The sequence below is a fragment of the Coccinella septempunctata genome, chromosome 4 (genome assembly GCF_907165205.1).
Source record: "Coccinella septempunctata chromosome 4, icCocSept1.1, whole genome shotgun sequence".
NCBI lineage: Eukaryota > Metazoa > Arthropoda > Insecta > Coleoptera > Coccinellidae > Coccinella > Coccinella septempunctata.
In genome coordinates, this window is record NC_058192.1 from 6,813,188 (window position 1) to 7,061,976 (window position 248,789).

The following is a 248,789-nucleotide window of genomic DNA, read 5'->3' on the forward strand; positions in this document are numbered from 1 at the left end:
GTGATTTTAGGGGGGTCTAACCCCTTGCTCATTTTTGACCAAAAAAATCGAGATTTTCGAAATCGAGTTTTTGTGCTAGGGTGGAAGCCTAGGCAACGCTGATTATATAATCGGAAATCCCAATTGTATCAGACGAATATAACAGGAGATATCGCAGATTGAAAAATTGCAATTTTTGAAAAATGACGTTTCCAAGATGAAAACCTAAATGAAAGGAGATATGCTTTCGAAATTGCTGTCAACAGATTCAGCGTGTCCACGAGAAAAAACTTTTTCTTATTTTCGAGTCCACTTTGAAGGGCTCTCTGGAGTGCAATTCTCTATCGAATCATCAACCCACGATGGACTAACTACCCAAAAATATTGGTTTCAACATTCGCAACCTTCTTTGTTGTTGATATGTTAGTAAAAGATAAATTTGCCTCAGAAAAAAGGCACGGTATGAATGAAAATAACTCTAAAAATCGTAAATATATATTGACTATTTACATCGTTATATATTTTATATACGTACATAGTACATCATTTTAACGTTTAACTGCTTCTAATTACATGTGGGGTATCATTTGTACAAAACATCCTAAAATATCTAGAAAACTACTTTTGATTTCCGTATAAAACTCTAAATAGGTTAGTCGCTTTTATAAATTTAATGTACTAAGATCAATATCACTTCGGAAAGTCAACCTAAAACTGTCGTCTAAAATTTCATCATATCATGCTCTGCTAAGTTGAATTAATGTCTGGAATTAACCTTTCAGAAGAATTATACAAGTATACAATACACAATATTGTATACAATACATATAGTGATCGGGCAGAAAAAATAATTGAAGCTACGGGATTTCACAATATAGCTTGTCGGTTTTCCATGTTTATTATTTTGAGTTTTCTTTCATTATTGAGTATTTATATGAGGCTTTTCTCTTTTCATTGAGTATAAAGAATGTTTTATCGTTAACATTGCTGAAAAGTAAAAATTTAAGTACGAAATCGAAAATTTCAATTCAATTTGCATTGTGAATCAAAAATTATGTGAATTGGTAAAAAGTCAAACAAAGCGGATACTTTCCCAATAAAGCAAGGAATAGCTTGGGAATATTTCGGAAGATTCTCCTAGATTGAATTAAATAAATCGGATGTTTAAAATACCTGTCAAACTTATATTTGAGGCAGAGCTCTGACAAATTGCACAATTTCAAATTCATGGTCCTTAATTCTAAACTTTTATGGTACACATTAAAATATGCTCAAGTCTAACAAATACATTTCTGTAAAGTTATTCCAATTTTTTGCAACAATCAACAAATTTCCAACCATTCTCTGTCAAGAATTAAATTTCATATGAAATCATATCTTTCGTATGTGTATTCATATTATGAGAACTGCAATACAATTTCATAGAAAAAAAATAGGTGCAGTATTTTCAGCGAACCCAACGTTATTTTAGGATAGCGTTAAAAATAATCGATAAACGATAAACCAATTCATATGATTTTGGAATTAGGTATTCACATAGATAAGATATAATTCCAGTTAACTATTTGATGGGATACTTATTATATCAAACAAAACGAGATAATCAAACAGTGTTGAAATAAATTCTTTTCTAAGAAATGAACAATTTTAACGGAATAATAAAAAAAATTTACAACCAGTTAGGGCCTAGGCAACTATCTAGAATGTTGACTGCATCATATCTTTCCATATCGTTGAATATTTGTCGTAATTCACTCAGAGCGTTACTGTTCCTATTTCTTGCTTCCCAAAGATCTAGAATGCAGTCGGTTGGAGAAGGTTTTGTGGCGAAAAAGTTAATATATCTGTCTACTTGTAAGGCATGGGCTAGGAGTCTCCAATCGTTCGCTCTAGTGGTGGGTGTGTCCAGGACCTGACAAAGTTGTTTCCTGATTTGCTTAGATAACCTAGAAAAAAGAAACGAGGAATGAAAAACAGAACCAAATAAAGTCACATGGTCCAATTTCTATTCATGATTTCGAGTTATAACCAAGCATCGAATACTAAAAAAATATCAGCTGCTACAACTTCTCATTGCTCAGGTTTTGGGAGATGTATCCATGGAATTTGGATTGGTTTTCCTGCACTCATTTAAGTATCACGTTTCTGGCACTAGTGAGGAAAAAAATGTGTATAAATTTGTATAGTGTTATTTACCTAAATGTGAAATCATCACACGTTGAAACTCCCCTATCTGTTACAATCAAGTTCTTCGCCACCTTCTGGGTAGAGTCCTCGGCTGTCGAAAACTTGAAACTTTTGGTACTTTTCGGAGAATGCGCGAACTCCACCGATTTCTTAGAGTCATTAGACCGGCTTGTCTCACTTTGTATCGCAATTTTTGGCACTAATTCATTGTGGTACAACTTAATCGAGTTACTTTTCGCGTTGGGCAAGTCCATGTCTTCCCTGCATACAACGTCGAAATATTGGATGTGGTCGAAACCCTTCTGGTTGACCTTGATCATAAAACTAAGGTTTCTGTTCATTTCGTAAGCTTCAATGTTGAACGAACAGTGGAGGCTGTTGCTGTTGGATTGCCACAGATGTTTGAAGGGTATTTCTTGGTAGTTCGAAGACGATTTAGCTTTCCACCCTTCGCTGATGTTCTCCAGACTCAAGCACAGGTTGTTTCCGCCATCTTGGAAGGTGATAGTTTTAGGATTGTCTAATAAATAACCGCCTAGTCTCTTTTCTTGCCCGAAAACCGTTTCCATCGAACTGTCTGTGTCCTCTAGCACATACACACGCACACTGTAGTCTATGGATGTCTGTAAGCACAGTTTGGGGGCGAATATGGCAAGTTTGAGCTTCTTGATGGCCGCCCCGGTTGTCGATTGACCGACCAGCACGAACCTGGAGAGGCAGTCGGTGACGAGGAAGGCTACATCTTCATCTAATTGACAGAACACGGAGGTGTTGATGGTCTCGTGGCCAAGGGTGACTGCCGTCTGCCACTGGGAATCGCTGCAGTCACTCTGCAGAACCGAGATTGACCAGTTGTTCTTGGAAAGTTCGGCGCAATGCGGAACCTGAGAATAGAATCGAAAAGTTTATTCGATGCGATGATTACCAGGAAAACATTGATCTCTGATGCGCAAACCTTTAATTTCATATTATTGCAAATGCAAATGATTGCAAGATTAGTGGGTTGAAGGACACTTTTTCCCTAAACTAGAATCTCACAGTAATTATTTCTGGAGAAATTGACTCTATCATTTATTTTATTTCAAAGTGCAGTGCTGCCTGCAACTTCGAACTCATGAATATGCAAACTTATGCTCACCTTCAGAATAACAGCCTTATTCAGGGAGATATTAGGCCCGCAGGAAACGACCGGACTGAGCTGGGTCAAATTGTCTGCCAGTTTTGGCCTGAAACAGTCTTCGTTGAGGATAGAAAGGAATATCTCCTGTTTCCTGGACCTCGAAATGGCACCTTCTGGAACAGTTAGGCTCACACCAGATTCTGGAAGATTTAGAAAGGCTCCCGTATGGCCCACGGTGGCACTTGTATAGTTGCCGTTGGTGGCTGGGGTCACAGCGTATGCTGTCGGTAGGTTCGACATGGGAAGTGTCACTGAATCTGCAGCCACCTCGTAGGTTGAGTCAGCTGAAATGGAAAGTTCTATAACTTTCTTAATCCTTGAAAACAATTCACGACATTAGTTCAAGATGCTCCCAAATTTGGGCCTGATTTAGCTGTCGCAAAAATTGTGTTCATACTCCTAGTAGATGTCTATAAACACATCGACTCCTTCCTTCGCTTTGAAATTGGTAAATGGGAAACTACTATTCATATTCAGGATACTTCAAATTTCCCATGGAAACAGATCAATGAATGCAGTGTTTCTCACCCCCGTCGAAGAAATCCATATCTCATACTCACAATTATTCGTGAATCCACTGAGCTGACTCCTCTTGCCGCTAGATGATTCCAGCGTAGAGCTTGTCGCTGGCGACATCTGGATGTCGCTCCCTGATGCTAAATGGGGAACATCGTAGTGGTGTTCGGAAACTGATCTAGTAACCATTGCTGTTGAGGGGGTGGTGTACGAAGGGTATTCATAACAAGGCGGAACTGTTTGCGTCAGGTCTGGTTGAAGGCTCAATGACTTCTTATCGTGCTCAGGAAAAAACTCCGGATGATATTCTGAAACAATCATTGGAAGATTCTATTAACTTGGGATTCTGATAAGGGATTTCTTGATTTATAACACATTTTTCAAGGAGTGATCGAAATGAAAGGTTTTAGAGAAGGGTAATTCAAAAAAATTACGAGGATATCGTGTGATACTTCTTGTTTGCTCACTTGTATGTCATCTACCGATTTGGTATTATATTCTGACTGTTATATGAGTCTATCATTGTGATGCAAAATGGCGAACGCGCCGGTAGGTAGTACTGAATCTTTTACGCGATGCTTTCTTGAACGGTTCTTCATGGTTCTTCTCTTTCCTTATTTCTCAACGAAACTTTCAAGGAGCTCTTGAAAACTGAATTGGTGGAGAGGCCACTAGGCTTGAGACACTTAATAGAGGTCTTTGATAACTTACCGAGAAAATACTTAGGAGAAATGGCTTTCGTTTGACAGAAATTACCTATACATATATAGGCTGTGGAAATGAGATGATGACTGTAAGTTTATCTGGACGTCAATTGGTGGTCCCTTCATTAAAACATATTTCTATTTTCTCCCCAAATGAGAGTACCCTAAAAGCGTTTTTATCTGCCTGAAAGATTTCCCTTAGAGATTGGTGTCCATTATGTAATGATCTTCTTCCTTATCTATTTCAATAGATATTTGGTTCACACTCAAGGTGAATTCAAGAGATATACAGTCTGTTGAAAGCGAAAAAAAAACTTCATTTAACTCAATTTAGACGAAATGTTCAAGTTCAAATTCATTTGAGTTTGAACTGACAAAAAGTGAAAAGTAAGATTGAATTTTAGCATTTGAGAACGAAAAAATTGTAAGAACTACATAGTAAATTAGGTTCAATTTCAAACTTCTTTGATATCATATCACAAATTTATTTCCTCACGAGTTAGAAATTGTGTGATTAGGAGTCATAAACGACAGAGGTATAGCTAGTTGATAGCAATTAACTATTACATTGCAACCCTCCGAGATCATATCAACTTCCTCCCATTTAGTTCAAAGGAAACTGTTAATAATTTCTGACTTTATGAGGGCCATCCGAAAACCTGATACAACAAACACTATCGAATATCGTCTTCAACATATGTACCATCTTCAAGGAAAATATTAAAATGCCACCCCCTATTTCAGAATGTTATGACTCTTGCTATACGCACATGATACGCTCCTGTAATTCCAGTAGACTCAAAAATAGGAACAGTTTAAAAAGTCTCACCTCGTAAATTATTTCGGGTGTCGACTTGAAAGCTGCCTCTTAAAGTCAGTTTTATATACATATCAATCTATCAGGGCCGACCTCTACTGAGTTTGGAATTCAGCTTAATCCGTCTGGATGTTTATATTATTTATAAGAGCATATGTTCTGCTCTTGTTTTGAGTAAGAGACGTATTGAAGCTCTTTCACAAGTTTGGATTAAGGGATATCCAGGAAAAAGAAGCTACCGGAAGATTTATTTTGAAATGGACATTTATCTATTGAGTAATTTAAAAAGATAAATTTTGAAAGCAATGACACTGAAAAGAAAGGTGAACTTTTCCTGACAATTTTATACCTCTCTGTTTTTTTTCAATTGATTGAGCCATTCTTGGTGAATGTAATTTTTTAAGAAGTGAATAAATTCATAAGTCTGATCTGAGATTAAACTTATTCTTATCGTAAGTTTTCATAACAATTTTTAGTATCTTTATCTTGCACTTCCTTTGTCACTAGTTCAAAAAATCCCTATCATATACCAAAATGGATGTTTTGTGAATTCGACTTTTCTGTAGGTATGATGAAAACAGCAAATATTGTCAAAATGAACGGTTCGGCGCATCTTTCATTTTAAATTTCAAAAATTGCGGCATCCGGCAGTCCCCTACAGGCCAATAACCCTTATCTGAGTGTAGTAATTGAAAAGCATTTTTAAGGCCGAAGTTGCTTAGAGGGATTTGCTTTATCGTAGATGCACATCGATTAAGTGGGATGTTCTAGCAAGTAAAATCATTTAGATATGCATTGGAAGGCCAGGGGATTACACTGCCTGTTTCTTCAATTACTATACTACGTAGTAGTCCGGCAAAAAGCAGACTTATAAAGACAGAGGACGCTGGCATAAGATCTTATCATTTTAATGAGAAATGCAAATGGAAAATGATAATCGCAGAAACATGAATTTCCATTAGAGGAGTTCGCTTCTTGAATGGTCAGTAATCGATTATGTGTGTTTTTGTTCAGCCTACCTCTCCTGAGATTTCATATTCAATTATGGAATTAATCATTTCATATATAGATTGCAATGAATCAGTTTTTTGTTTTTATATCGATTCATGCTCTAAGCTTGTAAAAATCTGAGGTAGGAACAACTTCATCATTAGGCGATTAACTATTCAAGACTTGACTTTAACTACTGAAAAATATCATAAACTTAAGCGTGAAAACCAAATCTGTAATTGCAAAATCTAGTTCTTAGTTCTATCACTATCAAACGTGTTTGGGATATAAACAGAGTAATTGACTGGATAATCCCATAAACCATCAAAAATAGGCTATTTAATACTCGTCAAAGAATTTCTGAAGAAGCAATTTCCAGCATATCTTCAACATTTTACCAAGAGAAAATGTGATAAATTTTACAGTCTGATGAAAATGTAGTATTTATAAATTGCGGTAAATTTCACCTACTTTTCCGTTTCTTTTTGAGCACAATACAGTGGGTTACAGCATCATTAGAAAATTTCTATTAATTTTCAGATGTTCAGTTCTTTGTCTTTAGGTTCCAAGTGGAGAATTTGAGAAAATTATTTAAAGCAACATAGTTTGCATATTTGTTAGTATTGAAAAATTTGATAATTTTGAAGTGAAAATCATCAAATGAAGTGACCGGAGGTCAGTGTAATGTTTCCTTATTCATTCATTTTCCATAAAAAAAATTGTAATGATATTCAGGGGGGAACAAACTGATAAAAAACGCCCTGGGAGGTTTTCTGCAAAATCAATCTTATCTAGAAAACCGGAGCTCCTGGCCACTGACATAAACCAGCGCTGTTCCTTAATGGTCTGGCGAATCAACAAGTTGTTGCCGAGATAAGAAATCTTCCGATTTGCATATATTACATTAATATCATCCTCGGGGACTAATTTCAGCTACGCTGTCTCAATACCAGTGGAGATTCTCTCGATTTAAAGCGAAGAGCTTCTCTGGGTCCTGTTGGTTTATTTAAAAATCCTTGGGAAGAGTCGATTTATGTTCTGATTTTGAAGCCTACTTTTTCTATACAGATGAGGCTTGCTTCCAGATTTGTTTCAGTTGGAAAATGATGGATTACACGATTTACATCACGTTTGAGCTAGAATTTATGTTTGGAACCTCATGAAAGTTATCTTATTCTGTCATTCTTACATTTCTCACTCGGTATTGTCTATTCAGAATTTTTTTCAAGAGCGAACTGTCGTTGGAAAGAAGGCATCCAATTATCAACTTCTGCATCTGGTTCTTTTGTAGATTCTTCGACTGAGATAGTATTCATGGTCTTAATGGATTCTTGGGTTAAGGTAATATGAAAGAAAGTTTTAATTATCACCTTCACTCTTTGCACAGTGAAAGGCTGGTTAATTAATGAGGGTAAATGATTAAATTACTGAACAGTATCTCCACGGAAATAGCAAACCTGAGGAATTTTTGAATGGAAATGTGAATATTTGGAAATTTTGATGAAAAAATCTCTTATTTCGTTTCATTATTCATTCTTATGAGTCTATGTCTGGAAAGCCACGACGACATAACAAAGGGCGTTAATTGCAATGATCCTTTATTGATTCCCAGCGCCTCCTCAGAATGAACCTTTTGTAGAAGCTGGCTTCAAATGACAGGCGTATTCCGAGTTCCATTAACGTCAGACGAATCAAGCTATTGAAGCAACAATGACAACTAGGAGTTAACTACGCGATGTCATACTTGTCATACAATTTGATATGACATGGAGAGCCCTTGCTGTGTATCAACCATACTTAAGTAATTCAATTTTCATCAGCTTAGGGTCGCTATCAAAGCTGAAGGGTTATTCGACTCAATGTGTTACTACATAACGTGGTTTGCCTATTTATTATTCCCTTTGGATATCAACTGTTTTGGAATTGTAAACCAATATTCTCATGTTTTTTTAGTTCTATGCAAATGTCCACTATAGGGGTGATGATATTGATACACAACTACTCAAAGTACCAAATTTTCTTACAAATTTATTGATCACACTTTATAATTTACATCTGTTGGCTTCATAAAGACAATCTCTCGGTATATTGGACACTCACCGTTCGATGCCATATTGTAAAGGCTCTGATGTTGATCCTTTTTCCTGTAGACCCTCACGAGGAAGTAGGAAAGCAGCAGAACAATGAATATGGCGACCATAAGTCCGATGTAGAGTATTATATCGTATTGGGTGCTCTCCAAATTCGCTGGAATAAAAATAAAAGTTAAATTGTTGTGAACAACTATGTTCTCAGCAAAAAAATGATCAGGGTATCAATATTGAGGTTTTATGACAATTAAATCTCACAACTTTACGTGGCCATAAAAGTATTTGATGTGGCAATAAGAGATTACAGTTTTTTTTGCAAGTTGAAACCTTTAAGGATGGAGGTATTTATACAATTAAATATGTCAAACATGATATGTTGCTTCAGAATTGATAACCCATTGAATGGGAGGCAATGAATTAAGTATACAAAAACATCAGTAAATACATCTTCATGAAGAACGTTAGATCTTTTTTTATGCCTTTTTGAATTGAGTTGGTGAATGACGTAGATAAATATTCCTTCCGGAATTCAATAATAAAATCTGCGCAGGGTATTCTAATAAATAATGAAGCATCAAAAAATGTTTTATTGGAAATATTAATTCGGTAAGTGTCTATTTCCGTATTTCTTGAAATTCATTCAATGTTCGCTGTGACCGTCCACCTCATAGAATCCTACCGAAGTAGGGGAAGATCGCCTCCATTAATTAATTCAGACCCCTATTGATGAAACGTGGCCGCGCCATTTTGAGAACGAATGCCGCGAAATCCCCAATTTGATATTCTAATCGAAATAAATGATGTCATCAAGCGGCAGGATTCCCAGGATCCCCTGTCCTTCGACCCGGGCATTTGTGCCGTTTAACCCCGAAATCCTAGTCGGCCTGCGTCCTTTCGCCTTCATTTGTTTGTGTACTTTCCCATAACTCGGCGCCTGTGATGACGGGCGGTCAACCGGAAGTAATATGACCGCAGGGTGCCTCCTAACGCAAACACAGATAGGAATTCGTGAGAGCCACGTACTCTAAATTTCCTTACGTTGCCAGATATTTACGGTAAATATTGACTGCGTCAGCGAAATTTCATGAAAACACCATCCCTATTTTGTTTGAGGGCTCTGGGGCCTCTCTCTGTCTGAAAAACGGAACGGGCTGGAAAAGTCACAAAGGGGCAGAGGGTCTGATTGAAATTTAATCAAAGTGGCACGCAAGAATACTCGTTCGTTTGGGGGTTGGAGGACGCAGTGAGGAGTGAAATTCATCGGATCTGAGATGATTCTGTGAAACCCAGATAGCTGCATATTACGATTTTTTGGGTATTCATGAAAGACCATACGGAGAGCTCTGGAAAAAATTGCAGAGCAAATTGCCCCATTCGTTCGTTCAAGTTCAGAGGCGTTTGGTTTCCTGGTCGAGAAAGACAAGTATTAGGACATTAAATTCGTGGACTTCTTCCTATAACGTTGTCTGATTATTGCAGAATACGAAATATAACAAAATTCCTCTCAAGATATTTTCACCAGGTTAACACATTTATGAGGGTATACTATTTGATTCACAATGACGCCATTAGAGTTTCCCAAGTGATGAAAACTTGAATTTCCTTTTCTCTGACAAGTTTCAGGTAACCCCTAAGAAATTAGTTCAAATGCGCCTTTTGAACTAGAGTAGAGTTAAAATTGAAGTCAAGTTCTCTCTGATGAAAAAAGAGTCCAAATAATCACACAATCACCAGTTTCAATACATTAACGAATAAAAAAATGCTATCTTTTGAACGTCCCCAATAACCACAGTTTTTCCAATACTTATACATCTTCCATCAAACAATTTGACTAATGAGCCTTTCAGATGATAATACATATACTCCATTCACACTTATTAGCAGTTGGTTGGCCATGAGATAATTTTCTTAAGTTTTTGTAACTAGAACGGAGTAAGGTTGGCACTCATGAAATGTCGTTAATGTCATAACGCCGTTGCCACAACTTATATCAATTTTTATTACGAAAATGCCGAAAGTGATTGAAAAAGGAGACAGGGTTTCAGGAAGTGCTATTTAGAATTCAGGTCCGCTCATTCAAATAGTTATACCCTGATATTCTAAAATCCACAATACGTGGACGGTGGCGAACATATTCAATGTAAGAGAATTTATATAATGTTTCATCTGAATCTAAACGACTTATATTTCAGCTGAATATTTCCACAATCAGAAAGATTGAGAATGAAGAGGATGACAAAGAATTTCCTTCTATTGGGAAACCCAAAAAAGTGGTGGCATTTGAGAATTCTATGTTTGAGTGCATTAATGCGAAAAGTTTACTACAGGATTTTCGATGAATGTTATAGTAGAATAAGTTCCCGAAAATTGATTTTTCTCTTGTTCATTTGACTTGTGAATGTCTTAAGGTACCAATAAATACATAGAAATTATTATTATTATATCAATGTACTAAGATGAACAGCCACAAATACGCATCAGTTGTCCTGTTAATTGTTTATTCATGTGAAATTTTTGTTCAAAGGTGAAGTTCATCTTGAGTTGAAACTTCCTTTAATTCCTTTTACTTATATTGATGCAAGATGATTTTTGTTGAAGAATTTAACATTCTTGTAATTATGCGTAAATTCCTTCGGGAGATACCCATTCCCAACCACTGCATCATCTGTATTTCATCTTCGGTTTAATATTTTTGAAATCTACAACTGATTTAACGTATTGAAACTTTAGCCGAAGAAGATAACGAACATTAACTCTCCTCAAGCTAGTGCATATTATGATATTATACTGATCTCTTGTATTTTCCATGCAAATAACTGGATTTGGTATGCCTTTAATCAGTTTGTATAAACTTCAATTATGTTCATCACATATTTTCCGAAGAGATTCGACATTCTGATAAAAAACGTAATTACAGAAACTTCTACGTAGAACGGGCAACATAGCGTTGATTTAAAACCCAAAAATGTTTTGACAAGCGTCATAACCCCACTTTTTTGTACTATACAGAGTGAAATGTGTCAAATTTCCATGGCCAACCGACTGCTAAAATAAAAGTGAATGGAGTATAGTTATTTCGTACGTTTTCATTTTATGATCCACATAAACAAACACCGTGAAAAAGAGGCGGAAAAAACGATCCATCATTTTTCACCTTCCGGTTGACAGATGGGCGCCGTTAGGGGTCGAGTGACACTTCATCTCCGCGCCCAAACTTCCCAAGGATATAATATTTTCATAACACCTGAAAGCAATAACAAATCTCTCCTTCTTCCCGTCCGGAATACTAAACAGCCGCGCGAGGCCCAGAAAGACATCTCGAAACGGAAGCTTTCCTCCCCATCAGGCTAGAATAACACCGCGGTAATTCGCGGGAAATCTTCGGGATGTCACTTACGGGGGCTGCGAGAGCCTGACTTACGCCCGTCGCCCCCCAGACGTCCCCCGGGATATGATATCCTTAGCATTCATTCCGTTTTAATATTGGATCACGTTTTGTCATTAGCGGGGAATCCCCGGGAAAATTCGCCGGTAAATCGGGCGCTTATCGAATTTCTCCGAGGAGGAAACTTCAGACTTGACGGGTAGAGTGGGGCGGATTTGATTTTCGGCTTTTTTCCGGGTCGTGGGAATCTCTTCTCCAATTTTCCACCGATTGACATCCAAAAAGCTTCTACTTTGTGGATGTCTCCAGTAGCTTGATTCTCTATAATGAAGATTTTGAGAGAGGGTGTTTTGTAAGGATGCAGTTCTGTCCATTTCGCATCCGCTTCCCCTCCTCTAAACAGAATGAGTTTTTTTGACTCGTACAAATATTTCAACAGTAGATTCTAGAGAACCGAAGAAACCTTTCTTTCCTATAGATATGCGTGTCTGTATTCGTATTTTTGGATCTCAAAAACCAAGATATTGAAAAAAAAACATTCTGAAAATAGGATCCGATTTCATCACAATGGTAGCTTCAAAAATACCAGAAGGGTATGTGGAACAGTGAAACTGCTACATAAGCTGCTGGAAACGAACTCTTTTTTTTGCCGGATAACTGAATCAGGCCGATCGATCGCGCCACCGTAAATGTAGCGAAAAAACTCGGAACTCAATCCAATTAACGGGAAAATACCTCCGTGAACCTGAGGGTTTGATTATGGTGAGTGGAAAGGATCCATTTCTAGGCACGTCCAATTCGATTTTAGCGAGTGCAGCAGAAGGAACTAATTTTGCCCGGAATTACCGCTCCTGATTACGACCATCACCATTACCCTACGCTGGTAGTATGTCTGAGTCGGAGGATTGGATAGATTGACGATTGATTGAATTTTTCAGAGGAGGCTGACAGACCAGACAGTACAATAAAAGAATTCGAATATAGCTACTCAACGATTACTCATAAACATGTTGCAGCAATTTTAATCTCACACGAATACTCTTAATTTCACTACTTATAATACGAAATACCTGAAGAACTCGTTTTGAAGGGAAGGACTGTGAGCAGCACTCAAAGTAGTTGATGGATTTTGTAATTATCATCGAGATAATTGCTATTTTCAAGAAAGATGAGCGGTCCGGAAATAGAGCCTTGTGGAAACCCAACAGGAGAACTCATTACAATGGAAATTAGCCAACAGCTGACCGGGAGACATCTTTCGTTCGCCACGAAGAAATACCTTTCATTTCCCGCATGCACTTCCTTGCACGAAAATATACCAACACCTCTTGAATAATTAGAGTAATTAGTCCTCCCACCTAAAAATGTGAGTAATTCCCGTCCGAAAGAAGGTGCATAAATTTAGAAGTCATTTGTAACAATACGTCATTTCCTCGAATTAAGCATCCGGTCCAAATATACACGCCATCGCAGTCGGATAAATGAGCAACATGACAATTTGACATATTCCAACACACAGGGCAACGGTTTAGAATTGAGAGAGGTCGTTTATACTACTTCATTCACTTATCTGTTTACATAACATTCGGATATGGCGACGCACACAGAGCTTGCCTGAAGGGCCTGATAAATCTTTGATGTTTCAAATTCCGTGCAGTTTCGAAATTGATTTCGAGGAGGCTGCCTCCCGCGATCTATTCACGTCGATTTTATCAAAGATCCGAAGAATGAACTACTTTTATTAAGGAACAACCTCAGCTGCAAGTTATGAGAAAGGGCATGTAATATTACTATGTGAATATCGGTTGCATTTTTCGTTGAAAATTTGAAAAAATCGCATTAGAAATATTAGAAATGGAAAGACAACCAATTTTAATATGTTTCTCTTGAGTAAAAAGGTGGAAAACTTATTCCTGAATTCCTGTCTTAAAAAATTTTGATTTTTCAGAGGGTGGAAATGATGAAAGGAAACCCCCCTCGTACACCAGTGGAAAAAAATGATAAAAACGCCAAAATCTATCATTAAACAAACACTGAATTATCGACTAACTCAACGCGAACCACAACATTAGGATACCAATTATTTCTGTTTCAAAATCCGCTGAACGTCAAAGCGAATGCAGCTGGTAAACGTCACAATGAGACGAGCTCTGTACGTGGAGTTTTATCTCTAACGAACTCTCGCCCCAATTAAGCACCAATCAGAGGGAAAAAACGGGAGAGCGTATTATCGGGACGCCACAGGATCAGGGGATTAAGAACTGTGTAGACTGTGTACAAAACGCAATTAGAGGACCACCCCTAGAGAGTGCAGTGCAACGTCAGGAGCAGTTATGCGACACCGCTGGAAACACTGGAAACGAGGTGTCACTTCATCCGAGGTCGCTTCAAACACGAGGGTGTAACACTATACAGTTTGTGTAGACAGCATCTAGAAATCTAGACGAATGCCTCCTTGGTTCTCATGATTCAAATGAAACTTTGGGGGTCCCCAATACGAGGATGTAGTTAGCCTAGACCAGTTTCATGAATAAAAAAAAAATATTGCGTTACCATAGCAACGAACAATAACTCATTAGAGGTGTAAGTGTGAAGTTTGAGGTCAAAAAAGTAAATCAGAGTTAAGCAATAAATTGAAAGAAAGAAGATGTCCATCGAGATTGTGAAAATCGAAAAATTGGAGTATCTAGCCATCATCAAGTACCTGTATTTAAAAGGGTTAAGAGGTAAGCAGATTTAAGATATGCCTTGGTGATCAATGTCCTTCGTATGCGACCGTGAAAAATTGGACTGCAAGCTTCAAAAGAGGTAAATTTGACATTGAAGATGACGACCGATCGGGAAGGTCAGTTTCTGTGTCAGACCTCGAAAATATCGATGCAGTTCATGACATGATTGTATCAGACCGTCGAATTGGGCTAAAACGGATATCTGAAACACTGAATATTCCATACGAACGCGTTCATTATAGTTCACGTCAATTTGGACATGAAAATAATTGCTGCAAAATGGATCCTCAAATGTTCGAATGTTGACCAAAAGCGTGCAAGGGTAGAAGCAACGCGTTCGATCTGTGCTCGATTTGAAAACGACTTCTTAAACCGAATTATTACTATGAATGAGTCTTGGGTACATTTCTACGATCCAGAAACAAAGCAACAATCGATGGAATGGCGACACTCTAGTCCTCCAAGACCTAAGAAGTTTCGCGTCCAAAAATCTGCTGGAAAAGTTCTTCCTTCAGTTTTTTGGGATTGCCATGGAGTAATCATGATTGATATTTTGTGTAAGGGTAGAACAATAACCGGAGATTACTATTCGACATTACTGACCACTCTACGGTAAAAAATTAAAGAGACAAGACGCGCAAAGTTATCTAAAGACGCATAAACGTACGAGATATACTGTGCGATTCCTTGATGCGAATCAATCGATTGTTCCCCATCAAATGTATCCAACGCTCGTCTTCTATCCGATTATCAATTCGAAGCATGCATGCCAAGAGTGCATGGGAGGAACGGGAGGAAGTGAATAATTCAGGTGCATAATAGACCTAGGCTGGCCCGTTGTTCTATGGCGCCAGCCAAGTATAAAGCGGACCTGCAGCAAGAGGCTATTCATTTGCATGTTTAGAGCACGACCGGAGCTGGCTGAATGGGAAATGATTATTGTTCATAAAATATTGTGAAAACAGTTTCGGGCGACGTGTGCACCTCCGTTTATAATGGTCATTAATCTAATTATGGATCATTTGAATGGTCTTGATGATTTACTCGAATCGTGCTCATGGGAGACTTTCAGCGTCGAGGAGCAGATGTTATGGGGTGTTGTAGGGGCATATGGCGCTCTTATTCTTTGCGGTGGGTAGTCCGCGTATCCAGAAAACATCCCAGGTGGTTGGATGCTTTTGTCTCATGAAAGATGATCATTTTGAGAATTTTCAACGAATAAACTCGAAGGAAGTTGTTTTAAATGAACTCTTGAATCTTGGTAGGAAGTTTAGAAAAATAGCCACAAGTTGAATTGTAGATATACCTTTAAATTGGAGATCCTCTTTTTCCAGAGTTTCAAAGACAAGTAAAACAAGAAGAATTCCTCTTCCTTCTCATTTCTATAATACAATATTCCCAATATAACTGACAGCATCATGCATTGGCCAGTGATGTAGATTTTCGGAATTATCTTCTGCGTGTTTACGAGGCTTCATATTCTGATAATCCTACAATAAGATATCGTTCTTCTTCTAAACCCTCCAGAATTCGTGTTCCAATTTGTTCACAGTCTCGCATCATTTACAAACAAGAAACGCGGGAAGATAAAACGGTTAGACCAGACAGTCGCGCACCCCTTTGATCTTCTTGCGAGGACAGTCACAGTCGCGCCAAATGCATCGCGAACAAACGCGAGAACTCGGAAAAATTACAGATGAAATTCCAACGATGGACGTCGCCAGCTTTGCCCCTTTACACACCTGTCTATAAATAAAGCGGGATAAATATATTAACATTAGCAGTTCGAACGTCACTAAACCGCGTGTCCAACCGTAAATACTCCTGTCATAATAAAAAGGATAACGCGAATTTAACGGCTGGTAAATGGGCCCCGTAGTGTCCTTTTCAAAGACCGGGACAAAGGTGTAAAACGCAGAAACACCCGCTATAAATTGAATATCGTACGTTCGTGCGCGACCATTATGCGTTTGATGCGAATCCGATTTTTTTCGAATTTGGACTTCAAGGATGTCGGGCCCATCGGATGTCATGCAACGTCGAGTTGTTTATGCTGCCCTGTATCGTAAAAACACTTTGTACAGACGGACGTGTCGCGTTTTTCGTGCAATATTCACGATAAATTCGTTGATTTTATGTCAAAGCACGTCCTAGCTGAAGGTGTTTTACTTTGAAGACTCGCGTGAGTAAAATGCCAGAAGAAAATTCAATTCATTACTCTGGAATGTTTATTTCGAATGAGTTCTATGAGTCTGTCACTTTTTTCTCATTTTGTCCAACTAAAATCTTTCATGCTAAGATTGTTTGACATGCTCATGAGTGAAATTAATGCGTTGTAGTAGCTGAATTCCACTGGTATACGAAGATATATCGAAAAATTCTCAGCCTACTATAGAACCAAACAAAATTTCAATGTCAAAATATTTTATTACTCAACATATTCTCCTCTTAATTGGATACATTTATTGCAGCAAACCTGCAAAGTCTCTAGACCTTTCAAAAAAAATGTTTCTTCTTGCTCTGCAAACCAGACCTCCACAGCTTTTATTAACTCTACGTTGGAAGAAAATTTACGACCTTTTAAAATTTTTTTCAGTTGAGGAAAGAGATGATAGTCGGATAGAGCCAAATCTGGTGAATAAGGGGGGTGTTCTAGTAATTCTAACCCTAAATCACGAATGTTTTGCATGGCAACATGAGATTTGTAACCAGGGGCGTTGTCCTGCAAAAACGAAACGCCTTTGGATAGCTTTCCGCGTCTTTTCTCTTTAATTTTTTCCTGTAGAGTGGTCAGTAATGTCGAATAGTAATCTCCAGTTATTGTTCTACCCTTATCCAAAAAATCAATAATGATTACTCCATGGCAATCCCAAAAAACTGAAGCAAAAACTTTTCCAGCAGATTTTTGGACACGAAACTTCTTAGGTCTTGGAGAACCAGAGTGTCGCCATTCCATCGATTGTTGCTTCGTTTCTGGATCGTAGAAATGTACCCTAGTCTCATCCATAGTAACAATTCGGTTTAAGAAGTCTACATCGTTTTCAAATCGAGCACAGATCGAACTCGATGCTTCTACCCTTGCACACTTTTGGTCAACATTCAAACATTTGGGGATCCATTTTGCAGCAATTTTTCTCATGTCCAAATTGACGTGAACTATATGATGAACGCGTTCGTATGAAATATTCGGTGCTTCAGATATCCGTTTAAGCCCAATTCGACGGTTTGATAAAATCATGTCATGAACTGCATCGATATTTCCGGGAACTGACACAGAAACTGGCCTTCAATTCAATAATTCAAAATTTTTGTATGCATGGAACTGCTCTAGGCTAACTAGATATAAGTATATCCTGCTTCGAATATCTAGAAGGGCTAGATATTACTGTACTCTTGTAGTATCTAAAGCTTCCGGACTTTGGAACCCTTTGCCACCGTGGATGCTTTGACCTCCAGAACTCAAAAGCCATATTAAAAAACTTTCTCTTTCTACATTCCATTGATCCACGATACTCCTTTTATTCAGGTGTAACCTTCGAGGAATATATTATAGTTTGAAAAAAGTCAAATTTACAGTTCAGCTTCTCTGAGTCAACCACTTTGCGTGGACTGATAAACAAGCAGCACATACTGCAGTATTTGGAATGCGAAAAAAAATTGTTTCAATGGCGGCGCCGATACATCCGGAAAAGCCCAGTTGGCGGCAATATTCGCGAACAAACAAAACACGAAAAGAGCGGTAAATCCCACTTCAAATTGAAACGAAATATCCAGTCGGCGCTCCGCTAATAGACCCATATTGAATCGGCCACATATTTATACCGCCGAAATGCATCGGACGTACAGAATGCAGATGGTCCGGATCGCACAGTATTTCAACGAGGGGGGGAAATTCCGCGAAAAACCGACGCTACGTGTTTTGGAAAAATTCCAAACTGCGGCTAGTGTATTTACGATCGAGATTCCTACTGGCAGATCGGGGGAGGGAAAAATTGCATTCTTAACATTATACGTTCGTTGAAAATAAAATTGCAGTCCAACGACCGGTCGGCTCGAGTACGCTCTTAGGAAAATTAAAGTGGCCCAGGACGATTATTATCTTTCTTACGGACGGACGGACAGGCCACTCGTAAAACTGTCGTTCGGCGCAGAGGTCCAGACAAGTCAGCTTTTCCAACAAGGATCGGGTTTTTTTCTTCTCGGAGAACGCCTTCCACTTCTCCTATACCAGACGTTCTTATTGTGCTGGACTGATACATTTTTACAAATGAAATGGGAAAGGGAGCTTTAGTCTTTCTGAGGAGTACATAAAGGGGCAATTAACTATACAGGGTGAGTCTTTGACTCGTACAAATACTTCAGCAGTAGATGCTTGAGGTCAAAAGAAATATTTTTTCCTATACCATTTTTTCCGATTCGGCTCTGATGAAAAGATATCGCCATTTTAAGTTTTCTTAATGGGCTGTGCCAACCCTGGAAAAACCTTGAGAATAACTAGCTGAATCTGTGACACTATATATCTGTGGATCTTCTCAACAGAGTTGCATTCAGCCAAAGTACCCAATTTTTCAAATTTCACAGATACTTTTCAATTTTTGAACATCGCATTACTCAAAAATGGCGCATTATACGAACAAATATGAGGAGTACATTTATTTTATAAAACGTTCAAATATTCCCTCCTTGTTCACGAACACCAACAAAAGGCACCCATAAAAAAATGGTAGGGAACTTAGATTCAAAAACATCAAGCTGCGGAAATCTAGGAAAACAGTCGGTTTGAGATCACATACTTACTTGGCGCCCTGTATAACCTACTTCCAACATCGTATAATAAAAACATCAAGAAATGGATTTCTGGCAGATCAAGATCATTCTGGTATACATTTATAAATAGAAACAAACAAAATTTTGTTAGAAGATAATTGCAGAATTGCAACTGTAGATGTTTAAACTCAGAATTTCTTTTGTTCTTTTTTGTTTTTTTTGCACACAGGGTTTAAAAAAGGGGAAAAAATTTATAAAATTGTTATTGCTTATGTCCACGTACAAGTGTAACTTTTGTGGAGACATAAATGTTTATTTCTCCTTCTATTGAGATGAATACTCCAAATTATTGTAAAAATTGTAATTGAAATAAACATTCAATAATTCAAATAATTATTATTATTATTATTATTCATTAGGTAGCATCCAACTTAATTTCAAGGGTTAGGTTCTTTGAATTTTTGGTATTTTTATGGTACGTAATGGTCATAATGAGAAAACTGGAAGACGTGGGTGATATCTTGTGTTCGAAAAAGATTCAACAAATAAAACCGTGTGAGAGAGAACTGAAAATAACATTTTTTCTTGGTTTTCCAACAGCCTGTTTCTTTCAAACCGTACCGATTCGGGAAAAATGGTAAAGAAGAAACGTGTTTCTTTTGACCTCAAGAATCTACTTTTAAAATATTTGTACGAGTCGAAGACTCCCTCTTTATAGTATGTCAAAAGTTTGAGAATGACTGCTCTAAAAAGGCTCATTACTGGAAATACTTAACCAAAATCTGATGTCGTTGACCAAGAAAAACCTAATTGGAGAAAACTATCTAGAAATCAACTCAAAAATCATCGAAAATCTACTGTTGAAATAATCGTACTCACCCTGCACACAAGAGTGTGTCAAAATGATAAAGAAATCATAAGATACCTATATCAATACGCAGGGGAACATAAATAAATAAACAGCTTTATATTTCTACAAGCAAAAACCCAGTTAATGAAAATTAACCTAACCTAACCTAACCTAATTGGAGAAAAATCTCTAGAAATCAACTCAAAAATCATCGAAAATCTACTGTTGAAATAATCGTACTCACCCTACACACAAGAGTGTGTCAAAATGATAAAGAAATCATAAGATACCTATATCAGTACGCAGGGGAACATAAATAAATAAACAGCTTTATATTTCTACAGGCAAAAACCCAGTTAATGAAAATTAACCTAACCTAACCTAACCTAATTGGAGAAAAATCTCTAGAAATCAACTCAAAAATCATCGAAAATCTACTGTTGAAATAATCGTACTCACCCTGCACACAAGATTGTGTCAAAATGATAAAGAAATCATAAGATACCTATATCAATACGCAGGGGAACATAAATAAATAAACAGCTTTATATTTCTACAGGCAAAAACCCAGTTAATGAAAATTTTACCTATTTTCATTTCTTAGTACACTTTGGTACATCAACTGCTCAAAAGATCTTCGAAAATATTCATGGTATACTTCGGATTCGACTGCTAATTCATGCTGGAACGACATTTCCTTTCCAAACCCATCCCCGACAAAAAATCAGGGGGTAATTCGAAGAACCATTCCAATTACCCCTGGCCTCCGAGCTGAGCGTTAAAAATTGATGACGTTTACTCCCGAATAGAACCAAAGCCACCGCTACCAAACAGCATCAGCATCACAATCGATCTGTTTGCATTTCGAATTGACCACCGAAGCCGGTGCCAGAAGTGCGCCACATCAATGCAACGCTGATTGATTCGCCCGAAACGTAGCCCAATTTCTAATTCATTACCTGCGCTGCAATCGATGCGAGATCTAACGTAATGTCAACGTATAATAGGTGATGATATTGTGGTCGGACGAGGGGCATTATCTTGCCGTAGCCATCTACGTGAACCGCCGTCGGTCCAACGTGTTCGATTAATGAACCCCATGGTCATGGCTGTACTATGAGCAGACTTTGCTGCTGATGCCGTATTATGGCGTGTTGGTGCTTGTAGTTGATCGATATCGCGAGCACCACTACATGTGCATGTGTCGAGAGGCGGTTTTCAATTTCCCGAACGGAGTATCTTCTCTCTACGAGAGAGATTATGAGAACAGAGCCATGGGAGGAGAACATCATAACATCATCTGCGATAATGGCATATCGAAAACCCCCGATATGATTAGCAGGGCCAAACTGAGTTACTCAACCATTCGGCAAGCATGATGAAAGAAATTCTCTATCAAATACTGTGAAAATTGGTTTTTCATTTACGAGTAGAATGAGATACCGGCGCATTCACCAATTTGCAACCGGTGGATGATTATTCTCTGCTGAGATACAGTAATTGGGAAAAACGTAAAAAATCCCAAGAAACTAGTATGGAATTCGAAAAATGGGCGAAATAATGAATGAATAATAATTATACGAACAAGGAATGCGTGAAATTTGCAATTCGCAGGATATTTTTCATGGCTCGAGTGTTCTTATTTTTTCTCAATTACGTCTTATTCGCTTGCATCGTTCCTCCTTGAAACTTGCAGCAGTCATCTTGTGTTCGCCTCAGCGGATATCGAACGGTTCAGGAAAATGCGCCATTCGCGATTAGATCTCGATTTAATCATGCTCCTTCTGGTTTGAAGTATGTTATTACTTGTTCAATAACGAACGGTTATCAATTTTCAATCAGTTTCTCACAATGGAGTCATTATAAGGAAGTTATAAATTCAATCTGAGATGGAATCCAAAGAGAAAATAGATTGGAAACTAGAATATGATATATTTTTTTATTCGTACTCCAGATACAAGGTGCGTCGTACACTTTTAATGTAAGAAACACCAAGTTCCATACGATATGTGAAAACTTTGAAGGACTGATTTTTTTCTCCAAATTTTGCAGAAACGACAAAACTAAAGAAGATCAAGAAGTTCGGTTGTGAAACACATAGTCTTTTTACATCTTTTTGAACCAACAGTGATTCACCAAAAAAAAGTTTCTTCTCCAGTCTTCATTATAGCTGTGGGTCAAAGACCTCCACTGTGATCTGCTTAACGCTAGTTGTTCCCAGTTATGATTGGCATTAACTGATTTTAGGGATTGATGCAGTACATCCTTGAACCGCCTCCTAGTTTCAGAGCTCCCTCTGTGAATTCGCCGTACAGAGCTATTTTGGCAATTTTGTGTCTTGCATCCTCAGAATGTGGCCGCTCCATCTGAGTCGTGCCCTCGTTACTTGAGTCTCAATTGTTATACAACTCGCGCGCTGCAAGACTTCTGCATATGAAACTTTGTGGAACCATCTGATGTGCATAATCTGTCTTAGATGACGTTGTTGCGTTTGTTCAAGCTGTTTAATGTGTCGCCTGTAGAGTGTCCAGCTTTCGCTTCCGTAAAGAAGCGTTGGGAGGACCACTGCTTTGTAAACAGCTGTCTTGGTCTTCAGATTGAGGTCGTGATTTTGAAACACTCTGTCCTTTAGCTTGCAGAATGCCCGTGATGCTGAATTGATACGGTTGTGTATTTCCGTGTCAAGGTTAGCACTAGTATTTATGAAGCTTCCCAAGTATTTGAACTGCTCGACCTGTTCTAGAGTTTCATCCTCCAGACTGATATCTGTTTGAAGGCTATCTGGCGGACTTACCAGGATTTTGGTTTTGTCAATTTTGAGTCTAAGGCCTAAAGCTTCGTATATATGTTTATAGGTGTCCAACATTATCTGCAGATCCTTTGGGCTGCTAGCGTTAAGTGCGCAGTCGTCTGCATATTGAAGTTCCGTTATAAACTTTGTACGGGTTTTTGCTCTGAGGCGCTTCAGTTTAAACAGGCCTCCATCACAATGCAATTAATACGCAATCTGGAATTAATACGTAAACAACTGCCAAAAATGATTGAATTTCAGTTTATTACTTTAAGAGAGTTTTGTTTGTTTTTATATTTTCGTTGTTATTCACTAACATAATTAATTGCAAATTGTTTTGTTCATCCCGTTCAAAATAAATTCCATTGGAGAGAGAGGAGTACAAGGAATGGGGAAAGGAGGAGCAGAAGGAGAAGGAGGAGAAGAAGGAGAGGAAAGGGAAGAAGGGGCAGAAGGAGAAGAAGGGGAAGGATAAGGAGAAGAAGCAGAAGGAAAAGCAGAAGGAGAAGAAGGGGGAGGAAAAGAAGGAGAAGAAGGAGAAGAAGAAGGAGAAGCAGAAGGAGAAGGAAAAGGAGAAGGTGAAGGAGAAGGAGAAGGGGAAGAAGGAGGAGGAGGAGAAGGAGAAGGAGAAGGAGAAGGAGAAGGAAAAGGAGAAGGAGAAGGAGAAGCAGAAGGAGAAGGAGAAGCAGAAAGGGAAGGAGAAGCAGAAGGAGAAGGAAAAGAATATGTAGTAGGTGGAGGAGAGGGAGAAGGGAAAAAAAGTATCCTTATGATAATAAAATCACTCCATATTCTTGACCATCAACCAGATGAATTAACCTAGTGGAATTAGTGGCTCTATTGCCCGATTGATTCGTCAGATCCAAGCAGCAATCGATGCTCGATATTTCCTCGGAGAATTATCCAGTCTCTTCATCGCGAAGGGCTGCAAAGTTTGTCGGCCCCCCAACGGTCCGCGCTCGCAACATCTGTCTTCGCTTCCGACCCGGTCCGGGGGCTACGCCAAATCATCCGGATAACGGAATAACGAGCTCCAGAATTCGCAGAAAACTCGCTCATTATGTATTGAAATGTAATTGGATTTGCGAAAATCGGGAGAATTCCATTATACGAGCCCGGGGCGCGCGCGTTCGGGTGTAGCTGCCGCTCCTCTGTATAATTGAAATTGTCTGAAGGACATCGCCTTATTTCCCAATTTCGGGACGCGTCGGGCACCTCATGCCTCAGCCTTGATCGTTGACTGAGCGCGAGGCATTTGCATTGTCCCCGGAGACGTGGAATGATGAACTTCGGGGGCCTTATTGAATAATACGGATACGGAAAGGATGATATTCGAAACAATTCGGATGGAAATCGGATCAGGAGAAGATGAAGTTTTCCCGGCGGATGCAGGAGAGAAAACATCGACTCCACGATCTTCACCATCTTGGTTCTGAAGCATCACGAGACGCTCGATCAATCCGGTTGAAATTCAAATCGATTTCGAATCAAATATACACGAATACGAGAATGTATTGATATCTGGTTAGCTTAGACCAGTTCCATGCATAAAAAAATATTGCGTTACCATAGCAACGAACAATAACTCATTAGAAGTGGAGTTTAAAGTTTGAGGTCGAACAAAGTGAACCAGAGTTACGCAATAAATTAAAAGAAAGAAGATGTCCACCGAAATTGTGAAAATCGAAAAATTGGAGTATTGAGCCATCATCAAGTATGCTCAACACCCTTGGGGATCAATATCCTTCATATGCGACCGTGAAAAATTGGACTGCAAGCTTCAAAACAGGTAAATTTTCTATTGAAGAGGATGACCGATCGGGAAGGCCAGTTTCTGTGTCAGACCCAGAAAATATCGATGCAGTTCATGACATGATTTTATCAGACAGTCGAATTGGGCTAAAACGGATATCTGAAGCAATGAATATTTCATAGGAAAGCGTTCATCATATAGTTCACGTCAATTTGGACATGAGAAAAATTGCTGCAAAATGGATCCCCAAATGTTTGAATGTTGACCAAAAGCGTGCAAGGGTAGAAGCACCGCGTTCGATCTGTACTCGATTTGAAAACGATGTAGACTTCTTAAACCGAATTGTTACTATGGATGAGACTTGGGTACATTTCTACGATCCAGAAACAAAGCACCATTCGATGGAATGGCGACACTCTGGTTCTCCAAGACCTAAGAAGTTTCGTGTCCAAAAATCTGCTGGAAAAGTTCTTGCTTCAGTTTTTTGGGATTGCTATGGAGTAATCATGATTAATTTTTTGGGTAAGGGTAAAACAATAACCGGAGATCACTATTCGACATTACTGACCACTTTACGGGAAAAAATTAAAGAGAAAAGACGTGAAAAGCTATCCAAAGGTGTTTTGTTTTTGCAGGACAACGCCCCTGCATACAAATCTCATGTTGCCATGCGAAAAAATTGTGATTTAGGGTTTGAATCACTAGAATACCCCCCTTATTCACCAGATTTGGCTCCATCTGACTATCATCTCTTTTCTCAACTCAAAAAAAGTTTAGAAGGTCGGAAATTTTCTTCCAACGCTGAGGTTATAAATGCTGTGGAGGTCTGGTTTGCAGAACAAGAAGAAACATTTTTTTTTAAAGGTCTAGAGACGTTGCAGGTTCGCTGTAATAAATATATCCAATTGAGAGGAGAATATATTGAGTAATAAAATATTTTGACATTGAAATTTTGATTGGTTTTATAGTAGGCCAAGAATTTTTCAATATATCCCCGTACTCATGAACATTAGAAACATATTTTTCATTATTATTATATTATATTGAACGTTGGAACAAAACTCAAAAGCGCCAAAGTCCAATACCTACCAGCCTCTAGATAAAGATGTACGGACATAAATTCTTCCCGATGTTACCATGTAGAAATCGACATTCAATATACGCTTATCAGGACTCAGATACGAGTTACTGAACTGGTCGACGCAGCTTATTATTTCTCCTATTTTCATTCGGAGCATTCGCCAATGCACACACACACGCATAGAGCATTGCCAATTAAAATGTTACGCCCCTTGAATTTATACATTATTTGATATAAGGCCTTTACAGCCGTAACCATGGGCTGTTACCTGCATGCCCGTACGTCTTTCTAATGACTACGTGGCGAGCAAAATGTTTTTTTTTGGTCCTCGGAAGGACATGCCGGTCTGATACGGATCCATGATTAAAGGTCGGTTCTTTTGATGTTTTTGTATCGGGCAGCGGATGAGTTATTTACGCGAATCGAATGACGTGTTTCTTTCGATTTGATACACGGTGTCGCAGAACCCGTGGTTGTTTGTAATGGATTGATTTATCACCTCGACGAACAGATCCGACAGAAATTATTTTCAGCGTCCGTTGCCTGGGGAACGGAGGAGCCTGTCGAGATGAAATGCCTTCTAGATTGGAAGCAACAGAACAGAAATCTTCCCCGATGTGTGACATCAATAATAACGATATTATTCCATCAGATTATTCACCATTAACAATGTTAATCATTTTTGTGCTCTAACAATATTTCTTCTGGTGTTGAAAGCATTCCGAACGAATGCCCCATGCAAGCCAATGGCGAGAGTGGGTCGAAAATCGTCTATTCACGTACCGGTCCATAAATATAATCTCGGATAATGCCTCAATGAGCTAAAAATCCTACGCACACTCGACGATATCTGGAAAAACAAAAGCAGCCCGAGGTCCGACCTGGGGCTCGTTGAATAGAGAGGAGTCGCGAATTGAAAACAAAAGTGAAGCGGAAAACATCAATGAAATTTGCAAACAAAGAAGGCCGAGATAGTTAATCTTGTCGCACCTTCGCATTGTGTCTCCGAGTTAAAGAGATAGATATCCTATTGTGGCTGGCGGTTGGTATCTCATGAAATTGCGCGATTATTATAATATGCTGGGCTGGATCATAGGGGGATAATGTGGGTTAATACCCAGAAAGCGAAAAATAAAAAACATACACAGTTTTAACTTTATACTTTACCCCAGGTATTCTATCGAATCAATTCAAGTATCGGCCGACAGAAAAACACAAACTTTGCGAGCCACCATATCCATTTCGACCAGCACAAAAGCACCCCTTTGTTGCGATTGCCACCCTGTCGCCTCGTCACAAATGAAAACTCGGTATGCAACGTCCGTCCGCTGCATGAAACGGATGGAGTAACCCTCGTCTCGCACGTGGGTCACGTAACAAACATTCACGGAATTACATATTCAATTTCGATATCAACATGCGAATTTTCTGCCAACCCTTCCCTCTCGGAATTCTGCGGGAATTATTCGCTCGATTTGTCGATGGATGAAAATCGCGATTTTTGAGGATGAGATCGTAGCTGAAAGGGGTGGGTTGTATGCTTTTCCTCGAGGATCATTTCTCTGTGAGTCAGAGGTCGAGCAAGCCAGTCATAGAACGAGAGCGACAACGAGTGAGTAACGAAAGAGTTAGGTTAGAGTGACCACGCGAGAGCGCAGAGAGCAGAGAGCTTAGGCGAAGGAGAGACCCAGAGAGTGATTGTGTGAGGGATAGACCATGTGAGAGAGAGAGTGCGTGGGAGCGACCGTGTGAGAAAGATTTAGTGACTAAATGAGTGGCTCAGTGGGTAACTACTTGAGTGAGTGATTCAGGATTTGAAAAGAAATTCTATATGTATTTTAAATGGATTATAAAGTCGATGGTCCATTTGTCGTTAGAGTGACAGCAGTTCTTAAAAAAGTGATTCCTAGTGAGAGTGCGAGTGAGAGAGTGACCGTGAGAGGAAGAGACCATGTGAGGGAGAGACCGCCTGACCAATGGACCGAGTGAGTGGGATACCGTGTGGGGGAGAGACCACGCGTAAGAGAGAGAAGAGGGAGAGCTTGAGAGAGTAACTGCGAGAAGAAGAGACCATGTGAGGGAGAGACCACGTGAGAGAGAGCGCGCGCATGAGAGAGTGATCGTGAGAGGAATAGACCATGTGAGGGAGAGACTGAGTGAACGAGAGAGGGACTACGTGGAAAAGAGTGCGCGTGAGAGCGACCGTGTGAGGAAGAGACCATGTGAGGGAGAGACTGAGTGAACGAGAGAGGGACTAAGTGGGAAAGAATGCGCTTGAGAGCGACCGTGTGAGAAAGAGACCATATGATTGAGAGACCGCCTGACCAATGGACGGAGTGAGTGTGAGACCGTGTGGGGAGAGACCAAGTGTGAGAGAGAGAAGAGAGAGAGAGTGACCGCGAGAGGAAGAGACTATTTGAGGGAGGGACTGAATGAACGAGAGAGGGACTACGTGGGAAAGAGTGCGCGTGAGAGAGTGACCGTGAGAGGAAGAGACCATGTGAGGGAGGGACTGAATGAACGAGAGAGGGACTACGTGGGAAAGAGTGCGCGTGAGAGCAACCGTGTGAGGAAGAGATCATGTGAGGGAGAGATCGCCTGATGGATGGACCACGCGAGTTAGTGACTACATGAATGGCTCAGTGGGTAACTACTTGAGTAAGTGAGAGTGTGAGTGAGTAATTCATCAAACGATTTGAAAGGAAATTCTATATTTTTGATGGATTAACATAAAGTCGATGGGACATTTGTCGTTAGAGTGACAAGACAGCAGTCCTTAAAAAAACTGATTCCTAATGAAAATAGGCAGAATATTATGACCGAATGAGAGAGGGAGCGCATGAGGGAAAGACTTATTGAGGTAAAGAGGGCGTGAAGGAGAAAGAGCAGGAGGCATAGAGCACATGAGGGAGTAAGCAAGTAAGGGAGGGAGTGCGTGAGTGCGAGAATTATTGAAGAAGACTACGTGAGTGAGAAAGCGATGAGGGAGACTGCGTGAGAGTGAAACCGCGTGAGGAAGTGACTACATGAGTGGCTCACTGGGTATGTTTTTGGGTGAGGGCGTATGTAATTCAGTACAAGATTTGAAAGGAAATTCTATATTTTTACTGGATTAGCATTAAAACAGCAGTCCTTGGAAAGGTGATTCTTGATGTAAATAAGCTGAATATTATAAATTCAAAACAGATCATATGGTTCACACAGAAATGAGTTTTTAAACCACGACACGTGTTTCGTTATCACAGTAGCATCTTCAGGTGGGTGAAAGTAATCCCATTTTCGTGAAAATGATTGTTTTCCATCAAGTATTGGCCACATATCAATCCAATACCTAAACAAAATGACGCAAAGTGATTCCTCCTTCGAGAAACTCAAACTTCACCAGGAAAATCTCTTCAACCAACTAGTTAACACACAACCACGTGTTAACTAGTTGATGACAAAGCGAATCAACATCAATGCAGGCGTATCCCGAGCCGCTAGTCGATCAAAGGTCCAACGGACAAAGAGCTCGGCTGGCGAACGTCCGCTCCGCAACAGACTGCGTCGCGACGCGGTAGAGTTTCCGCCGAAATTCCGCGAATTCCGCCGCCACCCCTCGATTGTCGTCCTTAACGACCGTGACGCGTCCTTCCACCCAACCGACAGACAGGCCGGGGGACGCTGTATACGAGAATTCGGCGTGGAGGATTTTTGGCACGTGGATTTATGCGGACGCTGCTTTTGCGGCCCTCTCGCGTGATTTATTTTCCGCAGTCGAGAGTCGGCGGTAGCGGCGTACATGTAGTAGGTATTTAGGGGTTGCGAGGAGTTTGCCTCAATTGAAAAAAAAGTTTTTGGAGGTCGATGAATTATCGCGAGCGCTTGGACGATTAGGCCGGTGGAAAATGAGGGCTTGATTCAATGAAATTACTTGGATATGATTGAAATTGAACATCACATATATGTTCCTTGATAAGACAATTTTCATAATACAGGGTGAGTCTTTGACTCTTACAAATATTTCAAAAGTAGATTCTTAAGGTTAAAAGAAACACTTTTTCCTTTACCATTTTTTTCGAATCGGCTCGGTTTAAAAGATACAGGGTGTTGAAAAACCATAAAAAAATGTTATTTTTAGTTGTATCTCAAAAACGGTTTTATCGAATGGAATGAATTTCGGAATATAGTTTTTCATTTATATTCATTCATTGCTGTATCCCGTTACCGGGAATGAATCTACAAAAAGACGAAAAAAGGGAAAAAAGAAAAGAAAAAGAAAGGAAAAAAAAAGGTGCGAACAGACTTATAATTTTTCAGGGCTAATTGCAACTGTGTGCTCTCCTGTGACTGTAGAGACCCAACCGTGACCTATATATCCTACCACACTCCAGGCATGGATAGTCACCAACCAGATCTGGCCGCCGCTGTATCCTTCTCGAGTCTCCATTATAACTGTGTACCAAAGACCTCCACTGTGACCTGTCTAACGCTAGTTGTTCCCAGTTATGATAGGCAATAACTGATTTTAGGGATTGATGTAGTGTATCCTTAAACCGCTTGTACTGGCCTCCTGGTTTCCGGGCTCCCTCAGTGAATTCGCCATATAGAGCTATTTTGGGGAGTCTTGTGTCTTCCATCCTCAGAATATGGCCGCTCCCTCTGAATCGGGCCCTCGTTACTTGAGTCTCAATTGTTGTACAACTCGCTCGTTGCAAGACTTCTGCATTCGAAACTTTGTGGAACCATCTGATGTGCATTATCTGTCTTAGATGACGTTGTTGCGTTTGTTCGAGCTGTTTAATATGTCGCCTGTAGGGCGTCCAGCTTTCGCTTCCGTAGAGGAGCGTTGGGAGGACCACTGCTTTGTAAACTGCTGTCTTGGTCTTCTTGAGGTCGTGATTTTGAAACACTCTCTCCTTTAGCTTCCAGAATGCCTGTGATGCCGAATTGATACGGTTGTGTATTTCCGTGTCAAGGTTAGCCCTAGTATTTATGAAGCTTCCCAAGTATTTGAACTGCTCGACCTGTTCTAGAGTTTCATTCTCCAGACTGATATCTGTTTGAAAGCTTTCTGGCGGACTTACCAGGATTTTGGTTTTGTCGATATTGAGTCTAAGGCCTAAAGCTTCGTATATATGTTTATTGGTGTCCAATATTATCTGTAGATCCTCCGAGCTGCTAGCGATAAGTGAACAGTCGTCTGCATATTGAAGTTCAGTGATAAACTTGGTACTGGTTTTTGCTCTGAGGCGCTTCAGGTTAAACAGGCCTCCATCAAATCTGAATCTTATCCCAACACCTCTTACGGGCGTACTCATGTCAGCAATTATTATCGACACAGCTATGGCTATATGATGAATCTTTGTCGAACACAAGATATCACCCACGTCTTCCAGTTTCCTCATTATGACCATTATGTAGAATAAAAATACCAGAAATTCATAGAACCCAACTCTTGAAACTAAGTTGGACGCTGTCTAATAAATATTTGAACGTTTTGTAAAATAAAAGTATTCTTCATATTTTCTCGTATAATGCGCCATTTTCGAGTAATTTGGTGTGAAATTTGAAAAATTGGGGACTTTGGCTGAATGCAACTCTTTTTAAAAGATCCACAGATATGTAGTGTCACAGATTTAGCTAGTTATTCTGAAAATAATTTTGTTCCTCCAGGGTGGGGCAGAGTTCATTATGAAAACTTGAAATGGTTATATCTTTTTATCAGGGCCGAATCGGATAAAATACTATAGGAAAAAAGTGTTTCTTTTTACCTCTAGAATCTACTGTTGAAATATTTGTACGAGTCAAAGACTCGCCCTGTACGTTTAATTGCTTCTTTGTGTACTCCTCAGAAAGACTGAAGCTGCCTCTCCCATTTCATTTGAATTTGATTTTTGATTTGTAGATTTGTTCAAACCAAAGTGAGAAAATTTTCCATACAATGTGCCCCGATCGTTTTTGTCTATAGTTCTTGGAGTTCAACCATTTTTAGAATATAGAAAAGGCTCATTCGAGAGCTACCCTCATTCAAACATTGTATCAAGTATTTATTTTCTACGAACACGAGGCGAAGCCTTATCATTCGACGACAGAGCTGGGAATATTGTATTTCCCCGCCTTGACGAATTTTCCGCATAATTTGGGCTGTTTGCCGAGGCCTTCCCGTCATGAATTCGCTGGAACACGCAAGCACCGTCGAAAGTTATCAATTAATAAAGCAAACATGCCGCTTTGATGTATGAAGTACGCCCTTGGGCAGGCTTATCCGCCTTTAAACTAACCAGTTCAAACAATAGGGGTGGAAAGAGAGAAGAAAGACTATCGAAGTCATAAACTTATCGGATCCTTCATTGTTATTTATTGAGGTTTGATGAAGCAAATTTCCCCGGTGATAACGACGATACGACCAACGAATTCTCCACCAAATAAGACTGCCACGCGACAAAACAACCAGGGACCTAAGCTTCAATGATGAAGAAGCTGAATATAAGAAAAAACGCCCTGTTGTCAACCCCTAAAAACGGAGGGAAGTCACGTTTACCCTCGCGAACATCCAGTTCCGCTATCGGCCGAATGAATAGGTTGAGAAAATGAAGTAATCACAGAATATAGGAAGGAAACAGGACACAATACATCCAGTCATCAGCATTAATATCTCCCAATTCGGCTTCATATACTGAATGGCTTGTTCCAACACGAAAATATTAATCTTTCAACAACGGATTCGTGAATGATTAAAGCGTCCCTGGATTCTTGATTTGGGGTGACGAGGGAAGTAGGGGTTCGACTTGGAGCGAAATAAAACATTCCAGATTTCTCATCCGAAATGCCGAATTCTACATGGTGACGGTGAAAGCAGTGGTGTTCTATGAAAGTTGCCGATTGCCCATTGCAATAAAAAACACTACCTTCTTTCAGATATTTTGGTTCGTTTTTAGCGATGATAACCTTTGGAATTGAGTAACAACAAAAATTATAACCTTTTTGGAGTTTTCAAAGTTCACGACTCCAAAATTGCAACGTTTACAATCCTCAGAAAGGATCTGTCGATTAAGGAGTTACGAGGTAAAAAATAATGATTACATGAACAAGATTCAGTTCATTTATTTTGGTTGGGTCTCAAAATATGAAGTTGTTCTTTCACACTCGAAGTTTTAGGACATCAGAATATGATGTCGATTAAAATTTATTCTGGGAGGATTCTGCATTTCTTAATAAACTTTTTAGGGTTTTCACTCCCAATCTCTGAAACAAAATCAATTAAAAATGAAATCGATGATTTGCTCCTGCGTAAATTCTTGCACTAATTTGTCAGGAGCAAATTAACTAGAAAAAATTGTTGCCTGACAATGAACTGAAAATAAATAAAGTTGAAATTATAATTTTATGTGGACAATTGATGTCAAACAAAAGCCACAATTCAGAAGATTTTCAAAAATAGATTTTTCGTCTGATGAAGGAGTCTGATATAGACTCCGAAACGTTACCACATAAAATTATAATTTCAACTTTATTTATTTTCAGTTCATTGTCAGGCAACTATTTTTTCTAGTTAATTTGCTCCTGACAAATTAGTGCAAGAATTTAAGCAGGAGCAAATCATCGATTTCATTTTTAATTGATTTTGTTTCAGAGATTGGGAGTAAAAACCCTAAAAAGTTTATTAAGAAATGCAGAATATGATGCCTTGAATTCAGCAACCTCCTCTGATATTCTGTTGATATAACTCCAAATATTCCAGTATTAGCACATCTAAAAATTCTCCGACTTTTATGATTCTCACAACTTGAGGCTAACAATCGAAATTCGCCATCTAGGGGAAACTTTCGCAGATTTATAAGCAATTGGGAATCTATCAATGGCCAATTTCGGAACATCACATATTCCGCCAAACTTTTCCCATCTCGAGTACAATGAAAACCCTTCGGGGCGCCATTCATACATCCCCAATAACGGCGCCTATGGCCGATCCCGGAAACCGGAGGGCAGGAACGCACCGGAAATCGTCTTCCATAAGGACCCTTCGCGTCTGATATTCTGATTATTTATTATTGCCGCAGTACAATGTGGAAAGTACGGTCCCATTGTATACGGGAGCTCAAGGTTCTTTTATACCTCTTCTCATCTCTTTTATTACCTCTGTGCTGTCGTCTAATACGTTTTTTCGACAATAATAAAGGAATTTCCATACCCGCCTCATCTTTTATTAATTCGCATGTAATAAGAAAATGTTCAATCTTGTGCGGAAACTAATGGGAGGAAACCCTTACGTCAAGGGCAGGTACTTCAAATAAAGCTCAATAAAACATATTTTTTTCGTAACAAGGGATAAAAATATTGATTGACTTTGACTTGGAATCTATTCGGAATATGGCCCCAAAGATCGATAATCAATAACCCTCTCGAAATTAACGTTAACCGTTTCATCAGCAGGGAGCCAGGGGTGATAGGACAAAAACCTTCGGTCCCGTACAAAGAGGCAAAGACAATATGGGCGGTTTTAAGGCCATAAATAAAATTGACCGATGTCGGTGGAACCGCGGGGCATTGCCGATAGATTCCACCTTTTTTCGGGGTTTTCATGGGGCCATGAATCAGGGGAAATGCGTATGACAACAGTACGGCCCGTATAAACCTCCCCCAAGCTCATGCATAGGGATGTATCCCTTTCGGACTTTAGGTACGTGCATATCCAAGATCCCTATCGGTTTTTACGGTTTCACCCAATACGGTACAGAAGAAAAGAGGGAAAATGATTGGATATAGAATTACCACGTAGGTTAAGAAATGTCTGGATCGATACTTCAATGTCTTGGGGAATTGATGACGAGCTATCCATATTGGTGGACTTCGACATTCGACACTTTCATTGAAATATGCCGGATTTGTTTGTTATTGTGGCGGAGGGAACGAAACCAGATACTTTCTCGAAAGAAAATTCATTCCAGTATCTTGTTCGGATTTATCGAAGGAATAATAATTGATTACAGATTACAGGCGAATTCGAATTAATCATTCTAGTTCTATGAACTGAAAAGTCTGGAAAACCTTTGCATTAAAACAAGACTTGTGTCAAAGGTTGTTAGGTAGCAAGACCCAGTCCAAATGTTTCATTTGAAGGCCACCTGAACATAATTATATGACGTTTATGCTGCATGCAGTCCTTTGAAATTAACTGTCGCCTCAAGTGTTTCTCCTTCGAGGAATCTAGCAATGAGCTTGGAAATTTTTCTTCTGTTCAGTGTAGAATCCTTCATTTAAACAGAAACAACCTGTGGTATGATGTTAAGTCAATTCCACGTTTTATTCTCAGCATTGCTTGCAATTTTGAATAGAGGACGGGAGTGAGAATGATTCATAACACGTTTCTTTCACTGATTCATCGACAATTTGAGTCTGTTCATCCCCAAAATATATCTTAAACTTTCGATATTACGAATATCTGTATATCTCTGTGTCCAATCGTGAATGCCTAACTCGGGTTTGTCAGGCGTTTATTGTCCCAGTCGCTAGCGACACTTTGCGGGCGGGAAAAAGAACTCTGCTGTTGAATTATTGTATAAATCAAAATGAAACCCCTATTCGGAAGAACTTTCAGAATAAAGGGAATTCAATCTGATATAAGTCACTGGTAAAACACGACGCTGGATTATTTCATGTATGTTTGGCGGTATGTTCTTCCCCCTGGTGGATGAGGCTTCCTTACGGGAAGCCCCCAGATAAGCCCGCATCCCGAAAAATTCTGGTGGAAACCGAAGCCAGAAATAACCGCCTCCTCCTCGCCGAGAAGTTCCAGGGAGCGAGTTAATTTCCGATACCGCAAACTCTCATTTCCAACCGTACAAATATTGCAGTTTCCAACAGTTGGCGCGCGTGTTTTGTTTGCCATCGAAACTGGCGAAAAGCGCAACAATTCCGGACTACGGGAACATCCAGGAAATGAATATAATTCCATCTATTTGTGGGAGGAATATAAATTGAATTGGAGGCACGGAAAGCGTCGCCATTAAACCGTATCCAAAGTTCTGGGACGATCCATCAACGGGGAACCGGGAGAGCACGTATGGGATTCGTATAATAAATCTGCAAAACGACGCGGTTTCAAGACCGAGTTGCGGCGGCATATCTCATTTTGCTTCTAATGAAGTGAACTTTCATCGCGGGCGGTTCTCATCAACAGATGTTCCAGCCGCGCACATGGCGTCCGTCGCCGATGGTTTCCGATTTTTCGTGATTTATTTCGGAATTCCTCCGCGAGGCAGCTCAGGTTGGGGGGGCTTAGAAACCACGAAATCTAGAAATGGGGAATTCTCCTGAATTTGGGTTATTACAGCATATGCATAATTATGAGTTTCATTTATGAATTTTTCGAATGCACCGCGGAAACTATTCAAAATCATTCTTCAAATATGAGGTTTCAAAATTTAAATCGCTTCGTTTCTAGTTTACGATTTGGCAACAGCGCCTACTAGAAAATCAAAGGAAGAACAATGGTTTGCTTATAAAATAACAGCTGTTGATGTACAGCCATCATAAGGCGCGTACTCACTGGCGAGCCCCAACAGCACCCAGCCATAAAAATCCCATAAAATTTTACGACCTTCCTCGTTCGTCCCAGACTTCATAGACAGCCATCTTCGTCTATCTCATCAAGATAGTGCATTTGTTGTCCTTTATTATCAACGCATATTTCAGTCGATGTTGCCAACTTGTACAATAGAAACGAAACGCTTTAAATTTTAAATACCCATTTATATTTTTCAGTTTTAAGTACTTAAGTACGGTTGACATGGTTATTTCAAAATGTGACGCTTTAACAAATATTAAATTTCCTGACACTGTGTATCGATAGAGTAGGGAAACAGTCGAGTGAGTTTCAAGGACTTGCCATCCCAAACCAGCCTAAGAGATAAGAGCAAGTTATTTCTGCACGAGATGGGGCATTCGTACCAATTTTCCTCAGAATATCATTAGATTTTTCAAAATCAAAGACCATCGACAACGAAATTCCTGACAGATATCGATGATCATAGAAATTCACTGGTTTTGACATTCGATGTCAGTTTGCGTCGTTAAACGTCAGTCTGGCGATAGTGACGTTGGCGTTAATCATAGAGCGCGGTTGGATACATCGATTCTTACTCTTTTTGGCCTCGGTATTTATGAATTATTGCTTTTTTGCCTATCAGTAATCTATACTGTATTCACATTTATTTTAGCAGTCGGTTGGCCATGGAATAATTTTATCAAGTTTTTGTAACTAGAACGGAGTAAGGTTGGCACTCATGAAATGTCGTTAATGTCATAACGCCGTTGCCACAACTTATATCAATTTTTATTACGAAAATGCCGAAAGTGATTGAAAAAAGAGACAGGGTTTCAAGAAGTGCTATTTAGAATTCTGGTCCGCTCATTCGAATAGTTATACCCTGACCTGATATTCTAAAATCTACAATACGTCAGACAGTAGCGAACATATTCAATGTAAAATGTAAGAGAATTCATATAATGTTTCATCTGTCTTAAGGTACCAATAAATACCTAATTATTATTATTATATCAATGTATTAAGATGAACAGCCACAAATACGAGCCAGTTGTCCTGTTAATTGTTTATTCCTGTGAAATTTTTGTTCAAAGGTGAAGTTCATCTTGACTTTTGTTGATGATTTTTGTTGAAGAATTTAACATTTTTGTAATTATCTGTTGATTTTTTCGAGATATACCCATTCCCAACCACTGCATCATATGTATTTTATCTTCGGGTTAATATTTTTGATATCTACAACTGAAGTAACGTATTCAAACTTTAGCCAAAGAAGATAACGAACATTAACTCTCTTCAAGCTAGTGCATATTACGATATTATACTGATCTCTTGTATTTTCCATGCAAATAACTGGATTTGGTATGCCTTCAATCAGTTTGTATAAACTTCAGTTATGTTAGTCACATATTTTCCGAAGAGATTCGACATTGTAAAATACGTAAGAACAGAAACTTTTAGGTAGAAGGGGCAACATAGCGTTGATTTAAAACCCAAAAATGTTTTGACAAGCGTCATAACCTCACATTTTCGTACTATACAGAGTGAAATGTGTCAAATTTCCATGGCCAACCGACTGCTAAAATAAATATGAATGGAGTATAGTATTATGCTCCATTCATTCGGCCGGCCATAATTTCGACGCCGAAAAACCGAAAAACGCGGTTTTGCCGCACGAAATAACGGAATATTCACCGTTCGCGTCGGACGCATCATTCGGACACGTGTGTAACCAGTACGTTTTAATTAGCGAGAACTCCTGGCAGCCATTCAGCACCCTCAACGTTTCAGCGCATCGGGAAATCACGCCGAAATGATTTAGGAGGCCGTTTATTCATCCGGACGCGCACCGGAAACACGAATCAAACTTTATTAAATTCGTACCGTCGAGTTTCTGTTTTGATGACTGGCCGGAGTTTGTAAATAGTCCCGCCGAAATATGATAAACATAATCATTAATTTGGTGGCCGCGGCCGCTCTAGCTTTTCGGTGTAGTTTTTGTTCTGCGTTGCAGGGAGAGAAACAGGGGTAGTTATGAATTTGTTGACGTCAGCAGAGAAGTAATTTCGGAAAATTCATTTTATTCGAACCACAGCTGCTCACCACACAATAATTTTCGAACGAGATTTTGAGGTTTGTGACATTAGACAAAAAAATTTAATTATCAGCAACTAGTAGGAGAAAGATAAACAAAAAGCGGTACGACAATCAAAATGTTCAAAACAACTTGGATCAAAAAGGCCTGTAGAGTCATTCGGGGTAACTGAGCGCAGTGGGTAAGTGTGCGCAGTGCGTATATCTCGACTATGCAATGTATGAAAGAGGGGTTCATTTGGGTGAAGCAAGGGCGCAGAATCGCCAAATTCGCTCTTCATAGGAGTGCGCCGTGCGACGTTTCGTTAACTTTTTATATGCAATCAATCAAATTCACTAGTTTTCTTGTTAATTTTTAGCATCTCTGCAAATTCTGCCAGGTCCAAGTTCCGAGTCCGACAGTGTTAAACAATATTTTATTCGATCATGCGCATATTTATCTAAATATATAATAAAAAATTTTAGGTTCTCTTAGCTGCTCAACTCTATAAGAACGTCAATTCAAATTTTGGCATTATATGGGCATTAGTTCAGTGAGGAATAAATTATGACATTGTTGATTTTCTTGGTTAAGACTTGATCAATATTGTCCTATTTGTTCAGAAAAATATGAAGAACCACCAACAGGGGAATGTATCAAGTGTTGTGTTCACCAGGAATGGTGGCACGAACAATAATGCAGTGCTTGTAAAAAGGCGCTTCTGTATTGACAATAAACAGCATTTCTCTAATATTGTAACATTTTGATGACATTATTTTGTAATTTGTTTTGGTTGTGTGGTTCACTAAGCACTGCGTTCACTTACCCAGTGAGGGTGCGCACACTTACCCGCAATACGGGGCATGTGAACGCACTCCGACTTTCACTATAAAATGTTTTTTTGCGGAAAAAGAACGTTTTTGTTTGTTTGCCTTTTGATGTTTTTTTTAAAGATTAGATCTATCTTATGAATATGTTTTAATTTTCCTAGCTTCAACATTTGAAACAGGGTATGGCTAGAAAGGCAAAAGTGCGCACAGTTGCACCGAATGACTCTATGTTTCTGCAAATGGCTCTCAAATTGATATTTTAACCACTCTTAGGGTCTTAGTAACACATTTGAAACACGAGATGGCGTTCACATCACTTTAGTAGCTTTGTTTACCATCTTTTTACTCTATAATCTTTGGGTATGGTGATTTGGCTGGTGTAGATTCAAGTCACTACAAACAAGTGTTTCTGTCCTCAACACTAGAAGAAAGGTATTTTCCATCATTGACAGAGAAAGCAATCTCCAGCTGGGTCGCGGAAAATCATAAATTCACAGTGGACACACATATTTCAAGTTGAACTGATGGCGTTATAATATGAGTCAATCTTCCTCCATCTATGGGGCTCTTCACAAAACTGCACATAAATTGAAAACTCGACGCCCACCTCATGAATGATGCATCGGCAGCAATCATCGGCGAGGGCCGATTAAGTGGCGATTAAGTGAATAGGCATTAAATCGAAGCGGAGGGGATGAAGAAGCTTCGACTCCAACTTTTTCGAGGGGTTTCCCCTGGGCCATGTGTGAATATACAATTGGGCAATTAGAGGGCAATCAGCGAGAACAATTCCCTAGACAAGATCTATAATATATCTAGTTATCCACGCCTCATTTGTTACTTTCAGTCGAGGAACGGCGGGAGAATTGTTACGGTTGTTCGTGACACCAGAGTGAAATTACCGAGATGATTCATTGGGTACTTTGCTGCAAACACGGAGCATTTTTGGAGAGTTTCAGACGAAGGTGGCTGAGTGTGTGGACAACTTTCGTGAACTATTGTTCTTTCAAATTGATGGATTCTGCGAGCACCGTACCTACACAGGGTTGGTTCCCGATGAATAAAAGAAATTCTTCCGCATTTCTCGACACCATAAATATTCTGAATGATGGCCAGTACTGCTGGAGATAAACGAAGAGAAAGTTCAGCATTTAACAGGACCAGTTTATTTTGAAGCCACACGAATATCTAATCATTTCATTCTGCATATGTGTCTGTCAATAAATAAAAGAAATTTTAGGACTTGATTCTTGAATACAGCCTCCAAAAAGTGATTTCGAAAAAAATTCACATCAAGGAATCAAGTCCTTAAGTCCCTCGCATTTATTTACAAACCATGTTGATAAAATTACATGATCAACATCGGAATTTACAGTTCAACTGTGTGCTATTTATTTTTCTTTCTTTCTACTGTAGGAGAGATTTTTGCAATTAGATGGTCCTCTGTCTAGTATTTTTTTTAAATCTTGGCATAATTTAAATTTATTGGATTTATGGAGGGTGAGTAATACTTCAGAACGTGTTAGCTTGATGATGAGTTTGTTGAAAACTGAATTGATGCTCTACATACGTGGAATGAAGATCTTCACTGAATTTTTGGTAACATTTTGAAAGTTAGGAAAAACCATTAACTTGACTAAACGGCTTTCCGTCAATTCGCCTTTCAACTCTGCCAACATATTACAATACAGTATTTTCTTCTGTTTCAGCTACCACTCAAAAATCTAAGAAAAGGATTGTGAAAAAAATATTTTGAAGTAACACTTTTGACAGTGGAACTTTTCTTCTTCTTTTTCTTGATGCTCATTCTGTAATTATCCCAGTCTCCACTCGTTTCATTTTTGAGGGAATATCTCATCGTTGAGGATTGATAAATGAAAAAGACCTAAAGAGAAAAATTATTTATCATGCCTGAGAAGAAAAAGGCATTTACCTACAGGAACTTTAAAATTAAAATTTTAATTAATTATTTCAGATTGATCCTAGAGAATATCGCTAGAATTCACACATAAGATTCAACATCGTTAAAAAAGTACTATCGGTCATGATGCCTTAGGAATGTTTCGCTACGTTTCTGGGGATCTGTGCTGAAAAATAAAGAGGCTTTGTGTGGTTTTATTAACCTGAATTTTTCATTTTACGGGACAAATGATTTATTACAGGCTTTACGGGATTATTCATTATGGGGCAACATATAATTTTTCGGTTAACAGCGGTGGTTTTTTTATGATTCGGTATAATTTGATGGCGTGGAGGTTCTGTTTCCATACTTCTTTTCAGCCAATCTTATTTTTTACCACAAATATTCGGGGTTTACTGTTCTAATTATTCGCGTTTGACATCAGGAGATGATGCGTTAAATTATGTCAGTAAGTCAACATGCTCAACCAGCAAATAGGTGTATTTGAGCAGGTATTTTTATTTGCGTAAAATATGGCTGGATGGAGCTTGTTGATCGTAAACATAAAATATGTTTGGGTATCATCTTTTATTAACAGTAACAGTATTAACAGTGTTGCCTTTTTTCACCATCTTTTTGCTAAACGCTATAAACAAAACGATTCATTTGGTCAAACTAACGTTATACTGAACGTTATACCTGAAGAAAACTTCAGCATGGGCAACTAAAAGAAGGGGTTCTTGTCTGTCATTCTCACCATCATAAGTGTCAAGAGATTTTTCTACATTTTTTGAATCAAGGCGAGTTTTTCATCACTTTTTCCTTGCACTTTAGTATCGTTGTGATATCTAGGTACAAGAATCCTCCATATGAAAAGACCCAGTGAAAATTCGAAACCCATCGAAAGTCACATTGGCAACAATGTAGTCGATGGCTCACATGTGGCGCACGAAGGGTGCCATTACTCTCACGTGGAGGAGTCAGGGGTCGAGCTACAGGAGGCAGATATTGTCGGTGTTCTGTGTGGTTGCCGTGGCAGCTAGAAAACGCCGTTTCTATGTTGCAGATCGAATGTGGGCAGATATACGTGATTTGTGGGCTTAGATTGACAAGCGAATTCACCTTTTTTAGGATGAATTTCTTTCAAGGAAGTGTTCAAGAGGCTCAAAGAAGATCCCCTCAATTTTCGATAGTATATCCTTCAATATAATAACAAATAACTAACCATAATGGATAAAAACACTCATATCCAGTCGGGAAAAGGTAACCTGCCAATAGAACATCTGCTATTTCCATTATTTTACGCAACAATCATCACATTGAGTTCAGCCGACAGTTACAATTAGCATTGGTAGTACATTTTTTATAAATTTCATTCCATTAATCAGAGAAATGTTGAAAATCATGAATGATGAGTTTTTAATGAAAATGTAATGCAGGCCAACTATTTCGCACTAATGAACTTCATTTGGGCTATGAAATGGTTCGCCAATTTTTAATAACTACCTCTAATTAATGCAGTGATATCAAAGCAAACTCTACAACATTTTCGTTAACTCAACAACAATAAGTTTTAGTCTGTATTTGATGGGTATAACATCCGGTTGCATTTTCGAACTTTTTTGGTTCTCGTAAGAAACAAAAACTGAATTTAATTCTCGGTAAAAAATTTAATCATTGTTTGGGTGCAGTTCGAATAAAAAACTTCAGCTGGTTATCTGGAAACATACTTCAGACTGAACGAGCAGAGGGCAAATCAAGCCAAGACTGGGAATTTATAGAACTGGTCGGACATTCGAACTAATTTGCATACAAGCTGATAAGGCTATTTACTTTGACAAGAAAGATACCAAACAGGAATCAGCGGAAACAGAGGAAGTGGGGCTTGGTGTTCTGAAAATCGGGTTATTTTCCAGTTTTCTAATGTAGATGTTTGAAAACGCTCCACAGATTGAATATTTTATGTGAACCCTTAACAAAAAAATCCACTCCATACATAGGTATATCTTTCGTGTTGCATTTATGATGAGATTTTCATCACGGTCAATAGTAGATGGAGATCGGAGAGTGTTTTAGTGACCCTTCATATTACAGATGGATATTTCGCACTGTACGTAGCGCAATCGAATCTGTGTGCATCAAACATTTCCGATTCACATGCAAATCCCCGCTTTATCATTCCACGCGAGGGGAGATCTGTAGAATTTTCAAATAACCGAAATACATATTCAAATATCACGAGTCCCAGCATCAATCTTGCATGAAAGCGTTCGTCAGCATTCATCATTGATGCTGCGCCTCACTATAACCTCGCATCCCCCCGATCTGTACTATCTTGGACTGTGAAATATTCAGAAATGGTAAAATACCAACATGCTGACTGAGTGGATGCTCAAATGGAGAAAATTCGGACGTATATTTGGAGTCCGACGACATGAAAGAGGCCGACTATTTGAGGGGGAGTAATTAGTGATGGACAGGGTAGAACAGGGTGGAATTTAGAATGAAAACAACCAGCTTTCAATTGGGGAATTTAGGGGGGATGATAACTGGCAATGGGGGAAGTAATGAAGTACGGTCAAATAGAAACTGAGGCCACATGTGCTCGTGGAGATTATTTGATTGATGCACACCCTCTCCAAAGTGTCAAAATTGGAAAGTAAATGGGAAATCTGAAATTATACTCGACTTTATCGGGATTCGAATATCGAGCGGAAATATATACGCCGTCAAGATACACTGAGCACTTGATGAGAGCTATTTCCCCAATGATGCAAGATTTAGTAAAAAAATTACCTAAAATGGAAGCAAAACCTAATGTAGAATAAGATATAGAATAGGATACTTTCATGAAATTAAATTTTCAACGACGGTTTATTATTTGAACAACTGATTATTGTGGTATTAATATATGCAGGTACAAATTTTATTTGCATCTCTGTATTCTTGAATTTTTAATAGACATTGTTCTAAACTGAATTTTTTATTGAATAAATTTTTGGTGAAACTGAAATTTCCTCGCGGTACGGACCTGAATGACACAGAAATAAATGGAGAAGAACAAGAACCAATACTCATTAACATTTCCACACTTCTGTGTCATAAACCCCGGTGCCCAACCACGTCCATTGTGGTCTAAGAGCTGAAACATCCGAATATCGATTGGATCCCTCCTGATTCCGATGGGGTCAATTTGGTGCAATGAGCCGATTTAATTAACGATCACCGGAAATTATAAGCACGCCCTTCTCGTGAATATTCATGTTGAAAATCCCAGTCTCTCGAGTTTAGGTATTGGTCTTCAAATTTTTGATATTTGTGTTGAAATATTAGAATTCTTAGATGAATTATATGGAATCACAGATAACAAAACAAAATAGTTGGCCTTGTGTCCTATATGGAAGGACCCCTACTAGAGTATTGAAAGTGCGTCCCCTAAACGGTGGAGTTGTCAAAATTTTCCCACAGTAGGACCGTGCCAACCAGGTACATCATCCTCCCGATCTTCATTTATCTCTCACAGTCGGATCTGTACTCAGTATTATGTATTGTGAATTTAGGTTCCATGTGCCCAGTTCTCCGAATACTAGCAATAAATATTATGGTACATTGAACGAATTGTTCATTACGAAATTAAAAATCCCAAGACTGAAGAGAATTTTCATATTTTTACGTAAAAAAATCCAATCGACGTATTTTGTTGATGTAGGCAACCAAAAATGTTCAGTGAATTCGATTGTCATCAAATCCCATATGTTGACACACTTGATAAAACTAGCCACGTGGTAAGTTCATGAATTCTTACCTTCTTTCACTCGTGTCAGTTCCGTAGATTTGCAAAGTTCCGATGTGCAGGGAGCTGTTTGGGTGTCCCTCCCATTACAGTTTTTTCTGCCAGCTCCACTTCCAGGTATGCACTGCCTCTTTCTGATTTTTATACAGTCCGAATTGCATTTCGACCAGTCGGACCATGTTGACCAGCGGGCTGGTTCTAAGAAAGGAGTAGAAAATATAAACGACAAAGGAAAAACACAACCTGAGAAAAACTTTTTGTCGCACACACACATAAACACAAAATACGTTTCAAAAAATTATGATTATCAAAACACTAAATATAATATATCACATGCACTATCAGATTTGCGGAAATCCAGAGTGGAAATTGTATTCTGTTATGAAGAAAATGTGGGTTTCTCGATGTAGGTATTCATTTCCTTATACTCTCTACATTTATTTTCACCTATAATATCATTTCTCTTATTCTGTCTTCAGTACCGTTGGGATCCACAATAAAATTTAATTTATCATTGACCGATGACCGATGTATCATGAAATTACAAAATTCATTCCTAAAAAGTTGTTTCATAAAAACATGCTCTCAGTTAGTGCTCAAATATTATTCAAAATCTAAAAAATTCATGCGAAGATTGACACTTCGAAAAACATGCATCCCACACTGTGTTCGTTGAATAATTTTTGTGTTGGTGAAGTCATGTTAGCACTACTACTAATTAACATGTTTAATGTGAAGTTTAAGTTTCGGTAAAGAAAGAAGATGAAAAAAAAATTGATAAATGTATAAAAAAGATAAATAATAAACTTATAAAAATGAAAGAGGGAAAATTATAAAACTGAAAGATAATGAAAGACCTTTGAAACGTAAATGAAATGAAAAATGTAGTTTTATTCGCAAAACAAACTCGTGTGCTGTGTTGGCATATCCAAAAACTAGTAGGTGAAGTGTTGATTTTGGATAATGTTGTGCTTCACGATAAACCTCTTACCAATGTCGTAATCGTTAGTATCATAGTCGTAAGCAGTATCCAGCACCAATTCTTCTAAGGAAGCACATGACGACGGGAAAATAAAAGATTGCTGGGTTAGGTCAGCGGCAGAGAAAATGTTTTCGACTAGCTAATAATTGTTAGTCACAATGCCACAGATTTATGAGTTCAATCCAGAATTGAGAATCGAAAAACTTAATTTTAGAAGTTGAGCTATTGAAGATTGCACTAATAAACCTGTGGACGATAATTCTAACGATGTGATGATGAAAAAATTCTTATTTGAATCCTTCCTCCTACCTTGCGGACATTGTTGGCAATCTTTAGTTTTTCTAACAGCAGAGCCTATACAAGGCGATCCTCCGTTACTAGGTGGTGGGTTGGTGCAGGTCCTGGTGCTCATTTTTCCTAGCGGTAAAGTTGATCCAGGACACTTACAATCCGTCCATGGTGACCACTGTGACCAACCTCCATTAACTGAAAAAAAATCTTGATTTTATTTCATTGCACAAATTTATTCTTGATGGTTACGTAGCTACACCGTAGAAATTTCATTCCTTTCCGAAGGAAGAAAGAATTTTGCCGAGATGCGGGAAAACATTCTCTACAAATCCAACTACTAGTGTGTTGAAAGTTTGTTATCTTAAGTGGGTCTTTTTCAGTGGTAAAGTTCCCTGAGATTCGGTCCAGCAAACATGGATAAATACGAATGAAGACGCTAGGGGGTACAAAACGACAAGTTTTCGAATTAAAGTTGGAAAACTCGTTGTGACTACACAATACTTCCAAAACCGCACAATTGCCGATGTCTCTTCAGTGTCTCCCAGTATTTCTATCATTGATTTCTTCGGTATAATTTATTTTTTTGGATTTTATGGAGAGACCCCCATATATGTCTGCATTTTCAACACCTGAAATCATTTAAATGGCGAACAATCTCAGGTGGCAAGATCGAATGTCAGTTCCTCTGAGCCACATAATGAATCACGTGTATAAATGCAGGAACAGAGAGAGCAATAAACGAAAAAACCCCTTTATAGCTCAACACAGTTCATGGGAATCAATTTATGATGGCACATAATTCAAATCGTGACCGTCTTACGGTCATGATTTTCGAGCTCACTCTGATGCACAATATTTAATAATAAAACTATAAAATATCGTCTCGAGTTAATTAAGAGTTGAAAAACTTCGGTTGTTCTGCATGAGGTATCTACCCTTTCACGAAAATCGATTAAAAGTTTCGCCGTAAATGAAACTCCCGGAGTTTTCCAAACGCCAATCAAGATTCAAACGATTTTATCAGAAGAAAAGGTAGAATTTGTCGATATGATTATGAATTTGAATTTGACACTAAGATATCTTCTAATAGGATGATTTTCAAAAGTAAAAAGTGTTTGGGTACAAAAGAGTTTCAGCTAATAGATTCGCTTTCAGGGATGTTGAATCTAAAGCAAATAAAGGAAAAGTTACAGGGTAATAAGTGGTCCTGAAAAAAAAAGAGTTTCTATAGTATAATTTTTGTTTCATAAAATCCCCATGAGAAATTGGCAATCAACAGAAGAGTGCATGACGTGGATATGAACGCTTGAGCGACCCTATAAAGCCACTTCACTCTGCGAAGTTCACAGATGCCTTGAAACCCCTTTTAAGATTTTCCAGATTACCTATTATCCCCACCAACGTACTCACGTCTGAACGCTCATAATGAAAATGCACCATATTACACCGTGAACTGTTCCCTAAACAACAAATAATGCTAGAAGCTTTTCGTTGAAATTAGCATGCCTTACTTCAGCGTCTCCTTATTAAAAGGCACAAAGTTTCACCTGAATTATTCCGATGTAAGTTGAGCCATTTGTTGAGACTTCACACTGGGCCATTTCCCGAGGTGAAACTGTGAACTACGAACACGTAAATTCTGGGAAAAAATGATTACTTGATATTTTTAATGTGTCCTAATGAAGAGAAAATGAGTGAAGAATTATCTCGACGGCAATCCCAAATCATATTTTGTGTGAGGAATTTTTAGCGAAAGCTGAAAACTATCACTGTTCTACCTTAATGTTCCACTCAAGATATCAATCTTTCCGGCCTTTTTATAAGTATTACACCCACGTTTTCTTCGCGAAGCTTTTGCGTGACTCTGTAACCGTCTCTATAGAGCTGTACCGAGTATGAGATCATTTATCAATTGTGCTAAGAAGGTCATTAAAAGGCGCTCTTTCATCTCAAGCCGTGAATTATTTATTGCATTTTGATGATGATTATTGCTAAGAGTTTATTAATCGTTCGAGAAGTAACGTTCCCATCGTACCTTCTAGTGGGGGAGATCTCCATTGGAGATTAAAATTCACTTCTTCTCAGGTTACGTACAATACTTGCACTTGATGTGGCGCAGCTATATTCTTCGTTTTATAATTCTCAGAGAAAACGAGGCATGGAATTGGGAATTAGTTAAATCTCACATTAACTGAAATTTGCTTATCTATAATACTTATTTAACGTGATCTTCGGTTTGTTCTTCAGTTTAAAGTCCGTTAATGTTTTCCTGTTCTTGGTGGAAAGGTCCTCGAATTATGTCACGAACAATCAGGTTATTTGACATCTATCATAACCTAGGAACAAGATCAAAAGATAGCCAATAGAAAAGTACAACATTGCCTTGAATCTGCATAGCTATGCTGGGAGAAAGAATACCCTCCAAGTAGTATATTTTGCTTCAAACGATCCACGACGTTCCGAATCAATTCAAGGAGAACAAGAAACCTAAACATGCCGCTAAGAATAGAGAACCGAAATAGAAAAGAAAGCCTACAACCCGACGACCAGTTGTGGAAATAGTATCGTTTTCAAGTGGCTGAATTTTTCAATGGTCCCTTCACCTTCGATTCCTGCATGCCCTCTTAACCCCACAGAATAACAGCTGGAAGCGAGCGTAAAGGGCCCCCTTAGCTTATCGTATTTTCCCTACGTCACGTGAATTTTAATAAAGTTTACCCATTCTGGCCCGTTAGACGTTCAACTGAATCACCGCACAGTACCTTTAGGAATAGATGTGGTCTCTAGGGATTTTCCGAGAGCTTTCTGTGCGATGAAAATGCCACTGCATTCGTTGAATCAGTTCGATCACTGTTTATTTTTCTTCATGGGAGTTCGTTTGTTATTTTTCTTTAATTTGATGTTTGCAGGAAGATAAAGTCCTCTGTTTTAACTTCAGATACTATTTGAACGTGAAACAATAACCGGTTCGACATGAATGTAAAACAACAAGAAGTGGCCACAAATGTCATTACTGGAATTGTACCTTTCATACTGATGCTGTACAGGTATGAGAATTTGCATAAAAAAACCATGCTGAGGGGTAAATGAGCAGATTTCTCGCTTGAAACACGCCCACACGTACCTGAATGCTCTCAAATATTGCATTTAGATTCGCGTTTTGAATTCAGTGGAGCACGTGCTGTCCAGTCGTGCGAGATACAGGCTGGTCATTCGGAAACTTCTCATTTGAATAATGATTCGCACTTAATTATTTCAACGCATAGATTAGTGCCCCCAATTTAGGGCAGTTTGAAGGTTGATACTGATCGCTTAGGAGAAATTGTTTTGAAGAGAACACTCGAAAAGTTATCCAAGAGTTATGAAGGACCTGCTGTGGAGGAAGCTGTTGTTTTTTCGGTTTGCGATAAGAACCAATTGGAAATAGTGCTCCAGGGTATACTCCATTCACATTTATTTTAGCAGTAAGTTGGCCATGAAATAATTTTCTCAAGTTTTTGTAACTAGAACGGGGTAAGGTTGGCACTCATGAAATGTCGTTAATGTCATAACGCCGTTGCCACAACCAATATCAATTTTTATTACGGAAATGCCGAAAGTGATTGAAAACAAAGACAGGGTTTCAGGAAGTGCCATAGAAATAGCAAACGAAGTGCTATTTAGAATTCAGGTCTGCTCATTCAAATGGTTATACCCTGATATTCTGAAATCTACAATACGTCAGACGGTAGCGAACATATTCAATGTAAGAGAATTTATATAATGTTTCATCTGAATCTAAACGATATTTCAGCTGAATATTTCCACAATCAGAAAGATTGTGAATGAAAAGAATGACAAAGAATTTCCTTCTATTGGGAGACCCAAAAAAGTGGTGGCTTTTAAGAATTTTATGTTTGAGTGAATTAATACGAAAAGTTTACTACAGGATTTTCGATTAATGTCATCGTAGAATAAGTTCCCGTAAACTGATTTCTCTATTTTTCATTAGACTTGTCCTATACATTGTAAAAGTCTTAAGGTACCAATATATACCTAATTATTATTATTATATCAATGTATTTAGATGAACAGCCACAAATACGCGCCAGTTGTCCTGTCAATTGTTTTTTCATGTGAAATTTTTGTTCAAAGGTGAAGTTCATCTTGACTTGAAACTTCCTTTTACTTATATTGATGCAAGATGATTTTTGTTGAATAATTTAACATTCTTGTAATTATATGTAAATTCCTTCGGGAGATATCCATTCCCAACCACTGCATCATATGCATTTAATCTTCGGAGTAATATTTTGAAAATCTACAACTGATGTAACGTATTCAAACTTTAGCCAAAGAAGATAACGAACAATAACTCTCCTCAAGCTGGTGCATATGATGATATTATACTGATCTCTTGTATTTTCCATAAAAATAACTGGATTTGGTATGCCTTCAATCAGTTTGTATAAACTTCAATTATGTTCGTCACATATTTTCCGAAGAGATTCGACATTGTGATAAAATACGTAATAACAAAAACTTTTACGTAGAACGGGCAAAATAGCGTTGATTTAAAACCCAAAAATGTTTTGACAAGCGTCATAACCCCATATTTTCGTACTATACAGAGTGAAATGTGTCAAATTTTCATGGCCAACCGACTGCTAAAATAAAAGTGAATGGAGTATAGTTATTTCGTACGTTGTGCTAAACGTTGAGCAAGTGCTAAAATAGAAGTGAACCATGGCCAAGCGAGTGCTAAAATAGAAGTGAATGGAGTTGTAGAAACGATGTGGCAGACTCCGATAATTTTTCAGCGTCGTATTCAATCAGACACCCTGTAGATCACCCGTACACGGTGTCAGTCGCTTGGTCGAAGGGAAAACGTGTTCAGCGGTTTCCCGAGGCTTCGTATAAAATGATTACCGCTATCCGTTTCTCGGAACTGCGATAATTGATACCCCCAAGTATATTCGTCGAAAAACCAGAGATAATTCCCAAAGAAATCCGAACGTGTTAAACACATCTCGTGTTATTTCAGTCTACCCACGTGGGGTCGCGAGTCCATGCGAAATCATAAAACTCCTGTCAGCTGTCAGTGGTGCGGGGGTTCCGTAATTAATAATTCAAGAGTACGAAAACCGAGAGCCTGTTGTAAATATTTGACAAGATTGTTAAGTTGGCACATTTTACGATCGGACGCTGTAGCACACCTACACCCTCGCACAAAGATATAATAAATAAGTTTGGAACGTATCATTACGTGGAATATGCAGACAGCATGTAAGTTGTTTTGGCTCAGGAGCGCCCTGAGGGAGTAGGGCCCTGAAAGATGATCGTTAGATTAAGACCGGTGAGCTGTGAAATCGATAATGATCATCTAATCATATGTTGATCATGACGAGGAAGATTTCGTGTATCTTTGATTTACAATGCGGAAATTTTCTGGATTCAAGTTGATGATGAAGTTCAAGGCTCTTAAGAATGCCCGAATAAGATAAATGAGCGTGGCCAACAAAACCTGTTGCAATTCAACGCAAAGAAAATACTTCTTTTATATACCTTATTTATGATTACGGAGGTTTCAGAGAGTGTTTCTATATAATATCCGCTATAGGATAACATGTATTCAAAAAAATTCATCGTCGAGTAGGCTATGACATTTTGAAGGTATACTTCATTCACTTTTATTTTAGCAGTTGGTTGGCCATGGAAATTTGACACATTTCACTCTGTATAGTACGAAAATGTGGGGTTATGAAGCTTGTCAAAACATTTTTGGGTTTTAAATCAATGCTATGTTGCCCGTTCTACGTAAGTTTCTGTTATTACGTTGTTTATCACAATGTCGAATCTCTTCGGAAAATATGTGACGAACATAATTGAAGTTTATACAAACTGATTGAAGGCATATCAAATCCAGTTATTTGCATGGAAAATACAAGAGACCGGTGTAATATCATAATATGAACTAGCTTGAGGAGAGTTAATGTTCGTTATCTTCTTTGGCTAACATCATTTGTAGATTTCAAAAATATTAACCCGAAGATGAAATGCATATGATGCAGTGGTTGGGAATGGGTATCTCCCGAAGGAATTAACAGATAATTACAAGAATGTTAAATTCTTCAACAAAAATCATCTTGCATCAATATAAGTAAAAGAAATTGATGGAAGTTTTAAGTTAAGATGAACTTCACCTTTGGACAAAAATTTCACATGAATAAGCAATTAACAGGACAACTGGCGCGTATTTTGTGGCTATTCATCTTAAAACATTCATACAATTATAATAATTAGGTATTTATTGGTACCTTAAGACATTAACAATGTATAGGACAAGTCAAATGAAAAATAGAAAAATCCATTTTAGGAAACTCATTCTCCGATGAAATTTATCGAAAATCCTGTAGTAAACTTTCGCATTAATTCAGTCAAACATAAAATTCTCAAATGCCACCACTTTTTTGGGTCTTCCAATAGAAGGAAATTCTTTGTCATCCTCTTCATTCACAATTTTTCTGATTGTGGAAATATCCAGCTGAAATAAAAGTCGTTTAGATTCAGATGAAACATTATATAAATTCTCTTACATTGAATATGTACGCTACCGTCTGACGTATTGTGGATCTTAGAATGTCGGTATGTCGGGCTATAACTATTTGAATGAGCGGACCTGAATTCTAAATAGCACTTCCTGAAACCCTGTCTCTTTTTTCAATCACTTTCGGCATTTTCGTAATGAAAATTGATATTAGGTTATCTATGTTAGTTGTGGCAACGGCGTTATGACATTAACGACATTTCATGAGTGCCAACCTTACTCCGTTCTAGTTACAAAAACTTGAGAAAATTATTTCATGGATAACCGACTGCTAAAATAAATATGAATGCAGTATACTTCTCAGCTTTTGCTGTACCATTTTTCAGGTTAAATGTCAAGTTAACGTTATGGATTGTTTTACTGAAATTAACAGCAAATCGAAGTGGAAAAACAATTTATCATTGAATCCTACTTCAGAAATCGGAAGAATATAGAGTGCGAGTGCAAATATTTTATTGAAAAATGTTTCAGAGACTTCAGGATCGAGTATCCCAATGTTGCTGTGAATTATCAATCATTCCAAAGTACTGTTTCGCGATGATGTTTTTATGAGATAGGTAGTGTTCAAAGAAAAAAAGAAAGAAGCTGTCCTCTGTTTGGGTTTACTTTCAACTGTTGGCACGTTGGCACATGTTCGACGATTTTCAAAGAAGACATCAATTTGCCACCAAATAGATTGGCGAGTCATAAAAATATTAAAAACATTCATTACAATCACAGGATGGAATTCTGTGGTTTCTCCACAAATCTATTGATAACCTGAATCAATTTTTTTTCCATTGACGCCTGGTTACATCTTTCGGGATATGTAAACTCTCAAATTATAAGGATGTGCAGCAATGAAAACCAGAAAATTTTTTCATTTAGACACCACTTAATCAACAAGATCTTTTTCTGATTTGGACCAAATGAAGACTAGAATCATTGAGCATCGAACGTTTTTGAATCTGTCAGGAGATGTGAGAAGTGTTTATTGTTATATTAAGACATTTCTAGCAAGTACTTCAACTGAATCCTGGAATTCGAAGGAGATTCATCAGAATTAATGGATTTTCGTCAAAGATTTCCCAAATATTTATTAGGATTAAATCAAATATATTCAGACTCTTACTGTGGTTTATTCATATTACTGAAATAAGTACAACCTGAACTCCCCTTCTCTTTTCTTTCGATGCCATTAGGATAATAAAATTTGATAAAAAAAAAAAACAGAAGTTGTTTAATGGCAAAGAGAACAACAGATGGAACGAACCCCTGCCAAGCTGGTTCCGATAGAAATCAAGGCTCTTAATCGCTCAGTTAAGCCTCCGCAAATTTCAAATTTACCATCAAAAACGCCACAATTAGTCCTCTGAAAATTTAATTAGGACGAACTTGGGCGTGTATTTGTTTTAGCTATTAATTTCAGTGGTTGTTCTTTGTAGGCCGCTCCGTCTTTGTAGAGCAACGAAGAAAGAGAGTTAATTTCATTATCTTGCAAGGAGGCTAGCACATTGTTCAGCTCGAGATTGACTCAATTTGCTAAGACGGGGAGATTTGTTCAAGGAATTTCGACGGTGTGTTGTTGAAATAGTGTTATGGGAGTTTTGTCTTCTTTTTAATCGACCGACGAGATTACCTCGATGGACTTCAGACCGTTATACCGCTGGTTTAGAACTGTACCTACCTCAAAAACTTTTTATGAACTGAAATTGGACGTTTCCTGAGTTCTCTGGTTTGAATACCCAATCTGATGTGTCATAAATCACTGACATAAATGGCGTTAAATTCCTGGTTCTTCTTGAAGCCTCATGTAACAGTTTAAGATGTTCAGCTGGATGAACAAAACCAAAGAGGTGCACCATGAGTGCTTCGATACAGTAATCGAAGGACTCAAGAGTATATACAAGTACAAGATGTTCCCATTGGAACAGCATTATTTATTCCACGAATTTCATTCACCGCCTCTCAACGATGCTGATTTCGACGCCAAACCACTTATTCTACTAGTGGGACAGTACTCAACAGGAAAAACCACTTTCATAAAATACCTCCTGGAGAGGGATTTCCCAGGTGAATATATTTCCCTTTATATTGCTGATATCCATATTGATCCTTTCAAGGTATGAGAATAGGCCCCGAACCCACTACAGACAGGTTTATAGCAGTTATGTATGGCGAGAATGAGGGTGTCATACCAGGCAATGCACTCGTGGTGGATCCTAAAAAACAATTCAGACCTCTTTCGACTTTTGGAAATGCCTTCCTGAATAGATTCCAGTGTTCGATGGTCAAGAGTCCAGTACTCAAAGGGATCTCAGTGATAGATACTCCAGGAATACTTGCAGGTATTTGTAAGTAGTGTAGGGTGCCTCAAAAACGGATGAAAACGCGAACTACATTCAGGGGATGAAAGTTTCCACGAAGATTCTGAATACAAAGATTGGGAGAAGATCTTATAGAAAATACCACCAGATCCAGATCGCGAGAACGAATAGAAAAATGTATAGCACAGAAAATTGAAATTTTCGATCATTGTTGAGTGCTATTTCAATATCACTCAGTATATATCCATATTACTGAATTTTTTTCGTTCCTCAACTCGAACTATCGATTCGTCGAGTATTTCTGATATTTCAAATGGTTATACGAGGAAAATAATTGGAAGTGATATCAATGACGATACACCTATTCAAAAAATCCTTCTTTTCAACCGTGCATCAGAATAACACATGTATGGGGTGCTGGCAAAGCGGGTGTACAGTCACAAGCTATTACGCAGTGAATAAATTGGCGAAAATACACCAAATGGAAATATACGCCTCGAGAGAGTTGGGCCGGAACAAGTCAATGATTTAAAGTAACGACCCTGCTATGGAACACCTGATCCCTGGCATAAAAGGGATCCAGAGATTGATCCGGAGACGTTAACACCGGAGAGGCATGAACGATAAAAAACGTTGGGAAATTCGTGCCCCGGAAAATTCGGAATTGGAAACATGGTCCAGACCATTAAATGAAATTTCCTCCAAGAATTTTGCGAAAATGGATTGTACTCAGTCGAGTTCTGGACACAATGAAGGACTCAATGGATCTCACATCCTCGACATGATCATCATTCAGATCATGTTGTGTAATAAAGAAAATTGTTACGGGCTCACGAACACGAATAAAAGAGACATAAGCAGGGGTCTATAAACCACTAGAATTTTATATATCTTCGAACCTTAAATCAATTTTATTTTCGTGTGTCTCTTTGAGGAAATAATTCACGCAGCTTTTTTATAGAGCGATATTAATAAACTTGCTCGTAAAACGTAGGGAAATTCCAACAACAATAGCATAATTTTATTAATCTCGAGAGAAAGCCTTCGAACTTTGAGTGCCCTCATGAGTTTTTAATGGTACAAAGTGTTTTTATACGACGCGATGTTAGGAACTTTGACGGAGATTGGGAGGTTTGGTTATTCATGTAACGTGTAAGACAGCATACATCAATATGCAGGATTATCCACGAGAAATATTAGTATCCTAAAGTCGTAATCTTCGTAATTACAAGATAGTTTTAGAGATAATAACAGTTGGGGGATATTGACGCCTGAATTCTTTCCCAAAAGGTGAGAAGCAAAGAATCGATCGTGGTTATGATTTCATTGGAGTCCTTCAATGGTTCGCAGAGCGAGTTGACAGGATCATCCTGCTCTTCGACGCCCACAAATTGGATATTTCGGACGAATTCAAGAGATCCATAGAGGCTCTAAGAGGACACGATGATAAAATAAAAATAGTGTTGAATAAAGCGGACATGATAAACTCCCAACAGCTGATGCGAGTATATGGAGCCCTAATGTGGTCACTCGGAAAGGTAGAAAGAGCCCAGTATGTTTGAGTACGAAAAATTAATGAACGTTTTCGATTCTTTTGAACACTAACGAATCGTTTTGGAATTTGCAGGTGTTTCAGACCCCCGAGGTTGTAAGAGTCTACATAGGTACCTTCTGGGATCAGCCTTTACGGTATGACAGCAACAAACAGTTGTTCGAAGACGAAACTCAAGATCTATTCAAAGACCTTCAATGCCTCCCGAGAAACTCAGCTTTACGCAAACTCAACGATCTGATCAAAAGAGCGAGGCTGGCTAAAGTTCACGCTTACATCATATCAGAGTTGAAGAAGGAGATGCCAAACATTTTCGGAAAAGAACATAAGAAGAGGGAGCTCATCAAAAACCTCCCCGTTCTTTACGAGAAGATACAGCAGCAGTACTCGATCTCCCAAGGGGATTTCCCTGACGTGAAGAAAATGCAGGAGTTGTTGACCAAGTACGATTTCAATAAGTTTCATAGCATCAAGCCGAGGATGCTGGAGGAGGTTGATGCGATGTTGCGTAGTGACATCGCCCAACTCATGGCGATGGTGCCAAATGAGTATTCGGGAGACGCTGATGTCGAAATCAGAGGGGGTATATTCGAAAATGTTGGCGATAACCTGTCGCCGTTTGGTTATAGGCGAGGAGAAGGGATTAACGCAGGTAAGTGAAGATGTAGAAGCAGCTTTAGGTAATTTAACTCTTGGTTTTGGAGGTTACGGTGAAGTGGAATGGATTGTTAATAAGGATAGAAAAACGTACGACAATATTTTCGACCGGTTGTCTAACAGTACCACGAAGATCTCTGGATCCATGGCGAAAGAAGAGCTTTTGAAGTCGAAGCTACCGAACACAGTGCTGGGTAAGATTTGGAAGCTTGCAGATATCGACCAGGATGGCTTCCTAGACAGAGACGAGTTTGCTTTAGCCATGCATTTGGTGAATGTCAAGCTCGATGGTGGGGATTTACCAAGATACTTACCGGACCATCTCATACCTCCGTTCAAAAAGAGTTCCAATTATCCACATGACTGAATTATATATTTCTTGAGATGAGTTGTTTTTCTAAAAAACAATTCCAGACATTTGGAATCTATGTGATGATTTAGCTCGTGAATTTCTTTACTGATAGATGGCGCTGGAATACTATTAGTACTTCTAAGCCCGTGCCATTATTTCATTAGGATTCGTCAGTTCTGGCGAGGTCAAATTTTCAGATTTCTCATTTCCATTCATGTTTTTGGAGGCGAGCCTTTTTGTACCAGAAAGAACTGGTTCTATTTCCATCACGGATGACAATACTTCGGAAAATAAAAATAGTAACGTCACGAAAAATAGTTTTCCATAACAACGCAAACTTCGCAAAATTCGACGAGCTAGTTATTTAAACCTTCGTCATTCACACCCCAACTTCACAGATAAATAACAAAGTGAGGAGTGAGCATTATATTTTCCGTGATGGAAAACTGAACTAATGGAATAACATGGCACAATAGTATCGGCGCCAATGTTGATGTCTACGTTTTCTATTGAAATGTTGAAGCCAGAACCAACCAATTAAAAGTTCGAATCCAGTTCATGAACAGCTGAACTGTTCGATGAATGTGTTGAATGCGAGAATTTTTCGTTCGAATTTTAAACTGCCAATTTGTACGAAATTGGCGATAACGTGAATTCGACTTTTCGAGCTTTAAATCAGAGAACACCAAACATGGAGTAAACATCAATTAATTGTTCGAAGCTTATCACGTGGTCAACTTGTAGACGTCAGGGTATAAAACTGATTTGAGGGCATCTGAAGGAAAAAGCCTTTCTGCAAAATTTTTCACCACGCAATGTTGCAGCAAAATTTCCATCTTTTTCGTAACATAGGTAGTTCCATTTCAATGACATAGTTTTCAGTTGTCAAAAATGACGGTTTTGGATATGACAGCCTGCTAATATGGCGAGATATTCAAATTGAAACTTCCGATAAGTGATCCTGTTACAAATTACTAGTTCTTATATACTGAAGCTTTCGTTTTTCAAGAGGTTTTCGCTGAAACAATGTGGAAAATGAGACTCCTCGACTAAATCGATACTCTCGGGCTGGGTCTCTGTGTTAGTCGTTCATTCTTGTATGCCACCTGTCTGTCCATTTCCGCATAGAGTGCAAGGCAGGCTGTCAAAAGTTATTTATGAGTTTGAGCGAGCTCAGAGCCGATTTGAGGGTTACAACACGTGAAACGGCCATTTTTTATCATCAAGATTCGATCCACACCTGCTCCGGACAATTTGAACTGTTTGTTTACACCCTCGTGACGACGAAAAACAACAAATTCCTCCATTCATCTTTTTCAGCTGCCCGAGATCTGGAAAGATTGCGCTGGCATAATGAATTCGAGGGATTTATTAATAGTGCCTCTGTTTTGTTTATTGACTCGAAGAAACGGGTTCAGGCTCCAAAGGATTAGTTGATGAAGACAGACAAGAATGATTTCCAGAATTTATGGGTGATTGGGAAAGGATACGTGATGATTTTCCCTTTCGAATCATCGCACTTTTCACTTGAGCAAATGAGCCGGCCTCAGAATCTTATCCTTGTGTTCCAGAGGTAGATTATATAGATTTTTGGGGATATTTCGTCTGGAGAATCTTATGATTTACAAGTACGAGGATGTATTGTTATCTAATTAGCGTAGACCAGTTCCAAATATTTCGTTACCATAGCAACAAACAATAGCTCATTAGAAGTGTCAGCGTGAAGTTTGAGGTCAAAAAAGTAAACCAGAGTTATGCAATAAATTAAATGAAAAAAGATATCCACCGAAATTGTGAAAATCGAAAAATTGGAGTAGCGAGCCATCATCAAGTACCTGTATTTAAAAGGGTTAAGAGGTAAGCAGATTTACGAAGATATGCTTAATACCCTTGGTGATCCATGTCCTTCGTATGCGACCGTGAAAAATTGAACTACAAGCTTCAAAAGAGGTAAATTTTCCACTGAAGATGATTACCGATCGGGAAGGCCAGTTTCTGTGTCAGGCCCCGAAAATATCGATGCAGTTCATGTCATGATCTTATCAGACCGTCGAATTGGGCTAAAACGGATATCTGAAGCACTTACAGCGGGTTTCATAAAACTCTTACTGCCCGATCAACGATTTGACAATCACTGGATTTCAAAAACGAGATCACTAAAACTTTTTCATTCCTACATATATTGAACAAGAAGCAATTTGGAATCATTGAATAGATGTATATAGATCATAATTTGATTCGAGAATTGAATTCCGAATTCTTATGACTGAATTATTGATTGAAAACAAATTGACGTTTATCTGTCAATCAAGCGTTGATTCCCCGATCGAGCTTTATGAAACCGGGGGCTAATATTTCATACGAACGCGTTCATCATATAGTTCACGTCAATTTGGACATGAGAAAAATTGCTGCAAAATGGATCCCCAAATGTTTGAATGTTGACCAAAAGCGTGCAAGGGTAGAAGCATTGCGTTCGATCTGTGCTCGATTTGAAAACGATGTAGACTTCTTACACCGAATTGTTACTATGGATGAGACTTGGGTACATTTCTACGATCCAGAAACAAAGCAACAATCGATGGAATAGCGACACTCTGGTTCTCCAAGACCTAACAAGTTTCGTGTCCAAAAATCTGCTGGAAATGTTCTTGCTTCAGTTTTTTTGGATTGCTATGGAGTACTCAATACTCATGTTTGATTTTTTGGATAAGGGTAGTACAATAACCGGAGATTACTATTCGACCAAAGGCGTTTTGTTTCTGCGGGATAACACCCCTGCACACAAATCTCATGTTGCCATGCAAAAAATTCGTCATTTTGGGTTTGAATTACTAGAACATCCCCCCTTATTCAGCAGATTTGGCTCCATTCGACTATCATCTCTTTCCTCAAATGAAAAAAAGTATAAAAGTTCGTAAATTTTCTTCCAACGAGGAAGTAATAAATTATTTTTTGAAAGGTCTAGGAACGTTGTAGGTTCGCTGTAATAAATGTATCCAATTAAGAGGAGGATATGTTGAGTAATAAAATATTTTGACATCGAAATTTTGTTTCGTTCTATAGTAGGCTAAGAATTTTTCAATTTGTCCTCGTAATTGAAACTCCACTTCCATACAATGTCTTGTACGCCCATCACGCTGTATCTTATTTCTGTCAAGTCTGCGTAAGATTCCCATTTCTTTAATCTTTCGCCAGTTTATCCTAACTTCCGCAACTTCAATCAGCTCGCGCTATATTTACGTCGAAGAATCTTAAACAATACACCCGGTTACTCTGGAAGAACGTTCAAAGGCGATCCGAGTAAATATTTCACACATGCATCAATGGCAGCACTGCAGATCCTTCCTGAATCAACTCGGATGTCCTGCGGTCAACTCTTATTACATCCTACTGGGCTGCATGACATTCCATAAAGCATGACCGGCCATAAACATAAACACGCGATGAGTTGTATGCGCCGTAAAGATTTCGAGACTCGAAGCGTGCGAAAACAGGCTAAAACAACATGAACGACGATGTGTTGATGCACAAAATCGTGGAGGGTTGAGATTCGTGACCGCATCTCCCTGGAACGTCCGCAAACAACTCTGTTTGGCTAAGATATTGGTCAGGTTCGGGTTTTTTACGGACGTTTTTAACACGAGGCAATCGTGATCCAGCCAGGCGTGGACGCTTCGGATTACCATGGTGAAAAATATGGAGTCATGATCAAATTGCTCAATCCACGTGGGTGGAATTAAATAATTTATGAAATGAATATAAAAATGTTTTAGTTTGGAGACACATAAAAACCTGCTAGGACAAGTTTCACAGTTTTGTTGTATGTTTTGAATTTCTTCAGCCATTGAGAAAACAAAGCTCAGAGTTCCTGAATCATTCAGTGTTTATATGTACGCCAGAATTCAGCTTGCTGAAATCTTAACAAGCTGACGAATGAACTAATATCTGTAAATTTGCCAGGAATTCCTTTGGATACATCAGTACAAATAAACGATTTGAGTCATGTTGTGTTTTTGAACATTGCGGGTGTTCAAATAGGATGAAAACTTGAAGGATACTATAGTGTGGAAGGTGTTCGCCAACCATACATATCCTAGAGAAATTCAGTTAAAAAAAATCTCCGAGAAAAATCATTCTGGATCTGAATGTGACAAATATTCGAAGAGAGAAACTCTTCCAGTTATCTGAGAATAATTAATTAATAATTAATCTGAGAACTTCATCCATTTCGGCACAACCATTCGGTCTTGAGATTGTTTTAACTGAACACAACTTTTTGGTAATTTTTCGAAGGTCATCTTTAAAGTAATTTATCTTCCAAGAAAATTATCGTAGATCTAAACGTGATACATATACTTAAAGAGCAACTTTTCTAATTGAGAATCTGAGAATTCCATCTATTTCGGCGCAACCGCTCGAACTTGAGGAAGTTTTAACTGAACCCAACTTTTTGGGAATTTTTCGAAGGTCATCATCAGAGTAATTTATCTTCCAGGAAAATTATCGTAGACCTGAACGTTATACATATACTGAAAGAGCAACTCTTCTAGTTGGGGATCTGAGACTTTCATCTATCTCGGCACACCCGTTCGATCTTGAGGAAGTTTTAACTGAACCCAACTTTTTGGAATTTTTCGAAGGTCAGCTTTAGAGTATTTTATCTTGCAGGAAAATTATCGCAGATCTAAACGTGATACATATACTGAAAGAGCAACTTTTCTAATTGAGAATCTGAGAATTCCATCTATTTCGGCGCAACCGCTCGAACTTGAGGAAGTTTTAACTGAACCCAACTTTTTGGGAATTTTTCGAAGGTCATCTTTAGAGGAATTTATCTTCCAGGAAAATTATCGTAGACCTAAACGTGATACATATACTGAAAGAGCAACTCTTCTAGTTGGGAATCTGAGACTTTCATCTATCTCGGCACACCCGTTCGATCTTAAGGAAGTTTTAACTGAACCCAACTTTTTGGGAATTTTTCGAAGGTCAGCTTTAGAGTATTTTATCTTGCAGGAAAATTATTGCAGATCTAAACGTGATATATATACTGAAAGAGCAACTCTTCTAGTTATAAATCTAAGAATTTCATTCACTCTGGCGCAAACGTTCGATCTTGAGGAAGTTTTAACTGAACCCAACTGCTTCAGGATTTTTCGAAGGTCATCTTTAAACTAAAATTATCGGTTTTCGTCAAATAAATTGAGAATATTCGTGAATCCTCAAGCCTATTTTGCCCTCATTTTTGCTTCGCCATGTGTTTTTTGCCCGAAAATGTTCATACATGCCAATTTCTGGATGAGGGGTAAAAAAAATCCCTCCACGACGATCAAACTGGAACCAAACCCACTGACGAAACGCTACGTTGACTCGACACGCCGGCATGATCTTGTCGCAGCTTCCGAAACTAATTATTTCTCAAAAATAGAACCAGCAGCGATCTCGACGTCCCTTGGGGTGGGAAGTTGTCTGGTAGACACGCGTCTGTCGAGATTATCGCCTTTGAAGGTGCACACAATTACGGACAGAGACAAGATCGTGACTGAATCTATTAATCATTTTATTTTAGGGTCAATTAAACAATTAGACTACCATTTCTTCTATTTATTGCTGGGACTAATGATGTGGGTCCCACGATTAATCAAATGACGGAGGCGTACTTTGCGGAATTGGGCAACGATTGTTTTCGAATTAACGTTGGACGTTTGATAATCTCAGGGCTGATTTTTATTGTACTCCAATTCAAGTGCTTGCGTTCTTGTTGATTATTCAACCCCTGTGTTAAAAGCTCTATGGTAAAACATTGCCTGCAATCATATTTTATCATCAATTTATTTCTTCAGGCAGCCATGGGCATCAATTCTATGTTACTAGATGATAATACTCGTCTAAACCGAGCCAGAATTGTCAACTATGCCATGAAAATCCATAGCATCAAAAGATTGGAGTTGCCGGCTTCTCTCCAGACTTAAATTGTATCGAAGGTGTTTAGCCTGCAATGTCACAGCAATTACACCGCTTACCTGACCCACCGAAGACGTTTAATCAGCTCGCCAACGCTTTGACAAAACATCCCTGGAGCTTTTTGGTAAACGCTGATCTCTAATGAATGTTTTTGATATAAAATATCATAATTTTACGGTAAATTCGATGAATATCTCAATGGAGCATGAAAACATCCCCAGCGGTTTCCGACAGATACTAAATGATGTTCGTCTCGCAGGAAGAATTCGAGAAGCGATCGAGTAAAGTATCGCTCAATGAATCCTCCAAAAGCGGTGTGTTTTTGACCATTAAGACGTCGATAGCGAGCCAGCGATTCGTTCGGCCCATTAAATTCTAGCATAAAAATATTTTCGACTGGCCCTGTCGTGCACAAAAACGTGGTCGATCGGCGTGCCACAAACACACCGTAGTGGCCTGCCAGTGTGAGGACTTTATCGGCAGGCGAACGATCACGTCCGAGCTGAGACCTACAGTCGGCAGGAATTGCGGAAATATAGATATGTTCGCATCCGGTTATTCGGATATATTTTTGGGGAAGAACCTGGAAACATTATTTTTCCATTCGCTCGATGATTTTCGAGATGATTTAGGGAGATTATTCTTCAATTTCATTTTTATGGTCAACGGCATCAGATTTTGGTTAAGTTTTTCCAGTAATGAACGTTTTTAGAGCAGTAATTCCCAAACTTTTGACATATACAGGGTGTGCCTTTGACTTGTACCAATATTTGAACAGTAGATTCTTGAGGTCAAAAGAAACATTTTTTTCCCTTACCATTTTTTCCGAATCGGCTCGGTTTCAAAGATACAGGCTGTTGAAAAACTCTAAAAAAATTATATTTTTAGTTTGATCTCACAAACGTTTTTATCGAACACAAGATATCACCCTCGTCTTTCAGTTTCCTTATTGTGACCATTACGTACCATAAAAATACCAAAAATTCAAAGAACTCAACTATTGAAACTAAGTTGGACGCTATCTGATAAATATTTGAACGTTTTGAAAAATATAAGTATTCCTCATATTTTCTCGTATAATGCACCGTTTTCGAGTAATTTGATGATCAAAAATTGAAAAGTATCTGTGAAATCTGAAAAATTGGGTACTTTGGCTGAATACAACTCTGTTTGAAAGATTCACAGATGTGTAGTGTCACAGATTTAGCTAGTTATTCTGGAGGTATAACTCATTATGAAAACTTAAAATAGCTGTATCTTTTTATCAGGGTCGAACCGGAAATAATGGTATACGAAAAAAGTGTTTTGTTTTTACCTCAAGAATCTACTGTTGAAATATTCGTACAAATCAAAGACTCACCCTGTATGCGTACCCTACAAGATGTTTCACGAGCGGTTGGCCATATCCTTGTAGCTAATGAAGGTCATCTAGTCTTTTCAATCATATTGCTTCTTTTATACCCTGCGGCAATTAGTTTTGGAGATACAGGTTGGTTTTTTGGATATCGGCTCCATTTTGCATTATCCATAATACATAATGTCAGAATATATGGTACGATTTTGATACAATTTAGTGGGCTCTGTAAATTTCAATAACCCTCTGGAATGACAATTATAATCCTGAGGTTATCAGGACAGTACTCAGTATATTGAATAAATAAAAAGAAGCAAATTCTGATGGACCTAGATGACCCGCAATCACCACTATTCTATGGCCAACCACTCGTGAAACACCCTTTATAAAAAGGAATCCCCATTTCCCTTGCTCACGCCGTAACTTGAAAACGACCTTACAGATTGCATTCACCCTTTTTATTAAAGTTTTCTAATGCATTGTAGAAGATTTCAACGTATACACTTATGTGTATGATGAAATCCGGTGACTTCACTGCAGAAATCATATTTATTTTCCTTTCCGGTCAAGAGTTACGCTGCCGTCTGGCCATTCTTCCGTCTAAAAATCTCCCCCATTCGGAAATTGATTTCATATCCGATTAGATAAGAGCTGCAACCGGGAGAGAGGCTGAATTCCTCAGGTCTGACGGCGAACTTCTGACGCAGAAGAGTGGATAACAATGTTATTCAATTTATTGGCGGCGAAATTCAGCCCAGAGAGAAATTGATACCGTGACAGTGAGGAATAATACCGGGTACGAAACATGGCGCCGTTTTGCTCTTTTCCCGCTAATAACACACGACTGGATCCCGATGTGATAACCGACTACGCCTGCAGCAGGTCTATTGTTAGTCCTCGAAGTCGGGGCCTTTCTGTACGCGATTCCGATGGATGACGCTCTCTCTGTTCTATTCCTGCCACCGCTGATGGAATTACCGCGAATATACACACCTAGTGTAGGTGGATGTTCGGGGAAATTGTATTTCTGGGAATTGTTAACGGGAGCAGAACGCCGCGCTGATATACTGCCGCGACTACGCACAAAACGATCCAGGCTCGCAAAGGAAGTGCTATTCTACATGCAGACAATGAGTCAACTCTTGTTTTTGTCAAAAAATAGCGAGAATCGCCTAATGCAACGAAAAATACGTATTATTCATTGTCTCGTCTTTGATTTTTCATTTTTTCACTATTCAAAAGGTACTCCAAAAAAAAAACAGGACAGAAAATTTTTTCACCAAATTCATTTTAAAATAACTTTTTAAGGTGTGCATCGATTTTGATCATTTTGTTGTCTATTGGTAGCCTATTTCATCTAGTTTATCACCTGATGTCGAGTCTGCAGAAAATTCAATTGAATTTCATGGTATACAGGGTAGAACTGAAACACATTGTGGTGGTTGGTCATTAGTGAAGCAATGCTTGGTCTTTAAATGAATTTTGAAGCCTGATCTCCTCCTAACATTTTCCTGTTCTGTTCACGTCAATGAATTTTTCAGAATTTCCAAATGAATTTTTCTCCTGCAGTCATAGAAATAGAAATAACAGAATATATGGATATGACCTACAGTACAGGCTGTATTGTTAACTCGGTTTCAGAAAATCATCAGAAAAAGTTACGCCATTAAAAAGTAGAAATCAATCACAACCAACTTATGAAAGACACCCACAGCAAGTTCTTGGTGTTGGGAATGTAACAGGAATCCTCTGTAAATAACCGGAATAACACAATCGATTTATGCCCATTTTACAAACGTAAAAGCCCACACATCGGTTGAAAATTTTATTGTATAAAAACTACTATGTTATTAAAAATTTGAGCTATGACTGACACTTTCAGATGCAGTCTGAGATAACACAAGAGCGAAGCTAGCTGACCAACAGGTCTGCAAGGAGCCATGCTTTAAGGCGTTATAAATAAAAACATTTTAATAGAGCCAACCACAACCCAGTGTTATTCAGTATGCCATGTCCGTACTTATTAGAATTTATGTCTCTGGTAAATTATGGATCCCACAGCTCGCAGAACCTACGCCATTCTCCCTAATTACTGCGAAGAAGTCCCAACGATTCTTCCGGTTCTGAACTTTCGCCAAGCAACGGATTCCAGGCGGTAATGAACATTTTATCTATGTGGCATCGACTAGGCGTTAATTGAAAGTTTTGAATAAATATAACATTTGTATGTAAATCTGAAGAGAGTGGGGTGCAAGTATCGTGGATTATTCTTCAGGTGCTTTCCCATGTTAAATATCAATCTAGGAAAGATGCAATCAAGTATTCTGATGACGATCATGAATCAAGAAGTAATTAATTTAAGAGATTAATCAGAGACACAAGCTTGAAAGTTGAGCATCCTATAGAAGTTTCAGAAGAACAGCAGTACATGTAGAATAATTCGTTTTCCATTTTTTCAACTCACCATAAACTGTTATTTGAGCTGGATTTGACAGTCTTTTGGCAGCTATATTTTCCGCCACGCAAGTATAATTCCCGGTATCCTGAGGCCTAGCTTGACTGATCAAGAGTTGCCCTTCACTGGATACCAACATGGTTGTGTCAGATTGTAAAGGTTGACCACCGCGTAACCAGTATATTCTTGGAGGTGGCATTCCCATTGGTGCGGCGCATCTCAGCTCCATCTGGTGTCCTATTTCCACCCTAGTCGAGACAGGATTCACTTCGAATTGCTTCTTCAAATCTGTAAAAAAAATCTGAATTCAGAAACAGAAACATTTCTTTTTCTATTGATCGGTAAATTCAGATAGATAAAAATGTTCAAAATATTGGAATTATTATGGAGTGTTATTCCTCATTTAAACCTCTGTTTCTGCTGTAAAATGGAGTAAGTGTTTTCCACAATGAAACTTCCCAACCCTAAATCGACCCTGTGTTATGGAGGATGCCTTAATCCAGTCCATTCTTCCAGTTTTACTAGCAGCATCCCCAACAGCATTCTCCTGCCTACCGCAGCTCGAATCTTCCGTTTCATTAACCGCGTTCTTGAGCAACTTTTGACTTTTAATAAAGAATGAATAATTCAATATCTGGGCGGCATGAATGTTCGCAATAATTTTTAATTGTGAGCGTTTTTCGCTTTATCGGTGGCTCTGACAATTACATTTGCATATATTGCGGGAATTATTTTTGTTCTCGAGTCTAATGAATTTTTTCATTCCCTTTTCTGAGATCTTGAACTTTACGAGGTGAGACTTTTCGATTATTACAGATGAAATGAACTCGAGTAGCGAATCCAAAACTCAATTAAAGGATTAGCAGCTCAAAAAATTTTCTTTATATTCATAAAGCGAAGTAGACATACTCTTCAACTGTATTCTGGAAAGAATACAGCCTGATTTGCACTCAGATTATCCACAAATCGATTAATTGAGCATTAAGGTAAGTTCGACTGATGATTTTTGGGCCAAGTATTTTACAATCCCATTGGCGTCCGTTTCTCAGACAAAATGAGGGCGGTCGTTGCAATCAACTTCCGAATAAAAACAAAACTACTGAAACACAGGGCAAATAATCATAGGCAGATGTTGAGTTCCGCGCAGATAACTCTGATTCACAATACAGTTCCCAGAAAGTTTATGTAACGAAGCGGACGCTGAGTTTTCCCTTCCAAGTTTCTTTATCTTGAGTTTCTCTCGACAAAAAGTGGGAAGTGAAAAAAGTTGTTAAAGTATCATCTCGATATTTCTCCGAATGAACCCTGCGAACGAAGGGGAACACCATCCCTCATCGGAAAGTGCTACGATTGAGGGATAAGATTTCAGTAATTGAAAGGAGATTGGGTTTATTGTGTATTTTGAATTCGACGATGCATTATTGTTAGAGTTTCCCCTAGTAATTGGCCAAAATCGGAAGTCAGTCCTCCAGTTTGCCGACAGTGATTTATTTCCGTTCTGTGCTGTTGGCGCAGGCAAATCAAAAGCAACACGCTTTCTTCATGATGAATGCAATCATTAAACCAATATTTAATCTGGTTACAGAAGCCAATAGATTTTCGTAGAATATAAAGCAACTCTTGATTCTCAAGAAAAAAATGAACCTGTCTTGTGTATTGCACAAGCACTGAAATATGATTTCATTTTCTGTTTGAAATACAATCATCAAAATTCCAGTGCACTGAAATGATAGCTTCCGCCCATGCAAACTTCTGAGTCTGTTGAGCACCACCCATGTGGGTACAAAATATCTCCATTAAATATTGATTTACGAACGTTGCTGTTGGTTACTGTACGAAATGATACTCCGAGCGAAAGAACAAAGAAAGGGTCATTTAATCAAATAGTTAATAATGGATGTTTTCATCAGTTTTCATCGCCGCAAGAAGTGAAAGGGAGACGAGCCAGCCAAAAAATGCCTTTCTATCCCTTGCAGCCCGCGTCCACACACTGTATAATTTATGGGGCACTCCAGAGAAGCCCCTGCGGCCCCATCAGTGCTCAAGTTTTGTAATGGTTTCTTAAATGATGCATTACTATGCCTTCGTTCATCTCTCTACTAGAGACCGGCGTAACTACCACGCTATTTTTGGGATTATTAAAATTTTAGCGCTATTCAACTGCTCGGTATTAAATTTAATTAATATCAACTGATGAGTACGATTCAGGATGGGGATGCCCAGGGCCGGACTGTAATTGGAATGTTCATTAATCGCTAGATACCTGCGATGCATTTTCACGTGGCTTTACGCTGCTTGTCTTTTTGCAGGTGATCAACAGGCAAGGACCTTCTTGGATAAATATTGATTTTTCAACAAGTTTTTGAAGAGCATCCCTCAAATATTCGGAAGAAATGAAATGGTATAGGTAATTCTGATGATATTTCTATTTGACCTTTTCATTTTTAACGTTTATTACTAAATCTCTCCATGTCTTTAAAGGTAATGGGTAGGTCGAAAAATGTAAAAAGGTGGAGTGAGATTTGCGTCTCTTATTTTGTTAATTGAGCTAATGCATCACAGAGTTTCGTATTAGGCAAAATTTCCCTGCAACAATGACCAATAAATAACACAAACTCGTAAAACTTTCATGCAAAAAACAGAAGGAGCAGACGGAAATCTGTGCGAAACTGCTGGAGATGAAGCTCTGTGTATGCTGTACGTACTCCTTAACATAACACCGCCATCTAACGAAAATACTCCGGGGAAATATTACGGAAGCATAAATTCAGGAAACGGTGTTTTATGTAAATTTGAATGTGCAGCTAGGAATTATCCTTTGGCTGAGAGAATGCGCACGAAGGAAAGAATGTTCCTCTGGTGATCCTTGAATATTAGGATATACTGCCATTGTTCTCCTACAACGCCCAGTACAGCCAAATCCTACTGTTTCTAGGTTCAACAGCTGAAGTTTTTATGCTCTCATATTCAGACCATGGTGAATAATGGAAATAGAAAAAGGTTTGATACCTTCAACATTTATTTATCATCAACGATGATATGAATTTTGTGCGTTATTTTCAACACACTCTGCGTATGAGGCTTATCCTTAAATAAGCGAAGGAAGCTTATAAATTTATTGAACGATCGAACAATGGTCTATTATGTCAAGCGAATTGATTCCTGCGTATGTAGAATATTGCAATTCTCAATCTTAGACTCTAAGGTACGGGGAATACTTCATGTCATTGTATGGAAATAGGTTTTATTTTTATTCTTTGTGGCATGATTCTTAAGAATAAGAATCATCTACATCAGAATCTATTCGAACATTCATTGGTCCATGGGTTTTTAAATAAGACTAGAATGACTTCAAGGGAGAGAACAAAGGTAATGAAGTTTAATTAAGAAGTTAATTCTTGGTATGACATGTCAGCGGCATTGCCAAAAGAAATGATATCTATATTCGTTCCAACAATAAATCTTTCGATGTGTGGACGGCCTCAGCTATATTTATCGTTTATAACTGTGCGACCGTGTTCAGGTAGCTAGCGAATGACTTCATGACAAGCCATATTTCAATGTATCCATGCATCTATTATTGTACCAGTTAGAGGCGAAAGTACGCTCGAGCTTTGGCCGAGCCGCTGAAAAATTCTATCTGGGCAAAACCACCGCATTTATTACGTTTTCAGGATCTCTATACCCGCAGATGTTCGAGTAACTTTTTCGATTTAACTTGCTTCTTCATTTTCATTTACAATTCAATCTGTGCATAATGATATATCCTGCTCCGTTGTTGCGATATCTACGTGCTTTTAGACTCCGGCTTTTGATTATGCCACCGAGATTGGGTTCCCAGGGATCCTCGAGAAAATTTTCTTTGTTTCATCAGCTACGCGCCACTCCGGGCTTATCTATCAAGAAGAATCACTTTGCGAAACACCGATTTCTCATTCGGGAGCGGATTCAGTTGCTGCGATGCGAAGAAAAACTCGCGTTTCAGATTCAAATACGAACACGCAGCAATTTTGAGAATATTTCAATAAGTTTTGGTCGGCAATCTTAAAAACGTCAAGTTAAGATGTGATTCCTTTTCAAAAAATAATGTGGGTCTTACATAGAAAATTTTTTGAGCAGCTTTTGCAGTTCAGGTACTAATGGCACCTGAAGAGCAATTTTTTTTCTTAGGAACAAGAAAAATTTTGGTGCTGTTCCCCTATAATGTCAGCCTTCTAGGTAACTTGAAGATAATTCCAGCCTTTACAGTTTACCTACGTGCTGATGATTTTATAGGCGCTCTTTTCTACCCCTTGTAATTAAAGCGGGACACCACCAATGATGAACCCATTATCATCAAATTCTCCTTGAAACAGGATGAGAGAAGGAGATCCCTGTGGAATTCATCTTAGTCTGGTTCATGTAGAAGCTGGATATTCAAGATCCCTAAAGGGATCTGAAATTATGGTCACATGAACGCTGCTCTTTCAGTTTCTTTCATTATTCTTTAACCTCTAACCAAAGCATATTGCACGAGCTTAGATTTGCAGTTACTTCCTGTCGAGCTTAGTTTTGGCGCTCCTTCTTACTTATTTGCAGTGGAGTTTTGCTTCTGCAATATAGGTTCGTCCACAGTTACTTCTGTTTTTTTTTATTCTCAAGTTTAAATTAAGAGAGGTTGACTCTGATTGTGTATTGTGTCTTGAATGCTATCTTAATTATATTTGCTATCAGTTCTTCTCATCTTCTCAGATTACATTTGAATGTATAATTCAGCAATGTTCATTAGAGATTACCGAAATTTTCCAACAATATTACATTTTATATTCAAAATAACCATCTAGCTCTCTGCCATTTCATGAGATTGATATTCGAACCAAATTGATCGAGCATAAAATAAGCTCTTCAAGTTCGATTACAGCTCGAGACTTCAAGGTGAATTGGATATTTTGACCAACTATCCACACACTCCGAGAACCTGTTTAAACCAACAGCCACCCATCTGACCTCCCTTTCAATCCCCTTCAAGCGGTCGGTCAACACATCTCCAGTAACCCTCGACTCTCAGGTGAACTGGGGTAGCAGGGTGGGTAACCCTGGAGACCTACCTACACGTGCAGGAATGCCAACGGAACGTAATTGGATGACGAGTCTTATTCTTAAGACGATATCGAATATCAGTTATTATCTTGGAGGCCCGTATCGTATTAAAGGAGTAATCAACTTACATATCAAAGTCGAGGTTTTAGGGCAGCGAAGGAATAATATCGTTCCTCAGATTATATGGGACTCGGGGGAATTAGAGTGGAATTTGACGATACACGTCGGGAAAATAATCGAGTTATGTAGGTTAGGAGATATTCGATATGTTCATTGGAACGTGTAAGTTCGAGGAATGTCAGCCGGGGGTATTTATATAATAGCATACAATCCTTTTGTTCATCGCCTTATTGATCGATCTTGTTCACATCGTTTCGAATGAAACGACCAGAATCTGAATGATAAACTCTTTGAAAACGCGAATATTCATTCGTGAACATGCATGAGTAATGATGATCTAACATTTTTAGCACGAACTGAAATGCGATCTGCTGATCACAAGTGATATTAATCTAGGTTTCCAAGATTCTTCGAGAATACCTACACATGAATTTTTTCATGACGAATTGTAAACTTATACATGATCTCACAACACTGTCATCTACTCCAGAGAAGCAGGAATAGGCCCCTCCTGATGATTCATTCAAAGGCATCAACTTTCCCGGAAATTTCGGGTTTCCACTCCTATTTCCCTTCGTCTCCTTCCTACTAGAAACTTTTGACTCATCCCGTAGCGTCATCAAATTGGCTAGGCGAATCTCCGGTTTCGAATGAGGGAAAGAATTAACGTTGGCTTGACGATTCTATTGTGCCGCATTCCCGGTTTTCCTGGGGTTCTAATCGTCTTCATATATCCATTTGTTAGTGCGTGTGATGTCTAATATGTTTGTGCTGGCAGAGGACGTCGGAAATTACTGGGATGATAGGGGAAGGATATGGTTTATAGCCACTGTGATCTTCAGATTCGCATCTTGCGCTATAACGATATTGTTTGCCGGAATGTGGGTTAGGTTCGAACCAAACTTGGTGGGCACAATACCGTAGTTTCAATCTATTAGATTATTTTGGATGATTTTTCTTCTGTCAGACAGGAGGCTCTATTTATCCAGTTTTACATCTTTATGCCCTTCCTTCCAAGAGAGTTTCTTGGGCTTGAACCATGCCTGTTTTTCAGCTCCATAGGGTTCGATCTGCATTGGTGTGAACAGGTCAATTTAATACCAAGAACAACGGTTTCGCAAGGATATCTTTATTGCAGGAATATTTTGGACCCTTCGTATTCTTGAACAGGCGAAGACCTGTTTTGGTTACAATTGGTTACTACCAAATCGCCAAATTGATACTGAGTCTCTTTTTTTTTGTGTAGCAGGGGGAAAATCTGCGAGACAGACGAACACACTCTCTCCTGAGGGTAAACAAGTGTGGGGATTCTCAACCTCCTGAGCTCGAGACCCACTAAAAACCCTAAACTGCTTCTTCATAGGTTTCGGACATTTTGCCTATTAACCAGTTGACTCTTATGGTTTCTGGACTCTCACACGAGCATTGTCGTGTTGATAGTTGTATGCTGCCTATATCTTTTATAGGTTAAGCTCTTCTGTTGTTACTTTTTAAATCTTTAACTGATCTCTCGGTCTTTGGTGGTAGGTTCTTGACCTTCTGTAACTGGTTCCCATTCCAAGTCCTTGTAGATTTGTTTGTTCCTTACAAATCAGGGTACATCCATCGCCATTCTAAGGAGTTTATTATCAGTGGCCTGCATTCTCTTGATGTGGGTCTTGGCTGCGAAGCCCCATGCCGCCATGAATCTCTCTCTGGTCATTCTGGCTTGTTATACCTTGCCAATGGGTTCATAGACCTGCGCAAGACAAGGTTTCTAGTCCCTTTTTCTATCTGAAAGGTAGAAAGTTGTTCTCCGATGGGACCTAGAGAACGTTCTTCTGAGTCATGGTGACAAACTAATTGCTTTTGTCACCAAAAGGTTATGGCCCCAGTGAGACTTCGTAGTTTCGTCACAATCTATCGAAAATGCTGCTTGCTGCTTGGCTGCGAAGCCCCATGCCGCCATGAATCTCTCTCTGGTCATTCTGGCTTGTACCTTCCCAATGAGTTCATAGACCCGCGCCAGTCAAGGTTTCTAGTTCCTTTTTCTACCTGAAAGGTAGAAAGTTATTCTCCGATGGGGCCTAGAGAACGTTCTTCTGAGTCATGGTGACAAACTCGATGTCTAATTGCTTTTGTCACCAAAAGGTTATGGCCCCAGTGAGACTTCGTAGTTTCGTCACAATCTATCGAAAATGCTGCTTGTTTTTCAAACAAATCACCCTGAAATGGAGAATGAACAACACACACGAGAGGTCAGGCCGTTCGAAAATTGAAAAATCGCCCAATCTTGCAGCAACTGCGATCTTGGCATGCCGTGATAAACTGCTCCCACTTGATAGATAAACCGGCGGAAGGGTTGCCAGATTCGTTTCAATAAATCCTGTCGGTATATATCATGATGTACTCCCGTTTATCAAGAGAAAGCTTTTAGCGCGTTTTGTAGCGTAATTGCATATAAAGTGGACAAAGCATTACTCGATAACCGAGCTACGAGGCGTCTGCGATTAATGGCAACCAGGCAGCCAGCGGTGAGGGGGATACCGCCTATTCAGGCCCGATCAGGATTTGTCACGAGGCATTGTTTCTCGACCACGCTGTATCTACTGCACGGCCGGGCAGAATGGCGAGGAGCAAATTGGTTCGGGGGAGTTTCTGCGAGAGGATAAGGAGAAATATATGAGGGTTTTGGGCTGGGGGATTCGTGAAAGGATTTGTTTGGAGGTGCAGATGACATAGGTCGTATTGGGGTTTTCAATTTCGATCTTCAACTGTGCCATGACTTTCAGTTCTTGTGGATGTCAAAATATTGAAGAGATTAATCTAGAAAAATGTTTCACTCGTTCAGCTAAGGAATAGTAGTAATGCTGCCTTACAGAAACTAAGCCAAATTAACACTTCAGGATCATACATGATTAAGACATAGTTACACAGTATTGCAGCATATCATTAGGGGTCTGCTGAATGTAAAAAGACTGGACCAATCACTGACCATTTCGTGGATGAAGATGGAAGGATGGAACACTACTCTTTAGGTGAAGGAGTGGAGTAGTAATCACGAAAAATTGGAAGTTAGAGCTTGGGATTATGGTGCATCGAACCACTGCTGCTGAAGCAGTGTACCAGCATCCAATTGTAAATCAATTCCGAGGTTCTTAGAGCCAGGGAAAGAATTAGTAAAAATTTCAACGCCAAACACTTGCAAAATGCGGGTTTCTAATGGAGGAGAAAGTATTCCTCTCTCTTATTCTGCTCGTGAAAATACTGCTAAACGTACAAAAAAAGAAACATAATAAATAGCCTCCTTGGTGTCGTTATCGCATTATTCACAGATCACATGTTTCTTGGCGCCACAGGAATTTGTAGAATATGCATTTATGCATTATTTGCCGTACCGTTCATTAATTTCGGGATCAAATTGTCAGCGGTTGCAAATGATGAACAATTCCAGCGTTTTGATGGAGCGTCTGCATCCGTCTTTCTTGCTCGGTTGGTCCCGACTGGGAAACAGCCGAATGCCGTCCATCACCCGACAGACCGTATTTCCTCGTGATGCTCTGGGTAGAATCGTTCGAATTCTCGTGGCTCTGAGGATATTGGGGAGCTATGAGGACCTGCTCCCTGGGTAGACGGAATTTGTAGCCGAATTTACGTTTTTGAACTACTGAAACGTCAGGAAGTATATTTTCAACGAAAAAAAGGCTGCAAGTGTTCTTCTCCTCAGGAATATATTCTCAATCTCAATCATAATATGTACCTACTAATGCCCGTTTTCATCGACATTTTAAAGCCAGGCTTGACATGAGCGAGATTTTTGAAATCGAGTTTTTGTGCTAGGATGGAAGCCTAGGCATCGCTGATTATATAACCCGAAATACCAATTGGATCAGACGAATATAACAGGAGATATCGCAGATTGAAATTTGCGATTTTAAAAAAATGCTATTTCGAAGATGAAAATCGAAACGAAGGGAATCAGGCTCTCGAAATTGCTCGCAATGGATTCAGCGTGTTCGAAAACCTATATTTCCATACCAAAATTTCAAATATCTGGCACTGTTTCGGAGCAAATAATTTTTTTTGTTTTTCCACTTTTCATTTTCGAGTTGACTTCGAACAGCTCTCTAGAGTGCAATTCTCTATTGAATCATCAACTGTTTGGTTCCCTAGAATCTTCAAAACAAATATTATGCGCTCCATATCCTAGAACAGTAGTAGAATATCCTGATTTTTAGACAGAGTGGCAAAAAGGTGATTTTAGGGGGGTCTAACCCCTTGCTCATTTTTGACCAAAAAATCGAGATTTTCGAAATCGAGTTTTTGTGCTAGGGTGGAAGCCTAGGCAACGCTGATTATATAATCGGAAATCCCAATCGTATCAGACGAATATAACAGGAGATATCGCAGATTGAAAAATTGCAATTTTTGAAAAATGCCATTTTCAAGATGAAAATCGAAACAAAGGGAGATAGGCTTTCGAAATTGCTCGCAATGGATGGAGCGTGTTCGAAAACCTATATTTCCATACCAAAATCTCAAATATCTGGCACTGTTTCGGAGAAAATAATTTCTTTTGTTTTTCCACTTTTCATTTTCGAGTTGACTTCGAACAGCTCTCTAGAGTGCAATTCTCTATTGAATCATCAACTGTTTGGTTTCCTAGAATCTTCAAAACAGATATTATGCGCTCCATATCGTAGAACAGTAGTAGAATATCCTGATTTTTAGACAGAGTAGCAAAAAGGTGATTTTAGGGGGGTCTAACCCCTTGCTCATTTTTGACCAAAAAAATCGAGATTTTCGAAATCGAGTTTTTGTGCTAGGGTGGAAGCCTAGGCAACGCTGATTATATAATCGGAAATCCCAATCGTATCAGACGAATATAACAGGAGATATCGCAGATTGAAAAATTGCAATTTTTTAAAAATGCCATTTTCAAGATGAAAATCTAAACGAAGGGAGATAGGCTTTCGAAATTGCCCGCAATGGATGGAGCGTGTTCGAAAACCTATATTTCCATACAAAAATCTCAAATATCTGGCACTGTTTCGGAGAAAATAATTTCTTTTGTTTTTCCACTTTTCATTTTCGAGTTGACTTCGAACAGCTCTCTAGAGTGCAATTCTCTATTGAATCATCAACTGTTTGGTTTCCTAGAATCTTCAAAACAAATATTATGCGCTCCATATCGTAGAACAGTAGTAGAATATCCTGATTTTTAGACAGAGTAGCAAAAAGGTGATTTTAGGGGGGTCTAACCCCTTGCTCATTTTTGACCAAAAAAATCGAGATTTTCGAAATCGAGTTTTTGTGCTAGGGTGGAAGCCTAGGCAACGCTGATTATATAATCGGAAATCCCAATCGTATCAGACGAATATAACAGGAGATATCGCAGATTGAAAAATTGCAATTTTTGAAAAATGCCATTTTCAAGATGAAAATCGAAACAAAGGGAGATAGGCTTTCGAAATTGCTCGCAATGGATGGAGCGTGTTCGAAAACCTATATTTCCATACCAAAATCTCAAATATCTGGCACTGTTTCGGAGAAAATAATTTCTTTTGTTTTTCCACTTTTCATTTTCGAGTTGACTTCGAACAGCTCTCTAGAGTGCAATTCTCTATTGAATCATCAACTGTTTGGTTTCCTAGAATCTTCAAAACAGATATTATGCGCTCCATATCGTAGAACAGTAGTAGAATATCCTGATTTTTAGACAGAGTAGCAAAAAGGTGATTTTAGGGGGGTCTAACCCCTTGCTCATTTTTGACCAAAAAAATCGAGATTTTCGAAATCGAGTTTTTGTGCTAGGGTGGAAGCCTAGGCAACGCTGATTATATAATCGGAAATCCCAATCGTATCAGACGAATATAACAGGAGATATCGCAGATTGAAAAATTGCAATTTTTTAAAAATGCCATTTTCAAGATGAAAATCTAAACGAAGGGAGATAGGCTTTCGAAATTGCCCGCAATGGATGGAGCGTGTTCGAAAACCTATATTTCCATACCAAAATCTCAAATATCTGGCACTGTTTCGGAGAAAATAATTTCTTTTGTTTTTCCACTTTTCATTTTCGAGTTGACTTCGAACAGCTCTCTAGAGTGCAATTCTCTATTGAATCATCAACTGTTTGGTTTCCTAGAATCTTCAAAACAAATATTATGCGCTCCATATCGTAGAACAGTAGTAGAATATCCTGATTTTTAGACAGAGTAGCAAAAAGGTGATTTTAGGGGGGTCTAACCCCTTGCTCATTTTTGACCAAAAAAATCGAGATTTTCGAAATCGAGTTTTTGTGCTAGGGTGGAAGCCTAGGCAACGCTGATTATATAATCGGAAATCCCAATCGTATCAGACGAATATAACAGGAGATATCGCAGATTGAAAAATTGCAATTTTTGAAAAATGCCATTTTCAAGATGAAAATCTAAACGAAGGGAGATAGGCTTTCGAAATTGCTCGCAATGGATGGAGCGTGTTCGAAAACCTATATTTCCATACCAAAATCTCAAATATCTGGCACTGTTTCGGAGAAAATAATTTCTTTTGTTTTTCCACTTTTCATTTTCGAGTTGACTTCGAACAGCTCTCTAGAGTGCAATTCTCTATTGAATCATCAACTGTTTGGTTTCCTAGAATCTTCAAAACAAATATTATGCGCTCCATATCGTAGAACAGTAGTAGAATATCCTGATTTTTAGACAGAGTAGCAAAAAGGTGATTTTAGGGGGGTCTAACCCCTTGCTCATTTTTGACCAAAAAAATCGAGATTTTCGAAATCGAGTTTTTGTGCTAGGGTGGAAGCCTAGGCAACGCTGATTATATAATCGGAAATCCCAATCGTATCAGACGAATATAACAGGAGATATCGCAGATTGAAAAATTGCAATTTTTGAAAAATGCCATTTTCAAGATGAAAATCTAAACGAAGGGAGATAGGCTTTCGAAATTGCCCGCAATGGATGGAGCGTGTTCGAAAACCTATATTTCCATACCAAAATCTCAAATATCTGGCACTGTTTCGGAGAAAATAATTTCTTTTGTTTTTCCACTTTTCATTTTCGAGTTGACTTCGAACAGCTCTCTAGAGTGCAATTCTCTATTGAATCATCAACTGTTTGGTTTCCTAGAATCTTCAAAACAAATATTATGCGCTCCATATCGTAGAACAGTAGTAGAATATCCTGATTTTTAGACAGAGTAGCAAAAAGGTGATTTTAGGGGGGTCTAACCCCTTGCTCATTTTTGACCAAAAAAATCGAGATTTTCGAAATCGAGTTTTTGTGCTAGGGTGGAAGCCTAGGCAACGCTGATTATATAATCGGAAATCCCAATCGTATCAGACGAATATAACAGGAGATATCGCAGATTGAAGAATTGCAATTTTTGAAAAATGCAATTTTCAAGATGAAAATCTAAACGAAGGGAGATAGGCTTTCGAAATTGCTCGCAATGGATGGAGCGTGTTCGAAAACCTATATTTCCATACCAAAATCTCAAATATCTGGCACTGTTTCGGAGAAAATAATTTCTTTTGTTTTTCCACTTTTCATTTTCGAGTTGACTTCGAACAGCTCTCTAGAGTGCAATTCTCTATTGAATCATCAACTGTTTGGTTTCCTAGAATCTTCAAAACAAATATTATGCGCTCCATATCGTAGAACAGTAGTAGAATATCCTGATTTTTAGACAGAGTAGCAAAAAGGTGATTTTAGGGGGTCTAACCCCTTGCTCATTTTTGACCAAAAAATCGAGATTTTCGAAATCGAGTTTTTGTGCTAGGGTGGAAGCCTAGGCAACGCTGATTATATAATCGGAAATCCCAATCGTATCAGACGAATATAACAGGAGATATCGCAGATTGAAAAATTGCAATTTTTGAAAAATGCCATTTTCAAGATGAAAATCTAAACGAAGGGAGATAGGCTTTCGAAATTGCTCGCAATGGATGGAGCGTGTTCGAAAACCTATATTTCCATACCAAAATCTCAAATATCTGGCACTGTTTCGGAGAAAATAATTTCTTTTGTTTTTCCACTTTTCATTTTCGAGTTGACTTCGAACAGCTCTCTAGAGTGCAATTCTCTATTGAATCATCAACTGTTTGGTTTCCTAGAATCTTCAAAACAAATATTATGCGCTCCATATTCTAGAACAGTAGTAGAATATCCTGATTTTCAGACAGAGTAGCAAAAAGGTGATTTTAGGGGGGTCTAACCCCTTGCTCATTTTTGACCAAAAAAATCGAGATTTTCGAAATCGAGTTTTTGTGCTAGGGTGGAAGCCTAGGCAACGCTGATTATATAATCGGAAATCCCAATCGTATCAGACGAATATAACAGGAGATATCGCAGATTGAAAAATTGCAATTTTTGAAAAATGCCATTTTCAAGATGAAAATCTAAACGAAGGGAGATAGGCTTTCGAAATTGCCCGCAATGGATGGAGCGTGTTCGAAAACCTATATTTCCATACCAAAATCTCAAATATCTGGCACTGTATCGGAGAAAATAATTTCTTTTGTTTTTCCACTTTTCATTTTCGAGTTGACTTCGAACATCTCTCTAGAGTGCAATTCTCTATTGAATCATCAACTGTTTGGTTTCCTAGAATCTTCAAAACAAATATTATGCGCTCCATATCCTAGAACAGTAGTAGAATATCCTGATTTTTAGACAGAGTAGCAAAAAGGTGATTTTAGGGGGGTCTAACTCCTTGCTCATTTTTGACCAAAAAAATCGAGGTTTTCGAAATCGAGTTTTTGTACTAGGGTGGAAGCCTAGGCAACTCTGATAATATAACCGGAAATCCCAACTTGATCAGACGAATATAAAAGGAGATATCGAAGATTGAAATTTGCAAAATTTGAAAAATGGCGTTTCGGAGATGAAAATCATGGATAATCCAGAGATTGCTATGGTGACTGCTATATAAATCAGAGAAATGAGCGTGCCTTAAAACATCGCCCCTTAAATAGGGCGGTTCTGTTTTCTATGCCATATGCCACCTAGTTTTCCCACACCATGTGTGGGATAACAGGACTGATAAAGACTTGTATGGTGAATATTCTTCCGACCTTTCTTCACATTCTTTAATTATGTTCAAGAGGTCTTAGTGGCTCACATGTTGAAGGAAAACTGTTTTTGGTAAGAGCTCCCTTCAGATTAGAGATTATCTCAACCTAAAACTACAAGACCTAAATACTAACTACTTACTAACCTAATACTACAACAAGAAATACTAATCGTTTCGGATTGTTTAACGAGGGAAGAAAGTTTATACTGAATTGGTTGATCGTATCGAGAACGTATAAAGAGAAAAACAAACGAATTTATAATGACCAACTATGTCGGCTTCAGTTTCCTCCCACGATTCTCACACTTTTGCACGTATTCAAGGACTTTCGCTCACTTAGCCAGAGTTATTCCATTCCACTAACTCCGTCCCCAAAATCTGATATTTGCCGCAAACGGAGGGGCCCAAATCAATGGCAGTACTTTGTATGATAAGAAAAACTTGAGTCATATCGAAGTGTCATCTTATAGAAACAAATCTCGAACACGAACGCTTTGGGGCTGTTCCCCGGGCAACGGGAGACGAGTCTTTCTTCTTCGCGCTCAGAAGGAGCTATTGTGTTTCTCTTTCACGCAGAGGGGGTCCCTTCAGACCCTCTTGCTATTTGTCACTGGAAGTGATGTCTGATATATTTATGAATAAAATAGATCTTAGGGGTCTGCGCGTCCACTTGTACTCAAGAATATTGAAAAACTTTGCGGTTTCTTTTCAGTTTGGGATAGGGTGAAATGTATCTTTGGGATATTCCAAAGGAAAACTGAGTATTCATTTTTGAGAAGGAAAATGGAGGAAGGGGGATGATAACAGTGGAAAAACAACATGAGTCACATGTATACAATTCTATATCAACTGTTCGTTTTGCTCTAATAGTTAGGGACAAGAAAACAGTTGTCGCTATTCAAGAAGCGTTTCACGGATAATCTTCGACCGAAAGGTTCCCTTTGTTGGATACAGGGCGACTGTAGTTGCCTATTTGCAGACGCATTCAAGATAAGGTTTCTGTTTAGTTAGTGACTAACGTGAGAACATCACGCCTTTATAGAGCTACGCCGATGTGATTTCAAACCACTCTACGTGTATTAAAACAGATGCACACTGAGAATGGGGCCTTAAATGCCTCATCCCTGCTCTTAAACTGAACCCCTTTTCAGATCTTCATCGATACGGTATCAACACGTTCACGCCAAATTCGATTCAACGTCAATCTAGCTGAGATTTGCCTAGCTGAGACTGTAGATTACAGTTATCGTTTTTCACATAAAACGTCTCAACTGGCACCATTGATAACGAGGCACACAAATGATTTCTCCGAAAGCTGTGTGATTATTTGTGGATGGCAGAGGGTATTGTAAAAAATAGAGGTCTCAACACTAGGTTACTCCAATTTCATAGTGGAGCTATAGCTCATAGAACCAGCTTCAATCGGTGATGATAAAACTCATACATCATTCCTCAGAAGCCCAATCTATTTGGCTCATCTCATCATAGTCGTATGGCCATTAGATTGGTCTTAGAAACGTTGCGTAAACCCACTTTATGGTGTCAAATATCTTATGAATTTTGTGCCTACGTTATGTAGTAGATCTTCAACGTTTTATCAGCTGGCGGAATGTTATCTGATTATCGCCTCCTTCTACTTATCGAAAGATATTCTTATTTTACCCTGTATGAAACCACCACGATATTAATTTTTGCGGATTCGCGGAAATTTCGGTGTCAGATCCAGCGATGGGTTACGTACTTGCGTCGACGTTCAAGGTGAGTCAAAAACGTATTTGCGAAGATCGATTTTCCCCCTGTGTCACTCCACTTCAGCGCCCGCTTATCGCAAGAAACGGAAATTAATTCAAGTAGCGCGGCGTCTGGTCGGAACATTTGGCGCGAAATATGACGTTATCCGGAGCTGGATGACAAGAATGAGGAACAATCAATGTAAGCGGAACAAGGGACCGACTTTCATTGGGAGCAATATTCGAAAGATGGGACGCAACTGACGCTGATCTGAGGAAATCTTTTTTTGGTGATGGATTATATTAATTTTTTCGGAAAATCTTTTCATTCGACTGCTTATGTTTTCACCATGAAGTACATTCTTAGTTTTGCTTGCTATCAACCCCTCCGAATATGGGAGGAAAACAATTATTTGGAATAGTGTTTTTTGCTCTACTTCCTCAGGGACTTTTGTAGTAAGTACGAGGATGTATTGATATCTAGTTAGCCTAGACCATATTGCGTTACCATAGCAACGAACAATAACTCATTAGAAGTGTCAGTGTGAAGTTTTGAGGTCGAAAAAGTAAACCAGAGGTACGCAATGAATTAAAAGAAAGAAGATGTCCACCGAAATTGTGAAAATCGAAAAATTGGAGTATCGAGCCATCATCAAGTACCTGTATTTAAAAGGGTTAAGAGGTAAGAGGATTCACGAAGATATGCTTAATACCCTTGGTGATCAATGTCCTTCGTATGCGACCGTGAAAAATTGGACTGAAAGCTTCAAAAGAGGTAAATTTTCCATTGAAGATGATGACCGATCGAGAAGGCCAGTTTCTGTGTCAGTCCCCGAAAATATCGATGCAGTTCATGACATGATTTTATCAGACCGTCGAATTGGGCTGAAACGGATATCTGAAGCACTGAATATTTCATATGAACGCATTCATCATATAGTTCACGTCAATTTGGACATGAGAAAAATTGCTGCAAAAAGGATTCCCAAGTATTTGAATGTTGACCAAAAGCGTGCAAGGGTAGAAGCATCGCGTTGGACATGTGCTCGATTTGAAAACGATATATACTTCTTAAACCGAATTTTTACTACGGATGAAACTTGTGTACGTTTCTACGATTCAGAAACAAAGCCACAATCGATGGAATGGCGACACCCTGGTTCTCCAAGAGCTAAGAAGTTTCGTGTCCAAAAATCTGCTGGAAAAGTTCTTGCTTCAGTTATTTGGGATTGCCATGGAGTAATCATGATTGATTTTTTGGATAAGGGTAGTACAATAACCGGAGATTACTATTCGACATTACTGACCACTCTACGGAAAAAAATTAAAGAGAAAAGACTCGGAAAGCTATCCAAAGGTGTTTTGTTTTTGCAGTACAATGCCCCTGCACACAAATCTTATGTTACCATGCAGAAAATTCGTGATTTATTGTTTGAATTACTAGAACACCCCCCTTATTCACCAGATTTGGCTCTATGCGACTATCATCTCTTTCCTGAAATGAAGTTTAAAAGGTCGTAAATTATCTTCCAACGAGGAGGTAATAAAAGCTGTTGAGGTCTGGTTTGCAGAGCAAGAAGAAACATTTTTTTTTTGAGAGGTCTAGAGACGATGCAGGTTCGCTGTAAGAAAGGTATTCAATTAAGAGGAGAGTTGAGTAATAAAATATTTTGACATTAAAATTTTGTTTGGTTCTATAGTAGGCTAAGAATTTTTCAATATTTCCTCGTATGACTCACTATCTGTGGATTATTGTCAGATTGAGTCAAATGGAAACAGTCTGGAAAATGATTGGCTATATTTTTGAGGTAACAATTCAAGTTCACCTGGTCTTTCAGAAATAGATAAAAGACTATGAGATTATTTAAAATTCTGTATAAAATTTGATTTATATCTTTCTATTTATTTCTGAGGCTAGCATTAGAAATGCTCAATCTTCCTCGGAAAATTTCCCCTCTCTTGATGCAACATTGAGACATCTTTCATTTCCTGCAAACGATCGCCATTTGTTCCCAACTATCCAACTTTTAATTCGCGTCAGCGATTCCAAGGGGAGGAAAATTCATTATCCGAAGCGGTTTCTGAATCTCCATCCTCAACTCATTAGAATCCACCGATTTGCGGACAAAAAACCTGACACGTAATTTCTCCAGTGTCTCCGTTCCTTTATAGAAAGTTTTTCTGTTGGATTCCTTCATTTCCGTGAGTTATACGGGCCGAAAAGGAAAACGTTTTATCCCCGTTATTTTTCCGAGAGAATAAAAGTGACAAATGCATTCACACATCCACGAAAAAAGCACTATTTATTATCCGCAACCGGAAAAAGCATCAATGGAAACCTCAGGCAATAATTCATACAGAATGCAGACGATGGGACCTTTGTTTAGTTTTCTGCTTTCTGCGCTTTTTCAAGGTGAAAACGGGCGAGAGAATTAATGACTTTTGAGTTGGTCCTGTGGAATTTTTGCGCTTTTCTGCTTCCAACAGAACTAGGTCCCATTTTCACGACTATTTGAACAAAGAAAGTATCTCTCTAGTTATAATTTCAGCGAATTTTTCAATCCAAGTTATTATTAGGTACTTATAAGTTACTCCTCTGTTACCCTCCTTCGGATATTTTGTTTGAATCATTACCATACATCCCTCAATCCAGCCAACTTACTGATTTCATCCCTCCTTTTCATGCGAGCTTCAAAATGCGTCTGGAATATTTTTTAACTCGACAACTTCTCACATAATTTTCCCTAAAGCCCGATGAATATTCCTGCACTATTGAATCCTCAAGTTTGAGTGTATTCCTCTAGCAAATTATAGCGGTATCTCTCCGATGCAGCCTAGCGTACAGTTTGCTAATTGCTACCGGACCCCGGTATATGGGAGAAGCAGCTACTAGCGGAAATAAAAGGATGCAATGGCCAGTTACACACCCCCAAGCCATTCATTTCACAGCTCCGTTTTATGTGGACGTATCTATTAGCCGGGACTCGTCCTATTTCATTCGAACTTCGCAGGGAATCTAAGTGAAACTCCCTTCGCATTCCGGCATCTATTTTCTGGGTAAAGGTGTCCACCCATTCTACGACTCTGCTCTCTGAAATCAGAGAATACAAAAAAAGGGAGACCCTATGACAAACTCGGTGCTACTATCTGTCAAACTATACCAGATTTTCAATTTTGATTCTGACAAAAACTATTCGCTTAAAATGATGTTCTGAGTTTATACGATCTCTTTTTGTTCTAGAATTATTATATGAAATAGAGCCATTGATATTCTTCAATTATATTCTTCTTATTTATGAATCTTCTCATTTTCCACTCCCCAGCAAAAAATCATGCATAGGACCGAGAGATGCTAACGGGTGGACGACCTTTAGCGAATGAGATAAACTCTTTCGTTCATCCCCATGTGTGTCCAACTTGATCCCCACATCCAGCGGTCGATTCAGGCAATCCCCTAACGATCTGGTAATCTTCAGAGACTCTCATGCTCGTTACTTAAACTACGTCCGGATATCAACGGACCTTAAACATTTGAACATCGGACTGACAGACATTAAGGATCCCGGAAACTTCCGCCCTAACAGCAGAAGCCATTGTCCGCCCTAAAAGTCATTTCAGGGACAACTTATCTATTTCAATCACCTTCGTTTAAGGTTCAGATCTTTCCACCTTCGATCAAATGAGTTTAGTTAGGGCCACTTATCTAAACACATAATACGAGGATATATTGAAAAATTCTTAGCCTACTAAAGAATCAAACAGAATTTCAATGTCAAAATATTTTATTACTCAACATATTCTCCTCTTAATTGGATACATTTATTACAGCGAACCTGCAACGTCTCTAGACCTTTAAAAAAAAATTTTCTTCTCGCTCTGCAAACCAGACCTCCACAGCCTTTATGACCTCCTCGTGGGAAAAATTTACGACCTTTTAAACTTTTTTTCGGTTGAGGAAAGAGGTGATAGTCGGATGGAGCCAAATTTAGTGAATAAGGGGGGTGTTCTAGTAACCTTCTGGATAGCTTTCCGCGTCTTTTCTCTTTAATTTTTTCACGTAGAGTGGTTAGTAATGTCGAATAGTAATCTCCAGTTATTGTTCTACCCTTATCCAAAAAATCGATCATGAATACTCCATGGCAATCCCAAAAATCTGAAGCAAGATCTTTTCCAGCAGATTTTTGGACTCGAAATTTCTTAGGTCTTGGAGAACCAGAGTGTCGCCATTCCATCGATTGTTCCTTTGTTTCTGGATCGTAGAATGGTTCCCAAGTCTCATCCATAAAGAATTTGATTTAAAAAGTCTACATCGTTTTCAAATCGAGCACAGATCGAACCCGATGCTTCTACCCTTGCACGCTTTTGTTCAACATTCAAACATTTGGGAATCCATTTTACAGTAATTTTTCTCCTGTCCAAATTGACGTGAACTATATGATAAACGCGTTCGTATGAAATATTCAGTGCTTCAGATATCAGTTTTAGCCCAATTCGACTTTCTGATAAAATCATGTCAGGAACTGCATCGATATTTTCGGGGAATGACACAGAAACTGGCCTTCCCGATCAGTCATCATCTTCAATGGAAAATTTACCTTTTTTGGAGCTTGCATTTCTTCGTAAATCTTCTTACCTCTTAAACCTTTTAAATACAGGTACTTGCTGATGCCTCGATACTCGATTTCGATTTCCACTATTTCGTTGGACATCTTCTTTCTTTTAATTTATTGCGTAACTCTGGTTTACTTTTTTGACCTCAACTTTACACTGGCACTTCTAATGAGTTATTGCTCGTTGTTATGGTAACGCAATATTTACAATAGAACTGGTCTAGGCTAACTACATATCAATACATCCTCGGACAAGCCGTTTCAATTTTGAGCTCTGTTAATTTTCGAATCAATTCCAAGGCTGAGTTCAGCCTACAATAGCTTATCTCAAATTGTAGATTTTCGCAGGTAACTTATAGCCACATATGCATTTATACGCTCGATTATCAATGGTTGCGATAATAATTATGACGATTATATCAATACTCCGCTAATTGTTAATTACAGATAGGGATTGCTCATTACTAGCACGCATTACCGCAAACATTTAGCTTTCGAGCTCGGTGAATCTGATTAGGCCACAAATTGAAATGATAGCCCGTATGCGGTTAATAAGTTACAGCGCTTGGTAATGAGTTATGAGCTGAGCGGATACCACGTGAAATATATGGGATTCCAGGTTGATATCTTGCTCACACTCATACTCTTTGGATATTTCGGTTCCGCAATATGAAAACATGCGTTTCGCTTCTTAGTTTTATTTCGACACTGATCAGGTTCTGCATCTGTGTTATACTGCAATGAAGCAACACCAAACAACATACGAGGATGTATTCATATATAGTTAGCCTAGACCAGTTCCATGCATAAAAAAGTATTGCGTTACCATAGCAATGAACAATAACTCTTTAGCAGTGAATAATAATATATCCTCGTAGAACTGAAAACTGAATTATGACTCTTTCAATCACGACACGTGTGATTGAGTTCTGAGTACAATTAAGGATATCAAATTGAAAGAATAATCCTAGTCTTAGAAGCAATGAAAACTGTTCTCTAAAATCCTTTGCAGCTCGGGCATTATCCACATCACAACCGATCTAAAACTTGATCGAAATTTCCCGGCTAAGCCACATGTCTGCGACAGGACCTTCAACAACGATTTGCATAATGGCATTCATAAAATTGGATAAGAAAACGTCCTCTGATATCGAAACTATGTCCTAGGATGTGGGAGATGTGGGACAAGTTGATAGGAGTACGTGACCCAGAAAAGAAAATGGGATGTTTATCGTGTGTTAGGGACAAGTCCCAAATGGAAATTCGCCACGGGGAACGTGAGAAGGAATATCAAATTTCCTTCCAGCTGAAAAGCCACTCTGTACCATTTTTCCTTAGGTGTAAGAGGAAAATTCGTTTGTGTCACAGGATTTCGAAGCAATTGTCTTGATCCTATAGAATTTATTCAAATACAATGAGTTTCAACGCTTTTATGGTGTTCTGCAAAATGGCGAAAGGGTCGGTTTTATTATCTTCATCTTCCATCTTTCCAGGTTCTCACCATGACGTGCAACAACATCAAGACAGAAATTTTCCACTCAATTTATCACATATCGAACTGACTGCGCTAATTGCTCTTAGTTCACCAATTACTATGAAGCTGAGCTTCAATTAATTCCAGCATGGCGGAATCCAAATTTGATACCGCTTCGTCGTATTGTTTTACCAGGAGCTGAGCACAGCCCCGATTCCCGAATCAAGTTTTCGATAACTCGATACGGCTTATTTCAGAGAAGGAAATTAATTCAGCACATAGTCGATTTCCTGAGACGCTACGGAGGGAGGCTTTCTTGAATCGTTAACACATGACGTTGATTTTATAGATTGATGTTTTTTTTCTTCTGAATATGCGTTCTTTTCTCTAGAAGCAAGCTTCAAATGAAAATCGGTCCCTGTACTTTTCTCCTTACGTGATGTCATTTTATCCACACCTTCGCATAGTATCGTACATTTCGATTATCAAAGTTTTTTATATATAAATCTGTTGTTATCTGACTCTGAAACTTGCGTCCAATCGTCTTTTGAGTCATGATGAAATATGCGATATATGCAGTAGGAAGAGATGAATACGAATTATACAATTCATGCATTTTTCTATCCATTTCTCTCAGACTTCTCAAACAACGAGAATTACGATCAAATTCCTTTATGGCGTATCGAATGTTTGCATACTCTTAGCCCAACTCCTGTTATCCGATAAGCCCGTACAATATTGCGGAAACATTTCTTCCGATTTTTCGCATTCCACCGGAAACCGAACGCCAGATTCTCTTTGAAAACACACAGAACAGAAGAGCGAACCAAATTAGTTGCTGGCCAATTTCTGGTCCAAATAATCCCTTTCTGTTAACAAGTATTCGAATTTTACCCGGCTTATAAAGGATGATCTCCCGTCTTTTGTAGAATTTGAAAGCGAATTTTCGACGGAAACTTTTTAAATTAAACCGGATTGAACGGCAAGTTTATCGAGGAGTATGTCCAGGAAAAGCGCAACTAGCAAAAGAGCGAGTGGGAACCGATATAGATCGGAATGGGCAAGGGATGTCCAACAAAAGACGTTGTCCAGAGTCGTTGAGTCGGCTCAAGGGGAAAATTAAGCCCTCATTATAAGATTTGGAAGTTGGGAAGTGAGTCGAGTGGCTTTTGGGTATCTTAATTTTCCGCCTCTGAAATGAGCTGCTATTGGAAAACTCGAGAGTTGATATAATAAGACGATTCTTGACTGAAAAAGTCGAGATATTTTTAGATTTTATCTAGATTCATGAAATCTGGAATATAGTTACTGCCTTGATGATGTCTGAAGTCTTGATTATGTAGAGACCACAAAAACTTCGAAATAGAACTACTTCCAATCACATTTTTCATGAATCTTACGATCCCCTTCGTACTGAATGTGAAAGTTTACTATTTTTTCATGCTCTTCTCGTTGCACAGGGCGTAAATATAGAAAAGGCAAAACTTTTTATTTCGGCTAAAAATTTTGGAATTGTGAGGACCTTACAAAGATTTTCTTTCTATTGGATAGATCAGTATCTCGGATGCTTTCGTCATTTTCTCAATACATTGCCTTGCTCTGTTTTTCTCATGTAACTCTCCCTTTTTATAGAACTGCATCAAGGAAAGCAACTCACCAAACAATCAACGAACTTTAATTCTTTCGTGACCTCACGAGCCACGTAAAATAATTCCAACCTCCCGAATGGGCATATAAACGAGATTTTCCACACTGCGAATCGATTCGCGAATAATTGTTCCAATTAAACCGATTGATTGGTTCGAGCGTCATCCGTCAGCGCGTGTGATGAAAAGTTTCCGTGAGATCTAATTTAAATTTTGTAATTTCGTGTCAGAGGCAGGTCGCTAGTCGCGTTTGATATAGCAATAACATTACGTGCATGCATCTAATATCCAGGCGACAGAGAGCAAATTGAAAATAAGTTTAATAGGTCGTCACAGCGCCATATATTTCGCGTTAGAGCAATCTATCTACACGGCGCGACTTGAACGTTGTTCGAGAGGCTTTGTCGGGTCTTGTCTAGCCTCTCGTTTCGTTTATACGAAGCTCGGGGAGAATGAGGCAATTTACGAATATAAAGAGTCAGGACTGCCTCATTTCGAAAAATCAAACTGTTTTCCTACTCTGATTCATGCATAGAGTCATTCGGGGCAACTGTGCGCACTTTTGCCTTTCAAGCCATACCCTGTTTCAAATGTTGAAGCTAGGAAAATTAAAACATATTCATAGGATAGAGAATTTTCTTATCTATAAAAAAACATCAAAAAGCCAACAAATCAAAAATGTTTTCTTTCCGCAAAAAGAAATTCAATGGTGAAAGTCGGAGTGCGTTCACATGCCCCGTATTGCGGGTAAGTGTGCGCACCCTTCGGAGTAAGTGAACGCAGTGCTTAGTGAACCACACAATCAAAACAAATTACAAAATAATGTCATCAAAATGTTACAATATTACGGAAATGCTGTTTATTGTCAATACAGAAGCGCCTTTTTATAAGCACTGCATTATTGTTCGTGCCACAATTCTTGGTGAACACAACACTTGATACATTCCCCTGTTGGTGGCTCTTCATATTTTTCCGAAAAAATAGGACAATATTGATCGAGTCTCAACCAAGAAAATCAACAATGTCATAATTTATTCCTCACTGAACTAATGCTCATATAATGAATCTATGCGCACACTTACCCGCGCACACTTTCCCCAGTAAGCCAAAATTTGAATTGATGTTCTTATAGAGTTGAGCAGCTAAGAAAACCTAAAATTTTTTATTATATATTTAGATTAATATGCCCATGATCGAATAAAATATTGTTCAACACTTTCGCACTCGATACTTGGACCCGGCAGAATTTGCAGAGATGCTGAAAATTAACAAGAAAACTAGCGAATTTGATTGATTGCAAATAAAGAGTTAACGAAACGTCGCACGGCGCACTCCTACGAAAAACTAATTTGGCGATTCTGCGCCCTTGCTTCACCCAAATGAACCCCTCTTTCATACATTGCATAGTCGAGATATACGCAAGTTCAAAAATTTTGAGACTGTTAAATAATCACTTATCTGACTCATTAATTCGCCCATTCCTTTATAAGTTCAACAGTTTTTGGTGAAAATATATTTTTATTATAGTATTAGTACAAAATCACTCAAAAAAATTCAGTTTAGCCATGAGTAGGGCCTCCTAAAACATCAGTACCGAGAGAGTTGAAACCTTTTTCACTCTGAAGCCAGTGAAGTGGTATCTGTGAATGGTAGCAACTCATTTGTGTGTGAAGAAATAAAACTGAATACCACCACGCGCCTAACTTTTCAGGCAGTGTAACAAACAAAAGTTATTCAATTTCTTACTTCCTAACAACAAAATCACGTTCAACCCTCCCACCACCCAACTGTTCTGATGGCGGCCAAAATGGAGCCGCCGCTAGTTGTGCGTTGTAACGAGTATGTCGCAAGCAAGCAAGCAAGCAAAGTTTTTTTCTCATAGTATCTACACTTCACAAGATATTCAACTGAAATTTGGCATAGATATTACATTTAAAAGTTCTCACCACGTGACATGGCAATTTCGATAGAAGATCTACAGGGTGATATTTTTTCTGGAACACTGCCACCTGTTCTTCTGCGGAACTTTTTTTTTGGTGAGCAACTGTTAATTTGAAAAAATTTAAAAAGAAGCTTTGTTCTTATACTAAACTTTTCGGTCTCTTGTAGTTTTGTCGTATCTACCAACGATTTCGAGAAAAAAACTGGAAAAAAATTCAAACTTCAACACTCTGTATCTCGAAAACGAAACGTTTGCGACCCCATGTTTATGGGACTTTTTTTTCTTAAACTCACTTAAGGAATCTCCCCTTTCCGTTTGTACGTTCAATTTAGGAACACCTTGAATACTTTCCGAACCTCTCTGAGCAAATGAGAATTCATACTCCTTTCCTCCTATGAAGGATTGTTGGTACCTTCAGATGTGGAGTTACATATACCCTAGCGGTTTGGTAGCGGAACCAACAATACCTTAACGCCCAACAGAAAGCAACATCCTGCAAGTTAAATAAAACCAATTTCGCGGATTTTCACGCCAACTAAATCGGCAACGGAATACCCAGCTGTCTTTTTTCGATTGGTCGCGCCTATCCAACCTTGCGCTGAGCCTTTGCAACGTTCCAGGAAGGCCGTCGTAAAGTCGATTCCGGAATTTTCGAGTGCATCCTGCATTTTATCGCCAGTTTTGATTTGTACTAAATCCTCGAGTGAGTGGAATGGGCGCGCGTCACGTTCAAGGCCCCCTTGACAAGACGCAGGCGATATATTAGCGGATTATACGAGCGTTTTATTGCCGTTTTGTCTTAATGAGAGGCACGCAAGCATGCCAACCCGCTTCCGCTGCAAGGAACATACGTATGTTCTCCAAAGATACTAGATAAGAGAAGTTGTTAATGTCTGCCTGAGTTATTCCTTTTCATTGGAAGGCTCAAGGGGCTTCTAGGAAAGTCATTTCCATTGAACAGGAGTCGATAGTAACATTTTTTAGCCGGATCCCCAACTTTATTAGACACCATGTAGGTGTTTATTGCTCGAGACTGGCAGCAAAACTAAGGAAAACATTTCGCCATCTTCCTTCGAACTAGCCATGCTAAAAAAAGGTGATTCTTACAGGCTTAATATGGATATATGATGACCATTCATACCAACACAAGATGGTAACTGAATTTTATCGTCGAGATTTTATGGCCTACGACGAATTTCTCACAAAAGGATCAGTAAAATTCACCCAAAATTTCGAACAAAAAATTGAGTAGCCTGAAAACGAAATCAGTATTTTTAATAGTTATGGATTGTTGTAGATGGTTTTCAATAGAAAATGATTCACTGATGATTTTATTCACTCCCTTCTCGGGTAGTCCTAAAATAGGACCATGAAAACGCGAAATATCTACTAACCCTGCCTGAACTCCGAGGGCAAATCTTTTTGTCTCCATCCCTTTCAACAGGATCTGATGTATGAACGCATGAATCTGAATTCCAATCACGGGGACCTCCACAAAAGGCCGCGAGCATATCCTGAGCCAACCTGAGCGCGTTTTTGCTAAATCAAAATCGCACAGGGTTTCCGGATATCAATATGTCTGCCAGTTCTCCCGGAACGTCAGCCATACGAATGTTCGACTTTTCGGGGGCCCTCTTTGATCCGATGCGCATTTGTTCGGCGCTATTTTCAATGCCTGCTGCGATCCCTAAGCCGATTTGGGCCGGTCTGTTCCTCCGTCTTCACTCTATTCATAATAAAAGCTGAATCTGATATTTTCGAAATTACTTCTGCGGAGATATCCTCCAGATTATCTATCGGATGGATGGAGCGGGGCAGAAAGTCGATTTCGCGAGATCTACAGACGGTGCAATTAGAGTTAAGGGCTCAGAAAGTCTTATTGATGATTGAAAATATGAATTGGCCTGCAGCTGGTATGATAGAAGTTTAATTACGGAGGAAGTTGCGGAAACTTTTTACGTTGCTCGTGGAGCTTAGGTCTACGAGAAACCGTCTGTAACTTCAATTAATACTTATGGTGAATGAACGTGATCATTTTGTGAGAAGACTTCTTCAATTCGACGCCCCAAATGGAAATGAAGTATTGAAACACCCATCGATGAGATTTTTCCTGAAATTTTCAGAAAATCCTCGAAATTTCGGTATACTTCATTCACATTCATTTTAGCAGTCGGTTGGCCATGAAATAATTTTCTCAAGTTTTTGTAACTAGAACGGAGTAAGGTTGGCACTCATGAAATGTCGTTAATGTCATAACACCGTTGCCACAACGTACATATATCAATTTTCATTACGAAAATGTCGAAAGTGATTCAGAAAAGAAATAGGGTTTCGGGAAGTGCTATTTAGAATTCAGGTCCGATTATTCAAATAGTTATACCCTGATATCCTAAAATCCACAATACGTCAGACGGTAGCGAATATATTCAATATAAGAGAATTAATATAATGTTTCATCTGAATCTAAAAGACTTATATTTCGGCTGAATATTTCCACAATCAGGAAGATTGTGAATGAAGAGGATGACAAAGAATTTCCTTCTATTGGGAGACCCAAAAAAGTGGTGGCATTTGAGAATTTTATGTTTGAGTGAATTAATGCGAAAAGTTTCCTACAGGATTTTCGATGAATGTCATCGTAGAATAAGCTCCCGAAAATTGATTTTTCTATTTTCCATTTGACTTGTCCTATACATTGTAAATGTCTTAAGGTTCCAATAAATACCTAATTATTACTATTATATCAATGTATTAAGATGAACAACCACAAATACGCGCCATTTGTCCTGTTAATTGTTTATTCATGTGAAAATTTTGTTCAAAGGTGAAGTTCATCTTGACTTTCCTTGTACTTATATTGATGCAAGATGATTTTTGTTGAAGAATTTAACATTCTTGCAATTATCTGTTAATTCCTTCGGGAGATACCCATTCTCAACCACTGCATCATATGCATTTCATCTTCGGGTAAATATTTTTGAAATCTACAACTGGTGTAACGTATTCAAACTTCAGCCAAAGAAGATAACGATAATTAACTCTCCTCAAGCTAGTGCATATTATGATATTATACTGATCTCTTGTATTTTCCATACAAATAACTGGACTTGGTATGCCTCCAATCAGTTTGTATAAACCTCAATTATGTTCGTCACATATTTTCCGAAGAGATTCGACATTGTGATGAAATACGTAATAACAGAAACTTTTACGTAGAACGGGCAACATAGCGTTGATTTAAAACCCAAAAATGTTTTGACAAGCGTCATAACCCCACATTTCCGTACTATACAGTGTGAAATGTGTCAGATTTCCATGGCCAACCGAGTGCTAAAATAAAAGTGAATGGAGTATAGTTTCTTATGAATGAATATGTACGATTTCAAAAAGGAACGATCATAAACTTCGTCCAGTATTAAATTCTCAGACGCCTTGATCATGTGGACCTCTCGAACTCTACATAACAATAAGAATCCCCGATAATATAGCTGTGAAATACCGGCTCGCTCCCATAATAACCTCACGAAGAGCCTTTTCCACCCGATGAATAGAAATAGGCCCATAAAATTATTATAATAACGCAGCAGGACACGAACCACACAATTTCAGAAAAAATTGGAACGCTAATGGAGCCCGTAGCTCGCTTCAAATATCCAAAGCCCCGATTACATTTTTATCGCGAAGGGATTGGCTCGCCGAATACGGCAAGAACAGTTGGATAATCAATTTTGAACCACTCTTACCACACGGAGTAATTGAAAAACAACTGATATAAGCACTCGGACAGTATCTGCCATTACCTGCTCCAAGTAGGCGACGGACTTTTAAATGTGTAAATTGAAAATATAATAAGGCCTCTATTTGTTCACTTCAAGAGCAAGGAGGGCGTAGGAGGGAACAGCTGGAAGCTGCTTCTTGTTTACATTGATGCGGTCAAGTCGAAAGAGTTGTTTGTTCTTGATTGGTTGGGAGTGATCAACTTGAAAGGATCCTCAGGAGTAAAACCACGGGCAGAAGATATCCAGTTATGATTTTCTTCAAGTGTTCAGATAATAATCGAGAGTTCATTTGGATTTTTATGAGGTGATATGCGGAAGTTTTAATTCAATAGCTGCTGTCTCCCAGGAGAGCCTGTCTGATAGAAAGAAGAAGAACTTCTTGAATATAGAATATTCATTCGGATGACATCGATTCTGGAGCACCATCAATATCAATTCTATGACTGCGTGCCGCGATCGAAATGCGATAAAAACGACAAAAAAACAAGTATTAATCGTGACAAATGGCGATCGAATAAATTACTGCCCGATTTGTCATTGTAAATGGTAACTAATGCGGTATGATTCATATCTGCAGAACCAGAGAGCCAGTAATACACAATTGCGTTGAATATCTGCAGGAAAAAGGAGGAGTAGATCGGGTTTTTCACCGGAATCTATGTATACATAAATCACCAAGTAGCATCGGCTGGAGAAAAAAAATCTTGCGGTATGTGCCTGGTGTACTGCGAGAATAAATACCGAAGAGAATTTTGCTTCGGGTTCAACGATAAAATATTGAAGCAATGTATGTTAATAGACACCACTGAATTAAGTCTTTATTGGTCTCAGTTTCTTGAGGTATTTTATCTTTATATCGCCTGTTGATATCTAATTTTGACGGCAATATTCTTCTGAATATTTCCTGAGAGGCTCCATATCATAGTAGAGAAATGGATGATGGCTTTTGGTGTTGTTGCCAACTGCTGAAAATAACTTTCTGGATTTTCATCAGGGCTTAAATTCAACTCATTCTTCCTTTAATTGGTCCTCAATAACTTTTTTTTATTGAAGCAGACTAATTCTGTATCAATGTTTGCCAGGTCATTTCCTTCGGGGATAACCAAATGATGCACCACTTCATCGAAAAAACTCCTTCTAAAAGCGTCTCCTCAACGTAAACAACGGCAGTTGAAAAATGGCCACATTCGTTTTGTGTAACTTGTCCCGAGTGCATGCCCGTGTTTCCTGCCGTCTCCAGAATGACGTCCCTGCTCGTCTGCATGCGACACATACACGCGCGCGCGGCAACGCTAACAAAAATATACCACCCACGGTAAAAAAATAAAAAAAGAAACACACGAAGTTGATGAGAGGAAGTCCTGGGCGCCGGTCCTTTGTTGCCGCTCTCACAGTCGAAATGGTAATTTGGCAATTGTTATTCTTCTGATCTCCTACGTTGTTTGGGTATGTGCGTTCATTGATTTGTTCCGATAAAACAAACGCCGATATGGAAACATCGATAAGGGAATGCACGATCGGAATGCATAATGAGGGCTGATATCAATTACCTGATGTTCGGCTGTGATTCACATCGTATTGTTATGGGAGGTTCGTTTGTTTCAGCATGACGTACGATCACATATCGGTTAGGAAATCGACGAAAAAATTTCAGAGGCCGACAAATTCATAAGAGAGCAAATAGTCAGACAAAATCAAGTCTCTAGGCCTAGAAAGATTCTTCTCACTATGTTTGCAGCTTGAAATACAAAAACAGAAAGCAACGAGGAAAATAAAAGATTCAGCCACTTCATAACATGGTTCTCAAGAAACCAATAAACTCATCGTTGTCATCGACTACTACCTTAATTCTTAAGCCGGTGCGTGAATCAAATCATCCTATAAATTGAGCAAAAATGAATACCAAGCATTTAGAGAGAAATTTACAGTTGAATTGGCGACCGTTGATGATTTTCCTCGGATAAATCGAACTAAGATTAAACGTAAAGTATCGATTCAGCTTCGAAACGCTTCTCCATCAATAATTCTTCCTGGAAAACATGCAGGAGAAATTTATCGCCATTGTAATTTCAGGAATAATCCTGTGAGTAAACCCTGCTGAATCGCTGGATGGGCGATCGTAAAACATGAAACACTGACTGAAACACGATATATTAGCATAATAAAAATATGAGTATTGATGGAGCAGAAAGGATCACCTTCGGGAACTCTTGAGTCTAGAATTTTATGGCTTGTTTGGAGACGGCTCATTGCAAGGTGAAGGGGCAATCGATTGGACGCAGACGGAGACGTTCATTCGACAAAGAAGATATTTTCCGCCAAGCAGTAATAGAACGAAACGAATTCTTCAAAATAACTTCGGTTTATATGGTTATTTGGCGAACTTCTACCTATACGAATCTAATGAGGTTCCTCAATCAACCGAAGAGAATCTCATGGTAATATTAAGCCGAGGAAGCTTGAAAATTTATACAGGGGGGAAATTAGATTAGAAAAAGTCAAATAGACGAATGAAACAAAATTTTCGTCCAACTGTAGACATCACAAATCTCTATGGAATATTGGTTCAAAATGGAAAAAACTCAAGTAAAAAACACTTTTAGATATAACATTATTAGGACGAGTCTCTACTGTGTTAGATTACTCTCCAAAAAGAGTATCAGTCAATCAATTGAAGCCGCAACTCAATTGACTACTTCGTATACATTATAACGATTCAATTACCACTAAATAATTGCTAGACAACGATAGGTTTCGTATCTATTCTTCGATTGAATCTAGGGGACAACGGAAGGCTTCGTTTAACAGAGGTATGAAGCTATGACAATGATAGCCTTAATTGGTATGTTCGAGTAGCAAATGGAGTGAAAGGTTTCACTTGATTACTCAATCGAATTCAATGAATCATCAGGGCTATCCAATCGCAACCACATTCACATTATTTCTCCAGCAACAAAATACCACAATGGAATTGAATTGGAATCTCACAATCTCAGAAAAGTAGGAGATTCACGGGTAAATGGATCATGAACTGCACTGCAATTGAAGGTAAAGTGTGCATCCCTGTCGGTACAAAAACTCCATGACCAGTATTCAAATTCTTTATCACCTGAATCTTCATCCCATCAATGTAAATAAAAAATTAGGCCTTATTAAATTAACGTAAGCTGCTCATTCAATGCAAAAGACTTTGATTAAGTTAATCAAATGGAACGTTGCTCTTCTTAATGACCGTGCTATGCAAATGTTGGGTTGTAAACCAGAGAACTGCGGGCAATTTGACAACATCATGCAGATTGTGGTGGTATTTTGTCAGTGGCTTCGCCATGTCAGAACGTCATTCGTTATTTTCAGGTTATTATTCTTCGATTTTCAGTATTGGTGTGTTTCTCATTTCCATTTCCAATGGAAGCTTTCCGCTGCTTTCAGGACACTTGATCAGATCTGAAATTGTCGAGAAAGAGAAAAAATTTTCGTTTTCTTAATCGCTGTTAAATTGTGCTGTCTATAAAGTGTATCTCAGCTCGAGTGTGCCTCAGGATACTGAATTTTTTCGCATAATGAAACGCTCAATCACGAGAGAGCGTTTGATGGATTAAACGGTTGAAAATTCTCTTCAAAATCCATTATAATCGTTGGTCGCTCTAGGCCTTTGCTGGCTCTCTCATCCATAGAATAGATGGAGATTTTTACGGATAAATCAGTGCGAGTAATTAACGATATCGTTAAATGCACCACTTTCCTCGTTTAGTCTGAAATGAACCGTTGTTCCATTAGAATCCGAGAAGGTTTAATACTCCCAATAAAATTTATAATACCGGACATCGTTTGCCCGAGGCTTGTATAGGAAGGAGAGCTGCTTCTGTAAGGAGTTAAAGCTTTCCTTAGATGGTTGTACGTACTGTCTCAACAACTGATTCAGAAATTCAATTTCTGTTTCAGTTAACCACACTGGAATCTATAAACTCTGCTCTATACTTGATTGAAAAGACGAAGCTACAAGAACTTTAAACATTTTCGAGTAGGGGAGACTAGGGAGCATTGATACATGGGGAGGCTTGATACAGGCTTATATCCGCGATCTGTAGCCGTTTTCAAAAGTATTATACTAGTGAACACTATTCTTTGGCAGAGGGCATTGCGTGACGTTAATATGTAAGGCTAACAGTAGTTTGTTTGTGAAATATTCAACGAAGAGTGTTTCGAGGTGAGAAATTGTAAGTTTTTACTCAAGTTACCTAAGGGTTTTATGATCATGCATTAATTCTTCGGCATAAACAAACATTTCACTGGGAAATATGCATAAAACTACTCAATTTACAGTTTTATTCGCTTTTCAAAACATATGGGTATAAGATGAAAACATAAATCACTTCAAAAATTGCTTTCAGGGAGGTTTGAGACATTTGTCGTGGGGAGGCCTGATACATGTATAATCTTCAAAAAATATTCCGTAGCTAGTTGGATAGGCCTACATGAAGGCGTCTTCACCATCCAACATATCAAAGGGATTTTTAAAAACCGTACAATCCCCATGTATTTAACGAGGCCGACTTTTCTTGTGTGGAAGTGACTAACTGACAATTTCCTGATTTTTCTACACCTATAGGACCAAAGCAAGCCAGTATCATTGCTGACCTACCTACTGAGCTGAATAATCCTCTCGATTACTCTCCCAATACATCGTATCAATCCTCCCATATGTGGGGAGGCTTGAGACAGTTTGCATGTTTTTGTGTTCAACGTTCTGTACAGAATAAGATGTTTGTGTTTTGCGACTTCTATATTTATTTTGTTGAACGATTAATTGAAGAATTATATAATATAAGAAAAGTCCTGCTTCTTCATATAATTCAGTTTCCAGAATGAAAATTCCAAAAAACGTATCAACCCTCCCCAGTCTCCCCTATTCTCGAATGACACCTTGTAAGGATGTCCGATAGTTCAATTTACAGCAAATTCTTCGACTTCCACTGCACAATATGCCGATATTCGAGCGGCAAACTGGTCCAAGAACCTCTTTAGAGCCACACCAAACACCGGGAGCATACCCGTAACAAAGAGAAGATAGTTGCCGATAGATAGATCTTTATAGTTTATCGTTGCCTCTACATGATTTATGCGAGGAATTGTGCCAGCGGCGTAGTAATTTTTCCCTCGTGGCCGGCCTAGCGACTGGCAACTGTTTTTAAAATAATCTTGGGGAGCCATCTCGATGGCAATTTATTCTTCGACTATCATTTATCATTTTATTTATACGTCAGGCGTGTTCTGAAGTTAATTATTGGATTGTCACGAGGGCATGTTATATGAATGGTCAGTACAAGACCACGTTCATGTGGGATGACGGCGTTGCTGATATATGGAATAACAATTCCAACTTGAATATGGTCTACAAGGAAAAATTGCGAAAATTAATTCTTGGCAAGATATTTCCTGCCAAGAAAAATGGCTTGCGTTCGGTCTGCGTCTAATGAACATAATAAAATGTCCGGCAATTTTTAACGCATAATTCTTAGGTCATAACAGCTCTGTTTTTGTGGTTCTACTCCATTTGAGTTCTCAAAGGCAACTATCAAATTATCATTTTCCGCTAAATCGGAATGAAAACATAAAAATAACGTTGTTACTGGCCTATCAGAGCCAAACCGATATTTTTTGTAAATGCACCAAAATCCAGCATTTATTCCCGTAAATATTATGCCTGGAATGGATGTCAATTCTGTCAAATCCATCCAGCGTGCGTTAGTTATAGATGTCCAATAATAGACCGGCCAATTTTTGCCGATGAACTAAACAAGAGTATTCCCTATCTATCCATCAATTTTGTTCGCCATATCCGCGAGTTTTTCAGTGATGGATTTTCACCGACTAATCCGATCAGACTAAAACCGGGCAAGTGCAGCGGTTGATTTTAATTTCGGAATTTTGTTTGAAATAAGCACCTCTTATCGGTTTAGCCGAATATTGATCCGCTCGATGAAAGGCTGCCAACGAATGTTTTCGAATTTTCACTACGATAAGCTCGCAATGTAGTGTTCATGCCATTGTCGGGTTAATGAAGCCTTTAATAGGCGAATTATTAATGCTTTCAGCTAATTGAATTTAAATTCGAGCCTGATATATTTATCAGTCAATTAGCCAACGGTTGTAGGTATTGATGATGGGATGGTGAATTGATATCGGTTCCGATGTTGATTCTGTGGTGAATAAAGCATAATATCGGTGTTCATTATTGAGTATAGTTAGATGAAATTGTGCATAACATATAATAGCTTTTCGGCATCAACAATCAGGTTGACACTACTGAAAGTAATAACCTATCTGGACTATAGCTGATTAATATACGAGGATGTATTGATATCTAGTTAGCCTAGACCAGTTCCAAGAATAAAAAAAAATTTGCGTTATTATAACGAACAATATCTCATTAGAACGTCAGTGTGAAGTTTGTGGTCAAAAAAGTAAACCAGAGTTACGCAATAAATTAAAAGAAAGAAGATGTCCACGGAAATTGTGACAATCGAAAAATTGGAGTATCGAGCCATCATCAAGTAACTGTATTCAAAAGGGTTAAGAGGTGAGCAGATTTACGAAGATATGGTTAATACCCTTGGTTATCAATGTCCTTCGTATGCGACCGTGAAAAATTGGACTGCAAGCTTCAAAAGAGGTAAAATTCCCATTGAAGATTATGACCAATCGGGAAGGCCAGTTTCTGTGTCAGTCCCCGAAAATATCGATGCAGTTCATAACATGATTTTATCAGACCGTCGAATTGGGCTAAAACGGATATCTGAAACACTGAATATTTCATACGAACGCGTTCATCATACAGTTCATGTCAATTTGGACATGAGAAAAATTGCTACAAAATGGATCCTCAAATGTTTGAATGTTGACCAAAAGCGTGCAAGGCTAGAAGCATCGCGTTCGATCTGTGCTCGATTTGAAAACGATGTAGACTTCTTAAACCGAATTGTTACTATGGATGAGACTTGGGTAAATTTCTACGATCCAGAAACAAAGCAACAATCGATGGAATGGCGACAGTCTGGTTCTCCAAGACCTAAGAACTTTCGTGTCCAAAAATCTGCTGGAAATGTTCTTGCTTCAGTTTTTTGGGATTGCCATTGAGTAATCATAATTTATTTTTTGGATAAGGGTAGAACAATAACCGGAGATTACTATTCGACATTACTGACCACTCTACGGAAAAAAATTAAAGAGAAAAGACGCGGAAAGCTATCCAACGGTGTTTTGTTTTTGCAGGACAACGCCCTATGCAGATAGAATGTCATTGAAATTTTGATTTTGGAAGAACCACAATGAAAAACACAATTCCAGTATTAATAAACGCTTTATTAGTTATATCATCATTTCATTACATCGAATATACAAGAAACCATAAAAAAGAGCAAAAAAGAAAGAAGCATTGAAATTGAGTTCTCGAGTTCAAAAGCTAAACCATAAAGTGTCAATAAAAACGCCAAGAGAGCTTGCAGCAGTAATATCGTATATCACCAGATGCAATCCTTCATTGAAGAAGGAGAAATGGATCCCAAAGTCTCCTAGTCAGCATCCCGATAAGAAAAATTCTGATTAATATAGCAGACAGACATCCAGTCGAAACGGAAGAATGCATACGGAAAAACTGCATGGCCGTACTGCATAAACAAAAATAGACGCAATAAATCCAGGATAAACAAACTTATCCCGATCTGCTGGTATTAAATCTCTCCCAACCATAGAATTACGATGCAAAACAAACTTTGCATACGTATAAGAGAGCGACTGGGACTCGGTTGAGCTATAAAAGCCCGAAAGAATATAAAATGAGTGGAAATGCCTTCGAATACATCAAAATTGCTTTATAGTTCTTAGTTCAATAGATAAATTTATGCGCATAGAGAGCGAGGTTGAGCTGGAGGCTGAGAAAAAATGGAGATACGCACGCATGTGGATGTCGCGAATTCCTTTTTGGGACGATGTTTAGAATAAATGCATTTATGTACGGATCAAAGTCGCCGTACGGATATACGTGAGACGATGCGATAACTTCGCCAAGTTTCACGGAGGGTTTACGATAAAATTGATAACCTATATTCTTCGTTTTTGACTGAGAAAGCCCATTTCGATGTTGCTATGTGTGGCGAAATTTGATATAAGGCAAAGTATACTGGGATATAGGATATGTAATATCGAAATGCTTCAAGGTGTTTCGACTGTCTTGATAGGCATTTATCTTTGGGCCTTAGACTCAATATTGACAAAACCAAAATCTTGGTAAGTCCCCCAGAAAGCCTTCAAACACTTATCAGCCTGAAGAATGAAACCCTAGAACAGGTCGAGCAGTTCAAATACTTGGGAAGCTTCATAAATACTAGGCCTAACCTAGACACGGAAATACACAACCGTATCAATTCGGCATCACGGGCATTCTGGAAGCTAAAGGTCAGAGTATTTCAAAATCACGACCTCGATCTGAAGACTAAGACAGCTGTTTACAAAGCAGTGGTCCTCCCAACGCTTCTTTACGGAAGCGAAAGCTGGACGCCTTACAGGCGACATATCAAACAGCTTGAACAAACGCAACAACGTCATCTAAGACAAATAATGCACATCAGATGGTTTCACAAAGTTTCAAATGTAAAAGTCTTGCAGTGCGAGAGTTGTATAACAATTGAACTTTTGAACTGACCACTAAAACGGTGTAGACCCCTCTTAAGGCTTCTAAAGATCAATTAACACCAAAACTGAAGTCGGTCGATCATCAGCAACGTTGTATCTTCGCTGATTGGGTCCTTGAAATGCATGAAAATGATGAGGCCTATCTCCACTTCGGAGGCTACGTTAATAAACAGAATTGTCGAATTTGGGACTCAGAAAGTACAAAAATGATTGTTGAAGAGCCTCTCTACCCTCTCATTCCAGTAATAATACTATCGGAGTACTGAATAAATGGTACACTTGGCGTTCAACAAGCTAAGCTTTCTCAGACATGATTGAGTATATCCTTGTCTCACTTTTCAACTCTTGTAACAGAAATAGATATTGAACAACAACGTCATCTAAAACAGATAATACACAGATGATTCCACAAAGTTTCGATTGCAGAAGTCTTGCAACGCGCGAGTTGTACAACAATAGAGACTCAAGTAACGAGAGCCCGACTCAGATGGAGCGGCCACATTCTGAGGATGCAAGACACAAGACTTCCCAAAATAGCTCTGTATGTCGAATTCACAGAGGGAGCTCGGAAACCAGGAGGCCATTATAAGCGGTTTAAGGATCACTACACCAATCCCTAAAATCAGTTGATGCCAATCATAACTGGGAACAACTAGCGTTAGATAGATCACAGTGGAGGTCTTTGGTCCACAGTTATAATGGAGACTCGAGAAGAATACAGCGGCGGCCAGATCTAGTTGGTGACTATCCATGCCCGGAGTTTGGAAGGATCTGTAGATCGCGGCAGGGTCTATTCAGTCACAGGAGGGCACACAGTCGCAAGTAGCCCTAGGAAATTAGGGTTTGATAGCACCGATTTTTTTTTCAATCTTTTTGTAGGTTTATTCTCGGTAACGGGATACAGCAATGAATGAATGAGGCATTTATAAGGTTCCAAAGGTGTTCCAACTTTTTTTCGTTTTTCGAATTTTAGTTCATGAAATGCTTAAAAGGAGTTGAAACAATTTTTGAGATTGGGCAATTCATATATCTATCTCTTCAGCTTTCTCTTTTCCATATTTTTTGTGTGCTGAAATGTGCTCGAGAACAGAGTGGAATAAAGCGCCACAAAGCAGCGCACACCTGGCACAATTCAATGCAAAGTGGAAATTTCCGAAATCGAAAAGTGCTGTGCTCACTTTACACCACTGAACTATACTCAAAATGGAAAGCGCACGCAGTAGTTACGAGCGAGCCGAGAGAGATAGTCAATAGAGTGTCGGGCCTTTTTGTCTGCCAGGGCCGTAGTGAGATAGTCGTGCCCCTGAACTTTTGTTTTGATTTTTCCATATAGTAAATATTTTTCAATGATAAAGATTTTATGACCTTTTTATTGTGTTATCAACTCCAAATTGAGTACCAGAATAATCTTTATTACTTTTTATCATTCTTCACAATAACACCATTGTTTCCTTCACAAATATTCTCTTTTTTTTATTTCGTACGTGCATCCCCTTTTCACGTCTTTTTTAGGTTATCACTATCAAATCGGTATAAATAGCAAAGGTCATGAGCATACATATATTCGAGGCTCATTTCTCGTAAACATAAAAAAAAGCAAATTCATGGCTGGATGGAAGGAACCAGACTCTCAAAATTATTATGCCTCGCAATTATTGTCATCCAATTCCATCATATCAACAAAAGAACATGCCAAAATTACGAGAGCTCATCACACCAGCATATCAACTTATTACATAAGATAACGAATAGAAAATAATGCCTCGAATTTTAATAAAATATTATATTTTACGATCAAAGAAACAAGGAAAGCGGTATTAGTTCCTTTTCTCTGTTAGACGGTTTTGGGTGCTGTGGCGGGAATCACAAAACTGGACCCTTTTCTAATAGATTGAGGGAATTGTAATCTGAAAATGGAAATCGACAATTATGGGTAACTGAAAATTTGATGTATGTTATTTTTTTTATTCAAGCTTATCAAAGTCCTAACAGTGAAATGAAAACTATTTTTAGGTGAAAATCTGGGCAAAAATCATAAATGTACTGATTTGAATGTTCCTAAAATAATTTATTTTTGTTTTTTCTCAAACTTAGCATAGAAAATACCTTGTGATTGCTTTCATTCCACTAATTTTCAATTCTGAGAAAAAGAATGATTTTGATTATCTTGTTCGAAAGATAGTGGGAATGATCATTTCCATATTCCCGTCAGATTCTATGTCATTATACTCCGCCATGCCTAGGATAAATGCATCAGGAGGGATCAAGTGAATGATTTATGGAACCAATAAGAACTCAGGTATTTGTAAGTCTCAACAACATCAGTCAAAAATGTTTGGTACAGCACCGTGGTCTTCGTTCCTATGTTAAATTGTTGAATGACCCACTGGAGAATTGTTGGCAAAATTACGTATAATGGTATTTTGTTGGCGCTTTATAATCCTCAGTTGGGAAACTGAAATTCACAAGAAGTTACTCTTATATTTTATAAATATAAACTGGGCATTACCTACGGAAAGTAACACTCCCTTCAGGACTCGATTCACACTTGCATGATTTAATACAGCACGTTTTCACCATTTTTATGAACATGATATTTATTTTATTCGTGACAGTAGTACGATACTGTCCAAGCCGTTTCCATAGTAATGAAATCAGTTATTGGAGGAGAGGAAATGATTGGCTAAAATTTATTTACGAGGATAGATGATCCTCCTAAGAAACCCATCTCTCTCGGCTTGCATGTATTTATTACTGGGCGCTTTCCATTTTGATTATAGTTCAGTGCTTTACACAGATAAAATGACGCCTAACTGCATTTAAATTATGACATCATGGACGACGGACGTCCATACTCGCCTTTAACCCATGCTTCGCACAATGAAGCGCGTAGAATAAGAGCAAAATTGAAACGAACAACGTGGGACGAGATTAAAGAGCTGGCACGCAAGGCGGACATGGCGCTTGTCAAGCAAATTGGGGATAATTTTGAAACGGGACACTCTGAGAAATACGGACGGGCGTTTTCTGGCGCTGCTCGCTAACGATCACGGTGTCAACTAATCGGGATACCGTGTAGGATATTCCGAGAAACCGGGCTCTAGCGTCTAGGCTAATGCGTTTTGTAATAATAAACGCCCCCGGTTTCGACGAAAAACCCACATTATTTCGCAGATAATTCAACACTAGATGTCATTGACAGACACGGTGTTGACAATCTTCCACTCCCACCTACCGTGAAATGCGGCGTGAAATGCCTATAAATATTCAGCAATGGAATACGTTGTGATTCCGAATGTCACAATGGGATTAAGGTGCAATAATCCTTTCTTCTCCTTTTATCGCACATTTGAAGCTGCCGTTTCATGTTGGAGGATAAGCACTTGAAGTGTTATCGAAAACATTACTTTTTCGTAGGGTCTAGCAATCGATGAATCATGTGAAATAAAAATCACAAAAATAATATGAAAAATACATAAAAAAGTAAAAATTCGAATTCAATACCTCTTCATTCATTCATTGCTGTATCCTGTTACAGGGAATAAATCTACAAAAAGACAAAAAAGAAAGAAAAAATAAATAAATAAAGAACAGATTTATAATTTCTTAGGGCGACTGTGTGCCCTCCTGTGACTGAAGAGACCCAACCGTGATCTACAGATCCTTCCACACCCCGGGCATGGATAGTCACCAACCAGATTTGGACGCCGCTGTATCCTTCTCGAATCTCCATTATAACTGTGTACCAAACACCTCCACTGTGACCTGTCCAACGCTAGTTGTTCCCAGTTATGATTGGCATTAACTGATTTTAAGGATTGATGTAGTATATCCTTAAACCGCTTATCTTCCTGGTTTCCGGTCTCCCTCTGTGAATTCGCCATACAGACCTATTTTTGGAGTCTTGTGTCTTGCATCCTCAGAATGTAGCCGCTCCATCTGAGTCGGGCCCTCGTTACTCGAGTCTCTATTGTTGTACAACTCGCGCGTTGCAAGACTTCTGCATTCGAAACTTTGTAGAACCATCTGTGTATTATCTGTCTTAGATGACGTTGTTGTTCAATATCTATTTCTGTTACAAGAGTTGAAAAGTGAGACAAGGATATACTCAATCATGTCTGAGAAAGCTTTGCTTGTTGAACGCCAAGTGTACCATTTATTCAGTACTCCGATAGGATTATTACTGGATGGAGAGGGTAGAGAGGCTCTTCAACAATCATTTTTGTACTTTCCGAGTCCCAAATTCGACAATTCTGTTTATTAACGTAGACTCCGAAGTGGAGATAGGCCTCATCATTTTCATGCATTTCAAGGACCCAATCAGCGAAGATACAATGTTGCTGATGATCGACTGGTCTCAGTTGTTGTGTTAATTGAACTTTAGAAGCCTCAAGAGGGGTCTACACCGTTTTAGTGGTCAGTTCAAAAGAAAAAAATGAATGTCTTACGTCAAAAACCACTAATTTATATGGCATTTATATTATAATTTAATTCAATCAGTTCGATAACTCGGAAAGTCAGACATTTTTGTATTCGTCAAACAAACAAAAATTAATAAAAAAATTTTTTCATTGAAGAACAAATATTCATTCATGTTATTAACTTTCCGAGGTGAGATTATCCCTTCTATGTATGCTCGCATGAAAAAATTTCTTGAAAAAACTCACCATAGGCTACAATTCGTATCCTGGTGAATACCCCACGTTCTGAGGTAGAAGCGTGGACTTTATATCGACTTTTGTGGTAGTTCCAGGTCCTAACTAGCTCTCTAGGAATTCCAAAATTAAATACGAAGCGAAGACATGAAGAATCGACTACCGAAACCGACTGCACGACCACAGAATCATTATTTACCCTGGGGCTGACACAAAGGCAAAATCATAGAACAGAGGAACATGACAATTAATTTTAAATTCCCTTCTAAACGTTAATCCTTCCCGGTCGCCGGGAGATATTAATCCACCTCCTGTCATAATTCATGTCACTTACTGCTCTTCCTCCCTCCACCCCCGCGACCGCCCTTTAGCCGGCTTCCGGTCTGGCCGGAGGAGGGACACATGAATTTCTATTGTTTCACGCCGCGTTCTCGCGCCGCTGCCTCCTTGATTCGGGGGCGAAATTACTCGACCATGATTTCTAAATTATGGCGCAAACAGTTTAGAATTTCGAATTTAATTCGGAAACAAATGATACGGTTCGGGGTGCGTCAGCGTGCACCGGGACGCTACACTAGTTTAATTAATACCCCGCTGTCATTATGAGATTATCACATTTGGAGTCGTCAGACCGGATATTTTATGCGGTCGTTTTTGCATCTTGGCGCTGTGTTGTAACTCTGGATACATGGCGAATTGCATAAAGTTACAACACTGTATGAAGGGAGTTATACACCACGAAACCACTGGCTGTTTCATCCTATGATGAAGATAAAATCATCAGCGACTTGTCGAAGAAATTTTTTATTTTTACTTTCAAATTGCCACTTTATCTCTGAAAACGAAAATCCATACGGACGGTATCTATTCGGTAGGATTCTTCGAAAGGTGGGGTAACCATTAAGATTTGTTTCTTCAATTTTCTTCAAATATTTTATCATATCTTTGAATTACTGCTTTGATTTTTATATGGTGTTCTTATATCACACCAATAAATGTCTATTCACTATACGGGGCGTCTGTAAACAAATGCGAAGGACTTAGGGAGATGAAGGATATGAAGCACTAAATATATGTTACTCACACAATTTCTTTTAGATTTCATAGCTTCATCATTAGGGGTTGAAAATAACAACCCCTTATGATTTTCCTTCCAAAATTGTTGTCTCTTATGGTTTCCTATTCGATTCTGGAGAAAAAATCTCTTACAAAATTTCGATACAGTCTATACTTTTCTCGGAATAAATAAAAACTTAGCAATATACGAAGGTCTATTAGGCAGAGAGTTGATGCATGTATTTTAGCGGGACGTAGGCATTCTATGGAACACTTATACGAAGAAATGGAATGAACAGTGATCAGAACTACTTGTAAATTTTTATTTATTCCGAGAAAAGTATCGACTGTATCGAAATTTCGCAAAAGACTTTTTTTCTCCAGAATTGAATGGAAAACCATAAGAGAATTTTATTTTTCGAAAATCTATCCCACTAAAACAATTTTTGAAGGAAAATCATATAGGGTTGTTATTTTTAACCTCTAATAATAAAGTTATGAGATCTAAAAAAATTGTGTGAGTAATATCTACTCAGTGCTTCATATTATGTATACTTTTATGACTCAGTGTTTTTTAGAACACGTAAAAAAATTAAAAACTGTCAATACGTCATCGCCTTCCAAAGGCTGTATCTTGGAAGGGAGGTCGATTTCGAAAAAATTTACAGAAACTACCCCTTCTCATTTTCATCGAGGAATCATCTCCCTTCGCATTTTTTTAAAGACACTCTGTATATTGGATATATTGTGATAAAAATCTATAATTTACTCTTATAAACTAAATAACATCGCAACGATTGCCACAAATCATGAAAACCTTTCTTTGTTTCTATATTCTCGAATGATTTCAAATAGTATACCGATAAGCCATGACGAATAATACATGAATATATATTACCGCAGAATTTCATCGCACTTTATGCAAATATAAATAAAAATTATCAAAGCTTTATCGACTATTAGCGTAGTTGGCATTTGAATGGAAACTGTTCTTCGATAGGCACTATCGAAAGTCTGAAAACGTTAACTTTTCTATACCATAAACACTAACTCCTACTTCGCTTTGTACTCTTGTTAATGCGCAATCAATGTACCAACCGAATTCTTGGCCATGGAAACGTGTTTGAGGAATGTTCAGCCTCCCATTATCTCTCTTTGAAGTTATTTTGCCGATTTCGCCTCAAAGCATTCCAGTTTTTGTTTTTAATAGTCGATATTGATCAACGCATATTTCTCCTACAGGTGGACGAAAATTTTGTCCAAATTCCAAGATGCGGTGAATTCCGATAGCCTCGAAAATATTCACCAGATTCCAATCAACCTCGGAAAGTGACTTTAGAAACAGTTGCTCATGAAGTGACTCAAGCGAAGATGAACACATCTTTCTGTGAAAGAATTGTGTTCTCCTTCGATAACTTCACAAGTTGCTAACATAGTAACGGAACGACTTGATATTTGTTGCTATCGGTAATTGAATCATAGTTCGTGAAATATCGCGAAGTGAAATGAAGTTCTGTTTTCTCATTATGGGTTTTTTCATTAAACAAACTTTGACACTTCATTCCATCTCGACAATGAACCAACCAAAGTCCAAATCCACTGTGCAGACGATAAAATCAATGATGACTGGCGTTTGTATCCTGGAACGGGATTACTAAAGCACCAAAATGGTGTTATTTCCAACCGAATGAATATGGAATAACGCACTTAACGGACAAATGATGAAACTCCCTCAGAAAGGCACTCGAAGAGGCAACTTGGCAGGGGGGATCTAGATGCCGAGGAATTTCGAGGATAAGGTGATGGCCCATCACTTCCCACGTTATATTCTACTGAATAATTAATCCCCCCGCGATTCTACCATCCCCAACGCGGAGTACACCCCCGTAAACATGGGAGAAATTCCCTCGGAATATAAAACGATCTAAAAACTCGAGCACTCAACTCATATAGCCCTGATATCGAGTTCAATCCATCCGCTGGAATATAATAGGTGGAATATTACAGTTTTATCTCAACCCGATCGATACGCTAAGAGATACATAGAAATTCAATTACAACAGCTTAAAAAACTCCGCTTTCCTATATTATAACCAGCTCCCTATTTCAAACGCAGCATGTGTCGTCTATGCGGCTGCCGATCTAAATAGGTTAGGTATTCGTTTAAAAACACAATGAAAAAAAAAGGGAGATATCAGGCCGCTAAGTCTGCATACTAGGAAGATATTAATGAGAAACAATATACATTTGAAGCGGCAATCTATAATTACCGCATAGAATGACCATTATCTGAGATATACATCATGCAATTAATGTCCTGCCATCCACATAGACACGTACAGTACGGACAGACGTACGTATGGGCGGGGTAGCAGACTTGACGACCCCCCACGCACCCCGGTAGGGGGTGGGTTGTGGAAACTATCCAGGCTGAAAATTTTATGATTGAGACGTGCGTCGATAATGGAATGAGCTTAGCGGAGATGGCTATCTATAACGAAAATAATTAGAGATTAGGGAAGACCGAAGGGTTGTGGTCTTATTAAAGGAAGCTATTATAAAACTCGTAGGAGAATGGTAGGGGAATATTAAGATTAAATGCTAGTAATCTTCTGCCCATTTGTTCTCGTTTAATTTCAGCATACTTCTGTTATTATTCATGTTTTATTCCTTCTCTTCCTTTTCTTTTTGCTGTATTCAAGCCAGTAGATTATATGTTTCGAATTTTTAGTTCTCAATATGAGGCATTTTGAAAGGCAGTTACATTTTGTAACCAAATATATGTCATCTAATTGGATTGGTGCCAAAAAAACCTTGAAAGATAAAGGAAAAAAGTAACAGATAAATTGGGTACCAGATGAAGTATGTTAACGAAATGAATTCCATATGGAATGCATAATTTTCTGGAATTCTTCAGGTTCACATCCTTATTAAAAGGTCGAAGATAATGATATCTTGCTAGAGTAAAATAACGTGGTATTTTCCCTCGGAAAACTTCGAGAATGTTATAACTCATCTGAGTAAACTAGCTCTTCTCATATTTCATATAGCATTAAGGAATCTCCTCATTAGCTGAGGCAATAATGATTGATTATTCGAAAACCAGAAGAGCTATAAATTCCAAACGTTTTAATATACTTAGTAACCTATAAGATTACTGTGATCATTAAGATCAAATAAATTATTGGCTTTATTATGCTATTAATAACACGAGGGTACATGCCTACAAAAAAAGATAAAAAAAACACAAATTTTCGAATGAATTAGAAGAAGAATTGGTTTTCAGTGAATCATGAAAGATGAAGTGAAAGATTCTGCCATTTCTTGCAAATCAAGGATCGTATGACGCAAAATGGCGAATGCTCCGTACAAAAATTGACCAAATTTGGAGGAGAATACGAAACGAGCAATTTAATTCACGATAACTAGAACTGAACAACAACATCTTCAACCTGTTCCAAGAACTCAGCAAAGCCAGTTTTGCTTCCCCAGCCAAAAGGTCGTTCATTTCAAGTTCTGGCCTGTTATTAACTTAATCATGATGTAAATACGGATAAGTGTGGAATTCTGGCAGGGGTTAATTCTACCCTCTTCTGCAATTAAACATCTTTTGCGGTAATATGGGTGGAGTGGATTCTGTTTGTTGGCTGGGTGCTGCGCTGTATGATTATATGTAGTGTATAACAGGAACCAAGCGAATTTATACGACTATTTCATTGTAATATAAGAATACTAGCTTCCAGAAAATGGGGCTGTACACTGGAGATATTTCAGAAGAGATAGCTCCCATATCTCAAAAATATTCTACATTTCAGTAGTGGTACATAAAGGAGAACTTTTTAAATGGTTGAAAATTGAACAGCTCCAAAATCCCAGGGGATTTTAAGATTGTGAAGGACGTATGACGTTTTTAGATCAAGGGTGTATCTCTTTGGCCTTCAAGGGAACCCCTTTTTACTGAAACCTTTCGATCTCTGTTGGTTGACGAGAATAAAACGAAGTTGGTTTTGAAAGTAGTGATTTCTTCTAAGCAAAACTTTTTCTGTGCCATCTTTTGTGGTAGACATGGATTTTGATAATTGATACCTTCTTATACAGAGTGATTAAAAAGGAAATAAAAAAATTGGTATCTTTCGTACTCATATTTACTGTTCTGTAGTTAAATTATGGAGCATTTTGGAAGATGAATTAACGTTACGTTACGTTCAAGTGATTCGTTCGAATGATTTCCAGAAAACTTCTCTGACCAATTAGCAGAGGAGATTGGAATTTTCACTATCATCCTGTATGCCTGCTGAAAATTAGGAAGGGTCACCGGAAAAAAAATATGGCGAGCCAAAAATGAAATTGAATCAAACCCCTCGCCTGATGACTGCTAATAGCTATTTTCTTTGGAGCAGTAAGTATGGCAATTTCCAATCGGAAGGGCTAATATTGAATACACTCCGCGCTTTAGGCGGTGGAAGACCCATTTCCGGCCAGAACACAGAACGGTGGAGGATGGAGCGTTCATTGAAAACAACCAAACCGTGCAGGCGGGCGAATTTGAATACCTCGGGCCCAACTTTGTCATAGAGATGTGTTAAATGGTTTATGCAACAGTAAACTCCGGCTAACCGTCTCCCCCCGTTTCATCTCTTGCTGCGTCGCGATTCGCTTTTTGCATCGTTGCGATGTTGTCTTGTTGTCTCGTATTTCAGCGATCAAATTATCCCAGACACTCTGTGATAATGGGGTACTCAGACACCTTTGATGTTAAGTTGTGCTGTTATGGTGTGCGCTCAATCTTTATTCTTACAGTTCCCATGATATCATCAACGCAGTAATTGGATCAGATTATGCGAAGAAAATATGGACAGTATACAGGTTACTGTTACTTTCATTAATCTGCAAATTTCTTGAATTTCTGTTGAATGTTATCACCATTTTCCTGATCACTGGTATAATTGAAGAACATCCATTCGATAAGTTGTTATTTGTTTGAGTTTTAACGATTCATTAGTGTCACCTAGTTATACCTCTTCTTTAAGAGTTGTTGTACTTTGTACTACAGTATCAGAAGAACGTGTGCTCCAAAATATTTTCCATAGTTCATACATGTAATTCTTACCAAAGTTATGCAGTCTTTTTGAAGAACTGATTTCGTTCATAGCCTGGGATGATCACCATGAGAATAAACCCATGAATTGGAAGTTGGCGTATCAAATTTTGCAGACTACGGCTCCAGATGAGCGTATCAAGTAATATTCCGCTGTTTATAGGAAAATATCACCAGCGAAGTAACATTATGAGACAAAGTTAGACCTGAGACGCTGTAAACTCGAATCCACGCAAAGTTGGCGGTGAAGTGGCATTTTGCATAACAGGTCATGAAGTAAATGGCTCCAACGGGAAAGAGTTTAACGTTTCAACTCATGAGAAACTATTTTCGTGTATTCAGTTCAGCGAGTAAATTGCGAGGTATTTTCCGGTTCGTAAATTTTCCGCCAGTGGAAAAAGTTACAAGAGTCGCCCTTCGAACTTCACGTCAGATACTTTCGTAATTCATATTTATTGGACTTTTGTAGTCGACACCATTCGAAAGATGTGAAATAGAATTACCTATCCCGAAGCACCTATTTCGAGAAAATATGTTTTTGTTGATTTGGAAAGTCCCAACTGAAATACTCATTACTCTGTGTATCACTGAAACATGTCCCTTCATTCTTAAAGTGCCTAGAATGTAGTGAATTAATGCATCAGTATTGATGTGACCATTTAGGATCATAAAAATCCCATTTCCATAAATCAATTAGAAAATAGAATGTTGAAAATTACATATGTAACAAGTTGATCTATACCATCATGGCTTGTACATGCTTAAGAAGTCATAATCATAACCCAATAAAATGAAAGAGAGCAAGAGCTCATACAACTCAATTAAATTTTATCAGACGATCCAACTGAACGACGGAGCAAATGTAGCGGAAAATATTATCTAAGCACGCGGGTGCACTTAACTACATTGTTTCAACATCAGTGGGACAAAACGATAGCTATCTGCAAACGGCTACAGCGGGGGAAAGTGTAGTCGGATAGCCCCGAGCCATTCCTGAGTCGCTTTTCAGAAATCAACTTGTATACAAGTGAATCGCATATTGTTCTGGGGGACTGACACTCGTTGTTTTGGCAGTCAGGATTTTGACGGGCATCTCTCATTGTATCTGTTGCGATTATGATATGGCAAACTTTGGGAAATTTTAGAAAATTTTTAATTCAAAGTTGTTTTCATCCCTGGAACTTTCATGTATAAGTGTCATGCACCTTCTGGGTTGGTTGCTTTTGTTAATCGGCAACCCTAACTTTTTGAGTCATAAATGGATAGACTTTTTGCTGAGGAGAATAGTTTGGATATTGAAGGCGACTTTTATCAACTCAGTTATTGGTTATATCAGTTGGGGTTCCCAGTTTCAATGAACAAATAAACAAGGAATTGGAAAAAAAAAACAGTAAAGCAACAAGACTAAACTAAAGACCATCGTTAACAGTCGAAACCAAGTTAAAAGGTGACAAATGCATCTTTTCCAAATTTGGTTATCATCCAATACCACAAAATCACGTCTGAGATCATTTCCAACAGCTATTAATGCATATTCTGCAGGTGTTCGTAGCAGTTCTTGGACGCGTCGCGATTTAATAGAACCGTTTACGATTCAGTATAACGTTTTGTTGAATTGAAATCGACCGGACTGGAAACTGGTCACCGGGTTCTGGATGCTGACTCACTGCAAACCGGAGTGGTAATGTCGTGCAATTCATCATAAAGTTATCGGGACAGAAGGACAAAATCGGCGTGAGATATTGTACTCCCCGTTTCACATCGCAGTAAACTGGTCGCAGTCCTTCTGTGACAGTTGCCCGTGATTTATTTACCTTGCTTCAAAGTTTTGGACATCGGTCATTGTTGGGTGATGAATTGTTCGGTTGTTTGAATGTCTTTTCGATTAATTAACCTTAAGCAGGAGCTTATTGAATGATAAAAAGGAAAAGAACTCTCTGAAACATTTAACAGTTTCACAGGTTCGTGAACAAGACTAGTAACTTGATGGATAGATGGTCTGGCCTTCAACATCGATTAATTCCAGTCCATTTAACGTTATAAAAATCAATCAAGTCGTGTGGCAGTCGCGTTGCAGTCGCGTTGTGATCGCGTCGCAGGATGGTAAGCCGAGGTAGGTACTCGCAAGTGGCAACTGTGTACTTCCATCAGAGATCAAGGTCCAAGAAAGCTACCTGCAGCCAGATCCCAGCACAATTCTAATTTACATCCCATTTAGATGATAAAATAAATCGAAGTCGCGCAGCAAAATGAATTGATATTCATTCGGCCACGGCGGAAATGAACTGCGGGTTTGATTTGTGTTTCCTTTCGATGGATTCCCGGCATCAGATATGCTAAATCATCAGGCTGAAAGACGTTAAGTCGCCGCGTAGCAGTGATAAACAACTGGAGAACAGCCGTAAAAATTACGTTTCGAGTTTGTTTATTGGTTTTAATGACTGCATTGACAGTACTTTCCCGATTGAGGTCGATCGGCTGTTCCTAAACGACAATGCTGCCAGCCATAAATTATCTGTTGATGAGCCCTGGACAGTTCGTTAAAAGGCAGTATTCGTGATACAATGCAATTCAACTGGATAAGGTGCTTTTTATACCCCATTGACTTTTCCTGTGACAATGTCCTCTCGGAAATAATAACCCAGTTCCTGTAATTGCTTTATTAATCGTCAAAGGGCATCCAGACGAAACGAAACGAATTCTGTGGGATATTTCTAGATTTGTTCATTCTGACGTGAGTTTCGAAATCCTTAACAGATATTTTGCTACCTACATATCCATAAGAAACCATGCAAGAATTTGTGCTTCACCAAATTCAATCATTCTAGATTATTCATGTTCCTCGACAAAATGTAGTCTGAATCGTTCGCTGGCTCCGCACAGATTTGCCTAACAAAACAGAGAATGCAGAACAGAATTGAGTTAGGAAGTGTCCTGATGTTTAGAACAAATATTTACCGAATTTGCTGCCAACCGCACCAGGGAAAGGCCTTAAACATACATTACTGCTAAATCATCAACAAACCAGAACTATACTGTATGTAGTATAAGGCTTAGAGGAGAACAGATCGATTAAGGACACCTAAGCTGGTAAACTTTCGGGAAAGTATTAGCTGGAATTGTATCATATAAACCCCAATTCCGTTCAGTTATATATTCGGTAAACTATCATTTTTCAGGATTACAATAGCATTTAAGGATGAATACCGAATTCGGACAGAAATTCAACAAAATTGATCCATTACCGTGCTTTTCAATGTTCCACTGATTCAATTTAGACCTTAGTTCCTCACCTCTTCATTTCCCTATGAATATTCAGAAGTCCGCTGTAAATTTTAATGACGTTATCATACAGACTGAATAAGTTTTTCCCAAATTTACACAAAATATTATGTTTCCCTGGAGAGAACGCCGACTAACGGGGCTGGTGAACTGAAATGGGGAGCTTCATTAAAGAAATCTGTTAATTAAATCCTACCGCACCCAAGCGGCTAAATCGTCCTTATATACACAACAGCTTTCGGTTGCCCCTGCTCTTGTTTCTGTTCTTGAATCAGAAGGAGCTTATCTGATTAGCTGCGAAGATTTTGACCAAAAAAATGGAGAAATGTTGTCTGGGGGAGAAACTTACTTGAATCGTCCAAAAATTAGGAGAAATCGGCCAATAGAAAAATATGAATTCAGTGTATAGACTCGAAACAAGGCCTCTTCTGAAATAATGAATTTTGGGCAGTAAATTCTGAAGTATGTGTGTCGCACGAGCTCTCGTAACTCTTCCTAGACAATGGCAACCATTTTTGCCCTGAAAAATATTACATACCTAACCCCGTGCAAACCGCTCGTGCCTCTTCCAATTTAAATGAATTATAACCTACACATAAAACAGCCTCTCTCGCCATTCCAGCTCTTACAGCGGAACCGGAAGTATTAAAGAGTGCCGTCAGACGATCTCCGTAGAAGGGCCAAGCAAGTCTGTTTCATTAATTCTTAAGTAGCAGAGATGGTCTAATTGAAACTAAACGGGATGCGTATACATTCCATTAAAGTTGCTGTTTAGTTGGATTAATTCAAATTCGTATCTCTGGATAGGTCCCGGTATCAGATGAGAGGATGGATGAATCATTTATTAGGACGATGGATTGCTCTGGAACCTTTCCCGAAGTCTGAATATGGTGTATCATTTCGAGTTTGGGCGTAAAACGCAACCTGAAATGAAAGTTTGATTGCTTGTTCTTGTTCGAGTTTGAGTGGTTGGAAGTTTGATGTATAAGAAGCAATTGGACACTCTGATTCATGTTTGGAAAGGTTTGGCATATTGATTATTGGCTTAATTTCCTGGAAAAATGCACTCAAATGAGGAAGGTTACATTTTAGTTCAAATTTTTAGCAATTTTGGTACTCAGTTTTTACTCAATACACATTTAGGCTTATGAATTATGAGGTTAGGTCTAGAAACCTGAAGAATAATGAATTTTTCTTGAACTATCCAGCTGTTTGCTCCTAGGGAAGATATAAGAAGAATTGAGGGGGCAATTCTGCAGGTGTTTGGTGTTCGAGTTGGTGTTTCTTTTCACATGCTTCAAAATTTCCAATGGAAATGCGATTCAATGTCTTTGAATCTGGAAGACTTAAAGAGTAAGTGATTGATCAATGATGATCATATGGAATATCAGTATGCCATCAGGCAAACATCTTTAGGTTATGAAAACCACCCATTCTGGGCCTCCAATGCTGACCTAAACTAACATCCTGCTCTTTCCTTTTTGGAAGTCAAAGAGATGTTGGAGAATGTGATGAGATACTTTCCTCCATAATCAACTCTTCTCCATAAGTGTAAAAACATATTTCTTGATATTCTCACGTGATTTAAGCAAGATCCGAGCTACTTACAAGCAACATCGACGACAGCAGGCTGACTCTTGATGTTACCCCTTCCACTCCAAGCGTGGCAGTCGCATTTGAATTTTTCGTTGCCGAAAAATTCCTCCACCATGTCCCTCGTGATGTTTATCTCGGCCTCCACTATTCTCACCCCCGTCTGAGGGTGGACGAATTCACTCTGAGTACTTTCTACGTTTTTTGCACCGTTGCACTTGAAATACACGCGGAGAGCGTTACCGGCTTTGCACTGGAGCAGTGCTGGTCGATTTTTCACTACATAGGCGTTCTGGGGTTCCGCCTGGAAGATGGGCAAGGAGTCCGAGCTGAGGAAGATGGTGTCGTCGTGCTCGATTGTGGATTTCGTGGCCGCTGTCTCTTCCAGAAGCCCTTCTGCAAAAAAAAAACAAATCATTGCTGTAGAAAACGCCGATTTTTATGAAACATTGCTCAAAAATTGAAGTGCATAACTTGCGTCATGGTATAATATGTAAAGAAGTATAAAATGCCTCCCTAAACGCATGCTTAGCCACCACCGAAAAGAGTTGTTGAGAGTCATAAAATGTTTGTTGCACCATCGACCCCGTTCTTGAAAGGGAAAAACTTTTTCCACTCTGTATCCTGTTACACATTACATATAGGCACAGTATCTAACCAAAATATGAATATTAATCGATTGTATCAGTAACAGGAAACAAAACTGTACTGATAAACTGGACAAAGCATAGAAATTGCAATTTTATTGAATTTGCAACCCTTGTAGGTATTGAAATGCAAAATAGGTGCATTTCGCATCGTTGGTATTTCAACCCGAATGTCTTTTATTTAATTGAAAATGCGCGTGATCAATTCGTGTATCTGGAACACAATTTCCACCAGAATTCGATTTAATATCCTTGGTCGGAAAAATTGTGTTCCCACCATTCGGAAAACTCGCTTTTCGTCACGAAATGAAAACAAACTGCTTTTTTGTTCAATCCTCTGTCTACGTCTGATCCCGGCTTGTTCAGAAACGTGTCTGATTGTGCGAATACCCTTTTTAGCGGAGTTCTCATCGAATTATTTGTTTTTTTTTTGTCGGTCGGGGTTCATGTTGAAAACATCTGATAAATCATCTCTTCTATTGATAATTCAACACTGCAAAATTCCCCAGCCAAATTGTGAATATTATATATATATATATATATTTTAATGTTTCAGCGATTAACCTTCATTAACATGAAAAGGACTTTATACAAATGTAGAAATAAGGAAATGAATTGTATCCTCTATTCTCCTCCTACGTGCAGATGGAAGTCAAGAGGATACTTTATTCAGTGAAGGAAATAAGAGTGAGGAACTTCGTGGGCAATCGAATTTCCCTTATAAGACAAAATAATGCATTGTAATTTTCAAAACAACATATTGTCCGAATTTGTCGGATTTATTGCAGTAGAATATCCGTGAAGACTTTAAGATAACCTAATGTGGTACACATCTATAGATCTCCATTGAAACTGACCACACACTCACTATATCTCGAAGAACGTGTTACCATCTTCTATGCCGCATTTGGGCTATACCATAAAACTGTAAATTCCAATTCAATCCACTTTATCGTAAACGTAGAAGAATAAAGCATTGGAAACCCCTAAAAGGCTTTAAAGGGGCATTAACCTAAATTATATTATATCTGTACCCGAATGGAGTCATTTCTAGCCGATAGAGGTTTTAGTACACCACGGCTATCTTATCTGTAGGTCGATCTCGAAAAAACTCGGCTCATCTGTTTCACTATCTTTCGATATCTCCCAACTACATTCCATAACGGTTGTCCTTACACTGTAGATCCGTATTTAAATTCGAAAAGATGGAATAGGGCCAGTAACAAAGCAGTGATTAGGATGCAAGAAATGGGAAAGAGCTTCAGAACGAGGTAACCTATTGTTCTACAAGTTGGACAAATGGCCATTATGCAAATTTAATAGGGGGCAGAATGATGCGGTTGAAGCAAAATAGTAATAAACTCTTCTTAAGTGACAGTTGTTCCCATCTAATTTGCATGTTACTGAATTGAAAAAAAAAGATGTTTTGAGATAATCCCTGATTTCCAGATCGACATTGTCTAGAAACAAGACAGAAATAAGGTTGCAGTATTCGTAGGATATAAAAAAGGCTGTGTTCCTCATGAACCATGGGCAATTCATGAAGACAGTGATAAATAGATGGTCTTCTGATTCCCAAACCCAGAGTTATCGTTTTTCCTTCGAAACCAATCAAATTACGAACTTCAACAGCCCCTGCCCTTCATTAAAAGCCTTCCCATGCTTGGAAAAGCCGTGTTATACAAACTCTGAATTAGGAAAACATCCGACTCTCGATATTCGACTGAAATTTTCTATTGGTTCGTTCGTTCCACGTTTTTTTCATTGTGTCGACGCAATTAGGGTAATCACCCTCCTTGGGACCATGGATTAAGTCGGGAATTTCGAGGAAAATTCTTTGATACGAGTCCCTTAGACATTCAAATTTTTTTTCTTACGGCGCGGCGTTCATAAAAGAATCCTCTGCCAGTTCGACTCAAGCGAAGGGAAGGAATTCGGGAATACTACGGAAAAAGAACAGAAAAACGGTGGTATGACGTTACCCTATTAGCATATAAAAGGTCGAGGGGTTTTGAACAGCTTTCTTTTCTGTTATTGCGGGTTCTATTTAGTCCTGGTTCTTATGAATTGATTCGATCAGGGGATTCGTATTTTATCAAAATAATGATAACCTGATATTCAGGGTCGAAGAATTTCAAATAAAAAAGAAAAATGATCTATTGGCTATCGAATTTTGAAGATTGGTCTTTTGTGTCTATGTAATGCAATAAACTTGTACCCCTATAGCCAAATTTTTGGTATAACACTCGGAGAAAATATATTGGCATATTCCTGTGAAATTCGGGAAGCTGTCTTGATAGTTTGCAAAGAATCGAGAGAATGAACAATGAAAATTCCATGGCCTGCTTGACGACAAGTTTTTGTGTCCGCTCTTCAGATTAGTGTTTCAGATAGTCAAGTTCAAGAATGTCAATGTGAGGAGAGTAACTACTATTGATATATTTAATTGAATAATGCTTCGGGCTCATATCCTTTTTATTGATTAAGAGTTTGATTCGTAATGAAAAGACAATCAATTTTGAAGATAATGAATCGCCTATTCATCGAGATAGCGCTCAGTCCAGCCATCATTCTGCTTCAGCTTCCCAATGAAGAATTCAACATCTTTTTAAGAACTCTCTAAATGCATTGAATGTCGAACGGGGCAAATGTTTGGATTCCATTCCACCTTTTCAGAGTTCGGACGGAATTGAATTTTAAATTATACGATCTTCATTAAAATCGAAAGGGATGGCACAAGAATGAAGAGTCGTTTCTTGGATCTCGATTGCTTCGATGAATTATTGAGGAGATAATTTGTTTCAATCAAGAAGTGCCCTTTCCTTGATGGATGAATTAGGTGAAGAGAATTCGTTGGATTTTCGCAAAATTGATGTAATTTTGATTCATTTCCAGTCTTATTAATTGATTTTCTTCAATATCTTCGCGAATTTTGGAAAGCTGACATATAAATATACAATGTGGGTCTGAGTTGTCTATCATTAACATGGCTCAAAATAAAATAGTTTGAGATTCTTCAATGTCCACCTCGATAATAAGCCACAATCCAGAAAAGGGTGAAATTAGATATCACGAGCAAATAGTCCTCACTGAAACATTACACGTTTCACAAATTACTTAATCCTTTTTACGTTAGTTACATCCTGATTAGGAGGGATAAAATCCTGCGTGGGTTTAAATGATCATCAAGATCAAATCTCTTTCAGTACAGCAAATAAAAGTCATGCATACCTTCCTTCAATTCGATTCACCCGAGGCAGTTAAAGCTTTTTTAATTTAAATTTTATGTGAATTGAACTGGGCACGAAGTCTGAGAACTTCGACCCCCCCACACTTCCCCGCCCCTGCAGCGTATTAAAGCGGAGGCTAACAAGATGTTACATTAATATTGACAGATTTTTTAATCAACGTTCACGTGAAATGTTACAGCGATTTGTGTTATATTTTATTCCTAAATCGTAATGAGCGTCTCTCTTTGGAAGGGAACGTCTGCCGAGTAATTATTTTGTCAGAAACTTGACGTGTTTCAATGTTATAAGGTAATAAGATTTCATATTTACATTCCTCGCTCGTTTATTATTCATTAGAGAAGATGTCTGCACGTTTGTGTTGGACAGGAGATCACCATTCACATTTGTTAGGTTTGACTTCGGAGGTTTTCACACAGGATGGTCTTGTATGCGTGCTTAGATCTCATTCGTGTTAATTTTTTTCGTCTGGTCCCCGAAGAATCTCATTTTTCCATTATTAATTATCCAGTCGGAGATCAGACATTTTCGATGAATAATTCATCGAAATTCATTACTTATTTGACATTGAAGGGGTCAATAATTGTTCTTTGATAATAACAAATGGCAAGATAAACAAAAAATAAAGTGATAATCCTTTTCATAACCAATTCCTAAATTCCCCGTGTAATGCAGGGACACAGAAACTAGTAACAGGTAGACGACAGGTGAATTTACTTTACGGTATTTCAGACAAAGAATAAACGATGATAAATCTTCGTGCAATCTCCTCAAATTATGTCCCTGCAGCCTTATTATATCCCAAATTTAAGCTCATCATTCGGTTGCTTTCTCCCATTTGGAGAATTAAGAAACATGTGTCTTGCGTTGGGTGGACATTGGACAAAACTAATAAACGACGAATTTAAATTTATGCCTTGTAATCCCTTTGACAAGGACACAAGTTAAGATCTCACGGGATTTCAACGGTGAAACGCTGGCCTTTTCTTCAGATTTCGTTGGATCCTTTATAAATTTAATTTAGCCTCGCATTTGCGTCGTATTAAGTTATCAAGATTGAGCCCCATCCGGCGATTTAAAGGACACCAGAAAGAGGTGCAGTGACCGGTGCTCCGAGCGTTAGTACGTGAAATTGGATAAGGAATGAATTCGGGGACTTTCAGATAAATCTTGACGCCCTGAGCGATTCACATGTTACTGAATAGCAGTCTGATGTCGCTCACTTGAAGGTTTTCTCGCCGAAACGGAACAAGTGGAATAGAACATTAATCCTGTTTTAGAAAGTGTGCAACAAGGTCGTTCTCGACTGTTTTTATAGAGGGTATGATGACCCACGAGAAGAAATTCCAACTCATAATACAACGATATTGAAAAAAGGTGAGACTCAGAGATTTCAATGAGATAAAAGGACCTCAGAGGGCTATAGCAATCAAGTAGTTTTTTCACAAACGCAGCAAGAACTCCGCTACTCGTAGCATATCCATAAATTCCCTCAAACCCAGATAACAATCCTGAAGTAGGTAATAACAATGCTCGGAGAAACCGCAAAGTTATTCCCTGAAAACATCATAACTCAACTAAGGATATCGGGGAAAACGAAAGAAAGAGTAGCACTTCAATTTTACAGTCGGTTAACTCGGTTGCAAAACTTGTTCGCTGCTTTCCCTCTTGCATATATAAAACCCGCTCTCTTCACTAACTTAGCATTCATTAATTTTCCTCTCTCAAACTTTTTCATACCGCTTCTCGTAAATTGTGAGAGGGCATTCGTTTCCTGCTCATCCATAATTGAGCGTTTGTATCTCGTGAACTGGGTTTCTCATTAAAATGCGCACTCGTGTATTTTCGAAATTCCTCAGAGATCTCGAATATTTTTTATTGTTTTCTTGCTGGCAAAAGTGGAACAGTTTCAGTTTCGAATCTTATATCTGAGGGAAAGTCGTGTGATTCTGGATTAGAGTCCAGATGGTCCCTTACACAAATAAATACAACAAAATTTGGCAGCAGATTCTCGATACAGAATTAGGAGGCCCATATTTTTGCTTTTTGTCTCTTTTTGAAGTTACACCCCTCAGCATGTCCCCTTGAAAAATTCTTTACTCTTTAGAGGGGACTCTATTTCGTCTCAAGAATTTGTGACCAAATTTCAGGACATCCTGTAGGTATACACTACAGAGGTGTCAATTGAAAATTTGAATGAAAAGATGGAAAGATTTTTTCATCGACAATTTCGTGATTTCCTGACCTGATATTCAGCATTTATGAGCGCATTCTGCAACTGAAAATTTTGGTCCAGAATCTGATCAATATCTTCGGAAGCTGAAGGAAGAAAAAGAACCAAATAAGTGTTCGAAACAATCGTCAACAACCTTTCTATGACACAACATGAACTTTCCCACCTATACAAGTATGCTAATTTCGTAATGAATAATATACTATGTTCATTATCCTCCATTTGGTCGCAGTTTAGGAAAACATTGAATCCACAATATTACGAAGCATCATAGCGGCCTATTCAGGTTTCTGTCCATAATGAAGAAATTACTGATAATAATTCCTTCGGCATAACAGTTCCTAACAACGTCTAGTGTTAATAAAACCGACTTTATTTATTCAACGTGTCATCCTGATAAATTGTAGAAAATCGTTTCGTTGTGTAATGGTCCACTACATGCTGTTAGAGAAATTCAGATTGTCCCTCTATTCAATTTTGATTATTCACGAAGAGGTTCGTACGAGTTGACTTGACGTCGTTTGGAAGGCTCATTATTATTCTGATTAATCGATACATGAAGACATTTCACGCTTATATATTTGAACACCTTTTGGTTGACTTACACTGATCATCAGTAATGGCTAGATTATTCTGATATGTTTTTTCACCACGTTATCTTCATAATTTCGTATGAATATGGCTTCTTAAACGCAACTGGAATTCATTAGCTAGAAATTAATGAATAATTGTTATTAATGCTCATTTTACATTCACTAGAGGCTTGAAATTCCAAGTGCTACCCTTGAATAATTTAATCCTTTCATTCTAAAATTCAAGGAATTGTATAAACCCATGAAACCACCAAGCGATAAACCGAAACCGGCAAGCAGATACATAAGAACATGCGGTGTTCACATAACTCACAGGTATGTTTCCAGATCTCCCCAATTATTATTCAAATTTCGGTGAAAAATAATCCAGCTTACTTATCTACATCGGGATATGACCCCTCGAATGGTTAATAAGCCAGTAAATACTCGAAATTTTTCCTCATCAATCCGAAGGATCTCGACCATTAATTTTCCACCTTGGTAGCTGCCTGAATAATCATCGTGTAAGATCCAGCTGGTCCAATATATCATTAAACAGGAATCCTGTGACATGATTCCCTTAATTACCTTAATTTATTTCGGAGATCGTTCAAGACGATAAGTGACTAACAACTTTCAACGTTTGTGTTAATACTCGAGGGCTTGTGTAAACTTGTTTATGCCCGGTGCAGGGGGCTTGCGTAAAAACTACAGGTTTCGTCGTTTTTGAGATGAGAAATAGCTGGGGAGCTAGCTGATTGGGGTTTTCATAGTTATCACAATCATTTCTCGATCAAACTCAGGTTTTATTCAATCTGATCCTTATATGGATCCAAATGAGACCCAAAATCCCACCATTTATAGACTAAATTTTTCTCTCCACAATCTCAGCCTTTTTCGCAAGTGTTCTATTCTTGCGGAATTCACATAATATCATATGACACCTATTTGTTAGCTAACACCGTTACCAACAAATTGTTGCAAATCTTTTTAGTTGCCACGTCCTTTTTCCCCTTATCGATGAAATAGATGACAAGATTGCCGTGAGTTACTTCACATCTAATAAAGTTATTTCTGCCAACAACACTCACATTAAGAAAGAAACCAACGCGTAACCATCAAGATGTGAAGTGGAAACACGTTTCTTGGATTTTTCTCGGCATACACTCCTCGTTCACTGAACGTAATAATAATAATAATAAATCATCGGGTGCTGATTGAAATGAGCGATATTATCCCGGTAACGAACGTGGAGTTGCATTATAAATAAGTCGGATTATCTTGGAGACGACGTAAAACTTAATGGACCAGAGATACGGTTTGAATCTGGGAGTTCTACGTTTGGAGAACAAGGAGATTTCACTTTCGGTTGAAATTTGAGGACTGAAACATGGGGAAAATCATCATACGTTTCTTAGCTTATAAGTATTGTATTTATCACTGCTGTGTTTTGGTTTATAGGGTTAAAACTAGCTCGGGTCTGGTTTTGTCAAATTTTGATCTGTAAAGTTTAAAAATTCCGACAGAATCTTTTTTATTGAAATTTGTTCTTGCGTAAACATCTTCCTTTCGAGTCAAGATAAAATACGGGACCGAATTGAACATTTGCAGCCCAGTTGGTCACAAACATCGAAGAATTATTCATGACGTGAAGTTGACATCGCTGACGTCTCATTCCATCAAGGGGGCGGCAAAAACGACATTCACGAGGTTAATTTGAATTGTCGTACCTGATGTCTCCATTACCTTTTTTCTCAGTTGCAGGGAGCGCAGCAGTGCGGATGGAATGAAAGTAGCCGGATAATTAGAACCGGGAATACTCTTGGTCATTTCCAGACCGGATAGCATCGATAACGTATTCCGAAATTGTCGATTCGTCGCAAAATAAAACCGAAAAGGACTTTGACGTAATAAAACCAAAATAATATGATAATAGTCGTACGCGCAGCGTTGTATCTGCGCCTATCTATATACTGCAGGGATGCGCACAGAAATCGATCATTTTCGATCATCTATATTTCGGTTACGATCTCTCATTATCGATAAGACGATGAGGAAGGGTTGAAACAAATATTACACGTGTTATTCTTTAATTTTATGGCCTACTAAACGTCTTCACTTCTTTGGCAAAAACCACGAGAACATCCATGGGTCTAAACGATGCCGAATATCGACGTTAGCTATCGATGTTCATCCCTGATCCGAAGTCGCCTGCGATAGGTACAGTGGTCGGGTTTTATCTCATGTAAATTTATGTTAAACCGGCACAGTCTTTGTAATTTGAAATGTAACTTAATTGTTGGGTATTGTCGGCGGGGACTTTCGGCTAGCATCAGATTATCTGGACTGTGCAGGTTCGCTACCGAGCACGACGCGTTTTTTTCTACCTTTTTTCGTTTCGTGCAGCAGAACACGGCAGTCAGATTGAAATTCATGGTATCGCGGAGGGAATATATTGAGTAGGTAAATGTTACATTTTATGACCAATCAACATCTGCAGATAATGGCCGGCGAGGTTTTCTTGCCATGACAAACTTCAATGTAGACGGCAATAATGTTTCATAATTTTTTTGCTGAAACATGTTGAGTTGTTGATGAGATGACTGATGCAGTTTTATTGGTAAAATATGCGCTCTACTTCTTATCCAAACTCGAATATTCTTCTTATATTCGAAAGTATCAGAGATAAAAGAGTTTTTTTGAATTTATCTCTATTATACACGATTTTCATACTTCAGTCCTGATTCATTCCCAGAAGGAACCCATAATTAACGATTGAGAAACCGAAATATCTTCGAGAAATTAATAACGCAGTGTCTGGTGGAACCTGACCTGATTTGAAATGAATCTATAGCCCAAATTGCAACAATAAATCAGAGGGGTATTATACTGCGTCTTTCGGTAATTATATACTTTTGAGGGTCAATCTATCAATCCCGCCTTCATCTGCGTGAACTATAATCATATTCCAGACCTCCCACGATGTCCGCAGGCATGGTTCGTAAACCATTGGTTCGATCTCATTTCTGTAAAGTTTGACGCGACTGAAGAAGTGCAGGAAGATGAAGCTTTGTAATGTAAGCGTTTATTAATGATGTACGATCTGTGTTCTCAACTTTTTCGAAAGAGAAAACCGAAAATTAAACTTCCGCAATATATTAATTAGCCGTGGTCGAAAAAAATAAATAGGGTCAGTGTGTGACCATCAGGAAAAAGGATCGTTTAGCTGCTCGTCACACGTGAAAAATTCCCACGTGGGGATTATTAGCGTCCCATAAAATAATAAAAGGGGTCCGTCAGAAGTCAGACACAAAATATGATACTGAAGCGACGCACTTTATCATTATCAATTAAAAAGTTTATGAGAGGAACTGAAGTGTTTTCCTGCCGTAAACTGACAAGCATAATGGCGGTGGTATTTATAATACACATTTGAAACTCCTTCATATCTTTTCATATCCGATTTTAACTTCGATGCAACACTTGTTCCCGGCGCCAGTGGCGTAGCTGGCACTCCCACGCTGACTGTGTGCAGCCTAGCTTAACAGCATGAATTGGAAAGTTTGTCTTGTGAAAATGAAGCATTTTTCTGGTCGAATATTTTGTGTTTTCTTCAGAAGAACACTCCATAGTTGTGTTGTTACTGAAATTGCCCAATACCCAGGAAACACACCTTGGTTTAGTATACGTCTAATATTCATCCTGATGGTATATTTTTCGTTTTGGTCTATCACAGTACAAGTATTTTACGTCTATATTATACCATTTTTCCTGTAGTAGGTTTATAAAACGTCTTTTAGCGTTAGCTATATATACCACACTATATGTTTTTTGCTTATCAATAGTTTTTTCAAGAACTGAAGATAATTTTTTGTTTCTATACTTCAGTTATTTCAAACTCTTCGTCATATTCATCAGTTACTAACGAAGTCTACAAGATCTCCGAATTATACGTCGAATATATTGTCCTTTTCGACGTACTTCCTACACCTATATTAAACGAATATGTGATAGGTTTTTGAAATGTCTATAAGTGGAAGTCATATATACATAATGAGATCTATTTTGTCTGCCAGTTGTGTTTTTACGATTGGAACAATATGCATCCTACAATATATATCGCTTATTTCCCAGCTTTAATAATTTTTCATAATTTATAAACTAGGTCTATAAAGTTCCACAAATTATACGACTATAAATCGTACATATTTCAACCTTCCTTCCTACTCCATGAACTTAGGTATATTAAACGGATATATGGTGTATGTTTTCAATCTGTCCATTAGCGAATTTTTTTAACACTCATCATTGAGGTCTACACTGGACAGATATATGAAAGGTTTCAAATATGACTATTATTATAAGCCATATGTAGATACCTACTACATCACTTCTAGTTATCAGGAAGTCCTCCTAGTACATATAGTTCCAAACATTCATGTTTTTGGAAGTTGAAAAAGCGATTCAGCTTATATAAGTGCTTTAATTGTTTGAACTGATTTCACCAGGTAGCTAATTAATCAGCTCACATCGAACTTAATCTTTTTCCATAAAAATCACCATTTAAATGATAGCTGTATATAAATGGTTAAGCCGTGGCAGGTATAATTTATATGTATAATATTCATACTAGATATTCTTGATACAACCATAGGTGCAATAAATGAAAAAAAAATTTACATTGAACGAAAAAAATGCATATTCGCAAATTTTTCTATAGTTTCCTCGCCAAATGGAGTTTAATTCATTCGGAATTATGGTCGTCAACCAATTAAAAGCAATGATATTAAGATATTACACATATAATATCTTTGATTAAAAGTCCCCCAATTCGACAATTCACAGCGTTGTCACATGAAATGAAATAATGTCCTGTCCATACACTGATTGCTTCAAACATCAAAGATACTGCTGTCTATACTTGTGATCTGGAAAACTGAATGAGCCCTCTTCAATTACTATTCACTTGATATAATTGTAGTCTACAAACAAGCCTAGCAGATTTATGGGAATGTTCAAGATCTACTACATTTTTAATAGCCTGGCAACGTTGGTGCCATGTTTACGTAGGCAGAGGATTGAATATCTACGCAGGCCCGACCGGCCAATAGGCAATTAGTTATCGTTACAATACACGCATGTGGCAGTCACGGCCGTGTTTTTATGCTATGCTATGCGGCATGCGCTGTTCGTAGTTCGTTCTCCTTGTCGTCCATCTTGAAATAGTTTCATGAGCTGTGTGTGTTTACTGTGTTTGTTTTGTCTGGAGGAAATTAATTGTACTTTGTCATGAGTGATTGAAATGGATTCTGATTCAACATAGTGATGGACATGTTTAAACATCTGCTAAAACACAAAATGACATAACCGATTTTGAAGAAAGCTCTCAACTTTCAAGTCTACTAATATGATGAAAAAGATATTTGGTATGTTTTGTTCGACATATCTTTTTCTCCTAAAACTAACTGATATAACATTTTTCAGAGGCCGTAGTGCTGATGTGGGTACATCTGATTGAAGCAATCTAAAAATATATTATAGGAATAGACCATTATATTTATTTAAAGAGGTGTGCTCAATGTATATACCTGAATGTTGAAAACTATTATACTATTTCATTATTTTCTGAATAAATTGGTTTGAGACCTAAATAGTTTAAAATTTAGTTTTCCTAAAATCCGATTGACACTACGTTATGTCTTATTCGAAACTATGAAAAGGATAAGTATGGAAGAGGGTAAGATTGTTATAATAAATGTTGAAGATTGACTATATTCAGAACAGTAATATCTAACAACAAATAAGCCTAATGTTCATTCGACAATATAAACGATGATCCGAAAGTGCATTGTTGCAGTGTATTGTTCTTTTAATTTGTTATATTCGAAATCATCGATCAAAACATATTAATGCCATTTTGGGATCATCGTATCGTCGGATCTCGTATACATGAACAGTAGGTCTAACGTTGTTCAGAGACGTCTATTACTGATACTTAATTCCTTAATTGTAGTACAAAATACGATTGTTAAACGTCTATTTTTGGTACATTGAAGTCGTTGAAATATAGTCTATAATATATGAGTTGTGAACGTTTATAGACGACTGGTTTTCGACGTAATTTCTGAATTACTTAAGTAGTCTAAAAGACGTATATGAAATACGAGTATCAGACGTATATAAAATACGAATAGGAGACATATATCCAGGATTGATATTATACGTCTACCACGCGGACATTTGTCCTTCTTATTTTGGTCTAATGAAACCGTATTTATACGTCGGAATAGGTTGACTTATATATGTTTAATAAACGAAAGGTGGTTTCCTGGGTATCTATGAAAATATTCACAATTTTTACTTGAGGTAATCGTATATTTAATTCCTGAGAATAACCGTCTGCTCAGTTCTTAAATTTCCTTTGGTAAGTCATTTATGATGATAAAATCCGCTTTTTCATAGTTCCTAGTGCCCTATTGTTTTATTCTCGTGATTATCAAGCTTAAGAACTCGGCTAAATTGAGATGATTATGATAAACTGATATAATCAGAAGCGATGGTTGAAAATTCGTGATATTCAGTGGGAAAAAATACACTAACGTTGTTCGCATCAGCCTGAACTAGCAATTTATGGTGTTAATATGTGTCTGACCGATCCGAATCTCATTTTATTACGGGCAGGACTTCGTGGATCCTCTCAAGAACAACTTTCAGATGTGCCGAATCAGATATAACCTTATCGACCAGCAATTTTTGGTGTGAAAATGGGGTTCTCACAACCGGCATCTACGCCTCTGGATATCACGCACACCTCAATCGTTGGCATCCATTTTTTACGTTGCATATTAAAGGATTTTATGTGGCGAGACCGTATCTTCGGAGACGCGTTATTTATACGGCTGTAAAATTTTAATAACAGCCTAATTTTTCGAAAGTCCGATATCGCAATTAAGTTTGGGTAATAAATCGAATTAAGATCGAAATGATCCGCTTTCGGAAAATGGGTGAGGCGTTGTAAAATCTGTGGGTTAAGTTGAGAATGAGTATGGAGAAAAAGGCGAGAGATATTCCTGTTTTAGACGGGGTGTATTCTCATTTATTCTCAAGAAACAGTTTCAGTATGTGGTAAATGCTCTAGAGATCGTTACACGATGAGTTTATGTGGAGAATATTTCGTTTCATCGGGTTTTATGACGGTTTTTTCTGCGAATTCTATTTTGTTGGATCTCACTGCGTCTAGGATTTTGCGGTGATTCAATCGGCTATTTGTTAACTGCGATTGAATGGGTTTCTGGGAATTTACTTGCCGAAGAGTGATTCCTCCAGGTATTTTTGTGTATATCACCTTCTTTCCTCAAGGGATTAGCAATTTTTCAGCCATGATAATCCGGATGTCTCTAAGTCCTAGCTTAAATCGGAATTTCTGCATCCCAAGGAGATAAATCTTCGGAAAAACTAAATTCCAAGGGATTATCGTCCGCATCATAACACCGGAAAAGCAGACCGGAAAAAAGCGACAACTGTAATGGAGGTAGTGAAAAACATCGCCGAATCTACCTAGCTGGAGGATTATCACTCGCGGTAACAATTTTTAATAACCGTCGGGAGTTGTGAGACCATTAAAATAATTCCTATTGTCTTTATTCACTTCCCGGTTGGGTGTTTTCCCGGTTTTTCCGTTTTTACGTGGCCGAAGTTCTAATTTAAACGGTTCGTATTCCGGCTGTAGTAGTATAGCGGTGTAATAACGGAAACCGGCAAATTATTCTATTTAATCGGCTGAGAAAAAAGCACTGCGAGAGGGAAGAATGGCAAGAATAAATTCTGGATATAAATCATTCAGAAAAATTGAATAATGTGGTTCGAAATTCCTAAAGAATTTGGTCTGCATTGAATGGCCTCAGGACTATACCTGGTATTTGTAACTCTTCAAGTGGAATGCTGTTGATAGCAAAGAGTTGTACAAAAAAGGCAAGTATGGACCTCTACAAGAAAGTATCTCAAAAGAAGGAATAAACCAAAGCGAATAACCTTGGAGGAGTCTTCGGATATTGGAAAATTCCAAAAACCTAATGAAAAAAGGTTTAGCAGATCGAACTCCCGATCACAATGCTGCTGTGGACGATAAGTTTATCGTCCACAAGTTTGCAGGAGCAAAGAGCTAAGCCCCTTAATGCCATCTCAGGTACTGGACCAACTGGAATCACTCAGTGGAGTTCATAAAAACTGGATGGCGAGCTGAAGGAGCTCAGAACAACATGGCATCTCATAATTTTGCCACCAGCTGTCACCCAAAACATAAATAGCGTTCGTTTTATGGGACAAAACTTAGAGTTCTTGAATGATATCTCTTTAGCCAGAACAGTGCTGGAAATATACGACATACAAGTTCAATCGCTAACAGTAAATTGATATATGATGTTCTGTACTGAATCATCATACTCTTTAATCACCAAGCCGTGTATTTATTTAAAATTGTTGATACAAGAAAAGTGTAATCATCATTTATTACCATTGAGACGTCTACATTCGGAATCCTTTCGAAAATGATGTAGATGTTGGGTTTGGAAGTCTAGAATAAAAAGTGCTTCAGGCAGCGTCATCTGTCACTCTACAAAATACATATTCTACAATGTGTTTCGAGATTAATATCGATCCGTTGAGTCAGACTGTATAATTACCTCGTTAAAGAGTTTGTTGATTCTTCGGCTTCTTAATAACGGGCTGCCAAATTTGTCAGTTTCAATCAAAACATTTACAGTAGACATCCTAAGTGGAGGTTTGAATGCGTGAACTGTCAGTCAGCATTATTCCATTTCACTTCGATGAACATCGACTTGAATGTTAGTTTATGAGAATTTGCAAGTGAAAGGGTTTTTTTGATGGTGAGCATTCGAGGCTACACGATAAGTGAAACACCATGGCTTTGTATTGTAGAAACGAGGTTCGGAAAAACATCATTCGAAGGTACGAAAGCAAAAGTTTTAACTCTACATAAGTTTGAAAATAAATCATCCAATAAGGAAGGGAAGTACGAAGGAAAATTCGTTCGAAATATCAGTTTTGTTTTTTATTTCAAAAACAAATGATAAACATACTGAGTAGGACTCAAAAGTAGAAACATTTTCAAACCCTCATTCCAGCATCGTGGCTGTTGAAATTCCTGATCTTTTTCTCCCTGATTTGAAATAATAAAGCAAAGGTGTTCCTAATCTTCAACCGATAAAGACAAGAAAATTAAGTACTACAGATCTCCGTCCATTGTAACAGTACCGGATTTGTAGTCGCCACTATTTCACCTTTCTTAATTAGAATGCTTGTCTGATAATACCGTGTTTTCCTTTGTTTCCTGGAGTTCTTTTGTTGTGATCGTGCGGCATGGCTGGATATGCTCACTACGATCGTTGAGATTGTAATAAAAATGCTAATGAAGAAGAATATTATGGAGAGATGGAACGCCGCTTCTTCAGGTAAGCATCCATGGGGATCCAACAAAAAGAACTAGTCATAATACCACCATTTCCTCGGCATAAAAAATTATATCGATGTTTCTAATTCCTAGCCCGTAATGGAGTTGTTAAAAATGAAAGCGATATAAATTTTATTCCTCAATAGATTAATGAATGTGTGAGTTCACAAACATACAGATAATATTATATTTCATTGGTATATTATGAAGCACGTACGTCTACGTTAGCTTTTGTTATTGGTTCTTGAGGAACGGATATTTAACCATCCTGAAACAATGCTTCGCTGTCCACTGTATCAATAAGAGATTGTTTGAATAAGTAATTCGACGATCTGAATACTGCATCGAATATTTGTCGAAAAAATATTGCGTTGTGCGTGATCTACTCGAGATATAGAAAATACACGAACGAGGATGAGGTGGAGTTAATATTTGTAATTGCTTTTCGAGAGATGTGATTGCGTTATGTAGCTGAGTAAATAGATACCTGTTGAGGTTTAAATATTTGAGGGATATTAATGGAATATGAAGAGAACCAAATTGCGAGTATAAGAAGATAGTGTAAAGTTAAATATTTGATGATGAATTGGTTGCAGATCTGCGATTTTCGTGTTTTGGACCCGTTGTGAAATGAATGTCTGTCAATCAATCAATCGATCAAGTTATGTGGTTTTCATTTGAGAAAATGAGATTCGAAAAGTACATGAAATATATCTACACGACAAGATGAAGTTTTCCGACGTTTCCATAAGGGACAGATAACCCCATCAGGATTTCCATCACACGTTAATTCATTCTGCATTCGACTGCCAGCATCGTGGCCTCTTGGTGACCGTGGAAATCGGTATAATTGAAATTTCCCTAATGGCGTTCCTCTGTAAACAATCAGGGAACGGTTCCAGGGGATCGATCGTTCACTTAACCAGGGACCATTCATTGTCACCCTGGACGTCTCGACCGGTTGATTATCATAAACAAAATTGTTTTGATGGATCCATCTGGATCTAACCGAGGATGGGAGGGTCCAGCGGCTTGTATCGGGCAGATACCTAGATGCATACGGTCAGCTGTCATGAATATCCGTCGATAGATCGATGGGATTACACGTAAACCCAAATTACGAGGATGAAATCAGGAGTAACATTTCCGGAAACTCAATGGACAAAAGAGTCAAGCAATATTACTACAGAAGAGAAGACTGCGACTCGAAAAATGAAGCCAAATATTTAGGAATAACGCTTGACAAAGAACTTACTTGGAAAAGGCATATCAAACAAGCACTCGATAAAACGAAAGCAGCGATGAATAGACTCTACCCTCTAATAGGAAGAAGAAGCCACATGCCGAAAGAGACAAAATTGAAGATAATCAAAGCCGTTGCTAGGCCTCAACTGACTTATGGATCAGTTGCCTGGGGTTTCGCGGCAAAGAGCCATATCAAATGAATTCAGGCCACTGAAAACAAGCTGCTTCGATGTGCAATAGATGCACCTTGGTTTGTCAGGAATAGACAGATTTATAGGGACCTAAAATGGAAAACCATAACGGAATTCATGAACAGAAAAGCAGAGAAATTATTCGAAACAGCGACAAACCATCCGAATCAAGAACTCAGGAGACTAGTGGACTACGACCCAGAGGAAGACAAAAGAAGAATGCGAATTTACCGAAGGAAATCAAGAGATCAATGGAAAAGAGATTAAAATGAGAACAGAAACTTATTGAACAATCCAATAAAGTGTTATCCAATAGAAGATAAACACATAAAATTCCAGCACGATAGTGTGCGAGAAGAAAACCGACTAAGAGATGAACGGTTTATAGGCAAATGCCCGGAACCAATATTCAAGAAGCAGTTAAGGTTTTTTAGTGGGTCTCGAGCTCAGGAAAGTGAGAATCCCCACACTTGTTCCCCCTCAGGAGAGGATGGTTCGTTTGACTTGCAGATTCTCCTGCTACACCAAAAAAAAACAAAAAAAAGGAGTAACATAGAAATTCTAATCTGAAAGTTTGCTTAGGTTAGAATGAAACGGAAGATGGAAGATTGAGAATTCGCGTACATTCTTCTTCTTCATAGAGTCCCATTTTCTCAAACCGTCACAGCGCCAGTCACCAGACTCAGCTGATTCATCTTCAAAGGCCAGGAGTTTTTGACCTGAGAGAGGACCGTTCCTCAATGAGATGCCATAGACCCCTAAGCGTGCTCCACTCACAGGAACATTTTGTTCGTCTTTCCTGACAGAACTTTCGACTTTCAACCAGCCCTAGCGCCCCCCTAACCCTAAACAGTCCACCATCATGGCACTGTCTCTGTTCCCAGATTTGTCTTCATGGTGGTTACCTTAGCTCAGCTCTTTTCTTAGCCTTGCATGTTCTCAGCCAAGCAAGGAGCAAATTCTGTCAGACACTTTAATTTCTCATTCTCAATATTAATTAAGATTATCCAATCTTGGCCATCTCTGTGTGATTGCAGGGGCTTTCTCTGATATATGATAGGAGGTTACACACCTGGTGATGGAGGACCAAAATCTTGCAGCCAGAGTCTCACTGCTTTTTCTTCTTGCCGGGGATGCAAAGAGCTCTTCAAATAAAATGGAATATTTATCTTCACACTTGATTAGGTTCTTTTAATCTAGGTTTAAATGAGACTAGGAGTAGGAACAGAAGTGTTTCTTTTATGCTTATTTCACGAATGGACTTGAATGAAACTTTTGGACGCAAATCCAATCAGAACTGATGAACTGCATAGCCATAGCAAAGGGTATTTAAGATAACCAAGTCTGAAGCTAGACCCTGAAGTTATTGAATCTTATCGACGCCTGCAGAGTGGACCACCCTCATGGCCATATGAATGCTCACATGGCGCAAGGACAAACACAGCCAACTCTTTCACGAGACCCCGTTTTGCGAACAATCGTCGGTAGGTGCTGCAGGGTATAAATCCGAACAGCAGCGGATACAATCAGCTTAGAAGCAGCGCCAATAGGGCCGATTTGATCGCAAAGACAAACAGAGACGCACTTGAGATTGACCCTTCGGCGGCCGATCCAAAAGCGGCCTGTCCGTCTATTTTTCAAGCTGCGCAAACAAAAATGACAGGCCGCGCGGCCAGTCCGTCAAAGTACCCGCGCCGATTGTTTACACCGAAACGCCATTAGGGCGATTTCAATTATGCCGATTCCCTGCCAGCGCACAGAACACTTCATTTCATAAGGTTGATTTATTGTGCGGTCCTCCTTTGTAATTTATGTCCTCGGTGCGTAAATATGGCCAGTTAAATAAAACACCATCGATGCGGATATTGCGATCGAGTGCGATAATTTCGTCGTTTGCTCTTTAAATTATGCAATAACGGATAATTGAATGGTGCACCGGGGTGATGCATGTTTCGGCGATGCTTTGTGGTGGATTCCGAAACGATGTAGACCCATTTGTTAAAATGGACGTCCGAACGAATAATTCATGAACGGTTTCGGCCCCTCTAAATTTCGATTCGAACTGATGAAATTGCGGATCGCATCCGTTTGGGCTATTGAATGATGTATGGCTCATCTGACTTTTTGTGGCAGTCAGATTTCGACCATATTTCTTGCGAACGAATGATTGGTTCATGTAAAGTTACGCTCGGAAACCCAAATTAGGCTAGCAAAATCCTAAGTATTCACCATCACTGGTCATAGACCTATTTCCATTCTTGTGGCAGTATTCGTATACTACACATGAGATTTTTCAACCACACCTCAAGGTCTATTGTATTCGCCAACTGCAGCTCACCGTACGAGGAAAACCCTTGATAGAGAACCCAGCTAGCATAGAGCATCACTAAAACACTTCATATCATTACATTCATATTCATATTATCCCGATTCTCCATAGATACCGAAGAACCCCTAAGAAGCTCCGTAAAGCTTGTACGAGTTCGGAGAATCAGTGTAGGCTGTGTTACTGTGTCCTTAAGCCACCTTAGACACAGCACTGTTATTTTTAACCCAACAGTGAATGGTGGCCCGAACCCGTATCGACTAGAAAATTTCTTCTCTAGCCCGGGATCGAACTCAGTATCTTGCGGTTGCGAAATACTAAACCGACGCTTCTAACCACCAAGCTACGGACGCTATTACAGATCCCATACTTCTTCACCTTGTGATACATTGCTCATGAGGGCCTTCTAAGAATGTCCAGGGAAGGTACCGATGGTGAGTGATTTGAACTTGGGAGCTATGGCCTCTCTGACCAAATACATCTCATCAGCGAACATTCCAGTGACATGATGATTAAAAAAGGACATTGGAAAAGAGAACACCTTAGCTCGGAACCTTTCTGTGCTACAATAAAATCTACCTACCAGAAAGACTTTCAGGAGAAGGAAAAATTTGAATGAGAATTACTCCGAAAGATTTCTTTGAAACGCTTAGCAAGAATATGTTCTAACTCCTGACTGGATTCTTATATAGCATTAACGCCTCAGAAAGCACCTAATTGTAATGGGTCTAGTAAAAACTGACGAGTGCAGATTCTGTAGGGAAGCGGATGAGACTACACTAGTGACAGCGATGTGAAGATGGCACCCCCAAATGCGAATTTTGAAACAAAAATATCAGGGTCGTTTGTCCATGTTCAAAAGCTGGATTCAGTTAAAAATTCGTCAAGACCGAACGGTGGCACCTAGATGAATGAAATTCTCAGATTTATTACTAGAAGAGTTGGTCTTTCAGAATATGTATCAGAATTCCATCTACGGTTATTTTTATTGAGAGATAAACAACTCGCAAGCTGACCTTCGAAAAATCCTGAAAAAGCTGGGTTCAGTTAAAAATTCGTCAAGAGCGAACAGGTATGCCGAGATGGATTAAATTCTCAGATTTATAACTAGAAGAGTTGTACTTTCAGAAGATGTATCACATTTCCATCAACGGTTACTTTCATTGAAGATAAACGACTCGCAAGCTTACCTTCGAAAAATCCTGAAAAAGCTGGGTTCAGTTAAGAATTCGTCAAGAAAAATTGAATGAAATATTCAGATTAATTACTAGAAACAACTGGAGATTGATCGATTAAGGCCCGTAAGATTAATCGTAGTTTAAACTTCCGATTAAGGAATCTCCGATCAAAGTTAATCTATGGTTTAAACCGTCGTGTTAAGATCAACTACAAAATGAGAAGAGATTAACTAATCCTGTGTAGTTGTCAAAATAGTAGGCTATTTGAACTAATTGTGACTCATTGGTTGTCATTTCTTAGTTTTCTGTGTTAATCTTTGGATCAGTGCTTCTGTCAGACTGCAGCGATCAGTTTATTAATTTATTGCGTTCTGTTGTGATCTTTGTATCAGCATTATTATTGTTGTATTATTGAGGTGTGAGGTAAAACCTATGGTTGATACATAGCATTCAGTGCTTCGTTTCTGAAAATATCTATATTTAGTATCTAACGAAATCTGAATCCGAATCACTATCATATTCCAATTCCATGTTCATTTTCAAACATTGAATTCAATAATTCTCTAACCGGGAACGCAAATCCTAAACACAATTTCTTGAATCAAAACAAACAAGAAACTTCAAAAACTTCGTAGAAAATAGTTTCATAGAATATATAGGGTTCAATCCCTTTTGAATGGTTTAAACCTACCGCCCCGAAGGTTTAAACTAATCGATAGTTTAAACCATCTTTGATGGATTAACTATGTTTGATCTTAAGAAATAATCGTTATCCAAAGTTTAAACCTTCATTCTTGGTTTAAACTACCATTAATCTTACGGGCCTAAGATCGATATATTAGTATTTTCCATGATACACGAAAGGAAATGAGTACCCCATTCCTCCCGTGTTGATCAATACGTTATTTCAGTTCCAACATCGGAAACCCTCAAGGTTCAGCTTCTTAAGCGGCTGAAATTTTGTCCTGTTCCTCGATAAGATCGAAACGATATACTAAACGCGAACGCACTGTGTACCCCGGTACGTAACATAGCCATTATGGGCTGCAACGTTTAAAGCGACACTGAAATAAATGCTGGTACGTTTGAAATTAATTGGCTGTAGGTATTGCAGCTGTAGAAGCCGATCGCACTTCAAGATATTGGGTTCGATTGTTAATCAAAGAACGCTGACTGCGAACGACGTGGAGGAGAATTGAAGCGGGAGTTCTTCCTTTCATTTCAGATTTGCAATTTGAAGCAACTGAATTATGAGGATTATTTAGAAGAACAAAATGTAGATTTGGTACATGCCGTTGCTACATTATTTCCAACAATTCATGATGGAGGTGAAGATTGAAGTTGTGAATGAATACCAAAACATAATTCAGCATCAATTAGCGGAACATTCCATTAAGATCACCGTCAATACATTTTAACGGTCCAATCCTAATACGTATATCACAGGTTCGTATTGGGAAAGGATTAACCGTGCAACAATAAATAATCAAATTACAGGGAAATTCATTTTATGGACTATTATCTTTTATGTATCACCGAGATTTATTTCCGCACTATCAAAATATAATCCAAACATCGGTATTACGTTTTCCGTAATGCGATATATGGTGTGGTTCAATTATATTTCAAACGATAATATTATTTACGATTATTATGGGATATATTATGTTTCATTCCGTACAGGAGCGTACTGCGCGAAGCTTTCAACAGGTTCTGCCGGCATATGCAAGCAGAATGGGTCAGGGAGTCAGGAGTTATGAGTCAAAGAAATAGGAAAGAATAACAAGGCCTGCTTAGTCTAGCTTACTGATCACTTGAGAATGGCCGAGAACTTTTTTGTGAAAGGTAAAAGAACCTACAGAAGGGAGTTTCAGGTGAAAGAAAAAAACGGAAAGAGGAACACTATATAGGGGAATCTTTCTTCCTGGGTCAGATAATTCCAAAAAGTTTTTTCGAAACTCCAATATTGCGAAATCTCAGAAGTATCTGGATCTTGCTACACCTCCTTACTGGATGCCTCCACAGGAAGTACCTAATGAGATTGGATCTAGCAGAAATCGAGGAGTGGACTGTTTTTCTTCTTTGAGCTTGATAGATACTGCCCTACCCTGAATTAATAGTAAAATAATGTTAATCAGAAGAGTGCAAATAAGGGGTAGAGGCTTTCTGTTCAATCTGTACTCGGTTTGAAATTTCAAACAGTGTTTCAACTATACAGGGTGTCTGTAAACAAATGCGAAGGACGAAGGCAAAAATTAACTGACAACTCGTCATCGTCTTCCAAAGGCTGTATCTTGGAAGGGAGGTCGATTTCGAAAAAAAAATTATAGGAAATACCTCTGCTTAATTTCATCGAGGAATCATCTCCATCATACTCTGTATATGTTGCTAATACTCGATGATGTTATGTAAAGAGCGCGTTTTTCGTTATCAAGATTGTATCCTCAGTGAGGAGCTCATCGAAGCATTCATGGTCACTCGCAGAGTTTGCGAATGCAGTCGAGAAAGTCTGCTGATCCAGCAAAACCGTAGTTGCAAAAATCCCAGCACGAAACTTTATCGTAGTCATAACAACATCTCAATTTCCTGCGCAAGTTAGGACAAGTCCTAACCTGCAGAAGTATCACAATCGATCTCCTAGCAATTGACGGCTGGATATCTCCTATCTGAATTGTCGGCTGCAAGTGTTATTTTATAGCAGTCCAAGGCAACATTCTGACGTTTCTACCTCTCGGTCGCCACAACAGCGGCTTCTCATATTGCTCTCACCTCCGCGCACCGGTGAAATCGAAGGAGAATGAAGACGCTAGCCAAGAATTAAGACTTGCGTGTCGAATAATTCAATCGAGAGTCACGTCGGCGATATTCAGTTACAAAATTTATATGTCTGATTCTTGGGGCGACACACATCGTGTCTTATCGATATAAGCGTTTTATGGGGTTATAAAACGGTTGAGGATATTTCTGTTCTTGTATATATCATTTTATTATGTATTTGTTTTGATTTCCGACGATATCCGAGAGCAATTTCGATTAACCGACGTGTCTTGAACAGCTGGATGTTATGATTCAGCTGCTTGGGTTCGAGTATTCCTCATTTTTCTCAGCTGCCTAAGAAGACAACAGCCCACGTGAAACTGTAATCGTGTTTGATTGCTGCCATGGAAAAACTCGTTGTTGCACTGCAGTCCAAGTTCATAGTAGAATTTTACATCTACCTTCTGATGGATTGGGAAGACAACAGCTCCATATCTCATAGAAGGGACCAAAAGAAGTCATCATTATCAGATTTATTATCTCCTTGAAGAGATGAACATGAAAACGCTACTTATCATGCCATAGATTGCATCCAAGAGTTGCAAAGAGCGATTTGGTGAGAACAGTATGAGAGATGATTTGAGTTTTATAGAGAGCGATTTGAGCTAGCTTCTGTAGATGCTTCAATAAACTTGCAACAGGACTTCGACAGATCTTTTTCGCCTATAAGGAGATGATAATTTTTCGACTATTTATACGCATATAATACACCACGATCCCTAGCTCTTTGTCAGCACTGTTACTTCATGTGCTTTCGAAATGTTGAGCAACAGATGAGCTGGCATTCGTTCCCCATACCTTCGATAAATATTCCTCTCCATTCAGAGCACTCTAGATCGTAAGTCATAACGTTGCTCTTTCGCTGCCAGAGTAGATATTACAAATACACGGTTCTTCCATTTAGATGCGCCTTTTTACGATACACGATCCAACACATTTATACCTACCTACATGTATAAATACGCGGGCGAAACCTATATGCAGCTTTATTTTTACGGCCTATTAACAAGTGAGACATAAAAATAATTACATCCTTTTCGGCATCTACACGGTCATTCTTTGAATTTGGGCTTAATGAAGCGGCAATGCATTTTCCTTTGGCTATTTCCGAGAAGTGTCCCGCCTATTTTTGGAATGGCATGTCGATGTCGAAACAAAGAGATCTTGAAAAATTGAAGAAGTATATCGACCAAGATATTTTGGATTGAGCTTTGAACGTTCGTGATAAATAATCAAGGCAACTAATAATGTGGGATCACATAACATAAATAAATCAATTATAGGTTTCTGATGGGTATAAGGAATGATACTGGCATTTTCCCTGAATATTATGCTATTTTATACTATGAGGTAATTATATCATCCAAAATTAATATTTGGCATGGAATATCCTTCGTTATCAAATCACGATATAAAAACAACAGTTTTCTATTGGAGCCAATATAAAAACAATATTATTCCACGGAAATAATTATCGAAAAAATGAAAATTCACATCAACATTTCAGGCTACGGAACGTCAATCTGTTCCTGGAAGGCGTACTGGAAGCGCTTATTTGGCTCCGTGTTATCTTAGATGAAAGATTAGGCAGAATCCAATTTATCACCCTCTGTTTGACAGCACACACGTAGATTACCCAACTTTTCCACCTCATGGTGTAAATTCCTCGTAACTTGTTATGTCATTTTTGAGTTGGTCGGAAGATGATTGATTCGTTTTGGTATTTTAGGCCTACCAGCTTATGTGGATCTTTGTGTAAATATTTTGGCTTTCATCCTCGTCAAAAACGAGAAATTTTCAGGGCTTAAGTTGAGAAATGAGGATCTGATATTTAAAAATACCAAACTCAACAGCGTTGGGTTACTTATGTTCTAGCTTCTATTTTAATTCAAACTTTTAAATCTTTTTCAGACAAAGTGTCATTCGTTATGGTAGCTCAGTGTTTCTTTTAAAATTAAATTTCAAATCAACAAAATAATTCTTAACGATCCAGGTAATGTCTGGTATTGTTCGAGCCTTGAGTGTAAAAACGGGGGGATCACCTAGTGAGAGAATTGATTCTGGACCATTATTGAAGAAAATAATAGTAATAAGCTTAAATTTATAGCATGCCGGTTGATTACACCGGGGATAATAATTATACATCTAAGGTTGCCCCACAATTCCTTCTTGCTTATTTATGGCCGTGGTAATAGCTGTAATTAGAAGTTCTTTGGGAATTATCTAATTTACTCAGGCGAGATACGTATACTTATTCCTAGGAGGCTTCGAACTCAGCAAAGCTGCAAACTTCGAGAAGTGTATGTATAGGCCGTGCTCCAGATGTTGATTCAATTATTGAAGCCCAGGAATATTAGATATGCTGAATAAATATTATTAAAGCTTCCAGTCTGGCATCATTGGAAACATTTATTCTCCACTCTTTCAAAAGAGAATCATCTCGTTATCCTTATAGAAAAAAGAACGACGCTTACCTTGATTACCTTGTAAGGTTGCCTGCACCATTTCCCTGCACGCCAATGACAGGAGAGACAAGATCAGTGGAGCACACCACAAGGGGGGCACCAGAGGGTGAAAACCCGCCATGCTGGCAGCAAACCACACTAGGGGCTCCTGGTTTTAGCTTCGCATCACGACAGCTACACCGTCTGTCTGTCTGACTGTCTTTCACATGGCATTTGACACCTCTCTTATTAGATATATCCACCCTGTAAAGAAAACGGTGCTTTTAGATGGATATTGCTTCGAGGGGGGAGATAAGGGTGATGCTACGGGAGAATGTTGGGAATTGTAGGAAGTAAATGATTGATGAGGTGTTTTGGGTTGCTTTTCAAGATGAATATGGACTAAGTGAATGCAAATTAGAAGTAATTTAGAAGTGATATATGTATAAGGCAGAAATTTGATACTGGATAGTTTGCTCAAATCATCAAAGTTTCATACAATTACAATACAAAAAAGTATTGCTTCCCCCCACTAAGGGTTTCGAATTATATGTCAAATTCAAAATTGACGACCACTGCGATGTTTTAATCATTTATAAAGACCCATAGACTTATATTTGTATGCGTCAAGGTTCCACTTTCAAACGGTTGTGGAAGAAGTTTTTTATTCCCTATGCATTCCACCACAAAAACAAAGATAAAATCGATGGGAGACATCGTTCAGTTTCCATTCAGACGCGATAAAGGGAGTGAAAATTCTAGTCGACAAACCAGCGCAACAGTTTGAGCATTCAAATATAAATCGTTTATCCGCACACTGTATGACATCCCGTTTATCAAATAGTTTTTTTATCTACCCCTCCGAAGAATACTCTTGTCACATCTCTTCCTCGATTCGTAGATGGATGTAACTCTGAGCGAACTATGGGACGAATGTTGGAGTAGAAAACGATGTTCCAAAAACCATGATTGATGGGACAGCTGAACGGTCCAACCGATATTTATGAAGAAGCAGCTTTTACAATAACATCGTAGATTCATCATGGTATATAGAGGCTGACATGATGGCTCCACAAAGTGGTAAGTAGCTTGGAAGTGAATGAAAGTATGATAATATAATTAAAACCGTTTGTATGACATCGTAGATGACCGTGTGACAATTGTGGACTAACGGTAACATCGAACTCGTTCATCATGTTATGTCATACCTTCATAGCTCCTCTACACATTCATATTTTTATTAATATCGTAATTAACGAGATTTGAGAGCTAGTAGGGTTCCTCTGAGCAGTTGAACTAGGTGGGATCCAATGAATTCAATGCTTTTTCATTTATTTAACGGGTAGAGTCATTCGGGGTAACTGAGCGCAGTGGGTAAGTGTGCGCAGTGCGTATATCTCGACTATGCAATGTATGAAAGAGGGGTTCATTTGGGTGAAGCAAGGGCGCAGAATCGCCATATTAGTTTTTCATAGGAGTGCGCCGTGCCACGTTTCTTTAACTTTTTATTTGCAATCAATCAAATTCACTAGTTTTCTTGTTCATTTTTAGCATCTCTGCACATTCTTCCAGGTCCAAGTTCCGAGTCTCTCAGTGTTAAACAATATTTTATTCGATCATGAGCATATTAATCTAAATTTATAATAAAAAATTTTGGATTCTCTTAGCTGCTCAACTCTGTAAGAACGTCGATTCAAATTTTGGCTTACTGGGGAAAGTGTGCGCGGGTAAGTGTGCGCATAGATTCATTATATGGGCATTGGTTCAGTAAGGAATAAATTAAGACATTGTTGATTTTCCCGGTTAAGACTCGATCAATATTTTCATATTTGTTTAGAAAAATATGAAGAGCCACCACCAGGGGAATGTATCAAGTGTTGTGTTTACCAAGAATTGTGGCACGAACAATAATGCACTGCTTGTAAAAAGGCGCTTCTGTATTGACAATAAACAGCATTTCTCTAATATTGTAACATTTTGATGACATTATTCTGTAATTTGTTTTGATCGTGTGCTTCACTAAGCACTGCGTTCACTTACCCCGTGAGGGTGCGCACACTTACCCGCAATACGGGGCATGTGAACGCACTCCGACTTTCTCTATTAAATTCTTTTTTGCGGAAGGAAAACGTTTTTGTTTGTTTGCTTTTTGATGTTTTCTTATAGATTTAAAAATTCTCTATCTTATGAATATGTTTTAATTTTCCTAGCTTCAACATTTGGAACAGGGTATGGCTTGAAAGGCAAAAGTGCGCACAGTTGCCCCGAATGACTCTAATTTATTGGCAATTGACAATGACAGCTCAATAAAAGGTGGACAATCTTCTTATGCAAAGAGTTTTTATATTGTCAGTAAAACCAACAATAATTTATTGAATTCATTAGGGATATGAGACGAAAGTGAAGAGTATATCCCCTTTTACAATTGAAAAAAATCAATACACTACGTTGATCTTTCAAATATCAGAAGTTAATTCGACGAAAATATTTCCAAAATAATGATCAATTATGAGAAATTTTTACTTTACGCTGTTTTCTCCATGACTTTTCCATTGAAACGTTCAAGCTGAACAATTCCAACAAATTTTCAATCAATTTCCCCTGCTCTTCCTCTAATCATTCTTCTTTCCTTCTTCATTAACAAGTTCTGGACTCTCTCAAGGATGACATTCTGCCAGTTGGTTTCTCGCGAAACTTTTCCCTTTATTAGTTGATGTTTCCGAATTACATGTTTTTGTCGGCGTCATAACTCGACGAAATATCATCTTTCCCCCAGCGTCTCACTTTTTCAGCAATTCCGTATAATTTCCCCCATTCCGAACGCCTGTCAGAACTCTGGAACAACTCTTCCGAACTGCAAACTCTTAATTTCTCGGGATGGATATTTTAAGAACTGTGAGAAAGTCTTCAAAGACGTACGAAACATTTACGCTAAGTTAGAGACCGAGAACACCGATATATTTCAGTTAGTTGATATTCGTGAACAAGACAAGACAGTCGTCGTTGCTTATTTACACTTCTATCGCAGGAATAAAATGTTGTCTAACTGTAAAGTCTGAAATAGATTATCTGAGCTAGACACGGTCGAGGAGCTTTTCATTTGAAATTCCGGTTTTTATCGGGGAAGTTGTATTTTCAATTCAGCATTATCGACTGCCTTCTGAATTGTCTCTTCGTCAATTTCTCATTGTTATTCATTTCACAAGATCGCAAGTTGTAAGGGACGTTCAATATTCACCCGTACATTTTATACGAGGATATATTGAAAAATTCTTAGCCTTCTATAGAACCAAACAAAATTTCAATTTCAAAATATTTTAGTACTCAACATATTCTCCTCTTAATCGGATACATTTATTGCAGCGAACTCTAGATCTTTCAAAAACAATGTTTCTTCTTGCATTGCAAACCAGACCGCCACAGTTTTTATTACCTCCTCATTGGAAGAATATTTACGAACCTTTGAACATTTTTTCAGATGAGGAAAGAGAAAACAGTCGGATGGAGCCAAATCTGGTGAATGAGGGGGGTGTTCTAGTAATTCAAACCCTAAATCACGAATCTTTTGCTGGCAACATGAGATTTGTGTGCAGGGGCGTTGTCCTGCAAAAACAAAACACCATTGGATAGCTTTCCGCGTCTTTTCTCTTCAATTTTTCCCGTACAGTGATCAGTAATGTCGAATAGTAATCGCCGGTTATTGTTCTACCCTTATTCAAAAAATCAATCATGATTACTCCATGGCAATCCCAAAAAACTGAAGCAAGAATTTTTCCAGCAGATTTTTGGACACGAAACTTCTGATGAGGTCTTGGAGAATCAGAGTGTCGCCATTCCATTGATTGTTGCTTTGTTTCTAGATCGTAGAAATGTACCCAAGTCTCATCCATAGTAACAATTCGGTTTAAGAAGTCTACATCGTTTTCAAATCGAGCACAGATCGAACGCGATGCTTCTACCCTTGCACGCATTTGGTCAACATTCAAACATTTGGGGATCCATTTTGCAGCAAACTGAAGTGAACTATATGATGAACGCGTTCGTATGAAATATTCAGTGCTTCAGATATCCGTTTTAGCCCAATTCGATGCTCTGATAAAATTATGTCATGAACTGCATCGATATTTTCGGGGACTGACACAGAAACTGGCCTTTCCGATCTGTCATCATCTTCAATTTACCTCTTTTGAATCTTGCAGTCCAATTTTTCACGGTCGCATACGAAGGACATTGATCACCAAGGGTGTTAAGCATATCTTCGTAAATCTGCTTACCTCTTAACCCTTTTAAATACAGGTACATGATGATGGCTCGATACTCCAATTTTTCGATTTTCACGATTTTCACAATTTCGATGGACATCTTCTCTCTTTTGATTTGTTGCGTAACTCTGGTTTACTTTTTTGACCTCAAACTTCACACTGACACTTCTAATGAGTTATCGTTCGTTGCCATGGTAACGCAATATTTTATTATGCATGGAATTGGTCTAGGCTAACCAGATATCAATACATCCTCGTAGTACAAGTATATATATGTTGGAACAATGATGTAAACTAAGAACAAAATTCAAAAAACTCCTTGCAACAATCAATACCTAAAAAGTGTGATCTTCTTTCTATCGCACGATATTTTCATTAATTCTTGTAATTCTCGAGCACGTAGATCGAAGCGGTATAGAAATAGAGGACCTCAATCTCTTTCCTTTATTGATTCTTAGCAGCGGGCAGGGAATTACGAAAGATGAACTGCTTACAACATAGGCGACTGGAAGTATGGAAGAGGGTACCTATAGAAGAAATGGCTCGATAAATTAATAAAATACCGAGATAAATCAAATCAATAATGGCTTCATAAATTTCCCCGCTGAGACCGCAACATCGAGAGCTGAAAGACATTAGAGATGACCGGCGTTGTTCAGAGACAACAGAGAAACCTGTAGTAGGCCGCTTTCTTTGTTGAAACACGATGCAGCGTTTTCTCTGCGAAATTTTTTTATACCAACATGTTTTTCAATGTCATGAAACTAAATTTGAAAAAAAAATGAAACTTCATTTCATTAAATCATCAGATTTAGAATTAAAAAAAAAAATATATTAGAATGAAATGAAAATAATGCAGGAGTACTTCCTATACGGGAATAAAAGCAAACAAAACCAGTCTATAATGATTTTTGAACAAACAAAACTCTCACAGACAATAATTATTGTCTATGCAGAATACTATACCTATTTCAAAAGATTCTGGTTTTTGAAAAAAAGTTCGTAAGATTGTGCTAAGGGAGAAGGCAGAATGCTTCCGCAGGCATGAGAAGTGATTAAATCTTTCCTTATAAGAATGTCATCAACTTATTTTCAAAGCAACACTCCCTATGCCGTACTTCAACAGCTAATAAACGTGTTGAAACAATGTATTGTAACCAACTCAAACCCCAAACTGAATGAAGACCATATGGTTTCGAACTCCCATCTGCTTCCAATTAAATGGAACGGAATAAACTAAGAAATTCTGGCAATTACTTGCGTAGCTTTGAGCTTTTCTCTGACAAAGGAACATGACATAATATAGTTGGTGTGTTAGTTTAGACGTAATTTACGCACAAGTGTGGTATTATGTTATTCCCTGAGCTAACATAATTAAAATACTTAATGAGCATGAAATTCAGCCTGAGCGTTAAATGCTACATAAAAACGGGGCAATCTGACACATACACACAAAGATTCTGGCCCAACAATGTTTCTTTCTGGCAGTTAAAGTGACTGAACCTTCACTCATCATTACTTCTTCATTTTACTGTGGTCTGGTATTGTTCTCTGGAGCTGAGATAATTTATTGATGGCATTAATTAAGTGCTCTAATACTTGATTTCGCTCAGGTCATTCTCATTTGAAATTGAGATGAGGAATGAAGGAATGTCAATAGTGGCATCCACACAAGTCTTCCCCTTCGTCTTTCGCCAGAACTTTCGAAGAGTTTCCTTATCTTCGAGACTGGATTGACTCACGTACAAGAGATCGAGTTTCATATGAATCCCGAGATACTGGCAATTAATTTTTATGTCAAACATCATTAATATAGAGCCCTTATCTCGTTCGTAAAACGCTTGAACTGTATTCGATAACCTTCTCGAGTGACATAGACATGTGAAAAACAAAATGAGGGTTCAATTGCAACGAAGTTTGGGTCCATCGAGATAAGGTTGAGATGGGCGTTTTGAAATTATATTAATTGGTCAATTTATGGATCGTATGGTAGGTTATGTCGAGTGGGATGATGTGACAGGATTTGAAAAGTTTCAAGAAATGATTCTAGGTACTTGTCACCAGCACTGCTACATAATAATTCATTTTTTCCTCATTTTTTCTGTATATTGGTTGTGGCTGCGTTGTTGCTACGACAACATATGGAAAAATGTGTATTTAATGGAACTTTATGAGGGTGGGATGTTTTCTGATAACAGTGCAAGCTCAAAATAATGTTTTTGTGAACATTTGCTTTGTTTGAGTGTGCTGAATTACAGTGTACACCTAGGTCGTCAACTCCTGGCGCATTCTATCAACAATTAATTTATGAAGATTAACGATATCAATGTATACATTACAGCGCGTAGGTACCATGGGATAGAAGATAGAGATGTAAATTAAAATTCCACACAATGCACAACTGATCGCATCATTTTATTTATGTGGAAACAATGTGTAATTTACAATTCTATTGAAGTATCGTATATGTAAATTGGTTATTAATGCATCCTTCTCGTTATATCGAAAATTCCCATAGAGAATAGTGTCATAACGGTTGAATATTTTAGCATTTGTTATTCATCAGATCGAAATGAGTTTTTAGGAAATTATGGGCAGATTTTACAATTTTGCACAACTGTGGGTGCGATTCAATGGACATGTTATTCTTGCTGTGGAATCTATGCAGATATTTGGTTGATACGAAATCAATTTATAGCCACACATTGTTTATGTTTCAAGATTTTATAAGAGCATAATATAAAGCAGTTGATATTCTTTCTTTATAATCATACCCACATTCATATTTTTTGTAGATAAAAATGGACGAAAACATCTGAACTGAATGCCAATATCTCAATCGCAGTATAAAATTAAATGAATAGGCCCAATTACTGATCAATCTGTCTATAGTCTTTGTTGCGGAGGATAAAAATCATTTACAATCTGTGAAATTCATTATTGGACATTGCAGCCCTGCGTTACTTTTCCAAAAATTATTGCTATGTGCCAGATCTCCCTTAGTCAATATAGCAATATTGGCTCCCCATTCGTTGAAGGCTAAGGTTATTTATCTGTGCAGAGGGCTGCTCATTCTGTTTCCGAAGGAGCTCTTCATGTCGCTTAATACATCCATGAGAACGCAGGAGAAAATAAAAGGAAGACCAAGAAAAGAGCGATGACAAGTTCCGAAAGTTCAATCTTAGAGGCGCGTTCGATTGTGAGGAAGGAAATTGTCCCACTGGGTGATAAATTAAGACTGCTGGCATTGTTTCGCATCCTGGGGAGTCTGACAAGGATATACGCCGGTCTTTCACTTACAAGACCCCGATTTCTGTTCCAAGTAGGATTCTTATATATCTGCCGAGGACTAAAGACGTGCCATCGATTCAATACCGACGACAATGGGGTTTTTTCGTAATTAACGGGAATTTGCTCGCCTATTCATCGAATCCTATCGTTCTTGTGGCATTATGGGCTTCTGCAGACCTCGTCCTTCGGATGTTGGTTATTAGAAACGGAAATCGATATTTCCTCCTACAGAAATTTCGAGACGAGGAACAAGTGTGCAAGAAAGTGCCCAAATAATAATAACTATAGATTAGAATAACGATATAAAGCCAAAAAATCAATTGGCTATTCATTTTGATGAGTCTTTCGAGGAATTCACCTTTTCTGAAACTGTTTCATCAAAGATTAGAAGAGCTGGAAGTGTTAACCTTATATTTTGAATTGAATAAAACATATTTCAACTAAAAATTTCAATAAGAACGAAGAACAAAATGAAATTGAAATGGGGAAGTAGGTGCTGAAATAAAAAAAAATAAAAGAAACGAATATCATGTCTAAAATAGTTCGAATCGCTGAATATCGTCAAAGAACTAACCACACCAATATACATGCAGTTATGTTACATTTCCTCCGGAGTGAAACAGGACATTCATCAAGATTTCAAAACGAAGCTTCTCGAAATGTGACTTTAATGTCGGAGAACCCCTAAGTGAATCTCTTAACAGAACACGCTTCTTCACAGGATGCAATAAATTGGAAATTCGAAAAAGTGTATTTCTTCCCATTTCTACCTGCTCACAACGTGCCTATCCTGAATGCATCCATTCGCCTGTTTATCTTGAGCAATAGTTTTCGGTTTTAGGAGGCAATTTCATAAAGGAAGAAGTCTAGTCAACATTAAAAAGCACTTAACACTACAAGACACCGAAATATTTTCATCTCAGTCAGACGTAAATAAATCTGAATGGCTGGTCGGCTCAGTTATTCTGTTCGAATCAACATATGTTCTTCAAAAGCTACCATAGTGATGGTCCATTACGTGGAAAAGGATTTGGGTTGAAAGAGTCCGCTTAGCATTGTTAGCGGTTCTACATGTGTGATAATTGCTCAAGAATGGTATTTGTATAATGAACAGGACGGCTTAGTTGACCCTTGATGGTGCCATTAGTGGTAGCTGAATGAGTCAACAAGTTTTTTGTCTCTCTATGTGGACTGAATTAGGATGCACCCTTTAGAAATCAGGTCAGTGGTCTGGAGCATCGAATGAAACAACATTTCTTTTTGGTCGAAGATTCAGGGTTGTGATAGCGTTCAGAACAAATGAGTCTTCTTATAGTTTTCAACTTTAACCCATAATAACCTAGTGTTACACATATGTAACGCAAATTTCACTGGCAAATCTATTTTATTTCTCAGTAACTGTAGCTATTAGCGTTACATATATGTAACACCATTTTTCTCAAACAAAAACTATACAATTTTCAAACAGAAATTGAGTTGTTTTTGTCTTGTACACTCTATAAAGAATATTTATTCAATTAGAATAGTGATCATAACTCAGGTTATTAAGGGTTAAACGAGGGAAGAATTTATATAAACTACCATTTCATTGCTTGTGTTTTAGATGTTGGAAAATAAAATCTTGAGGCAGAAAAATGCATGCTCAACCCTTACAGTTATTGGTGACAAATAATGCAGGTTTCTGATGTTCTTCCTGTCTCATAATTCGTTAAACCTACCCAACAAGTAGAGGCCATGAATTAACATGAAATGTATCTCAATCTACGAACGAGAATCCAAAAGTAATCTAGACGCACAACTTTTTGTTGGAATAACCCATTAACACTGCATTGTGCTACCGTTTCCGATATAAATTCTGCATAAAACGCAATCAACCAGACAGTCCACATTCGCAGCTTTCATACGATGTGAAAAAATCGCAAGAGCGAAGCTATCAGTCAACAACTTTACGATTATTCTTACAAGTTTAAACAATTAGCTTTACATGGTAGACGGTTTACAGTCCATTCGGGATTTTTATTATAATGAGATAATTATTGAAAACTCGTTTGCGTATCCTGGTTTCAAGCGTAGGTTCGCTATTAAAATAATAATCTAGTCTGATGGTAGGTTTCTTTTTATGAGTAGTGTAGACGTTAATGGTCTGCTTTCCTACCAGTGATCAGCCTATACGTGTGAAGGTGTTGAACAAAAATGGTCCTAAGATATTGTATTTTCAAGGGGGATATTTTCCGTTGGAAATATCAGAAGATAGAGCTTTCACCGAAACTTAGCTGCATTTGGAATTTTATGCTTATCGCCTTGAACTGCAGATGAATCCCACATTCTTGTGAATTCATTTCTTTGAAAATGATGAAACTTGACCAACTCAGCACCTTGGAGAAGCTTCCTACGATGAATTGGATATGTTAAAAGGCTCTTCTCTGTCTGCTAGCTCATTTGGATCAGTTATAATTCATATCAAGCTGGTAACTGACAATATTCCAGATCTCCTCTGACTCGATTTCAAGTTTGCTGCATCATGGCGACTTCCAATGTCCTCAATTTGATACAACCGACTTCTGGCTACGTGAATGAGACGTTTCGAAGTCTTGTTGAGAAGCACAAAGCGTGATTATCAATTGATTCGTTGCGACAAACAATCCGGTTCTCAAGTGGAGTACATGTGGGTGATGACACGTCTAGATAGAGCTGTAAGCCGAATTTAATGGGGTATTTCTCGGGCCGATCTCGATAAAAGTTGCGGACGTTATTTCGCCATTACATCTCTCTTCATTGCGACCCACAAAACTGGCGAACATTGGCGATTATCGTCCGCTGCGTGGTAGACAGATCTTGAGGGCAGGCTCGGATTATTCCAATTTGCGAGAGGTGGATTTACGGAGATCTCTGTAATGAGGGGCTTCTCGGCCCACTCGGGGAGTGCGAGATCACTTTTTGGGCTCATTTCTTTCGTGATAATTGTGATGTATATTGTATGGAAGGACAAGAAGATATTATACTCCATTTTTTCGACGAGAAATATCGCCAATTTCTTTCCAAGAATTCGATTCATCGACCTATTTGAGCAAAAACGGCTGAAGGTTCAAAAGAAAGCCTTCTATGGGCCCTGAATTATAGTGGGAGAAAACGCTGGTTATACTTGCTTGACGTTAGGAAGAAGCTTTTCACTGAGGTAATAAATTAACCTAAAATGATGGTCAAGTAATCGATAACAGCAAGATGGTTCTGCCAGCTTCAAGATGGTGAATTTTTTCCTTCCCATAGACATTCGTAGAAAAGTTCCATTGACCTAGGGCACCGGCTGGGATACGGGCATGGTCTCCTTGCGAGCAATCAAAGAGCGGCGCTCATATGCGTGGTTGGGATCTCCACCGTGGCCCGGCATTACAAATGGAGTCAGCACACGCCACGAGGAGATGTTATCGTCCCGCAAGCACACCCAACACCATTATTTGAACGCGTGTTACTGCCGGATGCCGAGGTATTACGTTAAACACCGCACACACTTTTAATTGGTTTATATATCACGGCCATATCGCGCTCTATGATGATGTAAAAACGGCCTAATTCGGCACTTCTACCGGAATCGCGTGTACATAATTCGTGAGGTGTTGAATCATTGTGTTTTAGCTGGTTAATATTCGTCCGTTACACCTCGGATGGGAAAGGGGTTGGATAGGAGGCGATCCCCATCCACGATTTATGGGAGAGGTCATGATTTCCCTATTCTTGGACATTGAGAGTCTTGAAATTTAGCTGGAATGAATATCACAGCATATTTTGGTATGGATATATAGGTTTTCGAACACGCTGAATGTATTGCGAGCAATTTCGAAAGCCTATCTCCCTTCGTTCAGATTTTCATTTTTCATAAATTGCGAGTTTCACTTGATAATTCGTCAAGACCGAACGGTTGTGCCGAGATGAATGAAATTCTCAGATTTATTACTAGAAAAGTTGCTCTTTCAGAATATGTTTAACGTTTAGATCCACGATCATTTTCCTGGAAGAAAAATCACCCTAAAGATGACCTTCGAAAAATTGCCAAAAAGTTGGGTTCAGTTAAAACTTCCTCAAGACCGAACGGTTGTGCCGAAATGGATGAAGTTCTCAAATTTATCACAAGGAGAGTTGCTCTTTCAGAATATGTATCTCGTTTAAATCTACGATGATTTTTCTGGAAGATAAGTTACTCTAAAGGCAACCTTCGAAAAATTCCCAAAAAATTGGGTTCAGTTGAAACTCCCTCAAGATCGAACAGTTGCGCCTGGGTGGATGAAATGTCGAGATTCATCACTAGAAAGGTTGCCCTTTCAGAATATGTATCACGTTTAGTTCTACAATGATTTTTCTGCTAGATACAACCTAACTCGAAAGTTGAAAAATGGAAAAATTAAAAATCTGATTTTCTGGTAAACAGTGTTTGATATCCGAGAGTTTGGTGAGCGAATATAGGTTTTCGAACACGCAAAACATATTGCGAGCAATTTCGAGAACCTATTACTCTTAGTGCATAGTTTCATTACCGAAATGGCATTTTTCAAAAATTGCAATATTCAATCTGCGATATCTCCTGTTATATTCGTCTGATCCAATTGGGATTTCCGGTTGTATAATCAGCGTTGCCTAGGCTTCCACCCTAGCACGAAAACTCGATTTCAAAAATCTCGATTTTTTTGGTAAAAAATGAGCAAGGGGTTTGACCCCCCTAAAATCACCTATTTGCTACTCTGTCTAAAAATCACGATGTTCTATTACTGTCCTAGGATTTGGAGTGCATAAAATTTGTTTTGAAGATTCTAGAAAACCAAACAATGATTCAATAGAGAATTGTAGGTACTCTAGAGAGCTCTTCGATGTCAACTCGAAAATGAAAAGTGGAAAAACAAAAAAAAAACTATTTTCTCCTAAAAAATGACAGATATTTGAAATTTTTGTATGAAAATATAGGTTCTCGAACACGCTGAATCCATTGCGAGCAATTTCGAAAGCCTATCTCCCTTCGTTTAGATTATCATATGGAAATATGGCATTTTTCGAAAATTGCAATTTTCAATCTGCGATATCTCCCGTTATATTCGACAGATCCAATTGGGATTTCCGGTTATATAATCAGCGTTGCCTAGGCTTTCACCCTAGCACAAAAACTCGATTTTGAAAATCTCGATTTTTCGGGTCAAAAATGAGCAAGGTCTACCTTGCTCCCCCTAAAATGACTTATTATTTGCTACTCTGTCTGAAAATCGGGATGTTCTATTACTGTCTTAGGATATAGAGAGCATAGAATTTGTTTTGAAGATTCTAGAAAACCAAATACTTGATGATTCGATAGAGAGTTGCACTCCAGAGAGCTCTTCGAGTCAACTCGAAAATGAAAAGTGGGAAAACAAAATAAAATCGTCAAGACCGAACGGCAGTATTTTCATATTTATTATTAGAAGAGTTCCTTTTTCAGAATATTTATCACATTTCCATCTACGGTAACTTTTATTGAGAGATGAAGGACTCCAAAGCTGACCTTCGAGAAATCCTGAAAACGATGGGTTCAGTTAAAAATTCGTCAAGACCGTTCTATTGGACTTAGAAAAGGAATACGTATCAATTGAAGGAATCAAAGCAACACCTCGAATAGAAGAAATCAGCAACCTTCGAATACACTTTTCCAGAAAGGACCTAATCAATCTCGAAATTCCCCAATTCATCACGTTTGGAAGAATGAGCGCTCTCTTCCAAACGATCTGACCTCGCGAAATATTGAATTCACGACTGATTGCGCCCAATAATTTTTCCACAGAGTTGCAAATTTGCCGGGCGAACTCGATTATGAAGGTCGGAAAGAGCACTCCCTCGCTAAATAAGCGTTTCTTTTATGTCTGCGTTCTTTTATTTCCACTCGAACAGGAACGAACGCGACCGCACATTTTTCTCCAGACCTGGATCCGGAAGGGAAAAGCTGCACTCCCACAGGAGGACTGTCGATCAACTACGGCTCCAATCTGAAAGCGATCCTTCACGTTAGGAAAACTTAGTTAACCGTACTGAGGCTTAATAGAGGTTCCCAGGCGATTTCACGGCAGATTCTGGCGTTATCAGCATGCTACATTCATTATGATCATTAGCGGCGGAATTAATCCATCATTTCGCTGAGCTCTAGCTTTCGTTTATGCTCAAATTGAGCGGGATGAATGCACCCATCGGCTACGTCAGCTATTTCGAGTTCCTTTCTTTTTACTACTCGAATTCACTGTTCCACCTTGATGGTGGCAGCTAACTTTCTACCACCACAAACAGATGGCCAACATGAAATAGTCCTGCCAGATATTTACGTCAGTCGATTATTAAAATAAGATTTTTGTGATGAAAATTCATATTAATATGATTTCAAGTTGCAAATTAATTTTAGCCTGTAGGTCTGCAGCGTATACAGGATGGTTACGAAAAATCGAGTAAAATAACGAAATTATATTCCCAGAGAATTCAACATTTTAAGACTATCAATACAATGTATGTCCTCCACGGGCATCAACAAGAGCTTGACATTTTCTTTGCATACTACACACAAGTGTACCCCCATAAACGGGGCAGAAGCTCTCTTAGATCATTCAAGGATTCTGGGGTAGGTTGATGATTATCTAATCTTCTTTGGAGCATATCCCATGCGTGTTCTATGCAATTCAAATCTGGTGAGTGCGGAGGTATTGGTAAATGTGGAATACCAAGCTCCTCGCGCGCATTCTCAACTATGGCTGCACGGTGCGGTCTACCGTTATCGTCTAGAAATTGAAAAGTTTCACCAATAGCAGCGTGAAAATTTGCTACAACGTTATCAATGGCATGCTCCCTATAGTGTAAGTGGACATATTCCCAGGACAAATGTGTAAATCTGTGCGCCCGTTGAAACATATCCCGGCCCATACCATAACACTACCCCCTCGGAATGGATGGACTTCTTGGACATAGCGACGATTACGGGGTATGCGTGGGATTGTCCATACCCTTATTCTTCGAGAATCTGAAAATCGTCCATATCTGGATTCATCAGTGAAAAGGACACTACGCCATTGATCGTTCCAATTGATATGTTGCCTTGCCCATTCCAGTCTTTGACGCTTATGGTCACGTGGTAATGGAACTCCTCTTAATGGACTTCTATAATCTAGATTCACCTCCCTCAAACGTTTCTCTGATGGTTTCGATGGAAACTTGGACCCCATCTGCATTTTGAAGATAATTCTGTAGCATTCTACACGTAGATGTAGGGTTTCTTCTCGCCCAAACGGTGATGAAACGATCCTGAGCAGGTGTCTCCCTGAACCTATTCCAATGTCGAGATATCACACTTTGGCTGACTTGGAGCCTTTCCGCTACAACAACCTGAGTTAGGCCACCTTGTAGCACTCCGATAGCCCTATTAGCCTCAGCGTTTGTCTGTGTGTTACGTCTTGGCATTTTCAGAAAACTCGTTTCAAATCGAAGCCGTTGATAAACTGACTTCATTTCAAAATAAGAACATTCATGAAGCATATGCAAAGAACCAAACTTCAGAAAAAAGGCGATCAGATTGACGAAATGTCTCATATTGGATCGATTCAAGTTGTTATTGAGTTTTAAATAATTTTACAGCGATTTTCTCGAAGATTACATACTTTTAAAAACGATTGAATACGATATCCCTTACTCTTGTTGAGCAGTTTATTTGGAGGGACACTTTTTTTCGATTGCAAATCTGTGGGTGTACAAACATTCCCCCAATTCCATATAATCATACAATATTAGTTTTCCCATATCCCTCAGTTAGCTAATAACTCATTTTATGAAGTGTACTATCCTGTTAGATTGATCCTTATCTGAGCTGAATCTCCACTGAGCATCTCCGGACGAGACTGCAGAACCAAATCCTAGTGCCATACTTGTCACTGAATCCCCAGCCAGCAAGCCGAGATGATCTTTCACGAGGTGTAGAATTCCCAATGCTACTGCCGACATCGAACGCGGTGATTCGACATGACAAAAACTAAATAATTAACTAACGTATTGTATGGCATTCCAGAGCCTGGAGAAATCCGAATGGGCATCATTAAAGCTCAACTCCACATGCTTAACTCGCGATAAATTAATCTGCTGAACGTGCATGACACGTCTCAGGAAACTAACCCGAGGAAGACACTTACCAGATAATTGAAGGAAATTATGAAAATTTATGTCGTATACATTCAAATTGGATGGCCGCATTTGAATATCTTGAACAGGTCTATTTATAAGCGGAATGATGGAAAGAATTGCATCGGCGATATAACCGTCAGAATTGATATACAATCAGATCTGAAAATTTAAGAAAAAGTGAAACATACTTATAGCAGAAGACAATTCAGATTCGGGAAAATAGAATTGTGGGAAATTTGAGGGATATCGTTGAAATAGTGCACCAATTCAGAGTTATTAATACGAACGTTCCATCAAATCCATAAATAATATGTTAGTTGTTGAATGAATTATATTGCTGCATATTTGCTCATTTACTGGGTTCTATGTAATTCAATTTCAGAAGTAGGATTATTATGGGAGTTTTCGAGACAGATGAAGCTGGTCTTTTTAATCAGTGCAGTTAATCTAAGCTCCATTATCCAATGGGATATTCTGTCGACTGGATAATATTTATCGAGAAAAGTACTGTCTGCAGCAAGTCAAATCCCAGCTTTTGTTCTTGTAATAATACGTGGAAGTACATAAGGAACGTTATTTAGCATCCATTGCTGTCATGAATAGGCTGTAAATTCGCTTAATATTATTATATTATCGTTGGCGGCGAAGAGCTATGGTACCATTATTCTTCAGGTATAATGGGAAGATAAATAAAAATTGTAAAGGGACTTGAAGTGAAAGATGAAATACTGCGATATTTCATTGCGGCATCTGTCGTTTTCGGATAATTGTAAGTGAATTGATGAGGTGACGTAAGAAGAGATATGAACATTGCTTTCAGATCGTCAAGATGAAAAAATTTCTCATTGAAACATGATCTCGATTAATTTTGACGGTTCTCGTGTTGAATATAAAGTTTTAAAGGATTGAGGCATAATTCCGAGCTAATTCATTATAATTAAGGCACTGTCACATTGGAAATTGACTGTTTTCCATAAGGAAGTATAAATGGATCGATCATAATAGCTCGTATATTTAGAATTCCTCAGTTTTAATGATTGATAGTACTCTTGGGACCATAGGACATTGGACTAATAAAAATAATGGTGAATAATGAGACTCTCTATGGAATTCTTCTAAATTGGGAACAAATTCGTGTTCAACTGGAAAAATGATTGTGGTTTTCGAGCCACCTTACAATTCTTTGATATTGTATTATGTATTACATATTTTCCCTGGGATAGTTTTCATCTATCGAGCCACCTTACAATTCTTTGATATTGTATTATGTATTACATATTTTCCCTGGGATAGTTTTCATCTATCGAGTTTAAACTCCATTGGGTAAAATTCAGGAATTGTGGGGAATTCATTTTGAAATCCTCAATGACAGAGCTTGAGATCTGGAGCAAATTATGCCATGAAAAAGTCATTAGTTTCTTAAGGACCTCTATTACCTTGTTCCATGCTCAAATCCGAGCAGAACGTATAATTTCAGGTATAATCTTTTCGAAAGGGATACGTTATTACTAGCGACTAAAGTGGAAGTTATAATAACTGTTTTTGACATCATCACCAAAATTACTGCACGAAGAAATTGGTGGATTTTGCAGGGAAAGAAAATTTTATTTTTTCTAAAAAGAGGACGAGATGTCTTTTATATTCCAAGCGAATTTCTTGGAATGAGATGATTATAAGGAGTATAGAACTTCATCTACGTGGGTTGCTAATTATTTATTGAGAAATACATGGCAGCACTGTTATTCAGAAGTGAAATAGAGTGAATATAGGGACCTAATATTTGCGAAGGTTGGAATTTGTTTATCTTCACCACATTCCTAGATTTCCTAGTTCCCATCTTCCCATAAGTTTACTGTGCATGATATTGAGAGGAATATAATTTTTTCTATTGCTCTCATATGAGAATTCCAGAAGAATAGAGGAAATTGATGAAAAGAGCTCAGCCTACTGGGAAAATACCCAATAACTGAATGGAGTTTTCGGAAGATTATGTTTCTATCAATGAGATTGACATAAGGCAATGATACCCATTGTGCATTTCTCATCTATACAAAGTGGCGCGTAACTAGATAGACGTTGCAACGTCCAGCACATAATCATCGAGAATAATGGCATATCAAATCCAATCACCGACTGTCTCATGTGATGGCCCGCATCGAATCTGTCTCAAAATATGACATACGGAGTATGGAGGAGGACTAATAATGCAGCCCCGGCCATCCAGTACATTAATCGAGCGTACTAAATCACTTCATTTAAATATAAATTGGTCCATAGTCTCGCGAATGCAAGCAGTAATGAGCCGGAGGCCCGACACTGAAGCCCTAAACCTTGCGGATGTCCCGTATAAATCAAGAGGCCCGATGACACCCATAATCCATAATGATGTTTCCGAGCAAGTTTCCCTTTTCCACAACGTTTCGGCTGAGATATTACGATGCCAGCAAATGGTGGACGAAGAGGCTGCACAAACGCGAAGGGCAATTACTGAGGAGGATTTCGAGGCAGCGTTATGAGACGGTATATTAACCTCTACCAGAAATAACACTCTAGATGCTGGACGTGGAAATTCTTGGTCGATAATTCATGCAGTGCCCACGTCACGCACTTTCTGCAAAAGTAAAAATCGAAGCAGGCGAAGATATTTCGAATGCAACAAGAAATATCTAGTTTACTTAGGACAGATTTATTAATCCTCTCTGTGTTCGTTGATTTTCGTTTGTCAAATTTAATAATCTCGTGTGGCCTATCGCTATAAAGTGTGTGAAGGTATACTCCATTCACTTTGATTTTAGCAGTCGGTTGGCCATGGAAATTTGACACATTTCACTCTGTATAGTACGAAAATGTGGGGTTATGACGCTTGTCAAAACATTTTTCGGTTTTAAATCAACGCTATGTTACCCGTTCTACGTAAAAGTTTCTGTTATTACGTATTTTATCACAATGTCGAATCTCTTCAGAAAATATGTGACGAACATAATTGAAGTTCATACAAACTGATTGAAGGCATACCAAATCCAGTTATTTGCATGGAAAATACAAGAGATCAGTATGATATCATGATATGCACTAGCTTGAGGAGAGTAAATGTTCGTAATCTTCTTTAGCTGAAGTTTGAATACGTTACATCAGTTGTAGATTTCAAAAATATTAACCCGAAAATGAAATGCATATGATGCAGTGGTTGGGAAAGGGTATCTCCCGGAGGAATTAACAGATAATTACAAGAATGTTAAATTCTTCAACAAAAATCATCTTGCATCAATATAAGTAAAAGGAATTAAAGGAAATTTCAAGTCAAGATGAACTTCACCTTTGAACAAAGATTTCACATGAATATACAGGACAACTGGCGCGTATTTGTGGCTGTTCATCTCAATACATTGATATAATAATAATAATTAGGTATTTATTTGCACCTTAAGACATTTGCAATATATCGTCGTTAAAACCCGAAAAATGTGTAACTCCATTTTAGCTGATTTGACAGCAGAGGCAAAAAACTTTTTATTATTACCCGTACTCCCTTAATATTTACCTTCGTTTTCACAGCAAAGCAGCACTATTTTTCCACTACTTCTTATGTTATCCACTGATGTGATGTGGATATATGCACTGACGCCGTGCTAGTGTAAGGGAGGTACACGTATTTCTTTTAAACAATTTCAAGCACGGAGATACACATTATTCTATTTTGCGCGGGAAAAATATTTAACTGTTCGATGGAACTACACAAACTTCTGAGCATGTAGATGTTGAAAACCGCTAAGGGATGGCATCAAAATCTCTTTTTTGATTAAATTGGGAGTTACACATTTTTCGGGTTTTAACGACGATATGGGACAAGTCAAATGAAAAATAGAAAAATCAATTTTCGGGAACTTATTCTACGATGACATTCATCGAAAATCCTGTAGTAAACTTTTCGCATTAATTCACTCAAACATAAAATTCTCAAATGCCACCACTTTTTTGGTTCTCCCAATAGAAGGAAATTCTTTGTCATCCTCTTCATTCACAATCTTTCTGATTGTGGAAATATTCAGCTGAAATATAAGTCGTTTAGATTCAGAATATGAAAGATTATATAAATTCTCTTACTGAATATGTTCGCTACCGTCTGACGTATAGATTTTAGAACATCAGGGTATAACTATTTGAATGACATGAATTTTAAATAGCACTTCCTGAAACCCTGTTCCTTTTTTCAATCACTTTCGGCATTTTAGTAATAAAAATTGATATTAGTTGTGACAACGGCGTTATGACATTAACGACATTTCATGAGTGCCAACCTTACTCCGTTCTAGTTACAAAAACTTTGAGCAAATTATTTCATGGCCAACCGACTGCTAAAATAAATGTGAATTTATACCAGCACTGATTGACATAGAAAAGAGAAGAATGTAAAAATAGAGAAAGAAAAACGTAACATGCACATTTGAAATATTTAAACTTCCTACGAGAACTTTTCTCATGCATTTCAGTGTTATGTAAAGTCTAGAATTCCTCTTCGTTTTTCGTAGGATCATCTTGAAAAAGTGTGAGAAAGTGCAGAGAAATATCACAACAACATTCCACTCCCTACATCGCAATGATATGCTGGAACGTGATTTCTTCAAAGCTCCAATTACCCCATGATTTGCTAGAACCTGGCTACGAAATCAGGTATCGGAACTAACGACCGAATGAAAAAAGGTGTCTATGGAATGAAGCAATCTACCACGAGTTCCTACCTACGCCACAGCATAATTCCAGTCTTGACTGCGGAGCCCAAACGTTCAATTTCGATGCGATTCGGATTCCCCTCTGATATTTAATTCATGAAATTATATTTGAGATATTTGCTTTTGAGTTTTGCGGTTCGAATGTTTATCCGTATCGGCAGAAGTTTTCACGCAGGGGTGTATTCAGATAAGGAAGAATCGATACGAATGCTTTGACCCACTGATCTTACCTCAGTATGCTTTTTGGCGGATAACTCCGTTGTCCTTCCAGAAAACCTGTAACATAAAGGCATTTCTGAGCATCAAATGTCTCCGTAATGAAATATACGAGGATGTATTGATATCTAGTTAGCCTAGACAAGTTCCATGCATCAAAAAATATTGCATTACCATAGCAACGAACAATAACTCATTAGAAGTCAGTGTGAAGTTTGAGGTCAAAAAAGTAAACCAGAGTTACGCAATAAATTAAAAGAAAGAAGATGTCCACCGAAATTGTGAAAATCGAAAAATTGGAGTGTCGAGCCATCATCAAGTACCTGTATTTAAAAGGGCTAAGAGGTAAGCAGATTTACGAAGATATGCTTAATACCCTTGGTGATCAATATTGTTCGTATGCGACCGTGAAAAATTGGACTGCCAGCTTCAAAAGAGGTAAGTTTTCCATTGAAGATGATGACCGATCGGAAAGGCCAGTTTCTGTGTCAGTCCCCGAAAATATCGATGAAGTCATGACACGATTTTATCAGACCGTCGACTTTGGCTAAAACGGATATCTGAAGTACTGAATATTTCATACGAACGTGTTCATCATATAGTTCACGTCCATTTGGACATGAGAAAAATTGCTGCAAAATAGATCCCCAAATGTTTAAACGTTGACCTAAAGCGTGCAAGGGTAGAAGCATCGCGTTCGATCTGTGCTCGATTTGAAAACGATGTAGACTTCTTAAACCGAATTGTTACTATGTATGAGACTTGGGTGCATTTCTACGATCCAGAAACAAAGCAACAACAATCGATGGAATGGCGACACTCGGGTTCTCCAAGACCTAAGAAGTTTTGTGTCTAAAAATCTGCTTGAAAAGTGTTTTGTTTCTGCAGGATAACGCCCCTGCATACAAATCTCATGTTGCCATGCAAAAAATTCGTGATTTAGGGTTTGAATTATTAGAACACCCCCCTTATTATTCACCAGATTTGGCTTCATCCGACTAGCATCTCTTTTCTCAACTGAAAAAAAGTTTAAAAGGTCGTAAATTTTCTTCCAACGTGGAGGTAACAAAAGCTGTGGAGGTCAAAAGAAACTTTTTTTTAAGGTCTAGAGACGTTGCAGGTTCGCTCTAATGAATGTATCAAATTAAGAGGAGAATAATAATATGTTGAGTAATAAAATATTTTGACATTGAAATTCTGTTTGGTTCTATAGTAGGCTTAGAATTCTTCGATATATCCCCGTATTTCGAATAAAATTTTGTCGAGTTCGAGATATCCATGTGGATATCTAGAATCCGATCCTGATGAGTCGTGATTACATAAAGAGTAGAGTGCACAGGGCGGGTGGCACGATCTGGTTTATATTTACGTTCGTATTTACGTTTTCCATTGCACACACATTAAATCGAAGAGCTGGTTTGAGCAAAAGCGAGCCGAGAAACGTGTCCTGAAAACTCAACAACGAATAGCGTGAAGGCTACTACTATTCCTCAATTGCCAACGCTTCTACCCTACTACGTCTTTGATCCATTAATCAGAGAGTTCCGATGGAAAACTGAGATAGAGCACTGAATCGAACTTCACTATGGAATCAGTCTTAAATAAACCAAGTGACATAGAACACCGAACACAATTTTTTTTATACAGGCGTCTTAGGGGTCCTAATAAGATGATCGATTTCCTCTTATTAATCTTTTGCCCATAATCTTCCAGACGTGTTCTATGGGTTTAAGATCGGACCATCTAGGAGGCCATCTAAAATGCTCTTGTCAGCTTAAAAAGAATACGATATAACAGAATATCCTTGTTTTCCTTCTGCCCCTCAATACAGAACATCAAATTCACGACTTATTAACATAACTTCATACTCATGCTCAATTAGTATTTGAAGATGTTCATCTTGAAGCCTTTACGAATTTCTATTGACAAACCTTTCATCCTCAAAGGTTGTGAAATGGTTTTCTGGATCAATATTGATCTCTGTTCACGAATAAACATAGAACACTTTGGGGGAATGAGATATGTAAATTTCGTGTAATAGTTAGGACAGACCTATTTACTCAACAAGGTCTACATTAACAGGCCTTCCATGTTCCGATGTTGAATCTTGTCTGACTTTGGGCTGATATTCCATTATTTGCTATAGATTGGTAGTTGAAGGAATCATTCGAATTGTGGAAACGAATTTTGGGGGATGTGTTGATGAGAATTGTTAGAAGATATTAAAAATTTTGTTTTTTTTTGAATCAATTCAACAATTCTTGGAATTTTCGAGGTTCACATCCCTCACCCCTAAACTGTGGGCTGTAACTGACCAAAAAAATACGTAAAAAGTGAAGAAAAAGTGTATTTTTAAGAAAACTCAACTTCTTCCTCAACTATTGTGAGATCAAAAGGATTATCCTTTTTCTTTGAGGAGGATATGTTGTTTTATGAACCAGAGTGAGGTTATGGCTTCAATACCACCATATCCGATACGGAAATCAATTTCGAAATATACAATATTTCTCATTGACTCACAAACAATAGAGCAATAGCAGTTTTGTATTATAGCTGTGGCAGAAAATTTATTATGAGGTATTTTTTTATGTTATCTTCGAACATCATCGATGAACGCTATATTAAGGAAAGTAAAAATGCGCCCATACTCTCCCCAAATCGCAAACTCCCCTAAAATCGATGGGATTCTCCTCCAAGTCAATCCAGAAAACGAACGAGCGCTGCTCTCAGCATAGGGGTGATCCTGAAACGCGAATCCAGGAAGACCGACCAGGATCGGTCTGCTCTCAGGCCACTAATTACAACTAATTTGGCCGTTTATTTCAATTTGATTCGGGATTAAGGGCCCCTACGTATTCGTTCTGGCCCATTCCACGTTTGATTCGAACATCAGAGGAGAGAGTCTATTTCGACATTAATTCGTGAAACTTTGGACCCAAATGGAATCCTCCCGCTATTACGACGCTGAAATTAGTGAAACATGGTCCTGGCTTTGGCGAAGACATGACGCGCGCGGCCATATTAACATTTCCAGGCGAATGAAAATACGAATTGGGGACAGGCTCGTGTCCATCCTATCTTTTATTGATTAGGAGAATTATTGGACCCTGTATCGTTCGAAAGTTGGGAAGCTTTTAACAGCTTAACAGCAAGTAACCTTCAATTTATAGAGATTAGCATGATTTGGTCGTTTTAAACATTCATTCATTCATTCATTGCTTTATCCCGTTACCGGAAATTAATCTACAAAAAGACATAAAAATAAAGAACAGACTTATAATTTCTTAGGGCTAATTACGACTGTGTGCTCTCCTGTGACTGAAGAGACCCAATCGTGACCTACAGATCCTTCCACACTCCGGGCATGTATAGTCACCAACCAGATCTGGCCGCCGCTGTATTCTTCTCGAGTCTTCGTTAAACTGTGCACCATAGACCTCCACTGTGATCTGTCTTACGCTAGTTGTTCCCAGTTATGATTGGCATTAACTGATTTTAGGGATTGATGTAGTGTATCCTTAAACCACTTATACTGGCCTCCTGGTTTCCGGGCTCCCTCTGTCAATTCGCCATACAGAGCTATTTTGGGGAGTCTTGTGTCTTGCATCCTCAGAATGTGGCCGCACCATCCGAGTCCGGCCCTCGTTACTCGAGTCTCAATCGTTGTACAACTCGCGCGTTGCAAGACTTCTGCATTCGAAACTTTGTGGAACCATCTGATGTGCATATCTGTCTTAGATGACGTTGTTGCGTTTGATCAAGCTGTTTAATATGTCGACCGTAGGGCCAGCTTCCGCTTCCGTAAAGAAGCGTTGGGAGGACGACTGCTTTGTAAACAGCTGTCTTGGTCTTCAGATTGAGGTCGTGATTTTGAAACACTCTGACCTTTAGCTTCCAGAATGCCCGTGACGCCCCGTGATGCCGAATTGATACGGTTGTGTATTTCCGTGTCTAGGTTAGCTCTAGTATTTATGAAGCTTCCCAAATATTTGGACTGCTCGATCTGTTCTAGAGTTTCATTCTCCAGGCTGATATGTGTTTGAAGGCTTTCTGTCGATATTGAGTCTAAGGCCCAAAGCTTCGCCAGAGTTTCCTCTTTCTTCCCACAGAATCTACACTCGTCATTTTCTGTTAGACCCATTTTATCATTAGGCGCAAACTGAGGAGTCAGTGCCCTGTAAGGAATCTAGTGATATTAAAGTTTTGAAGAAGAGACCAAGATGCCAACAGATGATAAGTACAGAAACTAATTGAAAAAATTCCCCCTGCTATATAAAAAAACGTTCGTTGAGATGGCTAGAGATAGACAAGAGTGGCAGAGCTCGATTTTATCCAGTCCAAAGTTCACTGGTTTTTGCAATGACAAATATATAATATGGCGCTTCACATACAACAATACCGTAAAACGTGTGGGATTATGCCTACTCGCAATCACTGCGGTTTGTCGGGCTCCATTATTCAGACGACCTGAAATATGTCAATGTCTATAGTGTCGTTGTTTAACGCGTCTGACCTATGACAGTCGCAACCCACATTTTTTGTAGCAGTTGAATATTTTCCTACGGAACTGAGGAAAAGCATAACATATGCGCATATTCGATTGCCATTTAGAATGCACATAATTTTCCCGCTGTTTTTACATCGTCATCGCCGTTTCTGTGCTATCCTGAAATTACAATTCCATAAACTACGCGGCTGAGATTTTATCTGTCAAACAATGTTCGATGTCCTATTCGCAATATGACTTTTGGAATAGCTCCGGCAGATTTATGAGGATGTACCCTTGAGTTACAGCCTGACGTTTGGACGCTTGGTAAAAACAAGACACATACCTCGGGAAAACAATTTCAGGCAATTTCGAGCAAATATTCTACGTGAGAGTATTTCGAACATCTGCGAATTCTTCGCTGTAACCAATATGTCATCGATGTGAGAGAGTTATGGTCGGGAAAATAGGTTTTGATTAAAGGATTGCGGTGGACAAAATACCCGACATATTTTTCGTTAATTTTCATTTAGCCGAGTTATCCAAGAATTGGAATCTTTGTTCGTCGTGCCAACAGATAGAGAGAGACAGAATTGTGAGAGTGTCCAGAAATGAAAATCTTTCCCAATTGAATTATTCCACAAGTTGCAGTTGATAAGGAACCGTGTATGTTATGAAGGGTTAAATGTTCAATTATGATTACGCTCAGTTCCTCGTTTGATTGTCTTGAACCAGCCTGAAATTTGAAGTATAATTCTTCTAAAAAACAAGGATATTTACCTAATTTCGTGTCTGCCCCAAAGGATTCCGACTTCCGGCAATGTTTTCACATTGGCTCAAAATTTCATTACTGTCATTCAACTGTCTTCCCCTTTTAATTCGAAAGTGTTAAGGGATCAAACTTTCGTCCCCGAGTACCGTTTTTCCCTGTCAGCAATAGCGAAAAAGAAACAGAAATATATCATTAGAGATGCCCGAGCTGTCAGCGTTATCCGAAAACCAGATTTGTAAATCCGATACGCCTACGGGCAGAATTTTAAAATTGCGTTTAGGAACGTTATCACCCTCATTCTCCCGTATTTTAAAGAGGTGAAAATTTCCCTTTATTAAATTACACGAACACCGGGAAGATAAGGTCGGGCAGGGGACCCCTCGGCTCACAAAAAAGCACTTATCTGCTTCTGGGAGAATAGGTACGAAATGTCGTTATGGTTATATGGCGGCCCTAATTGTTACTTTTAGACGGGGGACATTCATCTTCATGAGGTTAACAACTGGCCCCGGAACCACAAATCCATTTAAAACTACCTGCTACAGATATATATAGTCTGCACTCTTGGAGACTGCAGGGGGTGTGCCTATAGTCTACCATTAATGTAACACGAGAAGAACTCCGTCAAGAGTAACGAAATAATTTTCGAACAGTAGATATAATAGGTTGCTTGGTAATGAAGCAATCAGAATATAATCACAGTTTCGAAAGTGTATCTTGTTTCTCAGGTTCTCGGGAGTAAGAAGCTATAATTGAGCGGTTTTATTATTACTTGTAACAGATATTTCAAAGCAACACTTGCTACTTGAAATTCCATTCCTGCGCTGAACCGAACTATTCTCGTTTTATGTGTTTCAGGAACACATCCTCATCGAAAAACTCGAAAACCATTAAAACAAGTTTCCTGTCATTTTTCCCCGTGGAATAGCTCTTCGAAATATCATTCAGAATTCCTTTTATGTTGAAGGAATAGTACTGAAAATAGATTCTAAATGATTATTGCTTTTTAGTTCGTCATAGGTTGAAGGGACTCTGTGAAAATGTCTAGTAACTTCTCACGTTGTTTGAAATTCTGCTTCGTCCCCTTTCCCCAACAACTTACCTGAGGGTGACTTCAATATGAGCAGTGTGCAAGCAGGTTCCCTTATCTCCCCATCTCACCCCATGGCTCGTAGGTTTTTTATACCGCCAACTGTTATATTCCTTCTTGCGGGTCCTTATATGTTTGGCATGTTGAGAGGTACCGTTGAAAACTTTGACCGTCCGTGTTATTAACATTCGGATGACGTTCAGTAAACAAACAGACAAAGCTGCTGTTTTGTCTAAACACGAATGTTTGTATGCGTTTGCAACAGGAACAACATGAGGGGTCACCACTATGGATTTTTTTCATTATAGAACTATTAGAACTCACAAGAAGAATATTATTAGAAACACGAACATTTTTTTGGAGTAGAAGAGTGATATGGGTCAAGGTTGGATGCAAATGATTGAGCAGAAAAAATTTTCGAATAGAATTTCTTTGAATAATTTCTGAAAATCGAAAAAAGTAGCCTTTCCACAAATTTTAGTTTGACGAATCAAGGAATAAACTAAAGAAAAATGATCAGATATTAAAATCCCCAATTTCACGCTTTTGCACGTTGTACAAACGAAAGTTCGAATAATTAAAGTATTCATCAACCTTTCTCATTAAGGATATGCTTAAAGTACGGCTTGTTGTGCCTCTTTGCTTATGCATCCGTACATTTCCTCATTACCTCAACTGTAAATCACTTGCTTCTATTGAAAACAGTAAAGGAAGCGATAAAGAACTTGAAGCAAATATAGAAATCGATTCCGAATTGATTGAAACAGGATTTATGAGTGGCATTGTGCTAGGAATACATCAGACTGTATAAATTAACGATCGAAACGTTTCTTGAACCCCGATTTTCAATTGTTCCATTGTTAACTTGAGGCATCAGGTTTTTACGGTTGTCACGTGCAATTGTTGAGAAATGTTGCAGACACGCAATATAACCTATGCTAAGTCTTTTCATAACTTGCAGTAGGATATCTGGGTGGGTTATTTCCTCGGTTATTTCAGTTTGGAGAATCATTAATAGCTCACTTATGCATGTCCATATGGGAGTTGATATGTTGTATGATATCATGCTGCTTCTGTTGACTCTGACTCAATTGAAAGATTAATAGATTGGTGGGTGGTTCAAGCTTTCGACTTCAGATACTCATGAGTCAAACGGGGTTTGTGGTGGGTTGAATTTTTTGATGGAAAAATGTTCTGCTCATTCCAAATGTTACCCAACTGAAGCATTTCAACTCCACGATTTTTACTGTGAGTTCTACCATCTTGTTGTTCTTTTTCAAGCATCCAGAATTGAACAATTTTTCACTCATTTTCCTCGAACAATTAGCGAGACCCACCCATATTAATTGCTTATGGAAATGAATGAGTACCATCCCTCCTTGTCACTTCTGCAATACTTCCTGGGACAGTCAAAAATTCCCGAATAGTCTTTAAATCTTCATGAACCAATATCGTCGACAACCTCATCGCTGGCCATCATTCCTTATAAACACGAAAGCCTTAATTCTTCGGGAACAGGGCAGGCCAGCCTGCGGAAATTGAAACAAGATTAATGAACACTTTTTCTTTGAGGAGGAAAACCCGGAATCCAGGGATTTTAGAATTAAGGAACGCACAGCGGGGATCACGAGTTAGCGTGATCTGATCGTAAGAAATGGCATGCTAAGTGAATTTGAATTAATGAACGTGAGGGCGGGGAGAGGATTTCCACGTGATATTTTTCAATATCTCCATCAGGAAATCAAGTCGTTCATCAAGTCGGTGAATGGGGTTGATAATGATGGCCGAGATGCAGACAGATTTCCAAAGGAACAGTTCCAGACTTATCGTGATCTACAACATTACTCCAGAGAGTGGAATTGAAGCCAACTATAAATCTTTTCACTCCAGAAATGATCTGAAAGATCACGATGAACTTGAGAATCACGAAAATTGGAATTTTCCCAGATTGAAAAGTTTAAAACGGAGATTTGAACAAAACAACTGCTGCTGTAGTGAGAAAGGCATATTAGGATATCAAAAATACTTTTGTACATCCATAAAAGCTAACGATTATATTTGGGTTGTCAAGTTTTTGAAATTTCTCCTTTTTTCCGCACATTCCTTCTTCCTAGCTTGGGCGTGAACGCTTGGAGTCAGGAAATTTGAACCCTCATCAAAAGATGCCTTCTTCCAAACAAAATACAATTCATTAACTATGTTTCAGAAATGGTGATGTAATCAAACAAGTAGCTAAAATCTTGTTACATGACTAATCGTCAATAATAAACAGGAACATAAATAAATGCAGTTAATCCTTAACACATAGAAAAGGTCATAGAAGGAGGTTCCGGAACGAATAGATTTAAAAACCTCATTGATAATTCAAGACCGCCAAAGTGGCAGAAAACAACCCAATAACTTGAATTAACGCTTTGCATTTCTCGAATTTCCTAGAAAGGTTGGGGGTTATCGCTGCATGTCCCTAATTATTGCTCACAGTTCTGTTGTTGAGTTATTCAGTGATTTATCGTGCGCAATTTAAATAGGGCATGAATATGATTGACGCTATCAGAGCTCTAGAAAAATGGTGCATACTTTTTCATTGTCAATATGCAGTTCCAAGACTTGTTTTGCTCATTATATGTAAATGCCTAGACGATGCATTTCAAATAATTGGATAATTCAAGCATAAAGTTTCTGACTACATAATCACAGATATGGAACCACAAAATTTCCCAGATGGTTCTGCAAAATTCGTGTTCTTCCCTCGTCATAACCCTATTCATGGCAGAAATATAACCTTAACGACATGAAAGAAATTTCGTCCCGAATCAATCATTTCGTTAACCCATGCAGTAGACCCTCCCATAATATCCAGAAAAAATCTATTAAGGCCACCGCTAAATCGCAGTTTTTGTTCCTTTCAATCACCCGAACAATCCATTAGGAACGTAGAAAGATAGCGCCGAGGAAGGAGAAAAAAAAACACGTATATACGACGAGCTTGGACCGTCTTAAGTAAACTAACCTTTTTATGTGGATATCAATCGACACGCGATCAATTTAATGGAGGTTATCACTCTTCAGAATAATCCTGTTGCTCGCTTCTGCTCATTAGTTTATTGTTTCTTTGTTGGATGAGCATCGGTACCAAAAGAACACGAGATATTGGTGGGACAAAGATTGGCCTTGATGTTTAGAATGAATGCACCTTGGGATTTCTGTTCGTTTTTGGAAAATAATGAAATTAGCATTCGAATACATTTTTCACAGAATTAACCACATCTCATTTCACCATTTCTTTTTCCTCCAAATGATTTCATTATATCCTTAAGTTATCTATTTCCGAAATTTCCGAAACCCGTAAGATTTCATTGCTATCTATCAAATATCAGGTGGGCGAAGAATTGGGCTAAACAATTCATCAACGAATTAATTCAGACGTCGAATGATGAGTCACACCCTGTGTTTCTGCATCTACATATCATCAGACATCAGATAGACATGGGACCCGGCTCCACAGGCACACATTTAAATTCTAAAACCACGTAGGTATGTTTGTCAAACTAACTGACGTCTTATTGTTTGCAACCGCCGGTGCCCACAATTCCATTGACCCATGACAGGGGAAAAGAATCAACCCAAACAAAAGGGAATGAGTAAAAACAATCGATGAGTTATTACGGCCGACAGCTTAAGGCAGGTGGAGCAGAGCCGTAATGATAAATATATTACAGGTAAAGGAGACTTTTTTCAACTTCAATTATCGAATATGTCATAATATCTATGAAATTGTAATATTTACGAATGGTGGATCATCGAATGGTCTAAAAGAGACTCGCTGGACAAAAATCCATTCCATTTATGCGTCTACAAATTCCGTTCAAATCAAATAAACCTACTACAGATGTTAAGGAAAAATAGGTAAGCAAATAGCCTCCTTTGATCTCGCCGAATCACCTCAGCCACCCTACATCTCACTACATGCCGACAACCTCACTCCCACGGTAAATAATATTAGGTTTCAGCGTTGGTTTTGGTTTATTTGCTTTACCGCAATCTGTTCCAGCCAAACAAAATAATAATTTTCCGTTTCTCCGTCTTCCTAACGCTATAATTCCGTTGGATCGTGGTGCGATAAAGTTTATTTGAAGAAATGGGCAAGGAAATCTTGACTTATCGCTGTATTCGATATGGGATACGCTTTATCCCACATGTTGCCATTGATTTTCTCTCTACGAGACACAGGGACACAGAATCTTGCTTGATAAGATCGAGGTGTTCGGTGATCGTATTCCTTTTCGTCTTCTTTATCTTGTACGGTTCTTTTTCAGATAATAATAACGAGCATGCTTCTGTTCGTGGCCAAAAGAATCAATGGATGTGGATAGAAGATATTCCCCAGAGTTATTCAGTAGATAGTGCCTTAAAATCGATTCGAAATTAAACAGGGAAAAGAAAAGAACCTATTGAGAGAAATGGCCAAACTCTTGTGTGAATCTTTTTAGATTTAATTTAATTGTTTCACGAAGATTCGTGTTTAGTAGAATACTTCAGGCTTAGTATATTCAGCAGTAAAGGGACAACTATATGTTCATCTGTGTAAAAATCCCTTTCGTGATGTTCAAACAGCACAAAGCGAGAAATGGAAAGAAACGGAAATTGTGAAACTCAAAATGATAAAAACAAAACCCATTCTGAAGGATGCACGGAGTTCGGGACAAAAACTTCCTGAAAGGTTTATCGCAGTGCTTCAGTTGACTTTCTCGTCTCCAATCAAGCCCTCTCATCTTCACTTTTTCATTTCTGGCTCACATCGCACGGCATCCATTCATTCCGATGAAAGGGGCTGCTCTCACGTATTCCGTAATACCCTTCTTCTCACAGGAGATTTTCCATTTTCTAATTTCGCGGAGAATAGTTCGCCTCTATGTCTCGCAAATGGCGCATTTTCAACCATTATTGCCGTTGAAATAAAGTTATTTACCTACCTCGTCCACATTTTTTCATACCAACTCGAGCTGAGCTTTCTCCCTCGGCAGAGTTTCCCGTTTTAATAAGGGGTGCGTGAAAAATCGGTAGATTCTGGTTCATGCCGGAGTAAAAGTGCCAGGAATTTTGGGGTTCAAACGTTCGCTTTTGAGGAAGACACAGATTTCATGGATGTTTAATGTCGAAGATGATGAATCGCACAGTATAACAGAAGGAAACTTTTTTAAGCTTGATGCAGACTCCACCAGATACAATCTTCAGTTCCCTACTGTGTTGTCGCTTTGAAGCATCAATTTTTGGGCAGTGTATTCTCAGGCTTTAACGGAATATGCGTCAAAAACATAGCGGTTTCCCTTCAAGCTCTCAATTTTTACCCCCGCAAGCAGCAGCATCCTCTTTCTCCTGACTAATAGGGCTGCGGTCAATTTTGACGGAGAAATATAATGACAAGGTAATTGAAGAGCTAAATACAGTCCGTGAGGAAAGAAAGGGACACAAGAAGGGAACCGAATTTGATTTATGAATCCCCCTTTGCATAACTAAATTGCGTGCGAATATTCGAGCGGTCAATACGACACAGAAAATGTGTAGAAGGGTCTGGAGACGCAGCAGGGGATGTAGAGGATTTGGAATGAGGGGGTGGACGGTCCTAAGTCAGGTACGGAATTAGAAAGTCAGGTTGTTGTTTTTGACCGTTTTACATTAATCATCATGAGTTGTGTGGTATGCTGGGATCAGGTGGATGTTTATGTTCATATACAGGGTGTTAATCCACTCTTTCGAATTAAGGTTTGAATATCTTTAGCTAGTAATCGAGACTTCTACTTTGAAGCGTAAAAATTTAAATGGAATATCAACATTTCAGTAAAATGTCTGGAATTATTCTGCAATATCCCCAATATTTTGGTCTGAAAATTTTTTCCTGTGGCCTCTTAGAAAATTTCTAGTTCGAACCTGTAAAGGGACGCTGAAAAGAAGATCCTGTGGTTATCCATCTGTTACGTTGAAGTAGATATTCCCTTAGGCAGTCCTTTCAGGGCATCTTTGAAATGACCCACTTAGGACCTTCAGGACTAATTAGGCGGAAGAGGACCTCTAGACTTAAATTCCCCACATTTCAAAAGATGTATAATACAAAATTAGCCTGAAAAACTCTACGAATGAAGCTCTTTCCTGCGACAAACACCAATTTCGATGGTACATCATTCTCGCGAAAGAGGAATGAGTTTTATATTAAAAAATAAACGAATTTTTTCAATTCCATGAATGAATTTTCCATCCATCATCCGAAATTGGATAATTCCTGTTATCGATCCTAGTTTGGATAACAATTCCGCACGATTTTTACAATTTCAAGCCGAATAGAATAATGTTGCAGATTGAGAGATTATCAAAATAGTTCACTCAGTTGATTGATCGAATTGAATGGATCGTATTTATTCAGTTCCGATTACAAAGCGAAACTAATTTAAAATTTATGCAGTCCGATATGTGATTCCAGCATTTTCGATTCATGACAAATATTTGTTACCCTCAGTACAGAACTGATCAATCAATAGTTATAACTATGATGAGCACTTTGTTTTCCGAACAATAATGAAATGCAGAATGCACTGCATGTTTGAATTAAAAATGGTTTTTCGTTTTTAAAACAGCGTGCCTTGATGTCAATTTAATGAAGCAAAAGATTGAACCAAGAAGAGAGAAAATAATATTGACAACACTTGAGAAATATATTCACATTATCAGCAAAATAATCCTCAGTATCTAATTAAGATTTCGATTTCAATAATAGTTTTGTGTCCAAACCTCTATCTAAACAAGAAAACAATTCGTTTACTTCTGGAGAAATTCATATTTTCCTCGATATTTTCAAAATTGACAGTGTTTTATAATTGATTTCATCATCCTGAGCATATAACAAAAATCTGAAAGCATGTACTAGGCAAAGATTACAGTTCATTAGGAATAAATTTCAGAGAATATAAACATCGAAAGTAAACCGAGAAAACAACAATATTAGTTCACTTTATAAGAAAAATCTAAATCTATTCAGAATGATTCGGTTCGAAAGACGAATAACACCCAATAATTCTGAACATCTCCGAAATGAATTTGGCGGATTTAATGGATTAGAGTGCAGAATATAATTGAAGACTGCCTGTTTTCGGAGAAGAACCCACGTTACTCCCTATAATTTACGTCAATAATTCATGTGGAAATGCCAACTAACTACGTCTTTTAATTAGATAATTCCTCTCAATTTGGAACGAAATAAATTTCGGCAATTTCAACCCATGGACATCTGGAGGAATATAAATCTAATTTCGTGAAATCTCGCCTTGGGTATTTCGAATTAGTTCGCCCAGAGAAAGATATTTAAATTCCTCATATTCAAACTAACCATGAGTTTGAATGGCAGGAATTGAGTCTTGAGTTCCTGAAAACGTGACCTAACCTAACCTAGCATAACCTAACCTTGAATGGCACAAAATTTACTCCGGGTTTCATAAAACTTAATCGGGGAATCAACGCTTGATTGACGAATAAACGTCAATTTGTTTTTAATCGATATGTAAGTCATGATCATTCAGAATATCATTCTCGCATCAAATCATGATGTTCATACGTCCATTCAATTATTCTCAGTTGCTCCTTCTTCAATATATTCAGAAAACAAAAGGTTTCAGTGATTTCGTTTTATGAATCGAGTGTGTGTCAAATCGTTGATCGGACAATCAAAGTTTTATGAAAACCGCTGTTAGTCTTTCTAATAAACGCTGAAAATTTTCCAACCATTACATGCCAAAATTGTGTTCAATTCCAAAAGTTATTAGAGTCAACGAATCAATGGACAGTGTATTTCTCGGTGTACATAATGGAGAACGCATCCTACCAAAGGAAACGAGCCGAATACTAATTAACCTTCCTACGAGAAAAACAAACCAAAAATCACCGAATCAGCTCGAAAACTAGGCTCACTCCAACCCCCAGCCACTTCCAACATCGGGGCATCTCTTAATTGGGCCTTTATTTTTATTATATCCAAGTACATCCGTTAATTCGGTAGAATTTAATGATGTTTTTCTGTTGGTCGCTCTTCCCTCTTCCAAACCTTAATTGTTTTCATTATTGAATCAACCAATTAGCCATTGAATGGAGGTATGGCCGGTTCTACTATCGAACGAAAATTCGTTAAATTAGATAATTATTTTTCATTGAATAAAAGCTACAGCGGAAAAAGAGCGGTTCTATCTTCGAACTGGATTGAAGTCTGATTTTAAATTTGATTGCAGCATCCTGAAGTCCTGAGTCTAATGAAAAATGAATGAAGGGGGCTGAAATGTAGATTGAATAGTGTCAAACTTTTTCTGTGGTTATTATATGCCCTGCTTTGGGAAGGTAGAAGACTAATAGTCTGGTGGCTACAAAGTTTTTCATCGAACTATTGGGCAACGTCAAAACTTTGGCAAATTATACCTACTCTCCATGAGAGCAAGAGCATCAGAAATGTTCGCTGATACATCCTACTCCAGATCGGGATTATTGTACCAAAGAGTGTAGAGCGCAGTCATCATAAGCATAAGTGTCGCATTTGTTACGCTAATTGACAGCCCGGCGTTTGTCCGGTGTCACTTCTGTCCAAACAGCAGCATCCGCGTCAGGAATTAAGCCCCAAATAAATAAATTAATCCGCAAATATGCCATGCAGGGAGTTGCGACTCTAATTATTATTAATTACGCAAAAAGACCGTCAAATCATTCTGATGAATGTACGTATAAGTTTGTAGCTCCTGGATTTCACGCTGGATATATTTTGATTTTTGCGCGATTAATTAGGATTTTTGAGCTTTGCCTGTACAGTATCGCGGTTGGTTCAGGATCAACGAAGAAGATTTTCATCGACGAGTAAATAATATACGCAAGATGACAGAGACGAAAAATATTCTGCTCCACTTTTCGCCAATGCTTGGAATGAACCATAAATTTGTCCCAGTTTATTGCGCTTCTGAAAATAGAATAATCCTAGAGCAAAATAAATTGCCGTGCAACATTTCCTGAGAATAGATGGACGGAATTCCGACAGTATATAAGGCTGCTGGATGAAGTGGAGTTGTGAAAGAGAAAAATACCCTAGTCTCCACGTTGCAAATTGAAAACTCTGGAAACTCAACTAATCATAAGGGCAGATCGACATAGACAGGATCATATTTAACCCCATCCAACCTTCCAAAGATCTAAATCCCTGATCCTCCAGTTGAACCATTTCTTGAGTCTTCTTCAACTCATGTTGAGGATTCTCCAATACCATTTGAAGATAGGATGGAGAGTATTTACTCTTTGAGACTCGAGTTTAGACCACACTGCTTGTTCTTACAATTTTACAGAAATCGATCCTCAGAAACTTACTTATAGAGAAGTAACGCAAATAAAATACATGATTCTTGGATAAAAAAGCCATTAACCACAAAGCTTACTTAAAATTTTTTTTTGCTTCTTTTTTTGCCGACCAAATTGTATTTTAATGACTCCGCAAGCGTTTGGGTCCAGCTTTCGTCACCCTGGCCTCAGCGATGAGGCTCCCGTGTCGAAGTCACCTTAAACTTGCCCAACATAGGCATAATTCATCATCGGAATAGTTTACACGGCGCATTACTCTCTCACAAACACACCAGACACAATGGTCAAAGCCGCACTCACACAACAATAGACAGTGGAGGGTGGGCTCAACACGGCGGTACAGCTATACACATATTGATTTATGCTTATGAAATTGAACACTAGACCTGTCTAGAATCACAAAGGTGCAATCAACAATATGAGACGGAGATTAACTATATGACTGTCACGTGTAATACGGGCCTAACGCTGCTATTATATAATTACGCATTCCGGTACAGAGTTCGTTATGAATAATGGACACACCACAATGGGGAGCAATATTACACGTTGTCGTGGGATTTTTCTTGGGGCTTTAATTATTAATTTCGCCTCTAGGATTCTCGGCGTTCGAGATTTGACTGGAATGGCCATCTGATATGGCCGATTTCCCTTGGGCCTACATTAAAAAATCGGAAAAGCTATAGAGCAAAATATTCATGAGCAAAACGGTCATCCATCCAGGTGCAGAACTCGAAGAGGAGCTCAGTTATCATCTATGAGAACGCGTGTCTGTTTCGAACCAAGAATCATATAATTATTAGACTGTTTGATTACTGATTAGTATGTAATTTTTTCGCACTTTTGCAACACATTCCATTGATTTGAACACAATAATTCAGCAGAATGTGGGGAAAAGGTTTCTTACTTTTTGTATAGGTATTCTACTACTACGCTCCGCAAAAAAATTAACGCATATTCTGAAAATCTCAATTTTAATGAAAGTTAACCCTACATTGACTCTATAACTTGTTTTTTATGTTCTCTCGGGAAGGTTTTGAACGAAACAAGACACATTAAATGGAAGAAAAATTCAGAATTTCACCGAATCTTATGTGAAAGAAGAGAAATGAACAATTTTCAAAATACTGAAATGCTGATAAGTGATTTAATACTCGGTATTTCCACCCCTTGCGTTAATTACAGCTCGGCAACGACGGTTCATACTCAAAATGAGTGATCTTAAAATGTTCTGATCTATTCCTTCCCAGATTTCTCCGAGTTGGATTCCTAAGTCATTAAGAGTAGCTGGATGATTTTCTGAACTTCTCAGCCTTCTATTGAGGTTGTCCCAAACCTGCTCAATCGGATTGAGATCTGGACTTCTTGCTGGCCATTCCATTCGAGAGACTTAAACCTCTTCAAGGTACTCCTGAACGATGCGCGCACGATGGGGTCTGGCATTATCGTCCATAAAAACGAAATTTTCACCAATGTATGGGACAAATGGCACTACTTGCTCTTCAAGAATGTTCCTTATATACTTATCAGCATTCATAGCTCCATTATCAACGACCACTAGGTCTGTGCGAGCGAGGTCATCCTCCCCCGAAACCAGTAGTATTCAGGAAATTGCACTGAGCATATCTTTCATGTGGACGTCTGTATACAAGGGAACGTCGATCACAATGGTAGAGGCAGAATCTAGACTCATCTGTGAAGAGAACTCTTTCCCAATCGGCCTCTTCCCAATGGATATGCTCTCTCGCAAAATCCAAACGCGCTCTTCGATGGGCTGGGGTAAGAGCTGGGCCTCTTGCCGCGACACGAGGCCTTAAATCATATTCTCTGAGGCGATTTCTTATTGTCTGAGTGCTAATCTGCACCTCATGAGTTTGCTCAAGCTGAATTTGAAGGAGGCGAGCGGTTGCAAACCGTTGTCTCAACGAAGAAACTCTCAAGTAACGTTCTTGAATGGCAGTTGTTACCCGTGGTCTACCCTGTCCTGGTCTTCGGACATTCATACCTGTCTCCCTGAATCGCACAACATTCTGGACACACTTGTATGGGAAATTCCAAATCTTTCTGCAATTCTTGTGCTTGGGCACATTCCTCTTGGGTCAAATTGCGTGTTTCGCGTTGCATAGCGGTCGAGTGTAGAAAATCAGACGAAAGAAAAACTATTGATCACTAGAATTGATCGAGAACAACTGATTTTAGAATGAAGCCAATACATTCAAAATCTGATAATATCATCTTTTTTTATTCCTGCTGGGAAAAAACATCTGTATTGAAGAAAACCGTTTAAAGTGGATAACATATGCATGCATAATTCTGATAAAAATAATTATCATTGAGAACACCTTCAGTTGTAGAATAAATTTGAGATTTCCATAATGTGCGTTAATTTTTTTGCGCAGTGTAGTATATTCTCACTGAAATCTACCTCATACTTCCTACTTCCTCTCCCACTGTTTCAACAAGTCTCCTCAAAAGATGATAATCAGAAATATTCAATACTATGAAAAATCAGGAGATGTTTCCATTTAGGACACGCAATCCTAGGATTTATCATGATGAACGTGATTCCCTGGCTGTAAAAATTCAAAAACACAGCCGAATTCAACAATTTTCAACGCGTTTATCGATTTTTTCGTTCTACAAAACCGAGGTCAAACCAATAGCTTGATGTATCGTAAACTGACTCAGCTAGCAACGTATCCGATTCCAGGTTAGTCATTCGAGATCCTAGCCCATCTGAAAAAAATCCTGGAGACACCCATTTGTCGTAATCAAATAAAACAACACTCCTCTAACAGTAAATAACAAACACTTTTCCACTATCGGACTCGATTCTCAGTCGAGAAAGAATTAAGAAAGGATTACGCTGCTGTCGAGACGGTGTCGAAGTTTTGGAATAAATCACGTGGCACGCCTTTCAAGCGTTTTACCAGGTGTAATAAAAGGCATTAAAACGGGCATTAAATGTTTCTCCCCGGTGTTGATTTAATTAGTGAAGTTTTTCGTGTTGTTATCGTTAGTGTTATGACTCAGGAGTGCAACTGTAGTCATACACGAATGTTTTTTTATAGGTACTTTCGTTTATTTTGTCGTTCCCACGTTTAGGGGTGAGAAATGTCATGTTCCACAAGCTCATATCCATCATTTTGGTGGTCATTCTTTTTAATAGCTATCGAGTTTTGCGAAATCTTAGAGCTGAGCATGAGCATCCAAGGTTTTCTGTGGTCACTTTTTCGTCCTATATTTATTTGTAATTCCATATTTTCTTTTAAATAAAAATTTATGGAACTCTGTTTCTTAATTGGTGCCTTGCTCTCACTGAATACAAGGTATCAGACTTGGATTGTCGTGAGAAATTATCAGGGTAAAAAGACATCACTTCCAGGCATCATAGCAAGTTCAATTGGTTGACCGTCAATGAGCTAGACGCTATGAAATAATGGTATGCTCAAGACATAACAAATGACTAAGCGCCGAGTCCATTTCGAGATGCCGCGCTCACTACGAATCTGTGTACATACAAGGAATGAAGAAGATTCGTATATCAAGACTTCTAAATTAGGGTTAAGAGTACGGGATGAATTCAAAATGATGGAGACTTCGGTTGTACACTAAGGCATGTGGAATGTGTATATGTTTGAATGATTCAGTGTCGTTTTAGAGCTGCAGTTTGAGACATACGAGGATATACATATTGATAAATTCCTAGCCTACTACAGAATCGAACAAAATTTCAATGTCAAAATATTTTATTACTCAACATATTCTCCTCTCAATTGGATACTTTTATTACAGCGAACCTGCAACATCTATAGACCTTTCAAAAAAAATGTTTCTTCTTGCTCTGCAAACCAGACCTCCAAAGCTTTTATAACCTCCTCGTTGGAAGAAAATTTACGACCTTTTAAACTTTTTTTCAGTTGAGGAAAGAGATTATAGTCGGTTGGAGCCAAATCTGATGCATAAGGAGAGTGTTCTAGTAATTCAAACCCTAAATCACGAATTTTTTGCATGGCAACATGAGATTTGTATGCAGGGGCGTTGTCCTGCAAAAACAAAACTTCTGGATAACTTTACGCCTCTTTTCTCTTTAATTTTTTCCCGTAGAGTGGTCAGTAATGTCGAATATTAATCTACGGTTATTGTTCTACCCTTATCTAAAAAATCAATCATGATTACTCCATGGCAATGCCAAAAAACTGAAGCAAGAACTTTCTCAGCAGATTTTTGGACACGAAACTCCTTAGGTCTCGCAGAACCAGAGTGTCACCATTCCATCGATTGTTGCTTTGTTTCTGCGTCGTAGAAATGTACCCAAGTCTCATCCATAGTAACAATTCGGTTTAAGAAGTCTATATCGTTTTCAAATCGAGCACAGATCGAACGCGATGCTTCTACCCTTGCACGTTTTCGGTCAACATTCAAACATTTGGGGATCCATTTTACAGCAATTTTTCTCATGTCCAAATTGACGCGAACTATGTGATGGACGCGTTCGTGTGAAATATTCAGTGCTTCAGATATCCGTTTTAGTCCAATTCGACGGTCTGATAAAATCATGTCATGAACTGCATCGATATTTTCGGGGACTGACACAGAAACTGGCCTTCCCGATCGGTCATCCTCTTCAATGGAAAATTTACCTCTTTTGAAGCTTGCAGTCCAATTTTTCACGTCGCATACGAAGGACATTGATCACCAAGGGTATTAAGCATATCTTCGTAAATCTGCTTACCTCTGAACCCTTTTAAATACAGGTACTTGATGATGGCTCGATACTCGGACATCTTCTTTCTTTTAATTTATTGCGTAACTCTGGTTTACTTTTTCGACCTCAAACTTCACACTGACAATTCTAATGAGTTATTGTTCGTTGCTATGGTAACGCAATATTTTTTATACATGGAACTGGTCTAGGCTAACTAGATATCAATTCATCAATACAAAAGAGAACAAAATCTCCCTCGAAATCTCCTCTTCAACCTGTTTGAGACACCGAAGGATGTACCTATAGGAATTCATCCAGATTGCTCTAAATAGCGCCGCAAAATGTCGGAAACCATTTCCATTCCCCGACTGCGGTCCCCGAACAAGTGGAACTCCCATTCCCGGTTTTATTGGCGTGAAATTACCGCAAAGCAAATTCATTATTTGGATTATTATCGCGAATAATTACGTTCCGAAAAGTTTGATCGTCTCGAGTCTTCTGCGGTTTGCCGGATAGGAAACAAAGTTAGGAAATGGCACTAGTCAATCTTCCGGCCCAAGTCACTCCCCGAATCGCAGGGAAATTTAATACTCCGAGATGAAAATGGAAATTGAGTCAACAATGAATTCGATTCAGTTACGGAAGCGGTATGTAGGTTATTAAGATAAAGAGGAAATTGGAATCGCTGGCGGATTTATAAGTACCCAGAGGAGCAGTTGGTAGAATTCGATTTTTGGTTGTTCCGTTGCAGCGACATCTGGTAATGACGCAGCTATTCTATTTTGGACAAAAATATCTCTTTCGACCGTTCCCAACATTCCTCATGGTCCCGCATTAATATGAACCTACTACATATGGTTCTGTCAACAAATTATTGCCAACTGTAGGCCGTTCGGAAATTAAAAACACTAATCCGTTTCGTCTAATGGCGAATTGAAATTTTAATGATCTCGGTTCTCGAATAATGAAAATTTTTTAATGAGATACAGGACATAAACTTCTTAATTTATGGATTTGGGAGCGTAAAATAAGATAACTCATTTAGGAGAAGAATTCTAAGAACGTCATCTGATGTTTCTGTCAGTATGGGATGGCATGAGGAAATAATAAAATAGTATAGAAGAAATTCGAGCCCATATTCAAAGGCTATTCGTAAATCGTAATAATTTCTTGAATAATTATGGTTGAAATGATTTTTATATTATAGTAAGCCGAGTAGTAAACCTTATCAAACCGATTATCTGTTATTTCTATACAGCGAAAAATTAATACTGCTAGGTAGTCGTCCTTTTTCATACTACTAGAGTGACTACTGAAGGCTGAAGTCCAGCCTATAATCAGAAAAGATAAAATGAAGTATACTCTTCAGAAACTGCATTCGAGACCCATTTTAAATTCAATAAAATAATGAAACTATCAAAATAGTCACTTCTAATTCACCGTAAACTGACAGCACAATAATTGTAAATCAATAAGGTAAAGGAAACAAATGTACGCAGAGATCCATAAAAAATATGACAGATCAAAATGTTCTGTTCCATAACCGACTATTTTCACTTTATCGATGTCTTCAAAGCTCGCTTCAACGAGGACGTCTACTGAAACCTCTCCCAGAAAGTACAAATATATTGTGGAAGATCATCACATTAAAACCCAATGAACTACGACCTGGATCTAGGATATTTATTGCCCATTGAAGAGATTAACACGAAGATAACCATGAGCTTCCTCTTCAGACAGGCTGGAAATTGAAGAGAAGAAATCGAAGTCAATACCTTACTAATCTCGAAAGGACATAAAATCAGAGCTTCTAATCCTGAGAGTCTGAAGCTATAAAGAGAAAATAGAGGGTGAAATACGAAATTCCATTGACTTTAACGAATTGGATTCGAGAGAAATCTGAGAAAACAAAGATAGCTCAACGAATTGTTTTCTCCAGTTTCATTATTGCTCAAACTCGAAGGAATCACGAATTGTGGAAGTATTTTATATGTACCATTGTAACTATGATCTCAATGTCTTATAAACTGTAAGTAACTCCGCAATTTATCAATGCAAAGCTTTCAAACTGCTTCATAACCTCCGAAAGGATATCAAGAACATTCTTCATAATGAATTGGCGCCTTCATGCTAGCTAGACTCTTACAAATAGCTCCGGGTAAAATAAAATCTTCTCATTATTCTTTTGTACAGCCACTCCAACTCGTTAGTTTCCATTTTAAAAGCCGGACAATTGAAGGAGTTTCGCAACTTCTTTGACGGTTAGTCCTAATGGTAATTCAATTATATTTTTATGCGGCGTCGATAAATTTGATCCGCCATATATGTAAACTAGACATAACACCTTAAGCGAGACGCCTTGTCATTATTCGCCTTGAGAGATCTATTTCAGCGTAATGTAGCTGGATTCTCGGTTTAATGATACGATTGTCTTTCGCAGGTAGTCGATTACAACATCCAAACCAAATCTGCAACAATTTCGTTATTTCCCAATTCTTTGACAGCGATTAAATTAACTGTGGAAGCCTGGGTTCGGGTTCTGAGTAGTCGCCACGAATATTTTTCCAATGGAAACTTTCAGAATATCATACTGTAGACCGGTGGATGAAAGACAACAACCAACTTTGAATTCTGACGTTTTCATTGAAAACACTTGACGCACTTTTCATCCCTCAATATTTCTACAAAATTTACATCCAGATAATCCAATTCAGGAGGATATCGTTGAACAATTAATCGCATCTTATTTACCTCAAGAACAACGTACGTAAATCCAGGCTGTTATAAATCCGAAAGTACCAAGACTCGAGTCACAAAAAAATCCACAATTCAAAAAACAAACCACCGTAACTTATCGAGGTAACACAAAAAAAAACCAAAATTTGTCAGTGATTTTTGGGGGAGTCCTCGAACGAACAAAATGTAAACATGGGACGGACGAAAAAGCGCGGAACCAGCGGCGTAGAAGACTACTACACTCCGTTCTCCACCGAGTTTCAGTCCGAACTAAAGCTCTTCGTTGCCTGTTCAGCGCTTCCATGTACGCGTTGGGGAGCATGACCGCGCGCGGTTGACTTTTCTCCTATTTGCTTCTGCATTTCATCCTCCGGAAGAAGTATCCCTAGGGGATACCTACTGAAAAACTGCAATTTTGTCGTAGGTACTCCGATCCAAAGATTTGTCCTCAGAGTTAATGATTAACAAGAGGCTGTTCGAGATATTCCATACCCAGGAAATAGTTTTTTTTTATTACTTTCTCGTTTTTTTCAATTTTCTACTGAATAACCACTGGTATATCTATGGGAGATGATTCCCCAACATAAGGGTCCTGTAGCGTTCCTCGAACAACTGAAGAACAGAAGAATCATCACGTGGAAGACTGGATGGACCTGGTCGAAAGACCCTCCCAGTCAACAGCAAGATTTGGCTATTATTAATTTGAGTACTGAAAGCATTTCTAACGACGAGGGTGATCCTCCACCAAGATCAACAGAAGATTTTTGACGCAGAGATGATATTCCTCCCAGTGCAATTGAAGGACAAGTTATGCACCTATGGTTATTTATTTTTTTCTTCATTCATCATCAAGTCTTCGAATAAGTTTCGATGAAAGCTTTATTATTCACTTTTTCCTTCGTTTTCTGCTCTGTTTCTTTGTTTCAGATATTATCTCGAAATGAAAAGAGGATAAATAAATTTTTATATCAATGAATACCTTCAGTATTAAAAGCTTATTCTGTAAACACATTTGTCATCACTACACTACTCACGGAGAGACAGGGTTTTTTTACTGAGGTTTTTCCCTAAGCTCTTGTATCATACTCCAATTTGTATGGTACCCCGTTACACTAACCTTTGCTGAAACTCATACATATGCTATATTGTTCGATAACCAAAAATGTATTGCGGTTTACATTCAAAAGAATATATATATAGGGATGAACTTAACATAAAAGACAAAATAAAGTAGTTTCCAAAATACGCTCTTTTCAGGAAATAAAATTACAAGAACGAGGAGGAAAAGTCCTTTTGTCTCATCCTTATTTAGTGGTTATTACGACTAGTTACGAGACTTTTCAAAAGAGTCTCATTTTCAAGTCTAAAAAAATACATGCTACAACGCTAAAATATTAAAAAATTTCTGTCATATGAAGTCCTTCTCAAAATCAGCTGAATCAAATGGCGGCAAGCAAAAATCAAATAAAGATTGTGGGACATAAGGACCTTTCTCCTCCCACATTTATCAATTTTCCAATTTATGCACACAAAGGTCGATTTTTGAAAAACAAATCTTTCACAGAATCAAAATTCGGTTATATGCTGTCTATGAGTTTTTGTGCGGGGTCTTTTCCAAAGGTGCATTACTGAAAAAAATTAGTAGATATTCAATAACATATGTGCAATCTGAATTATAAAATCATCATCTAGGAAGGAACGTCCACTTCGTAAACCTTATGGTGCATCCCACTAAAAGAAATTTACAGGTATATTATCGTGCCCATCACCATAAAAGTGCTGAAACATAATATGCCTGTGCCGGTGGAGGAATGAAAACAGCACACAAACATTTACCTGAAACCACGAACAAAGGAAAATCTATCGCCATTCGACTGAGAATGAAATTACTATTCGACGTCTGAGAGGGGTAGTGAATTATGGCTTTTTGAATAGTGGGCCAGTGAATGGATTCAATCCCCATTTTCCTCTGTGAATTGATTGTTTATTACGTATTATACGTACAGGGAAATTTCTGTCTGTATTAATAGAAATCACAGCAGGACAGCGTCCATATAAGGGAGCTGGCACATAGCGATAGTTGAATTCTCTCATTTTATTTCGTTCACGTTTCTCACTCTGAAATGATCGTAAAGTATCGACTTTTATTTTTTTTCATTTCCTGAATATTTTATGGATTTTTTGTCAGATGGTCAGGACGCCGTCATTTTATTAATTTTAAAAGTTGCGTTCGTTGAACGTGGAAGCATTAAATGTCATGTTGCAGAGTTGCGTCTTAAATGGCGATCGATTTCTACACCATTCATACCGCTACCAATCTCTGGGAATTTCAAGTGGAAATTAAATTTCATGATGATGAAGGCTCTGGATGGTGAAGAGATTTTTCTTATCGAATGGCAGGAACATTGCTATCACTATATGATCAGATTTATTTCGGTTGATTCTATCTATATTCTATCTATGAATTTTTTTCGAAATCGACCTCCCATACAAGGTGGAAACATTCGGGGTAACTGAGCGCAGTGGGTATATCTCGACTATGCAATGTATGAAAGAGGGGTTCTTTTGGGTGAAGCAAGGGAGCAGAATCCCCAAATTAGTTTTTCATAGAAGTGCGCCGTGCGACGTTTCGTTAACTTTTTATTTGCAAACAATCAAATTCACTAGTTTTCTTGTTAATTTTCAGCATCTCTGCTAATTCTGCCAAGTCCAAAAGTGTTAAACAATATTTTATTCGATCATGGGCATATTAATCTGAATATGTAATGAAAAATTTTAGGTTTTCTTGAAACTCAACTCTATAAGAACGTCAATTCAAATTTTGGCTTACTGGGGAAAGTGTGCGCGGGTAAGTGTGCGCATAGATTCATTATATGGGCATTAGCTCAGTGAAGAATAAATTATGACATTGTTGATTTTCTTGGTTAAGACTCGAACAATATTGACCTATTTGTTCGGGAAAATATGAAGAGCCACCAACAGGGGAATGTATCAAGTGTTGTGTTCATCACGAATTGTGGCACGAACAATAATGCAGTGCTTATAAAAAGGCGCTTCTCTAATATTGTAACATTTTGATGACATTATTTTTTAATTTGTTTTGATTGTGTGGTTCACAAAGCACTGCGTTCACTTACCCCGTGAGGTTGCGCACACTTACCCGCAATTCGGGGGATGTGAACGCACTCCGACTTTCACCATTAAATTTCTTTTTGAGGAAAGAAAACGTTTTTGTTTGTTGGCTTTTTGATGTTATTTTATAGATTAGAAAATTCTCTATCTTATGAATATGTTTTAATTTTCCTACCTTCAACTTTTGAAACAGGGTATGGCTTGAAAGGCAAAAGTGCGCACAGTTGCCCCGAATGACTCTATGAGATGAAGTTTGAGCAGAGAATAATTTAACGGGATATCATACAATTTGACGTATGATTCGAGAGCTTAGGGAAAAAAACTCAACAAAAAACACTGACTGAGTTTGTTAACATAATAAGCAAGAAATTTCTTTTGCCTTTCCTCACATGAAATAATATCTGAAACCAAAAAGAGAAGAAGTACCACTTAGCGAAGATTTGAATTTCGAAAACTTTCGAAATTATTTTGACAAATGTCTATAGTGAGCCCAAACGAGGATCCCAATCAGATTAATGTTTTCCATCTACAAGAATCGTTCATAAATTTTCAGAATCCGCAATTATAGAATCGAACAATACCCAGCATGAATATTTTCCGGACTGGTTACCCGCCCCCGATGCGTGTTTTGTTTCACAACATCCCCGTCTTCCAAAAATCCTCGAAACCGCCGTTGCCTCGCCGCTGAAGGGCATTAGGGGTGAGATTTGAATCCACTTTACGGATTAAATGAGCAAAACCTCTCCAAATAGGCTTTGTGCCAGGCTGCGCGACAAAAGCAGACGTATCTGTCGAGAAATAAAATTTCAGCCGAGTCTGGAGCTATGCGGGTGCGTCCCGTAGTCCGGAATTTTATATTTTTCCCGAGTTTTAATGCGAATCGAGTTTTACTTATGTAAAACGGATTATTGTGCACGTTCCGCTCCGGTCTGAAACTCTGAGCATGCATATTCTCTGCAGCCGTGATATGATAATTGAGGGATAAGGGAAGTAATATATCAGTTCACCGAAAATTGAATACTTTGCAGGTTTGAAACAGAGTAATGGTTTTTGTGGTGTGGAGTATCATTATCCACCTTATCCTTTAAGGATAGTATCTCTTATTTTTTGAATGAGGGAGATTTTGTTTCATTATAGGTTCATATGTATTGACGTGATCTACATCTGTTGATATTTGATCAAATAAAGATTATTATTATTATTATTATTATTTTTCATGAAATGGTTAAATGGAAAATGTATCTTCAAACAGCCTGGTTTCTGAATATACGAGGATGTATTGATATCTAGTTAGCCCAGACCAGTTCCATGCATAAAAAAGTATTGCGTTACCATAGCAACGAACAATAACTCATTAGAAGTGTCAGTGTGAAGTTTGAGGTCGAAAAAGTAAACCAGAGTTACGCAATAAATTAAAAGAAAATAGATGTCCACCGAAATTGGGAAAATCGAAAAATTGGAGTATAGAGCCATCATCAAGTATTTGAAAGGGTTAAGAGGTAAGCAGATATGCTTAATACCCTTGGTGATCAATGTCCTTCGTATGCGACCGTGAAAAATTGGACTGCAAGCTTCAAAAGAGGTAAATTTTCTATTGAAGATGATGACCGATCGGGAAGGCCAGTTTCTGTGTCAGTCCCCGAAAATATCGACGCAGTTCATGACATGATTTTATCAGACCGTCGAATTGGGCTGAAACGGATATCTGAAGCACTGAATATTTCATACGAAAGCGTTCATCATATAGTTCACGTCAATTTGGACATGAGAAAATTGCTGCAAAATGGATCCCCAAATGTTCGAATGTTGACCAAAGCATCGCGTTCAATCTGTGCTCGATTTGAAAACGATGTAGACTTTTTACCTAATTGTTACTATGAAGAGACTTGGGTACATTTCTACGATCCAGGAACAAAGCAACAATCGATGAAATGGCGACACTCTGGTTCTCCGAGACCTAAGAAGTTTCGTGTCCAAAAATCTGCTGCAAAAGTTCTTGCTTCAGTTTTTTAGGATTGCCATGTAGTAATCATGATTGATTTTTTGGATAAGGGTAGAACAATAACCGGAGATTACTATTCGACATTACTGACCACTCTACGGGAAAAAATTAAAGAGAAAAGACGCGGAAAGCTATCCAAACGTGTTTTGTTTTTGCAGGACATCGCCCCTGCACACAAATCTTATGTTGCCATGCAAAAAAATCGTGATTTAGGGTTTAAATTAGTAGAAGACCCCCCCCTATTCACTAGATTTGGCTCCATCCGACTATTATCTCTTTCTTCAACTGAACAAAAGTTTGAAAGGTCTAGAGACGTTGCAGGTTCGCTGTAATGAATGTATCCAATTAAGAGGAGAATATGTTGAGTAATAAAATATTTTGACATTGAAATTCTGTTTGTTTCTATAGTAGGCTAAGAATTTCTCAATATATCCTCGTAATTAGCCTGCGAACCGTTATTTTTGGGTCAAAAACTAGTCTTATTTCGACGTTTCGAACTTCAACACCTCTAGTGTTTCCTTTTGATTGCACCTCAGTGTCAAGAATAAAAATTCATTCTCGAAGCCAAATATGGTGTAAGGGACTCAACGTCATATTCGATCGCTTTCATATGCCCACAACAGGATTTAACATCCGGAATATTCAACGAGTCGTCGAAAACAAAATACGCGCGCCATGGTGATCGCACCCTTCGGATGATGTTGGACCTCGGGCTCCCCATAATAATTGATGATAGCCATTCAAGAGCGTTATCCATTGTATTCAAATAACTTCTGAAAGGCACGGGCAAAAACTACAAAATAACAACTGACGGTTCACCTACTCATCATACACAAAAACAACAGACGTCGCTGAGAAAGGTCTGCAGGCTGTGCAGTTTTCGTGAAGAGTCAGTACCTACCTATAAAGTGGGATTAAACGAGAGTATTAGGCAGCTGTCAATTCCTGCATGACTTATTCATACACGGGGAAACGATGCTTTTAACGAACACGAATTGCATGACATAGGAACCGGGAAATGTGGATCGGCAATGTTTCGAATTTGTATCATTTCAGGGTGAGATGTACAGGCTGTCCGACCCAAATTCGGTACTTTAATTATTAGACCATTCGATAACATTCTGGCATGATACAAACCAAACTCATAACAACTTTATGCTATAAATTAAAAATTTTCGAAGATTAGTGGCCAACAAGAAATGAATTCTTGTCTTGATGACAAACTTCTTGTCTTGTCTTGAGAAAAAGTCATGAAATTCAAAAGAATCTTGTCTTAACGTTTTCTTGACATATTAAATCTTATCTTGGCTCAAGAAATTTCATTCAAGAATGAATTTTTGCGAGAAGAAGGGTGGACATACACAAGAATTGCAGAAAGGTTTGGAGTTTCCCATACAAGTGTGTCCAGAATGTTGGAGCGATTCAGGGAGACAGGTATAAATGTCCGAAGACCAGGACAGGGTAGACCATGGGTAACAACTGCCATTCAAGAACGTTACTTGAGAGTTTCTTCGTTGAGACAACGGTTTGCAACCGCTCGCCTCCTTCAAATTCAGCTTGAGCAAACTCATGAGGTGCAAATTAGCACTCAGACAATAAGAAATCGCCTCAGAGAATATGATTTACGGCCTCGTGTCGCGGCAAGAGGCCCAGCTCTTACCCCAGCCCATCGAAGGGCGCGTTTGGATCTTGCGAAAGAGCATATCCATTGGAAAGAGGCCGATTGGGAAAGAGTTCTCTTCACAGATGAGTCTAGATTCTGCCTCTACCATTGTGATCGACGTTCCCTTGTATACAGACGTCCACATGAAAGATATGCTCAGTGCAATTTCCTGAATACTACTGGTTTCGGGGGAGGATCGATTATGGTATGGGGTGGAATATCTTTGACTGCTCGCACAGACCTAGTGGTCATTGATAATGGAGCTATGAATGCTGATAAGTATATAAGGAACATTCTTGAAGAGCATGTAGTGCCATTTGCCCCATACATTGGTGAAAATTTCATTTTTATGGACGATAATGCCAGATCCCATCGTGCGCGCATCGTTCAGGAGTACCTTGAAGCGGTTGAAGTCTCTCGAATGGAATGGCCAGAAAGAAGTCCAGATCTCAATCCGATTGAGCAGGTTTGGGACAACCTCAATAGAAGGCTGAGAAGTTCAGAAAATCATCCAGCTACTCTTAATGACTTAGGAAACCAACTCGGAGAAATCTGGGAAGGATTAGATCAGAACATTTTAAGATCACTCATTTTGAGTATGAACCGTCTTTGCCGAGCTGTAATTAACGCAAGGGATGGAAATACCAAGTATTAAATCACTTATCAGCATTTCAGTATTTTGAAAATTGTTAATTTCTCTTCTTTCACATAATATTCGGTGAAATCCTGAATTTTTCTTCCATTTAATGTGTCTTGTTTCGTTCAAAACCTTCCCGAGAGAACATAAAAAATACGTTATCAAGTCAATGTAAAGTTAATTTTCATTAAAATTGAGATTTTCAGAATGTGCGTTAATTTTTTTGCGCAGTGTATGTTATATTTCTCTCAAATAAAGTCGGTTTACCGTATTCATGGTCAGACAAGATATTTCTAGATTTCTTGTTATCTTGACAATAAATTTTCTTGTCTTGAAATCAAGACATCTAAGGCATCTAAGAAATGATGGAACTGATATTCAGTGCTATTCCTACTCTCGAATCATCTCCATCAGATTTTTAGGATGATAGTCCATTATTTCTTGAAAAGATGGCTGTCGTGAAGGATATCTTTTTGTATCAATCGAAAAATTTTAAATATGTGCTCGCACTATCTCACTGTTTTTGATTTGGTAAATTCAGTTGAAAGTTACAGGGTGTAACAATCGAAGTTAATAAATAGAAAACTTGGTACATTTTACCATTGGTCCCCTGATTATAATGCGATCCACATGAAATGAATTCATATCCCTATCCCTTTCACTTCCCTCGACAAACAATGAAATAACCCCATCCTTCGTCAAGCTATTTGTGACATGTATAAGTCAGAAATTCCTACCCTCCCTAATTAAATCGGATCTTATCAATAATTCAGACAAATCAGACGGAACAATTCAACGGAACTGGATGCATTGTCACGAGTAACACAGTCGTGGGGTATATAGCACGCGAAAATATTTGAGGCGCAAAGGGGGTTTATCGAAACAATAGAGCTGTCCACCGCTCAAACTCTCCCCGTACTCGAACCAGGATTCGCTAAATAATGTACTTTTCAATTTTCGCTAACCAAATTTGTTATTGTTGTTACATGACGTCTAGTGCCGGATCAGACCTTTCTGTGTCCGATCCGCCGGTCCATTTAGTCCGGGCAACGATATCGAAATTCGAATTCATTCATGTGGAAATTGAGTTAGTCGGGAAAATCTGCAATTTGAATTTTCCGTCGAATGAGATTACATACTTCTGCCGGTTCAGGGTAATGAAATCTACGGAATACGCTGCATTTTTCTGATGCCATACGCGCGTTCATTTATTCCGTTATTTCGAGTAATTGATATTGGACATTTATGCACTTTCGAAAAAGAATTTTCCTTATATTTTTAATCAGAACGAATCCTCATAGTTTCCAGTATAAGTCTGTGTCAGGAACAGGAAACAAGGGATTATTTTTCAGCTGTAGGATCCCTTGGGTTGGAGGTTATATAAAAGGTCTGCAATATTCAGCGGATTCCATTAGGACTGCTTCTGAACCATTGCTTTTTTTGTGCGGAAATGACACGAAATTTGTATGTGCCCGGCATGAGTTATATGTGCTTTTGTCGGAACATGTATGAAGACTTTCGGTAAGAATTGATATAGATATTTTTGACAATGCGGCAGATATGCTTTTACGTTTGCTGCATTATTTTCTATTAGTTCGTTTCCGTTATGAAAATGGTCTCTGGAATAAGAAAAGTTTGTCATATAGTCAGTGACATACGATATCGTAGAACTTCACCACATTATAATTCTTTTTCCATTTTTGCGCACTGTTAAATTTTTTTTAAATTTTGATCGATAACTAACTCAATCCTAAGATAGAAAAAATTGTGGTGAGTTTTCTGCGTTCTATATCACTGAGTATGTATTAGGTTATGTTCCTCTTTCTTCTTGGATTCTCATAATCAAATGAACTACTTTGTTATCTCAGAATCCCTATCTTACAATTAACAATTAGCCTAAGATACTCCAGCAATTACATGGAGTTATTAATAGGGAATACTCCTTTTGACGAGAATGATGTATTTTTTATGAAATATCTTCGAAACGTCACATTTTGAAATAACCATTTCAACCGTTTCCCAAAAAAATTATTTTAAGCACTTAAAAATGGGTATTTAAAGTTTAAAGGGTTTTGTGAGAATTGTACAAGCTGGCAACATCGACTGAAATATGCCTTGATAATAAAGGACAACAAATGCGTAATCTTGATGAGATAGACAAAGATGGCTGTCTATGAAGTCTGCGACGAACGAGAAAGGTCGTAAAATTTTATGGGATTTTTATGGCCGGTTGCAGTTGAAGCTCGCCAGTGAGTATGCGCCTGTAGATCAACAGCTGTTATTTTATAAACAAGCTTGTTCTTTTCATTGTCTTGTATGCGCTGTTGCCAAATCTTAAACTCCGCACAAAGCGAATTAAATTTTAAAACCCCATATTTGAAGGATGATTTCGAATAGTTTCCGCGGTGAATTTGAAAAAATCATGAATTAAACTCATACTTATTCAGTTTAAACTTGCATATGCAGTGATAACCCAAATTGAGGAGAATTCCCCAATAGGTTTACTTGTCGTAAAACTGAATCTGAACTGAAAAACGGCTGGAGATAGACACTCAGTCATCCTCAACGTCTCCTGGTATGATTGATATCGAGCGAGAAATATGAGTCGAAAGATATCTACGTGAGTTCTTCTACAAGGTGCAGTCATATCTCATAACTCTAACCATTACACAATTTCTACCCATTCATTAACGATGCACTACCCACTTTAAATACTTCATAAATAACCCGATAATATACGATTTCGAAATATTATATTACAGAAGCCTTTCGGTAGGCGGTCGCCAGCCCTGTGCGGACTACCTAAATTCGGAAGTTGAAACGATGGAATTTGACGTTGAAAAATAAACCATCAGAACGCTAAATCATAAGGAAGCCGAGAACGCATCCGAGTATGTTTTCCATAAACTTTTCTAATTTCCTGCGCTGATAATTGTGGGCTGTCTTGCTGCTTAGCATAAAGATTGATTTATGTTTATCATTCAGTATTTTTATTTATTGTTGGGTTTTCATGATGCCTGTGAACTGCTGTCAGGTGCGGAGTCGCCCTAGAGGTCACAAATTATTTACCAAGTTATATATATCCATCATAAACTTTTATTCTCTTTAACGACATCAAAATTTTCTATTTTTTGTCCTTTCTTAAACAGTTTATCATGATAGAAGTATGCAATGAACTTATTCAAGTGTATCATTCGCTAGTTCTGATTTTTTCAGACCAGAATAATGTCCTTTACTGTTTCGCTTTAGAATATGCAGTCAATTCTTCTAATGGTGTGAAATTCCTAACATCAAATGAATTCGAATAAGCTGCACAAGAGTATAGCTATTACCAGTGGCAATATAGATACGAAAACTCAGTCCTTTAGTTGAAACGGTCAGAATATTGGCAAAAAACCTTCTCAAAAATGGAATTTTTTGTGTATCAAGAGCAATCTACAGTTTTCTGTTGGAAAGAGAATTTTTCAAGGAAGATTTTAGACAAAAAATAAGGTTAAGTTAAGTTAGTAGATAGAAATAGAATAGAGGGGTGGAAGTGGAGTATAGTAGAGTGGAGGGTAGAGTAGAATAGAGCAAGGTGGAGAAGTGAAGTGAAATATGAAAAGTTGAGTAAAGAATATTCGTCCAGCGAAGCATTCAGGCACAGCTAGTATGAAATAAATTTGAGCTTGTCCTCTCACTGTTCATTTTTAATTAGGTAGATCAAGTTTATGTAAAATTTGTACGATTTTTTTGCTCATCAATGTAAATCGTATTCACATGCGACCATTACGAACATAATGAAGATTTATGTGCGTTTTTTCCACAGATTAACTTTTTATCCTCGTGTCACGAACCAGTGTAACAAATTCCTCTTCCTCTACACGCTTTTTACGGTTTGAAACGATACAGATTCACTTCCTCTCGGCCACCCCTGATCTTCCATGTAGAATCCGATTTACACATTTCCATATTCATCCGAACGCAATAACTTATTTTAATGAAGCCACCATTTGACAGGCTATTTAAAACTCGCGCACGAAATTTAATATTATTTTAAATTATCCGAGGCGGTTGCTCGTATACGATATCGTGTGTCGTGGCAAGCAAAAGGGACCTATATGCCCAACGAATGCCCGAGCCGTACGAAAATTATAAATTACATTGTAATGAAACTGTAAGAACAAAAGGCGAAGTGGGCGAAATTGCAGCCAAAGCTATCGGAATTCCAGAGGAAAATCTCTCGAATTTAATTCTGGACTTGTAGGTGTTTGCTTATTAGATGCGGTGGATTTATGGGATCATTCTTTTGTTATATGGGTGTGTTGTTGCAACTTTGGAATGCTGAATTCGTTTTACACTGATATTGGGCGATTATTTCATTTTCCATCTCATTATAGGTGACACAGTTTGGTCGGACAGATCTTGTATGGGTGCGTGTATTGGGTCATGATAAATATTCGCTGAATCGAAGACGAGATTTTGTGCTTCACGAGCCAAGCGAGTGGCTGTCCGTCATTCTTGTGTACACTTTCAAGCACAACTGTACGTTCTCTAACACAGGCCAACAAAATGAAAAAAAAATTTGGTGCCGGAAATCTTAACATCTGATTTTAGATGTTTTTAATGTACTGATTCCAAAAATGCCACCAGATTTTTTCTATCAGCTCTAGTTTCTGAGATACACGTTACAGGTTAAATGGATTGGCGCCTTTTTATTGACAGTTCAAAACGTAGTTTAAAGTGTGTTCTTTTACATAACGGTAACAAATATGGCTCAATTCCTATTGGTCATTCTACTACCATGAAGGAAGAATATGAAACAATAGCATTAGTTTTGAGAAAAATTAAATACGAAGAACATCAGTGGTCAATTTGTGTTGATTTAAAAATGATTAACTTCCTCCTTGGACAGCAGAGTGCTTATACAAAATATCCTTGTTTTTTGTGCCTTTGGGACAGCAGAGCTAAAAATGAGCACTGGGTCAACAAAAATTGCCCTTCAAGAGATGTCATGATTCAAGGAATACAAAACGTGATCAACGAACCTTTTTTCAAGAGAAAAAATCTTACTTCCGCCCTTGCATATCAAGCTAGGCCTAATGAAGCAATTTGTGAAGGCTTTAAATCGAGATGGAAATTGTTTTGGGTATTTGTCACGTAAATTTCCTGGCATTAGCACGGAAAAACTAAAAGCTGGTATATTTGATGGTCCTCAAATAAGGCAACTTGTTAAAGATCCACAATTCACCACATCAATGACGAGACTGAATCTAACGCTCGGAGTTCATTTGTTCAAGTAGTACAAAATTTTCTTGGCAATCATAAAGCAGAGAATTACGTAGAATTAGTGGAAACTATGCTTTCAAATTTTAATATTCTCGGCTGTAACATGAGTATAAAAGTTCACTACCTCCACAGCCACCTAGATCGTTTTCCAGAAAACTTAGGTGAGTGTAGTGAAGAACAGGGGAAAAGATTCCATCAGGATATTAAAACTATGGAAGATCGTTATCAAGGACGATGGGATAGCCACATGATGGCGTACTACTGCTGGAGCCTTCAGCGAGACTGCCCTAGTAAAGTCCATTCTAGAAAATCGTATAAAAGAAAATTTTTATGTGATTAGTGACTAATGTAATTATGTAAATTAAGTTTTTGCAATAAATACTTAAATCCATGTGTCTTTGTTTTTTTAACTGTCAATAGTAATATTATATATTATAACAGTTGTAACGTAAATTATATACACAATTTTTTTAAAAAATCTCAAAAACTAGATCTGATAGACAAAATCTGAGAACTTTTTTACATTCTGCATCCAAAAATTACTCAGGAACAGTTGTAAAATCGCAGGCACCAAAATGTGTGTTGGCCTGTGTAATTTTTACCCAAAAGAGTCATCTGAAATTTTACCGTCAAACATTGTAAAATCGACTTTTCACCTGTAAAACGGTCTCAACGATCGCTTCCTTTTATAATAATTGTTTAATGCTTTGACGTTTTGATCAATATTTCTTTTGACAATAACTTCGCATCAATAGCACTCAACAGAGTTTACAGACGCCAAAAACTTGGTCGCTACATCTTGTAGCTTGGCATCGACAGTAGGACAATGAAGATCACTTTTCTGCAATGAAAAAACCATTGGAAACCAGTATTTATTGTACAATATTCATATGTGAACGTGAGACAGTCTGAATTCAATTCAAATAGCAGTTTGGTGTGCTGATATTGATGGCTTCTTAATTGTGGAACACATGTTGAAATGAGTTTTTTTCAGGATGGCGGAAAATAAAACAAAGCTCCTTCGAAATTTTTATGATCTCTCTTGTAAACTCAAGATGACCTGATTCCAGAAACATGTTATGTTAAAGTCGAACAAAAGATATATGTGTTCGCTAAACGTACCTGCGGAGGCTGTTATCCTGAAAAGGGATAGGTCAAGGCGCCACAAATACATAAAAGCTGACTCTGACGCCAAACAATATAGTGTTTCGAGTCTTATATTGGGGACATTAATAAATTGTATACATGCCACCATCCTAACAAAATAGAAACACATTATTCGAGTAGTTCCGTTAATATGCCAGTCGTTTGTTATTATATTCTATTTTATTTTGAAATCACTATAAAAAAACATCAAAAAGCAAACAAACAAAAACGTTTTCTTTCCGCAAAAAAAAAAATTTATAGTGAAAGTCGGAGTTCATTCACATGCCCCGTATTGCGGGTAAGTGTGCGAACCCTCACGGGGTAAGTGAACGCAGTGCTTAGTGAACCACACAATTAAAACAAATTACAAAATAATGTCATCAAAATGTTACAATATCAGAGAAATGCTGTTTATTGTCAATACAGAAGCGCCTTTTTACAAGCAGTGCATTATTGTTCGTGCCACCATTCCTGATGACTACAACACTTGATACATTCCCCTGTTGGTGGCTCTTCATATTTTTTTGAACAAATTGGACAATATTGCTCGAGTCTTAACCAAGAAAATCAACAATGTCATAATTTATTCCTCACTGAACTTATGTCCATATAATGAATCTATGCGCACACTTACCCGCGCACACTTACCCCAGTATGCCAAAATTTGAATTGACGTTCTTATAAAGTTGAGCAGCTAAGAGAACCTAAAAATTTTTATTATACATTTAGATTAATATGCCCATGATCGAATAAAATATTGTTTAACACTGTCGGACTCGGAACTTGGACCTGGCAGAAATTGCAGAGATGCTAAAAATTAACAAGAGAACTAGTGAATTTGATTGATTGCAAATAAAAAGTTAACGAAACTTCGCACGGCGCACTCCTATGAAAAACTAATTTGGCGATTCTGCGCTCTTGCTTCACCCAAATGAACCCCTCTTTCCTTCATTGCTTAGTCGAGATATACGCACTGCGCACACTTACCCTCTGCGCTCAGTTACGCCGAATGATATTATATTTCAAGAAATATAATGCTGAATTGTATAAGTTGAAGGTTCAGATATCTTAAATGATACTCCTCACCTCATGAGTCTGTAAGGTGTTTGTTGATATCCAATAGTTATGTCTACTTCTTCTGGTAACAGATCTCGAAATTTTATCTAGTTCTGTGTTGACGATTTTCAAACTGACCACATCTTTTTGAAAATTTTTCGATGGTCAACTTCCGACAAGCGTATCTCCCAGAAAAATCATCCTAGATCTAAATACAATATATTCTCTACTAGAGCAACTAACCAACCCCACATCAGCTCGTAAATATGAACGATTAAAACTCAATCCCATCACACACCCCCTTCATCCCTAAAAGTTCAACTTGCACCAAGATGTTCAACGCGAGCGTTCGAAACGATTCGAAAACATATCAAAAGGGACGATTTATATTCATATCTTTATTATGATACGCTCCATTATCATTTCTCAGGCCATAAATATTCAGCCAGGGCCAAAACAAAACTTGTCCGCCGTCCAGAAACTCGCATTAAACTTTATATCTCGAGTGGCGACTGAAACAATTCCCCAGCTCAGGGTCCTATAGATCAGTTTTCGATAACGTGAAACCCCATCAGCGGTGGCGCTTGCATTAAACGCGTTCGGGGATTTCGGTTATGAGGATCATTTTTAAAATCGTCGAAAGTTTGGAAAACGTCGGCGCCGCGACGCTCGCCACTCCAGGGCAACTTTAACGACACGGGCCAATAACGTCGTAAAAATGGGACAAAAACAGGAAACGATTGATGAATTTCCCGGTTGGTATCGACGATGGGATGGAGTGAACGTTGACTGCAATTGATTGAGAATTTTCATACATTATGCAAGTCATGCATATTGATTTGTATGCTAGATGTACGATCTGGAAATGGCATGAGTGCTGGGTTTCTCGTGGCTCTCTGCCAATCCGGATTGTAGTTTTTTATGCGATTCGAAAGAGTTTTATGTGATCTTGACTATTCAACCTGTCGATGAATGGCTAGCAAATATTTACTGGAATTACATCTTCAGGTGAATGCAGAATGACAAAGAGAGGATGATGCATTGATTCATATACAGGCTATTCCTACATTGGAGGTAAAAATGAAGAAGGGAGATTCCTTAAGAAATTTTAAGAAGAAAGGTCCCATCAACATGGGATAGCAAAAACTTCGAGATGTTAAAGTTTGAATTTTTGGATTGGTTTCAATAGTTGGGGAGTCGAAGAAGGAAATTCGGGATTTACTCGAGCGTGTCAGATTAATATAAAGGGACCTTGGACCCTGTAGAGTACCTCTACCAAAAATTAAACCTGTATATAGGCGGAATTGTCTAGGACAGCCTGTCGGAATAGTAAAAAAAACGATTATTGTACATACTCGATCGTGTCAGATTGAGATATATGTCGTTAATAACATGTTGAAGAGTATATATTCTCTTAATCCGACAATTCGAGAGTGACGAAAATGTGTGGGAGGCCGCCAAAGTTGCAAAAAAAACGTCACGTGTACATTCTCGAGCGCGGTAACGTTTTTTCTTATTTTGAAGCTAATGATTCAAGAATAACGGAAAAAATATAATCTGACAGTTTTAGCAAGCCGAAACAATGAAAATTGGTCATAAAGGTCACAAAAATCAGATTTTTGGATTATCTCCTCCCCTGGGCTTCAAATCTTTTTCGCATTCATTATAAAAGTTGTAGAACATAACATTTTCTACAAATTTTGTCCTAGGCAATTTTCTCTACGTTCAAAAGTTTTTGAGATATATGGCGATTAATGCGAGGTGTTTAGCGATACATGCTGAAGCGAAAATTCACTCGTTGGAAAATAGTACATTCTAAGGTTCAGTCAGAGATGACACTAAAATTTCACTTATTTCGAAATTGTCATCATAGAAATACCTTGTCATTTTGACAATTGGATGAATGTAGATAAGACTGGGATTCTACAATGACCTTGCCCTTTCGCAAGTGTGGCTAAGCTCCTCGCCCTTGACACCCTTATCGCCCTCTGACTCGAGAACGGTTGAGAGAATGTAAAATTGCTTCAGACAAAAGTTGTGTAGAATTTTATTACCTACAACTTTCAAAATTAATACAAAATCGATTAGAGGTACAGGCAGGGGAATATTCGAAAAAAAAGCATTTTTATCATCTTCAAAGTGTCAGATTAAGAAAACCCCCTGATTAGTGTCAGATTAATAGGTCAACACGTCTACAACACCGAAATTAACCATCTGTATGAAAATCGGACACGCTCGAGTATGTACAAGTAACGATATTTTACATTTTCAAAGGACTGTGACCTTACGTCACGTCCAAATTGTCAGTCCCTTGAAAAGGTAGTTTCCTTTGGGTCCAATTAACATATCCTCCAAGAATCTGACAAACTGGAACTCTTCCGGCCAGTCCCACCGCGCAAACTGTCAGCTAAGCATGAATTCATTATCAGAGACACGTAGGGCATATACAGTATCTTAATCTGACAAGCTCGAGTATGTACACCTGACGATTTTTTTTACATCTTTGAGAACCTGCATACGCATTCCCCACCGCTGAAAGTGCATACTTCATAGAACCTTTTTTTCTCGACGCTCGAGTAAATCCTGATTTAGCATCGTCGGCCCCCCAACTATAATGAAAACACAGTTTAATTTCATGTGACAAAACACCTCAGCTTTATGATAATTTTGATTTTTCTGATGATTTCGAGAGAATCGTTCAAAATTGTTTTTTCGAAATCGTTAACATGTTTTGTATTGGTTATTTTTGTTGAAACCCATTATTTTTTCCTGTTCCTCCTTCTGTTGAAAAAAAAGCCTCAATTTTAGAAACATCCTGTATAATGACACAGAATAAAAACCTTCCATGGAACTGAAAAAATAATGCTATAAACTGATAATCAAAAATCCATAAAACCACTTTTTATCCATTAAACGATCAACCAGAACCGTCCAACATACAGACAGGTTGGCTCCTACCAACTTTCCCGACCAGGCTGTACAAACTTGTCGAAAGTGGGTACATAATATGACATAATTGAACCAAACGGCCATATTATCCCATCTACTTAATTGACAGATACACAGACAAACTTTCTGCCACGTTACAATTCGGAATACTAAACTGGCCGATATTCGTAGAATTGCCGTGATAGGCCCCAATTTAAAAGGCACGACACGCTCGGAATACCCTAGATTTGATTAAATAATGATTGCTCCCAGACGGGGCACGACGTATAATAAGGAAATTAGAAGACATGATTAATTGATGAGACACGGGGTATGATTTGAATGCGATATGAAGTGTATATTGGAAACTGAAAAGGAGCGATATCGGTGACGTATGATTATGATCTGGATTATTCAGGGACTTATTGATGTTGTGTTTCAGTTCCGGTGAGTTTAATAGACAGGCTGAGGAATTGTTTTCGAGGTTATAATCAAAAATGGTTTCATCAAATTGGTTATGCTTCAATAATGAATGCATTTTTCTACTTTATCTGATGAGCGTATGCATTGCTGGAATTATATACGTATTATACATAGTAAGTCTTTATTTCAATAATGAAGGGCTTCTTTTTCATTCATATAAACATTTCTTTATCCTCTTCAAAAAGGACTGTTTCCGATCGTGAATGTTAAGGTTGCCTGACTCGGGTTTGTCAGGCGGTATTTGTCCCAGTTGCTAGCGACACTTTGCGGGCAGGAAACAAAACTCTTCGCCGGCGCATTATATGAGAAAATATAAAGAGTACTTTTATTTAGATAGCGTCCAACTTAGTTTGAAGAGTGGGGTACTTTGAATTTTTGGTATTTTTATGGTACGTAATGGTCATAGTGAGGAAACTGTAAAACGTGGGAGATATCTTGCGTTTGAGAAACCGTTTGTTAGATACTAAAAATTACATTTTTTATGGGTTTTTTGTCAGCCTTTATCTTTAAAACCGATCGGATTCGGACAAAATGTTAAAGGAAAAAAGTGTTTCTTTTGACCTAAAGAATCTACTGTTGAAATATTTGTAGGAGTCAAACACTCACACTCTATAGTAAATCTAGGAAGAGAAGTTTCCTAAACTGAAAACAGCCATGGTGAGTTGACAAAAAATCCGAACATCCAACAACTTGTTAGATAGGTACGTGTGTCTCGATCCGAAATGTTCAGATGCTATTCAAATTAAAGGCCGTCTCCCCGTGTGCCTGATTGTCTCCGTCGTGTGTAGCACTTTGTCTTCGGTTTTGTTACACGCCACGGTACAATCCGAGGGACAACTTCGCTGAATATTCATTAGGTTTTTTCAGTTTGTGCGTGTTCGGACGCCCACGAGTCTGGAGCCTTTTCCCATGACTGAAGACTGAAGAGCCGGGGAACCGAAACGGGTGTCTTGTGGCTTTCAATTGTCCACGGGCGAAGTCACGGAGGATCCCTGTGATCACGTGGTACTAATGACAGGTGGAACAATCGATTGTGTGTCGGGAGATAAGATTAATTCACCTTTCGTGTCCTGTTGTTTCACACGAAATTAAATTCCTCGATGAAAAATGTCGTGGAGATATGAATTGCGGCAAGATTAGGCGGTACAGGGTGGGGCCCTTGTATAGTCCCCATTTTTTGACGCCGTGAAAGAAGGGAGCACGAGGTATTGCTTAATTTCCGGCGAATGGTCATTAAATTATGAAATATATGTTAAAAATTAATCTTTTTGAACGCCAGAGATGAAAAAGGGAATCCAGATAATTTGAACTGAACCTTATAAAAAAGAGACATTTTTTTCTATACCCTTTCTCTCTAATTCGTCCCTGATAAAAAGATATTTAAGTTTCCATAATGAGCTTTGACACCCCTGGAAAAACAGAATAACAACAGCCTGTATCTTTTAAACCGAGCTGATTCGGAAAAAAATGGTGAAGGAAAAACGTGTTTCTTTTGGCGTCAAGAATCTACTGTTAAAATATTTGTACGAGTCAACCCTTATCCGTCAGATATGAAAAATATTAAGAATACTAGATTCTTCATGGACAATTCTGTTCTTTCACGTCCTGGTTGTACAGTTCAGATTCAAACCTGTCAAAATTGTCCGGACTTGTCGAAATTGAGCTGTGTCCTAACTTAAACTCAGCTCGAACTTTGCTTTACTAACCTAACTAACTATTTTACTCCTGCTTCTGTCGGTCCTTCTAGTTCGTATTGTAGGATTCTTCTGCAATCGTTCTTCTGGCCTAAGTGGGCGTAATAAGAGGAGTATCACCTCATTAAACCGATGGCCCATGTGCCCAGGCGGCGCTAATTCATTTACTGTATCAGTATCCGGCCTTAAAATATCTCAAAATGTGTTTGGGTTACTTAAAAAAGCTTTTAGAGTGACGAGCCTCAAGAAGAACCGATAGGACTCGAGTGCCGATCTGTGTTCTGTCTAAACACGGGTTCCTGGCCGATGCGATATAATTTACAGGACCTCTTATAGGTGTTTCCTATTAGTGGAGATGGGAATGCCTTCGACGGAGTTCCCATATTAATTACGTCCTGCAAGAGATAACGGCACATGTGAGAGGAAGTGGGTAAAGGTCCAAAATTCTTGGGCCAGGTGCAAACGAGAAGAATATACTGGGTGATTCTGTTACTCGTACAAATATTTCAACAGTAGATTTTTGAGGTTAAAAGAAACATTTTTTTCCTGCACCATTTTTTCCGATTCGGACCTGATAAAAAGATATAGCCATTTTAAGTTTTCCTAATGAGGTGTGCCACTCCTGCAAAAACATAATTACCTTCATAATAACTAGCTAAATCTGTTACACTACAGATCTGTGGATCTTTCAGCCAAAGAACATCAATTTACTCGAAAATTATACGAGAAAATATGGACAATACCTACTTTAATTTTACAAAACGTTCAAATATTCATTAGATAGCGTCCAACTTAGTTTTATGAGTTGGTTTCTTTGAATTTTTGGTATTTTTATGGTACGTGAAGGTCATAAAAAAAACTGAAAGACATGGGTGATATCTTGTGTTCGAAAAAGATTCATCAAGTAAACGAAAAAATTACGAAAAGCTACAGTATATGGGAAAAATCAAGAATATCGACTTGTTTTTTTTTTGCAAGGGTGAATCTTAACCTAGTATTCAAGAAAAATTTATATGATAAACTATCCTCACGTTTGGCTAAGGAATTCATTCACAAAGTAAAGATTTTGAATCACCTTATATATACTCCATTCACTATTATTTTAGCAGTCGGTTGGCCATGGTAATTTGACACATTTCACTCTGTATAGTACGAAAATGTGGGGTTATGTCGCTCGTCAAAACTTTTTTGGGTTTTAAATCAACGCTATGTTGCCCGTTCTACGTAAAAGTTTCTGTTATTACGTATTTTATCACAATGTCGAATCTCTTCGAGAAATATGTGACGAACCTAATTGAAGTTTATACAAACGGATTGAAGGCATACCATATCCAGTTATTTGCATGGAAAATACAAGAGGTCAGTATAATATCATAATATGCACTAGCTTGAGGAGAGTTAATGTTCGTTATCTTCTTTGACTAAAGTTTGAATACGTTACATCAGTTGTAGATTTCAAAAATATTAACCCGAAGATGAAATGCATATGATGCAGAGGTTGGGATGGGTATCTCCCGAAGGAATTAACAGATAGTTACAAGAATGTTAAATTCTTCAACAAAAATCATCTTGCATCCATATAAGCATTGTATAAAGACCACTTGGTCTTTATACAATGATATAAGTAAAAGGAATTAAAGGAAGTTTCAAGTCAAGATGAACTTTACCTTTGAACAAAAATTTCACATGAATAAACAATTAACAGGACAACTAGCGCGTATTTGTGACTGTTTATCTTAATACATTGATATAATTATAATAATTAGGTATTTATTGGTACCTTATGACATTTTCAATGTGTAGGACAAGTCAAATGAAAAATAGAAAAATCAATTTTCGGGTACTCATTCTACGATAACATTAATCGAAAATCTTGTAGTAAACTTTTCGCATTAATTCACTCAAACATAAAATTCTCAAATGCCACCACTTTTTTGGGTCTCCCAATAGACGGAAATTCTTTGTCATCCTCTTCATTGACAATCTTTCTGATTGTGGAAATATTCAGCTGAAATATAAGTCGTTTAGATTCAGATGAAGCATTATATAAATTCTCTTACATTGAATATGTTCACTACCGTTTGACGTATTGTGGATTTCTGAATATCAGGGTATAACTATTTGAATGGGCGGACCTGAATTCTAAATAGCACTTCCTGAAACCCTGTCTCTTTCTTCAATCACTTTCGGCATTTTCGTAATAAAAATTGATATTAGTTGTGGCAACGGCGTTATGACATTAACGACATTTCATGAGTGCCAACCTTACCCCGCTCTAGTCACAAAAACTAGAGAAAATTATTTCATGGCCAACCGACTGCTAAAATAAATGCGAATGGAGTATCGTTCCTGGAAACCAAAAATATAGGGATCTTTTTTTGGGGAAAGGATGATTTGATGTGTACACTATTGATATTTTTCCTATTTCCTCATGATATCAAGAAACATTTCAATTTTCGTACGTTCTGCAGTCGGCCGAATAATAATCCTCGTCCTGAAGAAGATCCTCAAAGTCTGCGTTTCCATTCCGCCCGGATCCTTCCGAGCAGAAATCAATTGCTCCATTCTAGTATCTCATCAGCGAAGCGCGTAAAATTCCTTGCATATTCATCGAGTTTTTTCTTCTCTTTGTGCCACGACCCACCCGCACATCGGATATAATTTTCCCATGACTAGTCGGGGTCCTTTCTTGTCTGATTGTTCCTCCCCCAGGAGGAAAGAAGGGTTTCACAAAGGTTACCACAGGACGTATCCAGTTACATGCAGGATCGAGGCCCTTTTCTTACTGACGTCTCGTCTCATCAATGTGCACCGTGTTCCATGAGTAATGCCCCGGGATGAGGGTCATATATTTAAATTTAAATTGGAAAATTACTGTGGATCGGATGTCGCGATTTTTCCCCGCTTTGACGGTCCTGCGTGGGGGTGGGCGGGAGATGATAGCGAAGACGATGTCACTTAGAGGCTTAGATGCGGATCGAGGAGTTTGATCGAATGGCGAAAGGTACACAAGGGTCTGTCTATCTTTCGATTTGCGGAGTCATCGCTCATCACCCAATTTTATTATTTTGGCAGTTCCGAGGGATGAGAATTCAAGAAATATTTGGTTAATTGATTCTTTGGGTACATTCTCAAGGACTTTGAAATATCGTGGTGATTTGAAATTAAAACTGCATTCTGCACGTTATTTCTTAGGGCATCATGAAAGATTTATTTTTGACCAATTACTTAGAACAATAATCGTTAGAGAAACAGTGGGGGGGGTTGTTAGATGCTTCCTATTTGGTCCTCAGGACATTTTCGAGGATATTTGAATACAAAATCTTTTAAAAAGTATATTTCTACACAAAATAGGCCCTAACCTATATGATAACCTGGGTATTTTCGAAGGTAAAAAACTATTTTTGATACACAACAAGTTTGTTTTCCGGTATCGGGATTCGAACCCGAGTTTCCTGGGGAGAGCTTAGCCAGGCGTCTTACCAACTAGACCATACCGGAGTCGCAGACAATATGCATTCATAATTTATCAAATCAATTTATTCCATATGTCGTCCATCTCCCAAGAAGTATGATAACGAAGACATTGTGTAAAGCTGAGAACGCACATGAGGATTCTTCTTCGAAACATTGGAGTAAACAATGGTCAATGTTTGTCCTCGATCATACTGTCCTACCACCTACATAACTGTACTAAGCCGTACACATCTTCTAATTCAATTTGAGATTATTGAAAATTGTTTCAATAAAATCGGGATATTTTAACTGCTTGCTAGTTTGGATGTCATTTCACATCATTATTGGAGGTCGTTAAAGGACAAATGTAATAATACACCCCAAGTAGTTAGGGTGTATTGAGATGCAAAGGAGGAACCTAGGCAGAATCGTATACCAAGACATGTACGAGGATGTATTGATATCTAATTAGCCTAGACCAGTTCCTTGCATAAAAACAATATTGCGTTACCATAGAAACGAACAATAACTCGTTAGAAGTGTCAGTGTGAAGTTTGTAAACCAGAGTTACGCAATAAATTAAAAGAAAGAAGATGTCCACCGAAATTGTGGAAATCGAAAAATTGGAGTATCGGGCCATCATCACGTACCTGTATTTGAAAGGGTTAAGAGGTAAGCAGATTTACGAAGATATGCTTAATACCCTTGGTGATCGATGTCCTTCGTATGCGACCGTGAAAAATTGGACTGCAAGCTTCAAAAGAGGTAAATTTTCCATTGAAGATGATGACCGTTCGAGAATGCCAGTTCCTGTGTCAGTCCACGAAAATATCGATGCAGTTTATGACACGATTTTATCAGACCGTCGAATTGGGCTAAAACGGATATCTGAATCACTGAATATTTAGTACGGACGCGTTCATCATATAGTTCTCGTCAATTTGGAGATGAGAAAAATTGCTGCAAAATGGATCCCCAAATGTTGGAATGTTGACCAAAAGCGTGCAAGAGTAAGAGCATCGCGTTCGATCTGTGCTCGATTTGAAAACGATGTAGACTTCTTAAACCGAATTGTTACTATGGATGAGACTTGGGTACATTTCTACGATCCAGAAACTAAGCAACAATCGATGGAATGGGAACACTCTGGTTCTCCAAGACCTAAGAAGTTTCGTGTCCAAAAATCTGCTGGAAAAGCTCTTGCTTCAGTTTTTTGGGATTGCCATGGAGTAATCATGATTGATTTTTTGGATAAGGGTAGAACAATAACCAGAGATTACTATTCGACATTACTGACCAGTCTACGGGAAAAAAATTAAATAGAAAAGACGCGGAAAGGTAACCAAAGGTGTTTTGTTTTTGCAGGACAACGCCCCTGCAAACAAATCTCATTTTGCCATGCAAAAAATTTGTGATTTAGGGTTTGAATTACTAGAACGCCCCCCTTATTCACCAGATTTGGCTCCATCCGAGTATCATCTTCTTCCTCATCTGAAAAAAAGTTTAAATGGTCGTGAATTTTCTTCCAGCGAGGAGGTAATAAAAGCTGTGGAGGTCTGGTTTGCAGAGCAAGAGGAAACATTTTTTTGAAAGGTCTAGAGACGTTGCAGGTTCGCTGTAATAAATGTATCCAATTAAGAGGAGAATATTTTGGGTAATAAAATCCTTTGACATTAAAATGTTGTTTGGTTCTATAGTAGGCTAAGAATTTTTCAATATATCCTCGTAGCTTCAAATCGTTTTGCGAAGTGCCATCGAAATGACGATACTAATTAGGATTTCTTTCCTTACTTTGTGGATTATCGTTCAGTAAGGGCCTACTCTATACGATATATATTTCAAAACCTTAGAAATAGGGGTAAATGCAGTGCCCATTTCAAAACTGCCAAGGTGTTTGGACAACCCGAAATGGGTTATCCACTCCGAACGAAAATCATGTCACATTCCGAAACTTTCGACAAAGATTAACGACGCCACACCACGACTTCGGAAATTCTCACATTATGGCAGCGAAATGGAGGAGCACATGTGCCGTATAAGTGACACTTTTAACGAAGTTTAACGTTCGACTCGGGGTGGGACCTCTCCTCGCCCTTAAAATAGGACCAGCTCTCAAAATTAATAAAAAGGGCGGTTGATCGTGAAACGTGTAATGTCACAACTAATTTCCTAATTTTCGGATAGGGTCCGCTTTAGGCACGTGGCTGCTGTTTCCGTTTTGTTAGACGGAAATACGGGAATAAACTGGAATAACAGACAGTTACGATTGATGAACAAACAAACGGCAGATGGTTAGTTCGGGGCTTATTCAAAAACTTTTATTGAGTATTGTGGATGATTTCGCTCTTTTCAATTGATGAATCATCGAAATTAACGTACCAAAAAAGAATTTTGTCCACTGGCTTACTGCCTATCGATGACCAAACTCATATCAAGTTTCCAAAAATAGTACTGAGTGAATGCTTTCTAAATTGTTACTAGTAATATGCAAAAGTTTGGAACATCCCGTCACAAATAGTATCACAATGAGCGATTATAGTTAAACACTTTTTTATATTTTTTTCCATCATGATTCGCATCTTTTCCGTAATTGTAATTTATTGTGCAACGCGTGTATAACGTATACAATTATATAACAAAGTTTTCATAAGGCATAAGTTAAATAAACAGTATTTTTTTCAGACGAAGCTTTTCAAGTATTAAGATCATTCTGTAAAAAGTTACAAGAAGGGAGATCACATAAAAGATCATCTTTCAGAACATATGCACAACAAACCAAAGATTGACCCCAAATTATTTCCGCTGCACTGTGAACTACCTAACTCTTGAAACCGTTGAAACTGCACCCTCCTTGATTCCGTTAAAAAAATTCAGTCACTACGCTGCGTCCCTTCGTAAACTGCGTAGATGTCAACAAGAGCACAAAAAGCACCCATGAATGGAAGCTTTCAACTTACGAATCAAGTGATCCAGAGAATAACGTCTACATTTCCAAACTATATCCAACCAGACATCTCGCACAATCTACAAAAGGTACACAGGGAACAAAAGGGCTCTCACTAACGCTATTCTTCTACTGTGAAAATATATTATGTCAGTGGTTCCCAAATTATTTATCCGATGAATTGAGAAGGACAAGTTGAAGAATCAGTTTAGGATTCGAAAACAATATATTCGTGGGTGTTGATCATTCGAAGAATGAAATGTGTGGAATAAATATTGTCTGACACTCATTCTATTTGCTCAGACATTTGCCGATTCTTGGTGCAAATTCCTGATTAGGTAAACTAGAAACTGATTTACTCAATTTTCTCTTGGATGAATGATATAACTACACTACTACACCTTACATTAGCTGAAGATTCTATTGTGATTATTCTGATCTGTGTACTACCAATCGGACTCTCATACTGAAACCTTCAAAAATACTATTGGAAATGAAGTTTTTTCCAGTCTCAAGGTAATTTTTTTCAATAAGGAGGTTGTGTTCTTCGAATACAAAAAGAAATTATTTTCTGCGAGGTTCATTCAGCAAATTACATCGTTAACTTCCCAAACGTTTGGGAACCACTGGCGAACGTAAAAGGTGCATTACATCCAGCCATAATTTCACCTAGATGGTCTTGCTGTAAAGGCGCGTATACATCTGAGCAAAATAGCCGAATGAGCACGCCGCACCGAATGAGCGTTTATGCAGACAATTTTTCTTTCCGACGCACGGAACAGCATGAGCATGTGTTCGGAGCCGCTCCAACGGATGTGTCAGCTCAGTGCTTACGAACTGAAAACTTAGAAAAAACGAATCATTCTAAGGATTCTAAGGATGAAAAACTTGTGCACTTGTGTTGATGCACACTTGTGTGTTGTGCTAGTGCCTCTTTCATAATTCTGTACGAGTTGCTAAAGAAGAAGAGGCGACGGCGTACTAGATGGTCTTCACAATTATATCTACAAAGAAGTGGAGACCGTAGCCTCAACAGCACTTTTTTTTTGCACGACATTCAGAGTGAGGGCGACAAAATGGGGCTATTTTATTAAATTCAAACACGTTTCTTGCGAGAAATTCATATTTAAATGTGCTCGTTCGGTTCGAGGAAACATGTCAACTAAACCCGTCCACACCGAGCACGAATTTTCTTTGATGGACCGACAAATTGCGGATCGGCTCCGCGCAACATGAGCGCGTTCGGTGCGGTGTGTTTTGTCCGTCCACATCTGAATGCTCATTCGGCGCGATGTGCTCATTCGGCTGTTTTGCTCAGATGTGTACGCGGCTTTATACGAGTAGAGGTCCTAGCTGTTAGGCAACATGTGTTTACCGTTTGCCTCGTGTCGTTGGGGCCTTTGGCCAGTCTTTTTTCTTATTTGTCAGGATCTTTTCGAGGTGTATTCAATACGGTCTCGATCTTAAGGTGTCAAATTCAGACATTGTCCACCCTACGATTCTTTCTTGACCGAAAATGTGTTTTTGGACATCTTCGCTCTTCATACTTACCCAATATAGATGAAAAAGGTTTCTTTCAATATGGGTCTTTCCAATTTCAGAATGCCTTTGCGAACGCTAGAATCAATATATGAAAAATTCGAAGAAAATCAAGTTTAACCCTCTTATATTAGCTAGGAAAAGCTTTCATTTATCATTGGGTATCATTGTCGTAAGCTTTGAAATTACCAGATTCAAATGGAATCAATGAGATTTCCTGTGTACAAGGATAGTCATAAGAATTAATACGTGAAAGAATTCTGGAAGGAAGTTTCACTAAATAATTCATTGCGTAATAACCTGACAACCTGAAGCTCACTTTCCCCTCTTATCGAGATCTTTCCCCGATGCATAAAAATTTGGTGATTTAATTGATTCCAATTATTTCTCTGTGTCATCTCGATAAAAGGACGTCCGATCCCCAATTAAAGGCAAGTACGGATAAGATAATTTCAGGTTGACTCAAAAATGAATGGGTGTAGATAGCAATAAGTAACTCCGAACAACCTAACTAATAGCGGGGTGTCTGATAACGGATGATAAATCTAGGAGACAGAATTATCACTCCGTGAGCATATAATTTGGATGTTCTCCCACAGTTTTTCCATCTAAAGTCGATTCAAATATATTGCTCCGGAGAAAATTGAATAGATAATCGACCTTTTAGTTGATGGATTCTGTTGGGAGGCTATATTTTTGAATTTAATTGAAGAAAGCAATGGAATATCGATTGAGGACCAGAGGACCTCAGTTCATTGAGAAGAAACCAACAATTCGACACTATAGTGGAAAGAATTATTCAATTTTAATGGGGATCCAATTAGAGTGGTGGTCTTGTTGGATATATTGTACCAAAGCTGCTTTCTGTCTATGAATTTCAGCGTGGACTGAATCTTATACTTGTTAAGGAGTTTGTTCTGATTAAAGGAATACAAATTCGTCAATTTCATTCGATAATTAACCGTACATTACTTGGTACTAAATCATTCTTCAGTTAACGTAATTAAAAACAGAGTAATCCGCATAAAAACCCTTATCAATAATTCTCAAACGTTCGTGTGGATTTATGTTGCAGTTGGTCTGAACTTTGTTTATTCAGGACTTCGCCATAACACATTTCCGTGATTTATGTGGGACATGAGATTTTCTGGAAGCACGTCTACATAATCTCATCAGTGAAGTTTCTGTAACACCCTCGGCTTATACCTTTCGCACAAACGCTCTACTTTCTTTGAGTATTCTGCGATTGCAAGTGAGGAAAAGAATTCAAACATTCGACCAGCATTTTATGTGAAACGAAGAGAGGAATGTATGGTAGAGTTACCACAGAAAACGTTTGATATGCTTCATTTGATCAAAATTGAAAACAGCCCCTGAGAAACCTCTCGAGAGCCACAATGAGTTAATCAATTTGAATAAATGACTTGTCAGTGGATAAAAGGAATCTCGATGTCAAACTGGAGCCTGTGAATAAGAACGAAAGTCAATAAATAAGTTCCATGTGCTGAGATATTCCTTGAGAGAGACAAGAATTAACCAGACCAACGTGTTAAGATAGCTTCAATTATTCTGTCACTCTCATCCAACCCAAGGCCTGTCGGCACCATGTGTTCGGACCATTTTTAATTAAAAATGGGTTAAACGTCGCCGCTAATTAAAAAGATAATGAACACGATTACCTTTCACCCCTCTTCGTTTCGCTCCACTGTCCAAAAGTTCCCAAAATGAAGATTTATGGGAAATGGAGCTTCGACCAGAAATGGAGGTGGGAGATTTTTCTGTATTGAGCGAAGTTATGAATGAGTTAACGGAAAATTCAGCTCATAAAATGATTCATAGAGATATTATAGAAAATGCTATAAATTCTTTTGATAATGCTCGTGAAACAACGTGTGAATCATTGAATTTTTTCCGCCAACATTCTTCTCGAATATTTTCTCGTATTTTAAAGATTGAAAGAGACAAGTAAACTTCCTATTTATATCCATGAAAACTTTCCCATTCTTCTTTGATGACTCTGTCGTTGTTTTTGCCTCCGAATCGCTCAGCTCCAGAATGATACGGTATTTCGAGCAAGACCAAAGCGGAACAGCAGCCGTAAACTGTCAAGATGTCTCTTAAACTTCATTTTTACCGGGTAACTAACAGCGGAACATTGAAATTTATTCCGAATGCTAGAAAAACGGCATTCCAGGTGTTTCTGATTACTTAGATTTCTCAGAGTCACCTACCGTGAAGATGTTATTGCAGGAGGATGTCCACTGTCGACACATCAAAGGAGGAGTGGACTGTATGCTATTTGTTAAAAAAAATGGTGCTTTATTCGTACAAGCGTTTTCTCGGATTTAATCTCACGCAAAGAAATGAAATGAATACATTGAACAATTGACCCTGCAACCAAGGAATTAATGGAGCAAACAGATGGATGTTGCCAGGTGGGGCTATATGTGTGATATATTGTAGCATCTTCTGGCATGCCCAAGGATGCCATATTGTTTATGTTTGTTTTTAGTAGATGCAAGGAGTATCAAATCGTCTATGTGAAGGAGATGATTCAGCCTTATCATAATTCTACTTCTGCTGGTCAGTAGTTAGTAGAATTCATTTTATGAGACCAGCGATTCAAGGCCATATGCAGAACTATAGTGGGCTCAGCGAATCTCCTTGGAAAATTCCGCTGTTTTCATTTATATAGGTACTGCTTCACCAGGTTGACTTGGCGTTTTACAGGGACTCAATTATATCACAAGGATACCTTGTAAATCATCAAGATCCTTTAGAGTTATGTAATGGAATGCTTGATTGCAGATTTTGAATCTATTATCAGTTTTTTACATCCTCTGCTGTCTTTGAAACATCCTTTCTTTGTTATGTGTGGCCATGATTATGAATACGGTTTGAAATGCATGATGTGATTAATTAATACATCGTTGAGAGGCACGTGGTTGGTTGATATTTGTTTGGGTCTTCTGTATTCCTTTGGTCTTCAGATAATATGGTGTTGTGCCATATTCATTCATTGCTGAATCACGTTACCGAGAAGAAATCTACAAAAAGAATAAAGAACCAGACTATCGGTGCGATCAAATTTATAATTTATTTGGGCTCCTTGCGAATGTGTGCCCTCCTGTGATTGAAGAGAACCAACCGCGACCAACAGAACCTTCCACACTCTGGGCATGGATAGTCACCAGCCAGATCCGGCCGCCGCTGTATTCTTCTCGAGTCTACATTATAACTGTGGACCAAAGACTTCCACTGTGATTTGTCTAACGCTAGTTGTTCCCAGCTATGATTGGCATAAACTGATTTTAGGGAAAGATGCATTATATCCTTGAACTGCTTATACTGGCCTCCTGATTTCCGAACTCCCTCTGCTAATTCGCCATGTAGAGCTATTTTGGGGAGTCTTGTGTCTTGCATCCTCAGAATGTGGCCGCTCGCAGTCGGGCCCTCGTTACTTGTTGTTATACAACTGGCGCGCTGCAAGACTTTCATTTGAAACTTTGTGGAAATATCTGATGTGCATCATTTGTCTTAGATGACGTTGTTGCGTTTGTTCAAGCTGTTTGATGTGTCGCCTGTAGGGACTCCAGCTTTCGCTTCCGTAAAGAAGCGTTGGGAGGACCACTGCTTTGTAAACATCTGTATCGGTCTTCAGATTGAGGTCGATTTTGAAACACTCTGTCCTTTAGCCTCCAGAATGCCCGTGATGCTGAATTGATACGGTTGTGTATTTGCAGGTTAGCCCTAGTATTTATGAAGCTTCCCAAGTATTTGAACTGCTCGACCTATTCTGGAGTTTCATCCTCCAGACTGATGCCTGTTTGAAGGTTTTCTGGCGGACTTACCAGGATTTTGGTTTTGTCAATGTTGAGTCTAAGGCATATAAAGCTTTGTATATATGTTTATAGGTGTCCAACATTATCTGTAGATTCTCTGGGCAACTAGCGATAAGTGCGCAGTCGTCTGCATATTGAAGTTTCGTGTGCCATGTATCAGATTCAGGATTCCTTCAGGATTTTTTATTTTTCATGCATGATCCAAAGTTTCTTGATCCAGAAGTGCTGTAAACCATCTGGTTTACATAATTATCATCATTATTTCGTCCTCTTCCTTTTTACAAGCCCCTCCACCTTCCGGAAACGAGGTACATACCTACCACCTATTTGATCACTGCAAATTGTGACAGTAAACAATACTGTCACTAATTGCGATGAATTCTAACGGCGGACCTGGCGTGGTCGGTATCAAAGAACCCCAGAATTATCATCACGGTGGGCGGCGTACGCAGTGTAACGAGCACTTTGTCGCACGGCGCTGAACGTCCGTCGATTCGAAAATTAGAGACGCTCGCGGCCGGCGTCGCGACGACGCTACCGCTTGGTATCGTGTAATTACGTCGCGTTGCGTACTGCTAATCCCGGGAGATACGGTGACGTAGGGGTACGTTCAATCGGGCCAAATTAGTGGACGCGACATCGAATGTTTTCGGATGGGCGTTGAGACAAAGGGACGAAATTGTAATTTAGGCTCGTGTGGAGAAAATTACCGGTTTATCCGGCTATAAATTCATATGAGACGTGTGCGGGGTGGGTGTGCCAGATGACGACAATTCCGTTAATGAGACTCTTCTCGAGTAATCATAGGAGCGGATGGAAATCACTGCGTTTTGTCATTATTTGTGAGAATTGCTTAACCTGTTATACAGGGTGAGTCTTTGACTCGCAAAAATGTTTCAAAAGTAGATTCTTGAGGTTGAAAGAAACACTTTTTTCCTTCACCATTTCATCTGATTCGGCCCTGATAAAAAGTTGAAGCCATTTTGAATATTCATAATGATCTGTGCCACCCCTTGAAAAACAAAATTATTTTCAGAATAACTAGTTAAATCTTTGACATTGCACATCTGTGGATCTTTCAGATCCACATCTATGTGGATCTGAAGATGTGGATGAATACAACAGAGTTGTATGTATGCCATTTTTTCCGATTCAGCCCTGATAAAAGGATACAGCCATTTTAAGTTTTCATAAGAAGCTGTGCCACCCCTGGAAAAACAAGATTATCTTCAGAATAACTAGCTAAATCTTTGACACTACACATCTGTGGATCTTCTATGCAGAGTTGTATGCAGCCAAAGTACTCAATTTTTCAAATTTTACAGATTAATTTTCATTTTTTAAAATCAAATTGCATACTCGAAAACGGCTCATGATAAGAGAAAATATGAAGAAAACTTTTATTTCTCAAAACGTTCGAACATACATCAGATAGCGTCCAACTTAGTTTCAAAAGCTGAGCTCTTTGAAATTTTGGTATTTTTATGGTAATTAATGGTAACAATGAGAAAACTGGAAGACGTGGCATAGTGACGTGTTCGAAAAAGATTCATCAAATAAATTGAAAACTATATTCCGTAATTCTTTTCATTCGATAAAGCAGTTTGTGAGAGAGAACTAAAATACTAAAAATGAAATTTTTTCATGGTTTTTCAACAGCCTGTATCTTTTTAACTGAGCCGATTCAGAAAAATTGGTTTGGGAAAAAAGTGTTTGTTTTGACCTCAAGAATCTACTGTTAAAATATTTGTATTAATCAAACACTCACCCTGTATACATTGAGTTGGAAATCTACCTTCACCCCGATACAAATTAACGTCTCACTTTTGCTACTGCGTGTTGAGAAATATATTATATATATTAATAATATTCTTTTCACCATCTGATGACTGAAGGTAGTAGTTAAAATTGGGAGCCTTGAATTCGTTTAAAAGTCTGCACAAAAAGTGAGGTTTTAGATCAGTCTTTGCGAGACAGGTGGCGTAGAGTCATTCGGGGTAACTGAGCGCAGTGGGTAAGTGTGCGCAGTGCGTATATCTCGACTATGCAATGTATGAAAGAGGAGTTCATTTGGGTGAAGCAAGGGCGCAGAATCGCCATATTAGTTTTTCATAGGAGTGCGCCGTGACACGTTTCTTTAACGTTTTATTTGCAATCAATCAAATTCACTAGTTTTCTTGTTAATTTTCAGCATCTCTGCACATTCTGCCAGGTCCAAGTTCCGAGTCCCTCAGTGTTAAACAATATTTTATTCGATCATGGGCATATTAATCTAAATATATAATAAAAAATTTTAGGTTCTTTCAGCTGCTCAACTCTATAAGAACGTCAATTCAAATTTTGGCTTACTGGGGAAAGTGTGCGCGGGTAAGTGTGCGCATAGATTCATTATATGGGCATTAGTTCAGTGAGAAATAAATTATGACATTGTTGATTTTCTTGGTTAAGACTCGATCAATATTGTCCTAGTTGTTCAGAAAAATATGAAGAGCCACCAACAGGGGAATGTATCAAGTGTTGTGTTCACCAAGAATTGTGGCACGAACAATAATGCACTGCTTGTAAAAAGGCGCTTCTGTATTGACAATAAACAGCATTTATCTAATATTGTAACATTTTGATGACATTATTTTGTAATTTATTTTGATTGTGTGGTTCACTAAGCACTGCGTTCACTTACCTCGTGAGGGTGCGCACACTTACCCGCAATACGGGGCTTGTGAACGCACTCCGACTTTCACTATTAATTTTTTTTTGCGGAAAAAGAACGTTTTTGTTTGTTTGCTTTTTGATGTTTTCTTATAGATTAGATCTATCTTATGAATATGTTTTAATTTCCCTAGCTTCAACATTTGAAACAGGGTATGGCTTGAAAGGCAAAAGTGCGCACAGTTGCCCCGAATGACTCTATAGAGATGAGAATATCTCAAAACGTCTCCCCGATTTCGTTTAAGACTACATCCTCTATTTGGAATATCCATCACTACACTGTACTGACGAGGGACAATGATCCCGAAACCGGTCTAGAGTTGCGGTTGAATGTTTCGACTTCTCTGGGATTTTCTACCCCTGTTCGTGACTAGCTCGCATTATTGGAAAGACATGACAATTCTTCGGAAATGTTGTTTGACCAAATATTATATTATCCACTCATATTCGATATTTTATTGACTAACAGCCTAAAATAGTCTACGCAATATGATTTTGTATCATATCGCCACTGTCTGTCTCCAAATCCGAACATTCCGAAACAAATGCGAAAATTCACGGATTCAACCCCTTGACGCGACAAACGCCTATCACGTGGTTCGTGGAAAATCCTAAATAACCCCTCGCTCGCGCCAATCTCACAGCCTCGCCGTCATTATGCACTCGCATTGTGAAATCTCCGAAACGAGAAGTAAAATACCGCAATCAGCTCTCTTGTCAGAAGTGGATGCCCGGATAGACCATCCGATTCAGGAACGTCAACGTATCGATAAATATTGAAGACTCGATCTGGGACGCTACAATCGGGGGAGACTTTCCTGTAAGGGAATATAACAATTATGTTTGCGTCGTTAGATATAGAGAATCCGGTGGCGGATCCCCGGAATCTTTTCAATGTGGTCATCTACGTGAGAACTTCTGCCGATTAGACGGAGAATCGGGTATTGAAGAGATGGGGCTTGTTAGACGACAAGGAAGTAGGGGGTGGGGTGGCATAGACAGTATAATAAAGTTCAATTGCGAAGTTTTTGGGCCGCCTTGAACCCCTCGCATTCTCCAGATACACTGGGTGGAGATTTCTGGAGTATCTGCAGGAGGAATTCGAGTATTGGCTATTTGAAGTGTGATTCGATTATGAGAAATGTGTTGGAAGAATTCAATGTGAAGAACGTGACACATTGTTGGGCTCAATTGAGTTACATTACGCTTGAAGGCCCCTTGTCAGTGACAATCATTTAATATGGGAAATAAATTGGTACCACTACCTCACACATGATTGAAACGCGATCTTATTACTGTATGACAGTGTCACATCTCTCATGCAACTATTGACTCTTTATCGGCTAGTTACTCCGAGTAGAAAGTGATGAATTGGCCTCGTTCTCTGTCAGATGGCGCTAGGTTGTATTCCTACATCGAACCGTCTACTGATATCGAATAAAGGGACTGTCAATTAATTCCATAGAGTCATTCGGGGCAACTGTGCGCACTTTTGTCTTTCAAGCCATACCCTGTTTCAAATGTTGAAGCTAGGATAATTAAAACATATTCATTAGATTGAGAATTTTCTAATCTATAAAAAAACATCAAAAAGCAATCGTTTTTTTTCCGCAAAAAAAAACATTTAATAGAGAAAGTCGGAGTGCGTTCACATACCCCGTATTGCGGGTAAGTGTGCGCACCCTCACGGGGTAAGTGAACGCAGTGCTTTGTGAACCACACAATCAAAACTAATTACAAAAAAATGTCATCAAAATGTTACAATATTAGAGAAATGCTGTTTATTGTCAATACAGAAGCGCCTTTTTATAAGCACTGCATTATTGTTCGCGCCACAATTCCTGGTGAACACAACACTTGATACATTCCCCTGTTGGTGGCTCCTCATATATAGGACAATATTGATCGAGTCTCAACCAAGAAAATTAACAATGTCATCATTTATTCGTCACTGAACTAATGCCCATATAATGAATCTATGCGCACACTTACCCGCGCACACTTTCCCCAGTAAGCGAAAATTTGAATTTACGTTCTTATAGAGTTGAGCAGCTAAGGGAACCTAAAATTTTTTATTATATATTTAGATTAATATGCCCATGATCGAATAAAATATTGTTTAACACTGTCGGATTCGGAACTTGGTCCTGGCAGAATTTGCAGAGATGCAGAAAATTAACAAGAAAACTAGTGAATTTGATTGATTGCAAATAAAAACTTAACGAAACGTCGCACGGCGCAATCCTATGAAAAACTAATCTGGGGATTCTGCGCCCTTGCTTCACCCAAATGAACCCCTCTTTCATACATTGCATAGTCGAGATATACGCACTGCGCACACTTACCCACTGCGCTCAGTTACCCCGAATGACTCTATGAGAAATGTGTTGGAAGAATTGAATGTGAAGAACGTGACACATTGTTGAGCTCTATTGCGTTACACTACGCTCGAAGGACCCTTGTCAGTGACAATCATTTAATATGGGAAATATATTGGTACCACTACCTCACACATGATTAAAACGCGATCTTATTGCTGTATGACAGTGTCACATCTCTCATGCAACTATTTACTCTTTATCGGCTAGTTACTCCGAGAAGAAAGTGATGAATTGGCCTCGTTACCTGTCAGATGGCGCTAGTTTGTATTCCTGCATCGAACCGTCTACTGACATCGAATAAAGGGACTATCAATTAATTCCATAATCGTCGGGGTTTGAGTTGTATTGCTCTGACTATATCAAATGAGACCGAAACCATAGTCGGCATCTCAAATTTCTCTACAAAGTCGATTTTCTGTTGATCCTTCACTCGAATTATTTGAAGAGAGGGATCAGAAGGATTTCAATTGTAATTCTCGTCTCTAACCCTTTTGAAATTGTTGTGTTCCAATGCTCACGTTCTTTCAGGGTAATGTGCATATTGCAAATAAGTGCTTTTTGTTTCCAAAGAATCAGGTATAATTCATTTTGAAGATTGTTAACTTCAATGAACTCTATTCATCGCTTTCCTCTAAGCATTGAAGAGGATTACTACCTAGTTCCTCTCCTATTTCGTTCGGTGTTTCCTTCGAATAATACACCTATAGCGTGTGATATTCACATTGTGTAATCTGGTATGTATTTCTTTGTTCGATCCTTTGGGAGCAGTCGAAAGCTTCTTTTCAAAGGGAATGCTCTTTTCGAAATGTAGAATGATAAAGGGCATCAGTTTACGCTTTGAAGTCAATGGGTGTAGGACAGATGATGGGGTAAAAATGTAGGTATTCTGGCTCCAATTTCTCATAGGAAACAAATCTATTCTCTTTCAATGCATACATTGTAGATCAGAAGACGCAGTTCAATCGTGTATGATATCGTGTATTAGATCATCTTATAATGAGAAAGTTTGATAGATCGCAAAATGATGCTCCTTGAGTATGAATTCCGTTCTTTCTTCTATTTTCACTTCGTTTTTCGGGTTTTTTTTTCCAAATGAATTTTTAAGGGTGGTTAATTCTAATGGTGGAACAGTTTCCATTTATCGTCTGAGAATGCTTCCGCAAGAAACACGTCTTGATAACTACAGAATTCAGGCTCTTTACTTGCAGTTTTGGCTGTTTCTTCATTGAAGTTCGTGTTGGAATTTCATCAGGGGTTCTTTTTTGCATAATTGACAGAAAGGTGCTGTATAGCATCCACAAAACGGGCAGCTAAACAAACAAAGGGAGAAATAAATACACCTCGCTTCTCCACTAACAGTTGTAACATCGTTCAAAGCAACAAGATCTCCGTAAAAACGGCACACACAGAGATACATTAAAATTTAAAAGCGTAGCAGTTGGCAGGAACGTTGGAATAACATTAAATTCGATCTGTGCGCGTCGATAGGAATCGCTTTTTACGACCGATCGAAATCTGCGGTTTAATCGCTCCAACTTTAAACGCATTTCACCAGGATTTTGTCTCATTAGTGCCAGAATTGAATTGAATGGTAGCTGGCCGGGAGGACGCCGATGCTATCTACTCCCATCCTTTCAAAACAGAAACTACCTGCGCTCTTATTTGAATAGCAGCTACTTACTTGTGTGGCGAACGGCTCAAACAGGTGGCCTAAATGTTGAGATTTTACCCTTTTATCTGTATGTGAAGATGTACAGGCTGGCCACCCAAAATTTGACGTGCATTTCAGGGGATCGAAGGGGTCGACGTCAACCTTTAGTCTTTTTCACCAAACTGTGAAACCTGAGCTGTGGAAGTGGAGCATTTCAAATTTGAGGGTTGACTTCATGCTCTAGAAAGTGTTGAAGTATTGGTGCATTTCAAATGACAGATTTTATAAGAATATTGCAACGAAAGGAATAATATTATTGATGCAGGTGTACTTTCCTAGGAAGACTTAGAGTCATTCGGGGCAACTGCGCCCTTTTGCCTTTCAAGCCATACCCTGTTTCAAATGTTGAAGCTAGGAAAATTAAAACATATTCATAAGATAGGGATTTTTCTAATCTATAAAAAAAACATCCAAAAGCAAACAAACAAAAACGTTTTCCTTCCGCAAAAAAAAAATTTAATAGTGAAAGTCGGAGTGCGTTCACATGCCCCGTTTTGCGGTTAAGTGTGCTCACCCTCACGGGGTAAGTGAACGCAGTGCTTAGTGAACCACACAGTCAGAACAAATTACAAAATAATGTCATCAAAATGTTACAATATTAGGGAAATGCTGTTTATTGTCAATACAGAAACGAATTTTTACAAGCACTGCATTATTGTTCGTGCCACCATTCCTGGTGAACACAACACTTGATACATTCCCCTATTGGTGGCTCTTCATATTTTTCTGAACAAATAGGACAATATTGATCGAGTCTCAACCGAGAAAATCAACAATGTCATAATTTATTCCTCACTGAACAAATGCCCATATAATGAATCTATGCGCACACTTACCCGCGCACACTTTCCCCAGTAAGCCAAAATTTGAATTAACGTTCTTATAGTGTTGAGCAGCTAAGAGAACCTAAAATTTTTTATTATATATTTAGATTAATATGCGCATGACCGAATAAAATATTGTTTAACACAGTCGGACTCGGAACTTGGATCTGGCAGAATTTGCAGAGATGCTGAAAATTAACCAGAAAACTAGTGAATTTGATTGATTGCAAATAAAAAGTTAATTCGCATTCCTATAAAAAACTAATTTGGCGATTCTGCGCCCTTGCTTCACCCAAATGAACCCCTCTTTCATACATTTCATAGTCTAGATATACGCACTGCGCACACTCACCCTCTGCGCTCAGTTACCCCGAATAACTCTACATCCCTTGATAGAAACTCGCTGTCAAAGAAAAATAATTCTTTAATCGAAAAGTTGACCTAAATATGAGGAAACTAGGAAATGGTGTAGGTCATAAGAATGCAAAAAGGATGATTCTTGTCGTAAATTCTCCAAGGATTCTGGTGCTGAAATTTTTGTGTGTTTCCTCAGGGAAGAGGAAGAGGACACAGTGGCTACTGCGAGCGCCATTCTCGATTTTAATCCAAAAAATATTTCAACCAATGCATTCTGTATTGACTCCACATCATTGGTTCAAAATGGAATAAAGTACGACTGAAGGATCGAACATACCATCTTCTTAATCGCCAATGAGTTATGTTGTCGAAACCATGTACTTAAATTCCACTCAATTCATTATCAACCAGGATGTCGCCGTACATAAAAGGAAACCTATAAAATTAATACGAAAACAATAGAAAATCGGCTACTTAAGCCCTAAAGTACGAAGACAGGGAGACAATGGAAATTAAGGCCTTCAAATTCGATTGAAGAGAGGCAAAGTTGGCAAAACAATAGAACGTAGCATGGAAGAAATCCCAAGCTCTCATTTAGGAATTTACTAGCAACATCGCCAACAATTACGGCGCCTCCTTTGATGCCGTTCGGGATCTAGTGAGCGTAGCGCCGTGTCGCGCTTCCTACCCTTTTTATTTGCGCAAAAACGGGTCTAGCAGCGGATTCCGCTGAATCTGCGGATGCTGGCGCTAGGAGCTCGGATAGAGGCGGACGTTGCCGGCTCTGACGAAGATTCACGTAACTTTCACTTTCCCACACAAGAAAAATTCAAAATAAGTATCTAAATTGTCACAATCTTCCAAAGCTATATCATTTCAAAAAGTGATACAGCCACCTACTGGCTACTGGCAATGCTGCCTCAAGAAACTTCCCTACGGAACAAGGGAAGAAATAACTAATTACTTGGTAATAAAATGCCATGCCATCACTTGCCCACCCAAAAAGCTATAATCTATAAACGAAAACAGCTTTGATCTAGAATCTATGATTTCCCCGAATGTTTGTGTTCAGTTTGAAGTAGGCGTTCCTCAGGGGTCAGTTTCAGTACCCACGCTCTTCCTTTTCTCTTCACCAATGAAACCTCTCTGAGAATCATCGCCTCTCATCTCAAACGACCCAATAAAAGTGACCTCACTTGGTGAAAAAGACCAGGAATTTCGTTTAGAATAAAGAATGCATCTTCTTTGCCTAGCAATCCTACAGTTATGCTTTAGTAATAATGTATAGCCCATGCGTGACTCCCTAAAGGGATAAATAAGATTTATTGTGTTTTGCTGCTAATTTTGGAAGGTGATCTAATAACAAGGGTCGAATAAGAGGTCACTGGTATTGTGAAGTGTGTTTTATATTAATAGCGTGTACAATCTCAGTAATCCACGAATTATTTTCATATCTCAGATCTCTGAAAAACTATATTTCCAATCAAGTATCCGATTTTCCGATCCTCTGAGCAACTAGGGATCCAGGCCCCCTGTTCTGTTTTTGATTTTGATTGGTTTTTGTCAACCCGCGCCCCTATAAGACCAGAACCCTAGCAATTTGTCCGCCTAACCATGACCACTAGGTATCAAACCCATAAAAAAGCTCCAAAACCACCTCATCGTGGTGATCACAAAGGCACATACCCTTTTGCAGTGGTTTTGGTTATTCCGACCGCCAGATCTGGAAGAAGAGAAGCATTTGGAAACTTTCCATAGGGATCTACCCTCTCGTTGCCAAACATTCCCTTGATTACCTCTAGCCCCAGTAGCCCCAGTATACTTAAACTACCACTCATAATTTTCATATTTCAGCAGGATACTGCACATCTCACATTGCCATACTTTCTACGGTACACTTGCAGCAAATATTATAAGAGTTATGGTCATCTTTCAATGTCACCGATCCTTCATTTTCTCCTCCTGGTTTCCATGTCACTGAGTATTGTCCTTTCGCCATTAGTGGAGGCTGAATCCCAGGACCAATTCCTTCAGCGACGAGGCAACGCAGCAATGCCATCTTCAGTTAGTCCGCCAGTGGTAGACAGGCGGCCGGATCTCTTGGACGTAGATTTATATTATGTGTCCGGTTTTTCGACAATACGGCCATTCTTATATGGCACTTAATACGGGACAAGATAAATTTTTATGGCCGCGTACGTCGGACCACCGAGTAGCTTCAGGTCGTAATTTCGGTAATTTCAAATTCGTAAACAACCGTAAATAGTTCTTCGACGACGATTTTATTACGTTTCTTAGGTTATGATGGGCTCCGAATGGTCCTGTTGGTATTTCGAGTATCAGCGACTCGAGTATACCGATCGTTATGATTCCCGATTCGAATACTCGAGGTTTAAACACAGAAGTAACATTAAGCGACTGTAAACGGTGATAAGAATCTGATGAGAAGAAAAAAAAAACCTTTGGATAACTTTCCGCGTCTTTCCTCTTCAATTTTTTCCCATAGAGTGGACAGTAATGTCGAATAGTAATCTCCGGTTATTGTTCTACCCTTATCCAAAAAATCAATCATGATTACTCCATGGCAATCCCAAAAAACTGAAGCAAGAACTATTCCAGCAGATTTTTGGACACGAAACTTCTTAGGCCTGGGAGAACCAGAGTGTCGCCATTCCATCGATTGTTGCTTTGTTTCTGGATCGTAGAAATGTACCCAAGTCTCATCCATAGTAACAATTAGGTTTAAAATCGAACGCGATGCTTCTACCCTTTCGGTCAACACTCAAACATTTGGAGATCCATTTTGCAGCAATTTTTCTCATGTCCAAATTGACATGAACTATATGATGAACGCATTCGTATGAAATATTCAGTGCTTCAGATATCCGTTTTAGCCCATTTCGACGGTCTGATAAAATCATGTCATGAACTGCATAGATATTTTCGGGGACTGACACAGAAACTGGCCTTCCCGATCGGTCATCATCTTCAATGGAAAAGTTACCTCTTTTGAAGCTTGCAGTCCAATTTTTCACGGTCGCATACGAAGTACATTGATCACCAAGGGTATTAAGCATTTCTTCGTAAATTTGCTTACCTCTTAACCCTTTTAAATACAGATACTTGATGATGGCTCGATACTCCAATTTTTCGAATTTCACAATTTTTGACCTCAAACTTCACACTGACACTTCTATTAGAGTACTCTAACGATTTGTCAAAATCAGCTGACCCTTCATTACCGTGGGGCACAGAAAGCTTTTTATTATCAGTGTAAAGAGGCATTTCTTAGAAAGTTATAGTCTAATAACTCTAACCTAACGTAGGGAAAAACATTTTTTCCAAAATCATGCACAAAACACAATACTCGACCAAAACAGCATGTGAATCAATGGAGGGAAAAGCTTGTGTGCCCCACGACAGCGAACGCTCAGCTGATTTTGACAGATCGTTAGAGTTCCCTATGAGTTATTGTTCGTTGCTATGGTAACGAAATATTTTTTCGATGCATGGAACTGGTCTAGGCTAACTAGATACATCCTAGTACATAGGACAAAATTTTCTTGACACCTGGTAGTATATCCTTGGATTTGTCATTCGTTTACCCATCCGAAAAAATTTAATATTGGAATAATACGGATTTCTCTTTCCTGTCTTTCAAATTAACATCCGCCTCCCTGAGAATCAACCGAATAACTCACTGTCTCCTTGCGTAAATATCTCCTTAAAGCAGGATTATGGTTATTAAAATATTTTTCTAACGAGGCTGCTTAAGCCAAACACACAGGTGTTCCCAACCCAAATATTTGACGAGAAGATACCGATATCACATCCAGCCAAGCACAGCACCTAAGTGACATCGGTATTATAGTTGAAATAACGACAAGAGAAAGTGCTAATGGTATTTTTAATGACTCTCATATTGTAATTTTCCCACATAATGCCTATTTATGGTTTTACGCTTATGGAAGGATTGGAGGATCAACTTGTTGAAGCAGTAATTATGGAATTATGTAGCAATGTTTATAAATGACTCTATATAAAAAAACTGTTTGGTTTACCCATCATAATATAAGTATATGTGGTAGAGGAGGAAATGCCATTAGAGGAGAGGTATAAATAATTGACTTGTTTTGACCAATTTTAGGTTTAGTTCATTTGATGAAGGACCGACAGAGCTGAATGTTTATTTAGTAAGGTAAGCTGATCTTAAATTGAACCACACTTCAACTATAAGGTGAGAAAGTTGGGTGCCCTACATACCGCATATTCCATTCAGCCTGTCGTTCTATTTCCACCATTCTGCGAATATAATACCCCTAACCTGAACGCTTCAGCATGAACAATGATATACCTATGCAACTTGTACCGATGCATGAATACAAACTTTATAGTTGAGATACAGCGTCGAATGCTGGCTGCATCCTTGGCGGTTGGTCCTGAACGGAAGAGAAGCAAAGAGGAAGAGATAAAGCAGTGCAAATATTGCATCGTACAACACTACGCTGCTTTGAAGCAATGAGTGCTTGTCTCCCACCGAAATAATGGATTTCTGTTTCATTAGTGTCGCAATAGTTGCTGGATATGGCAGGTGGAACGTTTAGGAAACGGTGGGATAACTTTACTTGCTCGAAGTTTGGGGGCCCCACTTCCGCTATTCGGTGACTTGAAGGATGCATCTTCATAAATGGCTTACGAAATGTTCCTGGAATATGTTCATAAGTCAGCAGTGCTTAGAGGGGAGATTAAATGGGTTTTAATGATTATATTTATTCTGTCTTCAATATATCTTAACCGTATCGCCAAAGTTAACACAGAATTCCATAATTAGATGATTTTTCTAGCTGACGTCTCAAGGTGGTATAAATTCTGCAATAAAATAGCTTTGACCTTTGATTTCAGCCTTTAATTTTCCGAAATATTCATTTCAATTTAATTTTCGAAGAACGAAGGCTAAAATGTATGCATAGTAGACAAAATTCATCTTCCTACTAACAAATTCTGCTCCAAATTTCATGGGTATCTATTTATTCTACCTTTGCAGTTACAGTATGGGAAAAATAATCCATACAATGACTGTTGCTTGGTTGAAAACAACCTGATTACAAATCATTTTCTGTATAAATAACATTATATTGTTATCGATCGATCTCTCTTTGTACAATCTTTACGAGCCTACGGAAACCCCTAAAAAACCCGACACACTTTTTCAATCCATTATTTTATCAGGAGATTGCCTATCGACGGATATTGTATAGTCGGTAAATTCTGCCGTTTGCGTGACAGACTCTGAAATCAACGCTATTTATTATTCTATTATAATGCAGTAGTGATATTTGTCCGTGTAGATCCATATCTGGACATATGCGTGACTTTGTTCCTGTCCTAGATAATGTCAACACAATTACGATTAACGCCAACCGTATATTTTGTTTTATTTATGTGAACGGCCACTAATGGACTTGATTTCTAATTTCGCGGCTTCAGTTTTACACGGTGTTCAAGTGGACGCCGTATATACAACCAAGTTCTAGCTAGTTGGGAAACTATCACATTGATATCAATATACAAGGTGAGTCAACGGTGCTCGATAATCCTTGGAAATTTTTAAAAAGGGGAGTGAGTTTATAAAGTGGTCAGAAAGTGATGAAAACCAATACCATACCATGCTTCTCCAAATGAAAATTTCAGAATTTTACTCTGAATCTCCATGAAATTCTGATTTCAAAATACCCAATTGTCATAATTTATCTTTGTGGTTTTTGAAGTAGGCCACTTTTTCCGAAAAATTTCATGGTTATGATGGTTTTAACTATAGAGATCATATGTTGAGAATTGTTCAAGATAAATGTATTTTTTCTTTAATTCCCAGATACTGCAGTTTTTCGAATTATGGCAATATCTCCATTTATTCAAATGGCAGAGACCTGATTTTTTTTGTCGTTCTTGTTTCGGAAAAATGTCAGTATCTTTCGGAAAACCTCTGGAATCATCTGATGAAGACTTGAGAAAAATCCTACATTTATATCGAATAGTTTTCAAGAGTTATAGACCAATCGATCACTGTTGACTCACCCTGTGTTAAGGTATAAAAGATAAAGCCATTTCAAATATTTATAATGACCTCTAGGTACCACCCCTTGGAAAACAAAATTATTTTCGGAATAACTAGCTAAATCTTTGACTCTCCACATATGTGGATCTTTCAAACAGAGTTGTATTCAGCCAAAGTACACAATTTTTCAAATTTCACAGTTGGGATAAGTAATTGCATTTTCACCTGTTCAGTTGCTCAATATCCACAATAATAATCATCTGAAATTGGTCGCAAACCCTTTGCGACCAATTCACCAACCCCTACAAACAAGCAAGATTCTAGATTCAAAGGATGTTTTCAAGTTGTTTGGATTTAACAGTAGATTCTTGAAGAAGAACCTACTTTTCTTTTATACCATTTTTTCCGATTCGGCCCTGATAAAAATATATGGCCAGTTTAAGTATTCATAATGAGCTGTGCAACCCCTGGAAAATCAAGAGTACCTGCAGAATAACTAACTAAATCTGAGACACTACAATTTTAAACTTCACAGATACTTTTTAATTTTTGAACATCAAATTACTCGAAATCTGCGCATTAGACGAGAAAATATGAAGAGTACTTTTATTTTGCAAAACGTTCAAATATTCTTTAGATGGCGTCCAACTTTCAAGAGTTTCAAGAGTTGTGTTCTTTGAATTTTTGGAATTTTTATGGTACGTAATAGTCAATATGAGAAAACTGGAAGACGTAGGTGATATCTTGTGTTCTGAAGAGATTCATCAAACAAATGAACAACTATATTCTGAAATTAATTTCATTCCATAAAACAGTTTGTGAAGTAGAACTAAAAATAGTTTTTTTTTTCATGATTTTTCAAAAGCCTGTATCTTTTAAACCGAGTCTATTCGGAAGAAATGGCAAAGGAAAAAATTGTTTTTTTGTCCTCAAGAATTTGCTATTAAATGGACAACTAGGAATAACTAAGACAATTTAGCTTCAATAAGATTGAAAATTTCTTCATGTATTAATGAGAAATTGTTTTTTTTTTTAATAATGGGTAATGCCGGTGATGCCTTATTTCTAGTTGGGGTATTTTATGGAACAGTCGTCAAATTTCGTTTTTTATAACCCTCATGCCTGGTCGGCATTAAACGTGCAGTAGGTACCATCAATTTCCATTTGCGAATGCGAACACTGCCATTAATAACAACAAGAGCACAGAGACGTGTCTGCCCGAACATATCGATTGAGTCTTAGATTACACGGCGACATATTTCATGATAATTCGAGGCGCAGTTTGGCCACAATGTTCGGCCGCAAAATGATCATGGCGAACATAATCTGACGACATAATAATTGGGCCACTTGGCGCGCAAAACACGATCATTTAATACAGCGGATTCGGTGTCGCGTTTTGCTCAACAGGGCACAGTGTTACCCGGCCGAAGTTGTTCAACAAACGTTCCAGTGCGCCACCGTTGTTCGAACGTGTGTGTGTTTGTTGGGGCGAAATTTCTGTTGTCTGATTACATTTATGGCGTCTGAAACTTCTTCCCAAATAAATTATCCCTAGACTGTTCTCCGGATTCGGCGAATTTCGTTTGTTAGATTACGTTTTGAATAATTGCAAGAGCATTTCGTCGAGTTGCTGCTTAATGAAATCTGCTTACACTGCTTCGGTAGACTATGAAACTGAGCGTTAACGGATAATAGACAAAAGTATGAGTTTTCTTATATAAATTGCTGGGCCGAAATTTATACGCTGTTCAGTAAGCCCTTCCAGGACGCTCTTCTATGAAAAGCAATCATGCCCTTTCATCAAAAATCTTGATGATGAATCTTGGCAAATTCTTACAGAATGCAAAAGGCTAACGTAACACTTTGTTTCGTTCGGTTTAATAGAAGCTGTGAAGTTCTTAAACACAAATAAAAACCTTAATTCCAAGACCTATTCGACAAATTAATTTTGTGTCCTTTTTCTATCTTCAATCTTTAGTATTATATTAGTGATTCAATTTTCGACAATTTCAAGATATTCGAATCTTAATGCTCTGAGGACTTCTTCAACCTCCCTGGGATAAAAAAATTCCAAGAGAGTGTCGTTTTCTATATTTGCAAAGCGCGAACTCTCTTATTCTCGCAATACAGGGTGAGTCTTTGACTGATACGAATATTTTAACAGAAGAACCTTGAGCTCAAAAGAAACACTTTTTCCCTATACCATTTTTTCCGAATCAACTCGGTTTGAAAGTTACAGGCTGTTGAAAAACCATGAAAAAAAGGTATTTTTGTTCCTATCTCGCAAACGTTTTTATCGAGTGAAATGCATTTCGGAATATAGTTTTCTATTTAGTTGATGAATCTTTTTCGAACAAAAGATATTATCTACGTCTTCCAGTTTTCTCATTATGACCATTACGTACCATAAAAATACCATAAATTCAAAGAACCCAACTCTTGGAACTAAGTTGGGCGCTATCTAATGAATATTTGAACGTTTTGTAAAATAAAAGTATTTTTCATAGTTTCTCGTCAATACGCCGTTTTCGAGTAATTTGTTGTTAAAAAAATATCTCTAATTTTTGGAACATTGGGTACTTAGGCTGAATGCAACTCTGTAATATTCATTGGTGTCACATCAAGTGGTTCCACAAAGTTTCGAATGCAGAAGTCTTGCAACGCGGGGGTTGTACAACAATTGAGACTCAAATAACGCGGGCCTTAGACTCAATATTGACAAAACCAAAGTCCAAAAAACCTTCAATCAGATATCAGCCTGGAGGATGAAACTCTAGAACAGGTCGAGCAGTTCAAATACTTGGGAAGCTTCATAAATACTAGGGCTAACCTAGACACAGAAATACACAACCGTATCAATTCAGCATCACGGAAATTCTGGAAGCTAAAGGACAGAGTATTTCAGAATTACGACCTCGATCTGAAGACCAAGACAACTGTTTACAAAGCAGTGGTCCTCCTAACGCTTCTTTACGGAAGCGAAAGCTGGACTCCCTACAGGCGACACATTAAACAGCTTGAACAAACGCAACAACGTCATCTAAGACAAATAATGCACATCAGGTGGTTCTACAAAGTTTCAAATGCAGAAGTCTTGCAGTGCGCGAGTTGTATAACAATTGAGACTGAAGTAACGAGGGCCCGACTCAGATGGAGCGGCCACATTCTGAGGATGCAAGATACAAGACTCCCCAAAATAGCTCTCTCTGTATGGCGAATTGACAGAGGGAGCCCGGAAACCAGGAGGCCAGTATAAGCGGTTTAAGGATACACTACATCAATCCCTGAAATCAGTTAATACCAATCATAACTGGGAACAACTAGCGTTAGACAGGTCACAGTGGAGGTCTATGGTGCACAGTTATAATGGAGACTCGAGAAGAATACAGCGACGGCCAGATCTGGTTGGTGACTATCCATGCCTGGAGTGTGGAAGGATCTGTAGGTCACGGTTGGGTCTTTTAAGTCAGAGGAGGGCACACAGTCGCAATTAGCCCTAAGAAATTATATGTCTGTTCTTGTTTTTATGTATTTTTGTAGATTTATTGCCGGTAACGGGATACAGCAATGAATGAATGAATGAATGAATGAATGATGTCACAGATTCAGGTAGTTACACTGAAGATAATTTTTTGTGTCGCAAGGCATTATGAAAACTTTTTTCATCAAGACACGTAAAAAATGATAAAGAAAAAAAGCGTTTCTTTCGGCTTCGTTACTGTTAAAATATTTGTACGGGTCGAAGAATCACCCTGTAGGTATAATAGGCGAATCATTAAAACCTTTATCGGTATTCGGAAAATTCGCTAGCTCTATGGCACGAGTATGAATTCCTCGATAACTGGAACCCTTTCAAATTCAATTAAGCACCGAACTTTATTCCTCGTAGATCCAATCCTTCAAATATTTGAGTTGGAATAAGGATTCCAGCAACCTTCGCCAGTCAGTCGTTCAATACCGACGCTACACTATTCCTAGTCAGTCAGTCAGTCAAAGCAGCCCGATTAATTTCTCCCAATTGTTCGACGGCAAGCATTGAATTATTTCTTTGTGGAAGTGAGCGATAGAATCGAAATTGAAACTGACTCTGTTCTATGCCGCCGAATGACGGGACAGACCTAGCGTAACGGGGTGTAGACCAGGAGGTATTGTCTTATTGAAATCGCTCTCCCAAATTAAACTTAGCGTGCCCGGAAAATGTCTCAATTTCGAATTTTAATTAGAAATAGAACCGCCTGTGCGACCAGGTCCGGGCTGGCCGAAACGGTTGCGATTCATATCGAGTCTACTTTTGTTTGGGAGTGCATAAATTCTCTACTCTTTATTGTACAGGGTGTCCTAAATTCGATGCTCATCGAGAAAAAAACTTCAAGGACCCCTGATCTCTTTTTTCGAAATAATCAGATATCAGAAAGCAGATCATAGATATCTTGATTCGTTCTCGAGTTACAGGGCCTTTCTGAAAAATCACTGTTTGCAATATTCCGCTAAATCTTGGTTTATGTTCAAGATATTCGAAAAATTCCTCAGAAAAAGTGGCATATTTTCACGCTTTACTTCATATTGCCTATTTAAACATCCGTGAGGTGGAAACAATTTCCAAATTGAAAAACTTTGATTATCATATTATGATTTCCCTATTGCAAATCTTTCTGATTGATAAGTATACGGGCTGGGCAAAATTCGATGTCTACTGAGAAGATCTCAAGAACTATAGTACCTAGAGGAAAACGGATAACACATTTCCGAGCACATTTTCGGAAAAACAAAGAATGGTGAAAACCGCAGCCTTCTACGATACTTCTACAGGCACTTTTTCACGTAGAATCCAATGATGAGCTCAAAATATTTTTTCATTTCGAATCATTAGGTGAACTTTCATTTTTTAAGTGCAAACTTTTATTGAATTTGTTATTTTTGAATTGGAAAGAAATCTTTTGTCGGTAGATTCTACGTATGAAAGTGCCAAAGAAGGTTCAAGTTTCAGATCTGTAACTGCAAAGACAAAAAAGTTATGAGAACCTTTCGGAATCGTCAAAATCTCAATTTTTGTTTATAACTCGAAATCTAAAAATGATAGGCCGATTCTGTTTTCAGATTTGGATTAGTCATGAAAAATGAGCTCGAGAATGTGTCATCCGTTTTCTTGTAGCTGCTATAGTTCTCGAGATCCCCTCAGTAGACAACGAATTTGGCCCACCCTGTACAGAAAATGTTCGTCTTCTTTTCCGATCTGATAATTAGCTTGCAGTATATTATCAAACAGCAATGATAGACAAATCACTCAAACTTGTAAGATATAAGTCAAATATTGTGTATATTATTTGAGGAAAGGATGGTGATTCTGACATAGACAGTAAAAGCTTTCGAATCCAACCCTGTTCAACCGTATTTCAAGGTGCCGAACGGTCTCTGTTCTTCAATGTTTGCAATTGGATGAATCGACGAGTCCTAAATAATATAATTAAAGCCTTGAATAGGGGATTTAACAGGTAATTATGGGGACAACTCTCTACGTTGATATAATCCGAGTGTTCGAGCTTTGATCTTCACAGATTGAAGTCCGAATCGATAGAAAACAAGGAGGAAGGACAATTGGAAAAATGCGTCTTCAAATTGCATCGTAGTTCTCAGATCTTCTGCAAGTCTTTCTGGTTCATGAATCCCTATAATGGAATTCTGAAATCTAGCACTAGAAAAATATTGGGGCATTCATGAAATATAAAACATATGTATATGTAAATACCAATTCTTACTTTCATTTTTGAGTGAATACGGTAAACATAATTTGTGGATTTTCAGTTCAAATTGCTGTAAGAGATAAATAAAATTCATTGATCAGTTGCTCTACTCCTGTGATGGAGATCGCATTTTTGGAGAAGTTGGATAAGAAATTTTTGGTGGAATTTCAACGACCGGTGTCATCCAACATATAATGGATATAAGTCTTACCTATTTCTCATCCAATCGCCAGTGGTTCACCTAAAGTCGTATATCAACCTCAACTCCGGGTTTTTACCTTCCAATTCATCAGATCAGACCAGTTTCGACGAAAACAGAAAATATCACTAGATTTTCGACCGTGATAAATGTAGGGGAATTGTCCGGTCCTAATGCGTTCTATTGTGCCACATCTTTATTTCATCACCTCTGGATACTCGACAGTGGAGTTTTATCTGACAACTTTTCACTCTTTCATCTGTCGGAGACTGAATTAATTTTTTGCACGTTCCTGGGGTCAGGAGATTTACGAAGTTTGTCGCTGATATGACATACTTCTGTAGTTAGGAATTAAAGATTCGATTTGAAGTTTTATTTTCATCACTCAAACGAGGTGGAGGTAGAAATTTTTCCTGAATCTATTCATTCTTTAAGTTGAAATAATACAGAACCCTCAGCTGATATCAAAGTTAAATGCATCATCTTTTGCTACAATAACACAAGCAGTCCTATATTCTTTGAAGCACAATTCGAATGTATAATGTATACCAAGACAATCGACATGATACACTGGGGAAGACCAATGAAATATGGATCAACAACTAGAATATTCATCGTGGAGATACGGCAACCTCGCTGAGTGCTCCGTCGCCGTTGAAATAAGCGCTACATCCCCCTGACAAATGAAGGCTCGCAGCTGGCTAGATTAAATCTAAGATCGTCGATAAAACTTTCAAACATAATCCAGATTCCGACCTCGCACTGCTTTTCGGTTTCCTGATACAAAGTTCACCCTTTATATACGCCACTCATCAATATTAACCGCAGAAATCCAATTAAAGCATGGCGGACGCTGGACAGGATCTTTTATGGTCGAACGGTTTCATCAGAAACCTTCTTTTCTCCGTTCTTTTCTATCGGATCTTCTAGATAAATCAACGCTGAATTGCCCACCAGCTATCGAATGAGATATAGATCAATCAGAGATAGGACATGAAAAGATTGGTGGCAAAGGAAAATTTACATGAGATTGATCAGAGAAGAAATTTCTGGTATCCAAGAAAACAGTTAGTGAACAGATGGGTTTTTCAAGAGATTTGACGGAATGATGTTTGTACATTCGTGATCCTTTACCATATTTGGTATTTTTGAGACCAAAATCCAATTCTGAGCGAATTGGATATGATATCAACAAACATTTAATACCATTAAAGAATAGAAATATGTAATTTGACATAAAAATTTTGGACCTTTTCGAGGATAGTTTCAACTCATCAAATGAAAAGGTGTTAACTCTCGAAACAACTTCTATGTAACTTTCCTGATCAATTCTTCAAGAATACCTACCTACAAACATGAGGAAAGGGTAACCTTGTATCATTTTGTTCAGTAGGATCCACAGCAAGACAGTAATATTCAGTTGGTTCTCTTCTTGGAGGGTTAAAGGCTTCACGTTTTCGAAAATCTGCATCGTGTTTCACATTTCGTCTGTTCAGTAGAACGATACAGATTTCTAATGTATGGAACTACGAAAATATGTATTTCTGTAGATCTTGCCAGTGAAACTGATTTTTCTTCAGTTGGAGTTAAATCCGTTAGTTACTAGGAGCATCCTTCCATGTGTACTAGTATGCGACGATCTAGAGACCTTATTTGCTAGGGCTCTGCAGTTAGTTGATCGAATCCCTGTATCTTGAGTTGCGTTCAAAAGTTGCACAGAATTATTGAGTCTGCAAGAAGATGCACTGAATCTTCTGGTCAGATATCCTGGTATACTATGGTCAAGTTTAATTCTCCATGTGGACCTCATTAGACAATTGAGATTGCTGGTTTTACCTGCAGGTGAAATTCGTGTTCGTAAGTAAGTAAATATGCTCCATAGAATAAAAATCACAAACGTTTATTGGAAAACCTTGTCCATTAGATGCACAAGATACAAGGCACCACTTGGTTCTCTTGTTGAAGATGCGTCCATAATTCTACTCTAAAGGCTCTTATTACACTTATCACACAAGTTTTCATTGCAAGTTGGAACAAACTCTGTGATGTGTCCAACGACAGCAGAATTATACATGTATTTTCCGAGGAGGGAATCTTCACTCATCACAAAACAAAGGCGGAACGCCTAAATATCGAAAATTTGATTGAAATTCTGTCATAGAACCTTTCACACTCGACATCATCCCAACTTGACGAGGCCCCTTTCACGCTCTTTAAGCAGTACAGCTGCAAATCCACTTCACGCATCCACTCCGAAGGGTGTTCGGAGCCTCGAGAACATGTTTTTTACGATTGTGCGATGCGCCACTCGAGCCACCCCTTGCCTCACGCTGTGCAACAAGAGCACACCAGCCAAATTTAAATACCTATACCCCAAGTCATCGAATGAATATTAACACTGGTCGTTTCTATAAAGGGGTATTAGAGTTAAGCCTCTGCTCCATACGGAGCCCGAAGTGCGCGCAAACTTGGTCCCATTCATATTGAGCGATATTCTGGTTATTAAACGTCGCAGGAATTAGTCGGTGTATAAACATCTGTTCCAATACCGCCGCCAATGTAAATTCGGGCCGGTCGGTAAGCCGACGAAATTTATTGACTTTCTGACTCTGGGGAAGATTTCGGTTTGAAAAGTTGCGAGGGATTTGCAGGCGGCTTAGTGTTTTTTTGGTGATGCCACGAGTTTAATGCCTGGTCCAGATCGAGTGGACACAAAATTGCGATGAAAATAAAATATTCGAAACTAGACAAATTGAGACATACCACGAGGACAAAAGTGCAACAGAGGAAAAAGATGATTGCTGGCAGTCTGCAGTTCGATACAACAAAACGCAGAAGTTTTTGTATGAGACAATTTTCTTCTGAATTCAATTTTATTTAATCGTGGAGTGCCAATTCGATTGCGGGAATTTTCTTTCTTATGCCTTGTTGTCTTGTCTCAAAACGTCTTTGTGGGAAGATTTCCTCAATTTCCTTCGAATCAGATCGAAAGAAGAGTTCACTAAATTCTTCACGTGTATAAGGTAAAATGACTAGGTCATTTTTCGAGGTGATACTGTTGAATAGGAAAGAAAATGGATCCACTAACAAGTAGGCATACGCTATTTCAGTTCTTCCTCTCATCCCATTCAAAAACGACTAAACTTGGCTTCCATAAGGCACCAGTCTAGACTCTTCCGAAGTCCAAAACTTCTCATAACTTCACATGGGATAGGAAATGAGTTCTCCCTCTCGTGCATCGCAAAAATCCCTCTCGCAAAAAGATAAAAAGACATACAACGTTTTCATCAGTCGCGTTGATTCAACAGATTTCAGCAGAGTGATGCAGATGAATCGAAAAGCACCGAAAGAACTCTTTTTCAGTTTTTTTTTGTTTCAGTTCAACAGTGGTCCATTCAAGGAGTATTAAGCCCTTTTTAAATACAGCAACGGCGGGCAAATCTCCCCGTTTTGCCTCGACTGTCTGATTGCGGCAGACAATGGGGTCTCTAATGCCCCGCGCTCTCTAGAAGAGTGCGCCTTTGGGAATTTTGATACTTGAAAACGATTTCGTTTAGCCGCCTTCGAGCTTACGGTCATTATTAAGCGATCTCGGAGGTTTGGAACATGTGTTTGAGCATTATTATACACATCCGATTTTCCGCGAGTCTATTGTTTTCCCATTATCCGCCTTGATTGAAGTTCTGCGTGTCCTCCGGTTCTTTTCCTTCCTCCCCCTCTGTTCAAGTTGATTCGGGGTTTTATTTTGAGGAAATTTCTCGCACTGCTGCGTTCAATCCTAGGTCTACTTCAATATATGTGCGCTTTCAAAGGATATAATATGAGGACTTAAGGCACTGTTTATTTGTGCGGTAATTTTGCGTTGTGAGCCTACACCAGCCAAATCACCTTGCCAAAATCAGGGCATAGGTACTGAAATTTGTTACATTTTCATTACAATTCATTACATTTGCCATTCTCGAGTTATGTCTGATATATAGAGATGACCTCCCTTCCAAGGTACAGCCATTGGAAGGCGATAACAAGTTGATAGTTTTAAATTTTTTTTACGGGTTCTAAAAAACACTCAGTAACAAAACGATACATAATATGAAGCGCTCAGTAGATGTTACTGACACAAATTTTTTACATCTCATAACTTTATTGTTAGGAGTTAAAAATAAGAACTCCATATGATTTTCCTTCAAAAAATGTTTTCGTGGGATAGATTTTCGAAAAATAAAATTCTCTTATGGTTTCCCATTCAATTCTGGAGAAAAAAAGTCTCTCGCAAAAGTTCGATACAGTTGATACTTTTCTCGGAATAAATAGAAACTTACAAGCAGTTCTGATCACTGTCCATTCCATTTCATCGTATAAGTGTTCCATAGAATGACTACCTCCCGCTAAAATACATAATGCATCAACTCTCTGCCTCATAGACCTTCGTATACTGCTTGTAAGTTTTTATTTATTCCGAGAAGAGTATCGACTGTATCGAAATTTTGCTAGAGACTTTTTTTCTCCAGAATCGAATGGAAAACCTTAAGAGAATTTTATTTTTCGAAAATCTATCCCAGGAAAAAAATTTCTGAAGGAAAATCATAAGGAGTTGTTATTTTCAACCCCTAATAATATGAGATATAAAAAAATTGTGTGAGTAACATCTACTTAGTGCCTCATATAATGTTTTATGACTCAATGTTTGTTAGAACCCGTAAAAAAATTTGAAAACTGTAAACTCGTCATCGCCTTCCACGTATCTCGAAAGGGAGATCGATTTCGAAAAAAATTTATAGGAAGTACCCCTGCTTATTTTCATCGAGGAATCATCTCTCTGAGTCTCCTTCGCATTTGTTTACACCCTGTGTAATCATCCAATCCTCGGACGTATTTCTGGATATCTCATTTGAAAATTTGAGAAAATTCCTTATTTCCTGGACGTTGTGAGTCTCTTCGGACATCTAAAAATTGACTTGATCAGTTGTTGACGAATACCCTCCTCTAAAATGGACGGAATCATGGACCAACCCAATATAATCGATTCCAGAACCAAATTCATTTCAGAACTCATTTGCATCCTGCGGCAATTTCATTACAACGCGCTTAATCGTAATCTTTATTCATGGCCCTGTTAGACAGGTGACATAATCCCGATCGAAAGGTCGACGAGGTATCAAAACGGCACCCTTCTGATATTTGCGAGGGCTCCCAGGGCTCAGTTTTGGCGTGACAAAATTCCCTTCACGGATCACTAGATCTGACTGAGCTCCGAATCCGCCTTGTCTCCAACGCGACACGACATGACGGATTAAAGTTGGACGTTTTAATTTAATATTTTCCGGGGAGACAGAGGGACCTTTTCGATACCCAGAATAAGGAAAAGATAAGTTTTTCAGGATTTTTCGAAGGTCAGCTTTCGAGTCGTTTATCTCTCAATAAAAGTGACCGTAAATGGAAATGTGAAACATATTCTGGAAGAGCAACTCTTCTAGTGATGAATCTGAAAATTTCATCCAACTCGGCGCAACCGTTCGGTCTTGACGAATTTTTAACTGAACCCATCTTCTCAGGATT

At 38.3% G+C, this 248,789-nt stretch overlaps 2 protein-coding genes and 1 non-coding gene across 7 annotated transcripts; 1 reads left to right on the forward strand and 2 right to left on the reverse strand.

The window, feature by feature from the left end:
- Positions 1–458: 458 nt before the first annotated feature.
- LOC123311390 (netrin receptor UNC5C) lies at positions 459–191,721 on the reverse strand. 2 transcript variants are annotated; one of them, XM_044895292.1, is made up of 12 exons: positions 191,479–191,721; positions 168,311–168,356; positions 147,662–147,895; positions 121,277–121,657; positions 67,456–67,734; positions 46,236–46,412; positions 44,957–45,142; positions 8,474–8,620; positions 3,907–4,170; positions 3,305–3,630; positions 2,176–3,050; positions 459–1,925 (listed from the first exon to the last, which is right to left on the reverse strand). In XM_044895292.1, the coding sequence occupies exons 3-12, from the start codon at positions 147,771–147,773 to the stop codon at positions 1,649–1,651; spliced, it is 3,024 nt and encodes a 1,007-aa protein (XP_044751227.1). In that variant the 5' UTR covers positions 147,774–147,895; positions 168,311–168,356; positions 191,479–191,721; the 3' UTR covers positions 459–1,648. The 2 variants fall into 2 exon arrangements, with proteins under 2 accessions (XP_044751227.1, XP_044751228.1); XM_044895293.1 differs by lacking the exon at positions 168,311–168,356.
- LOC123311391 (EH domain-containing protein 1-like) lies at positions 54,542–57,703 on the forward strand. Of its 4 annotated transcripts, none has more exons than XM_044895294.1 (5): positions 54,542–54,855; positions 54,906–55,136; positions 56,400–56,647; positions 56,737–57,313; positions 57,357–57,703. In XM_044895294.1, the coding sequence occupies exons 1-5, from the start codon at positions 54,609–54,611 to the stop codon at positions 57,683–57,685; spliced, it is 1,632 nt and encodes a 543-aa protein (XP_044751229.1). In that variant the 5' UTR covers positions 54,542–54,608; the 3' UTR covers positions 57,686–57,703. The 4 variants fall into 4 exon arrangements, with proteins under 4 accessions (XP_044751229.1, XP_044751231.1, XP_044751230.1 ...); XM_044895296.1 differs by having other exon boundaries at positions 57,366–57,703; XM_044895295.1 differs by having other exon boundaries at positions 54,906–55,130.
- Positions 191,722–214,897: 23,176 nt separating the features above from the next.
- Positions 214,898–214,973, reverse strand: Trnal-aag. The gene is given in 2 exon segments: positions 214,898–214,932; positions 214,937–214,973. It is a non-coding gene; the product is annotated as a tRNA-Leu (tRNA).
- Between the last annotated feature and the right edge of the window lie 33,816 nt (positions 214,974–248,789).

Bases quoted from the DNA above. Each gene is read 5' to 3' on its own strand.
- LOC123311390 (XM_044895293.1), bottom strand. From the start codon at position 147,773: ATGGCGGGTTTTCACCCTCTGGTGCCCCCCTTGTGGTGTGCTCCACTG. The intron at 67,735-121,276 runs GTAAGTAGCTCG...TTTTTTTTACAG, and splicing joins TGCTGTCGTCGATGTTGCTT to ATTTGAAGAAGCAATTCGAA. The intron at 3,631-3,906 runs GTGAGTATGAGA...TTTCCATTTCAG, and splicing joins CAGTGGATTCACGAATAATT to CTGACTCAACCTACGAGGTG.
- LOC123311391 (XM_044895294.1), top strand. From the start codon at position 54,609: ATGTTCAGCTGGATGAACAAAACCAAAGAGGTGCACCATGAGTGCTTC. The intron at 55,137-56,399 runs GTAAGTAGTGTA...CTTTCCCAAAAG, and splicing joins AGGAATACTTGCAGGTATTT to GTGAGAAGCAAAGAATCGAT. The intron at 56,648-56,736 runs GTAGAAAGAGCC...TGGAATTTGCAG, and splicing joins TAATGTGGTCACTCGGAAAG to GTGTTTCAGACCCCCGAGGT.